At 44.9% G+C, this 243,050-nt stretch overlaps 6 protein-coding genes across 8 annotated transcripts; 4 read left to right on the forward strand and 2 right to left on the reverse strand.

Moving 5' to 3' along the window:
- Positions 1-267: 267 nt before the first annotated feature.
- LOC121560548 (protein fosB-like) lies at positions 268-6,471 on the forward strand. 2 transcript variants are annotated; one of them, XM_041873492.2, is made up of 5 exons: positions 268-518; positions 739-917; positions 2,468-2,854; positions 4,389-4,496; positions 4,891-6,471. In XM_041873492.2, the coding sequence occupies exons 1-5, from the start codon at positions 455-457 to the stop codon at positions 5,560-5,562; spliced, it is 1,410 nt and encodes a 469-aa protein (XP_041729426.1). In that variant the 5' UTR covers positions 268-454; the 3' UTR covers positions 5,563-6,471. The 2 variants fall into 2 exon arrangements, with proteins under 2 accessions (XP_041729426.1, XP_041729432.1); XM_041873498.2 differs by having other exon boundaries at positions 2,468-2,824.
- A 12,523-nt stretch (positions 6,472-18,994) lies between these two features.
- LOC121560532 (uncharacterized protein C19orf47 homolog) lies at positions 18,995-24,096 on the forward strand. 2 transcript variants are annotated; one of them, XM_041873472.2, is made up of 8 exons: positions 18,995-19,046; positions 20,177-20,264; positions 20,628-20,742; positions 21,062-21,143; positions 21,358-21,483; positions 21,644-21,790; positions 22,060-22,133; positions 22,232-24,096. In XM_041873472.2, exons 1-8 carry the CDS (start codon positions 19,028-19,030, stop codon positions 22,754-22,756), a joined length of 1,176 nt encoding a protein of 391 aa, XP_041729406.2. In that variant the 5' UTR covers positions 18,995-19,027; the 3' UTR covers positions 22,757-24,096. The 2 variants fall into 2 exon arrangements, with proteins under 2 accessions (XP_041729406.2, XP_041729413.2); XM_041873479.2 differs by having other exon boundaries at positions 21,644-21,715.
- Positions 24,097-35,137: 11,041 nt separating this feature from the next.
- On the forward strand, positions 35,138-83,250 carry LOC121560523 (tetratricopeptide repeat protein 9B-like). The gene is made up of 3 exons (XM_041873470.2): positions 35,138-35,894; positions 81,869-82,051; positions 82,411-83,250. The coding sequence occupies exons 1-3, from the start codon at positions 35,522-35,524 to the stop codon at positions 82,503-82,505; spliced, it is 651 nt and encodes a 216-aa protein (XP_041729404.2). The 5' UTR covers positions 35,138-35,521; the 3' UTR covers positions 82,506-83,250.
- A 5,745-nt stretch (positions 83,251-88,995) lies between these two features.
- On the reverse strand, positions 88,996-130,172 carry LOC121560514 (mitogen-activated protein kinase kinase kinase 10-like). Its single transcript, XM_041873467.2, has 11 exons — positions 127,144-130,172; positions 97,792-97,972; positions 97,367-97,515; positions 95,000-95,175; positions 94,569-94,815; positions 94,156-94,278; positions 93,758-93,896; positions 93,474-93,586; positions 93,030-93,295; positions 92,262-92,790; positions 88,996-91,687 (listed from the first exon to the last, which is right to left on the reverse strand). Exons 1-11 carry the CDS (start codon positions 128,132-128,134, stop codon positions 91,281-91,283), a joined length of 3,321 nt encoding a protein of 1,106 aa, XP_041729401.2. The 5' UTR covers positions 128,135-130,172; the 3' UTR covers positions 88,996-91,280.
- Positions 130,173-130,673: 501 nt separating this feature from the next.
- LOC121567060 (WD repeat-containing protein 87-like) lies at positions 130,674-138,541 on the reverse strand. Its single transcript, XM_041877002.2, has 9 exons — positions 138,472-138,541; positions 137,887-138,072; positions 137,396-137,692; positions 136,958-137,215; positions 135,283-136,795; positions 134,283-135,144; positions 134,015-134,133; positions 133,808-133,861; positions 130,674-131,558 (listed from the first exon to the last, which is right to left on the reverse strand). The coding sequence occupies exons 1-9, from the start codon at positions 138,538-138,540 to the stop codon at positions 130,753-130,755; spliced, it is 4,164 nt and encodes a 1,387-aa protein (XP_041732936.2). The 5' UTR covers position 138,541; the 3' UTR covers positions 130,674-130,752.
- A 736-nt stretch (positions 138,542-139,277) lies between these two features.
- On the forward strand, positions 139,278-240,944 carry LOC121560503 (signal-induced proliferation-associated 1-like protein 3). The gene is made up of 23 exons (XM_041873457.2): positions 139,278-139,379; positions 184,706-184,826; positions 198,656-200,337; positions 203,407-203,537; positions 205,581-205,769; positions 205,956-206,130; positions 206,576-206,679; positions 211,687-211,844; positions 211,939-212,521; positions 212,878-212,976; positions 213,104-213,279; positions 220,605-220,832; positions 223,714-223,890; positions 230,959-231,083; positions 234,177-234,292; positions 234,379-234,785; positions 235,700-235,933; positions 236,121-236,283; positions 236,432-236,615; positions 236,928-237,077; positions 237,221-237,347; positions 237,930-238,011; positions 238,141-240,944. The coding sequence occupies exons 3-23, from the start codon at positions 198,885-198,887 to the stop codon at positions 238,282-238,284; spliced, it is 5,205 nt and encodes a 1,734-aa protein (XP_041729391.1). The 5' UTR covers positions 139,278-139,379; positions 184,706-184,826; positions 198,656-198,884; the 3' UTR covers positions 238,285-240,944.
- Positions 240,945-243,050: the final 2,106 nt, after the last annotated feature.

Raw genomic sequence — 243,050 nt, forward strand, 5'->3', positions numbered from 1 at the left:
CTTGTTGTTTCATTAAATTTACTATCATAATTTGTTTATTGGTTAGAAATATCTCGTGGCTGTGTTAGTAACATTTTCTATTCTCGTCTGCTGTACGGTTTCTGTGGGAGAGGGAATCCCTAGCTAAACGTCATTACCAAGGATACCAAACAAAAACACAACTCCATAAATGGGCACGTACGTCAGCGGAACTCCTAGGCGGGACTTCGTGTCCTTTACAATGCTTCGCTCGTACTCCATGGATTCATTCATAAGACAAGACTCGCTTCTGTGGACTGTGACTCTATATCGCTGATCAGTTTACCCATAGTGGACTTTTACATGGATCTATAATTGCACATTGGAAAAACGGACAAAGGACATATTTTAGCGGACTCTGAATTGGATCAATGAGTTTTTAAAAATCCGGAACGTAAGGACAGTTTCCTTAGCAGGGAACTGGATTGCCTTCTTCATGCAACTTTTTTGGAAAGAGACCAAGAGCATCTTACCGGAGCACAATAAGGAACACATTAACGGTAAAATACTTTCTAAACATGAATGTTAGATAATGCAGCAACACGGTTCTTATTACGTTATTTCCGATATACATGTAGGCTACACGTAAAGCAAGGTTTCCAGTTATGCATGTTAACTGTTGACCATATCTTAGATACATGAGACTGCATTTCAATGACAGCAAACTGACAGCTGTCTCCCCTCTCTCCCCTTGCCCCTGTGTGTGCGCTGGAACTGCAGGTGACATCACACTCATTCCGGGAACTGTAGGTTTCTCACTCGGCTCCGCCGGATTAATGTTCCAAGGGTTCCCCGGTGACTTTGATTCCGTCTCCCGTGGAAGTTTGTCCTTGTCTATTGAGTCTCAGTACTTTTCCTCAGTGGACTCCTTCGGGAGCCCGCCGGCCAGTGCATCACAGGTAGGTCCAATAAGTCACATTTCTTTACTTTGAGCAATGATTCGAGAAAGGGAGCTTATGTGTCCTTTTCCCCCACTTTCCAAAGTTGATTATTGTAATATTGAGGCAACGTTTCATTTAACAGACGTTTATATAATAATGCATGAAGTCTGATTTATGTTGTATATGATGATGTGGCGGTGGGCTGTATTCCAGAAATATGGGTTAAGTTTATAATTATTTTATATGATGCTTTACAGTTCAGTAGCATTTGCAAATGCTGGTGCGGTCATACCTTGTCGCATTAGAATTCTACCATGCAGAGTTAGGATTTATCAACCTGAGTATCATCATTATTATAAGCTTGTTATTACATAGGTTCTATGATAGGGAAAGGCAATAATATTTCCCTTTCATGTCTGATCAACCATGCGAAAAATATGCTGCCAATGTCCTTGAAAAATACAGGCATTTAATTGTATTGTAGTAAAGGCTTGCCGGCATGATCTCTGACTCAGGCTGTGCCACTGCTACTAGCAACGTGTACTGTCTTTGGTGGTAGGTTTACAGCACGCCACGCAATGGATGACAACGCTTTGGCACTCTCCTGCGTATGCACAAAAAGCTCCGCCTTTGCTCGGTTCTCTCCACGCTCCCTGTTCAGGGCTTGCTGTGACGTAAATGCGTTCTATTTTGGAGTGTTACGTTGCGTTGCTAAGGGAACGCCGGGGGTGTGACGGGGGAGGAGGAAGGAGGAGGGGGTTTGACTTATTTGAGCGAGTTGATTGGTTTAGGCGGCCTCTTCAAAGCTGCATGCCCCCTTGACTTACACGCTTTGATATGAATATTAATGCCACTCCGAGCTTACTATGGCATCACTGCTCGCCTCAGGTCTAATCAAAGCAGAGAGAGCCAAGGATAGATTTGGGCACCTAAATCTATTCTTGCAGTGATCTATTTATAACCTCTGTTGTGCAGGAATTTTGGGAGACTCCAACTCTCACTGGCATTCTATCATTCCATAAGAGGGACATTTACTGATAGGCTTGATTACTTCTTATAAGCTTGTATGAGCCTTTATGATGTTATTATAAGGGTTCTAAATGTGTTATGTCTCTATATGTAGCAAATGTTCAACTGACTTAAATTGATTGTTATTAAGTTAGGATCGTAATGAGCTCATAATAAGACATTATAAGGGGGACATACATACTTATGACTAGTCTTACAATGCATTTATAACAGTATCATAATGCATTAAAGCTGTCATCTTCTTATCCACATGGTAAATGTTTGCAATGGTGGCATTTTATTCAACGTTTGTTTATAGATAACTTGTAATTAGAATGGGTGCTTCAAACTGTACCCTGAAAGTGTGTGTCTTATGGACATCAAGGCTATGCAATCTTGTGCTATGATATCTGCCCTCTTATGTTCAAGGAAATCAACATCTAAATAGTTCACAAAGCAATGTTTAAAGAGCAAGTCACGTGTTATCATTGCATTGTATAGCAGCATCAAATTTCTCTGTCTGTGTTCATGCCTAACCCCTCCATCTCTGTGTGTTCCAGGATTGTGTGTCTGCTGGAGGCGGGGAAGGGGTAGGCAGTGGTTCTGGGGGCAGCAGTGGAGGAGTGGACATGCCAGGCTCCTTTGTGCCCACAGTCACAGCCATCACCAGCAGCCAGGACCTGCAGTGGATGGTGCAGCCAACTCTCATCTCGTCCCAGGCCTCTGGCCAGAGTGGGATGGGGACCTCTACTATGACCCAGTCTGTGTCCCTGGTAGACCCTTATGATCTGCCAGGGCCCAGTTATTCCTCTGGCTCAGGTTTTACTCCCGCAGGCTCTGATACCCGGGGGCCAGGCCCAGCTCCGGGCCCCATGCGCCAGTCCAGGACCCGTAGTCGCCGTGTACGAGACGAGTCTGTGAGTGACGATGGAGATGTTGGTGTGTTTGTAAGTGTGTGTGTATGCCCTGTGTGTCAATCTTTATATGTCAAATGGATAGACAGCCATAGTTAACACATTCACCACATTTTTTATGATATTGTATTTGATGAGACATCTACAGTTGAAGTCGGAAGTTTACATACACTTAGGTTGGAGTCATTAAAACTTGTTTTTTCAACCAATCCACAAATGTCTTGTTAACAAGCAACGTTTTGGCAAGTCGGTTAGGACATCTACTTTGTGCATGACACAATTAATTTTTCCAACAATTGTTTACAGACAGATTGTTTCACTTATAATTCACTGTATCACAAATCAAGTGGGTCAGAAGTTTTCATACACTAAGTTGATTGTGCCTTTAAACAGCTTGGAAAATTCCAGGAAATTATGTCATGGCTTTAGAAGCTTCTGATAGGCATTGTAAAAAAAGTATCTATATCCACAGTAAAACGAGTCCTATATCGACATAACCAGAAAGGCCGCTCAGCAAGGAAGAAGCCACTGCTCCAAAACCGCCATAAAAAAGCCAGACTACGGTTTGCAACTGCACATGGGGACAAAGATCGTACTTTTTAGAGAAATATCCTCTGGTCTGATGAAACAAAAATAGAACTGTTTGGCCATAATGATCATTGTTATGTTAGGAGGACAAAGGGGCTGGCTTGCAAGCCGAAGAACACCATCCCAACCGTGAAGCACGGGGGTGGCAGTATCATGCTGTGGGGGTGCTCTGCTGCAGGAGGGACTAGTGCACTTCACAAAATAGATGGCATCATGAGGAAGGAAAATTATGTGTATATATTGAAGCAACATGACTGTAAGTCGCTTTGGATAAAAGCGTCTGCTAAATGGCATATTATTATTATTATTATTAACATCTCAAGACATCAGTCAGGAAGTTAAAGCTTGGTCGCAAATGGGTCTTCCAAATGGACAATGACCCCAAACATACTTCCAATGTTGTGGCAAAATGGCTTAAGGACAACACAGTCAAGGTATTGGAGTGGACATCACAAAGCCCTGACCTCAATTCTATAGCATATTTGTGGGCAGAACTGAAAAAGCGTGTGCGAGCAAGGAGGCCTACAAACCTGATTCAGTTACACCAGCTCTGTCAGCAGGAATGGGCCAAAATTCACCCAACTTATTGTGGGAAGCTTGTGGAAGGCTACCTGAAACGTTTGACCCAAGTTAAACAATTTAAAGGCAACGCTACCAAATACTAATTGAGTGTATGTAAACTTTTGACCCAATGGGAATGTGATGAAATAAATAAAAGCTGAAATAAATAATTTTCTCTACTATTATTCTGACATTTCACATTCTTAAAATAAAGTGGTGATCCTTACTGACCTAAGACAGGCAATTTTTACTATGATTAAATGTCAGGAATTGTGAAAAACGGAGTTGAAATGTATTTGGCTAAGGTGCATGTAAACTTCAGACTTCAACTGTATATATCTGTTATTCTAAGCTAGCGAGATAGAGGCAAAGACAACGTTTGTGTTTGTTTTAATCCCTCCTTGTTAATTTCCTCCAGTTGACTCCAGAGGAGCAGGAGAAGAGGCGTGTTCGACGCGAGAGGAACAAGCTGGCAGCCGCCAAATGCCGAAACCGCCGGCGCGAACTCACTGACAGACTGCAAGGGGTGAGCTTGGCTGGGTTCTTACTGTCAAAATGACTTATGGTAATAATTATATACAGTGTGTTACGCTACATAACTAGGTTATGGTAATGACTGTGTATGTGAGTAATAGTAACACATCATGTTATTTAAGGGGCTGGTTATTAACAGAAGTTGAAGAGAGCGAAGATGATTATAGTGCTTGTGACAGTCTATTGCGCCTACAGTTGTTATAGTCTAATTTACCAGTCCTAGCATGGGCTAAACGATCTATTTCAAGGTGGAAACATGTAGGCCTATCTATATCTAGAAAGATAGCCATGCATCCACCTCCACATATATAGAATTAGAACATCTGTTTGTCTAACCCTCTACTCCCTCTCTCTCTATCTCTCGCCTTTCCTCCCTCCCTCCATAGGAGACTGACATCCTGGAGGAGGAGAAGTCTGAGCTGGAGGCTGAGATCTCTGAGCTGCAGAAGGAGAAGGAGCGCCTGGAGTTTGTCCTGGTGGCTCACCAGCCCAGCTGCAAGATCCCCTACCAGGAGCAGCAGGCCTCTGGCTCCACACAGCTCCAGCATCAGCCCCTACTGCCCCTACAGGCCCCCGTCTCCATCGTGGGCTTGACTGTGGAGGACACTTTCTACCTGCCTCCCGCCTACACCTCACAGCCCTCCTCTTCGCAGCAGCAGCAACAACAGCAGCAGGTTCAACAGCAGCAGGTTCAACAGCAGCAGCAACAACAGCAGCAGGTTCAACAGCAGCAGCAGGTTCAACAGCAGCAACAGATTCAACAGCAGCAACAACAGCAACAGGTTCAGCCGCAGCCGGGGATGATGCAGGAGGTAGCGTTTTCTAGTTCTTTCTATGGCTCATGCGAGCCTGCGCCGGGTGGGCCGTGCCTGGTGGCCGACGGTGGGGGTGGTGGTCACCATGATGGCGCGGCCGCTGGCAGCTACAACCCTTCATACACATCTTCATTTGTGTTCAGCTACCCAGAGGGAGCCTGCGGGGTCAGCGCTAACCAGAGAAACAGCAGCAGCGAGCAGTCCTCTGATTCCCTGAACTCACCCTCGCTGCTCGCGCTCTGACTGACCGACAGACACACACACCACACACACACGCGCCCCTGTGTCAATCACTTACATACGGCAAAAACCAGTTGCTCAAGGTAGATGAGGTCAACAACATGCACAAACATGCATTATTTAATTATTCATACAAACGCACACACATTCAGACCAAGTAAACATGAAATCAAACAAAGTTTGACCACATAGCATTTAGTGCATATAAGCCACTGTTGTCCTTATGAGAAAACTAAATGTAACTAATCAAGTATTTAAAGTGAATTCAAATTGAGTCTAAAACTCTGGGCTCTGAGTTGTCAGTCGATCTGTGAAACATCCTCTGACATCATACCCAGCTTAATTCACAATGAATCTTTCAACGTCTTGTGACGTGCACGTACAGTGCATACAGTAAATAGTAACTCGCTCACCTGCGATCCCACAAGCACACTTATCCTCCCCTTCGTTCCCTCTGTCGGTCATCCCTCTCTCACTGCTCCTGCTCTCATCTGTTTCATCCCTCTCTTCATGCTGAATGTATTTGTGCAAGCTGAAATAGGGAAGAAGGACTTAGGTTTGGGTCTTTCTTTGTGAGGCCAGACTACTGAGCTCTTGCTCGCCCCTCCTGCCTTCCTCATCCTATTGGTTCCTCTTGCTTCTTCGTCATTAGTTGTGACTTGGAAAGGGGAGGGCGTCACAGCCTCCAGTTATCTGGCTCTTTCTCCTTTTATCCTGCAGTCTACTCTTCGTCCATCTCTCCATCTTTGTTTCCCTCCTCTGTATCTCTCTCTCTCTCTCTCTCTCTCTCTCTGTCTCTTTGAAGTCTTCGAACCCTGAGAGCACGCCGAGCCCTTCCAGCCCCTGGGACCTTGACTGAGCGCCGGCCCACCTCACACGTCCCCCTCGTCCCCCCACACGGACACGGACGCCCCCCCCCCACCCCCCACTGAGGAGTCCTGGAGTGTTTCGCTCAAAGCAGACCTTTAAAAAACAAAAGCAAAAACAAACACACACACATTGAAAAGACACAAAATATGATGGACACAAATGCAAAAGTGTTGTTACTCTTTTCCTTCTTCTCCTGAGCCATTGTTGGATGTTGAAACGATGGAGATGAAATGAGACTTGTGTTGTGATGGTGAGATGAGGACGGCGGGAGGGTGAGAGAAGAGGCAGAGGTCTAGAGGGAGAGTTGAAACTTTGGCAGAGAGAGAGGATGAGCCCCCTGTACTCTTAAGCCTAAATTGAATTTTAAAAAGCCAAAAAAAATCCTGCTCTTGCCAACTGTGTGGATGGGTTACCTCTTACCGCCATACTGCAAAGCCTCTTCACCCTGGTTCCACACAAATACTCATACCGTCGCTTTCAAGCATCTGAATTGTTCTCCATTCGTTACTGATACTATTTTGTACAATGTTCTTCCCCCTCCTTTATCACCAAGTATTTTCTGTTGTTGTTTTTAAGTCTTACCTTTGACAGAGAAAATATAATGGTGAGAAAAAAACATTGAGAGAGGAATGTACTTTTGGTAAAGAGCTTTTGTCAGACATGAGTCTGTTGGTATCAGATGTGAACCAATATGTTTTTAAAGATATAATTTTTAAGGAATATTCAACCAACCTCTGAACATTGGGATGAGTGGCCTCTGTGCCTCCCCTAGTGGGAGGTGCCTTTATTGTGAGTGTATCCCACTCTGAGCCACTTGGGCCGCTTATTTCTTTCTTGATTGAGGTTGACACGATGAGAGAGCACAATACAGAGCCGGATACACAGAGGAGACAAGACGAGGTGGTGTTTATGAGTATGTGTTCTTCATTTGCCTGTGAATCTGTTCCTTTTATTTTCAAGTGACATTTGTTATGTTTTTTTTGCTTTTTGCTTTGTCCTCCACTCTTACCTGTGTTGTCGCTGCCAGAGGTTTTTGTTCTTTCAGGGGAGGTTTTCCCCTTAAAGTTACTATTATTATTGCATTGTAACTATTATTGTGTTATTATTTTATTTTTTATCTTAGGATTGGCAACTTCAGAGGCATGTTGTGCACTATAAAAAATGTGTCAAAAGTATACTTAAAAGCATATGCATATACATACAGAAAATGTGTATATTTAAGTGTATGTACAATGATTGTAAAGTATGAATGTTTGAAAATATAAATGGGATATTTTTGTCAATGAAGAAACAGAGGTGCAGTTATTGAGGCTGGTTTTAAAATTGATATTTTTCTAAAAGAACAAAGAATTATAATAAACTACAATACTTAACCATGCCCTCAACATGACGCACGTTATCACTGCCTGTGCTCATATGTTTTATATATAAAGCACATTATTCAAGATAACTATATCTAACACATGATACTGTATGTATTGCAGTTTGTCAGTATGATGAGATTATTGAGGTGGTGCTATTTATTGCTTTTGCTTTTACATTTGCCTGTGTGTTTGTTTTTCTCTGTGAGGTCAGTCCCAATGCCTAAGCCGCCAAAGCTTAATGTCACCACTTAGTCCCCTTCGGACCCAAAATGAGGAAACTAGTATGAATTGAATGTCAAAATACATATTAAAATATTAATTATGCAAATAATTTTTTATTGAATGTTTTTGTTGAGAACAGTCTGTTAGAGTCCCGTGTGCATTCTTGTTCAATAAAGTAGTTATTATCGTGTGATTCAATCAACAGACATTTTTTGAGAGCTTTTCGAGAGTTTCTCTCTTTAAAAAATTCACCTCATAGTAGTTATTGTTGCATAACTTGAAATATGTGATAGGTGTGATAGAGAAAAAAAATGTTTGGCTTATCATTAGATGGGCTAAAGTCTTAGTTGTGAATTTAAAAGAGGGCCCCTCCATTTTTATGTGCCAGGCTTAAGTTGTAAGACAAGGGACAGGCCTCACATGCCTTTTTTGAGTGACGAACTTCCATGCCTTTTAATTTCCATCCATGGATCTACCATGGCATTGTTGATGATGTGTGAAAGGGGTTTACACTGATAGATGGCACGCTCTGGATAAGTATGGCTCGTGTACAGAATGGTTTTGTGGTGCTACCTATAGTAATCAATCAATCAATCACATTTGATTTATAAAGCCCTTTTTACATCAGCAGATGTCACAAAGTGCTATACAGAAACCCAGCCTAAAACCCCAAACAGCAAGCAATGCAGATGTAGAAGCAAATAGTATATCAGATTAACTTATCATAGAACATCCTGTTCTGGCAGGTTCACGTACAACAAGTCTTATCAAGTCTCCAGAGTTGGACGAGAGCATGTTAGAATATTCATGCCGATGATATTCTTCTTATTTCACACCTTAAACAGTGTCGCATTGATGTCTTGAATCCCAACCATGCATTCTCTCAGAGAATGTTATGTCATTTTTGTCCTACCCTGGAAATCCGGTTACCGGTTTGGAAGAATACGCACCTATGTCAGCACTGGACAGAACATGAAATGAGGTCCAGTTCACATAAGTCTAGTTTTCTAATCTGTACCATCCAAGGTGTTCTTTATATAGACCACACACACACACACACACACACACACACACACACATACAGCAGATGCTTGCTCACTGTCAACCCCCCTCCTCCTACCCTTCTCTCTTTCTCATTTCCGGAGGTGGCATTTTCTGCAGTGTCCAGGCTGGTGGCCAATACTGCCCTCACACCACCTCCCTCGTGTGATCTGTTTATTCACACCATCACTGGAGGCCAACTGAGAGAGAGAGAGAGAGAGAGAGAGAGAGAGAGAGAGAGAGAGAGAGAGAGAGAGAGAGAGAGAGAGAGAGAGAGAGAGAGAGAGAGAGAGAGAGAGAGAGAGAGAGACTGAAAAGTAAAGACAGAGAAATAGAGAGAGGAGGATTGAGGTGGCAGAGGTAGAGAACTGAGAGGATAAGTCATTTTGGAACTTCCTTTTCTAACAATCAAAGTTGAGATGGGCCATGGACATATGTAGAAATGATAAATAAACTCTGTAACCTTATTGTATCAGTGAACCTGCCTCCATACAAATACCTGATATAAGACTGACTGAAACAGACAAGAGGTCTTTTACCATTTGTGTGGTTGACAAATGCTTTATTTTTCCATGAGTTGCAAACTTGCGATGTTATGTATTGAAATTGAAACTTTGAAATGCAACACTCATATCCTCTGGGATAGACATGTAGCAAATCATATGAAGAGCTTAATTAACATTTTCTGCTACGCTATGTGTCCAGTGTGATCATGTATGGCTGTGATTTTCAACCCCCGTTATAAATTGTACCGTGATCTTTCATTCACATACCCCTGTATCTATGTTTGGGCCAAGAGGTCTTGACCTAATTGAGTGGAGGTTGAGGGGCAGACTTTGATTATAAATATATGAATCTTAATGAACAATTTCAAAAACCTACATTTCTTTGCATTTTCCTTTGATGCCTTATTTTAGTTATTTCGTTCTATAGAACCATTGTCTCTTCCTCAAATTCCTTCTCTAGAAAAAACTATTCTGACTGTATATGTAAACATATGTTTGTCTTTTTCTGTGAAGCAACGGTTGCATTGTTGTGATCAGCAGTGACTAATGAAAATGGACACAGAAATTTGAGGGGAATTTATACTCGAGACATTTTGAGACTATTTGTAGCAGCTGAGGCCCAAAACTAAATGGGTTTTATTGGAGGATATTGAGAAGGTGGTGCGTCAGTGGTACAAATACTTTTACTCAAGTGATAGATCTAATGATGGTGCTTTGATAACTACATGTTTGTCCTTGTTCAATGCATAAAATAAGTATAATAATTGATGAAATGTAATGCTCAATAACCTTCTCTTCTATCTGTTTCTGAATGAATCAATTTAACCTCTGATTATATTATACAGTACTGTCTATCTTTTTCAAATGGACCAAATGTTATGACATTATATCTGTCAACAATCGTTGTTGTTGATAGACTGTGAAAGCTGAGTGAGCTATCCCGTCCGTAACTGTGTATATTACCGTCCAAATCTTTATTGTAGAGAAAATGGCATTCAATAAACAGCAACATATTGTCAAGGTGAATTGTTGTGTGCGTGTGTGTGTGTGTGTGTGGCCCAGTGGAGGCTGGTGGGAGGAGCTATAGGAGGATGGGCTCATTGTACACTGCTGCTACTCGCTGTTTATTATCTATCACTATCACTATTATCACTTTACCCCTACGTACATATACAAATTACCTCAACTAACCTGTACCCCCGCACATTGACTCGGTACCGGTATACAGTGAGGGAAAAAAGTATTTGATCCCCTGCTGATTTTGTACGTTTGCCCACTGACAAAGACATGACCAGTCTATAATTTTAATGGTATGTTTATTTGAACAGTGAGAGACAGAATAACAACAAAAAAATCCAGAAAGAAACGCATGTCAAAAATGTTATAAATGTATTTGCATTTTAATGAGGGAAATAAGTATTTGACCCCTCTGCAAAACATGACTTAGTACTTGGTGGCAAAACCCTTGTTGGCAATCACAGATGTCAGACGTTTCTTGTAGTTGGCCACCAGGTTTGCACACATCTCAGGAGGGATTTTGTCCCACTCCTCTTTGCAGATCTTCTCCAAGTCATTAAGGTTTTGAGGCTGACGTTTGGCAACTTGAACCTTCAGCTCCCTCCACAGATTTTCTATGGGATTAAGGTCTGGAGACTGGCTAGGCCACTCCAGGACCTTAATGTGCTTCTTCTTGAGCCACTCCTTTGTTGCCTTGGCCGTGTGTTTTGGGTCATTGTCATGCTGGAACACCCATCCACGACCCATTTTCAATGCCCTGGCTGAGGGAAGGAGGTTCTCACCCAAGATTTGACGGTACATGGCCCCGTCCATCGTCCCTTTGATGCAGTGAAGTTGTCCTGTCCCCTTAGCAGAAAAACAACCCCAAAGCATAATGTTTCCACCACCATGTTTGATGGTGGGGATGGTGTTCTTAGGGTCATAGGCAGCATTCCTCCTCCTCCAAACACGGCGAGTTGAGTTGATGCCAAAGAGCTCAATTTTGGTCTCATCTGACCACAACACTTTCACCCAGTTCTCCTCTGAATCATTCAGATGTTCATTGGCAAACTTCAGACGGCCCTGTATATGTGCTCTCTTGAGCAGGGGGACCTTGCGGGCGCTGCAGGATTTCAGTCCTTCACGGCGTAGTGTGTTACCAATTGTTTTCTTGGTGACTATGGTCCCAGCTGCCTTGAGATCATTGACAAGATCCTCCCGTGTAGTTCTGGGCTGATTCCTCACCGTTCTCATGATCATTGCAACTCCACGAGGTGAGATCTTGCATGGAGCCCCAGGCCGAGGGAGATTGACAGTTCTTTTGTGTTCCTTCCATTTGCGAATAATCGCACCAACTGTTGTCACCTTCTCACCAAGCTGCTTGGCGATGGTCTTGTAGCCCATTCCAGCCTTGTGTAGGTCTACAATCTTGCCCCTGACATCCTTGGAGAGCGCTTTGGTCTTGGCCAAGGTGGAGAGTTTGGAATCTGATTGATTGATTGCTTCTGTGGACAGGTGTCTTTTATAAAGGTAACAAGCTGAGATTAGAAGCACTCCCTTTAAGAGTGTGCTCCTAATCTCAGCTCGTTACCTGTATAAAAGACACCTGGGAGCCAGAAATCTTTCTGATTGAGAGGGGGTCAAATACTTATTTCCCTAATTAAAAATGCATATCAATTTATAACATTTTTGACATGCGTTTTTGTGGATTTTTTTGTTATTATTCTGTCTCTCACTGTTCAAATAAACCTACCATTAAAATTATAGACTGATAATTTCTTTGTCAGTGGGCAAACGTACAAAATCAGCAGGGGATCAAATACTTTTTTCCCTCACTGTATAGCCTCGTTATTGTTATTTTATTGTGTTACTTTTTATTATATTTCTTACTTTAGTTTATTTAGTAAATATTTTCTTAACTATATTTCTTGAACTGCATTGTTGGTTAAGGGCTTACATTTACATTTTACATTTTCGTCATTTAGCAGACGCTCTTATCCAGAACGACTTACAAATTGGTGCATTCACCTTATGATAGCCAGTGGGACAACCACTTTACAATATTTTTTATGTATATTATTATTATTTATTTTTATTTTGTTTGTTTGTTTGGGGGTGGGGTAAGGGGGGGTAGAAGGATTACTTTATCCTATCCCAGGTATTCCTTAAAGAGGTGGGGTTTCAAGTGTCTCCGGAAGGTGGTGAGTGACTCTGCTGTCCTGGCGTCGTGAGGGAGCTTGTTCCAACATTGGGGTGCCAGAGCAGCGAACAGTTTTGACTGGGATGAGCGGGAACTGTGCTTCCGCAGAGGTAGGGGGGCCAGCAGGCCAGAGCTGGATGAACGCAATGCCCTCGTTTGGGTGTAGGGACTGATCAGAGCCTGAAGGTACGGAGGTGCCGTTCCCTCACAGCTCCGTAGGCAAGCACCATGGTCTTGTTGCAGAATCGAGCTTCAACTGGAAGCCAGTGGAGTGTGCGGAGGAGCGGGGTAACGTGAGAGAACTTGGGAAGGTTGAACACCAGACGGGCTGCGGCGTTCTGGATGAGTTGTAGGGGTTTAATGGCACAGACAGGGAGCCCAGCCAACAGCGAGTTGCAGTAATCCAGACGGGAGATGACAAGTGCCTGGATTAGGACCTGTGCCGCTTCCTGTGTAAGGCAGGGTCGTACTCTGCGAATGTTGTAGAGCATGAACCTACAGGATCGGGTCACCACCTTGATGTTAGCGGGGAATGACAGGGTGTTGTCCAGGGTCACGCCAAGGCTCTTTGCACTCTGGGAGGAGGACACAACGGAGTTGTCAACCGTGATGGCGAGATCATGGAACGGGTAGTCCTTCCCCGGGAGGAAGAGCAGCTCCGTCTTGCCGAGGTTCAGCTTGAGGTGGTGATCCGTCATCCACACTGATATGTCTGCCAGACATGCAGAGATGTGATTCGCCACCTGGTTATCAGAAGGAAAGGAGAAGATTAATTGTGTGTCGTCTGCGTAGCAATGATAGGAGAGGCCATGTGAGGATATGTCAGAGCCAAGTGACTTGGTGTATAGCGAGAATAGGAGAGGGCCTAGAACTGAGCCCTGGGGGACACCAGTGGTGAGAGCACGTGGTGCGGAGACAGCTTCTCGCCACGCCACCTGGTAGGAGCGACCTGTCAGGTAGGACGCAATCCAAGAGTGAGCCGCGCCGGAGATGCCCAACTCGGAGAGGGTGGAGAGGAGGATCTGATGGTTCACAGTATTAAAAGCAGCTGATAGGTCTAGAAGGACGAGAGCAGAGGAGAGAGAGTTAGCTTTAGCAGTGCGGAGAGCCTCCGTGACACAGAGAAGAGCAGTCTCAGTTGAATGACCAGTCTTGAAACCTGACTGGTTTGGATCAAGAAGGTCATTCTGAGAGAGATAGCAAGAGAGTTGGCTAAAGACGGCACGCTCAAGAGTTTTGGAGAGAAAAGAAAGAAGGGATACTGGTCTGTAGTTGTTGACATCGGAGGGATCGAGTGTAGGTTTTTTGAGAAGGGGTGCAACTCTCGCTCTCTTGAAGATGGAAGGGACGTAGCCAGCGGTCAAGGATGAGTTGATGAGCGAGGTGAGGTAAGTGAGAAGGTCTCCGGAAATGGTCTGGAGAAGAGAGGAGGGGATAGGGTCAAGCGGGCAGGTTGTTGGGCGGCCGGTCGCAAGATTTCATCTGGAGAGAGAGGGGAGAAAGAAGTCAAAGCATAGGGTAGGGTAGTGTGAGCAGGACCAGCAGTGTCATTTGACTTAACAAACGAGGATCGGATGTCGTCAACCTTCTTTTCAAAATGGTTGACGAAGTCATCCACAGAGAGGGTGGGGGGGGGGGATTGAGCAGAGAGAAGAGATGATAGGATGGAAGAGGAGAGAGTAGCGGGAGAGAGAGAGCGAAGGTTGCGACGGCGCATTACCATCTGAGTAGGGGCAGAGTGAGTAGTGTTGGAGGAGAGCGAGAGAGAAAAGGATACAAAGTAGTGGTCGGAGACTTGGAAGGGAGTTGCAGTGAGATTAGTAGAAGAACAGCATCTAGTAAAGATGAGGTCAAGCGTATTGCCTGCCTTGTGAGTAGGGGGGGACGGTGAGAGGGTGAGGTCAAAAGAGGAGAGGAGTGGAAAGAATGAGGCAGAGAGAAATGAGTCAAAAGTAGACGTAGGGAGGTTAAAGTCACCCAGAACTGTGAGGGGTGAGCCATCCTCAGGAAAGGAACTTATCAAGGCATCAAGCTCATTGATGAACTCTCCAAGGGAACCTGGAGGGCGATAAATGATAAGGATGTTAAGCTTGAATGGGCTAGTGACTGTGACAGCATGGAATTCAAATGAGGAGATAGACAGATGGGTCAGGGGAGAAAGAGAGAATGTCCACTTGGGAGAGATGAGGATTCCTGTGCCACCACCCTGCTGACCAGATGCTCTCGGGGTATGCGAGAACACATGGTCAGACGAGGAGAGAGCAGTAGGAGTAGCAGTGTTTTCTGTGGTAATCCATGTTTCCGTCAGCGCCAAGAAGTCGAGGGACTGGAGGGTAGCATAGGCTGAGATGAACTCTGCCTTGTTGGCCGCAGAACGGCAGTTCCAGAGGCTGCCGGAGACCTGGAACTCCACGTGGGTCGTGTGTGCAGGGACCACCAGGTTAGAGTGGCAGTAGCCACGCGGTGTGAGGTGTTTGTATAGCCTGTGCGGAGAGGAGAGAACAGGGATAGACAGACGCATAGTTGACAGACTACAGAAAATGGCTACAATAATGCAAAGGAGATCGGAATTAAATGAACTAATCATCTGGGAAAGCGAGAGAGCGGGGCCTCCCTCACTTACGTTTCACTGAAACACTCAAATATAACTCTCCCAACTTCCACTTTAGAAATTATAATTGTTGTAAACTACAGCGGTTCAATGTTTTCTAGGAATAGACTAACCTTGTTTATTCAGGAAGCTAACTTGGTACAGTATTCTTCTGTGAAAACCGTCCAGGGCACCGAATCCTTTGACGCCATAGCCAACTAGCATGCCAGGCTCCAATAACACGGTTTAGCACCAATACTCGGTTACAACAAACCACCAGTGTGTTAACACGCCAAGCAGATCATTCGTGTCGGTGTCTAACGTTGTGTAAAGTTTTGGGTTAGTTAGCTAGAAAAGTTAGCATACTAGCTAGCCATTGCTCTCTGCCAACGAAAAAAAAAAATATCCTCCCATGGCCCAAACACACAGAGAGAGCCAAGCTAACGTTAACTAGTCACCCATGTCCCGAATACCCTTGAACGACTCTGGTTACCAGTATGTAAAAACAAAACACAAATGTAGGTTATAACTTACCCTTAGTAGTTGTTTTGTTAGTTTTGGATGTGTTCGGTTTCGTGTTTTTCTCTCTTCCAAAATAAAGAGATGTATTTTGCACACGCTGCGCCTTGGTCCAATATCTCACAAGAAGACGATCGTGACAGAATTACCCACCATACCAGGACCAAGCAGCGTGTCCAGGAGCCAAGGGGTCTGGACATGGGAGAGATTTGTGGACGGTAAAGGGTCTTGGACTTGGGAGGAGATCCTGGATGGGATGGATCGCGCCGGCCATGGAGTGAAACAGTGGAGAGGCGACTGAGAGAGGAGCAACGGCGTCAGCAGGGCCATCGTCGGAAGACGAGAGGCAACCCCAAAAAGTTTTTGGGGGGCAATGGCTAGGCGGCTGGGCAGCAGGAGGCTGCCACAGAGAGAGCGTGGAGAAGGCTACCGATTTACGGGACCATTGGCCAAGTAGAGGGAGGGAAGCAGTGGAGGCACGGCGTAAGAGACTGAGGTGTGTTACCGTCCGGTCCGGCCCGTTCCTGATCCCGGTTAAGGCCAGTGGTGTCTGTTCCCAGTACGGACCGGCCTGGGTTCCTACTCACGCATCAAGCCCACGGTGTGCGTCGCCAGTCCAGCCCGGCCGGTTCCTGCTCCACGTGCTAAGCCTCAAGGTGTGCGTGGCCAGCCCAGCCCGGCCTGTTCCTGCTCCACGTCACGAAGCCTACGGTGTGCGTGGCCAGCCCAGCCCGCCTGTTCCTGCTCCACGTCACGGCCTACGGTGTGCGTCGCCAGCCCAGCCCGGCCTGTTCCTGCTCCCGCACTAGCCCTGAGATCGTGTCCTCAGCCCGGGACCACCAGTTCCGCGCACCATACTAGGCCTTATGTGCCTCCAGGGTCCAGCATGCCCTGTTCCTTCTCCCCGCACTAGCCCTGAGATCGTGTCCTCAGCCGGTACCTCCAGTTCCGGCACCACGCACCAGGCCTTAGTGCGTCTCGGCGGCCAGAGTCTGCCGTCTGCCCATGGCGCCTGAACTGCCCCGTCTGCCCAACGCCGTCTGAACTGTCCGTCTGCCAAGCGCTGCATGAACTGCCCGTCTGTACTGAGCCTGCTAAGCCCGCCCGTCTGCCATGAGCCTTCAGAGCCGTCCCGCCAGACCGGAGCCGCTAAAGCCTTCCGCCAGACAGGAGCCGCTAGAGCCTTCCGCCAGACAGAGCAGCCGAAGCCTTCCGCCAGACAGGAGCAGCCAGAGCCTTCCGCCAGACAGGATCAGCCAGAGCCGTCCGCCAGACAGGATCAGCCAGAGCCTTCCGCCAGACAGGATCAGCCAGAGCCTTCCGCCAGCCATGAGCAGCCAGATCCGTCAGCCAGCCATGAGCAGCCAGATCCGTCAGCCAGCCATGAGCAGCCAGATCCGTCAGCCTGCCGCGAGCAGCCAGATCCGTCAGCCAGCCGTGAGCAGCCAGATCCGTCCAGCCAGCCATGAGCAGCCAGATCCGTCCAGCCTGCCGCGAGCGGCCAGATCCCACAGCCAGCCATGAGCAGCCAGATCCGTCAGCCAGCCATGAGCAGCCAGATCCGTCAGCCAGCCATGAGCAGCCAGATCCGTCAGCCAGCCATGAGCAGCCAGATCCGTCAGCCAGCCATGAGCAGCCAGATCCGTCAGCCAGCCATGAGCCGTCCAGCCAGGATCCGCCAGAGCCGTCCAGCCAGGATCCGCCGGAGCCGTCCAGCCAGGATCCGCCAGAGCCGTCCAGCCGGGATCCGCCAGAGCCGTCCAGCCAGGTTCCGCCAGCCAGCCAGGATCCGCCAGAGCCAGCCAGCCAGGATCCGCCATTCAGTCCGGTGCTGCCCCCTTAGTCGGTGCTGCCCCTTAGCCCGGTGCTGCCCCTTATCCTGGTGCTGCCCCTTATCCTGGTGCTGCTCCTTATCCTGGTGCTGCCCCTTATCCTGGTGCTGCCCCTTAGTCCGGTGCTGCCCCTTAGTCCTGTGCTGCCTCTTAGTCCGGTGCTGCCCCTTAATCCAGTGGGGTTAAGTTGGAGGGTGGTCATTTGGAGGAGGCTACGAGCGGGTAGTGACTATGGTGGGGTGGGGACCACGACCAGTGCCAGAGCCGCCACCGTGGACAGACGCCCATGTTGGTTTTTTGTTTCGTTTTATGTTGTTCTGGTTTGTGTATCTGTGTACGTTTTGGATTTAGCTTATTTTTCTGGTTTTTTTTTATTGATGTTTTGTTTTTAAAAGTTACCGCTGCAACTCCCAGAGAGCTAGCTACTGTTAGCCAGTTAAGTGCAAAGCTAGCCACTGAATCGATTCAGCCAGTTCGCGTCTGTTCGCTAGGTCGTTCCAGCTATTGTCTAGTTAGCTATCCAGGTAGCAACAAGCTAGCTACATTTCGAGTACAGTAGCTACTAACTACCTAACGTTAACTCTTCAGATAATGAGGTTAGAAAAACTGCTGAATGGTAGGCAGCTAGCTGGCATAATTACAGGTACTCTTAAGTGTGACATAACATTGGAAACAACTATCCACAGTTGCTAATAGTTACCAGTAGCTACCCGCTAGCTAGTCCAGGTAGTGGGTTAGCTAGCCTCGTGCTTCACCGGGCTCAGCCGAATACAATACTTACCTACAATAATTACCTACAATAACCTACGATAACTACCTAGATAAACTACCTACAATACCTAACTATAATCTAAATACATGGTTTAAGCTTTACTCGACACCATATAAGCCAAGCTTACCATCCGCCAGAGAGAGACACAACCGCACCCGACGACCTTCAGCTGCTTGTAAGTAAGCATTTCACAGTAAGGTCTACACCTGTTGTATTCGGCACATGTGACAAATACAAATTTATTTATTTTGAATAGAATAGATGGAGCGGAGTCAAATGTGGTTTCCACATTTGATCTGTTTGATACTGTTACATTTATTCCATTCCAGCCATTACAATGAGCCCGTCCTCCTATAGCTCCTCCCACCAGCCTCCACTGGTGTGGCCCAACGCCTCACCTCTTTCATAAAACGTAATGTCACTGAAATGTCTCCAAAAAAGAACGACAATTTATGGCAGTAGAGTGAAGGCTTACACTGCACTCTTGTGGCGAAAATATGCCACTTCAGAAATGCAACGGAAATTACGTCACGAACGAAGCTGTCCTTCTGTAAACATGGCGTCCGTAACAACAGGTGAGTGACATAAAAGGGCCCAGATACCGTGGAAGATCGCTTAAAAAGACTCAAACATTTAATTGTTACCAATTATTCTTAGGATACTGAGTAAGGATGTTAACTTAGTTCTCTGTATGTCTACCTAGCTAGCATAGTGTGTGTACGGTCTCAGTGCCGACTGGAATGTAGCTAGCTAGATAACGTTAGCTATTCAAAATTGCTCGTGCATCATTATTGTTTGTAGTTTTTTACCACGAACATACGTGGGACTGATTACTAGTTTATCATTGGCGCCACCGAGTTGACTGATAGCTAACATTTAAATTCACTTTAACTAGCTACTGTTAACTTGGCTAACTAGCAAGTCAACTAGTAGAAGCTAGATAGCTAGCCCACAGCCACACACTACACATGTAGCGTACTAACGTTAGCGTGCTGCAGGGGAGATCGCAAGTCTAACAACTACCGAAAGGTCGCCTTGTTTCATTATCATACGTTTCGTGCAGGCCATCGTGAAATTAAACCTAGACTGATTACGGTTGGTTAACTAGTTTAGTTAGCAAGTTACTTTAAGTGTTCGAGACGAGTAGCCCACACACTGCAACCTGGGCCCTTTAGCTAATGTTGGGACTGACTTTAGCTGCCTGTTGTCTCTCCCTCTAGTTAGCTAACCAGAGACCACTCAGTTTAATGCAAAACACATTTTGTTGTGCCTGATACTGTAAAATGAAGTCCTTTACACCTCACTGACCCGCTTTGGCGGCAAACGTATCGTTCTAGTGGAAACACTGCCAATATCAAATGTATCTATGAACCCCAGTGGAATTTCGCCCCATCATGGTTTTATAAATAACACCCAGCTGGCTGGTCGAGCATGTGTTTTATGACTTCAGCACGCTGTCCTCACTGTAGATGGAGCTAGCCTATTCGGATGGCTTTGAATTTTTACTTTGAAGGTCAATACGTCTGATGGCTTTTAGTATTGCCGTTGAAAAATAAGTTGGTCAAAATATGTTTTAAGATCATAACTTTTGTAATATAGCTCTTAAAAGTTAAGATACTTGTAAACACTTCAGCAATTAAAGTCAAGGTGTTTGATTTTTATCCGTTACTTGAGGTGTTTTTGATGCTCCTCCCTCTCTTTTCAGCCACCTCGGAGTGGATCCAGTTCTTCAAAGATGCTGGGATCCCTGCTGGTCTGGCTGTCAACTACGCCGTGTCTTTTGTGGACAACAGGTAATAAAGGCCGTCTTAACTCCTTGGCCTGGAACAGTTCACTACAAAATGAAAAATTGTCAGACATTTTCATTTTATTATTGGTCCCGTGTGGCTCATTTGGTAGAGCATGGCACTTGCAATGCCAGGGCTGTGGGTTTGATTCCCATGGGGGACCAGAACGAACAAATATGAAAATGTATGCACTCACTACTGTAAGTCGCTCTGGATAAGAGCGTCTGCTAAATTACTAAAATGTAAAATGATTTGTATTGAAGTCATGAATAATTTCCATTAATTTAGAATAAATTCTCGTCCATTCTTCTATTAGTAGGAATTACATTTATCTCGCTCTCCCCCCTCTCTCTCTCAATCTCTCTGCAGGATCCAGAAGAACATGCTGATGGACCTCAGTAAGGAGATCATGATGGACCTGGGCATCACTGTCATCGGTGACATTATTGCCATCCTCAAACATGCCAAACAGGTCTACCGACAGGTAAGGAGAAGGATTATGTAGAGCATGCTCTTATTCAGAGCCACTGGGAATGCCTTGAAGATCGACCAGTCTATCGTGATCGACAGGTTGGTAGACCACTGGTCTAGAGAAATGATGGGCTGAAAGATACCATCACTTCCTGTTGCGTCATTAATTTAAAGAGCTTTCAGCACATGCTGGGAGCACTTCCTCCAATGCAGCACTACAAGTCATGCGAGAGAGATATGGTGCTTTGGCTTAAGACTTGCTGTTTTTAATGCAGTTCTGACAGCAGTTACTCCAGTGCTGCCTCTCTCCCCCCTCCCCTTCCCCTCTCCAGGACATGTGCAAAATGGCCACACAGGCCATAACCTCAGGACAGTCCAGCGTTCAGACCGAACTCCGAAGAACTGCCAACACCCGTGAGTATTTTGATTCAAAACAATGAACCGTTATGAATTTCATACCAGTGATTTGCCTTCTATGTAGCGCCTTTCTCAAAGTGCTTAACAGTGTATGACAATAAGTCACCCCTTCCACCACCAATGAGTAGCAGCACCCACTTGGGTAACGCATGGGAGCCATTCTGTGCCAGAATCCTCAGCATATGTTTATAATCCGCCTGTTTCTCTGCAGCCGCCACACGTATGATTGCCAACGCCTTGAGCCGCGACTCACCGCCAAGCACACCAGCCCATCACCCTGACAACCGGGCAATCTCTGTGACAGTGTCCAACAAACAGGCCAAGAGTGGTAAAGCAGGTAGCTACCCCCTTCTTCCACTCTGTGTGGACTGGCCTTCTCTCGAAAACTCCCTAGCGTAGATGTGTCATATTGACTCTCTCCGTCTCCCTCCCGCAATATCTCACTATTTTTTTTCTCTGCCTCTTCTCTCTCTCCATCCTTTCTGTCTGTTTCCCAGTGCTGAGCCGGCCTGCTGACGAGGGGAACGGTCTGCCAGTGAAGCGTCGGCGCGTGACTGCAGAGATGGAAGGCAAGTACATCATCAACATGCCCAAAGGCACCACGGCACGCACCGCCCGAATCCTGGCCCAGCAGGCCAAGAAAGGTAGGGCCTTACCTTCTGGCCAGGGTGAACCAAGGAGACTAATCATTCAACACCCTTTAATGCTCATCCCACTAATATTATGGACTGACGCGTCGAAAGTAAATGGGGCTTGGAATGTCTATCTCTTACCATGATAATGATGGCCCCTATCCCTCACTAGAACACCCCCCCCCAAACACCATCCCACTCTTTCTGTGTGTCTCTTTCAATTTCTGTGTGTGACAGTATATTTCTCTTTTCAACTCTGTATCTCTCTTACCTATAAAAAGGGAACAAGCGGATGTCTGTGTTTGAGCGACTTGGAGCCGAGTCCAAGGCAGATACCACCACGGGTAGCAGCAAGGTGAGCCCTCTCTTTTGACACGTTACATGGGTGTCTGTGAGTGACGTTGCACGTTAGTTAGGGCATGGCTTCTGCTCTCATGGCCCGTCTCTCTCCAGGCCACTGGTGTGTTCAGTCGTCTGGGCCGAGCAGACGGATCGGAGGAGGAGCAGGGAACAGCAGGAAGGGTTGATGTAGATGAGGAGGAGGAGGAGGAGGAGGATGATAGTGATGGAGAAGGTTCGGTCCTACAGTACGCTGGCGTCCTCAAGCGACTCCCACCCTCCCAGAAGAAAGAGCCTGTGGCCCCCAAGCTGGCCACCACCACCCTTCGCCGCCTAGGAGGGAAATTCAAACCCCCCCCCACTGACTCTCCCTCCTCCTCCTCTTCCTCCACCGATGGCCTCCCCCCTGCCAAGCTCAGCGTGCTTCAGAGACTGGGCAAGCCCCCTGCCTCCCCAACGCCCGCCGACACCCAGGACAGCCGGGTGACCAGCACCAGAAATAAGGCCCGGCCAGGCCTGGCCCTGGCCAGCCCCAAGGTCAGCAGCAGCACCAGGGCTGGAGGAGGGGAGAGTTTTGGGGCTCAGATGGACGTAGGGTCGGTCAATGTCTTTAAGAGACTGGGCAGCAGGAGGACCTAACACATATCAGGCCATGTCTAGACCTATACAGTACCTTTTTTATTATGTTATATTATCCCCTCTACCTGCTGGAGTCATGAAAAGCATTGTAGAGGTTATAGAGGTTTGAGATGACCACTGCAATTAGCCTGGGTGAATTAAAAGTTTGAATGTTGCATCAGGTTTTTAGGGAATGTTTTGAAAGGTAAGTTTAGTTTCTATAGTCATGAATTGACCCATCCGAGCTAGCTATATTTTTAGGTTAGACCGATACAGACAAAAGATGGTCACGCATGGTGCCATATTCAAACTGCATTTTCTCCACACTACTGCTCCAAGGCGTTTAAACCCTCTGTACCCATCTCCAGCTTTTTAGTTGTATTATTTTATTCTGTTATGGCATGTCACCAACACAGTGGCCTCTTGACCTCATATCCCTCCAGTTGGGGATTGCAGCCTTCCATCCTTTACCCCCCTCTGGAAGGCTAGTTATCGTGACATGTTGATAACATCACATAGAGAGCTAGCCTGGGTACCAGTCTGTTTGTGCTAACATTCCACTCCTTGTCATGCTATGTTTGTTATATGACACGGAGTACAAGGAGTGGAATGTTAACACAAAACAGGTCTGTATTTTAGGCATACGGAGAGCTGCTTCTAGAGAAGTTGGCTCAGAGATAGAAGGAATTGTTGGAACGCAGGATGTAATGTTATAACCCATATCACCTAAGCACTCACCTCACCTGGGCTGTGACTACCGGGTACAGGAGAAGTACAGTCAACTGTTAAGACCTTAATGCTGTAACTCTGGACAACAGCAACAAGCAAACAAAGCAACCTCTCAACCCACAAGCAAGAGCATCTCATCACCTCATTTTATATTAACTGTATTTGTAGAAATGTGTAAATGCATATTGCGTGATGGTACCTACATTTGAAGGCTCCACCACCACATTGGTTGTGTACACCCATCTGCTTGAAAGCCAAGAGATTCCGAGTTGTCTGTTCACGTAATAGGAAGTTACCCTCCCTTGACCTGGAAGTAGATGTTATTGTGAGGTTTTTCCCAGGGCTTAATCAGTACGTTGCAGATATAAATGTAATGTATAGAGCTGACATGATGCTTTAGTTGACTAACAGAGAAGCATGTTAGTTCTGCACCATACATTTCTATCTAAATGTCTAATGTTGTGCTTTCCTGAATAAGCCCCTGGTTTGCCATAATTCAGCATGGTAAAGGAACTGATATGTAATGTCCCCTTGATATTGATACAATACTTAGCAGGTGTTCACCCAACTCAATGTCATTTTGAGACGTTATCTTTTATTTATTTTTTATTAAACTTCACACCGGAACTTTACTACACTGTATATAGTTTTAGAAAATCATGACAAGAAAAAACAACATCAAGGTTTTATCGTTTTTAAGATGTAATGCAACAAGGCACCCTGCCTTGAGAAAGTGATCTTGAAGATAAACAAGAAAATGGCAGAAAAAGTCTTGCCTGATTTATTTTCCTTCCCTCTCTGAGCTAGCTACTTCAAGCAGCCGTCCCGTCCTCCAGGATTTCAGTCCTACAGGGTGCTCTTGTACTTTGGACCATGCTCTATAATGAGATACCCTGTCATTGAAATTGCAAGTGCGAGACCAGAGTCAATATTTGGCTTCTCGGGGGAATTGAGCTGATCATTTATCTATTGAGTTCAATAATATGTTGTCTAAAGGAGTGGTGTATGTTTGTCTGGGAGTGTTGTGTGTTAGGGGTTGAGTCAGCGAGTTCTCCATGTTGTCTTAGCCCCCCCCCCCCCACCCCTCACACAGAAACAAGCTGCATCGACAAACACAGGCAGGAGCACAGCTGGTACCACTAACCAGGCTTTGACAGTGACAGATGGAGAGGAGGGGTGGTGTGAGTGTGACAGCCTGTCCACTCTTCTCCCACTCACTGTTTCAGACAGACATAATACATGGAAGAGAGAGAATTCTCATAGACCTTCACTTCATATAGGGGTTAAGTCACTACTATCACCTCTGATTTGTAGCACCAGTGGTGGAAAAGGTACCCAGTTGTCATACTTGAGGAATAGTAAAGATAACTTAATAGAAAATGACTCAAGTAAAGGTGAGTCACCCTGTAAAATAGTACTTGAGTAAAAGTCTAAAAGTATTTTGTTTTAAATATACAGTGGGGGAAAAAAAGTATTTAGTCAGCCACCAATTGTGCAAGTTCTCCCACTTAAAAAGATGAGAGGCCTGTAATTTTCATCATAGGTACACGTCAACTATGACAGACAAAATGAGAAAAAAAATTCCAGAAAATCACATTGTAGGATTTTTAATGAATTTATTTGCAAATTATGGTGGAAAATAAATATTTGGTCAATAACAAAAGTTTCTCAATACTTTGTTATATACCCTTTGTTGGCAATGACACAGGTCAAACGTTTTCTGTAAGTCTTCACAAGGTTTTCACACACTGTTGCTGGTATTTTGGCCCATTCCTCCATGCAGATCTCCTCTAGAGCAGTATTTTCTATGCGGTTGAGATCTGGAGACTGGCTAGGCCACTCCAGGACCTTGAAATGCTTCTTACGAAGCCACTCCTTCGTTGCCCGGGCAGTGTGTTTGGGATCATTGTCATGCTGAAAGACCCAGCCACGTTTCATCTTCAATGCCCTTGCTGATGGAAGGAGGTTTTCACTCAAAATCTTACAATACATGGCCCCATTCATTCTTTCCTTTACACGGATCAGTCGTCCTGGTCCCTTTGCAGAAAAGCAGCCCCAAAGCATGATGTTTCCACCCCCATGCTTCACAGTAGGTATGGTGATTTGAGTCCCTGGCGGCGTAGTGTGTTACTGATGGTAGGCTTTGTTACTTTGGTCCCAGCTCTCTGCAGGTCATTCACTAGGTCCCCCCGTGTGGTTCTGGGATTTTTGCTCACCATTCTTGTGATCATTTTGACCCCACGGGGTGAGATCTTGCGTGGAGCCCTAGATCGAGGGAGATTATCAGTGGTCTTGTATGTCTTCCATTTCCTAATAATTGCTCCCACAGTTGATTTCTTCAAACCAAGCTGCTTACCTATTGCAGATTCAGTCTTCCCAGCCTGGTGCAGGTCTACAATTTTGTTTCTGGTGTCCTTTGACAGCTCTTTGGTCTTGGCCATAGTGGAGTTTGGAGTGTGACTGTTTGAGGTTGTGGACAGGAGTCTTTTATACTGATAACAAGTTCAAACAGGTGCCATTAATACAGGTAACGAGTGGAGGACAGTGGAGCCTCTTAAAGAAGTAGTTACAGGTCTGTGAGAGCCAGAAATCTTGCTTGTTTGTATGTGACCAAATACTTATTTTCCACCATAATTTGCAAATAAATGCATTAAAAATCCTACAATGTGATTTTCTGGAGAAAAAAATTCTCAATTTGTCTGTCATAGTTGACGTGTACCTATGATGAAAATTACAGGCCTCTCTCATCTTTTTAAGTGGGAGAACTTGCACAATTGGTGGCTGACTAAATTCTTTTTTTCCCCACTGTAGTTAAGTATCAAAAGTAAATGTAATTGCAAAAATGTACTTAAGTATCAAGTACAAGTATAAAACATTTGAAATTGCTTATATTAAGCAAACCAGACGGCACAATGTTCTTGTTAATTTTTTTATTTACGAATAGCAAGGGGCACACTCCAACACTCAGGCATCATTTACAAACGAAGCATTTGTGTTTAGTGAGTCCGCCAGATCAGAGGCAGTAGGGATGACCAGGGATGTTCTTTTGATAAGTGTGTGAATTTGAGTACTTTTGGGTGTCAGAGAAAATGTATGGAGTAAAAAGTACATTATTTTCTTTAGCAATGTAGTGAAGTAAAAGTAGAAATGCATTTTCAACAGTCTTTAACGAGTTCCCACATATTCTGAGCACTTGTTGGCTGCTTTTCCTTCACTCTGCGGTCCGACTCATCCCAAACCATCTCAATTTGGTTGAGGTCAGGGGATTGTGGAGGCCAGGTCATCTGATGCAGCACTCCATCACTCTCCTTCTTGGTAAAATAGCCCTTACACAGCCTGGAGGTGTGTTGGGTCATTGTCCGGTTGAAAAACAAATAAGCCCAAACCAGATGGGATGGCGTATTGCTGCAGAATGCTGTGGTAGCCATGCTGGTTTAGTGTGCCTTGAATTCTAAATAAATCACAGACAGTGTCACCAGCAAAGCACCCCCACACCATAACACCTCCTCCTCCATGGTTTACAGTGGGAAATACACATGCGGCGATCATCCGTTCACCCACAACACGTCTCACAAAGACACGGCGGTTGGAACCAAAAATCTCAAATTTGGACTCCAGACCAAAGGACACATTTCCACTGGTCTAATGTCCATTGCTCGTGTTTCTTGGCCCAAGCAGGTCTCTTCTTATTATTGGTGTCCTTTAGTAGTGGTTTCTTTGCAGCAATTTGACCATGAAGGACTGATTCATACAGTCTCCTCTGAACAGTTGATGTTGACATATGTCTGTTACTTGAACTCTGTGAAGCATTTATTTGGGCTGCAATTTCTGAGGAACAGCCCCCCCTACCTTGTCACAACACAACTGATTGGCTCAAACGCATTAAGAAGGAAAGAAATTCCACAAATTAACTTTTAAGAAGGCACACCTGTTAATTGAAATTCATTCCAGGTGACTACCTCATGAAGCTGGTTGAGAGAATGCCAAGAGTGTGCAAAGCTGTCATCAAGGCAAAGGGTGGCTATTTGAAGAATCTCAAATATAACATATATTTTGATTTGTTTAACACTTTTTTGGTTACTACATGATTCCAGATGTGTTTATTTCATAGTTTTGATGTCTTCACTATTATTCTACAATTTAGAAAATAGTAAAAAATAAAGAGAAACCCTTGAATGAGTAGGTGTTCTAAAACTTTTGACCGGTAGTGTATACCCCAAAAAACTACTTAAGTAGTACTTTTAAGTATTTTTACTTAAGTACTTTACACCACTGTGTAGCACACACCTAGCCTGTAATCCAGAACCTGTTTAGTTAACAATCCACTACTTGTATTTGTCACATGTGCCGGGTGTAGACCTTACCGTGAAATGCTTACTTACAAGCCCTTCACCAACAATGCAATTCAAGAAATAGAGTTAAGAAAATATTTACTAAATAAACTAAAGTAAAAAATAACAATAAAAGTATATAGGTCCTGGATGGCAGGTAGCTTGGCCCCAGTGATGTACTGGGCCGTACGCACTACCCTCTGTAGCGCCTTATGGCCGGATGCCGAGCAGTCTCCTGATGGGGAAAAGGTGTTGTCGTGCCCTCTTCACGACTGTCTTGGTGTGTTTGGACCATGATAGTTTGTTGATGTGGACACCAAGGAACTTGAAACTTTCTGTGTCATGTTATCATGACAAGGAGTGGAATGATAACTCAAACCAACTGGTACCCAGGCTAGCATCCACCTAGGTGATGCACAGAAACCATTGTTGCACCAGAGTCCTCTTCAGCTCTCACAGTGGAGAAGTGATTGGGTGTAATTACGTGTCCGTGATCTTTCGGGGCCATAGGGGACAGAGCAGCTTTGCCAGAGGGGAAGTCCTCTGGGTCACTGCTGCTTAGTAACCAGCACAGTCCCACAGCAGGTGATGCTGGTCATTAATGTGAACAGTGGAACATGGGAATTCATAATAGAGGAGTGTGGCCGAACAACAACAACCATGGATTCTATACCAGTGTAGGTTTGTCTCCTGTGGAATTAATGTAGGCTAGGCTATACAAAAGGGCACAACATTGGTATTTTTGTGGTTCCAATGGAATCTGGTCACAAATCATTGAAATGTACACAATTTTCTCTTGAGGTCGCTCTCATCCTGCTACCTATCACACTCTTCAGGAGAAAAATAACAGAAGAGTGGCATGGTGCGACTGAATTAGCCTAGGTAGGTACACTACATGACCAAAATTATGTGGACACGTGCTCGTCGGACATCTCTTTACAAAATCATGGACATTAAAATGGAGTTGGTCCCCCTTTGCTGCTATAACAGCCTCCACTCTTCTGGGAAGGTTTTCCACTAGATTATGGGACATTGCTGCGGGGACTTGCTCCCGTTCAGCCACAAGAGCATTAGTGAGGTCGGGCACTGATGTTGGGCGATTAGGCCTGGCTCGCAGTCAGTGTTCCAATTCATCCCAAAGGTGTTCGATGGGGTTGAGGTCAGGGCTCTGTGCAGGCCAGTCAAGTTCTTCCACACCGATCTCGACAAACCATTTCTGTATGGACCTTGCACGGGGGCATTGTCATGCTGAAATAGGAAAGGGCCTTCCCCAAACTGTTGTCACAAAGTTGGAAGCACAGAATCATCTAGAATGTAATTGTAGGATGTAGCATTAAGATTTCCCTTCACTGGAACTAAGGGGCCTGAACCATGAAAAACAGCCCCAGAACATTATTCTTCCTCCACCAAACGTAACAGTTGCCCTTATGCATTCTCCTGGCATCCGCCAAACCCAGATTCGTCCTTCGGACTGCCAGATGATGAACCTTGATTCATCACTCCAGTGAACGCGTTTCCACTGCTCCAGAGTCCAATGGCAGCGAGCTTTACACCACTCCAGCCGAAGCTTGGCATGGCTGCTCGGCCATGGAAACCCATTTCATAAAGCTCCCGACGAACAGTTCTTGTGCTGACATTTCTTCCAGAGGCAGCCTGGAACTCGGTAGTGAGTGTTGCAACTGAGGACAGTCGATTTTTACGCACTTCAGCACGCGGCAGTCCAGTTCTTTGAGCTTGTATGGCCTACCACTTCGTGGCTGAGCCATTGTTGCTTCTAGATGTTTACACTTCAAAATAACAGCACTTATAGTTGACCGAGGCAACTCAAGCAGGGCAGAAATTTGATGAACTGACTTGTTGGAAAGGTGCCACGTTGAAAGTCACTGAGCTCTTCAGTAAGGCCATTCTACTGTCAATGTGTGTCTATGGAGATTGCATGGCTGCAGTGGCAATTTAAGCATGTAAATCTTGGTGGGGCAAAAAAATGTAATAATGTTTTATTCATGCCAGCAAAGCCTCAACACTAAACAATACATTCATTGCACTATAACAGTGACAAACAGTGCCCAAACTGTTAGGGCCTACATAAAGCTGTCCCAACAGCAGAGATTTCTTTTCAGCACCATGGAGTGAATCCTTACCACTGCTACACCTGGCTATCAGCGGAGCCTTGACTGGCAGCTAAACAGTTCATTCAGCCTCATTTACTGCCTTTTTTAAAAACATAGCTGATATGGCTGACTTGCTTAAACAAATGTGGTTTCTACTGACAATTGAGATGTACAAACTATGGCATAAGGGAATGACTAGCGAATAAGAGGCAATCCAAGCTAGGACATATGTAGTCAATATAACTATTTGTTAAGCACCTTTGAAATGTACAGCGACAGAATTCAGAACATGGGCCATTCTTACAGTATTCTCCCTGTACACCAAGTCAGAACTGTAGGATAAATAAAGGGGGCATACAGTGGGGAAAAAAAGTATTTAGTCAGCCACCAATTGTGCAAGTTCTCCCACTTAAAAAGATGAGAGAGGCCTGTAATTTTCATCATAGGTACACGTCAACTATGACAGACAAAATGAGCATTTGTTTTCCAGAAAATCACATTGTATGATTTTTAATGAATTTATTTGCAAATTATGGTGGAAAATAAGTATTTGGTCAATAACAAAAGTTTCTCAATACTTTGTTATATACCCTTTGTTGGCAATGACACAGGTCAAACGTTTTCTGTAAGTCTTCACAAGGTTTTCACACACTGTTGCTGGTATTTTGGCCCATTCCTCCATGCAGATCTCCTCTAGAGCAGTGATGTTTTGGGGGCTGTCGCTGGGCAACATGGACTTTCAACTCCCTCCAAAGATTTTCTATGGGGTTGAGATCTGGAGACTGGCTAGGCCACTCCAGGACCTTGAAATGCTTCTTACGAAGCCACTCCTTCGTTGCCCGGGCGGTGTGTTTGGGATCATTGTCATGCTGAAAGACCCAGCCACGTTTCATCTTCAATGCCCTTGCTGATGGAAGGAGGTTTTCACTCAAAATCTCACGATACATGGCCCCATTCATTCTTTCCTTTACACAGATCAGTCGTCCTGGTCCCTTTGCAGAAAAACAGCCCCAAAGCATGATGTTTCCACCCCCCATGCTTCACAGTAGGTATGGTGTTCTTTGGATGCAACTCAGCATTCTTTGTCCTCCAAACACGACGAGTTGAGTTTTTACCAAAAAGTTCTATTTTGGTATCATCTGACCATATGACATTCTCCCAATCCTCTTCTGGATCATCCAAATGCACTCTAGCAAACTTCAGACCGGCCTGGACATGTACTGGCTTAAGCAGGGGGACACGTCTGGCACTGCAGGATTTGAGTCCCTGGCGGCGTAGTGTGTTACTGATGGTAGGCTTTGTTACTTTGGTCCCAGCTCTCTGCAGGTCATTCACTAGGTCCCCCTGTGTGGTTCTGGGATTTTTGCTCACCGTTCTTGTGATCATTTTGACCCCACGGGGTGAGATCTTGCGTGGAGCCCCAGATCGAGGGAGATTATCAGTGGTCTTGTATGTCTTCCATTTCCTAATAATTGCTCCCACAGTTGATTTCTTCAAACCAAGCTGCTTACCTATTGCAGATTCAGTCTTCCCAGCCTGGTGCAGGTCTACAATTTTGTTTCTGGTGTCCTTTGACAGCTCTTTGGTCTTGGCCATAGTGGAGTTTGGAGTGTGACTGTTTGAGGTTGTGGACAGGTGTCTTTTATACTGATAACAAGTTCAAACAGGTGCCAATAATACAGGTAACGAGTGGAGGACAGAGGAGCCTCTTAAAGAAGAAGTTACAGGTCTGTGAGAGCCAGAAATCTTGCTTGTTTGTAGGTGACCAAATACTTATTTTCCACCATAATTTGCAAATAAATTCATAAAAAATCCTACAATGTGATTTTCTGGATTTTTTTCCCTCAATTTGTCCGTCATAGTTGACGTGTACCTATGATGAAAATTACAGGCCTCTCTCATCTTTTTAAGTGGGAGAACTTGCACAATTGGTGGCTGACTAAATACCTTTTTCCCCCACTGTATAGTGAGGGAATTAAGTATTTGATCCCCTGCTGATTTTGTACGTTTGCCCACTGACAAAGACATGATCAGTCTATAATTTTAATGGTAGGTTTATTTGAACAGTGAGAGACAGAATAACAACAAAAAAATCCAGAAAGAAACGCATGTCAAAAATGTTACAAATTTATTTGTATTTTAATGAGGGAAATAAGTATTTGACCCCTCTGCAAAACATGACTTAGTACTTGGTGGCAAAACCCTTGTTGGCAATCACAGAGGTCAGACATTTCTTGTAGTTGGCCACCAGGTTTGCACACATCTCAGGAAGCATAATGTTTTCACCTCCATGTTTGATGGTGGGGATGGTGTTCTTAGGGTCATAGGCAGCATTCTTCCTCCTCCAAACGCGGCGAGTTGAGTTGATGCCAAAGAGCTCCATTTTGGTCTCATTTGACCACAACACTTTCACCCAGTTCTCCTCTGAATCATTCAGATGTTCATTGGCAAACTTCAGACGGCCCTGTATATGTGCTCTCTTGAGCAGGGGGACCTTGTGGGCACTGCAGGATTTCAGTCCTTCACGGTGTAGTGTGTTAACAATTGTTTTCTTGGTGACTATGGTCCCAGCTGCCTTGAGATCATTGACAAGATCCTCCCGTGTAGTTCTGGGCTGATTCCTCACCGTTCTCATGATCATTGCAACTCCACGAGGTGAGATCTTGCATGGAGCCCCAGGCCGAGGGAGATTGACAGTTATTTTGTGTTTCTTCCATTTGCGAATAATCGCACCAACTGTTGTCACCTTCTCACCAAGCTGCTTGGCGATGGTCTTGTAGCCCATTCCAGCCTTGTGTAGGTCTACAATCTTGTCCCTGACATCCTTGGAGAGCTCTTTGGTCTTGGCCAAGGTGGAGAGTTTGGAATCTGATTGATTGATTGATTGCTTCTGTGGACAGGTGTCTTTTATACAGGTAACAAGCTGAGATTAGGAGCACTCCCTTTAAGAGTGTGCTCCTAATCTCAGCTCGTTACCTGTATAAAAGACACCTGGGAGCCAGAAATCTTTCTGATTGAGAGGGGGTCAAATACTTATAACATTTTTGACATGCGTTCTTGTGGATTTTTTTGTTGTTATTCTGTCTCTCACTGTTCAAATAAACCTTCCATTAAAATTATAGACTGATCATTTCTTTGTCAGTGGGCAAACGTACAAAATCAGCAGGGGATCAAATACTTTTTTCCCACACTGTATAAGCAGACAATGAAAGCTCTTACAATATTCGATGATGACATTTCTCTAAAACAGGCTATAGGCTACATGTGCACCACCAAGTCAGAACAGTAGGCTAAGTTATGAGGGGGGTAAGGGACCAAATTATTAGGGTGAGGCACATGGGCTACTAACAGCTTACTACACAGCATACACTTAGTATTACTTTCTTGGCGACAGTATACATATCTCCCTGGCATATTACATCATTTATGCAGCAGCATACAATACATTTTTGGACTCAGCTTGTTGTGCTGTGCTCACTTGAACAGAAGGGTGGCGCGGCGGTCCTTCTTGTGGGCTCTAGAAAGAGGCACGAGTTCCCGATTTGGAATTCCGAGTTGGATGACCGTTCAAAATTATTTTCAGAGTTCACAGTCTTGAACTCACTGATGTCTGAGATTTCCCAGTTCCGAGTTTCCAGTTGTTTTGAACGCGGCAGAAGTCATGCTGGGTTGACAGCATGGCCAATGTATTCAAACTTTACCAATTGGATATCACGAAATAAATGTATTATATTTATATAGAGCACGATGAGACAAGGAAATCCCGGCCGGCCAAACCCTCCCCTAACCTGGACGACGTTGTGCCAATTGTGCGCTGTCCCATCCGGTCTCCCGGTCACGGCCGGCTGTGACACAGCCTGGGATCAAACCAGAGGCTGCAGTCGCTCCTCAGCACTCATTGTTGAATTTGCGATTTCCAACTTGTGTAAAGTTTATGTCCAATGGCCGATGAGCACCAACACGTTTTATCGATAATTTCTCTTCATATGACAAGGATTGAAAAGGATTCGCTAGTAGATTGTCGACTTGATTCTTGATGATGACTGCTTGTCTGGCTTTCAAGCTAAGATCTTAAAAGTATGGTGTTGACATGATCAGTCCAATCAAAGCTATGGTAGATATAACGGGATTTGACATCATTTTATCTGTGGCCAATGACCTTGAGCCTTCTTGGATGGGCACTTCTAATGTAAGTCTATGGCAGCACCCAGGGGGCTTGAATTTTCTAGCTCTACCAGTAGATTTTGCGGTGAGGTAGTGTCCCCATGAGTGACAGAAGACTGAGCCAATCACGGCGCATCTAGAGAACATCACCAACCCCTACACTCCGTATTTTCCGCAGGCTGCTCCACCACCACAGAAAGCACTGAGCTAGGCTGAATCACCTGCATTTTGGAGCTGCCTTCCTAAAGAAAACAAAAAATAAAGTGAGATACCTAGTCAGTTGTACAACTGAATGCATTCAACTGAAATGTGCCTTCCGCATTTAACCCAAGCCCTGTGAATCAGAGAGGTGTGGAGGGCTGCCTTAATCGACATCCCCGGCAACAGTGGGTTAACTGCCTTGCTCAGGGGCAGAAGGACAGATTTTTAGCTTGTCAGCTCGGGGATCCGATCCAGCAATCTTTCGGTTAATACCGGCCAGGCTACCTGCTGAGACCATGTTTGTATGCAGCTTTATTAACTCAATGATTTTTGTTTTTATTTTTTGATTGTTTGCAAACTGATATGTGACACGTATTAATGCCAAAATAACATGCAAAACCTGCCCTGAATGACAGGTCGCCACTGCATGGCTGTGTGTGTGGCTGAAATAGCCGAATCCACTAATTTGAAGGGGTGTCCACATACTTTTGTATGTATAGTGTATATGGAATAGTCTTGAGTTCATTGATTTAATTTGCGCAATTGACAAGTCTTGCCATTTGGATCATAGAAGAGGGCATAGGCCTGCTACAATCATATTGCTGATTACAGGTTTTAAAACGACAGATTTGTAGAAGAGATTTAGCCTCTACCCCCGGCATATTCATACAGTAATTTCAACTCCTGGTTATAAATGTTGGTGTGCTTTTATTTTCCGTTTCTTTCCACAAATCCACTGTGACGCTTGATTGATAATATAAATCCAAGCGAAGATTGTTTACAGCTTTGAAGTGCAAGATCGGACTGAACTCCGCACGACTCCTCCTTTTCCCACAATGCATCGCGCGCGAGCCTGAGTCCGCTGGCTGTGGTGCTGAAACTGCGTGCGGGGGGCTCGAGCGCAGACACACAATCAAAGGCATCCTCTCGCGCGATGGTCAAAAATAGATAGAAGAAGAGGGCTTGTAATTCAGGAATCCAAGCCAATTATTTGTTATTTTTATATAATATACAATTTACGGTAGTCTGAATTTGTGTAAGCTGTTTTGATAGCTTATAGCCTATTTGCGCGGTGCGTGCTAGGTTTTTAGACAGCCCTCTCACTATATTCTCTCGCTCTCATCTTTATTGTTGTTGCCTACCAGTCTGGCGCATTCTTTATGCACAGCACGCTGCTCCAGTCCACTCCGAGAAAATAGACCTTCGCGTCGGAACAGCATGGCCCGGTCCAGTCGCGCCCACTGAGAGAGATGGAAGCCAAGCAGCACTCCATAAAGAGCCTGAAGAGCTACCCAGAGGCGGGGGGCCGGAGCCTTGCGGCGGCGGCGGGAGACGTCGGCGTTGGAGGGTCTCGTGCCGGCTCCGCACAGATGGAGATGGAGGCAAACATACAGAAAGCCATTGACTTCAAGGTGGAGGGCCACCGCTGCTACAAGGAGAAGAAATTCCGGGAAGCGATAGGGAAGTACCACCGGGCTCTGCTGCAGCTGAAAGGGGTACATTTAGTGGATGGAAGTACGGGCTCCGAGGTCAACCTCCTGAGCCAAGCCGCGGTCAAGCTTACGGAGGAGCAGCGGAGAACCGTGGAGATCACGGAGATCGAGTGCTACGACAGCCTGACAGGTGAGTAACGTTAGCTAGCCTAGTCGGTGTTGTTGCTCAGCGTCGCGGGTCCACGCAACGGAGGAGACCCCCGCTCTTGAGGTTCTTGAGCATGGACAGCTCGTATGCTGAGATTGAACCACTGCTGCCATTGTTCGTTCCGGTTCACGGGGTTAGGAAGGAACTAGTTTAGACAATTAGCCAGTGTCAAGCATAATTTCCGCTGCTGTGAAGCCTGTATGGGGTTGGTTAATAAGAATAGACTTAATAATACATCCATTGCGCTTTGCACAATGGACAGCACCATGGTGCTGAATATAGACGGGGAGATGGCGAATGTGTCCATATTTTTAATTGTGTGATATACCTGTAATTTCAACGTGAAATGTATTGCCAATCTCGATTAAAGGTCCAATGCAGCCATTTTTATCTCAATATCAAATAATTTCTGGGTAACAATTAAGTACCTTACTGTGATTGTTTTCAATTTAAAAAAGAAATAAAAAAATAGCTTCTTAGCATAGAGCAATTTCTCAAGCAAGAATTTTGCTATGACAGTCTGGGAGTGGTTTGACTGGGGTGGAAAAAACAGAATACTAGCTGTTATTGGCAGAGAGGTTTGGAACTCTCTTTCTTATTGGTCTATTAACTAATTTACTGCCTGGTGATGTCACCAGCCAGGCCAAAACTATATCCCACCAAAACAGGCTGAAATATCAGGCAGTCTTTTTGAAAAGCTCTTACACTAAAAGGGCATTATCATTTTCAAAATGTCACAGTATTATTCCAACCTCATAGTGTGGAAATATATATAAAACACAGGAAAATTACGTTTTTGACTGCACTGGGCCCTAATCATTATTTTATTAGTAACCTGAACACAGGTTAATTATAATACCATATCGTTTGTGTGCTAGACTCGTTTTTGCCTCAAGCCATGTCTTCCTCTTGTGATTCTTATCAAGGTTTTTTTTCACTGCCTCTCTATTTGTTGTGCTCCATTCAAGTTAATTTTTGCTTCTCTTGATTCCAAACCTTCTCCCCCAGTTAATTCCTTTTAATAGCCACGGGGGAAACCAGTGATTTGATAGTGATCAGCTGTAGTCAGTGGAAAGGTTATATTAGCAGGAGTGGAGAGGTGTACATCCTGTGGAAAAGGGACACAAATACACACAGTGGGAGCCTGGGGTTATATGCTGCCATTTCATCCAACACATGATGCCTCCCACATTGCAGCTGTGTTGTTACAAAAACAGTTCACGTGCTCTGAGGTGGAAAAACATGGTGCGGACCATCCCAATTTTCATGGATCCTAAAATTACCTCACAAATACAAGTAATACGGCACTATGGCTGCGTTTACACAGGCAGCCCAATTCTGATATTTTACCCAATTATTGACAAAAGAGCTGATCTGATTGGTCAAAAGACCAATTAGTGAAGAAATATCAGAATGGGGCTGCCTGTGTAAACGCAGCCAGTGACTTGAAACTCACAGCACTTTGTATGGTTAGAATAATTGACAATATTAGGAGTATTTTCTGGTCAGCATCGTCATGTCTGGTCATCAAGGTTAAGCTCTCTATCAAACCAACCACAAGTGTCAGTTAAATAGGCTATGTATGTGTAATGTAATTCGAAAAGATAAACTGATATCTTACTCAGATAAACTTAATATCTCTAACAATGAGATTTGAGTAAAGCTGAGCTTACAGATATTTGTTATTGGTAATTATTTGAGTAAGAAATAGGATAATCTATTCAACAGATGTGAGTGTAAGAGATTGTCTACTGCCAGATAATCTATGAAACAGATGTATGAGATTTGATTCTAACAGATACAGTAGTCTGTCTGGCAAATGTGAGTTGGCCTATAGGAGATTAGATGCGTCTGTGGGTCTAATGATGACAGGATAAAATATTGTTTACCACTGTGACAGTAGTCTGTCTACGTGGGAGTATGGCTAAGATGTTACTTAATGCATTGTGAAATCTATTTGGTGAGTGATATACTATGATATACTTTATGGTGCTGTCTTGTTCATTTTGTTGACTATCTACGAGGATTCAGCACCCCTATTATTTAGAAGAATCTCTGATTCAGCATGCCATTTTCACTATAAGATATTCTAAAAAACGGTTAACGTGAAACATAAAATGGGTTAAAGGCAGGTTGGGTTGCTGTGGTGCTGGCAGTGTCTCTCTGTGTTCTGGCTCCGCTGGGTCCTGGCTCAACTGGCGTGACAGGCTGAAGGTCGGCTCTCTCTGCCCCGTCTTATGACCCTCTGTCTGGGCCCTGTGGGGGAGCTACCCTGGCGTGAAGGAGAAATAGAGAGGGAGGGAGGGGGATGGAAAGAGAGGTTAAAAGGAAGAAGGGGAGAATAGAGGAAAATAGGAGGTTAAAAGACATAGGGAGTGTAAACGAGAGCGAGAGAGAGAAGAAGAAAGATAAAAGGAGGAGGGAAAGCGAGTTCAGTGGGTGATGGGGGCATATTTACCATGGCAACCATCACTGGGCCTTTTCCTGTTGTTATTCTCGTGTCCATCACCTCATTCCGCTCTCACTTCTCACAATAACAAAGACCCATACACACAGGGATTGTTGGATATTTTGGGACCTCTCCCTCATTCTCAGTGTTTTATTTTAGAATAAAAATACATTATTCAAACACATTTCATAAGACTGGAGACCTCTCCACTCTACCAACGGTCTGGCTAGCCAGAGTCTTGCTGGACAGAAGGTGGCCCCTGTGGTGATGAGTGAGGCAGCGTTTTGATTGGCCAGCTGTCTTAGTCTCTGACGCATGATACAGGGGCAACAGAGTGGACAGCCTCACCACCAGTGCTTCTGTGTGTGTGTGTGTGTGTGTGTCTGTGTGCGTGATTCTGTTTGTCTCAGCAATCGTACCTCTGAAGAACAGCAGCTAACCAAGGGGGTGTCTGATATGGAGGAGGGTGGGGGTGCACATACAGTGGGGAAAAAAAGTATTTAGTCAGCCACCAATTGTGCAAGTTCTCCCACTTAAAAAGATGAGAGAGGCCTGTAATTTTCATCATAGATACACGTCAACAATGACAGACAAAATGAGAAAAAAAAATCCAGAAAATCACATTGTAGGATTTTTAATATATTTATTTGCAAATTATGGTGGAAAATAAGTATTTGGTCAATAACAAAAGTTTCTCAATACTTTGTTATATACCCTTTGTTGGCAATGACACAGGTCAAACGTTTTTCTGTAAGTCTTCACAAGGTTTTCACACACTGTTGCTGGTATTTTGGCCCATTCCTCCATGCAGATCTCCTCTAGAGCAGTGATGTTTTGGGGCTGTCGCTGGGCAACACGGACTTTCAACTCCCTCCAAAGATTTTCTATGGGGTTGAGATCTGGAGACTGGCTAGGCCACTCCAGGACCTTGAAATGCTTCTTACGAAGCCACTCCTTCGTTGCCCGGGCGTTGTGTTTGGGATCATTGTCATGCTGAAAGACCCAGCCACGTTTCATCTTCAATGCCCTTGCTGATGGAAGGAGGTTTTCACTCAAAATCTCACGATACATGGCCCCATTCATTCTTTCCTTTACACGGATCAGTCGTCCTGGTCCCTTTGCAGAAAAACAGCCCCAAAGCATGATGTTTCTACCCCCATGCTTCACAGTAGGTATGGTGTTCTTTGGATGCAACTCAGCATTCTTTGTCCTCCAAACACGACGAGTTGAGTTTTTACCAAAAAAGTTCTATTTTGGTTTCATCTGACCATATGACATTCTCCCAATCCTCTTCTGGATCATCCAAATGCACTCTAGCAAACTTCAGACGGGCCTGGACATGTACTGGCTTAAGCAGGGGGACACGTCTTGCACTGCAGGATTTGAGTCCCTGGCGGCGTAGTGTGTTACTGATGGTAGGCTTTGTTACTTTGGTCCCAGCTCTCTGCAGGTCATTCACTAGGTCCCCCCGTGTGGTTCTGGGATTTTTGCTCACCGTTCTTGTGATAATTTTGACCCCACGGGGTGAGATCTTGCGTGGAGCCCCAGATCGAGGGAGATTATCAGTGGTCTTGTATGTCTTCCATTTCCTAATAATTGCTCCCACAGTTGATTTCTTCAAACCAAGCTGCTTACCTATTGCAGATTCAGTCTTCCCAGCCTGGTGCAGGTCTACAATTTTGTTTCTGGTGTCCTTTGACAGCTCTTTGGTCTTGGCCATAGTGGAGTTTGGAGTGTGACTGTTTGAGGTTGTGGACAGGTGTCTTTTATACTGATAACAAGTTCAAACAGGTGCCATTACAGTTTTTCTCAATTGCTAAAACACTAAACCCTATTGTCTGAACCAAATGCTCAGTTGCCTGAACCCACTGATTGACTCAATCACTCTTTTGGCAAAACCATAAGCACTTTTCACCTGTTTAGACACAACTTGCCAACACATTTTCATTGTGATGCACCCGTGCTGCATAATGGTGAGCACAGGTGACAAAAGTCAAACACAATTAGAGCACAGGTATCACCACTTGAACACAACAACTCAAAATGGATCACACTTGTGGCTAATTATGTGAGGGAACATATACAGTAAGCCAGTTCAGAGAGCACTGGTTTGTGAGGCCCTACAATGGATAGAAATATGAGAGGAAGAGTTCGTGTGAGAGGAGGTCGAGGTGGTCGAGGTGGTCAGCGAAGACAAAGAACAGTAATATCTGATGAAATCAGAGCTACTGTGATTGACCATGTTCTTGTCCATGGTATGAACATGAGGGAGGCTGGACAAAGGGTACAACCAAACATCAGTAGATTCACTGTGTCCACCATAATCCGAAGATTTAGAGAAGAGAACAGGTAATTACCTTTTTTGACATTATAGTACATTATGTACATGTTGACAGCAATTACTGTATGACATACTATATACTGTACCACAGTATACTGTAAGTGAATATATGTTTCAGTACATCACTGTACCAATGTACTGTAGTATTGTAATGGAGGGTTGGTCTAACTGTTTGTAGGCCTAGTATTCCATGTATATTTTTTGTAACTCCATGTTCTCTTTTTGTAGAATTGAAAGACTGCCACATGGGGGTGGGAGGACAGGTATGTTCTCCCCCACACCAAGAGACCCTAATTGTTGATATGGTCCGTGAGAACAATGCCATTAAACTGAGCGAAATTCAGCAGAAGATCATTGAGGACCATTTACATTTTGAGGGTATCAACAGTGTCAGCCTCTCTACTGTTGATCGTGTCCTCAAGCGCAACAGACTGCGCATGAAACAGCTATACAGAGTGCCCTTTGATCGCAACTCAGACAGAGTCAAAGAGCAAAGATTCCAGTATGTACAGGTTGGCATATATCCAGACACATTCAATGTTGATTACTCTAAGTAGTGATTTACTGTAGTGGCCTAAATCACTTTTTCCGTATCACTTACAAAACTATATCTATTTCTACAGAGGGTTTTTCAACTGGATGCAATGGAAAGACCCCATCAATACATCTACATGGATGAAGCTGGGTTTAATCTCACCAAAAGGAGAAGGAGAGGCCGTAATGTGATTGGCCATCGGGCCATTGTTGGTGTTCCTGGGCAGCGTGGTGGCAATGTCACATTATGTGCTGCCATCAGCAATCATGGGGTTGTCCACCATCATGCCAACCTGGGGCCCTACAACACTCACCAGCTCCTCATTTTCCTCAATCACATGCGAGATGCTTTGTTAGGGCAGCAGGATGAGCATCCCATCTATGTTGTTGTTTGGGACAATGTGAGTTTTCACAGAGCCCTCCAGGTTAGAGAGTGGTACAATATGAACCAAGGTTTTATCAATCTTTGCCTTCCACCGTACTCCCCTTTCCTAAACCCCATTGAGGAATTATTCTCCTCATGGCGGTGGAAGGTATATGAACGCCAACCTTACACCAGGGTAAATCTCCTGCAAGCCATGGGACTTGCCTGTGGTGACATAGGTGTGGAGGCATGCCAAGCCTGGATACGGCATGCCAGGGGTTTTTTCCCCCGTTGCCTGGCCAGACAAAATGTGGCCAGTCCTGTGGCCTGACCCAGTACGGAGACATGATGCTGTGGCTGAGTAATGCACTTATTTGTATATTTTTGTACTTTATTTTTACATGGGCTTACTGTACACAAGTGGCAAACGCATAAGATTTCTGTTTGTTTTTACAAGTGCTACATGTAAATGCACAAGATTTCTGTTTTGTCTTTTTGTACAAGTGCTAAATGCACAGTTTTTTTTTGTTTTGCAACATGCATTTAGCCTACAGTGAACAATAAACATTTATTTCTCCAGCTTCATGTCCTGAGCATTGTGTTTTCTATTTTTCTACGTAGTGTTTAGTGACTGTTCAGTAGTGTTTTTATTTTGATTGACTCGGGGCACGATTTGAAAACATAGTTCAGTTTTGAGCACAGATTGAACTGTTTTGAGGTGAAAGTTTGGTTTTGCAAGAAGAGTCTGAGGTTTTGTGAATGTAGCTTGAAAATTGGGTTTTGTGTTCACAGTTAAGAGAAAATGAGAGCAGCTTTCAAGAAATGTGTCTTAGCAATCGAGAAAAACTGTAATACAGGTAACGAGTGGAGGACAGAGGGGCCTCTTAAAGAAGAAGTTACAGGTCTGTGAGAGCCAGAAATCATGCTTGTTTGTAGGTGACCAAATACTTATTTTCCACCATAATTTGCAAATAAATTCATAAAAAATCCTACAATGTTATTTTCTGGATTTTTTTCTCTCAATTTGTCTGTCAGAGTTGACGTGTACCTATGATGAAAATTACAGGCCTCTCTCATCTTTTTAAGTGGGAGAACTTGCACAATTGGTGGCTGACTAAATACTTTTTTTCCCCACTGTATTGCTTCTCGCCCTGCCATTACCACAGTGCCCATGCTGACATTGCTGTGTGTGTGTTGTCTGTTTTTTGTAGATGTATGTGCAAGCTTATTTTGTGTGTGTGTGTGTGTGTGTGTGCGTGCTTGACTTTTGTTGTGACAAGGACAGTCTTTCCTCCCTATTGTGTGTCTTGTGCCAGTCACAACTCCTTTTTAAATGACATGGCTACCCAACAAAAGCGGCCCAGAGGTTTTCACTAAATACAGTGATTTTGCCGTAAGCATGGCGCAGACAGGGATTGTGTTTGTTACTGAGATTCAAGACAGGAGAGAAGCCAACATCAAAGGAGACAAGTAATGATAGAAAGAGACAGAAGAAACTGTGAGAGAATGACAACAAAATAAAGAACTGCAGAGAGAGAGAGAGAGAGAGAGAGAGAGAGAGAGAGAGAGAGAGAGAGAGAGAGAGAGAGAGAGAGAGAGAGAGAGAGAGAGAGAGAGAGAGAGAGAGAGAGAGAGAGAGAGAGAGAGGAGAGAGAGGAGAGAGAGAGAGAGAGAGAGAGAGAGAGAGAGAGAGAGAGAGAGAGAGAGAGAGAGAGAGAGAGAGAGAGAGAGAGAGAGAGAGGGGTGCATACAGTGTTGTTACCTGATTCTGTCTGAGAGAGAGCCATTGAGATGAATGGTCTACAGTGGCTTGCGAAAGTATTTTTCCTATTTTGTTACCTTACAACCTGGAATTAAAATAGATTTTTGGGGGGCTTGTATCATTTCATTTACACAACATGCCTACCATTTGAAGATGCAAAATAATTTTTTTTGTAAAACAAACTAGAAATAAGACAAAAAAACAGAACTTGAGCGTGCATAATTATTCACCCCCCCCAAAGTCAATACTTTGTAGAGCCACCTTTTGCAGCAATTACAGCTGCAAGTCTCTTGGGGTATGTCTCTATTGTCACGGTTTCGGCCGAGGCTGCCTCTCTCCCTTGTTCGGGCAGGCTTCGGCGTTCGTCGTCTCCGGAATTCTAGCTGCCACCGCTAGATGTTTCATGTTCGTTTGCTTTTGTCTGTTTGTTTACACACCTGTTTCTGTTTTGACGTAATTAGTGTCCTATAAGTTTCTCGTTGTGTTTGTCTAGTGTTGTGTGTGATTGTTTCGTGTCAGGTGTTTGTGCGTAACCTGTGTTGTCGGTACGCCAGTTCTATTAGCTTCCTCCTCGGTTGAGGAGAGTTTTGCGCTCTGTGTTTGTGCGCTCGTGTGTGACGCCTGTGTGCGTCTGTTTGGCCTCAGGCCGCCTTTTGGATTATTTTGCTCAAGTAAAGTCTTGTTGGACTGTACATCTGCTTCTGCGCCTGATTCCACACCACACCATTTCAACACCCGTGACAGAATCACACACCTCAACAATGGAATCAGCAGGAGCCGTAGCAGCCCAGACGAGACTGGAAGCCCAGGTTCGGGACCAGCAAGAGCAGCTCCTGCAGATGGGGACCGCCCTGCAGGAGGTGATTACCACACTCCGAGGCTGGGGTTCGCCTCCACCGCCGCCCGCCCTGCCAGCACCATCGGCCAGCCCGCCCATTCCAGCGCCGGAACCTCGAGGAGTCCGACTATCTCTCCCGAGGGCCTACGACGGGACCGCGGCTGGGTGTCAGGGATTCCTGCTCCAGGTAGAGCTATACCTGGCCACCGTGCACCCGGCACCTTCAGGGCATGAGAGCGTGTCCGCCCTGATCTCCTGCCTGGCCGGAAAAGCGTTGGAGTGGGCCAACGCGGAGTGGAGGAAGATCGACGCCACGACGATTACGTACACCGAGTTCTCCCGCCGCTTCAGGGCGGTGTTTGACCATCCCCCGGAGGGGAAAGCGGCGGGGGAGCGTCTGGTCTTCCTCCGGCAGGGGAGGAGAAGTGCCCAGGAATTCGCGCTCGAATTCCGTACTCTAGCGGCAGATGCAGGGTGGAATGATCGGGCCCTCATCGATCTATACCGATGCAGCCTACGAGAGGGACGTCCGTCGGGAGCTGGCTTGTAGGGACACCAGCCTCACTTTCGACCAGCTGGTTGATATGTCCATCAGGCTGGATACCTTGCTGGCTACCCGCGGACGTCCTGCGGAGGGTCCGTCCATTCCACCCTCCAGCGTCTCCGAGCCTTGTCCTATGGAGCTCGGGGCGCTGGCGCTAGAGAGAGGAGGAGTCGGCAGGCTAGGGGGTCCATCCACTGCACCAACTGTGGTCGGGGAGGACACACCGCGGCTAGGTGCTGGGGATGGCCTCCTAGGGGAGATGACGACAGGTCCCGCACTGGGGATTCCCTCCAGGTGAGTAGGCGCCCCACTCACCCAGAGCTCACTGTTGCCCATTTTTGTATGCCTGTACGTTTTCCACAGGTAGCACCTCATTCCCAGCATAAGGCGCTGGTAGATTCAGGCGCAGCTGGGAATTTTATTGATAAAAAGTTTTGTTTAGCGTTAGGGATTCCCCTCATTCCTGTTGATGTTCCTTTTCCCGTTCACGCCCTAGATAGTCGTCCGTTGGGTACGGGCTTAATCAGGGAGGTCACGGCGCCACTTAGGATGTGTGCGCAGGGGGGATCATCAGGAGATGATTCAGCTGTTCCTGATTGACTCTCCTGCGTATCCGGTGGTGCTGGGCATGCCCTGGTTGAGTACCCATAACCCAGCGATTTCGTGGCAGGAGAGGGCTCTGATGGAGTGGTCTGCTCAGTGTGTGGGTAGGTGTTTGGGCGTTTCCGTAGGGGGCTACCTCGGTGGAGAGTCCAAACCAGGTGCCCGCATTGCACGTTCCACCTGAGTATGGGGATTTGGCTATTGCGTTTAGTAAGGCGAGGGCGACGCGGTTGCCACCCCATAGGCAGGGGGATTGTGCGATAAACCTCCAGGCAGGAGCTGCGCTCCCACGGAGCCATGTGTATCCTCTGTCTCAGGAGGAGAAGAAAGCTATGGAGATTTACATAGACGAATCGCTGAGACAAGGATACATACGGCCGTCCACTTCCCCGCGTCATCGAGTTTCTTTTTCGTGAAGAAAAAGGATGGTGGTTTGCGTCCGTGCATCGATTACCGTGGTCTCAATCAGATTACGGTGAAGTATAGTTATCCACTCCCGCTGATTGCGACCATGACTGAGTCGTTGCATGGGGCGCGTTTCTTCACGAAATTAGATCTCAGGAGCGCGTACAACTTGGTGCGCATCAGGGAGGGTGATGAATGGAAAACAGCCTTTAGTACCACCTCGGGCCATTACGAGTATCTGGTCATGCCATACGGGTTGATGAACGCTCCATCAGTTTTCCAATCATTTGTGGATGAGATCTTCAGGGACATGCAGGGGCAGGGGGTGGTGGTGTACATTGATGACATTCTCGTGTACTCACCTACCCGTGTCGAGCATGTGGCCCTGGTGCGCAGGGTGTTGCGGAGGCTGGTGGAGCACGACCTGTATGTGAAGGCAGAGAAGTGTCTGTTTTTCCAGGAGTCGGTCTCCTTTTTGGGTTATCAGTTGTCTGCGTCAGGGGTGAAGATGGAGGTAGACCGGGTGTCGGCCGTGCGTAATTGGCAAACACCAACCACTGTGAAGGAGGTGCAGCAGTTTTTGGGGTTTGCAAATTACTACAGGAGGTTTATCCGGGGTTTTGGACAGGTGGCAGCTCCCATCACGTCTCTGTTGAAGGGGGGTCCGGTGCGTCTGCAGTGGTCGGCCGAGGCGGACAGGGCGTTTGGGAGGCTGAAGGACCTGTTTACCTCGGCCCCGGTGCTGGCGCATCCGGATCCCTCTTTGCCGTTCCAAGTAGAGGTGGACGCGTCGGAGGCCGGTTTAGGAGCCGTGCTTTCACAACGGTCTGGCGCGCCACCTAAACTCCGCCCCTGTGCTTTTTATTCTAAGAAGCTCAGTCCGGCGGAGCGGAACTATGACGTAGGGGACAGGGAGCTGTTAGCCGTGGTACAGGCTCTAAAGGTGTGGAGGCACTGGCTTGAGGGGGCTCAACACCCTTTCCTCATTTTGACGGACCACCGTAACCTGGAGTACATCCGGGCGGCGAGGAGGCTGAACCCTCGCCAGGCAAGATGGAGTATGTTCTTGACTAGGTTTACTTTTAAGATCACGTACATCCCTGGTTCACAGAATGGCAAGGCAGATGCGCTGTCTCGGCGGTATGACGCGGAGGAGAGGTCCGTGGAGCCCACTCCCATACTGCCTGAGTCGTGTCTGGTGGCACCGGTAGTGTGGGAGGTCGATGCTGAACTCGAGCGGGCGTTACGCACCGACCCTAGTCCACCACAGTGCCCGGAGGGTCGGAAGTACGTTCCGCTCGAGGTTCGGGATCGATTGATCTATTGGGCTCACACGTCACCCTCCTCTGGACATCCGGGTATCGGCCGGACAGTGCACTGTCTTAGTGCCAAGTACTGGTGGCCCACGTTGGCAAGGGATGTGAGGGTTTATGTTTCCTCCTGCTCGGTGTGCGCCCAGTGTAAGGCGCCTAGACATCTACCTAGGGGTAAGTTGCTACCCCTGCCCGTTCCACAACGGCCATGGTCCCACCTATCAGTGGACTTTATAACAGACCTTCCCCTCTCCCAAGGGAATACTACCATCCTGGTCGTTGTGGACCGGTTCTCTAAGGCCTGTCGTTTGCTCCCCATGCCGGGTCTTCCCTACGGCCCTGCAAACTGCCGAGGCACTGTTTACCCATGTGTTCCGGCACTACGGGGTACCCGAGGACATTGTGGCTGATCGGGGTCCCCAATTCACCTCCAGAGTCTGGAGAGCGTTTATGGAGCGGTTGGGGGTCTCGGTGAGCCTCACCTCGGGTTACCACCCAGAGAGCAATGGGCAGGTGGAGCCGCGTAAACCAGGATGTGGGTAGGTTTCTCAGAACATACTGCCAGGACCGGCCGGAGGAGTGGTCAAGGTACGTTCCCTGGGCCGAGATGGCCCAGAATTCCCTACGCCATTCCTCCACTAACCTAACTCCATTTCAATGTGTGTTAGGTTACCAGCCGGGTTCTGGCACCCTGGCAGCAGAGCCAGATCGAGGCTCCTGCGGTGGATGAGTGGGCGCGGCGCTCGGAGGAGACTTGGAATGCTGCACACGTCCACCTGCAGCGGGCCCTCCGACGTCAGAAGGCGAGCGCTGATCTCCACCGCAGTGAGGCACCGGTGTACGCACCTGGTGATCGAGTCTGGCTCTCTACCAGAAACCTGCCCCTCCGCCTGCCCTGTCGGAAACTGGGTCGGCGGTTTGTAGGGCCATTTAAAGTCCTGAGAAGGTTGAACGAGGTATGTTATAGATTACAGCTACCTGTGGAGTATAAGTGTATTAACCCCTCGTTCCATGTGTCCCTTCTCAGGCCGGTGGTAGCGGGCCCACTCCAAGAAGATGAGATCTTGGAGACTCCTCCGCCCCGTTGGACATCGAGGGGGCACCGGCGTACTCCGTAAGATCCATCTTGGATTCGAGACGTCGGATGGGGGTCTCCAGTATCTAGTGGAGTGGGAGGGGTACGGTCCGGAGGAGCGGTGCTGGGTGCCGAGGAGAGACGTGTTGGACCCGTCGCTCCTGACGGAGTTCCATCGGAGGCATCCGACGCGCCCTGCGCCGCGTCCCCCTGGTCGTCCCCGAGGCCGGAGTCGGCGCACGTCTGGAGCCGCGCGTCAAGGGGGGGGTACTGTCACGGTTTCGGCCGAGGCTGCCTCTCTCCCTTGTTCGGGCAGGCTTCGGCGTTCGTCGTCTCCGGAATTCTAGCTGCCACCGCTAGATGTTTCATGTTCGTTTGCTTTTGTCTGTTTGTTTACACACCTGTTTCTGTTTTGACGTAATTAGTGTCCTATAAGTTTCTCGTTGTGTTTGTCTAGTGTTGTGTGTGATTGTTTCGTGTCAGGTGTTTGTGCGTAACCTGTGTTGTCGGTACGCCAGTTCTATTAGCTTCCTCCTCGGTTGAGGAGAGTTTTGCGCTCTGTGTTTGTGCGCTCGTGTGTGACGCCTGTGTGCGTCTGTTTGGCCTCAGGCCGCCTTTTGGATTATTTTGCTCAAGTAAAGTCTTGTTGGACTGTACATCTGCTTCTGCGCCTGATTCCACACCACACCATTTCAACACCCGTGACATCTATAAGCTTGGCACATCTAGCCACTGGGACTTTTGCCCATTCTTCAAGGCAAAACTGCTCCAGCTCCTTCAAGTTGGATGGGTTCCGCTGGTGTACAGCAATCTTTAAGTCATACCACAGATTCTCAATTGGATTGAGGTCTGGGCTTTGACTAGGCCATTCCAAGACATTTAAATGTTTCCCCTTAAACCACTCGAGTCTTGCTTTAGCAGTATACACTTCCCTTGACTTGCAAAGGGGGTGAATACATATGCACGCACCATTGTCCTGCTGGAAGGTGAACCTCCTTCCCAGTCTCAAATCTCTGGAAGACTGAAACAGGTATCCCTCAAGAATTTCCCTGTATTTAGCGCCATCCATCATTCCTTCAATTCTGACCAGTTTCCCAGTCCCTGCCGATGAAAAACATCCCCACAGCATGATGCTGCCACCACCATGCTTCACTGTGGGATGGTGTTCTCGGGGTGATGAGAGGTATTGGGTTTGCACCAGACATAGCGTTTTCCTTGATGGCCAAAAAGCTCAATTTTAGTCTCATCTGACCAGAGTACCTTCTTAAATATGTTTGGGGAGTCTCCCACAAGCCTTTTAGCGAACACCAAACATGTTTTCTTATTTTTTTCTTTAAGCAATGGCTTTTTTCTGGCCACTCTTCCATAAAGCCCAGCTCTGTGGAGTGTACGGCTTAAAGTGTTCCTATGGACAGATACTCCAATCTCCGCTGTGGAGCTTTGCAGCTCCTTCAGGGTTATCTTTGGTCTCTTTGTTGCCTCTCTGATTAATGCCCTCCTTGCCTGGTCCGTGAGTTTTGGTGGGCGGCCCTCTCTTGGCAGGTTTGTTGTGGTGCAATATTCTTTCCATTTTTTTATAATGGATTTAATGGTGCTCCATGGGATGTTCAAAGTGTCTGATATTTTTTTAGAACCCAACCCTGATCTGTACTTCTCCACAATTTTGTCCCTGACCTGTTTGGAGAGCTCCTTGGTCTTCATGGTGCCGCTTGCTTAGTGGTGCCCCTTGCTTAGTGGTGTTGCAGACTCTGGGGCCTTTCAGAACAGGTGTGTTTATATATACTGAGATCATGTGACACTTAGATTGCACACAGGTGGACTTTATTTAACTAATTATGTGACTTCTGAAGGTAATTGGTTGCACCAGATCTTATTTAGGGGCTTCATAGCAAAGGGGGTGAATACATATGCACGCACCACTTTTCCGTTATTGATTTTTTCGATTCCACTTCACCGATTTGGACTATTTTGTGTATGTCCATTACATGAAATCCAAATAAAAATCCATTTAAATTACAGATTGTAATGCAACAAAATAGGAAAAACGCCAAGGGGGATGAATACCTTTGCAAGGCACTGTATTTGCCATCGTCCTTGTTAAAAGAGCCAAAATGCTGTTTCCCCATGGGGCTGTGGGACTGTGTCTAAGTGGGTTACACCAGGCAGTCTGTCTGTAGCCACTCTGTAAATGGTGCTGCAACATGTTGGCCAGAGGGAGACTGTCAGCCACGCAGGTTGACGATTTTGGGATGAATCATGTTCTGCAGACAGCACACACCCACCCAAACCACATACTGTGCTCACAGATACATATGATAACAGCCAATATACTAACAGTTTTTCCACTGTTCTGTTCATACATGGCACTCAAAGCACTTCCCAAAAATTAGACCCTATGAGCAAAAGACGTTGAAAAGGCGTGGAAAACACGTATTTTCAACGTTTTGTGCTCACTGTTTTGTGCTCACTGGGGAGGAAGAATATAAAACAGCAGGAAGCAGTTGCTGGATTATTAGATCATTTGAGACAATACAGATTATCTGAATAAGCAAAGAGAAATGTTCTGTAGAGCACAGACGTCAATGTAAAAAAAATGAGTCAGGTCCAAACTCCTTTTGTGAGGGATATTGAACCATCTTTTCCTTGGCCCATTTCCTCTGATCTCTGACTCAATTATTCCTTTGTTCCGTGTGATTGGCTCGATCAGTGCGCGAGTCATGAGTCACAGCCTTGGGTTGCAGCAGTAGCAGCGGCACAACGTCATGAGCGGAACCGCTTGTTTCGTAACACCCAACACCTTTTATTCACCCATCAGGATGTTTCGTAACACCCAACACCTTTTATACACTGTTCTCGAATGCTCTTCTTACTGCTATGATGATCCAGAAACTTCCACCCACTTGTGTGTGTGTGTGTGTGTGTGTGTGTGTGTGTGTGTGAGCTGTACCACTCAGCAGCAGATCCATCCATAGCCCTTTCAGGAGACTGGCTTTCTTTTAGACACAATGCATTAAGCCAAAGAGCTGCGATGAGGGCATGGTTTAGACTGTGTATTATTTCATCGATGTCCATTAACATTTTGCTGTGGTATGTTTATACTAATCCATGAGGCTCCTAGAATGCTCATGGGGTTCATTTACAACTAACTGGAGGTAGTGGGTGTATCAACACAACCTCCATTAGCTCCATCACTGGCCAGTGTGTGTGCGTGCGTGTGTGTGTGTGTGTGTGTGTGTGTGTGTGTGTACGCATGCATGTGTGTATCCGTGACTGATGCAAAGGGTCAATATTTCTCACCACATCCATTGCCACTCAGGGCTATTACGTTGAGGCCATCGATGAACTCGTGACCCTTGACTTGCAATTACAGGCCCCCATAGTAACGAGACTTCAATGAGCGTGTAGATACAGTATCATCAGCATCTGTTTCTCCCCAGACAAGGAATAGACAACCAACAGTCTTAGAATAATTAGATAAAAGTCAATTAACTGGGAGTTCCATTTGGCTCCCAGTGCCGCTACACTTCCCCAACAATCTTTAGATTTATGACATCACTCTCTAATCTTAATCTCATTCCAGAAGGGAACGGGGGTATAATACTGTCAGAGGTTGCGCCAAAATGGCACCCTATTCCCTATATAGTGCACTACTTTTGACCAGGTCAAAAATAGTGCACTATATAGGGAATAGGGTGCCATCTAGGACACAGACTTAGTCCTCAGTGCTATATAATACTGCAGAGGGGGTGCTATCTATCACGAGGCCTAGCCTACTATACAGTCCAGTCAGCCCCCTCTTATAAAACCAGAGTGGAGCAGGGAAAACACCTCCCTTTCACCCACTGCCAATAACGTCACTAGAGGAGGAGATGAAGGGGGAAGAGGGAGAGCGAGGGAGAGACAGGGGGAATGAGGTGTATGGGAGAAGAGGAGGAGGGTGTAGGGGAAAGTATTCTGTATGGGGAGGGAGAAGGGAGTTGAAGGGAAATGCAAGGGTGAATTATTTGGGGGAGGAGGAGAGAGGAAGGTGAGGGTGAAAAGGAGGAATGGAGGATGGTGTTTTGCCTTGGTTCGTATGTTGGCTGTTCCGGGGTTGCGTGGTTGTATGAGAGCCATGGGCGCGTTATGCCAGGTCTGCAGATGGCATGGCATCACTGTGGGGGCTCGACTGGGCACACTGTACTCTCCTCTTTACCGTTCCATTGCAGCCAAGAGAGAGGGAACGAGAGAGAGAGAAAGAGAGAAAGGGAGTGGGTCAGGGATCCAAGAGAAGGTGCGCTTTGCGTGAAGAGGAGGAGGGTGTGGGAAAGAGAGCCAGAGAAACTGGACAGGGTGTTAAGGGAACTGTTAAATATGAAGGGATTAGAAGAGAGAGATGGAGAGAGAGAGGGGGAAGAAAAGAGTGAGGTGACTTTGGTGGACCTTTTTGACCTCTGGGAGGAGGCGGGAGTATGTTACATCGTTCTTCGTTGCTGCATTTGCTTATCATTTTTCATTGTAAGTATGGTGATGAGAAATCCCATCCAAGGCTAACGGTATTATATCATTGCCCTGGCAGAGCTAGAGTGATCTTGTCATGGCAGTAAATAAGATCCAGTCATCTGCAAAGGAGGGAGGGAGGGCCTTTTTAGTCCTCAGTTGAAAGTCACACCATTAGCTTAGAGGAAACTGAAACAGATGCCCTCTCTGTCACTCTGAGAGAGAGAGAGTTTTTAATAAAACCTTTATTTTATACTCAAGTGTTAACACAAATAATGGCACACTGCCTTTTCAAAAATGAAACAACAAATGTCATTCCTAAATAAAAATGAAAACAAAAATATATTCATTCAACTCATTTCATCAACAAAAAATAGTTTCCCCTCCTCCACAAAACAAACCGCTCCTTCGTAGGCCCACTTCTCCTCAAACAATGGGATATCTTTTACAGCAGAGAAGAACTCAAAATCCACTTTTATTCTCGCTTTCACTAATCCTTTAAAAACACATCTTACATCCTGCCCATATCCCGTTTCTATCTTATGTTTCCTACTCAGAAAAATTGACATCTTAGCTTGTCCCAAAATAAAAATCTCCCCTACAGCTGTAAACAAAGACTCCAGCATTTCCAAGAGAGGTTTTATCCTCTCACACTCCATAAAACAGTGAAAATTTGTTTCTCTTATATTACAAAAAGGACATCCATCTCCAACATCTGAGTTAATAACAGATACAAAAGCATTAACTGCAATGATGCCATGCAAAACTCTCCATTGCATATCCCCAGTATCCTTTTGTAACGGTGGTTTGTACAGTGCTCTCTATGCTGGCTTTACCTTGTCATCAATGCCCAATTTTACCCTCCATGGAGTGTCTTTTCTATTTTTCAATGTATCTTTATTCAACACCTTGACACACACCCTATGTAAGTCTTTCCCATTCACCTCATCCAAACCCACCTCTTCCAACCCTCTCAAATCCAGTAATAATGCCTTTCTTTCTGACTCTGGGATATTGGGTGTAATCCCTAGTCTTGGAAATGAAACGTTTTCATCTTGTACCTTCTTCTTGTGACTATTCAGCATACCCCACTCTTCTGCTGACAGAGCCATCCTGCAGCTTCCCAGCAGTTGTCCGACAATCCTTTCCGACCTCACCCCCAAATGTTCAGCCACCCGTCTTCCATCCATTAAGGCGGGCCCAGCCATGGCCATTACCTGTTTTAAGGTGATGATTTTGCCCTTCACCAGAATCTTGGAGAAATGTGGAACAGCTGCAGTTGTACAATCCAGTCTTGCCCCATACACCAGAGGTTCCTCCAACAGCCAATGCACTGACTCCGCTGAAGTTCGTCTGGACACCTTCATTATGCTCCACACCCTAAGAAGGCCTCTGTAAAACGGAGGTACTCCCTCCCTAGAAATCTGGCTACTATCAACCAAAAATAAAGCCTTCTTTAAACCTAATCCCCCAACCTGCTGTAATACAAGACCTGCCACCCCTCTCCAAACCACATTTTCTGGTCCATAAAGCAACCTTTGAATAAACTGAAACCGGAAAGCAGCAGCCCTACTAGCAAGATGTACAAGACCTTGTCCCCCCTCCTCTTTTGACAAATACAAAACACTTTGTGGAACCCACTGATATTTATCCCAAAATAAATCTACAATAATCGCCTCTATCTTAGCCAGAAGGCCAGATAGTACCTCTAAAACTGACAACCGATGCCACAGTGCAGAGGCAATCACATTGTTAACTATAATAGTGCGCCCCCTATATGACATACGAGATAACAACCAACGCCATCTCCTCATCCTCCCTTCCACCATTTCAACCACCCCAATCCAATATTTTCCATTGTCCCCTCATCTCCTAGGTACACTCCAATATACGTAAAACCTCCCTTACACCATTCCAGCTCCCCTGGCAAAGCCATGATCCCTCCAGACCATTCTCCAATCTGTAAAGCACAACTTTTTTCCCAATTTACCTTAGCAATGGCATATAACATTCCCGACAAAGAACATCCCTGCCTAATACCTCTACACACTTTAAAAGGAGCACTCAAACCACCGTTAACTTTCAATACACTTTCAATGTCACCATATATCACCTTTATCATGGAAATAAAACCAGAGCTGAAACCAAACGCCTCAAAAGTGTGCCATAAGTACTGATGTTCAACTCGGTCAAATGTATTTTCCTGATCAATTGAAATTAGACCAGCATCCAACCCAATAGCCCTAGAGACGTCCAAAAAATCCAGAATCAGAGAAAAGTTATCCCCTATCTGCATGCCAGGAACACAGTAGGACTGGTCCGTATGATTTGCCCCATCACCTCCCTCAGCCTGTTGGACAAAGCCTTTGACAGGATCTTAAAATCAGTGCACAATAAAGCCACCGGCCTCCAGTTCTTCACCTCCCTAGGTTAACCCTTTTTGGGCAGTAGGGTGAGGACAGCCCTTCTGCAGCTTATTGGTAGTAACCTCCGGTTAAACTATCATTAACTACTGCTAGCCAATCCTCTCCCAACATAGCCCAAAAAGACATAAAAAAGTCAACGGGAAGCCCATCAATGCCTGGTGCCCTTCCATTTTCCATGCCTTTTAATGCAGTGTATAGCTCCTGCAAAGACAATGGTTGCTCTAGCTCAACCTGAGCTTCTGCAGCCACCTGTGGGAGCCCATCAAGGAACTGCTGTGTCACTGTTTTATCCTCTTTGTACTCACACTTGTAGAGCTCAGCATAGAACTCTACTGCCCTCTTTCTAATTTCACTAGGGCTAGTGAGCTCCTGTCCAACAGCTGATTTGAGACAATGAATAATTATTCTTTGTCCATTCTTTTTCTCTAAACCAAATAAAAATTTGGATGAGGCATCCATTTCAGAGATTCCCTGAAACGTACTTCTCACCAGTGCCCCCTGTGCTCTGATACCCAGCAGGTCTGCCAATGCAGCTTTTTTCCTCTTGAGGGCCTGAGTATGGCCTCGATCTCCTGTGGTCTCAACCAACGTCATGAGTTCCACTATTTCACCCCTTACATTCTTCCTCTTACTCCTCGGTACTTTGAAAACAGCTGCTTCCTTTTCCATTATTTCAATCTCCTCTTGACCTCCAATTTCATTTTCCAGCACCACCTCAGCGACGGCAGTCGCAATCTCACCGACTGTTTCCCCTCCTTCTTTGTTCTGATCTACCACAATTGCCCCCGTATCCACACTGCCTTCCTCTCCTACTTTTCCAACCACATCTACCCACCTTCTCCCTTCCCCTGCACCCTTAGCATGTTCATCCCTTTGCGGTGGTGCATTAGCTGCACCAGCACTAGAGCTGCTACCAGACTCTGCGCGCTCGTTCTCGGGACAATTACGTACCAAATGCCCCTCTCTTCCACAGCCAAAGCATTTCATTGATTCAGTAGAAGCGTAGAAGTCATAATCAAATCCATCAATCTTAAAACTGAATGCTAAATTCAGTTAATCAATGTCCTTTAAAAAAAATCATATGCACTTATCTCCTATGACATGTTTCAGCAAAGGAGATTTGCATCCAAAAAGAACCTTCTTTATTGTAGATACAATTTGACCATGACGAGATAACTCTCGCTCCAACACTTCATCTATAACAAATGGTCACCCTGAACACCCGGTCGCAGCAGGAATCTTTACTCCATGCCGCCGACTAAGTTTTCCAAACTCCAAACTTCCACGAATGGCCATTGCAACCAGCCCCACCCGCTGGTTGTCCCCTCGCGAAAAACAACCTCAACGATCCCACCACCCCTATACGTGCTTAGTGATAGTTAGACAAGATAACCTTAAAACAACTAAACTAATCAATATATATATATATATACAGTGGGGAGAACAAGTATTTGATACACTGCCGATTTTGCAGGTTTTCCTACTTACAAAGCATGTAGAGGTCTGTAATTTTTATCATAGGTACACTTCAACTGTGAGAGACGGAATCTAAAACAAAAATCCAGAAAATCACATTGTATGATTTGTAAGTAATTAATTTGCATTTTATTGCATGACATAAGTATTTGATACATCCGAAAAGCAGAACTTAATATTTGGTACAGAAACCTTTGTTTGCAATTACAGAGATCATACGTTTCCTGTAGGTCTTGACCAGGTTTGCACACACTGCATTAGGGATTTTTGCCTACTCCTCCATACAGACCTTCTCCAGGTCCTTCAGGTTTCGGGGCTGTCGCTGGGCAATACGGACTTTCAGCTCCCTCCAAAGATTTTCTATTGGGTTCAGGTCTGGAGACTGGCTAGGCCACTCCAGGGCCTTGAGATGCTTCTTACAGAGCCACTCCTTAGTTGCCCTGGCTGTGTGTTTCGGGTCGTTGTCATGCTGGAAGACCCAGACACGACCCATCTTCAATGCTCTTACTGAGGGAAGGAGGTTGTTGGCCAAGATCTCACGATACATCCTCCCCTCAATACGGTGCAGTCGTCCTGTCCCCTTTGCAGAAAAGCATCCCCAAGGAATTATGTTTCCACCTCCATGCTTCAAGGTTGGGATGGTGTTCTTGGGGTTGTATCATCCTTCTTCTTCCTCCAAACACGGCGAGTGGAGTTTAGACCAAAAAACTCTATTTTTGTCTCATCAGACCACATGACCTTCTCCCATTCCTCCTCTGGATCATCCAGATGGTCATTGGCAAACTTCAGACGGGCCTGGACATGCGCTGGCTTGAGCAGGGGGACCTTGCGTGCGCTGCAGGATTTTAATCCATGACGGCGTAGTGTGTTACTAATGGTTTTCTTTGAGACTGTGGTCCCAGCTCTCTTCAGGTCAATGACCAGGTCCTGCCGTGTAGTTCTGGGCTGATCCCTCACCTTCCTCATGATCATTGATGCCCCACGAGGTGAGATCTTGCATGGAGCCCCAGACCGAGGGTGATTGACCGTCATCTTGAACTTCTTCCATTTTCTAATAATTGCGCCAACAGTTGTTGCCTTCTCACCAAGCTGCTTGCCTATTGTCCTGTAGCCCATCCCAGCCTTGTCTACAATTTTATCCCTGATGTCCTTACACAGCTCTCTGGCCTTGGCCATTGTGGAGAGGTTGGAGTCTGTTTGATTGAGTGTGTGGACAGGTGTCTTTTATACAGGTAACGAGTTCAAACAGGTGCAGTTAATACAGGTAATGAGTGGAGAACAGGAGGGCTTCTTAAAGAAAAACTAACAGGTCTGTGAGAGCCGGAATTCTTACTGGTTGGTAGGTGATCAAATACTTATGTCATGCAATAAAATGCAAATTAATTACTTAAAAATCATACAATGTGATTTTCTGGATTTTCCGTCTCTCACGGTTGAAGTGTACCTATGATAAAAATTACAGACCTCTACATGCTTTGTAAGTAGGAAAACCTGCAAAATCGGCAGTGTATCAAATACTTGTTCTCTCCACTGTATATACACACCAAAACCCAATAGAGTGAAAATAATTCCAGTCGCTCTCACAATCACTCCTGCTTCACGACTCACTCCCAGCATGCACTCCAACGAGAGAGAGAGAACATACAGTGTTCTTGGTCGACAGCTACCGTAATGAGAATTTGTAAGAATCATTTGTGCATATCTAACACACTGTGCTCGAGTGGACAGGAGAGACAACTTGGTATTTATCCAGAAAGCTGCATGTCAATATAGGCGGGATCCACACTATGTTCCCTCAGCCCTATGTCCCCTCAACCCTATGTTCCCTCAGTACCCACTGAACCAAATTCAGTCAAAATTGGCACAAATTATTATTGTTTTAAGGTAGAAAATGCTGATTATTTTAGTATCTACATATGTAATGGTATACAAGGAGTATACAAAACATTAAGAACACCTGCTCTTTCCATGACATACAGTGCATTCGGAAAGTATTCAGACACCTTGACTTTTTCCAAATTGTTTTACTTTACCTCCTTATTCTAAAATTTATTAAATTGTTTTAATTCCTCATCAATTGTCAAATCCACTTCCATCAGTGTAGATGAAGGGGAGGAGACAGGTTAAAGAAGGATTTTCAAGCCTTGAGGTGATTGAGACATGGATTGTGTATGTGTGCCATTCAGAGGGTGAATGGGCAAGACAAAAGATTGAAGTGCCTTTGAACGGGGTATGATAGTAGGTGCCAGGCGCACCGGTTTGTGTCAAGAACTGTAATGCTGCTGGGTTTTTCACGGTGAACAGTTTCCTGTGTGTATCAAGAATGGTCCCAAGGACTTCCAGCCAACTTGACACAACTGTGGGAAGCATTGGAGTCAACATGGGCCAGCATCCCTGTGGAACGCTTTCGACACCTTGTAGTCCATGCCCTGAGATTGTTCTGAGGGCAAAAGAGGGGGTGCAACTCAATATTAGGAAGGTGTTCCTAATGTTTGGTATACTCAGTCTATATGGAACCTACTGAATATGGTCAATCACTATGACCTTGACCTTGTGTCAATATTACTGCAGCCTGAATGGCATTTTCAGAGATTTGTATTTTCTTTATCTTAGCATCTACTCAAGTAATTTTTATAATGATTGGCTTACATATGTAAAATTATATGGCCTACCAACTGGGCAAAAACAGGTTGAATCAACGTTGTTTCCACGTCATTTCAACCCCAAAAATTCAATGTATGATGTTGAATCAACCTGGAAAACTGATTGGATTTGAAAAGGGTAATCAAAGTAAGGGAATGTCATATTTTTTCACCCAACTTTTTACCTAAATCCAATGACACGGTGACATTTTTTGTTGAATTCACATTAGTTGACAACTCAACTAAATATAAATCAAACCTAAATGTTGAACTGACATCTGTGCCCAGTGGGTATGACCCACTGAAATATTGAATCATTAGTGACCGGAAACAGATTTGAGTTGAATAAGTGGTTATTTATCTCTGCATTTAAAGAAGCTATTTCAATCATATATTTGGCACAAATAAGCAAGGCCATTGGACTGGCTAAAAAGGAAGGTCAAGGTCACTGTGACCGGAAATGTACACTGAACAAAAATATAAACGCAACATGCAACAATTTCAAAGATTTTACTGTTACAGTTCATATAAAGGAAATCAGTCAATTGAAATAAATTCATTAGGCCCTAATCTATGGATTTCACATGACTGGAAATACAGATATGCATCTGTTGGTCACATATACCTTAAAAAAACAAATGGGCTAGGATCAGAAAACCAGTCAGTATCTGGGGTGACCACCATTTGCCTCATCAGCGTGACACATCTCCTTCGCATAGAGTTGATCAGGCTGTTGATTGTGGCCTGTGGAATGTTGTCACACACCTCTTTGCGAAGTTGCTGGATATTGGCGGGAACTGTAACATGCTGTCGTGAACGTCGATCCAGAGCATCCCAAACATGCTCAATGGGTGACATGTCTGGTGAGTACGCAGGCCATGGAAGAACTGGGACATTTTCAGCTTCCAGGAATTCTGTACAGTTCCTTTCGACATGGGGCTGTGCATTATCATGCTGAAACATGAGGTGATGGCGGCGGATGAATGGCACGACAATGGGCCTCAGGATTTTGTCACGGTATCTCTGTGCATTCAAATTGCCATCGATAAAATGCAATTGTGTTCATTGTCCGTATCTTATGCCTGCCCATACCATAACCCCACCGCCACCATGGGGCACTCTGTTCACAACGTTGACATCAGCAAAACACTCGCCCACACAACGCCCGGTCATCTGCCCGGTACAGTAGTTCAAACCGGGATTAATCCTTGAAGAGCACACTTCTCCAGTGTGCCAGTGGCCATTGAAGGTGAGCATTTGCCCACTGAAGTCGGTTATAACGCCAAACTGCAGTCAGGTCAAGAACTTGGTGAGGATGACGAGCACGCAGATGAGCTTCCCTGAGACGGTTTCTGACAGATTGTGCATAAATTCTTTGGTTGTGCAAACCCACAGTTTTATCAGCTGTCAGGGTGACTGGTCTCAGACGATTCCGCAGGTGAAGTCGGATGTGGAGGTCCTGGGCTGGCATGATTACACATGGTCTGCAGTTGTGAGGCCGGTTGGACGTACTGCCAAATTCTCTAAAACGACGTTGGAGGCTGCTTATGGTAGAGAAATTAACATTCAATTCTCTGGCAACAGCTTTGGTGGTCGTTCCTGCAGTCAGCATGCAAATTACACGCTCTCTCAAAACTTGAGACATCTGTGGCATTGTGTTGTGTGACAAAACTGCTCATTTTAGAGTGGCCTTTTATTGTCCCCAGCACAAGGTGCACCTGTGTAATGCTCATGCTGTTTAGTGACGTTATCCACCTAGCCAGGCCAGCCTTCTCTCTTTCTCTGCTGCACACTGATGTCCAGTTAATTCACTTGCTGAATGCCACAACAACATCACAGTACCACACCAGGGACCCAGACATACAGTATAGTCCCCTCTAGTCCCCTCACTTCAACATACACACACACACACTGCTTGTAACCACATGCAAATTGAGAAATGGGCAATGGACATGGCACTGATGTACAGTAAAGTCATATGAGTAGGGCTGTTGCGGTGACCATATTACTGCCACAATGGCAGTCATGAGTCAGAGTCACAGTAATCTCCTCTTATGCACTCTGGACATGCGTTGGTAGTACCCAACTATCATCAGGTCACTTTGAGGATAATACAGTGCCACCGACGCGGCCCGCTACCAAGGACTGTGAGCTCTCCTTCTCCGTGGCCGACGTGAGTAAGAAATTTAAGCGTGTTAACCCTCGCAAGGCTGCCGGCCCAGATGGCATACCTAGCCGCGTCCTCAGAGCATGCGCAGACCAGCTGGCTGGTGTGTTTACGGACATATTCAATCTCTCCCTATCCCAGTCTGCGGTCCCCACAATCTTCAAGATGGCCACCATTGTCCCTGTACCCAAGAAAGCAAAGGTAACTGAACTAAATGACTATCGCCCCGTAGCACTCACTTCTGTCATCATTAAGTGCTTTGAGAGACTAGTCAAGGATCATACCGTACCTGCCACCCAAGACCCACTTCAATTTGCTTACCGGCTCAATAGATCCACAGACGATGCAATCGCCATCACACTGCACACTGCCTTATCCCATCTGGACAAGAGGAATACCTATGTAAGAATGTTGTTCATTGACTATAGCTCAGCATTCAACACCATAGTACCCTCCAAGCTCATCATTAAGCTAGAGGCCCTGGGTCTGAACCTCGCCCTGTGCAACTGGGTCCTGGACTTCCTGACGGGCCGCCCCCCAGGTGGTGAAGGTAGGAAACAACACCTCCACTTCGCTGATCCTCAACACTGGGGCCCCACAAGGGTGCGTGCTCAGCCCCCTCCTGTAATCCCTGTTCACCCATGACTGTGTGGCCAAGCACGCCTCCAACTCAATCATCAAGTTTGCAGACGACACAACAGTAGTAGGCTTGATTACCAACAATGACGAGACAGCCTACAGGGAGGAGGTGAGGGCTCTGGGAGTGTGGTGCCAGGAAAATAATCTTTCACTCAACGTCAACAAAACAAAGGAGATGATCGTGGACTTCAGGAAACAGCAGAGGGAGCAACCCCCTATCCACATCGACGGGACCGCAGTGGAGAAGTGGAAAACTTAAAGTTCCTCGGTGTACACATGACTGACAAACTGAAATGGTCCACCCACACAGACAGTGTGGTGAAGAAGTCGCAACAGCACCTCTTCAACCTCAAGAGGCTGAAGAAATTTGGCTTGGCACCTAAAACCCTCACCAACTTATTATTTTATTTGTATTTTATGTTTACCCCTTTTTCATGGTATCCAATTGATAGTTACAGTCTTGTCCCATCGCTGCAACTCCCATATGGACTCGGGAGAGGTGAAGGTCGAGAGCCGTGCGTCCTCCGAAACACAACCCAGCCGAGCCGTACTGCTTCTTGACACGCTTTCCCGCTTAACCCGGAAGCCAGGCACACCAATGTGTCGGGAGGAAACACTGTACACCTGGTCAGTGTGCCACAGGAGTTACTAGTGCGCAATGGGACAAGAATACCCCTGCCGTCCTCTGTAGCTCAATTGGTAGAGCATGGCGCTTGTAACGCCAGGGTAGTGGGTTCGATCCCCGGGACCACCCATACGTAAAAATTTATGCACACATGACTGTAAGTCGCTTTGGATAAAAGCGTCTGCCAAATGGCATATTATTTTTTATTATTAAACCCTCCCCTAACCTGGATGATGCTGGGCCAATTGTGCGCCACCCCATGGGTCTCCCGGTTGCGGCCGGCTGCGACAGTGCCTGGACTCGAACCAGGATCTCTAGTGGCACAGCTAGCACTGCGATGCAATGCCTTAGACCACTGCACCCCTCGGAAGGCCCTCACAAACTTTTACAGATGCACAATTGAGAGCATCCTGTCGGGCTGTATCACTGCCTGGTACGGCAACTGCACCACCCGCAACTGCAGGGCTCTCCAGAGGGTGGTGCAGTCAGCCCAACGCAGCACCGGGGGCAAACTACCAGCCCTCCAGGATACCTACGCCACCCGATGTCACAGGAAGGCCAAAACGTTAATCAAGGACAACAACCACCTGAACCACTGCCTGTTCACCCCGCTATCATCCAGAAGGCGAGGTCAGTACAGGTGTATCAAAGCTGGGACCGAGAGACTGAAAAACAGCTTCTATCTCAAGTCCATCAGACTGTTAAATAGCCTTCACTAGCACATTAGAGGCTGCTGCCTATATACATAGATTAGAAATCACTGGCCACTTTAATAAATGGAACACTAGTCACTTTAATAATGTTTACAGATCTTGCATTACTCATCTCATATGTATATACTGTATTCTATACTATTCTACTGTATCTTAGTCTATGCCGTTCTGACATTGCTCGTCCATATATTTATTTACTTCGATTTGTGTGTATTGGGTATATGTTGTGAAATTGTTAGATATTACTTGTTAGCTATACTGCACTGTCGGAGCTAGAAACACAAGCATTTCGCTACACCCGCAATAACATCTGCTAAATACGTGTATGTGACCAATAAAATTAGATTTAATTTGACATCAATGCAATGCTATCGAAAATCACATCAAACACTTATCATCAAAACAGTATGTTCTTTTAAAACTCACCTCACTGTGATGATCAATTTGAAGAAAGAAGTTCAATGGGATGAGTGGAAAACATGGTCATTGGGGATGTTGTTTCAAAGCCTAACGCAATGAAATGGACAGCGCTTTCTGATTAATTCAAAACATCCATATGCATATTAGAGCTTATGCATAGGCCTATATATGGGCCCAAGACAACAACAAAAAAAACTGAATTAAAAGAATGATTGTGCCGTTCTACAACACATAGCCTACCACATATTACTCATGGCAGAAAAACATACAGTGGCTTGCGAAAGTATTCACCCCCTTTGGGATTTTTCCTATTTTGTTGCCTTACAACCTGGAATTAAAATTGATTTTTGGGTGGTTTGTATCATTTGATTTTCACAACATGCCTACCACTTTGAAGATGCAAAAGAAAAAATGTTGTGAAACAAACAAGAAATAAGACAAAAAAACTGAAAACTTGAGCGTGCACATCTCTGTGGAGTGTACAGCTTAAAGTGGTCCTATGGACAGATACTCCAATCTCCGCTGTGGAGCTTTGCAGCTCCTTCAGGGTTATCTTTGGTCTCTTTGTTGCCTCTCTGATTAATGCCCTCCTTGCCTGGTCCGTGAGTTTTGGTGGTTGGCCCTCTCTTGGCAGGTTTGTTGTGGTGCCATATTCTTTCCATTGTTTAATAATGGATTTAATGGTGCTCCGTGGGATGTTCAAAGTTTCAGATATTATTTTATAACCCCACCCTGATCTGTACTTCTCCACAACTTTGTCCCTGACCTGTTTGGAGAGCTCCTTGGTCTTCATGGTGCCACTTGCTTGGTGGTGCCCCTTGCTTAGTGGTGTTGTAGACTCTGGGGCCTTTCAGAACAGGTGTATATGTACTGAGATCATGTGACAGATCATGTGACACTTAGATTGCACACAGGTGGACTTTATTTAACTAATTATGTGACTTCTGAAGGTAATTGGTTGCACCAGATCTTATTTAGGGGCTTCATAGCAAAGGGGGTGAATACATATGCACACACCACTTTTCTGTTATTTATTTTTTACATTTTTTTTCATTTCACTTCACCAATTTTGACTATTTTGTGTATGTCCATTACATGAAATCCAAATAAAAATCCACTTAAATTACAGGTTGTAGTGCAAGGCACTGTAAAACAAATATGATTTAAGATGTCTTTGGTACATAATTGTTCTATCCTATACTCCAAAATTAAACAAATTCAGAGTTAGCCTAAAATTATAGTGAATTTGTATTTGATTTTGAATAGCCTAGTAATAGGGCATGTTTTATATTTTCATAATTAATAGGCTGACACATTACCTTTAGCGACAGAATATCTCACCACCGTACGTTTCCATCTCTTCCCCACTCTCCTTCATTCCTTTCGCCAGTGCCAGAGAGAGGGCTGTCGACAGTTTAATTAAATAGGTTTTGTTGTGAAAACATGTTACTATTAATTTCCCCGAACAGATTTCACTTGGTTTCCCAAATGAAGCACTGGGTAGCTGCAGGAACAGGGTTGGAGAGCTCATGGCGTACAGCGTTTGGGAGGAATACCACCTGTTGCGCAGTGAGAGGCTGCATGCTCCTCAAACAGTGGTTGATGTGTGGAGTGAAATAACTGGAGTAGCCTATGCTGGCATGAATGAAAAACGAACCGGCGGGAAAGTGGCCTCCATTCGCTATTCGAGTGCATACAGATGACATGTCTTTTTCCCCCTGCCCCTGTTCCTGCCCATTTGATAATGGGACATTCTAAATCGAAACTAATTTTACATATTAGTAAAGACAAGATTCAGTTGGGAATAGTCTGATGGGTGAAAATCTGATCATTTGGGCAAGGAACAGAGCGCAAGGTTTTTTTGTGACTTTCTCAAATCATCAATAGCCTATAGTCGCATCATGCAGCCCATATATGTTTTGATTTCAAAGAAATTCGAAGGTTTGTATCATTCACAACTAAAGTTGCCAAATAACTCTTAATGTAGTGTATAGGGCCTGATTAAAATGATCACTTTTACGCTCAACATATAAATTAAATTAAATAAAAATAAATTGGTCATTTAGCAGACGCTCTTATCCAGAGCGACTTACAGGAGCAATTAGGGTTAAGTGCCTTGCTCAAGGGCACATCGACAGATTTTTCACTTAGTCGGCTCGGGGATTAGAACCAGCGACCTTTCGGTAGTCACTTCATATGCGCACTCGCTCTGGAATAGGAAAATATCCTTTCTATTTTATTCAGCTAAGTTCAAATATATTCTTCTTACTATAAAATCATGTAATATAAAATAATGGCACGGGACTTATAAGCATATCTTGTCTGCTAAATGAACAAGCCTACAGCCTATGGCATGGAGCATAGCCAGATAGCATACAGTAGGCCAACTCATGTTCTTCTGAAATACATTATCTTCATATCATAATGTTGCTTTAGACCTGCCTAAAATAAATAATGGCTTTATTGTGATGGTATATATTCAATTGATTTATTAGACTTTTTTTCATGTAGATCAGCCCATCAGCGGCTTGCATATGAGGCTTGTATGCATGGAGGCCTGGAGATGCTAAACGTGTTTATGTTAAATTAACGGTCAGTTACCACGAGACCGGCAGTCTTTTGCACGACAATAACCGGCTGACAAATTACATGACATATGAGAGCACTATTCACATTGGGCATGCTGAGGTCATCTTACTGCTGATGAAGTCATTACAAGGATAGCTATTTCAATCGTATGAATATTTCAGTAGATGAGCTATGAATTGAATCCGCTACTATTATGGGTGATGTACAAATGCAGTGGATGGGTGGTGTGGGTGGGTGAGGTTTGGGGAGTAAGGGGGGGAGATTGGCAAGGGTTCAGGGTTATAGGGAGGTTAGGGGGGGTTTCTTGTCTCTGGAAAACAGAGGGAGCCACTGCGTCTGATTTAGGCTAAGCCCATCTCTCTCTTGGTAAGGGATCTGACAGAGTAATCTGGCTACTTTATTTCCTTTTCACTCCCAGGATTGCTGTTGCACTCTGGGTAATCCATGCAAATATGTTTGATGTAGCAGCGGTTTCCAAGGGCGATTGACTGCGGGGATGTAATAAGGGAACCAATGTGACAGTGGTTTTGGGGGTGGTGGGGGGAAGAGAAGCGCTGTGGCGCCATCCGAGGATGGCAATTAGAGAGGTGTGGAGGAAAACACCTGTTTCTCTGCTCGTTTGGCAGTCTAGTCTTCAGCACTCCATAGACGCTGAAGCCTGTTAGGGTGCTGTGGATGTCACTGAGGCGTACACATACACAGAGGCTCACATTGAAACACTCAGACAAGGAACAAGAGGGTCTAATGATAAGTGATGATATGTGTGTGTGTGTGTTTCTAATGACGATATGGGTCTGCATTAGTCTCACTACCGCAGTGACACAGCAACCCAGGAAGCTCATTGGTATAACTGGAACAAGTGATGTAAATGATGCACTTCAGTCCTCAAACTACTTTGCTTAAAATGTCTTTGCTCTCAAGAGCTATCAATCAATGAGCATTCAGGACTTGAATAAATGAATTGAAGTTTTTTTATGTTGAAATCCTCCGTGAATCCTTGACAGGGATGTTGGGGCTTACATCTGATGGGGGTTTGAATTACGCTTACAAGTGTAGAAATATCAATGTGATCAACTTCATAGATACAGTGGGGGGAAAAAGTATTTAGTCAGCCACCAATTGTGCAAGTTCTCCCACTTAAAAAGATGAGAGAGGCCTGTAATTTTCATCATAGGTACACGTCAACTATGACAGACAAAATGAGAAAAAAATCCAGAAAATCACATTGTAGGATTTTTTAATGAATTTATTTGCAAATTATGGTGGAAAATAAGTATTTGGTCAATAACAAAAGTTTCTCAATACTTTGTTATATACCCTTTGTTGGCAATGACACAGGCCAAACGTTTTCTGTAAGTCTTCACAAGGTTTTCACACACTGTTGCTGGTATTTTGGCCCATTCCTCCATGCAGATCTCCTCTAGAGCAGTGATGTTTTGGGGCTGTCGCTGGGCAACACAGACTTTCAACTCCCCTCCAAAGATTTTCTATGGGGTTGAGATCTGGAGACTGGCTAGGCCACTCCAGGACCTTGAAATGCTTCTTACGAAGCCACTCCTTCGTTGCCCGGGCGGTGTGTTTGGGATCATTGTCATGCTGAAAGACCCAGCCACGTTTCATCTTCAATGCCCTTGCTGATGGAAGGAGGTTTTCACTCAAAATCTCACGATACATGGCCCCATTCATTCTTTCCTTTACACGGATCAGTCGTCCTGGTCCCTTTGCAGAAAACAGCCCCAAAGCATGATGTTTCCACCCCCATACTTCACAGTAGGTATGGTGTTCTTTGGATGCAACTCAGCATTCTTTGTCCTCCAAACACGACGAGTTGAGTTTTTACCAAAAAAGTTATATTTTGGTTTCATCTGACCATATGACATTCTCCCAATCCTCTTCTGGATCATCCAAATGCACTCTAGCAAACTTCAGACGGGCCTGGACATGTACTGGCTTAAGCAGGGGGACACGTCTGGCACTGCAGGATTTGAGTCCCTGGCGGCGTAGTGTGTTACTGATGGTGGGCTTTGTTACTTTGGTCCCAGCTCTCTGCAGGTCATTCACTAGGTCCCCCCGTGTGGTTCTGGGATTTTTGCTCACCGTTCTTGTGATCATTTTGACCCCACGGGGTGAGATCTTGCGTGGAGCCCCAGATCGAGGGAGATTATCAGTGGTCTTGTATGTCTTCCATTTCCTAATAATTGCTCCCACAGTTGATTTATTCAAACCAAGCTGCTTACCTATTGCAGATTCAGTCTTCCCAGCCTGGTGCAGGTCTACAATTTTGTTTCTGGTGTCCTTTGACAGCTCTTTGGTCTTGGCCATAGTGGAGTTTGGAGTGTGACTGTTTGAGGTTGTGGACAGGTGTCTTTTATACTGATAACAAGTTCAAACAGGTGCCATTAATACAGGTAAGGAGTGGAGGACAGAGGAGCCTCTTAAAGAAGAAGTTACAGGTCTGTGAGAGCCAGAAATCTTGCTTGTTTGTAGGTGACCAAATACTTATTTTCCACCATAATTTGCAAATAAATTCATTAAAAATCCTACAATGTGATTTTCTGGATTTTCTTCTCTCAATTTGTCTGTCATAGTTGACGTGTACCTATGATGAAAATTACAGGCCTCTCATATTTTTAAGTGGGAGAACATGCACAATTGGTGGCTGACTAAATACTTTTATTCCCCACTGTAATATATATATATATATATATATATACATAGTCAGGTCCATAAGTATTTGGACAGTGACACAATTTGTATCATTTTGGCTCTGTACGCCACCACAATGGATTGTGAACTGTGAACCGTGTAGGAATTACAACCATTTGTATACATACAGTGGGGAAAAAAAGTATTTAGTCAGCCACCAATTGTGCATGTTCTCCCACTTAAAAATATGAGAGAGGCCTGTAATTTTCATCATAGGTACACGTCAACTATGACAGACAAATTGAGGAAAAAAAATCCAGAAAATCCCATTGTAGGATTTTTAATGAATTTATTTGCAAATTATGGTGGAAAATAAGTATTTGGTCACCTACAAACAAGCAAGATTTCTGGCTCTCACAGACCTGTAACTTCTTCTTTAAGAGGCTCCTCTGTCCTCCACTCGTTACCTGTATTAATGGCACCTGTTTGAACTTGTTATCAGTATAAAAGACACCTGTCCACAACCTCAAACAGTCACACTCCAAACTCCACAATGGCCAAGACCAAAGAGCTGTCAAAGGACACCAGAAACAAAATTGTAGACTTGCACCAGGCTGGGAAGACTGAATCTGCAATAGGTAAGCAGCTTGGTTTGAAGAAATCAACTGTGGGAGCAATTATTAGGAAATGGAAGACATACAAGACCACTGATAATCTCCCTCAATCTGGGGCTCCACGCAAGATCTCACCCCGTGGGGTCAAAATGATCACAAGAACGGTGAGCAAAAATCCCAGAACCACACGGGGGGACCTAGTGAATGACCTGCAGAGAGCTGGGACCAAAGTAACAAAGCCTACCATCAGTAACACACTACGCCGCCAGGGACTCAAATCCTGCAGTGCGAGACGTGTCCCCCTGCTTAAGCCAGTACATGTCCAGGCCCGTCTGAAGTGCATTTGGATGATCCAGAAGAGGATTGGGAGAATGTCATATGGTCAGATGAAACCAAAATAGAACTTTTGGTAAAAACTCAACTCGTCATGTTTGGAGGACAAAGAATGCTGAGTTGCATCCAAAGAACACCATACCTACTGTGAAGCATGGGGGTGGAAACATCATGCTTTTGGGCTGTTTTTTCTGCAAAGGGACCAGGACGACTGATCCGTGTAAAGGAAAGAATGAATGGGGCCATGTATCGTGAGATTTTGAGTGAAAACCTCCTTCCATCAGCAAGGGCATTGAAGATGAAACGTGGCTGGGTCTTTCAGCATGACAATGATCCCAAACACACCGCCCGGGCAACGAAGGAGTGGCTTCGTAAGAAGCATTTCAAGGTCCTGGAGTGACCTAGCCAGTCTCCAGATCTCAACCCCATAGAAAATCTTTGGAGGGAGTTGAAAGTCTGTGTTGCCCAGCAACAGCCCCAAAACATCACTGCTCTAGAGGAGATCTGCATGGAGGAATGGGCCAAAATACAAGCAACAGTGTGTGAAAACCTTGTGAAGACTTACAGAAAACGTTTGACCTGTGTCATTGCCAACAAAGGGCATATAACAAAGTATTGAGAAACTTTTGTTATTGACCAAATACTTATTTTCCACCATCATTTGCCAATAAATTCATAAAAAATCCTACAATGTGATTTTCTGGATTTTTTTTTCTCATTTTGTCTGTCATAGTTGACGTGTACCTATGATGAAAATTACAGGCCTCTCTCATCTTTTTAAGTGGGAGAACTTGCACAATTGGTGGCTGACTAAATACTTTTTTTCCCCACTGTAGCCCCCCAATTTTAGGGGCTCAAAAGTAATTGGACAAACTAACATAATCATAAATTAAATTGTGAGTTTTAATACTTGGTTGCAAATCCTTTGCAGTCAATGACTGCCTGAAGTCTGGAACCCATAGACATCACCAGATGCTGGGTTTCTTCCCTGGTGATGCTCTTCCAGGCCTTTACTGCAGCTGTCTTCAGTTCCTGCTTGTTCTTGGGGTGTTTTGCCTTCAGTTTTGCCTTCAGCAAGTGAAATGCATGCTCAATTGGATTCAGGTCAGGTGATTGACTTGGCCACTGCTTTCGCAGTATGCTTCGTGTCATTATCCATCTGCGCTGTGAAGCGCCGTCCAATGAGTTTTGAAGCATTTTGCTGAATCTGAGCAGCCCTAAACACTTCAGAATTCATCCTGCTGTTTTTGTCAGCAGTCACGTCATCAATAAATACAAGGGACCCGTTCCATTGGCAGCCATACATGCCCACGCCATAACACTACCTCCACCATGCTTCACAGATGGGGTGGTATGCTTCGGATCATGAGCAGTTCCTTCCCTTCTCCACACTCTTCTCTTCCCATCATTCTGGTACAAGTTGATATTTGTTTCATCTGTCCATAGGATGTTGTTCCAGAACTGTACAGGCTTTTTTTTAATGTTTCTTGGCTAACTCTAATCTGGTCTTCCTGTTTTTGAGGCTTACCAATGGTTTATATCTTGTGGTAAACCCTCTGTATTTACTCTGGTGAAGTCTTCTCTTGATTGTTGACTTTGACACAGATACGCCTATCTCCTGGAGGGTGTTCTTGATCTGGCTAACTGTTGTGAAGGGGTTTTTCTTCACCAGAGAAAGAATTCCTCTGTCATCCACCACAGTTGTTTTCCGTGGTCTTCTGGGCTTTTTGGTGTTCCTGAGCTCACCAGTGCATTCTTTCTTTTTAAGAATGTACCAAATAGTTGATTTGGCCACACCTAATGTTTTTCCTATCTCTCTGATGGGTTTGTTTTGATTTTTCAGCCTAATGATGGCTTGCTTCACTGGCAGTGACAGCTCTTTGGACTTCATATTGAGGGTTAACAGCAACAGATTCCAAATGCAAATGCCACACTTAAAATCACCTCTAGACTTTTTATCTGCTTCCTTGTAAATGAACTAATGAGGGAATAACACACACCTGGCCATGGAACAGTTGAGCAGACAATTGTCTAATTACTTTTGGTCCCTTAAAAAGGGTGGGACCACATATAAAAAGTGCTGTAATTTCTACACCGTTTACCCGATTTGGATGTAAATACCCTCATATTCATTATTTAACTTCAACTCCAACATGCTGTGGTAGACTGCTAAAATAATAACAACTTGGTCAATGTCCAAATATTTATGGACTTGACTGTATATATTAATGTTGGTCCGGCCAACTATTTTCAACCTACACCAATCAATGTCTAATTCAAACTCTGCATCTGATGCCAACTTGGTTTTCAGATAAGGGAAAGAAACACACTGAATGGAGAATGGAAAAGACACAAAAACACTGGGTGAGAAGAGGACAGAGACAGAGAGAGGTAGACAAGTGCAAAAGGGAGAGGAGGAGAAAGAAAGGGCGAGAAGAAAGGGAGAAAAAAAGAGAGAGAGAGGTGGGTGGAGAGGAGGATAATGCTGTGTCATGTCGTTGGAGCCAGTCTGCTGCTAAAGCAGCTTCGGCCTTGCCCTGCCCATTCACAGTAGGCTGGTGCTTAGGGAGCTATTCTTAGTGGGCCTGGAGAGAATCTGCATATACAGAGAGTAGCCATGTTGATGTGTGATAGCATAGCAGGCATTATATTCACACACACAGGCAAGTGTGTTTGTCTGTCTGGTTGTGTGCATGCGTGTGTGCATGCGTGTTGATTGGGCTGGTAGGACTATGAGGGGTGGAGTGGAGTACCCACCCTCTGTACCCCCAGATTCCAGATATCCAAACTATTGAACACTGAGTATCAGCTAGGTACTATATCTTTATGTCTACCACCATACTACATTTTCTGACATGCAGATACCAGATAGCCAATACGTCAGCATGTTCATGTGGAGTTAAAGTTGGGTTGTATCATGGGTTCAGGGGCAGGCTCATAGTGCTGGGCTGCAGGTAGCCTAGTGGTTGGAGTGGTGGGCCATTAACCGAAAGGTTGCTTGTTTGAATCCCCAAGCTGACAAGGTGAAATATCTGTCGATGTGCCCTTGAGCAAGACAATTAACCCTAATTGCTCCAGGATTGCTGTTGATAATGGCTGACCCCCCACTGGGCACAGATGTCAATTCAATATCTATTCCCACTCTTGGAGGGTGTCTCAGGGAGTGTGGGATATGCAAAAAACACATTTTCCAATTCACACATGTATTAATACACACTTGTACAAGTGTAAAATATGAGAGTGAGTGGGTGAGTGAGTGAGAGAGAGACTCAGTGAAAGAACAGAGCTGAGAGTGATTCAGGGGAGGCAGTGGTCACTATATCCGCTCTGGTCAGTGAGTGTCAAAGGTCAATGATGACACAGTAGAGAGGAGATGGGGAAGTGGCGGAATGACAAATAGATGGAGATTGATGCAGGTAAGGTAGCGTGAAAATGGATGTGTGAACTAATTATACAATGATGGACAGCAAACTAATCACCACCATCCGTAGCTTTAAATTAGCCAGCTCACATTGCGCTGGCCCTGACAGAGAGAGAGACAGACAGAGAGTGTGAGGGGAGGGAGGAAAAGAGAGAGAAGCCTCCTCATCAGGCAGTGGGAAGACAGGAAGAGTGAACGCTGGCAATCCATCGATGCTGAGTTTTCGCTTACTTTACTTTGTTTGGCATGTCTCTCGACCATTTCTTTCTTCAGTCCTCATCCTCACTCCTTCATTTATACTACAGTACATCTCCCTATCACTATTAACCCTCAATGTATTTATTTCTCTCGTTTCTTATTACACCAGAGCTTATTTTTCTCCCTCTCTTCTCATACACTCTAAATGCTTCTCTCTCTTTCTCTTTCTTTCATGGTCTGATCGTTCTATTTCTATCAGCATCCTTTGTGCTGTCTCTTTAATCTCTTCTCTCTCTTTATGACATCTATTCTCCCCGTCTTTGACTCCCCCGCTCTGAGATAAAAGGCAGTCTTCTGTTTTTCAGACAATATGCTCCAGGCACATTAGTGTGGGGATCCTGAGAATGTGTTAAACCACTCACTGCATCTCTCTCTCTCTCTCTCTCTCTCTCTCTCTCTCTCTCTCTCTCTCTCTCTCTCTCTCTCTCTCTCTCTCTCTCTCTCTAAAACACACACTCACCCACACACTCACTTTCACTCAGAAGCTGTCATTGCACCTGTTAGGTTTAAGAAGCTGGTAAATTCCAGCATTTCCCCAAGTATGTCGCACTATCATCCTCCTCCCTTCTTCTCCTCCTCCCTTCTTCTTCTCCTCCTTTTCTTCCTCCTCTTCTTCCTGCTTTGAGTCTGCTCAGCATCCCAGTGCGATGTGGTGCTTAGTGATATGAAAGAGAGAATCCTTAGAGAGAGGGTGTTTTCAGATCACTGACACTGACACTAACACAATGTGCACAAGGCCATCACCACACCACTTAAAGACTCAGCTCTTTCCTGGCTTCTCCCTAGATGGCCTCTCTCTCTCGCTCTCCTCTCTCTCTCTCTATCTCTTCTCTCTCGCTCTTTCTCTCCTCTATCTCTCTCTCTCGCTCTCTCTCTCTGTGTCTCTCTCTCTGTGTCTCTCTCTGTCTCTCTCTGTGTCTCTCTCTGTCTCTCTCTATATCTCTCTCTCCTCTCTCTCTCTCTCTCTCTCTCTCTGTCTCCTATTATGGTTTTTCCCCTCAACCTGTCTGGCTTCTTTGTATCTTCTGTCTCTTTCTCTCTGTTATTCTCTGTGATGAGAGCTAGAAGAGTGGATGGGCGATGATAACAATGGATTGAAGTGAGAGTTTATTTTAGGTAATGTGTCACTCTGAAAAGGAATAAACTGGGGATGAGAAGAGATGGGTAGAGGGAAAAGGCCATTCATGCTGTAATGTGTAGCAACCTTTTAGCCATCCTGGGCCGGCTCTGATGATGCTACCATTATCACACCATGTCTGGATGCAGCCCTCTATGCGTTTACCCTGACAACCCATCCATCTGTCTAATGGCTCAGTGGGGTGCGGTCAGGGTGCTGTGTGTGTGTGTGTGTGTGTGTGTGCGTGTTTCTACCTGTGTTTGTTCAGGCCCATGTTTTTACACTCTATGTTTAACTATGTACATTTCGATACATATTTGTGTGTGCGTGTGCACTCACGTGCATGCGTTTGTGTGTGCGCTTGTGTATTTGTGAGAAAAGAGAACACTCTAACGTTAGCCATTGCATAGGCCATTATGTGCTCTAACTGAATCCACTGAAAGCTCTCCCGTACTCTCCTGGCTCCCTTACCCCTGGAGGATGATGGATGGGCGGTAGAGAAGGGAAGACCGAGAAAATGTCCACCATTTTTTTAAAATAGTTGGCTGGATGGAAAAACACATATGGTTCATATCTAGAGTATACAGAGGGAATCTGATGTGGCTGGCAGGCAAACTGTTAAGAATAACAGCTGAGTATGAGGAAACGATTTGACCTTTGGCCCCTCTGTTGTGATCTCAAAGCTGCTGAGTCTTATCCACTTATCAAATGTGAGAGTTCTCCATCCCGTAGCTTTCTATTTTAGCTCCCTACTGGCTGGAATAACTTGAACTATGTGTGTGTGCTTGTACGTGTGTGTGTGTGTGTTTGTGTGCCAACCCCTCTGCTCCCCATCTCATCCCTCCCTAACCCCTTTCTCATTGCATGCAAAGGAACAAGGTCTAGTGTCACGAAAGTGTAGACATTCATGTCTGGAGGCATTGTGGGTTTTAAAAACAGAGCAGATAAACAGCAGTATGAGAACGGGAGGGAGGGAGGGAGGGATGAAAAATCTGAGGAGACAATGGGAGGAAAGGGGCAGAGAGGTTGAGCAGACAGCAGTTGTAGGGTCGTTCCACGACTAGTGTACATTTTGTATCCCTTTTTATATTTTAAATAGAAATTGTGCACCAATATTGCATTAAAAAGTCTAATATTAAATGAAGTGCCCTTTAATATAGACTACATGGAATATTCTATAAATCAGATGTTTCATATGAATAAAGACTTGCATTTTGACATGTCTCTTGTCATGTTTTTCTGACTTTTAGGAAGATTTTAACCCACTTAACCCCAAAATATTTCAAAGTTATTATTATTTATTTCATGTGATTAGTGATTCATTTACGTCTGTCCCTCATTTTGAGGTCAACCATTTTACGTGAACTGAACGCTCGTTTTACTATGGTGATATTATTTGTTTTTAAATTATTATTTTTTCAAGAGAAACATTGAACATAGTCAAATCATAGTGTAAAATCAGGTGAGCTGGTTCTACTCTTTTTTAGCAATTTTCTGGTGTTTTGTGGTGGAAAACTGAGCACAATACATCAACCCTGTCAACTCCAGCCACTGGACGTCGCCGGCCAGGAGGACGAGGAGCGGGCCGGTCAGGGCGGCGACGAAGTCCTGAATTAGGTTGGGATCCAGAATGTCCCCAGCCGGAACCCAGCTCTCCTCAGGACCATACCTGAGGCCTATACCCGGAAGTGAGGCTGGCCATGGCGCCTATCTTCTCCAGGAAAGCCTTCCACACTCGGGAGGTGTATTGGGGGCCACGGTCCGAGAAGATGTCCTCCGGATGTCCATAATGCCGGAAGACCTGTTGGAACAGGACCTCAGTGACCTGGAGAGCAGGAAGAACAGTTAGTGGCAAAAAACTGCACGATTTGGAGAACCGATCTATGACCACCATGACTGTGGTGAAGCCATCAGAACGTGGAAGGTCGGCAACAAAGTCTATGGACAGGTGTGACCAAGGTCGCTGAGGCACTGGGAGAGGAACTAGTTTGCCTGCCGGGGCGTTCCAAGTTGTCTTCGTTTGGGCACATACGGAACAGGAGTTGACATAGCGTGAGACATCAGAAGCCAAGGTGGGCCACCAGTATTTTTGGGCTAGAGAATGCAGGGTGCGCGTAATACCAGAGTGCCCTGCCGTAAGGGTAGTGTGCGCCCAGATCGGCAGGCGGTCACGGACACTGATGGGTACATGCACGCACCCCGGAGGGGCGTTGGTAGGCGCTGGGTCCTCCTGAGCCGCAAGGCGGATGTCTTCGTCCACATCCCAAACGACAGGTGCAAGGATGAGAGACGAGGGCAGGATAGGGCTCCCCAGATCCTTCCTTTCTCCGGTATGGTGCATCCTGGAGAGTGCGTCGGCCTTCACATTCTGGGATCCTGGGCGGTAGGACACAATGAATTGAACACGAGTAAGAAATTGGGCCCACCTGGCTTGATGAGTGTTCATCCGTTTCGCTGCCCGTATGTGCTCCAAATTCCAGTGGTCAGTAAGAATCCGGAATGGATGGACTGAGCCTTCCAGCCAGTGTCTCCATTCCTCCAGAGCGAGGACCACCGCCAACAGCTCCCTGTCTCCAACTCCATAGTTCCTCTCTGCGGGTGTAAGCGTTTTAGAGAAAGGCACAGGGATACATTTTGTCTGGCTTACCGTGCCACTGGGAGAGGACCGCACCCACGCCCTCCTCCGATGCGTCCACCTCCAGGATGAAATGGATCTGGGTGTTTTAGGATGGGCGCTGTTGTGAACCTCTCCTTCAGACTCTTGAAGGCAGCGTCATCCTCAGGGTTCCAGGCCAGCTTCTGAGGCCCACCCTTAAGGAGAGAGGTGTGCGGGGCGGCTATGTAGCTGAAGGACCTGATGAAACGCCGGAGCCCAGGAAGCTCTGTAGGCCCTTGATGGTGGTGGGAACTGGCCCTGACCTGACGGCGTCCGTCTTCACTCCTTCCATGAAAACCCCCTGAGGACTGATCCTGTATCCCAGGAAGGAGATGGCCTGTTGGTGGAATTCGCATTTCTCCCCCGTCACCAACAGGCGGAGGCGGAGTAGGACAGCTCGGATGTCCCTGACGTGCTCCTCAAACATAGCTGAGTAGATCAGGATATCGTCGATGTACACCACCACCTGTCTACTCAGCATGTCCCGGAACACGTCATTGACGAAGGACTGGAACACGGAAGGTGCGTTGGTGAGGCCGTAGGGCATGACGCAGTATTCATAGTGGCCTGAAGTAGTGCTGAATGCAGTCTTCCACTCGTCTCCTTACCGGATTCGGATCAGGTTGTAGGCACTCCCCAGGTCCAACTTGGTAAAGTACCGGGCCCCTCGTAGCTGCTCGATGGCCGACGGAACCAGAGGGAGGGGGTACCGGTACTTGGTGGTGACTGCGTTCAGCCCCCTGTAGTCAATGCATGGTCTCAGTCCTCCGTCTTTTTTGGCCACGAAGAAGAAGCTGGCGGAGGCAGGAGAGGTAGAGCGTATGATGAACCCCTGTTTCAGGGTCTCCGCCACATACTTCTCCATGGCCTCAGTCTCCACCATGGAAAGGGGGTAAATGCGACTCGTCGGGGGGTGTTGTCCCTCCAGCAGGTCAATGGCGCAGTCCCAGGGCCTGTGAGGAGGGAGACACGTAGCCTTTAATGAAGAGAAGACATCCGAGAGATCTGCATACTCACGTGGAATGTTGGGCTGGAGGGCTCACTCCAGACTCACCACTGACGTGAAACAACAAACCACAGGCAGGTCTTCCGTCATGAGGTAGACCAGGCTGTGATCCTCTTGGTGCTCCAATTGATGGTGGGGTTGTGTAGTCTGAGCCAGGGCAATCCCAAGACGATCCGGTGAAGGGGTGACGTGGCGATGTGCAATGACAGCTCCTTGTGGTGCTCCGGTAGTGTGGGAATGGTGATGATGGGGAGAGTGACGTGCGTAATGGTGCCTGATCCAAGGGGTTTATTGCCCAGTGAGGTAACGTGTAACCCCCATTCAGAGACCAGCTCCCTATCTTTAAGGTTCCCCGCTGATCCGGAATCTATCATAGCAGTAGAAATGGAAGAGAAGGAATAACCAGACACTGTTATGGGAACTAAAAACAATGGTTTTGTGATAGGAGCTGATGTAACACTCACGGAGCGGCGACGGGAGTCATACCGCCTAGATAGGGAGCCGCCAGGAGATCTGTGGTCCGTGGTGGTGTAGGGGGTGCTGCCCACCTCCATGGGTGATGACTCGGAAGCAGGGCGGTTTCCATAGCTCAGATGGGGTGAGTGTCGAGGCTCCGGGAGGTGTTGGGAACGCTGTCTCTCTCTCAACATGTTTGTCAAGACGGATGGACGTGGTGATGAGGGTATCAAGGTCCATCTCGTCATCCTGACATGCGAGTTCCGTCTTGATGTCCTCCCGTAAGCCTCTCCTGAAGGCCATGCGCAGACCACGCTCATTCCAGCCGGAAGACGCCGCCACAGTGCGAAAGCTCAGAGCGTACTCGGACACGGGCCCCCCTCTCTGTTGTAGATGGAGGAGATGCTCACCCCCGTCCTTTCCCTCCGTGGGATGATCAAACACCGCCCTGAACCGATCGAGGAAGGTGGGGTAGGGTAGTGCCACTGCCTCCTCTCCTTCCCAGACTGCCGTGGCCCAATCCAGCGCCTTTCCTTTAAGTAGTGAAATCACCAGCGCTATCCTGGCTTGGTCAGATGGATATGCCCCAGGCTGACGCGCCAGATAAAGTGATACCTGTAGCAGGAAGCCGCTACATTTAATGGTTTTACCGTCATAGAGCTCCGGTAGGGCGAGGGTTTCCCGCAGAAGTGGGTGATAGTACGGGAACAGGTGGATTGGGGGCACTCGCCGCTCCCTGAGGTGGAACCGGAGCGCTGGGCAGATTATGCAGAATTTGGAGCACTTCCTGTATGGCGGCGTTCAACTGGGCAAGCTGCTGCTGGTGCTGGTCGAGGCACTGCTGCATCCATTTTCTGTGACGAGTACTGAGTATACGAAGAGGCAGGACGCAGATGCAGGAATTAACAAGGTCAAGGTTTACTTAACAATGACAAATAACAAAGATAGAGTAAACGACACGAAGCTAAACAATCACACACAACATCATCCAGAACAGTCCAGGGCTAAATAGGGGTGGTGATGAGATGATGTGGTGCAGGTGCGCTGGAGGTGATTAGGGTGCGTTGGGTTTCCATTCCAGTGTTGCCAATGTGGTGTGCTCAGACCGGTGGCTCAGTAGACCGGCGAATCAGAGCGGCGGAGGGGCGCAACGGGAGGAGACGTGACAATTAATATTTTTTATTTAACCCCTTGAGATGGGAAAACATGTTTTTTTATGAAGTTGAACATTATGACAGAATGTTAAAATTAGGTCAAATTAATAGTTATTTACTAAGTTACGCTACCCAAAATTTGCTACAAACTATGTAGCAGGTCTCTACCTACAGTCTGTAGACAGTCTCAGAACACAAACAGGTATAGATCTATTGGATGGGATGTTGCATTATTTAGAGTGATGCATTGGTGTTGCAGTCAGACTCTCAAACCTAGAAGTAATCGACATGGCTCCATTACCTTATCCTATCTTGTTGTCCATTGGCTTATTGGCAGAACACAAACACGTACGCACGCACGCATGCCACGCTCGCACGCATGCATACACAAACACACACACACACACACTATCCCAGAGACCTCTGTAAGTTACAGAAAGGTGACAAGCGCTGGAACACATACTGTCTCCTTGCATAACCCTCTCATCTCCCCCTCCGCCTGTCCCCCACCCCTCCCTCCTCCCACTGCGGCCATGTCCCCCTCTCTCTCCCTCCCTCCCTGTCTCTCACTCCTGACTCACCCTGGCTTCCGGCTGACTCATGCTAGTCACAGAGCTGTCTGTGTGTCAAGGGCAGAGACAGTGGAGGGTTTGAGGGGGGGGGTGTAGAGAGGGAAAGGTTATAGGAGACTAGTACAAATGGATGAAGACAGGGAGAGGTGGAGGATCAAGGGAAACGTATGAAGAAGAGATCAATTGTCATGAGAGTGTAGGAGATAAGGAGAGGCACAGAGAGAGAGGGAGGGAGGTGTAAATAGATGGGTACAGATGGAAAGAGGATATAAGAGAAAATACAGAGATTTTCTTGTACTGATACAGGCTTCAGTATGACGGGGGAGGGTATAAGTATGAAGGGAGGAGAAGAGGAGAGGAGAGGAGGGGAGTAGTAATTGTCAATCAAAGGTATAGGCTCAAACCAGCCAAGAGCTTTTGGGCGCTGGACTGAGTGAACAGAAAGCCCTGAGATGATCCGTCGCCAAAAATGTAAAAGCTTTGCTGGACTAAAAGCTGCAGTAAAGTGTGTGTGTGCCTGTGTGTCTGCCTGTGTGTGCATGTGTACTAATGAAGTTACAGACATTAGCTGGTGAAAAGTGCTGCTGTAAGGCACACCCATACGATTAATGACCACAATGAAACACAGTGTCTCCAAAGTGCTGTTCTCTAAACTCTACCCTTCCCTATCTCAATAGTGTCATCACTATCTCCCGCCACATATCACCTGTATCTTTTTTTCTATTCTATTCACTGTGAACCTATCTCCTCTCCCCCCCATCTCCCTCTCTCTCTCCTCTCTCTCTCTCTCTCTCTCTTATCTCATCCCCCTCTTCCCACTCCATGTCTGCGTCGTCAGGAAAATAAAGCTTTACAGTAATAATCCTTCACTCTAAATGTGTGCTAAGTTAGCTAGATTCCTCCCTCGTTTCCCGGGGCTAGTTCAACAGCAGTTCTCTCTTTTTAAATGTACTGAACAGCATAAACTAAATTCTCTATTTGAATGTGTAATACATTGACCAGATGTTTTTTGCAGCGTCCTAGCTTCTAGCTATTTATATCTCCCTTTCATCCTGAAGAAGTAGTGCAGTATCTGAATTCTACTCTGTTTAAAAGGCGTGGCACGTCGGCTCTCTCTCTCTCTCTCTCTCTCTCCAACCTGTCCAAACTCTTTTTTTTCTACCCTTCTCTCTCAATTCAGTTCGATACCGACAAGCTATACTGGCACGAAAAGAGCAAACCAAACAACATTTTCAAAGCAATACACAATAGTACAGAAATGACTGACATTACATTCTCTCTCTCTCTCTCTCTCTCCCTCCATCCCTCTCTCTGTGCAGCGTGCCTGTTGCAGTCGGAGCTGGTGAACTATGAGCGTGTGAAGGAGTACTGCCTGAAGGTGCTGGGCCACCAGAGGGACCACTTCAAGGCCATGTACCGCGCTGGCATCGCCTGCTACCACCTGGGTGACTACGAATGTGCCCTGCGCTACCTGCGTGACGCCAAGAACCGCGAGCCCTCAGGTAGGCTGAGACAGTACTGACAGTCAGTGTTTTTCAAAGTCTGTCAGTAAAGAGAGCATCTGGTTTACTCACGTCATCTTATCAGGACATGTCACCTAATGCCAGCTGCAACACTAACAATAATTTCTCTCTATTTCTCTATTTCTCTATTTCTCTCTCTCTCTCTCTCTCTCTCTCTCTCGCTCTCCTTCTCTCTCTGTGTGTCTCTCACTCTCTCTCTCTCTCTCTCTCTCTCTCTCTCTCTCTCTCTCTCTCTCTCTCTCTCTCTCTCTCTCTCTCTCTCTCTCTCTCTCTCTCTCTGTGTCTCTCGCTCTCTCTCTCCCTGTCGCTCTTCCTCTCCCTCCCTCTCTGTGACACAGACACAAACGTGCTGCGGTACATCCAGTTGACAGAGATGAAGATGAGTAGGGAGGGTCAGCGGGAGCGAGAGAGCGGCAAAGAGGCCCTGGGCTAACCTTTGACCTTTTGGCCTCTCTGTCACTATGGCCTACGCTACGACCCATCCTACATCACCTCTCCTCTCTGACCTCCTTTCCTCCTTTATCGAGCCCAGTCCCATTGATGACTAGCCCCAACGATGCGCTACAACCATGTAAAAGCTCAGGGCAGAAAAAGCCCTGTCTCTCCCCTTTTCTCTCTTCTTACCCCAGGCGCTGTTGTTCTGTACCCAAGATGCAGACTGTCAAGCCAAAAAAGAAAAAACGAAGCAAAGGGAAATGCTGTACTATACTCATACAAAACAGTCATCGTTGTCTGAATGGAAAAAAAAAGCGTACAAAATATATGAACAAAGAACATTGTGTAATTTAGTAAAGGTGTAAAGATTTTAAAAGAAAGTATAATTTCTTCTTTCTTCTTTCTCTTTCGATGTGAGGACTGAGGAGAGGTCCAGGGTTGGGAAAGGGACCAGGGGAGGGCAGTGGAAGGATGGAGGTCTGAAAACCACTGACCCAGACTGTCCCTGAGAGAGACTGTCCCCCCAGCCTCAGCCCAGCTACAGTAGAGATCAGGCTAGCTAGCAGGCTACATCTCTGTCTTTTTTAATATGGAATAGTCTTCAGACAAGCCGGCCTTTGCGCTCATATTCAATCAATCTTCTTTTTCGTTTTCAGCTTAAAGTATCTTGTCTCTTTTTCTGGACTGTTTTAAATTCAAGGGCTAATTCAAGTGTTTGTAATTTGTCCTTTGATCATTTCCCCCGCCCCGCTGTTGATATTAATTGTACTTACTACTATCAGTTGTTATAAAGCAAAATGTGTGACCTTTCTCTTTCTAAGGAACAAAACAAACTAACTCCCAACAGACTCGCTGTTCCGCTGTTAACAGGTGTGTTTTTGTGAACTGGTGTCTTGAATCTGTTGTTCAATCCCCACTGGAATGTGTTGTGTTGTCAGACTGTTACCCCCCCTCCCCACACCCCCACCCCTCTCCTCTTTCTAGCTAATGATGTCACAATGGAAAATAGCCAGTGGAATTGAGGTTCCATCAAGCACCCTTGGCTGCACAGAGTTCTCCTCTGATTTCTACTCTGAGTTCTACTTCCAGGCCCTTTATTGCTAATGCTGAATCCTCCCAGACATCAGTGACAAGACACTGGGCAGTGTTAGTGCAGGGAATACGATCACACATACTGTATCCGTCTGAAGTGTCTCAGCCATCTCAATCCAGTCAATTAAAACATCAACAAGAGTGTGCCATTTGAGATTCCCATTTATTTGTGTATATTTTGATAGATATCAGTGTTGCAAAAAAAATTGATAATACATTATTTAAAAAATCGCTGTCTCTGTAGACAGATTACACAACAGCAATGATAGACCAAGACAAGTGACGATTGTGATTGGGGTAAGGCCAGCTAATTACATATTACACATACAGACCATCATGGCATTGCATACTTTCTAAATACCAATCTCAGTGATGTTGATAAAGCCTATAAGGTTGCTAGGATTTATAGAAATACTTAGAAGTACCTGCCCTTTTCTAAGGAGAGGTTTGAGTTGACCTTAATTCCTCCATCTAATACCATGGAACCCAGTTTCCTTCACCCTATGTGCAAGCCAAGCCCCTGCATGGTAATGTGTGGCTCAAGAGGAAGCCATTTTGGATCCAGATGTCGGGGATAATGTCTGGTTTATTGCTTTCTATAACATGGCATGTTGCTCCCCCTTTCCCATTTATTCCACTAATACCCTCTATGCTCCCTAGAAACGTAGAATGAGTTAATGGAGTAGTCAGCAGTATAGCCTGAAAAGGACCTCTGTATCTTGTATCTTGCATATGGTGATTTTATGAGACTTATGTGGTCCCATACAGAAAGGATTTGGGTCAGCAGCAGTCATCTGCCTTGGCCAAGGTGAGCCATGAGAAGAAGAATTCCAAAATAACTTCAGAGGAGTGGATAATACAATATCAAAATGATAACAGTTCTCATTTGCCTGTGACCTAATATGAGGGAAATTGGGACCAAAGTATATCAATAACAGGAGGCTGCTGAGGGAAGGATGGCTCATAATAATGTCCGGAATGGTGCGAATGGAATGGCATCAAACCCATGGAAACCATGTGTTTGATGTATTTGATACCATTCTACTATTCTGCTCCAGCCATTATCATGAGCTCGTCCTCCCCAATTAAGATGCCACCAACTTCCTGTGGTGTCAATGGGACTCTGGAGAGGCAGCAGCACGATGCCTGGAGCCAACTTGTATGATCCAGATAGGCTCCACTGGAGAGAGAAATGGGCCAGCAGCACCAATAACAAACAGGAGTGCAATGTCGCTCTGAAACTGTAGAGATGGGATTATGTTAAAGCAGCGTTGTGGGGAGGTTAACACCTTGGTAGCGGGGTTACAGCAACACGGGTGTGGAAAAACCTAGAGGCACCAAGAACTCTCTTTCTCTCTCTCTCTCTCTCTCTCTCTCTCTCTCTCTCTCCCTCTCTCTCTCTCTCTCTCTCCCTCTCTCTCTCTGATTCTCATTCTCTCCACCTCTTCTCCCTCTCTCTCTCTCTCTCCTCATCTCTCTCCCTACCGCTATCTCAATTAAATTAAATTTAAATTGCTTTATTGGCATGACGTAACAATGTCCATATTGCCAAGCCTACTTTGCAAATGGATATATTTAACAATATTAACATCATTAAAAAATGTAATAATAATTGGGATTGTCAATTAAACAGAACAATCATTAACAACAATAAGGGTTGGGGGGTGGGTATTTGAAATATACACTGAGTATACCAAACATTACGAACACCTTTCTAATAGTGAGTTGCTCTAGAAGGTGTCGAAAGCATTCCACAGGGATGCTGGCCCATGTTGACTCCAATGCTTCCCACAGTTTTGTCAAGTTGGCTGGATGTCCTTTGGGTGGTGGACCATTCTTGATACACACGGGAAACTGTTGAACCTGAAAAATCCAGCAGCATTGCAGTTCTTGACACAAGCTGGTGTGCATGGCACCTACTACCATACCCCATTCAAAGGCACTTACATTTTCTGTCTTGCCCATTCACCCGCTGAATGGCACACATACACAATCCATGTCTCAATTGTCTCAAGGCTTAAAAATCCTTCTTTAACCCGTCTCCTCCCCTTCATCTACAGCGATTGAAGTGGATTTCACAAGTTACATCAATAAGGGATCATAGCTTTCACCTTGATTCACCTGGTCCGTTTAATGTTTGTATACTCAGTGTATATCTCCCTGTCTCTTACTCTGTCTACCTCACCACTGTGCAGTAGTGTTGTATTGGTCCCTATGGCTGGCTGAGCTGGGCCTACTCACCCATGGCCCTCTTGGGAATAGGTTTTCTCCCCATGGTCCTATCTCCAAGGCATCCGTCCACCATCCTCTTGTTGTCCCAGTGTGCCGAGTCATTATCGCTCCATGTCTATGGTTACGGTGTACACCTAAAAACAGGTCAGGGCTAAGTTCTTCCCACCCCTGCCCTAACATGACCCATTATGAGATAAACAAAGGAATGACCCTGGACCAGTTATTGTGGGCATAATGTTACAACATGCCGTCTGTGCAAATATAGATAGAGAGAGACATCCTCTCTATAGCAGTCTAGTTCTGAAAACAAACGGCAAAAGCACAAACTAAAAAGAGGAGTGGGAAAGTAAATACAGGCTGTGTTTTTTTCTCTTTCCTTTGATGTCATTGAGGTACAAGTTTGTCAAACGTCAAAGTTGTTTTTGTGGTTATGAAACAATTGTGAAAAAAATACAAAACTGAAAACAAAAACGATTGGCTGTTAAAAACTTTATTGAGTTATTTTATCAACCGATGAGAACGCAAGTGAAGGGGAAAGTGAGTTTGGTGTAGATACACCATGGGCTCTCTGGTCACTGTGTCTGTGTGTGTAGATGTTTCAGTAGGATTTGTTGTCCCCTGTTTTGGGAAGGTCCATACTCTACTCTAAGGGTCTGTGAACAAAGTGACTGGTGATCTTGTTGAAGAGAGTGGGCATTGGAGAACCGAAGCAGTTACACAGTAGGGGCCTTTATAAGCCACAGCTACGAAGAACTCCGCTAATCTGTTTCCATTCCTTTTTCTCGTTTGCTTGTACCAGAGAGTAGGACTTGAAGATGAGCACATCATGGTTATAAGTCAACTTTCTCATTGGACTATGTGATGAAACTTCCATTCAATATTCCAAATCAAAACAATGGAGGACATGATAACTGGTTACATTGTACTGCTAGCCCGGGAATACAGTATTGATTGATAAATGAAGACTATAAATAAAGTTTAAAAGGAAAATGAATTGTGCCGCGTGATTGTCTTCAGGGTTGTCTGAGTGCATGGTGATACCTCACTGTAGAAGGTAAACAACAACACACAGCAGACACACACACACACATTTCTCTCTGCCCACCCCTTTCCCTCCCCCCACTCCCCCTCTCTTCTCCCTCCAAAGGTAATAATCTCTGTTACTACTGACTGCCCTGCTTAATGACTCCCTGAGCGCCAGAGGGAGAGGGGGGAAGGAATGGAGGGAGTGGAGGAGAGGAGTAGAGGAGAGAGAGATGCTGAGAAAGGCATTGGAGGAAAGATGGAGGGGGAGAACAAGAGGGATGGTGCGAAGAGATATCCCACTGGGCACACACTGGTTGAATCAACATTGTTTCCATGTCATTTCAATGAAATGACGTTGAACCAACGTGGAATAGACGTTGAATTGACGTCTGTGCCCAGTGGGAAGCAAGAAAGCACATCAAAGGAGGCAAAAATACAACAGGAGAACAGGAATATGAACAGACATATAGACGCAATGTGTGTGTGCGTGCGTACGTGCATGCATGCTTGTGTGTGTGTCTCACAGGTGTTGTGTCACTAGGTTTCAGACGGACAGAGCAGCATTGTGATGCAGCTACCTCAGCACAGGTGAAACCCAGACTAGCGTCTGTAGGTGAATTGAGGATATACATGAGACCTTGCTAAACAAATCCTTATTGTGTCTAAAACACCACTCCATTTCCTCCATCATTCCTTTTCCTATTTTCTTTGTTGTTGCTTTTAATAGCATTGCCATGGATGTGAAGAGTGGTTGCTAGGCAACTGGCTGGCGTCTGGAATGGTGTTTGATCGGCAGCTAGCACTGACAGACAGAGCAGTGAAGTGGATCAGGACTGTGTGTGTGTATGTGTGCGTGAGTTGACTGATATTCCGTCTTGTAACATTTGTTGTGCCTTCTAATGAAAATCTCTCATTTAGTTTTCAGTCTGGATGCATATATTCATGAGTTCCATGTTTTTATTAATTCATTCCATGTTACAGATTAGCTGAATGAACAGCTAAGGTTATTTCATACTCCTCACTGCTTGTTACCATGAAACCCGTTTATACCTGGTGCTAACATGCGTTCCATGTCGTGATCTTGTCCACATTTTGATTGTCCCCACATTTTTAGACAGGTGTAGACGATTAAAAGACTCATTGTGGTCTGATTGTGGTCAGGTCTTCCTGACCACCTCCTGAGGTAGTCAGGGATGCATTGTCTGGATATCTTACAAGTGTAGATGGATCTGGACAGTGAAACAATTTAAATCATCATTATCCATCCCTCTAAAACCACTGACAGGTGGCACAATTGACTTATGGCATCAGTATTTAAAAAATAAATGAATAAATATTATTTTGAAACAATATCTGTCAAATGATTTGCATACAGAGAAATCTGGTGACAATGCGGACACAGTGGATGGATAAGAGACGCATTTGAATACCATGTGTAGATGCAACGGATAATATGTGGGCACAATCAGTGGAAAAGATCAGGACAAAGGACATACGTTAGCACCAGGCACAAACTGGGCTATGAATGCACCTCTATTAGCCTGTCATTGTCAGGTGTCTGAGATATTGAGATGTCTGTTGTGTGATTCCAGCATCATGTTAATAAGTCGACATACCTGATATCTTTACTTTACAAGATTCCTACAGGTCACCTAAACAATTCTGTCACAAAGGCAAAAAACCCTGCAGGTGTCCTGTTGGACTTTTTAGTAAAGGTGGTCTCATGCTCATGCCAATACTCATAACGAAAGACAGAGGATAATGTCAGAGGATACAACTCCACAGAAGGAAACCTGAAAGATGCCTGTGAACAACTAAATGATTATCAAAATGCACAACCTGTACCATGCTTGTCCTAGTAAGTATATTTGGCAAATTAAAGGACAAAAGTGACATATCATGATCAGCTTTGATGACATCTAGAGGATATTCAATGTTATTGCAGCCAGGCCTTTGTGCTGCTCACAAAGACACAGTATAATGTGTGGTATTTGAAAATAAGTGCTGTAATTGTTAAGCTATTACAAACACTAGAGCTTATGGTAGAATATAACTGAATGTAAAGACAGTCAACCTTATGGATATAACTCCACAGAGTGAGAGAGAGAGAGAGATAGGAACAGCAGGGACACAGCAAGCATCTCTCTTCCTCTTTTATTTTGTTGTTCATTAAATCATTCATCATCACACCTCAACAGTCAACAACACATCACTCTTTCATCACGTATCCCAGAACGTCACAGGTTGAGATAGATCGAAGTCATCCTCCCATCCACACTGTACATGAACGTCAGTCTGCAGTTTGCTTGGTTTTCCTTGGTTGGTCTGTGTTATATTAACAAATATATACACAGATATTCCGGAAAGAGAATCATAATAACAATAATTAATCATTATTTCAATTATAACATCATTTAAATAAATACTCTGAGCATTCTTAACCACACAAGGAGAATAAGGGTGGGTTTGGCTCACCCCTCTACCTATGGGATTGTCACCATCCCATACAAATAATAACACTAAATACACACACACCCACGCATGCACGCATACACACACATACATACAAACACTCCCACACACATAGTCAAGTAAATACTTGGCTGTAGCCTTGACCAACTGTGCCATTAAAAAGTGGTTATCTTCATCTTCTTCCAGCAACCAGACAGTATGGGGCACTCATGGGCCTGCAAGAGAATACAGAGTTCTTTCGATTTGCCATCCACATTCCAAGCACCTTGTGTCAAGTCCTTCACAGTCTGTACTATTGTGACACAGACATATCAATGTCAATATCATGGCTCTTTAACCAAAGATTGTGCCCCTTTTTCCCTTCAATGGTGCTGTATCACTATCCAGTAGGTGACGGAAGGAAGTCAGGGGTACGGAATGTGGGATTTATTTTTTGTAGAAAACAGGTAGTATTCATCAACCATTTATTGCAAGTGGATTAACCCTCATTTCCCATGGTCCTCCTCTGCTCTCAGAGGACTGTTGTTGTAGTAAACTTTCCATATAACCGAGTGTATCAGAGGCTCTATACAGAGCAGTGATGAAGGTGAGAGAGGACGTTTGCTGAGAAACTCCAGGTTATGAGGACATAGAGTTTCACATTTACAGTAACTTTCCCTAAATGCCTTGGTTTTCCAGAAATCCTGGTTCAACGATTCCCGTATTTCCTGCTTATTCCAGGAATCTTTCAACCAGGATTTCTGGTAAACCAGGGAATTTTGGAAAAGATATCGGACATTTTGCAACCCTATGAGGACATAAGGTAAAGAATGAGGGAGAAAAACATCATGTTTCTGCTCTCTTATAACGGATGTGCTACTTCTACAGTACATCATTCACACTAAATAACATGCGGTGACAAAACATACAGACACACAATTCGCCAAACCAATAGAAAAGGCTGTGCTAAACAGGTTATGGCTGGAATGGTTCAAGCATTGAGAAAAATAAAACTCATCTGCTGTACAGAGCTGAGGAAATAAAGTCCTGTAAATTGTGCTGTGGAGCTTAAAATGGCTTCCCTGTTCCTGTTGCAGTCTTTGGTCAGAGACCATCCCTATGCTATGTGGAGGTGAAGGAGGAGGACATTAGTGCTATAAAAGGGGATGCACAATAAGAGTGCAACTTATGCACTGATTTGGAAGTCCATCAGGTTTTGAGCATCTACCTACCATGACTACATGTAAATATGAAGGAGGGGCACCAGGGCCCACATGAGGGGACACCCAGAGGTGCTCTCATAACAAATCAGGGCACTCCCACAATAAAACATGGACACGTCAAGGGCACTCCCAAGAGAATAATTCCAACCCTGATGAGGGGTGTGAATTGTCTACGGCTGGCAAAGCTTCAGCCCTAGTCTTTGGGGAAGGAGTGAGCAGAGACAGACATGACACCTGTGTAGAGAGAGGCAGAGCGTCAATGGAGTGGTTTAGCAGAATGAGTACTACTGTAGTAAATGTAAATGGGAATGAGCACTTCGAAGTGTCTGTCTGGAAGTGTAATGGCTTACATGTTCCTTCCTTTTAGAGGACAAGTAATATGCGGAAGGTTAGGAGGGCACACTGGTCACTAGGGCACTAAAGGTTTGGACTCTAGGGGCTGCAGAGTGGTCACTTAGAGGAATGTTGTCCCACACTAGGCGGCTTTGGAAGGGACACTAAGACAAGTGCTGTCCCGGATGCTGGGTGAGTACTAGGAGCACTAGGAGACTAGTGGGCACACTACAAGGCTTAGGAGTGACCACCAGGAGAGAGGCACAGCCCGCACAAGTGGGCTTCTGAGTAGACACTAGGAGAAGTACTGTTCGCAAAGGGATTGGGTACCAGGAATAAAGAGTGCACACTAGGAGTCTTTGAAGTGTGCACTAGGAGTAGTGTTGCCCATATACAGTAATGTGGCAGAGTGTGGCTTAGCCATAGTTCTGTCCACAGAGCTGGGCAGCCTGGTGTTGTCCACACAGAGGCACAGTGCCATCCAGATCCTGTCCATCCACGTCCATGTCCATGAGGTTGGGCCTTGCAGCGCTGGTGCTGGCACTGCTGTCCCCAGAGCCCAGGGGACTGTCACAGCTGCTGCCCGGGGACGAGCTCAGGGTCCTGGACAGGGAGCCCAGTTTCCAGGGGTCTGGTCGCACCCTGGCTGGGGTGGGCCGAGGCCGGGGTGCAAACTCCAGGGTCTTGGGCCTCTCCAAGGGGCTGATGATGGTCAGGGGCTCCAGGACAGGGACAGGCGGAGCAGGGGCCTTGCGGCGGAGGACCCTTGGGAAGAGGCTGGAGGGGTCAGGGAGTCGGGGGATATCCAGGGTCTCCCTGTAACCTGAGAGAAGAGAGAGAAATACAGAGACCAGAGGGAGAGCAGAGGGAGAGAATAGATGGAGGGAACAGAGGGAGAACAATATGAACACTTTGTTGACAGGGATGGGCCATGCCAGGCCATGTCATTTTTTAAGTTCAGGTGTAACTGAAATATATGCTGAGTATACAACCCCCCCCTCCATCATAGGAAACTGTTGAGCATGAAAAACCATGCAGCGTTGCAGTTCTTGACACAAACCGGTGTGCCTGGCACCTACTACCATACCCCGTTCAAAGGCACTTAAATATTTTGTCTTGCCCATTCACCCTCTGAATGGCACATATACACAATCCATGTCTCAATGGTCTCAAGGCTTAAAAATCCTTCTTTAATCTGTCTCCTCCCCTTCATCTACAGTGATTGAAGTGGATTTAACAAGTGACATCAATAAGGGATCATAGCTTTCACCTGGATTCACCTGGTCAGTCTATGTCATGGAAAGAGCAGGTGTCCTTAATGTTTTGTACACAGTGTATTGCTTCCTGTTATTCAATTAAAAGCTCATAGTGACATCATGCTTTCCCAACACACTCACCTGCATGTAGGGGGAGGGTGGGTGGCCCTGGCGGGGGCGGCATGGGCATGCTGCCGTCCGAGGGGGTCCTGCGGTGCCCTAGGGTTTGGGCACGGGGGCGTATCGCCCCATCAGAGGGGGTGCGTCTGTGCCCCCTGTTCATGGTTGCAGACACGTGGGTGGGTGTGAGTGACTGGTTGGGCTCCCTCTTGAAGCTCTCTGCCCTCAGATCCAGGAGGGGGTTAAGGGAGGGGACGGAGGTCGCCACGGGGAGGGAGATGCCCACTCCAGGGGTCAACGCCAAGTCCTCAAGGTCCGAGGGAAGGAGGGATTTGGTGGAGTTGCAGTCTGAGAGGGAGGAGAGGGAGAGGAGGGTGACTGAGGGAGAGGGATCCGTGCAGGGGAGAGTAGAATCATGGTGGCGGGACAGAGAGAGGGACAGGGTGCGGCTCGGAGGAGAGGTGCTGCGGCGGAAGCGACCTGTTCGCTGGAAAATGCTGTCCTTCTTCTTGCGTTGCTCCTCTCTAAGGTCCTGCTCGTCCTGTTGTACCTAGACACACACATGGAAACGGGTCAGTTCTTACTGGCATCTACTGTACAATCTAATAATAATAATAATAATAATATGCCATTTAGCAGACGCTTTTATCCAAAGCGACTTACAGTCATGCGTGCATACATTTTTGTGTATGGGTGGTCCCGGGGATCGAACCCACTACCTTGGCGTTACAAGCGCCGTGCTCTACCAGCTGAGCTACAGAGAAGGTTATATAACGTCAACTACAGTACCTGTAGTCTCCCCAGCTGTAGCAGGTCCACCCCCAGGCCTACAGAGGCCAGGAGGGAGGCACAGCCCAGCAGCAGCAGGTCGCTCTTCTTCCTCTGGCTGCAGCGCCGCAGAGAGTCCTGGTAACCCACCCCGCTCCCCAGTCCAGCAGGCCCCAGTCCGGGCCCCAACCCGCTCCACGAGGGGCCTCCCTCCTCTACAGACCCGTTACTGCTGGGCTCTGGGGGCATCAGAGACCCGGGTGACACCTCCAACTCACAGTGCTCCTCTGTCAGAGAGAGAGAGAGAGAAAGAGAGAGAAAGAAAGAGAGAGAAAGAGAGATAAGAGAGTGTGAGAGGGAGAACAAGGCATTTCAGTCAATCAAGAATCTGACAGATTTTGTATCCATAGTATGTTCTACAATCTATTTTCTGTTGCAGAAATGGTGACAAACGAAGAGACGCACCCATTTCATTGAGGCTGGAGAAGCCAGCAGTCATGGGGGCGTGTTTGGGAGACTTGCCCAGATTCGGTGCACTAGAGGACCACACCTTGCATCCATCGCCAAGGGACTTCAACCTGCAAGACGAAGAAGATTGGGTCAATACTATTAACTGATACCATACACCAAATATTTACCAGAATAATGTTCAGAGATTATTCTGATAAGCAAATGAAAAAATCAGAAAGGGTAGCAGGCAGGTAGGGGAATGGGCTGACAAGGGGTTGTTTTTGGACCATGACTGTTACCTGTCCTCTCCGCCCAGTCTCTCTCTCTGGTGGGTGGAGCTGGGGCCCCAGGTGCGTCCCTTCTTTTTGCTAGCTGCCAGGTCCTCCTTCTTACACACAGCACTGCGGCCCCATGTCTTACTGCCATCGCTGGGTGTCACTGAGAGGCACAATAACACAGGTATTATCATTATAACACAACAAATCATCAACTAATTCCTGTTGTGCACTGAGCATAACAAAATGTAGTCCTATTCCCTTGAACACAAGATTTAGCGAGGGAATCCACAATATTGGTTAGGATTATATTGACACAATAGCATTCCCCACAATTAAATAACTGGTATTAACTTTTGGTGTGTCCTCTGTCCTCCAGTCCCCCTCTCCCCTGTCCCTGTCTCCCCCACAGATCAACTCACATCGTATGGCCCTGAGGCGGGGTATGACCCCTGGGCTGGCTGGAGGTGTGGTGCTCTCACTGCCCTGGGGTTTCCTCTTATCCACACTCGGAGACGCCTGCACTGTGATCTTATGCTCAAAACCTGTGTACATACAAAACAGGGAGGAATTACAGTCAAATAATTGGCTGCAAAATTCCGGTAACTTCCCCAAATTGCTTGGTTTCACAGAAATCCTGGTTGGAAGATTCCTGGAATCAGAGGGGAATAAGTAGAAAATCAGGGAATCCTCCAACCTGTATTTCTTGAAAATCTGTGGATTTTGGGAAAGTTACCGTAATTTTGCAATCCTAATAAGGATAGAAAGATAAAATGATGACGCCATATTCAAGTAATAGGATAAATGTTTGGGTGCAATACCCTCCACCACCCACCAGAGGGCAGACTGATGCTGTTGCTGTCTCGGCCCAGCTTGAGCAGTCTGCTCTTCTTGAAGTGGCCCTTGCGCTTCTTGACCCTGGGCTTCTCCTGGTACATTTGGTGGATGATGATGTTGAGTTCACGTTCTACGATATCGATCTCTCTCTCAGCCAGCTCCTGCTCTCTCCTCTTCAGCTGCTCCTCCTGTTCCCTCTGCTCCTCGGCCGCACGAGCCAACGCCTCCTCCCAGGAACGCAACTCCTACAGGAGAGGAGAGGGGCATGTCAAGGAAATGGAGCATATGGAACAAAAATTGAGATGTAGTGTTACAGCAACATAACACCCTATCGAGGATCTTCACGTTGCCAAGGCAACAGCACTTTGCCACTTGCACTTTGAGGGGGATGTTGACAACATTCCCACATGACCGTGGGGATCCTCTCACCTTCTCCTTGGCCCTGAGCTCGTCAAACATCTGCTGGATCTCCAGCCTCCAGTCCTCCTGCAGAGAGTGGAAGGACTCCAGGGGCATCTGAAACATAGCCGACTGTTCGATGGCCAGCAGTCGCATCAGGATACAAGTGAAGGACGGGCGACTGTGGGGGTTAGGGCTCCAGCACTCTGGGGATGGGGAGAGGTTGATATGACTTTAATGTAAATTCCCAAACAACAAAAAAAGTACAGTGGTTGTCTTTTAGATGTACAGTGCCTTGCAAAAGTATTCATCCCCCTTGGCGTTTCTTTCCTATTTTGTTGCATTACAACCTGTAATTTAAATGGATTTTTATTTGGATTTCATGTAATGGACATACACAAAATAGTCAAAATTGGTGAAGTGAAATGAAAAAAATAACTTGTTTCAAAAAATTATACAAAATAAATAACAGAAAAGTGGTGCGTGCATATGTATTCACCCCCTTTGCTATGAAGCCCCTAAATAAGATCTGGTGCAACCAATTACCATCAGAAGTCACATAATTAGTTAAATAAAGTCCACCTGTGCGCAATCTAAGTGTCACATGATCTGTCACATGATCTCAGTATATATACACCTGTTCTTAAAGGCCCCGGAGTCTGCAACACCACTAAGCAAGGGGCACCACCAAGCAAGCGGCACCATGAAGACCAAGGAGCTCTCCAAACAGGTCAGGGACAAAGTTGTGGAGAAGTACAGATAAATATCAGAAACTTTGAACATCCCACGGGGCACCATTAAATCCATTATTTAAAAATGGAAAGAATATGGCACCACAACAAACCTGCCAAGAGAGGGCCGCCCACCAAAACTCATGGACCAGGCAAGGAGGGCATTAATCAGAGAGGCAACAAAGACACCAAAGTTAACCCTGAAGGAGCTGCAAAGCTCCACAGCGGATATTGGAGTATCTGTCCATAGGACCACTTTAAGCCGTACACTCCACAGAGCTGGGCTTTACGGAAGAGTGGCCAGAAAAAAAGCAAACACGTTTGGTGTTCGCCAAAAAGCATGTGGGAGACTCCCCAAACATATGGAAGAAGGTACTCTGGTCAGATGAGTCTAAAATTGAGCTTTTTGGCCATCAAGGAAAACGCTATGTCTGGCGCAAATCCAACACCTCTCATCACCCCGAGAACACCATCCTCACAGTGAAGCATGGTGGTGGCAGCATCATGCTGTGGGGAGGTTTTTAATCGGCAAGGACTGGGAAACTGGTCAGAATTGAAGGAATGATGGATGGTGCTAAATACAGGGAAATTCTTGAGGGAAACCTGTTTCAGTCTTCCAGAGATTTGAGACTGGGACGGAGGTTCACCTTCCAGCAGGACAATGACCCTAATCATACTGCTAAAGCAACACTCAAGTGGTTTAAGGGGAAACATTTAAATGTCTTGGAATGGCCTAGTCAAAGCCCAGACCTCAATCCAATTGAGAATCTGTGGTATGACTTAAAGATTGCTGTACACCAGCGGAACCCATCCAACTTGAAGGAGCTGGAGCAGTTTTGCCTTGAAGAATGGGCAAAGATCCCAGTGGCTAGATGTACCAAGCTTATAGAGACATACCCCAAGAGACTTGCAGCTGTAATTGCTGCAAAAGGTGGCTCTATAAAGTATTGACTTTGGGTGGATGAATAGTTATGCACGCTCAAGTTTTGTTTGTTTCACAATAAAAAATATTTTGCATCTTCAAAGTGGTAGGCATGTTGTGTAAATCAAATGATACAACCCCCCAAAAAAAATCCATTTTAATTCCAAGTTGTAAGGCAACAAAATAGGAAAAATGCAAAAGGGGGTGAATACTTTCGCAAGCCACTGTACACGTCTCCCTATCATCTCCACCACTGAACAGACCGCAGTGCTCTGTATCACCAATTGTCCTCGGATCCCAAACAATTGTTCATAGACTGACAGATAATATTTCAAGTCCAAGGATGGGCAGAGGAAATAGAAAGAGGAGAGGACAGAGACAGGAATAAAAAGACAGCAGACACAGAGAGGATTAAGGGATGACCAGGGATAAGACGGAGGAGAGGGAGAGAGGGATGAGAGAGAGAGAGCATAAGGGATGCATGGAAATAGTGGAGAGAGAAGTGGAGCAAGAGACTATGAAATCACCAGTTAGCTGACTGGGAGGTGAACCTACTCTCACTCTGACCTCCAACAATAATAGACGTGAAACTGGGCTGACAGGAAGACATCTTGGCTCTCGTCAATAAGTGAAACTGGGCTGACAGGCAATCATCTTTGTAAGTGAAACTGGCCTGAAAGGCAATCTTCTTGGCTCTACTCAATAGGTGGAACTGGGCTGACAGGCAGCCACCTTGGTTCTTACCCGCCAGCAGGAGTGCGAAGGGCTCGGGGCAGGTGGAGGGGACGGGCAGGGTCAGTTTGTTCATGGCCACTCCGTACGCCACGGCCAGCGCATCTATCTCACGGTACGGAACCTCTCCTGTTAGCAGCTCCCACAGCAACACCCCGAAACTTAGGAGAGAGAGACGGGGGAGAGAGGTACAGCTTAAAATCACAGGCACATGTCATGATTGTACAGGCTATTCATATATTAACTTAACACACCCTTTATGTTAACCTACTATATATGGAGGATGTAAATTGCCCCTGAGGGTATGAACAGTTGAATTATTGAAAGAACAAGGACACTAGCTACTGACTGTGGGTGTTGCATGTGCATCATGCTGTATGTACTACGTGTCCCACAGTAAAAAAAAACCTGTACAGTTACAGGACAGAGTGTTGTACCTCCAGACGTCGCTGCTCTTGGAGAACAGGGAGAGTTTGATGACCTCGGGGGCCATCCAGGCGTAGGTGCCCGCCGCACTCATCTTGGTGGTCTGGTGCCACTCTCGTGCCAGGCCAAAATCGGTGATCTTCAGGGTCCTACCACCCAGATCCTCCCTCTCAATGGGCTCCAGGATTAAGACTGAGGAGAAGAGGGAAGGCGAGAAGAAGGGAAGCGGTAAAGGGGAAAGAGATGGACAGAAGGGAGATAGAAACAGAAAGAGAGAGATAGTTTGAGTTTGTCATGCATACCCCTAGCTCTACTACTATCTGTCCTTCAACAGAGGCCCTTATCCAAAGCATAGCACATAGCACACCCTACCATCACATACAGTACATAGATAGACGGTGTGGTTATTGACAAAAGCAATTCAGGTTAAGTGTGTGACCCTAGTCACCTGGTCATATTCCTCTAATAGGCTATAGGCCATATCTGTCATGAATCTGTATTTTCCTCAGGTCTACACTCAACATATAGCACTATTGACAAAAGGTTCGGTCAGACCAGTGTTCAGGTCTCTCCCTCACCAACATTATGCACTGCACCCAGCACCTCAGTTTTGAGAATTTCCATACAATGTAGCAACCATTTAAAAGTCTCTAGCTGACATAGGTGAGTTGGCTTTTCCTGTTGAACTCCCAGCATTGGACTTTCAGCTCTCTCCTGTCCTCTCCTCTCCATGCACTTCCTCCTTCATTTCCGCGTGAGGGCTGGCTATGGAAATATTTGAAGTGTACACAGTCCACAGTGCTGGGAGAGAGGAGGGGTTTGTACTTGCTTATCTACAGGCGTATGCAAAGGGTGGCGGAGAGAGGCACAGCACACAGCTGAGTCTTTGTTTAGGTACACGCACACACACAGACCTGGCTCACGTGAAACAGGTGTGCCTCTGAGACTCTTTATTATGCTGACAGGCAGCTAATGTCCAAACACACACAATTAAAAGGTCAAGTACAGTACATACAGTATATATTGAGTCTTCAATTGATCAAGATTTGACTATATTATGTGCTTTTCTTAATCTCCCGATGCCTCCACTATTCATGAAATACCCTTCTCACATTTCATTTTAGGTCAATCGACAATGTTCTGGGTTCAATGGCATGATAACATACTGTAGAAAGTATTCATACCCCTTGACTTATTCTACATTTTGTTGTGTTACAGCCTGTATTCACAATTGATTAAATAGATTTTATTTCTCACCAATCTACACACAATACCCCATAATGACAAAGTGAAAACATGTTTTTAGAAATATTTGCAAATGTATTGAAAATGAAATACACAAATATCTCATTTACACATGTATTCACACCCCTGAGTCAATACTTTGTAGAAGCACCTTTGGCAGCGATGAGTCAGCTGTGAGTCTTTCTGGGTAAGTCTCTAAGAGCTTTCCACACCTGGAGTGCGCAACATTTGCCCATGTTCTTTTCAAAAAATCTTCAAGCTCTGTCAAATTGATTGCTGATCATTGCTAGACAACTATTTTTTGGTATTTTTTAATTTAATTTAATTTTTTGGTCTTGCCATAGATTTTCAAGTAGATTTAAGTCAAAACTGTAACTCGGGAACATTCACATTCTTCTTGGTAAGCAACTCCAGTGTTGATTTGGCCTTGTGTTTTAGGTTATTGTCCTGCTGAAAGGTGAATTAATCTCCCAGTGTCTGGTGGAAAGCAGACTGAACCAAGTTTTCCTCTAGGATTTTTGCCTGTCCTTAACGATTACAAGCATACCCATAACATGATGCAGCCACCCATATGGTTGAAAATATGGAGAGTGGTACTCAGCAATGTGTTGTTTTGCATTTGCCCCAAACATAACACTTTGTATTCAGGTAAAAAGTGAATTTCTTTGCCAAATGTTTTACTTTAGTGCCTTGTTGCAAACAGGATGCATGTTTTGGAATATGTTTGTATTATGTACAGGCTTCCTTATTTTCACTGTCAATTAGGTTAGTATTGTGGAATTACTACAATGTTGTTGATCCATCCTCCGTTTTCTCCTATCACAGCCATTAAACTCTGTAACTGTTTTAAAGTCACCATTGGCCTCATGGTGAAATCCCTGAGCGGTTTCCTTCCTCTCCGGCAACTGAGTTAGGAAGGACGCCTGTATCTTTGTAGTGACTGGGTGTATTGATACACCATCCAAAGTGTAATTAATAACTTCACCATGCTCAAAGGGATATTCAATGTCTGCTTTTTTTTTACCCATCTACCAATAGGTGCCCTTCTTTGGAGGCATTGGAAAACCTCCCTGGTCTTTGTGGTTGAATCTATGTTTGTAATTCACTGTTTGACTGAGGGACCTTACAGATAATTGTATGTGTGGAGTACAGAGATGAGGTAGTCATTCAAAAATCATGTTAAACAATATTATTGCACACAGAGTGAGTCCATACAACTTATTATGTGACTTGTTAAGCACATTTTTACTCCTGAACTTTTTTAGACTTGCCATAACAAAGGCGTTGAATACTTATTGACTTAAGACATTTCAGCTTGACATTTTTCATTAATTTGTAAAAACTTCTAAGTACATATTTCCACTTTGACCTTATGGAGTATGTGTGTGTAGGCCAGTGACAAAACATCTAAATGTAATTCATTTTAAATTCAGGCTGTAATGCAACAAAATGTGGAAAAGTCAAGGGGTGGGCGGCAGGTATCTTAGTGATTAAGAGCGTTGTGCCAGTAACCGAAAGGTCGCTGGTTCTAATCCCCGAGCCGACTAGGTGAAAAATCTGTCGATGTGCCCTTGAGCAAGGCACTTAACCCTAATTGCTCCTGTAAGTCGCTCTGGATAAGAGCGTCTGCTAAATGACTTAAATGTTAAATGTTATGTTAAATGGGTGTGAATACTGTACAGCAGGGGTGTCAAACGTCCGGTGCGCGGGCCGGATCAGGCCCGCAAACGGGTTTAATCCGGCCCGCGAGATGATTTAAAAAAAAAATTTTTTTTTTTTGTAAAGTATTAAAATGCGCTGCAATTTTTCAATAAAATAAACTGCTGTTCCAATTGCGTCCACTGGATGGCGCAATAGCAATTGTGTTAAGCAAGCAAACTGTTTATACCGGGGCAGAGCAAGTAGGTCAAGCACGTGCAGCCAATGAGCTACTTTGTTTTGCCCGCGATATTTATTACGGCTTCTACTTTTAACATTATGTGCTTTGGCACCCTCATTGCCCCAATATGTCTCTGTCAAAAAAGAGAAAAGTGGACGCAGAGTGCAGAGTGTTCCAAGAAAAATGGTCATCCTATTTATTCACGGAATTGAATGGGAAAGCTGTATGTTTGGTGTGTTCAGAGCATGTTACAGTGCTGAAAGAATATAACCTTCGTCGCCACTATGTGAGTCTTCATGCCGACAAATATGACAACTTTCAAGGACAGCGGAGATGAGAGAAGGTGAATGAACTGTTGGCGGGTCTGAAGAAACAGCAGTCTGTGTTTACTCACAGCCGAGACATCAGTGACGCTGCAGTGAAAGCTAGCTACCTCATTGCTAATGAAATCGCAGTGGCTTCAAAACCATTTAGTGAGGGTGAATTTGTAAAAACATGCATGATGAAGGCAGCGGAGATTGTGTGCCCTGAAAAGCGGCAGGCTTTTGCAAATATCAGCCTGACAAGAAACACAGTTGCAGACAGGATTTCCGATCTTTCAGTGGATTTGGACAGCCAGTTGAAGCAAAAAGTAAAGTCATTTATTGCGTTTTTGGTTGCAATTGATGAAAGCACGGACATTACAGATGTTGCACAACTGGCCATTTTCATCCGCGGAGTTGATGACACATTGACTGTCACCGAGGAGTTCGTGGAGTTGGTGCCGATGACAGATACAACGACAGCAGCTGATATTTTTACCGCACTCGTCGGCGCGCTGGACAGGGTCGGAGTGGACTGGTCCCGCGCTGTCAGCCTGGCTACAGATGGTGCGCCCTCAATGATCGGGAAAAAAGCAGGCGTTGTGACAAAGTTCAGAGAGAAAGTGCAATCTGCAAATGGAGGACGTGATTTTTTGACTTTTCACTGTATTTTGCACCAGGAGGCTTTGTGTTGCAAGTCATTAAAGATGGATAACGTCATGAAGGTGGTCATCCAAACTGTTAATTTCATCCGATCCAGAAGCCTGAATCACCGTCAGTTTGACAGCCTTTTCAGAGAGAAAGACCACATCTATGGCCTGCCATACCACACTGAGGTAAGATGGTTAAGCCGAGGTGCTGTGCTGAGGCGTTTCTTTGATTTACGAGAAGAAATTGAACAGTTCATGGAAGAAAAGGGCAAACCAGTGTTAGAATTTCATTCCGCAGAATGGATGCAGGACCTTGCATTTATGGTGGATGTTACAGAGCACCTGAATAACTTGAACAAACAGCTGCAAGGGCGCAACAAAGTTGTCACGCAGTATTATGACAGCATACGTTCTTTCAAGTTGAAGCTGTCATTGTGGGAGACGCAACTTGCCGGTGGTGATGCAGCTCACTTCCCCTGTCTGAAAAATGTGTGCGCGACCCAACATGTGGCAGACATGAAGCGGTTCAAAGATAAAATAACGGGACTGTTACGGGAGTTTGAGCAACGCTTTCAGATTTATGTTTATATGTTTTTATGTTGATGTGCTATTGTTTTTAATTGATTTTATTTTATTTGTATATTTAACCTATTCTTGACTCTGTGGTTCTTGCACTTGTTTGTGGAACAGGATTTCATTATTTTTATCTACATTTCTGCCTGAGAAATGACACCCTGATATAGTTCTGTGATCTGTGATATACTTCTGTGAATCACTGAGGCATTGTGTGTTTGTGTGTTCTTTGTCCTCAGAACTTTCAAATAACTTGAGGTGTTTTATGATTAATAGTGATGTTGTGCTTTTGGACACTGTCCTCAGGCTCCAGCTTTATGTTTATATGTTTTTATGTTGATGTGCTACTGTTTTTAATAGATTTTATTTTATTTGTATATTTAACCTATTCTTGACTCTGTGGTTCTTGCACTTGTTTGGGGAACAGGATTTCATTATTTGTATCTACATTTCTGCCTGAGAAATGACACCCTGATATAGTTCTGTGATCTGTGAAACAGTTCTGTGAATCACTGAGGCATTGTGTGTTTGTGTGTTCTTTGTCCTCAGAACTTTCAAATAACTTGAGGTGTTTTATGATTAATAGTGATGTTGTGCTTTTGGACACTGTCCTCAGGCTCCAGCTTTATGTTTATATGTTTTTATGTTGATGTGCTATTGTTTTTAATAGATTTTATTTTATTTGTATATTTAACCTATCTTTGACTCTGTGGTTCTTGCACTTGTTTGGGGAACATGATTTCATTATTTTTATCTACATTTCTGCCTGAGAAATGACACCCTGATATAGTTCTGTGATCTGTGAAACAGTTCTGTTAATCACTGAGGCATTGTGTGTTTGTGTGTTCTTTTTCTTTAGAATTTTCAAATAAACTTGACGTGTTTTATGATTAATAGTGATGTTGTGCTTGTACTATTTTGGACACACTGTCCTCAGGCTCCAGCTTTATGTTGTATGTTGATCGTATTAAAACAAAGAAAACAATCTGAAGTTGTTGTTTTTAAGTTATATATACCATGATTTTTCCGGTCCGGCCCACTTGGGAATAGATTTTCCTCCATGTGGCCCCTGAGCTAAAATGAGTTTGACACCCCTGCTGTACAGTATGTCACAAGAGCACTTAAGCAATAGTTGGTGGCTCAGTTGGTGCTTGCAACACCAGGATTGTTGGTTTGATTCCTACGGGGGACCAGTATGAAAATGTATGAATTCACTTCTGTAAATCGCTCTGGATTAAGGATGTCTACTAAAATGTAAATATTGCCTGTCTGTTGGTCAGCGTTTGTGTTTGTATGTTTCACATGAGTGTGTGTATATAGCCTCCACCCAAGTCTCATCTGAGGAATAGGGGACGGCTGCTGACAATGATAATTAGCCATTGTCATCCCCCAGCTCTCTTTTTCTATTTCAATACCACTGTCTCTCTCTCTCTCTGTGAGGGACAGCTGTCTCCCCAGGGTTGGCTGGGTTCTGTGTGTGTGTGTGTGTGTGTGTGTATGTGTGTAAATGTGTGTGTGTGTGTGTGTGCGTGTCTGTGAGTGCCTGTGAAAGATGGAGAGAGAGTAAAAGAGAGAGAGAGCGATAGAGAGAGAGGGAGGCAGAGAGAGAGAGAGACAGTGAGAGAGAGGCATGAATGTTGTGTGTCTTTTTGCATGTGAAACTGAGGGTGTGTCTGTGTCTGTCAGAGTCCATATATGTGTGTGTTTGAGTTAATACAATTTTGCATTTGGTGTTTGACTACTGTATGTGCGCTGTACATAGCAGTGTGCGTATATGTGGGGCTTGCTAGTGTTTGTGTCTGTGTATCTCATTGAGCTTGAGAGAGAGAGAGAGAGAGAGAGAGAGAGAGAGAGAGAGAGAGAGAGAGAGAGAGAGAGAGAGAGAGAGAGAGAGAGAGAGAGAGAGAGAGAGAGAGAGAGAGAGAGAGAGAGAGAGAGAGAGAGAGAGATAGAGATAGAGATAGAGAGAGAGAGAGAGAGAGAGAGAGAGAGAAGAGAGAGATCGTGTTTCAGATATCTGTGATCATTGCATAGGCACCTGCTCTCCACTAGCTCTCATGTTGTCACCATGTTTTCAGCTCCAACACAGCATTTCACAGCGTAACCACACTGATAGCTTAAACAAATATTGAAATATTTACACATCTACTGTAGCTAAGCTTGAAAAACAACACAGCGTCGTTCCAGTTCATACATATTATTCACAAAGAGATAAAGTATTCTAGTCCTGCATGGCAATAATGTTGACATCAGTTACTGGCACTCAAAAACACACAAAGTCCCATCAATATTTTTCTAGTGCTCATTACCTTCCTCCGCCACAGCCCAGACCTAAACCACCCCCTCATTCTTTCCTTCGATCCCTCCTTCCCTCCTTCCCTCCATCCCCCACCCCCATCCCCAGCCACTGGACCCTGACCCTCATAGGAGAGCAGAGGAATGTTGTCAGTCACTCTTTACACAGAGGCCTGATAAAGACTAACCATGGAGACTTAACCTTAATGATTAGCCTTTAAAGAGGCAATCTGCAATTTTCTACATCCATTTTGCGATTTGCTACATACATCATTATGATATCATGGACGGTCATTCTTTGTATCCATAGCTCTGTCTATGAATTTGAGAGTGGTTACATTTCTCCAGCCCCAACCCTCAGCTGTTTACCAAAACGGGGTGCCCGCTTTAAGGTTAGTCATGACAACAGGTTATGTTAAGTACATGTGGTTGATACACATTGGAGGTGAAGGGGAGTGAGAAAAGTCAAAACACGTATTACTCTACTATTACTATACAGCGATCTCTGTTATATTACATTTATATATGAGTAACTTTTACTATTACATGGGATTGACAGTGGTGAGTGCTACACAGCTTAACCAGTTAGTCTACTTTACTTTGGTGTGGGGTGACTTTAATGTGCAGTGTCATCAACCTCAGTTGTTATGGTAACCAGGGCAGAGGTCGCGCTCTGTCAGACAGGAAGCTCAGGAGCTGAGACTGAGACAGAGAGACGAGCCTGGGAGAACTAGGTAGAGTTGACAACACGGTTAGTAAACAAGCATAGTGGCCTCACTGACCTGAACACCCTTATGCTACTCTGTCCTTATCCCTCCTCTCTCTCTATCTTTCCCTCCCCTCACTTTCTTTCCCTCCAACCTCTCTTTCACTTCTACCTTCCTCCCTTGTTACTGACAAGAAGCGTATGGCTGAGCTCTTTAATCACCACTTCCTTAAGCCAGGATTCCTATTTGACTCAGCCATGCCACCTTGCCCGTCCAACACTTCCTCATCTCCCAGCCCTTCTAATGCGACTAGCCCTGATGTTCCTCCCTCTTTTTCCCCTGCCCCGCTACACAGCTTCTCCCTACAGGCGGTCACTGAGTCTGAGGTGCTAAAGGAGCTCCTTAGACTATCTCTCACCTTTTTAACCTGTCTCTCCTCTCTGGGGAGGTTCCCAGTGTTTGGAAGGCAGCCACGGTGCATCCTTTATTTAAAGGGGAGATCAAGCTGATCCTAACTGTTATAGGCCAATTTCTATCTTGCCCTGTTTATCAAAAGTGTTGGAAAAACTTAAATAATCAACTGACTGGCTTTCTTGATGTCTATAGTATTCTCTCTGGTATGCAATCTGGTTTCCACTCAGGTTATGAATGTGTCACTGCAACCTTAAAGGTCCTAAATGATGTCACCATTGCCCTTGATTCTAAGCAATGTTGTGCTGTTATTTTTATTGACTTGGCCAAAGCTTTTGATACGGTAGACCATTCCATTCTTGTGGGTCGGCTAAGAAGTATAGGTGTCTCTGAGGGGTCTTTGGCCTGGTTTGCTAACTACCTCTCCCAAAGAGTGCAGTGTGTAAAGTCAGAACATCTGCTGTCTTAGCCATTGCCTGTCACCAAGGGAGTACCCCAAGGCTCGATCCTGGGCCCCACACTCTTCCTAATTTACATAACTTTCACTAGATGACCAAAAGTATGTGGAGACCTGCTCGTCGAACATCTCATTTCAAAATCATGGGAATTAATATGGAGTTGGTCTCCCCTTTGCTGCTATAACAGCCTCCATTCCTCTGGGAAGGCTTTCCACTAGATGTTGGAACATTGCTGCGGGGACTTGCTTCCATTCAGCCACAAGAGCATTAGTGAGGTCGGGCACTGATGTTGGGCAATTAGGCCTGGCTCGCAGTATGCGTTCCAATTCATCCCAAAGGTGTTCGATGGGGTTGAGGTCAGGGCTCTGTGCAGGCCAGTCAAGTTCTTCCACACCGATCTCGACAAGCCATTTCTGTATGGAGCTCGCTTTTTGCACGGGGGGCATTGTCATGCTGAAACAGGAAAGGGCCTTCCCCAAACTGTTGCCACAAAGTTGGAAGCACAGAATCGTCTAGAATGTCATTGTATGCTGTAGCGTTAAGATTTCCCTTCACTGGAACTAAGGGGCCTACACTCTAAAAATTAGGGGTTCAACAAGGGTTCTTCTTAGAGCCTCAAAGTTCTTCGAAGAACCTTTGGGTTCTTGGCACTGGAAATTGCACCCAAAAGGTTCTTCCAAGAACCCCATAGGAGGTGGGGTTCATCGAGGAACCTCTTTAGTTGGTGGGGGTTCTTGCAGGAACCTAACTGCCCAACTGAAACATTTCGATTTGAATTTGAAAGGACAGCAGGTGCAGGCACTTAACTGAAAAATGTAAAGATCTCCTCAATTTAAGGTAAGGTTTGTCCCTTGTATGATCTAAATTGATATTGTTTTCTGATGACATATTTGTGCAAATCTTTCTAAAACAGAAAATGGACACAATTCAATGGATATCAATCAACAAAGAGGTAAGAATATGTACTGTAGGCTATAAGAATATGTTGAAGGCTAGCTGTATTGGGTGCAGATGACTAAACTGCTCACTTTTGTGTCTGTGTCTGCAGGTATACAGACGAGGAGGCATACAAAGGTATGTCAATTAGTATTGGTATGTTATGCAGATCACATGTACCATCCACCTCCCTTAACTCTTCAATGAATATCCCATAGGCCTCTACATTATGGACAAGGTACGTGTATGAAAACCATTATTAAAACAGTTTTTTTCATTCACATTTACCACAAAAACCAAGATATGAATACTGTTGTGTGCATGTTTTGTTAATCTTCTGTAAAACTATTATTTTTTGGATTCACAGACTTCACCCTCCCTACACCTCTGATTAATACAGTGGGGGAAAAAAGTATTTAGTCAGCCAACAATTGTGCAAGTTCTCCCACTTAAAAAGATGAGAGAGGCCTGTAATTTTCATCATAGGTACACGTCAACTATGACAGACAAATTGAGAGAGAAAAATCCAGAAAATCACATTGTAGGATTTTTTATGAATTTATTTGCAAATTATGGTGGGAAATAAGTATTTGGTCACCTACAAACAAGCAAGATTTCTGGCTCTCACAGACCTGTAACTTCTTCTTTAAGAGGCTCCTCTGTCCTCCACTCGTTACCTGTATTAATGGCACCTGTTTGAACTTGTTATCAGTATAAAAGACACCTGTCCACAACCTCAAACAGTCACACTCCAAACTCCACTATGGCCAAGACCAAAGAGCTGTCAAAGGACACCAGAAACAAAATTGTAGACCTGCACCAGGCTGGGAAGACTGAATCTGCAATAGGTAAGCAGCTTGGTTTGAAGAAATCAACTGTGGGAGCAATTATTAGGAAATGGAAGACATACAAGACCACTGATAATCTCCCTCGATCTGGGGCTCCACGCAAGATCTCACCCCGTGGGTCAAAATGATCACAAGAACGGTGAGCAAAAATCCCAGAACCACACGGGGGGGACCTAGTGAATGACCTGCAGAGAGCTGTGACCAAAGTAACAAAGCCTACCATCAGTAACACACTACGCCGCCAGGGACTCAAATCCTGCAGTGCCAGACGTGTCCCCCTGCTTAAGCCAGTACATGTCCAGGCCCGTCTGAAGTTTGCTAGAATGCATTTGGATGATCCAGAAGAGGATTGGGAGAATGTCATATGGTCAGATGAAACCAAAATAGAACTTTTTGGTAAAAACTCAACTAGTCGTGTTTGGAGGACAAAGAATGCTGAGTTGCATCCAAAGAACACCATACCTACTGTGAAGCATGGGGGTGGAAACATCATGCTTTGGGGCTGTTTTTCTGCAAAGGGACCAGGACGACTGATCCTTGTAAAGGAAAGAATGAATGGGGCCATGTATCGTGAGATTTTGAGTGAAAACCTCCTTCCATCAGCAAGGGCATTGAAGATGAAACGTGGCTGGGTCTTTCAGCATGACAATGATCCCAAACACACTGCCCGGGCAACGAAGGAGTGGCTTCGTAAGAAGCATTTCAAGGTCCTGGAGTGGCATAGCCAGTCTCCAGATCTCAACCCCATAGAAAATCTTTGGAGGGAGTTGAAAGTCCGTGTTGCCCAGCGACAGCCCCAAAACATCACTGCTCTAGAGGAGATCTGCATGGAGGAATGGGCCAAAATACCAGCAACAGTGTGTGAAAACCTTGTGAAGACTTACAGAAAACGTTTGACCTGTGTCATTGCCAACAAAGGGTATATAACAAAGTATTGAGAAACTTTTGTTATTGACCAAATACTTATTTTCCACCATAATTTGCAAATAAATTCATAAAAAATCCTACAATGTGATTTTCTGGATTTCTTTTTCTCATTTTGTCTGTCATAGTTGACGTGTACCTGTGATGAAAATTACAGGCCTCTCTCATCTTTTTAAGTGGGAGAACTTGCACAATTGGTGGCTGACTAAATACTTTTTTCCCCACTGTATATCAAGAAACCTGTTCGATCACCATGCACTGCAAAATCATTCTGGCTATGGATACGGAGAACATCAATACGCCAGAGGATATACCCATTGGACTTGGGCCTCTGCTGGGACACCTCCAAAACAAACTCTTTATGTAGTGTTGTGGTGTCTCTCTTGTCGTGACGTGTGTTTGGTCCTACATTATTATTTTAATCCCAGCCCATGTCCCCGCAGGCGACCTTTTGCCTCTTGGTAGGCCGTCATTGTAAATAAGAATTTGTTCTTAATTGACTTGCCTAGTTAAATAATGGTTAAATTAAAATTAAAATAAATACAAGTATTTATCTTAGCTAATCTCTCCCGTTTCCTCTTTCCCTTTCCCTTTCTCTCAGCCCCCCACCTCTCTCTCTCTCTCTCTCTCTCTCTCTCTCTCTCTCTCTCTCTCTCTCTCTCTCTCTCTCTCTCTCTCTCCCTCTCTCTCTCTCCTCTCTCTCTCTCTCTCTCTCTCTCTCTCTCTCTCTCTCTCTCTCTCTCTCTCTCTCTCTCTCTCTCTCTCTCTCTCTCTCTCTCTCTCTCTCTCTCAATTCAATTTAAGGGCTTTATTGGCATGGGAAACGTATGTTAACATTGCCAAAGCAAGTGAAGTAGATAGTAAACAAAAGTGAAATAAACAATAAATATTATCAGTAAATATTACACTCAGAAGTTCCAAAAGAATAAAGACATTTCAAATGTCATATTATGTATATATACAGTGTTGTAACAATGTGCAAATAGTTAAAGTACAAATGGGAAAATAAATAAACATAAATATGGGTTGTATTTACAATGGTGTTTGTTCTTCACTGGTTTCCCTTTTCTTGTGGCAACAGGTCACAAATATTGCTGCTGTGATGGCACACTGTGGTTTTTCACCCAGTAGATAAGGGAGTTTATCAAAATTGGGTTTGTTTTCGAATTCTTTGTGGATCTCTGTAATCTGAGGGAAATATGTCTCTCTAATATGGTCATACATTTTGCAGGAGGTTAGGAAGTGCAGCTCAGTTTCCACCTCATTTTGTGGGCAGTGTGCACATAGCCTGTCTTCTCTTGAGAGCCAGGTCTGCCTACGGCGGCCTTTCTCAATAGCAAGGCTATGCTCACTGAGTCTGTACATAGTCAAAGATTTCCTTAAGTTTGGGTCAGTCACAGTGGTCAGGTATTCTGCCACTGTGTACTCTCTGTTTAGAGCCAAACAGCATTCTAGTTTGCTCAGTTTTTTTGTTAATTCTTTCCAATGTGTCAAGTAATTCTCTTTTTGTTTTCTCATGATTTGGTTGGGTCTAATTGTGTTGTTGTTGTTGTCCTGGGGCTCTGTGGGGTCTGTTTGTGTTTGTGAACAGAGCCCCAGGACCAGCTTACTTAGGGGACTCTTCTCCAAGTTAATCTCTCTGTAGATGATGGCTTTGATATGGAAGGTTTGGGAATCGCTTCCTTTTAAGTGGTTATAAAATGTAACGGCTCTATTCTGGATTTTGATAATTAGCGGGTATCGGCCTAATTCTGCTCAGCATGCATTATTTGGTGTTTTTGTTGTACATGGAGGATATTTTTGCAGAATTCTGAATGCAGAGTCTCAATTTGGTGTTTGTCCCATTTTGTGAATTATTGGTTGGTGAGCGGACCCTAGACCTCACAACCATAAAGGGGAATGGGTTCTATAACTGATTCAAGTATTTTTAGCCAGATCCTAATTGGTATGTCAAATGTTATGTTCCTTTTGATGGCATAGAAGGCCCTTCTTGCCTTGTCTCTCAGATCGTTCACAGCTTTGTGGAAGTTACCTGTGGCTGCTGATGTTTAGGCCGAGGTATGTATAGTTTTTAGTGTGCTCTAGGGCAACGGTGTCTAGATGGAATTTGTATTGGTGGTCCTGGCAACTGGACCTTTTTTGGAACACCATTATTTTTGTCTTACTGAGATTTACTGTCAGGGCCCAGGTCTGACAGAATCTGTGCAGAAGATCTAGGTGCTGCTGTAGGCCCTCCTTGGTTGGTGACAGAAGCACCAGATCATCAGCAAACAGTAGACATTTGACTTCAGATTCTAGTAGGGTGAGGCCGGGTGCTGCAGACTGTTCTAGTGCCCTCGCCAATTTGTTGATATATATGTTGAAGAGGGTGGGGCTTAAATTGCATCACTGTCTCACCCCATGGCCCTGTAGAAAGAAATGTGTGTGTTTTTTGCCAATTTTAACCGCACACTTGTTGTTTGTGTACATGGATTTTATAATGTCATATGTTTTTCCCCCAACCCCACTTTCCATCAATTTGTATAGCAGACCCTCATGCCAAATTGAGTCAAAAGCTTTTTTGAAATCAACAAAGCATGAGAAGACTTTGCCTTTGTTTTGGTTTGTTTGTTTGTCAATTACGGTGTGCAGGGTGAATACGTGTTCTGTCGTACGGTAATTTGGTAAAAAGCCAATTTGACATTTGCTTAGTACATTGTTTTCACTGAGGAAATTAACTAGTCTGCTGTTAATGATAATGTAGAGGATTTTCCCAAGGTTACTGTTGACGCATATCCCACGGAAGTTATTGGGGTCAAATTTGTCTCCACTTTTGTGGATTGGGGTGATCAGTCCTTGGTTCCAAATATTGGGGAAGATGCCAGAGCTAAGGATGATATTAAAGAGTTTAAGTATAGCCAATTGGAATTTGTGGTCTGTATATTTTATCATTTCATTGAGGATACCATCACCACCACAGGCCTTTTTGGGTTGGAGGGTTTGTATTTTGTCCTGTAGTTCATTCAATGTAATTGGAGAATCCAGTGGGTTCTGGTAGTCTTTAATAGTTGATTCTAAGATTTGCATTTTATCATGTATATCTTTTTTTGCTGTTTGTTCTTTGTTATAGGGCCAAAAAGATTGGAGAAGTGGTTTACCCATACATCTCCGTTTTGGATAGATAGCTCTTCGTGTTGTTGTTTGTTTAGTGTTTTCCAATTTTCCCAGAAGTGGTTAGAGTCTATGGATTCTTCAATTACATTGAGCTGATTTCTGACATGCTGTTCCTTCTTTTTTCGTAGTGTATTTCTGTATTGTTTTAGTGATTCACCATAGTGAAGGCGTAGGCTCAGGTTTTCTGGGTCTCTATGTTTTTGGTTGGATAGGTTTCTCAATTTCTTTCTTAGGTTTTTGGATTCTTCATCAAACCATTTGTCACTGTTGTTACTTTTCTTCGGTTTTCTGTTAGAGATTTTTTAGATTTTATATGGAAGCTGAGAGGTCAAATATACTGTTTAGGTTATCTACTGCCAAGTTTACACCTTCACTATTACAGTGGAACGTTTTGTCCAGGAAGTTGCCTAATTGTTTTTTGGTAGGTTTCGACACTACTTTCCTTCCATCTATAGTATTTCTTAATATTATATAGGTAGCACACAGGAGGACATTTTTCTCTGTTGAGATCATTTCCTTTTGAATTTCTAGCCAAATGTAAAATGTTCCTGTTTTGATTAATTTAATAGAGTGAGTTAGGTCTGCTCTATACCAAATTAGCATATCCCCTGAGTCACTTCCCTGTTTCACACCTGGTAGTTTGGTGGATGGGACTACCAGCTCTCTGTAATCTAGAGGGCAACCTCTATACCATGTTTCTTGTAGGATGACAATGTCTGTATTTCCGATTTCTTTGGCGAAGTCCAGGTTCCTGCTCTTTAGGCCAAAGGCAGATGACCTCCGGCCTTGGATATTCCAGGATGAAATAGTGAAGGCTTTGTCTTCCATAAATTGTCTAATGTTGTTGGTCGTGTGGTTTGGCCTCTGGCCAGTAATTGTGAGCAGAGCCTGCTGAGCATCTGGTACATTCCATTGTCTTGGGCTAGTGTAAGAGTGGGGGTTGGGCCTGTTTTCCTGCTCACGGCCTGGGCATATGTGTGACTTTCATGTTGAGGCCCTCTTTGTGGGAGTGGGGGGCATGGGGTGGGTAGGAGGGGCATTTGTCTGATCTGAGGGGGCCTAAATGGGGTGTGGGCATGGTTGACTTGGGGGGGTGTTAATTGGTGGGGGTGGGGGTGTAGATGTGGCTGATGGTGCTGTGGTCTGGATGTAGGTGCTCTCGGCGTGGGTCCTCTATGTGTAGGTCCGGGGGGTCATGCAGGTCTGGGAGAGTATCTCGCTGGTCTCTCCTCTCTCTCTCTCTCTCTCTCTCTCTCTCTCTCTCTCTCTCTGTTTCTCTCCACAGAGGAACAGGTGTAGCCTGCAGGGTGGAACAGTTGTTGCCTCCAACGAATCAACCCCACCCCCCAGAGTAACAGCTACACAGACCATTGCCCCCCGGCATCCCTCCCAGCCCTCCACACACACAGACACCACACTGATACCTGCTGGGTCTACTAGTCTACCAGGGCAGAGCACAATCCACCGCTGTCCTGCAGATTAAACAGCCCCTGTGATGAAGCTGCTCAGGCAGCGTGGCATGTTTTGACTGTCCTCCTCCTCACCAGGGACAGGAGCTTATGACTGGAGCGTTGTCTACCTGCGATTGCTCACCTCAGTTGAATTTCTAGACCGAAAAACATCCTTCAAGAAATAGGGTGCAAGATTTTCTCTGTAGGAATTTCTATATGGTGGCAAGTGGGATTTCTGAGAAGAGGGTTTTGGGCTGGCTAAAAGTTTAGGTGACAGACGTAGCTGTGAGCCAACCAGGTAGAATGATTGGCATGGCTGTGAGCCAATGTGAGAGTGCGAAGGGCTCTATTATCCTCCCATAGAGGTCTTTGATACAGTCACTACCCCCGCCCCTCAGGGCCAGTCTGTGGGACTCCATTTCCACTTCACTGCAGATCACAGCCCTGCCAACAAAGCCACCCACCCCACCACCACCCCATGTACCCACCCAGCCATCCCCTACTCACCGCCTTATCTACACCCCTCACTCCCCGCTGCCCCTTCCATGTCTGTCTGCCATTCCAGCTGTCGCCTGCCTAGGATCAACTCAGACTACCCACATTGGGGAGGTGAGATGGAAAGAAAGAAAGTGAGAGAGAGAAAGATAGAGAGAGAGAGAGAGATCAAGGGAGAGAGAGAGAGAGATCAAGGGAGAGCGAGAAAGAGAGAGAGGGAGAGAGAGAGAGAGAGAGAGAGAGAGAGATCAAGGGAGAGAGAGAGAGAGAGCGAGAGAGAGAGAGAGAGAGATCAAGGGAGAGAGAGAGAGAGAGATCAAGGGAGAGAGAGAGAGAGAGAGAGAGAGAGAGAGAGAGAGAGAGAGAGAGGAGAGAGAGAGAGAGAGATCAAGGGAGAGAGAGAGCGAGAGAGAGAGAGAGAGAGAGAGAGAGAGAGGAGAGAGAGTGATCAAGGGAGAGAGAGAGAGAGAGATAGAGAGAGAGAGAGAGAGAGAGATAGATCAAGGGAGAGAGAGAGAGAGAGAGAGAGAGAGAGAGAGAGAGAGAGAGAGAGAGAGAGAGAGAGAGAGAGAGAGAGAGAGAGAGAGAGAGAGAGAGAGAGAGAGAGAGAGAGCAATGGGTATGGGTATGAGAGGAAGAGGAAAGGTGTCCACATGATTCTCATCCGAAACAGTTGGTGCATATATTATGATGACATTTAGTGACGTTTTTGTTCATTTTGGTCTTCGGCAAGGGTTTTTTCGGAGGTTCGTGCACACAACAGTTTTTCTTGAGGCAAGCCTTAGTTTGGTAGCTGAAGTCTACACCCTTCGTCAGTGATTGGTCAACAGTAGGGATTCTTCAATGAAGTGTTTGTTGTCATTCAACAATAGTAAAGGTGTCTGCATACTAGGTTCTGGTTGCTCCTAGCAGAACTTGGCTAGGTGAAGTGAACGTCTGTGCCTCGCACACTCCCTTAAAAGACCTTTGCTTGAAAAACTAAAAAAAGTGGCAACAGTACTGTTTGTCCCTCTTGAGATGCTGTAGCCAGTATACACTTCCTCAAAATAGTCAGAATTAATCTAAGATAACGCAAGAAAACTGTAATTAATTTGGATGTTTTTGCAGAGGATGTCTTAGTCGCTAACTTTTACAACTACACGCTCATTGAACATCTCATTCCAAAATCATGGCCATTAATATGGAGATGGTTCCCCCTTTGCTGCTATAACAGCCTCCACTCTTCTGGGAAGGCTTTCCACTAGATGTTGGAACATCGCTGCGGGGACTTACTTCCATTCAAGAGCATTAGCGAGGTCGGGCGCTGATGTTGGGCAATTAGGCCTGGCTCGCAGTCGGCGTTCCAATTAATCCCAAAGGTGTTAGATGGGGTTGAGGTCAGGGCTCTGTGCAGACCAGTCAAGTTCTTCCACACGATCTCAACAAACCATTTCTGTATGGACCTCGCTTTGTGAACGGGGGCATTGCCATGCTGAAACAGGAAAGGGCCTTCCCCAAACTGTTGCCACAAAGTTGGAAGCACAGAATCATCTAGAATGTCATTGTATGCTGTAGCATTAAGATTTCCCTTCACTGGAACTAAGGGGCCTAACCCAAACCATGAAAAACAGCCCCAGACCATTATTCCTCCTCCACCAAACTTTACAGTTGGCACTATGCATTGGGCCAGGTAGCATTCTCCTGGCATATACCAAACCCAGATTTGTCCGTCGAACTGCCAGATGGTGAAGTGTGATTCATCACTCCAGAGAACGCGTTTCCACCACTCCAACCGATTCCAACTCCACCAATTGTGCATGGTGATCTTAGGCTTGTGTGCGGCTGCTCGGCCAAGGAAACTCACTTCATGAAGCTCTCGACGAACAGTTATTGCGCTGGCGTTGCTTCCAGAGGAAGTTTGGAACTTGTTAGTGAGTGATGAACCCGAGGACAGGCACATTTTACATGCTTCAGCACACGGCGGTCCCGTTCTATGAGCTTGTGTGGCTTACCACTTCGCAGCTGAGCCGTTGTTGCTCCTAGACATTTCCACTTCACAATACAGCACTTACAGTTGACCGGGGCAGCTCTAGCAGGGCAGAAATTTTACGAACTGACTTGTTGGAAAAGGTGGCATCCTATGACAGTGTGACGTTGAAAGTCACTGAGCTCTTCAGTACTGGCAATTCTACTGCCAATGGAGATTGCATGGCTGTGTGCTCGATTTTATACACATGTCAGCAACGGGTGTGGTTATAATAGCCAAATCCACTTATTTGAAGGGGTGTCCACATACTTTTTGGTGCTGTATTTTTCAAGTGAAGAAATGTGCATTAAAACATGTCGTCTCTCGTTGAATGACAACAATCACTTAATTGAAGAATCCCTACTGTTGACTAATCACTGAAGAAGGGGTGTAGACCTCGGCTACTAAACTTCGGCTGAAAAAAACCTTGCCGGAGACCAAAACTAACAAAAATGTCAAAGAATGTTGTCATAAAATATGCACAAACCGTTTCGGATGGGACGCAAGCGGACGCCTTTAAGGCAGAGGGACAGAAGAAAGGGACAGAGAGTCTGAGGAGATGTGGGGGAGGGGATAGAGATAAGAGGGGAAGGAAGGAGGCAAGAAAGAGAGAAAAATGACAAGAGAGAGACAGGAATGAGGGCAAGGGGATGGGGATGAAGACAGGAAAAGGAGGATTGAGAAAGAGAGGGCAATAAAAGGGCAAGATGGAGAGGGAAATGGAGTGAGATGGGTAGAGGATTAGTGGCATGTGAAAAAGAGATGAAGAGATGACTGGGGGGAAGCTTTTTTCATCTTGATGTCCGTCTCGGTCTTTCTTTCTTTCACACGTTCCTTTTCTGACACTCACTAAAGAGAAACCATACACCAGTCAAGAACACTAACCCATCTCACAAAACACTACACTGGGATACAAGTACTGTATACAGCACTGCTCTTAATTGTGTATGGTACCATATGCGATGTGTCCATAAGGCTAGGGGAAGCTTTCGCTAAAGTAAATTGAAATGAATTGCCAAAATTATATAGCCTAAATAGCCTACTCCTGTCTATACAGAAATACATTAAATCATTCAAAATAGGCTACTAAAGCATGATTTGGCCTCAGAGGATCATTAGCTTCTTTTTTTATTTATTGTGGATTGTTTTAAATCTCATTGACTACAATTTGGGTGCGAGGCGAATACTAAATATACGATTGTTGAGTTGCGACTGTCAGTGCAAAGTAGAGAGGCCCTGCCAAGCATATCGCAATATTTCAAAATACAATCGCGGGAAACCATTGTTTGGAAAGTAAATGGCTATTGCTGTAAAGAAGACAATGAACATACTCTAATCTGTGTTTTAGTTGATCAAAATTCTCAACTTAATTGAGCAGTGAAGCCTATGTTATTGGTACCAGCGGAGAGCATCGGCCATATCCCCGGTGAGTACACTGCGCATATTCACAATTTATCATCGTTGGGACAAAAATGTCCTCCGGAAGTTTAGGTGGACGTCATATTCTACTTGTGTCTCCCCTTCTCGTAGGCCTATTATATAGATCAGACAAAAATGTTTTTATTGATCTGTTTGTCCGTGTCAGCAGAGTAGCATAGGCTACCATGTAATTTGTAGTATTTAAAAAAGGTTCTGCTAATGTCTCCAGTTTTATAAAGTGTAGTAGAATTGCATGAAATGGGTTTATAAAAGACTACATATGTCCTGTGCAAAGAAAGAACAAACCTATAGCCTAGGCCTACTCTATACTATACATGCTCAGCCATGCATTGAACTGTCTTTTTTGCGAATGATGCATGCAATGCTTTATTATAAAGGTGCATTTTTATGGTGAAAATTACCCACTGTCTATGTATGGTACTTTACATTAAGCCAGTAACAACATCAGCATAATGGATGCTGCACCCACAGTATCGCAGCCAGAATTGCTGCACTTTGCCTGCTTGGATATGGAGGTTGTACTGAGTCTGCTCCCATGTCATTGATACCCCTGGTTGGCTCCATTCGTATAACCAGACGCCATTTGGGCTCTAATCCTGAGCCGTGCAGTGGCACAGTCACCCTGGAGGCATTCACTTTGTCTCCACACAAATGCAGCTGCCAAATTCGTGTGACCAGGCAGCCTGGCTCTCATAAAGGATTGAGGTATTAAGTGAGACTGCTTTCCCCCCAGTATGTGGAGTAGGACTGCAGGTTCACTATCAATATTTGTACAATTGGGTTTTGAATTCAAGCCATATTTCACTCACTACCTCAAATATATGGGAGTGAAATTGACATGGTTTTACCAAAGAAAATACATCTCTTAGCATTTGGGCGATCCATATGACCCTTTTTGTTCCGTCTATTTGAGATACAAACCATCGACACCAGGAAATCCATATCAATTTGCCTGGCCTGAGAGTCTTAGATCCACCAAGCTCTGTAAGGGAGCAGGTTCAACACACAAACACACTGACATACAAACACAGTCCAATGTTCATTTCACACAGTGATATTAGCTATTATTTCTACAACAGCCTGTCTTTTTATACCTACTGTAGGTCGACATGTAGTTCTAGTTGTAGTTCTATATTGTATTGTAGTTTATCCCTGTGAGGCCTAGTCTAACTGCATCATGGAGTCAGGGCAGCAGTCGTCCCCTGCTTATGACCTGATGACCTTTCCATGGGGCCCAGAGTTCCATGACCCCAGGGTCGCTTTGCTTGTCAGTCAATATCCATGTATACCCTCTCAGCCTAGCTAGGCCACTGTCTCACAGGACAAACAGGCAAAAACACAAACATGAACAGGACACGTTTCTGACCAGCAATACTAGGTGATGTCCAAGGGAAATCATAACACATAGGATGTTAACATTCTCCCTTGTTTTCAAAGAGCACACACAGTATGGCACTCACAGTATGTCCTCTACTGTACTATGGTTGGTCAAGGACTCTGGCTCAGGGGACACCCAGTGCAATGCCCCCTCTGTTGGGCCTCCCTTCTCTCAGTCTCCCCCTCACCCCCCAGTCCCCTGGAGCTGAAGGCCCAGTGCCAGCCTGGCCAGCAACAATGCCCTTCTAACAGCAGTCGCCACACACAGCCTGGTCAATGTGCATTGTGCCTGCTTCATGGCACGAGTGTGCGCGTCTGTATGTGTGTGTGGGTGCATTCGTACGTGCATGCGTCTGTGTGCAGCGTGTGCTCTCTGTTGTTGCTCTGTTGTCACGTGAGGCTGGCAGAGGGAGGCTGGGTGCCATGGTTGCCTGGTTAACTGGGTACCGTACAGTATGTATGTTAGCATTCTGGGAATGTTAGGAATGCATGGAAATTAGTCACTAGGATGTACCTGAATAAATTCCTCAAATCAGTGAATGAGTGGAAACTAGAGAAGGCCATGGGGTTGGGAAGCTATGTAGTGTGCCCTGTGTCCACACTAGTCCACACTAGTGGTAGCCATTGGCCTCATCTCTTATCTGTTTATTGACTTGTGTAGACAGTACCAGTGTGTGTGTGTGTGTGTGTGTGTGTGTGTGTGTGTGTGTGTGTGTGTGTGTGTTTCTGTTGCAATCTGAATGACCATTGATCTGTGTCATTTCAGACACACTGAGCTATTCTGCTTTCCCCTGCTATCCCTCTCCCCCTCTATATCCCTCTTCCCCTGCTATCACTCTCCCCCTCTCTATCCCTCTTCCCCTCTCTATCCCTCTCCCCCTCTATCCCTCTCCACCTTTCTATGCCTCTATCCCTCTCCCCCTTTCTCTCTGTGGGCACTTTCATCATGTTTATCAACTCAGGGGGTCTAACTGAGCTTAACAGAGAGGGAATACAAACATCTGTTTGCAGTATGCCCCTGTTCTCACGGTGCCTGTGCTGAGTCCAAGGCCTTACTGAGAGCCAAAACAGTAGTAAGACAGAAAATACTGACACTACTACTCACAGGATAGGTCTTATTTGACCTTATTGGAGACCATTCATTTGTCTGTCCGCTAGTTCTCTTTACAACCAATTACTATGTTAAACTAATTAGTTCACCACCAGTGGTTGATTGGTCAGGTGTTTTGGTTGGGAACATACAGATGTGTGGAGTATAAAGAGGGGTACTAGAGGAACTGTATGACGTTGAGTCCTCTTAGTCTGTAGAACACTCCAACGTCTCCAACTGACCCTATCCCCACCACTTTCTCCATCCCTCTATCCCTCCTTCCATCACCCCCTCCCCCAACCTAGCCCGCAGGGCCTTTTCTACAGCAAGTGCATTCCTTCTCATTTTCTCTATCCATCCATCCCTCCACCCTGTCATTCAAGGTCTATAGTCGACCTCACTCCCTCCATCTCTGTGTCGTCCGTCCTCTCCGCGCCCCCTACCCATCAGTGACTCCTGTCATTGTGAGCCCAGCGCTGTCTTGGCTTGTTGTGTGAGAATGGGGTCATTGTTACTGCACTCCCAGTGAGTGTTTACTGCCCTAGCTAGCAAGCACGACCGTGTCCCTCTGTCCTACCTCCATACACACACACACACACACACACACACACACACACACACACACACACACACACATATACAGTGCATTCGGAAAGCATTCAGACCCCTTGACTTTTCCACATTTTGTTACGTTACAGCCTTATTCTAAAATGGATGAAATGAATTTTTTTCCTCATCAATCTACACACAATACCCCATAATGACAAAGCGAAAACAGGTTTTTAGAAATTTTTGCAAATAAAAAACATACCTTATTTACATAAGTATTCAGAACCTTTGCCATGAGACTCGAAATTAAGCTCAGGTGCATCCTGTTTCCATTGATCATCCTTGAGGATCTGGGGGAGGGTACCAAAACACTTCTGCAGCATTGAAGGTCCCCAAGAACACAGTGGCTTCCATCATTCTTAAATGGAAGAAGTTTGGAACCACCAAGACTCTTCCTAGAGCTGGCCGCCCAGCCAAACTGAGCAATCGGGGGAGTAGGGCCTTGGTCAGGGAGGTGACCAAGAACCCAATGCTCACTCTGACAGAGCTCCAGAGTTCCTCTGTGGAGATGGGAGAATCTTCCAGAAGGACAAGCATCTCTGCAGCACTCCACCAATCAGACCTTTATGGTAGAGTGGCCAGACGGAAGCCACTCCTCAGTAAAAGGCACATGACAGCTCGCTTGGAGTTTGCCAAAAGGCACCTAAAGGACTCTCAGATAATGAGAAACAAGATTGTCTGGCCTGATGAAAACAAGATTGAACTCTTTAGCCTGAATGCCAAGCATCACGTCTGGAGGAAACCAGGCACCGCTCATCACCTGGCCAATACCATCCCTACGGTGAAGCATGGTGGTGGCAGCATCATGTTGGGGGATGTTTTTCAGTGGCAGGGACTGGGAGACGAGTCAGAATCAAGGGAAAGATGAACGGAGCAAAGTACAGAGAGATCCTTAATGAAAACCTGCTTCAGAGTGCTCAGGATCTCAGACTGGGGCGAAGGTTCACCTTCCAACAGGACAACGACCCTAAGCACACAGCCAAGACAACGCACGAGTGGCTTCGGGACATATCTCTGAATGTCCTTGAGTGGCCCAGCCAAAGCCCAGACTTGAACCCGATCTAACATCTCTGGAGAGACCTGAAAATAGCTGTGCTGCGACGCTCCCCATCCAACCTGACAGAGCCTGAGAGGATCTGCAGAGAAGACTGGGAGAAACTCCCCAAGTAGAGGTGTGCCAAGCTTGCAGCGTCGTACCCAAGAAGACTCAAGCCTGTAATCTCTGCCAAAGGTGCTTTAACAAAGTACTGAGTAAAAAGTCTGAATACTTATGTAAATGTGATATTTCAATTTTTTCTTTGTCATTATGGGATATTGTGTGTAGATTGATGAGGGAAAAAAAATATTTAATCAATTTTAGAAGAAGGCTGTAACGTAACAAAATGTGGAAAAGGTAAAGGGGTCTGCATGTAACACATGCACATACAAATACATGCATGCACAAACACACTACTCTCAGTGATACATTAAAGGAGGAGGGGAGAATGCATTTTGAAAGCATTCGAAGAGGCCCTTGATTGATTAATGAATTGATTGAATCAGGTGTTCTAGTGCTGGCCAGTATTTTCCTACTCCTGCCATGATGAGGAATCTTCTAGCAGCAACATCCCTCTTTTTGTGTGTGGGAGGGAAGCCAGATAGACAGGTTACTCAGAACGCTAATCCTTTTCTAAACAGACACACATTCAAACGCTTTTCAATGGCATGCTATGCACTAATCCGATAAATAGTAATTATGGAACATGTATTCATATCATAATTGAAGGATACTTATATGTAAGATGATGATACTCAATATTTCAGTCCAACTCACACCATCAAACCAAGTATTATAGACTGGGTGGTTTGACCCCTGAATGCTGATTGGCTGACAGCCGTGGTATATCACGGGTATGACAAAACATTTATTTTTACTGCTCTAATTACGTTGGTAACCAGTTTATAATAGCAATAAGGCACCTCGGGGGTTTGTGGTATATGGCCAATATAACACGGCTAAGGGCTGTGTCCAGGCACTCTGCGTTGCATTGTGTGTAAGGACAGCCTTTAGCCGTGGTATATTGGCCATATACCACACCTCCTCAGGCCTTATTGCTTAAATATCCAAGTTACTAGTTCCTGTAATAAATGCTGAATTATCCAATGGAGGAAAAAACTATTACAGACTGGACAGGCCAACTTGCAGACACAAGGCCCCACTATTCAGGTGACTGTTGAACGTGTCAACTTGCTTTCCATTTGAAGTGGCAGCACTCAAAACAGCAGCAGGTAATGTCAACCACCCACCCCCATCTTTATGATGCCTATATACAGTATAATAGCCTCTTGTTCAGTATCTTAACGCTCAAACAGATGTCACAGAAACTCCCAACAGAGGCTACAAATGTGCTTTTTAATGGTCTTTCCTTGGTTCCTTTCCTTGGTTCCTTTCCTTCATATCGACTCATCTATAAAGGACTTGATAGGTGAATCCTCAGAGATGGGTATCTATCCAGTCCTTTCACCTATCAGTGGTCGTGCAGGACACTGGGTCATGGGACGGAAGCAACCATATCTATTTGTATACAGTAAGACTTTTGGGACACAGTCATGTAGGTTATATAATATACCTACCTCTGCAGTATAGAGGGGTCTATCTGACTGGTGTGTGTCCATAGAAATATCATCTATAGAAAGGGCTTGGAACCTCTAACCCTGGCAATTTGACTGGTAAACTCATGGGTACACTCGCTGCAAGTCCACCCATTTTACCACAAGTGACTTGAATGGGGAGGTCTGTTCTATAGATTATCTTTCTATGTGTGTTACAGTAGCCAGGTGATCAGTGGTAAAGTATTTTGTTACTTGATGCTGAGTCATGCCCATATACTGTACAACTCAATGCAGTGGCTGCAGACAGGGTTAGCCATCACGGGGTAGAGTTTCCAAGACCTCTTTCTGAAGACCCATTATCTAGGGCAGGTTGGATTTCAACTTGATCAAATCACCTGATCAATAAGGTTTTTAATTGGATGGCTATCAACTAGGGCCATGTTTTTGAGAAATGTGTTGTTAATGATGTGATTGTTCACATGACCATATTCTTAGGGCTTCTCTGAGTCAGCCTACTATATGTTCTTATAAAACTGTTATAACAATTATATTCATATTTATTTGAATAATATGGCCCAAGAAGAATTGGGCACCACTGAGAGAGTGGGCTGATTCTGGATCCGTGTGACAGGTACGGCTAAAGGGACCACGGGACAGTGACCTGCCAACCCACAAACACCGCTGTCACATCACTCTAAGGAGGTCACCGTAATCAGATTATCCCGGTTACACAGTCAGACTCACTACTCTAGCCTCAGCCTGGCAAACAACAACGCAGAGAGAAAGGCAGAAACACACATAAACACATACACACACACACACTACAAATACAGTCTGTAGAGGAGAGGTTGGCAGGCCAGCCAGGGTGGTGGGGAAGAAACAGAGAAGAAGCTGTGAGGCCTGAAGCTTCTCCGTAACCGCAGTGATGCCAAACGGGCGGCGGTTTGAAGAGGATATCTGAGACCTGTACACCTGAACAATGAGCTGAGGTGTAACCCTAAACTAAGACGAACCACTGTTTATCCCCCTCTCTCTCTCTATCCCTCTCCTTCTACCTCCCCAATCTCTCTCACCTTTTATTTATCTCTTTCTTCTCCCTCTCTGTCCCTCTCTTTCCTCCTTTATCTTTGTAACCGTTCCTCTCTCACCATCTCTTTTGCTTCCTTCTCTCTCTTCCTTTCCTTTCTCCTCTCTCGTCATCTCTTTCTCCCTCCCTCCGGGCTTCACCGGGGTACTGTAAACATTCATCTTTAAGTCATCGTCTGATCACATACTTGAATACTTTATTCTTTTCAATGGGACGCGTCATCCACAGAGAAAGGAGACGGCTTGACAGGCTGAGACACTCCTTTGAAATCATCTTTTCACACGGAAGAATTCTAAGTGAAGGAATTGACATATGCGCAGAGAGGCTGACAGCTCGATGACTCAACACAGCCCAGTGTCGTGAGGGCAGCTCTGCGTTGTTGTTAAGGCTTCACCGTCCAATAACCATCTGATCCCTATCGTTACAGTTACCGAGGGAGGGGCAGCTTTTTATATGGAGGCTCTTTCTACATCACAGCTTCACAAAACAGGGAGAAATTGGGAACATTTTGTAAGATCTGTGAGCAGGGTGTCTTTAAGCTACAGATACTCCAGATCGCTCTGTCTCTCTCCTTCAAAAAGCCCTGTACTCAGCATCCTGTACCCGCAACTGCGTCGTTAAACAGCAAGTAGCACAAAGGACCAAAAATAGCTTGGCGAGTTGCAGAGCAGAACTGCTCTCCTTGAGGAGGGGTGGTAGAAAGAGGAGGATGAGAGGAGAGGATCGGAGGAGGAGGGGAGAAATGACAGGGGAAACATGGCAGAGAGAGCCAGCTCTCCAGGGCTGATCTTACCCTGTCATGCTCAACTCAACTGTCTGTGTGTCAAAGAGAAAACCTCTCTATTTCATTCCATCCACACAACACTTAAATGAACCCATCAACACAAGGCTTAACAGTACTGTACATTCTGTAAGTGTCCACTCATCCATCCTCTGTTCAATTGATTTCATATACTATACTGCCGTTAACTGTAGACTGGGACTAAAATAGGCATGAATACAGTCCGTCTACGGCCTATGTGGCAATCAAGTGTGTACAGTGAGGGAAAAAAGTATTTGATCCCCTGCTGATTTTGTACGTTTGCCCACTGACAAATAAATTATCAGTCTATCATTTTAATGGTAGGTTTATTTGAACAGTGAGAGACAGAATAACAACAAACAAATCCAGAAAAACGCATGTCAAAAATGTTATAAATTGATTTGGATTTTAATGAGGGAAATAAGTATTTGACCCCCACTCAATCAGAAAGATTTCTGGCTCCCAGGTGACTTTTATACAGGTAACGAGCTGAGATTAGCAGCACACTCTTAAAGGGAGTGCTCCTAATCTCAGCTTGTTACCTGTATAAAAGACACCTGTCCACAGAAGCAATCAATTAATCAGACTCCAAACTCTCCACCATGGCCAAGACCAAAGAGCTCTCCAAGGATGTCAGGGACAAGATTGTAGACCTACACAAGGCTGGAATGGGCTACAAGACCATCGCCAAGCAGCTTGGTGAGAAGGTGACAACAGTTGGTGCAATTATTCGCAAATAGAAAAAACACAAAATAACTGTCAATCTCCCTTGGCCTGGGGCTCCATGCAAGTTCTCACCTCGTGGAGTTGCAATGATCATGAGAACGGTGAGGAATCAGCCCAGAACTACACGGGAGGATCTTGTCAATGATCTCAAGGCAGCTGGGACCATAGTCACCAAGAAAACAATTGGTAACACACTATGCCGTGAAGGACTGAAATCCTGCAGCGCCCGCAAGGTCCCCCTGCTCAAGAAAGCACATATACATGCCCGTCTGAAGTTTGCCAATGAACATCTGATTGATTCAGAGGAGAACTGGATGAAAGTGATGTGGTCAGATGAGACCAAAATGGAGCTCTTTGGCATCAACTCAACTCACCGTGTTTGGAGAAAGAGGAATGCTGCCTGTGACCCCAAGAACACCATCCCAACCGTCAAACATGGAGGTGGAAACATTATGCTTTGGGGGTGTTTTTCTGCTAAGGGGACAGGACAACTTCACCGCATCAAAGGGACGATGGACGGGGCCATGTACCGGCAAATCTTGGGTGAGAACCTCCTTCCCTCAGCCAGGGCATTGAAAATGGGTCGTGGATGGGTATTCCAGCATGACAATGACCCAAAACACACGGCCAAGGCAACAAAGGAGTGGCTCAAGAAGAAGCACATTAAGGTCAGTCTCCAGACCTTAATCCCATAGAAAATCTGTGGAGGGAGCTGAAGGTTCGAGTTGCCAAACGTCAGCCTTGAAACCTTAATGACTTGGATAAGATCTGCAAAGAGGAGTGGGACAAAATCCCTCCTGAGATGTGTGCAAACCTGGTGGCCAACTACAAGAAACGTCTGACCTCTGTGATTGCCAACAAGGGTTTTGCCACCAAGTACTAAGTCATGTTTTGCAGAGGGGTCAAATACTTCTTTCCCTCATTAAAATGCAAATCAATTTATAACATTTTTTATATGCGTTTTTCTGGATTTTTTTGTTGTTATTCTGTCTCTCACTGTTCAAATAAACCTACCATTAAAATGATAGACTGATCATTTCTTTGCCAGTGGGCAAACGTACAAAATCAGCAGGGGATCAAATACTTTTTTCCCTCACTGTATGCATGGCTGATTGAACATGCAAACAAATCAAAGGAAAGAATGAACATATTCCCATTCTGAGTGTGATTTGCCCCCAAATGTTTTATATTTAACATGAAATAGGAAAGGACTCATTTGGAGCGAATGTGTCAGAAATTATATATTTGAGATGGCAGTACACAGACTGTGGTATGAGTGGAGTGGGAGGCAAGTGTTGGTATACTCACTGTTGCTAGACTTGAGGTCTCTGTGTATAACCGGTACAAAGGTCTGATTGTGCAGGTAGTCCATCCCTGTGGCGATCTGCACGGCCCAGTTCACCAGCACCCTGGGGGGCACCTTCTTCCCAGCTAGGGCTCTGTTCAGGGCCCCCCCGCGGGCATACTCCATCACTAGGCAGAGGTTGGGTTCTCGCAGGCACACCCCTATCAGGTTGATGATGTTGGGGTGTCTGAGCATCCAGAAAAGCCTGGCCTCTTGTCGTACGCTTTCAGCTGTGGCGCTAATGTCCTCGTCAGGGTCCTGCCTGGCAGCTTTAACTGCCACCTCCTCCCCTTTCCACATCCCCCTATACACCTTCCCAAACCCCCCCGCCCCGATCACCTCCTCCAGCACCAGCTCCGTGAAGTCGATCTCCAGGGGGCACCCCTCAGGCACCCCACCCGCCACCAGCCCTCCTGGGGTTAGCTGCGGGTAGCTGCCGGCGTCCCTCCGAGTAACGTAGTTGCATGGGAAGATGCCCACCTGGTCCTGGATCTTGCCCGTCCACCAGCCCTCGTCCCCGGACACTTTGGAGTCCTTGGAGAGGACCTCAAGGAGGTCCCCGCGCCGCAGAGTCAGCTCCTCGTCTGCCGTGGCCTCGTAGTCAAACACAGCCATCCAGTAGGGGTTGGAGGTGGTAGAGCCGCCGGGGTGGGAGTCTGGAGAACCAGAGGAGGAGTTCCAGCTGCTGCCATTCTCAGCCTGGACAGCTGTAGCAGAACACACCGGGGGAGCGGGGGTCATGTGTGGGGGCATGGAGGAGAGAGGGGGGCCATAAGGGGGGCCAAGGGGACCAGCGAGCACGAGGCCAGGGGGAGGAGGGTCGCAGCAGCCCCCACAGCTGGTGCAGGGCAGGGGGGCTGCTGTGCTGCTTGCTCTGGCATACGGGTCCATGGCTACTCGGCTGCTGGTCAGCGGTGTGGGCCTGCCCTCTGTCAACTCACGCACAAAATCCATGCAGGGCCCATCAGCCGAATCCAGGCCTCCTTAACCAGAGGAGAGACAGACAGGCAGGCCAAAGCTCCACTGTCCCATCACTGTCCCCTTCTACTGGGGTAGTTCCAGTTCCTGTCACCAATCATGTGTGTGTAGCAGTCTGTATTACCATGTATAATGCAGTGTGTATTTAACATGTATTCCTACAACAGGTTCACTCTTGGGTGTGTTTCTAAAGGGAAAAAGCACTCAGGGCAGACCCATGGCTATCCCTGAGAGAGGCTACTGATTATTCTCCAATGTATGTTCTAGAAAGCTACCAGAGAGTCAAGGCTGGCCTAGGAAAATCCCAAAGTAGACCATGTGTTCCCTCTTTAGTACTGTGAGATTAGGTCCTTCTGGATGGGATTGCTTTGTGCTGCTCAGGACAACATGGTCAGGTTCTGAACACGGGTCTCTGTAACATCCCACACTGCTTTTACAACTACGGTATCTCTGTGGGGGGCTTATGATCCTCAAAGCATCTATTGCTATTTTATATTAGACTACTGATTTTATTTACTGTCTCCCTCTCAAGATTCAGCAAGAGCTTGATGGTCTGAGTGGACCACAAAAGTTGAGTTTATTATGGTATCTTACCATTTTTAGTTCCTTGAATTTTTACACATCTAAATAGGCTAGTTATAGATCAATTGCACCACGTGTAACAAAACATTCTGATTCTAAATAGTTTAATCTGTATAGTTTAACATCCTCTACGCAAGGATCGTTGCTATTTCCAACCAAGCACAGCGCAGAAGAATATCGCTTGTCTGACATCTCGTTTTTACAGGGTCATTGGCTTTTTGACAGCGATGAAATACAGCAATTTGTCTTGACCTCGTACTTTGTTGAAATATAGATTTAAATATTTCCCTACTTTGCTGCTGCCTCTTCTAAATCATGTAGGCCTACATCGATAAACGTATAAGCCAGTTTAATGTCCTTAAATAGCCTACTCGTCCATTTTTAGATGGGGAATTACGGCGGACAGCAGTCAGGCAAAGACAATTGAGTGACTGTACATTTAGCATCTTTGTAGTCAGCGCACATCAATGATTGATCGTTTGTCTTGTTATATTGTCCGGCCTATGTTCTGCGAACTGTAATGTTTCAATAAACGCGATACAGTGAGCATACACGAACGCGCGAGTCCTCGCGACAGAGACATAGACACCATTGGTACAGAACGGTCTGTTTTAGCCATTATTATCAAACGTTCATTTTGTATGCTATAAGACGATGCTCATTCAAATCATCTGATACATTTGTAATCATAAGCAATAGCCGTGTCTACTTATATGGATACAATGTTGCACATTTCAGTTATTTGTGATCAAAGATCCCGCACCTGCTGGCTCTAAGGAATATATTTCAGTGCTTTTCGACACCTTCACACGCTAGGCTAGAGAACGAAATAGCCTACAACAATAATAAATGATGGGTTTTGTGAAGGCATTACGATGTAATTCCAGTTGCAAATATTTGTGTATCTCTGATCCGAGTTGACGTGATACAAATAAGGCGATTAATCCTCTACGGTAACGTGTTTTCTTTGGCTATGATGGACCATTGCACCATCCTCGAGGCATTAACAATACCAATAATAATAATAATAATAATAATAATAATAATAATAATAATGTAACAGGCCTAATAAAAGCCTAATCCTCCATTTTAGCGCAAAATGTCATTAGAATCCAATCTTCATGTGTATATGGCGTCTTGTCTTCTGGTTCAAATAAACCAAATATTAAATATTCAAACATTTACGGAAAAAAAAAGCCTGGCAACTGTGCATCACAACATCCATTGACACTGTCGCATGGGCGTGTGATCACATCCAAATATCCACCATCAGATTCCATAATCCAATTCCACAAAATGAATAGTCTTGGAGTCCTTACTCATCTGGGTCAGTCGGTTGGCCAGTTGTCCTTCACAATCAAATAGCTTTTTTTCTCCAAAAGACGTACAATTTCTAGACGGAGCTGTCAGTCTCTAGGCTGACTTTGTATCCAAATACACCGGCTGGACTGGGGGTGGAATATGCCGTTGTATTCTGGGTAGTGTAGTTTCTTGAGTGGCCTACATCCACATATGCCTTAATATCTCATAATTTGGACATAGCTTGGATGACCAAATTAACTTTTGCTTAAATTTGATTATAACAAATCAGGGTTTTAAAATAGTGTATCTGTTAGACTTTTATTTTTATGGGTAGCCTTTAAAGTCAAGGCATTGCTTAACTGTACAATAACAGCCTATACTGGTAATTGTCAAGTAGCCTAGGTCATTAGGCTGCTTTGTGGATCAGTTGATTGAAATAGTTTTTTCATGGTGTGTGTATAAAACTGTGTAGCCTGCGTGTGTGATGTGTGCATGTGTTTGTGTGAGACAGCATGCATGTGTGTGTCTCCAATTATCACACAACATACTCTCCAGGAAAGTATACAGCTACATTTTATTGCAACTTACAACAAGCTTAATGCATTACAATTCCATCACAATTTGGGGGATGTTTATCAAGTAGATATCTGGAGACAATACAACACAACACTGCCTACATGGAACCTTAGCCCCACACTGCCCCCTGGTGATTAGGATGGATGACATCTAGACATTATCGGGGGCAGCTTCACTTTCTGCACCTTCCCTCTCTGGGGCGCCATTGGCTCCCTCACCCAGTCCACCTCCAGCCTCCCATACATGCTCTCTCCAGAAGGGTCCATGGTGTGGCTGTTGAGCTGCCAGGGCAGGGGCAGCCCATGGTGGAACTGGGAGGGGGGCCTCTCAAACGACGACTCCCTCAACTGGATCTTCTGCACCACCCTCTGGCCCAGGGACACCTGGCTGGCCTTCCTGGTCTGAAGAGGGGACAGGGTGCAGGGGTAGCGCTGGGCAGCTCCCGGGACATCCAGAGGGCCAAGAGTAGTCAGTCTGGCCCTTGGGGAGCGGAAGCCATATTGGGATACAAGCTTGTACAGGCTCTCCCTCCAGTTGGGGTCCCCCTTACCCTTGACGGGCTTCAGCCTGAAGTGTTGTGGGCTGTCTGGAAGCTGCACCAGACTAGCTTCCTTGCTCACCCCCATGGAGCTCACACCAGAATCACTGGGGGCCTTGGTGGTGGGGAGCTGGCTGCACAACTGCTTTCGGAGCTTGGATTTCTTATAAAGTTCTATGAGGGTGGGGTCATATACCTGTACCTGTACTTCCTCAGGGATCTCCACAATGCTGTCCCACTTGGCTGTGGACAGAGAGAATTTGCTGAATTTCTTTGGTGAGCGGTAGTGGCGCTTGAAGTCGTCCCCTGGTGGGCTGAGGCCAGATTCCTCTTTCAGGGTAGAAGATTCATGGGTACACCCAAGGGAGCTCATAAGAGGGAGGTCAGGAGTCCACATGTGATCTGTTTACAGAGATTGAGAGACAGAAATAGACAGTGAAATAGAAAAAAAGAGAGGAGAGTGAAAGGGAAGGGAGAAATAGGGGAGAGACTGATAATGATTAAGCTCAAAATAATATATTAAATAAATATACAAAAATAAACAATTATTTGATGAATCGTGTCTTGCCACACCATCACCCATCAACCACCATATCCAAAGAATTCCAGGGTTTCTCTCCATGAAACATGACGATTACTAATTAGGGCAGAAAATCAGCATTTGCCTCCCCCTGATTAAAATCAGAAGTTTTCCATCGGCAGACGCTGCCTGTTTAGTTAGCACCAGCAGTACTGCCCTGGAGAACAGAGGCCTGATTGGGTACTGAGCGATGAGAGTGGTAGCTAAGCGCCCTGGGTACAAGAAGAGAAGGACCAATGACACTTGGGAACCAGTCAGTCACTACTTTGAAAGGGACTGCTCATTCGCTAATAATATATATACATAGCAAAAAGACCCAAAACAGACTGGCATCAACGCTATATCAAGTGAATCCAATGATCACATAATGTCAACAAATGATGTATTCGCTTTCGTAGCATATTGAGGAACTAGTTTGAAAATAATATTGTATGTTTGTAATGTACGTGCCTTAAGTGTAATGCAAGTGCCTTAATGTATTTGGACACCAGTAAGAGCAGCTAACGGGGATCCCTAATAAATATATATACACTACCGGTCAAATGTTTTAGAACACCTACTCATTCAAGGGTTTTTCTTTAGTTTTACTATTTTCTACATTGTAGAATAATAGTGAAGACATCAAAACTATGAAATAACACATGGAATCATGTAGTAACAAAAAAAGTGTTAAACAAATATATTATATTTGAGATACTTCAACGAGCCACCCTTTGCCTTGATGATAGCTTTGAACACGCTTGGCATTCTCTCAACCAGCTTCATGAGGTAGTCACCTGGAATGCATTTCAATTAACAGGTGTGCCTTCTTAAAAGTTAATTTGTGGAATTACTTTCCTTCTTAATGCGTTTGAGCCAATCAGTTGTGTTGTGACAAGGTAGTGGGGGTGTACAGAAGATACCACTATTTGGTAAAAGACCAAGTCCATATTATGGCAAGAACAGCTCAAATAAGCAAAGAGAAACGACAGTCCATTACATTAAGACATGAAGGTCAGTCAATACGGAACATTTCAAGAACTTTGAAAGTTTCTTCAAGTGCAGTTGCAAAAACCATCAAGCGCTATGATGAAACTAGCTCTCATAAGGACCCCCACTGGAATGGAAGACCCAGAGTTACCTCTGCTGCAGAGGATAAGTTCATTAGAGTTACCAGCCTCCGAAATTGCAGCCCAAATAAATGCTTCACAGAGTTCAAGTAACAGACACATGTCAACATCAACTGTTCAGAGGAGACTCTGTGAATCAGGCCTTCATGGTCAAATTGCTGAAAAGAAACCACTACTAAAGGACACCAATAATAATAAGAAACTTGCTTGGGCCAAGAAACACGAGCAATGGACATTAGATTGGAGATTTTTGGTTCCAACCGCCATGTCTTTGTAAGACGCATGTGTATTTCCCACTGTAAAGCATGGAGGAGGAGATGTTATGGTGTGGGGGTGCTTTGCTGGTGATACTGTCTGTGATTTATTTAGAATTCAAGGCATTCTGCAGCGATACGCCATCCCATCTGGTTTGGGCTTAGTGGGCTATCATTTGTTTTTCAACAGGACAATGAGCCTGTGTAAGGGCTATTTTACCAAGAAGGAGAGTGATGGAGTGCTGCCTCAGATGACCTGGCCTCCACAATCCTTCAAGACTGTTGGAAAAGCATTCCAGTTGAAGCTGGTTGAGAGAATGCCTAGAGTGTGCAAAGCTGTCATCAAGGCAAAGGGTGGCTATTTGAAGAATCTCAAATATAAAATATATTTTGATTTGTTTAACACTTTTTTGGTTACTACATGATTCCATATGTGTTATTTCATAGTTTTGATGTCTTCACTATTATTCGACAATGTAGAAAATAGTAAAAATAAAGAAAAACCCTTGAATGAGTAGGTGTTCCAAAACTTTTGACGGGTAGTGTATATATATAAATTATATATTTTTAACTGTACTAAGCCATCATGTAAAATGATGAACATTGCCATTGTGCACTGGAAGTAACGTGTTGACAATAATATATGCAATTAAACAAATGCACTAGTTATGACAGTCATATTGGGCTTTATAGATCCACAAATTGTACCTTGCTCGGGGCTTGGAGTGCCGTTGTCCTTTGCTGTGCACTCCAAGAAGGGCCCTGAGAAGAGAGAGGAGAAAAGGTGGGTGGGGGGGGGGTTAATTCAAATTGCATGTCGAATACATTTCCTGTATTGAAATAAATTGAAACAGAGTATAACCCAAATGTTTAGTTTCAAAATGATACTACTCTGGGAAACAAAGCAAACCGTACCGGAGTCCCTGTGTACATTTGGCCTGGACAGCCTTCTGCCGATGGGTTTGGTGGGAGCAACTGTAGATCCTTTGTGCTCGAGATCATCAGACAGTTTTCTATCCAGCTGTTTATGGAGCCTGTGGTTGTGAGAAGGGGTTGGGAGGGGAAATAAATAAACAAATAATAAATACATTAATAAGACCTGCTAATAAAAGTGGTTGATTTGTGACACATTTGTATGGAAATATCAATCACCCTCAGTTCCTTTGATTTGAGCACTACTCACTCCTTGGGTACGTCTTCATTGGCCTGCAATCTATTCAGCAGGCTGGTCTTGTTTTCAATGCCGTAGACCCGGCTCAGGATGTTCTTGGCCATCTTCCGCAGGTCCATTGCTGGGTCTAGGAGAACCTCCGCCAGCAAGTACAGGTATTTGTCCTGGAAGTGATCTAGCTGATCCAGGTTCTTCATGGCCCCCAGGCGTTTCCAGTGGGGGTTCCCCTTCTCGATATGTTTCAGGAGGGAGAAGGTGAGGTTCTTTCTGATCTCTGGAGGGATGTCATAGGTCTGGAACATGCTGAGCAGGGCCTCTGTGCAGTTCTCATAGACATCATTGTCCATACCCTCCATGGTCAACATCAGGGATTTCATGACCTCCACCAAATCCACATCAGGTTTGGAGACCAGCCATAGGCTCTCGGAGATATGCTTCAGAAGCTCATTTCCATCACCAGTATCATCTTCCTCTTCTTTGGGTGGGGATTCATACTCGGTTGGGGTGTCAAGCAGCTTAGGCACGGGGATTGGTTTTTTGAGTCTTGCTTCTTTGGCCTTAGCGAGGATGACGGTGACTACTGGTGAGTGCTCTGGTTCCTCCTCTGACTGTGACAATGTTCTGCAAAGGGCTTTGGCCTCCTTTGGCAACACTGCCTTGGGTGGCTCCTGCTTCAGCTTCCAGTTACGCAGCACTGAGTTGGGGAGGAAGCCGTCTGGAGCCACGGGCCAGTCCAGAAGAAGTGTGTCTGGGGTGAGAGGCTCGAATGGTGTTTGAGACTTTTCCCAGTCTCCTGACCCTTCCATTGGCTCGTCCTCCAGATTCACTTCTTCCTCCAAAGTTTTAACCAATGGGAGAGCACAAGACCAGGAACCTGTGAGAGGGGAAATGATTGCTTTAACTATCATTTATAACAGGTAAACTTGACTATTTTATAAAACATGTAATTACACCCTGATACTTTAAGTGTTGTCACTTTGCTTATCATAACAAGTGAAGCTGATCCACTCACCTGGCTGATCTCCCTTTACAATCGGTGGAGTTGGTGCCTGAATCATCAGAGACTTCTTCATCCTGTCCCTGTTCAGCACGTCCAGTACATTCTTACTTCCTGTGCTTTCTGGCCTCACAACATCAAGTACTGCTGGGGTCTCATTCAGCTCTGGCGTGGCCTGTCCAGGCTTCAGGGACAGCCGTGGCACCAAATAAATATCATAGCAGCTCTGGGAGCGAGGTAGAAACGGGATGGGATCCTCTAAGATGTCATCCACGGGGGCCAGGTCCAGTACCTGCTGCAGCAGCCTGGCAGGCAGGTAGCGCAGGCCGGAGATGATGCAGATGGTGCCTCCAAAGCAGGCCAGAAGGTCCCCGCGGGTGTTAGCGAAGCACAACTGACTAACCGGTGTACCCAGGCGTATCTCGACCAACTGCACACCCCGAGTCTCCCACACTTCCAAAGTGCCCCCAGGTCCCGACACCACCACCAACCCCAGAGCAGCGCAGTAATCCAGGCAAGAGATGGAGGTTGGGGGGTTCCTCTCCATCCTCAAACACCCTCCGCTAGGCAAGGAGAAGAAGAGAAGACTATAGTTGGGGGAAACACCAAATACCTTACCAGAGAGGAGTCGGGAGAGAACCAGGCCAGAGGAGCAACTCACCCTGGCCAGAGGTGCGACCTCCACATGGACTTCTCCCATTTCTACCTCCCATATGCTGAGCTGCTTGTCTGAGCCGTAGCAGCAGAGCTGGGGCCTGGGCCTGGCCAGGCTGCTCATCTGTAAGATAGCCCCATCATGGGCCTTCCTGGCGGGGCAGCCCAGTTGGTGGGGGGAGAGCAGCTGGAGCTTCCCGTTGCAGTGGCCACTGAACACCAGGCAGGGTAGGGGGCTGACCCCGGCCCACTCCGCCCCACTCACCATCACCGCCTCCAGGCACATCACACTGTCATCCAGGTCCTGATCCCTGGAGGTCCGGATGATCCGTTTAGCTGTGCAAGGGCACAAAGCCATGTCTAGCACCAGGACCTCTGGACTACCACTGGCCACAAACAACTCCTTCCGACCAGGGTTGTAGGCAAACCCCAGGGCCTGGTCCAGGAGGAGGAAGGGCCAGGAGAGAAGAAGCAACTCCCCACTGGCGGGAGAGATCAGTCTGGCGATACTATCCTGCGACACAGCCAGGAGCTGTGCCCGGCCCTGACTGCTCTCGACCCGCTTCAGGAGCTGCATCCCACAACCTGGGTCATTAAACAGCCTGTACAGGTTCTGAAGCCTCCAGACGGAGAATGACGAAGGGGAGTGGCACAGGATGCTGTGCTCGCCCAGCGGCCACAGGTTGCGTACCCCACCAGGGTCATCCAGGAAGAGCTTAAGGAGGAGGTCCCCACTGCAGCTCCACTCCTTCACCCAGCCGTCCGGGGAGGAGGTGAGCAGCGTGTGGGTGCTGGGCCTCATGAGGACCGTGGAAACGGAGCGGGTGTGGGCCTTGAACTCCTGCAGCAGGCTCCTAGTATCCCAGCTCCACACCTGAAGGGAGAGGAGATTAACAACTTCCATCCAAGCATCTCAGTTTATTTTTGTCATGTCAGCCTTTGCTGATTTAACAATAAAACTTTCAGAACGTTTACTCTTTAGGAACATACAGTATATCATTGTATGGGTATCCTCTTTGTTCTCTTCCCTTCATACCTGTACAAATCCAATCATGTCGCCTGTATAGAGGTACCTCTGCACCCAGTCAGGCGACACACAGCGCAGAGTACCCTGACCGTGTCCCCTGAGAGCCCTGTACTCTTTCTTCCCCACAAAGTCAAAGCTCTTGATGCCGCGGTTGCAGAGCGCGTAAAGCGTGGACGCTTGTCTTTCTGTCACCAGGCCACTAATGATAGTGTCCCTCTTCAAGGAAGTGCAATGCCAGTCCAGCACCTTGACTATCCCCAGGTGGGTCTGCAAATAGGTCAGATGTCAGGGGAAACAATATGGTCGCTACTTATCAGTACAACCAAGGTGCGGGAATTGAGTAAAAAACAGGATGTGTCAGAGAGGTTGAAGAGAAAATGCTTTTCATCTTAAAAAACAAAAAGGCTGTAGTGCTTCCTATCAAGGATGTTTGAATATCCCACCCACCTGCAGAGTAGTCCAGAAGCCCCAGAAGGTGATGATGCCCATGCTACCAGTCAGCAGCTCCTCAGTCTCCTTGCAGTAGTGCATACAGAGCACAGAGCCCAGGCAATTGGCCCGGTACAGGACCGCCATGCCCTGCGTTGGGTCAGAGAACACGCGCAGAGAGAGGTCATCGCAGGCCCCAACGAAGACCCGCTGGCTGGGCACAGAGACCAGGTGCTCCATCCGGTAGCCGCTGTCCAGGGGCAGGCTCAGGTTGTGCCTTAGGTCCCCTCGCAGGTTCTCTGTCCACACCTCCATCTGACAGAGGGAGGTAAGGGTTCATGGATTTGCAGTTTTGAGGTTTATGCTAATTCTATTTGAGCATCATGCAATGGCATACCACCCTAGAAGTAATTGCCCTGGCCTAACAGGATGAATAAAATATTATCGTATAGTATAACATTATCTTTTAATTTACATCTGTAAATCCCCATTTAATACCCCATTTTCACCCGATGCGAGGTCATGGTGTGTCCCCATTGGAAGCCCACCACCACAGTGCCACTGAGGCTTGAGTTAGCGGTGAGGCACTGTAAGTAGTTCTGTGCACAGGAGTATCGGAACTGCATGGCCGGAGTGGCATCCAGATACAGGGCTGTCTCTTCCTCCACCTCATCTTCATCAGGACTACTCACTTCCTATAAATATGAATGGGAAATGGTCGAGTTCTTGTAATGAGGATGATAATGATGATGATGATAAAGAGCTCATGATCATAAATTAGATTTGAATGAAGATGATGAAGAACAATGGGAGTTCCAATTTGTTTCTTATGGAAGAGTAAAATAATTCCTATGACGTCAGAACTATTCAGATATGATAAACGTCAAAATAATATAATAATAAATTAATAATATAATATGCCATTTAGCAGACGCTTTTATCCAAAGCGACTTACAGTCATGCGTGCATACAGTTTTGTGTATGGGGTGGTCCCGGGGATTGAATCCACTACCTTGGCGTTACAAGCGCCGTGCTCTACCAGCTGAGCTACAGAGGACCACACAATGTCAAATCAAGAGTGAGTTAGGCCATACCTTTATAGTTTGTTTCAGCTGCGGAAGAAAATATTTCCATTCTGGAACTATCCTTCTCATTGACGTCATGTTTCACCTTATCCCTTTTTCACTTAGACAACATTATTTTATTTCCTTGAAAAACTGGCCTTATATATATATTTCTTCTGGCACGACTATGATTACGTAGCAATAATGTAATGCAGTTTAGTAGTAAAACGAGACATTTGCGTCATAGTGGCTGACAGCATATAAGGCGCAGATGATGCGATTTATGTTTTCAGTAATGTCCAAAAGAAAATTAGCAAAGACCGTATGCACATTTTTGTATTGACGTGTAAAAATGCTTTGATTACGATTGACTACCACAGGGTTGCGCTATTTTCTAATAAGTAGGCTCCAATTCTATGACCACAACCCAAAATAGACCATTATTTAAAAACGTATGAATTCACTAACTGTAAGTCGCTCTGGATAAGAGCGTCTGCTAAATGACTAAAATGTCAAATTAACGTGGTTAAAAATAATTTACAGGCACAATGTAGCTACCAAAAATGTAACTGTGTATTTCTAAATAGCGCTGTTGTTTTTTCGAAACATTATTGCAACAGCACTCATTGCATTTTTGCAATGACCACACTAACACGTCTATCTATGTTCAATGCAATGAATGTATGGTTGTAGAATACTGCCATTCATATGTTACTATCCGTACTACAACAAGCATGCTCGCACAGGCGCAGTGCGGCGTGAGATCGTGTGCTAGCGCAGCACGGTGGTTTCCGCTGGCTTGTGTGATCCGACTCCGAGAGAGCATTCCTGGCAACGTCGCGAGCGGGGATAGAACAAGCTGTCGACTATTGGTCAATGAATGTTTCTCCTAGGATTGGGGATTTATAAAGGTATATCAGTTCGTTGAACGTCGATAGGTAAGAAACACTCCCAAGTCGTATTTCAAAAGTAGTTTTAGTAATAGTTAGAGTCCTCAACAACATTGAAAAGTGGAGAGTCAACTAGCTAGCGAGGTAACGTTAGCTAGCATTACTCACTACTTGCAACTGGCCATCGCGAGCTAACTTCACAAGCCTGCTATGCGGTCAACAGCTTGCATACTACGGCGTCTTTTTGAATCGTTGTTTGCACCTATCTAAACATGCAGTGAATATACGTCTCACCTAGACGTATATTATACAGTTAACTAGTTAAAAACATGGTATATCAGTCTCCGAAATAATGTTTTATTAACTAAAATATGCCAGATCCTTCCTGGTCCGCCGTGTTTCAGTACGCATGCGCATAGTATTTTGCATACTCCGGGTTTGTAGTTGTTTTCTACCTGAGTTAATCACACCTGTAAAGGCCAAGCGACAATGGTAAAACTACAAGTTCCAGACAATGGCACTATTGTCTCGTTAAACGAAACACAGCAGCATTTGGGAATGTAACCAAGCCAGCTAGCTTGAACGAGCTTTGAATTTTGAAAAGTGCTGCAGTAGGAGCTAATGTGGGCTTATTTAGTTTTGACTGAATTGCTCATAAAAGGTTTGATGTAAACACGCTGTGCGTTTTCTTTAGGGCATTTGTGTTGGGTAACTACACGTTTTGTGTTGAGCAGCCTACCACAATGTTTTGGTGTTGGGTGATTCATGGGTAAAATCTTCAAGTTAACTAACTAGGTCACTGAAAATGCGTGATCACAGTATGGAGTGACTCTGGCTAGCATTCTAGCTAGATTATTTTACTAACTTAAGCCCTCATAAGTGTCCCCTGTAGCTCAGTTGGTAGAGCATGGCGCTTGCAACGCCAGTTCGTTTCCCACGGGGGGCCAGTATGAAAATGTATGCACTCACTAACTGTAAGTCGCTCTGGATAAGATCGTCTGCTAAATGACTAAAATGTAAATGTAAAAATTAGTGGTCTTACTGTATTCATTCAATCAATCATCTTTCATTCAATCATATAAACTTAAATCTCAAAGAAGTGCTCCTTTATTGTATTACAATCATTTTTGTTGTTGAACGGCCATGCAGACCTGTTTGTACACATCAGTGTCAATGTTGATCAGCTGTCATTGTGACATGTTAAGGTCAGTTGTGTCTGCCACCTGACCCAAGTTATCTGCTAGGCAGTTGTAAGTTACTAATATCTCTGGAATGGAGTTTGTGTGTGATGTTAAAATATCCTCCTGATTCAAAGTTATCTATCTGCCTTGTTCAAAGTTATGTGGTGGGTGGGTGTGCATGCGGTGCAGTGGGAAAGGGGGGTTAAGCGTCTGGTTGTCATCATATATTAGTCCAAATGCCACTGGATGCCGCAGGAAATAACACGTCAAATATTAGAATAGACCTTTCATGCAGGAGGCAGCATAGATATGACAGCGCATAACAATTTGTTTTGGTTGCTTTCTCTCTAACTAATAGAATGACGATAGGGCCAGTACCGGCGAGAAAAGGTCAAGTCCACCAACTTCCCCGCTTCTGAGAAAAGAGGGAGTTTCAGATCAGTTCATTTACGTTACACTAATCACGTCTGCAGTTTCCTCAGGGATGAAAATAGGGGCCTATTTGCTTAATTTGAAGGAAATTACATTAGAAAGGCAGTGCATACTTGTGAAGTTCTGAATACCACAGTTAATGTTGAATAACCACGACCAGGTGCCTCAGATTACAACTTCAGATCCCCCTCATTCATCCCTACTGCTTCAACTTTACAGGCGCCTATCGCTGAAAGATAGAAGTGCTTAATTGAAACACTTTTCTATCATTGTCTCATGTTTGATCAAAATATTTGACAAATGTTCTCGAATCAAAACTAAAACTAAGAGGTTTGGTAAACAGAGAAGCAAAGTCTTGAAACAGTAGGGCAGGCTATGAACTGGTTGATACTGCTTCATGGACTTCTCATGTCGTCATCATCAGTGGTCTCACCGGTTGGTGACCTGCTGGAGGGTTGATCATGCTTAGGTCACAGGGTAGGCTACTGTTTGGGCCAACAACTGAAGTTATGCACTGCAGTCAAATGCACCAAGGATTTTACTCCCTAAAATGTGTCTGTATACCATTTACATGTTTTTGGATATTTATTGACATGATTACTTATTGTTGCCAGTTGCTAAATTTGTCCGTTTTATTTTGGTTTAGTCAGTTACATATAGGCTACTGTATGCTGCCTTTATTGCCTTTCAAATTTCAAATTTCTATGCTGTGCAGCATTAAAATAATTAGTGACTTTAAGCACTTCTGGAGATAAAAAGCTTGCTTATTTCAAAATAATGTAAAAGCAGCATGTTTTGGATTAACAAAATGTTCTATTTATTATGTTAATCCTCACCGTAGTAGAGACACCGTAGTAGTGCTTCTCGTTGTAGTTCCATAGGGAACACTTCTAAATGACCTTGAGGAATATGCCGTAGTTTCTTGCTGCCTCTATGAGTAGGCCTACATTATAAACAAAGTAATAATAATAATAATAATAATATGCCATTTAGCAGACGCTTTTATCCAAAGCGACTTACAGTCATGCGTGCATACATTTTTTTTGTGTATGGGTGGTCCTGGGGATCGAACCCACTACCTTGGCGTTACAAGCGCCGTGCTCTACCAGCTGAGCTACAGAGGACCACAAGTACAAAGACTTTGCAATACAAAGGGAATTGTATCTGGGCCACCTGGGTTGCATTCTCCCTGTAAACTTTGTGATTCACGCCCCTCTCATTGATGACTCATTGAACTCTGTGGTTTTTTAAAGATAAAGACTCCTGATTCAAAGGAACTGGTTCTCAAGGGTACACTCTTACTCAGCTGTTGAGTTAACAAAACTATTTTCATAAAATGAATCAAACATGGGCTGAGTGTCAGGTGTCTTCTAAAAAACCTAGACTATACAAATCCTATAGATTATTTATTTATCTTCCACTTAGTATTTTTCAGTTTCAGCTATTCCAACAGCACAGTTTGAGTCCTAACCACCACACTGGCAGTCCTCCCACTGTTTGTAATTTTAGATCTAGACTGTTTCTTGCCAGGTTTCTCCCTAACCCCTGGGGACTTCCTGGTTAAATAAAGGTTAATAGAAATAAACAGTATAATGCACAGCTCCACATAAGATGCGGCAGACAGACTGATCCATCATGCTTATTAATCTAGTATCACAGCTCAGAGAGGAGGAAGCAGCCTCTGGCTATGGATACCGTCTGGCCCTCGTCATGCTGTAGAGTATCATACATTTGTGCATTGTTTTTAATTTGAGCACATACCTCTCACATCCTGAGTAAATAAAGTTTTTATATCTGCTATTGATGTTGTAATCTTACTATATAAATACATGGCATGCACATGCAATTGGACACTGCAGGTGTTGGATTAAATGGCATTAGCCCACCTGCACCAGTGTTGCTCACATAATCTCTTTGAAGTATTGGCCTCCCTTGAAGCCTGTCTGTGACTCAGCATGTATGACAGTTTCAACAGTTGGAGTTATAGAAAAAAAGGAGCAGGATGTTCGTTAAAATTAGGATCTACTTTATGGCTCCTGCACTGTCATAAAACATCATCCCTTCTCCTCACTCACTCAGGCATGAACTCCCTAGGTATTTATAAAGCGATCAGATTCGCTTTTCAGCCGGGAGGGTGAAGAGTGATCGGGAGGAAGAGCGAGCACATCTCCCAGACCCAGTGTTTCTTCCCCTGCAGGCTTCCCCAGGCCTGTTTGACTGGGGTAAATATAGCCTGTTGGTTTTAGCTGGAGGATAAACACAGATGTTGAGTAGGCCTTTCTCGCTCCAGACCAGCGTCCTCCCTGCACTGTCCCACTGTCCACAAAGCTTTTAAACAGGGTTATAGGGCTTAGTAAGGTTGCTGTTAGTCTTAATACAACAGGAGTTTTTCTGCATAAAAAAAGGTCTTAGGTGGTGGGCGTGGCAATGGGCGTGGTCGTCGCGGCTGAATTTTAGATAACTTTTTAGAGGCCCCCATCTTGGTGGTGTAGAGATGTTTTTTTTGTTTTTTTTACCAATTTCCTGCAGTTCTACCAAGTCCAGGTAGCAGATAATGGACCCTAGCAGATATTTATGTATACGGGCCGAAGCGTCGCATATCAGTTTAGCTTGCACTCGGCAGGCGTTATCGAAAACTCCCCGGAGCCACAAAACGGCCGAATTACCGCAATGCGCAGCCCGCACATTCAATATTCCGTTCCTAAAATCAGCCATCAGTCCAGTGTAAGGAATATCTTCGAGATGCCCTAGCCCATAGCAGATTTCAGAATAAAATTCTGCTGGAGGTGTCGTATCAACCCGCGCGGATCCATCCGACTAGCCATCCACACACATACACAGTTTCGGCCCCAGCCATAAGGCTGTATACAGTAACAGTGACCTCCGTCGCAGCCGAAACAACTCTTGCCCATAGGCTTGTACTCTCTATAGTATGACAGCATCAGCAGTTAGCTACCAACAGCTGGCAGAGATGTTTACATTTGGTTAGTTTTATAGGTGTTATTTAGATTGAAGACCTGAGCTAAATGTGGTACCTCTATAGCTAGCTAAGGTTAGCATAGAGGTAGCAAGCTAGCTCTTTCACTTACCCGGCTCACTGAATGCTCACTCTGCTGGTGTTGCTGGCGGTTTGAGATGCTTTAGAAGCCACGTTGATGGTAGGGACAGCTTTGAGAAGCAACTTCTTGCTGAAGGCTTCCTTCCATTGTTGATAGCCGTGGAAGTTCTCAGGGATGAAATGTTCCCCCGCAGATTGACGAGTAGATGCCCAATTCACCCACCTCATTCTCACAAATTTATCCCACTTTTTACAAGGTTTTTCATTCACCGTGTGATGATGAACGCGGGGCATTGTGGGATTGTTTCCGAAGTTAGAGCTGATTTGGAGAAAACCTCAAACCCAACTTTTAGAACAACATATAAAAAAATTATAACAATTGATTTAAGAGTTTGTAATTTGGGAATGTTTTCTTTGGGTGCTCCAAGTTACTATTATATGTGTTTCTGGTATTGAGAAATAGGTTCTACGCTCCCTTTAATGGAGCTAATATACATTTTTGTAGTTTTAAAGCTAATTTCCTGCAATACTACACATTGTCTAGCTCTTATTTTGGTGATTGTTAGCTCTCAAAGATTATAGAAAATAAATATATAGGTCCATTTATATTTCGTACATACTTTATCTGGTTTTAGTAGTTTAAGTTTACACTGAAAGCATTTTTCTATCCCGTAATGTATATATTTTTAAATAGCAGAAAAATCCCTGCAAAATCATTTAGACACGGCTACAAAGGACTTAAACAGGACTGTTGCATATGGCTGTCCATTTAGTGATTTACAGATGGCAGAGCACTGAAATGTCAAGGCAATGGAAAGCATTACGTACACAGGGATCGCGTTAGAGTTCAGAAATCTGCATTTTCAAAACGCAGACCATCAAAAAACCATTTCGCCTTCGTTTTTATATTGAAAGGCAATTGTTTTTTTTTGCTTCTATAGAGTAATCAGGGGCATGCAACTCTTTTTTTCTTCATAGAAAATATATTCTTGCAACACATTCGGCAGAAAATAGCTTCATTCATCAGATGGCAACAGATGTGCAACACTATTTGGCTAGCAGCCACACAAGTAAATTAGCTTACAATGAAAAAGCAAGGTCTTTTTTTGCAAAAATGATGCATGACCATCATATTTCTGTTTATCATAGAAATAATGTAGCCAGCTACATTTCCTAATGTTTTGCTTGAAGTTAAAGGGAAATGTAAAAAATGTTCTGCTTCATATTCATCATCTCCAGCACCACCCCAACATCAACATATGTAAAAATGGTACATTTCTATGTTTTGAAGTAAAAAAGATAGAGGAAGATACAGTGGGGGAAAAAAGTATTTAGTCAGCCACCAATTGTGCAAGTTCTCCCACTTAAAAAGACGAGAGAGGCCTGTAATTTTCATCATAGGTACACGTCAACTATGACAGACAAATTGAGGGGAAAAAATCCAGAAAATCACATTTGTAGGATTTTTAATGAATTTATTTGCAAATTATGGTGGAAAATAAGTATTTGGTCACCTACAAACAAGCAAGATTTCTGGCTCTCACAGACCTGTAACTTCTTCTTTAAGAGGCTCCTCTGTCCTCCACTCATTACCTGTATTAATGGCACCTGTTTTAACTTGTTATCAGTATAAAAGACACCTGTCCACAACCTCAAACAGTCACACTCCAAACTCCACTATGGCCAAGACCAAAGAGCTGTCAAAGGACACCAGAAACAAATTTGTAGACCTGCACCAGGCTGGGAAGACTGAATCTGCAATAGGTAAGCAGCTTGGTTTGAAGAAATCAACTGTGGGAGCAATTATTAGGAAATGGAAGACATACAAGACCACTGATAATCTCCCTCGATCTGGGGCTCCACGCAAGATCTCACCCCGTGGGGTCAAAATGATCACAAGAACGTTGAGCAAAAATCCCAGAACCACACGGGGGGACCTAGTGAATGACCTGCAGAGAGCTGGGACAAAAGTAACAAAGCCTACCATCAGTAACACACTACGCCGCCAGGGACACAAATCCTGCAGTGTCAGACGTGTCCCCCTGCTCAAGCCAGTACATGTCCAGGCCCGTCTGAAGTTTGCTAGAGTACATTTGGATGATCCAGAAGAGGATTGGGAGAATGTCATATGGTCAGATGAAACCAAAATATAACTTTTTGGTAAAAACTCAACTCGTTGTGTTTGGAGGACAAAGAATGCTGAGTTGCATCCAAAGAACACCATACCTACTGTGAAGCATGGGGGTGGAAACATCATGCTTTGGGGCTGTTTTTCTGCAAAGGGACCAGGACGACTGATCCGTGTAAAGGAAAGAATGAATGGGGCCATGTATCGTGAGATTTTGAGTGAAAACCTCCTTCCATCAGCAAGGGCATTGAAGATGAAATGTGGCTGGGTCTTTCAGCATGACAATGATCCCAAACACACCGCCCGGGCAACGAAGGAGTGGCTTCGTAAGAAGCATTTCAAGGTCCTGGAGTGGCCTTGCCAGTCTCCAGATCTCAACCCCATAGAAAATCTTTGGAGGGAGTTGAAAGTCTGTGTTGCCCAGCGACAGCCCCAAAACATCACTGCTCTAGAGGAGATCTGCATGGAGGAATGGGCCAAAATACCAGCAACAGTGTGTGAAAACCTTGTGAAGACTTACAGAAAACCAGCAAAGGGTATATAACAAAGTATTGAGAAACTTTTGTTATTGACCAAATACTTATTTTCCACCATAATTTGCAAATAAATTCATAAAAAATCCTACAATGTGATTTTCTGGATTTATTTTTCTCATTTTGTCTGTCATAGTTGACGTGTACCTATGATGAAAATTACAGGCCTCTTGCACAATTGGTGGCTGACTAAATACCTTTTTCCCCCACTGTATATCTCTGTAGGTCAGGATATTTAAGCCTCCATACACTACCGGTCAAACGTTTTAGAACATAAAGGGAACACTTAAACAACACAATGTAACTCCAAGTCAATCACACTTCTGTGAAATCAAACTGTCCACTTAGGAAGCAACACTGATTGACAATACATTTCACATGCTGTTGTGCAAATGGAATAGACAACAGGTGGAAATTACAGGCAATTAGCAAGACAGCCCCAATAAAGAAGTGGTTCGGCAGGTGGTGACCACAGACCACTTCTCAGTTCCTATGCTTCCTGGCTGATGTTTTGGTCACTTTTGAATGCTGGCGGTGCTTTCACTCTAGTGGTAGCATGAGACGGAGTCTACAACCCACACAAGTGGCTCAGGTAGTGCAGCTCATCCAGGATGGCACATCAATGCGAGCTGTGGCAAGAAGGTTTGCTGTGTCTGTCAGCGTAGTGTCCAGAGCATGGAGGCGCTACCAGGAGACAGGCCAGTACATCAGGAGACGTGGAGGAGGCCGTAGGAGGGCAACAACCCAGCAGCAGGACCGCTACCTCCGCCTTTGTGCAAGGAGGAGCAGGCGGAGCACTGCCAGAGCCCTGCAAAATGACCTCCAGCAGGCCACAAATGTGCATGTGTCTGCTCAAACGCTCAGAAACAGACTCCATGAGGGTGGTATGAGGGCCCGACGTCCACAGGTGGGGGTTTGTCACAATAATTTCTATCTCTAATTCAACCTAAGCTTGAATCATTACCAGAGGTTGTAAGGCTCTGGTTTTAATCATAAATGATTCAAGGTCCACAACCAGCAAGAATGATCTGTATTTTTATTCATGGAGAGCTCTGGCGCCCAAAACACATACATACTGTTTTATACCCCTTGACACACAAAGGCACTTTGCTCCGCCCACCTTTAGGAGGCTTTCTTAAACAGTTTCCACCTTCTCCTTCACCCTGGAATGTTTAGTCCCGCCCCCCTCTGTTAGTGGGTTAACACTACATTATAATTCTAACACTGTTTAAACATTTTATACTGTATTTGGGGTGAAATCCTTTAGATTAATTTGTATTTTAAGCTTAATGACTATCAGTTGTGCTTACAGCCCAACACCGTGCAGGGCGTTTGGCATTTGCCAGAGAACACCAAGATTGGCAAATTCGCCACTGGCGCCCTGTGCTCTTCACAGATGAAAGCAGGTTCACACTGAGCACATGTGACAGACATGACAGAGTCTGGAGATGCCGTGGAGAACGTTCTGCTGCCTGCAACATCCTCCAGCATGACCGGTTTGGCGGTGGGTCAGTCATGGTGTGGGGTGGCATTTCTTTGGGGGGCCGCACAGCCCTCCATGTGCTCGCCAGAGGTAGCCTGACTGCCATTAGGTACCGAGATGAGATCCTCAGACCCCTTGTGAGACCATATGCTGGTGCGGTTGGCCCTGGGTTCCTCGTAATGCAAGACAATGCTAGACCTCATGTGGCTGGAGTGTGTCAGCAGTTCCTGCAAGAGGAAGGCATTGATGCTATGGACCGCCCGTTCCCCAGACCTGAATCCAATTGAGCACATCTGGGACATCATGTCTCGCTCCATCCACCAACGCCACGTTGCATCACAGACTGTCCAGGAGTTGGCGGATGCTTTAGTCCAGGTCTGGGAGGAGATCCCTCAGGAGACCATCCGCCACCTCATCAGGAGCATGCCCAGGCGTTTTAGGGAGGTCATACAGGCACGTGGAGGCCATACACACTACTGAGCCTCATTTTGACTTTTTTTAAGGAAATTACATCCAAGTTGGATCAGCCTGTAGTGTGGTTTTCCACTTTAATTTTGAGTGTGACTCCAAATCCAGACCTCCATGGGTTGATACATTTGATTTCCATTGATAATTTTTGTGTGATTTTGTTGTCAGCACATTCAACTATGTAAAGGAAAAAGTATTAAATAAGATTATTTAATTCATTCAGATCTAGGATGTGTTGTTTAAGTGTTCCCTTTATTTTTTTGAGCAGTGTGTGTATATATATATATAGACAGTGGGGAGAACAAGTATTTGATACACTGCCGAATTTGCAGGCTTTCCTACTTACAAAGCATGTAGAGGTCTGTAATTTTTATCATAGGTACACTTCAACTGTGAGAGACGGAATCTAAAACAAAATCCAGAAATTCACATTGTATGATTTTTAAGTAATTCATTTGCATTTTATTGCATGACATAAGTATTTGATCACCTACCAACCAGTAAGAATTCCGGCTCTCACAGACCTGTTAGTTTTTCTTTAAGAAGCCCTCCTGTTCTCCACTCATTACCTGTATTAACTGCACCTGTTTGAACTCGTTACCTGTATAAAAGACACCTGTCCACACACTCAATCAAACAGACTCCAACCTCTCCACAATGGCCAAGACCAGAGAGCTGTGTAAGGACATCAGGGATACAATTGTAGACCTGCACAAGGCTGGGATGGGCTACAGGACAATAGGCAAGCAGCTTGGTGAGAAGGCAACAACTGTTGGCGCAATTATTAGAAAATGGAAGAAGTTCAAGATGACTGTAAATTACCCTCGGTCTGGGGCTCCATGCAAGATCTCACCTCGTGGGGCATCAATGATCATAAGGAAGGTGAGGGATCAGCCCAGAACTACACGGCAGGACCTGGTCAATGACCTGAAGAGAGCTGGGACCACAGTCTCAAAGAAAACCATTAGTAACACACTACGCCGTCATGGATTAAAATCCTGCAGCGCACGCAATGTCCCCCTGCTCTAGCCAGCGCATGTCCAGGCCCATCTGAAGTTTGCCAATGACCATCTGGATGATCCAGAGGAGGAATGGGAGAAGGTCATGTGGTCTGATGAGACAAAAATATAGCTTTTTGGTCTAAACTCCACTCGCCGTGTTTGGAGGAAGAAGAAGGATGAGTACAACCCCAAGAACACCATCCCAACCGTGAAGCATGGAGGTGGAATCATCATTCCTTGGGGATGCTTTTCTGCAAAGGGGACAGGACGACTGCACCGTATTGAGGGGAGGATGGATTGGGCCATGTATCGCGAGATCTTGGCCAACAACCTCCTTCCCTCAGTAAGAGATTGAAGATGGGTCGTGGCTGGGTCTTCCAGCATGACAACGACACGAAACACACAGCCAGGGCAACTAAGGAGTGGCTCCGTAAGATGCATCTCAAGGTCCTGGAGTGGCCTAGCCAGTCTCCAGACCTGAACCCAATAGAACATCTTTGGAGGGAGCTGAAAGTCTGTATTGCCCATCGACAGCCCCGAAACCTGAAGGATCTGGAGAAGGTCTGTATGGAGGAGTAGGCCAAAATCCCTGCTGCAGTGTGTGCAAACCTGGTCAAGACCTACAGGAAACGTATGATCTCTGTAATTGCAAACAGGTTTCTGTACCAAATATTAAGTTCTGCTTTTCTGATGTATCAAATACTTATGTCATGCAATAAAATGCAAATTAATTACTTAAAAATCATACAATGTGATTTTCTGGATTTTTGTTTTAGATTCCGTCTCTCACAGTTGAAGTGTACCTATGATAAAAATTACAGACCTCTACATGCTTTGTAAGTAGGAAAACCTGCAAAATCGGCATTGTATCAAATACTTGTTATCCCCACTGTGTGTGTGTGTATATATATATATATATACACACAGTTGAAGTCGGAAGTTTACATAAACCTTAGCCAAATACATTTAAACTCAGTTTTTCACAGTTCCTGACATTCAATCCTAGTAAAAATGCCCTGTCTTATGTCAGTTAGGATCACCACTTTATTTTAAGAATGTGAAATGTCAGAATAATAGTAGCGATAATGATTTTATTTCAGCTTTTATTTCTTTCACCACATTCCCAGTGGGTCAGAAGTTTACATACACTCAATTAAGATTTGTAGCATTGCCTTTAAATTGTTTAACTTGGGTCAAACGTTTCGGGTAGCCTTCCACAAGCTTCCCACAATAAGTTGGGTGAATATTGGCCCATTCCTCCTAACAGAGCTGGTGTAACTGAGTCAGGTTTGTAGGCCTCCTTGCTCGCACACACTTTTTCAGTTCTGCCCACAATTTTCTATAGGATTGAGGTCAGGGCTTTGTAATGGCCACTCCAATACCTTGACGTTGTTGTCCTTAAGCCATTTTGCCACATTGTCCATTTGGAAGACCCATTTGCGACCAGGCTTTAACTTCCTGACTGATGTCTTGAGATGTTGCTTCAATATGTCCACATAATTTCACTTCCTCATGATTCCATCTATTTTGTGAAGTGCACCAGTCCCTCCTGCAGCAAAGAAACCCCACAGCATGATGCTGCCACCCCCGTGCTTCACGGTTGGGATGGTGTTCTTCGGGTTGCAAGCGCCCCCCTTTTTCCTCCAAACATAATGATGGTTATTATGGCCAAACAGTTCTATTTTTGTTTCATTAGACCAGAGGACAGTTCACCAAAAAGTACGATCTTTGTCTGGCTTTTTTATGGCGGTTTTGGAGCAGTTGCTTCTTCCTTGCTGAGCGGCCTTTCAGGTTATGTCGATATAGGACTCTTTTTACTGTGGAAATAGATACTTTTGTACTTGTTTCCTCCAGCATCTTCACAAGGTCTTTTGATGTTGTTCTGGGATTGATTTGCACTTTTCGCACCAAAGTACGTTCATCTCTAGGAGACAGAACGCGTCTCCTTCCTGAGCGGTATGACGGATGCGTGGTCCCATGGTGTTTATACTTGAGTACTATTGTTTGTACAGATGAATGTGGTACCTTCATGCGTTTGGAATTTGCTCCCAAGGATGAACAAGACTTGTGGAGGTCTACTATTTTTTTACTGAGGTCGTGGCTGATTTCTTTTGATTTTCCCATGATGTCAAGCAAAGAAGCACTGAGTTTGAAGGTAGGCCTTGAAATACATCCACAGGTACACCTCCAATTGACTCAAATTATGTCAATTAGCCTATCAGAAACTTCTAAAGCCATTACATAATTTTCTGGAATTGTCCATGCTGTTTAAAGGCACAGTCAACTTGGTGTATGTAAACTTCTGACCCACTGGAATTGTGATACACTGAATTATAAGTTAAATAATCTGTCTGTAAACAATTGTTGGAAAAATTACTTGTCATACACAAAGTAGATGTCCTAACCGACTTACCAAAACTATAGTTTGTTAACAAGAAATTTGTGGAGTTGTTGAAAAACAAGTTTTAATGACTCCAACCTAAGTGTATGTAAACTTCCACTTCCGACTTCAACTGTGTCTGTGTGTGTATGTATGTATGTGTGTGTATGTATGTATGTATGTATGTATGTATGTATGTATGTATGTATGTGTGTGTGTGTGTATATATATATATATATATATATATGGGGAAGGGTAACAGTAGCAGTCAAAAATTTGGACACACCTACTCATTCAAGGGTTTTTCTTTATTTGTACTATTTTCTACATTGTAGAATAATAGTGAAGACATGAAAACTATGAAATAACACATATGGAATCATATAGTAACCAAAAAAGTGTTAAACAAATCAAAATATATTTTATATTTGAGATTCTTCAAATAGCCACCTTTTGCCTTGATGACAGCTTTGCACACTCTTGGCATTCTCTCAACCAGCTTCATGAGGTAGTCACCTGGAATTAATTTCAATTAACAGGTGTGCCTTTTTAAAAGTTAATTTGTGGAATTTCTTTCCTTCTTAATGTGTTTGAGCCAATCAGTTGTGTTTTGACAAGTTGGGGGTTATACAGAAGAAAGCCATGTTATGGCAAGAACAGCTCAAATAAGCAAAGAGAAACGACAGTCCATCATTACTTTAAGACATGAAGGTCAGTCAATACGGCAAGTTTCAAGAACTTTGACAGTTTCTTCAAGTGCAGTCGCAAAAACCATCAAGCTCTATGATGAAACTGGCTCTCATGAGGACCACCACAGGAATGGAAGACCCAGAGTTACCTCTGCTGCAGAGGATAAGTTCATTAGAGTTAGCAGCCTCAGAAATGCAGCCCAAATAAATGCTTCACAGGGTTAAGGTAACAGACCCATGTCAACATCAACTGTTCAGAGGGGACTGTGTGAATCAGGCCTTCGTGGTCTAATTGCTGTAAAGAAACCACTACTAAAGGACACCAATAAGAAGAGACCTGCTTGGGCCAAGAAACACGTGCATTGGACATTAGACTTGTGGAAATGTGTCCTTTTGTCTGGAGTCCAAATTGGAAATGTTTGATTCCAACCGCCGTGTCTTTGTGAGACGCGGTGTGGGTGAATGGATGATCTCCGCATTTGTATTTCCCACCGTAAAGCATGAAGGAGGAGGTGTTATGGTGAGGGGGTGCCTTGCTGGTGACACTGTCTGTGATTATATTTAGAGTTCAAGGCAAACTTAACCAGCATGGATACCACAGAATTCTACAGCAATACACCATCCCATCTGGTTTGGGCTTAGTGGGACCACCATTTGTTTTTCAACAGAACAGTGACCAAGAAGGAGAGTGATGGAGTGCTGCATCAGATTACCTGACCTCCACAATCCCCTGACCTCAACCCAATTGAGATGGTTTGGGATGAGTCGGACTGCAGAGTGAAGGAAAAGCAGCCAACAAGTGCTCAGCATATGTGGGAACTCCTTCAAGACTGTTGGAAAAGCATTCCAGGTGAAGCTGGTTGAGAGAATGCCAAGAGTGTGCAAAGCTGTTATCAAGGCAAAGGGTGGCTATTTGAAGAATCTGTTTAACACTTTTTTGGTTACTACATGATTCCATATGTTATTCCATAGTTTTGATGTCTTCACTATTATTCTACAATGTAAAAAATATTAAAAAATAAAGAAAAACCCTTGAATGAGTAGGTGGACATTTACATAACTATTCAGACCCTTTACTCAGTACTTTTTTTGAAGCACATTTGGCAGAGATTACAGCCTTGAGTCTTCTTGGGTATGACGCTACAAGCTTTGCACACCTGTTTTTGGGGAGTTCCTCCCATTCTTCTATGCAGATCCTCTCAAGCTCTGTCAGGTTGGATGGGGAGCGTTGCTGCACAACTATTTTCAGGTCTCTCCAGAGATGTTAGATTGTGTTCAAGTCCGGGCTCTGGCTGGGCCACTCAAGGACATTCAGAGACTTTTCCCAGTGCCACTCCTGCGCTGTCTTGGCTGTGTGATTAGGGTCGTTGTCCTGTTGGAAGGTGAACCTTTGCCCTAGTCTGAGGTCCTGAGTGCTCTGGAGCAGGTTTTCATCATTGATCTCTCTGTACTTTACTCTCTGTAATCTTTCCCTCAATCCTGACTAGTCTCCCAGTCCCTGCCGCTGAAAAACATTCCCACAGCATGATGCCGCCACCACCGTGCTTCACCGTAAGGATTGTGCCAGATTTCCTCCAGACGTGACGCTTGGCATTCAGGCCAAAGAGTTCAATCTTGGATTCATCAGACCCGAGAATCTTGTTTGTCATGGTCTGAGAGTCTTTAGGTGCCTTTTGGCAAACTCCAAGCGGGCTGTCATGTGCCTTTTACTGAGGAGTGGCTGCTGTCTGGCCACTCTACCATAAATACTTGATTGGTGGAGTGCTGCAGATATGGTTGTCCTTCTGTAAGTTTATCAATTTGCCACAGAGGAAATCTGAAGCTCTGTCAGAGTGACCATCGGGTTCTTGGTCACCTCCCTGACCAAGGCCCTTCTCCCCCGATTGCTCAGTTTGCCCGGGCGGCCAGCTCTAGGAAGAGTCTAGGTGCTTCCAAACTTCTTCCATTTAAGAATGATGGAGGCCACTGTGTTTTTGGGGACCTTCAATGCTGCAGACATTTTTTGTTACCCTTCCCCAGATTTGTTCATCGAAACACAATCCTGTCTCGGAGTTCTACGGACAATTCCTCCGACCTCATGGCTTGGTTTTTGCTCTGACATGCACTGTCAACTGTGGGACCTTATATAGACAAGTGTGGGCCTTTCCAATTCATGTGCAATCAATTGAATTTACCACAGGTGGACTCCAATCAAGTTGTAGAAATATATCAAGGATGATCAATGGAAACAGGATGCACCTAAGCTCAATTTCGAGTCTCATAACAAAGGGACTGAATAATTTCTGCTTTTATTTTTAATACATATTCAAAAATTTCTATTTTTGCCTCGTCATTATGGGGTCTTGTGTGTAGATTGATGAGGGGGAAAACATTATTGAATCAATTTTAGAATAAGGCTGCTAGTAACAAAATTTGGAAAAAGTCAAGGGGTCTGAATACTTTCCGAATACTGTATATATAAAATATAAATGTGGGATTGGAAATGATGCAGGCAATTACATCGATGGAAGCTACAATCTATCTGCAATATTAAAGCTGATGTACCCCCTAAAAAAGTAAAGGCTGGTACTACATAAACAACCTAGCTATGACAAGCTAGAAGTTAGTCTATGGTTGGTTGCTGTCTCTCTGTCTCTCCCTCCTCCTTGCTCCCTGTGTCGCTCACTCACAGTACACACACCGCAAGGTCCCTCCTCCGCCTGATAGAGCTTCTCTCCCTCGCGCTTCATCAGCACTCCTCTCTCTCTCTCTCTCTCTCTCTATTTATATATATATATATATATATATATATATATATATATATATCGGGTGGGAAAGCCCCAGGTCCATATCTGAATGGGTCCAACTTTATGGACCCGTGAAGACCTCTACTTGAGAGGCCCAACAGAACAATGCCTGGAACATTGTGAATGCTGTCACAGAAGCTGGACCCCACAAATAGGGTGCTTTTTAGTTTTGTGTCTTTTGCCAAAGAAACAAAAATGAACTACAGTAGCTGTTGACATTTCATTTCCACGCTGTACCGTAACCGAATACATTCCGAACCGTGGCTTTGGTGAACCGTTACACCCCTACCCTACAGTATAAAAATGAAAAAAAGGGCCAGCAGAGCACTGTGTATATCCTCCTCCTCTCACTCTAGTCTAGCACTCATCCATCTTTCCCCACTCTTTGGTCCAGCTCTAAAAGATACCTGTCTGGTTCCGTAACCGTTGCCCAGGTGTGGCCTCATCCTAGTGGGGAAACAAACACACAAGCTAGCCATGAAAGACACCTTGGATGAGAAAGAGAGTGAATGTGAAATTAGTGTGTGGAGGAAATGGGATGTTGTCCTTTCCCGGGATGTCTCCTGAGAGGGAGAGGGTGTGTGCTTGGTTTAGCAGGGCAATTCAGTGGAACCCCTCCCATTGGGCTGAATGGGAGCGCTCTGAAAAGGGTGAGTGAGGACAGGAGACAGACTAACACAGTGCATGTATTGTCTATCACAGTAATCAGGTGACACACTCACTCTGTTGAAGGTCACTTCCATTACTCCACCCCTAAATGAAGTGGGCTTGACCCACTTACAGAAGCACAAACACTCAGCGCCCTCGCCACTTAGGCATAATCCACTCAGCTTTGCCCTCTCAAAGTTACATGAATTCACTCGTAAATAAACACTTAAAACTCACACATTTACTTTCATGCAGTTCTCTTTTTTACAAATCCTTTTGCACATTAAGGTCACTCTCCTTAACATGCACACTATGGTTGGGCGGTATCCAGATTTCCATACCTGCATATCACGCCTGTGCCATCCCAGGATATACGGTATTACCGGTAGTGCACACAAGGGGGTGATATTATTATGTTTATGTAAAAAAATAAAAATAAAAACGTTACTTACCAAAATGCTAACAAGTACTAAGGAATTCTCATAGCGGATGCTAGGTAAATGCTAACAAGCGCATGTAACCTTTACTACTAGGACAGACAACCCAGCTCATAAAGTTATTAAAATATCTCAAAACGCAGTTTGAAGCACACACAAAACAAATATTAGGCAGCAGGGATATTAATCCAGGAGGGGATTGTGTCTGCTGCTGTTACCAAGAAGTTAATATTGCGAGCTAACGTTAGCCACTTAGCTAACATTAGCAAGTTAGCAAAATCCAGCTGGAGAGTATTTATTTGGCACATCTTAGATAGTTAACTTAACAGTTAAAAGATATATAGCTGGCAAACAGTAGTGTAACTTGATCACCTCACTTAAGTTGCGCTGCAGGAGTGACTCACTTCACGAAGCTCCCATTTTGCTTGTTGTGCTTCTTTGTAAACAAACACACGTGACTGGCTCAAACCGCTGTTTTGGGAAACTAGTACCGTTAAGCTTCATAATGAAAAAGCTTCATAATGAAATATTATCTAACTGCCGAAATGATGAACGCGATCTGCGTTATCTATTACCTTGTGCACAAGTTGACTGCAGGTATTTATTTAAAAAGTACTAATATTCAAAGCCCAAAAAAGTCACTTACCATAATGCTAACGAAATGCTAAATAGTTGCTAACAACTACTAAGGAATCCTCATAGAAAATAGTAACGATCAGTAGCGGTGCGTGGGTAAATTCACTGGGGAAGCAAGAAAAAAAGCCATAATACAACCTGTGTTGTGATAATTGCGTTGTTTGCTTTATAGCCTGTTAATTAAAATGCCTTGCGACCATGATATATAGGCCTAAAGGCAGAGACAATAGGAAGACACAGTAGCAGAATAAATTCAACCACACCTTTGTTTTATCACAAAACCGGATAGCAACCTCTGTCCTGTTTAGTCCACAAAGGAAACAGTTACATGACCTACAGCATGGTCAAGCAAGTTAATGTGTCCGACATTTTTTGACCACTAAACAACTATTGATTTAGAACAACAGAGTTAACGGAATTCGCAAATAAAACAGGAGCTGCCTCCACTATTCCAGCACCATTTCAACTTCAACATCACCTCTGCTTAGTCTAATACAGTGACAACTAAAAGATACAAAAAACAATTTAGTCCAATCGACATAAGCTAAATATGATGTTGCTGACCGGTTCTGATTTCTGTGTGTGTGTGCACGCGTGTTCGTACAAGTAGAAAAATATGTTGACTCACCCTACTTGTAGAGAAACGCCAATGCCATCCTCCTCTCTTTCATGTTGACGAAACGGTCTATCAGTCTGTAATACAGGACAAGTTTTTGTTGTCCTAGGCTACCTGGCTAAAATTCTTGCTCGCTAGCCTAACTTACATTCATGGGCAACTTTAGCTTTCTACATCTAGCTACATATTGAACTTCCATCCTCTCAGGCCAGGGGCACTACAATGTATGAATTAATGGTTAGATCAGAATTGCCGTTATAATCATTGGCCAGTACGAAGAATTAAGTAAAACCACAAGTCCAAATCCCTGTCTCCATCCATGGCTAATTTACGAAAGGGCCAATTTTAGCTAGCTAGCTAGCCACTGGAAGGCAACGCAATGAGATGCACCAATTCAAGTTGTTTCTGTTAATGACGTATGCTTTCAATGCGATTTGATAGGAGTGACGCCAAAATCCAAGCTGGCTTCCCTTGACACTTTATTTTGGTGCGCCAGGACCAGTCACAGTTGACCTCGCTCAGTTTAGCTCAACGCTGAATGGCAAAACATTTGAATTTTATTTTTTTATCAAGGGAGGCCAAATGCTCACTGGCTTCCCTTGCATTCCATTCAATGCTATGGGCGGCAACAATGTCATACTCGTTTGGACCAGACAGCATCAGATAGATGGCCTACACGTAGAGAGACAGAGGGGCGCTGTTTCACTCGCTCGAATGCTTTCTAAGGTGAGATACATTCAGCCTCTTGCGAATTGAAGGAAAACTATGAATCACAGAGAGACGAAAGATGCTACATTATTGTATGTAAAAAATAAAATATTTTTTTTTTTTCATTTTTGGGGCCTGGCTTCCCATGAATACACGCCACTGCAAACGAGCGCATTGCGAACAATTTGCACAGTTCACAACTGCAGAGCATTTAGCACATTTTAGAGAGTTAACTTAAGTTATAAAATATCTAGCTGGCAAACATTTAGTTATGAATTCCATACTGTAATTAGATCACCTGGCGCATGCTGCACGATCACAAGGCTCCGGTCTCTGATCGTTGTGACACTTGACTGGGGACTACCGTAAACTACATAATAATGTGACAAATGAAATGAAGAATGAAATGTTCTTTATCTCCTAATTGATCTCCTTTACTTAAAGTAGCTACAAATATTCAAATGTATAAAAAAAACTTCAAAGAAATAGTTTCAACGGTATTGATGGTATTGAAAAACCATCCTGTGGCTTTTTCCAAATACCCCGGTATACGGTATATACGGTATACCGCTCAAGCCTAATACACACACACTCACGCATGCACACACACTCACACCCTGGTGTGTTTTTTCAGTGGTTCCCAATTCTGGATTTTACAGGAATGTTGGCAGCCCCATGGGGAGCCTCTAGGCAGTGTTGCTCTTGTTTTCTCTCCTTCTCTCTTTCTCTGGCCTTTCCCCCCTCTCTTCTCTCTTTCTCTGGCCTTTCCCCCCTCTCTTCTCTCTTTCTCTTGCCTTTCCCCCCTCTCTTTCTCTGGCCTTTCCCCCCTTTCTTCTCTTTTTCTGACTCGTTAGTCAACTGGTTTCACTGAGGTCAGGCTACATGCTGCTGTCTGTTCAGTGGGACGTGTACGTGTGTCTTTGCAAGTGCATGTTGTGTGCTCATGAGTGTGGCACAACCATGCCCTAGACTCAAGCTATATTTCAAACTTAACATGTTCTACATTGGTATTGGATAACTTAATGACTGAGTGTGGAGCATACTCTGATAAATAGTATGGTTCCCCACTGCATCTGTATCCTGGTTGCCGTAAAACCCTTGGTTAAAGAAAAGGGTTTATTGCATCAGTGACACACCTTTACTGGGTTATTACTGACCGAATGAATTCCATTTAAGAGATGCCTGATATAGCTCAGGGGGGCTGGGATTTCTATCAGGACTTAGAACCTTCCCTTTGATTGATGCTGCGAGCAGACATAAATAATTATGGTGGCTCTGTATTAGAAACACATGCTGCAGAGAGGAGAGGTTTTAATTTGAAAGGGAAATCAACCCTTGGACACTGAAGGGTAGGTGTTGACAGCTCTGGGTGGGAGTTCTGTCTCTACATTAGCCTGCCAGAGAAGGGCTTTGTAAAAGCATACAAGTTAGAAGTACACACACGTGCTCTCTCACACAGACACACACACACACACAATGCTGCACTGCATTGGAAAAAGCCACACCTTGCTCCTGTGTATCTTTCACCAATGACTTCCTTTATAACACTGTATGAATAGACTGTGACCATTCACCTTAGCTCACCACCTGCCTCTGTTCACTTGGCTAGGATAAGGGAGAGGTGTGTGTGTGTTGTGTGTGTGTGTGTGTGTGTGTGTGTGTGTGTGTGTGTGTGTAACTGTGCTAAAGCTGTGCTGTGCCAGGGGAGTGCTTTTAACATTGTTTGCTTGGTTTAATGCCCTCGCTGCATTCTTCATCTCTCGCTATCGTTTCCGTTTGTACAGGGTCTCTTTACTCCAGTGATTCAGTTCAGTCTCAATAGTTCAACTGTACTCCGTTTGCCTTGCTTTGGTAGGCAAGCCCAGGCTGCTGCTCTATGGTCAGGTTTTTTGTGTGTGCATGTATCCAAGGCAGCTGTACAGCAGCACTACAGTTACAGCATATCCTCATGTTACCAAGCTGTCTTAGCGATAGCAGGAGAGAGGTCTGTCTGTGTTGTGTAAGTGTCTTTGTAGACTGTGTGTGTTTTGCCTTGAGGGAGCTGCCTGGCACAGAGTGTGTGTACCCAGTGATGACAACACACAGGGAGGTTAGAAGTAGAACGGTACACAGTCACTATAACTCTGGTCCCTGGGACTAGGAACAGGCAGACTGGGGAGGATGAAGGTCTCACTGGGCCAGCCTTGCCCAGCTTTCACACATTCGGCTAGGCGTGAGAGAGGAAGAGCAGGCCCTTGTAAAACCCGTAACACCTCGGGGCAAGGCAGTGTGTGCCCATGTTTTTCTGTGTGTTTCTCTGTATGTGTGCGTGTCAAAGTGTGTATCTAGGTGTCTTTACACATCATTAATTGAAACCGGACCCCCTGTAGTCGCACTCCTTCACTGGACTCCTATTCTAGGTAAGGCCTGGCAGACACAGAGGAGGAGGGCAATGGCAGAGAGATTGAGGCTAGGGATGTGCTTTAACCCACTTAGAACACTCTCAGGGGCTCCTGCCAAAATGCCTAGCTTAGTGCTTTTAATCCTCTTCCCCAAGCCAACGCTTTTTGCTTCACCGATGCTCTCTTGTCTAACTTCCTTTTAGTTTGTTTGTGTGCGTTTTTTGTGGCCGTGTTTTGGTGTGTTTGTGTGTTCATAATATGTTATGTGCACAGCTTGTCTGGTTGTTTCCTGGTCGTAAACACACTAGGGAAGAGCCCTGATGTGGTTTGAAGTGAGCCTCCCCGTTGGTTCCTCTACACACACAGGCAGGCAGACGTGTTTATTTAGCCCCACTAGAGTGGACCCTGCTGGGCTTGCATTGGGCCTGGGAGTCAGTATACAGCATGGAGACCCAGCCTCATCTCTTCACTGGTTTTACCACTGTGTGTCTGTTTTTCTCGCTGTGCTGGGCTCACAGTTAATACATCCATGCTCATTCCACCACGTTGTTTGCATGATTTTCTGTTGTTGTATTTAGACCACTCACTTGCACGGGTAGCAGGGTAACGAGTGGTAGTGCTGTACCCAAACTGAACGCACACATATTATGTTAGGACTGCCTATGATTATTGCCAAAGAAGTTGGCCTACCCTACCCAACCCAACCCCGCATTGATAGCCCAATCCGACGTGGGGTGCTCACAGTGGAGATCTGATGGATGGAGCAGAGACTTGGAGGGTGATTCAGTAGCAGGGGTCTGTCGCTGGGTGTTACGTCTGAGCGAGGCGTAGCACGGCTCCTCTGCAGAGTCACGCCGGAATCCGGGTCAGCCCTGTTTCCTGAGCAGCCTCGTGGCCCAGGACCCATATCGCTCTCTCGTTCTTTCCCCACTTCTATCTCAGCTCCCTCTCTCCTCCACTCCCACCGATGCTAAAGAGGAGCACATAACAAGCCCAATGAGGGATAATCTGACAGGAGAGAGAGAATGGGAAGGAGAGAGGGAGAGGGATTGACTGGTAGAAAGGGGTTGCCCTGCTTTTGTGAGAAAGACTTTTTTATTTTTTTATTTTTTTCTTGGCGAAGTTGTGGCTGCTTGCTTAGTCATGCCAAACCTCTGTTTTGAAAGTGGGGCTGGGGAGAGAGTATTGTGGACAGCCTAGCATTCTACAGACTGATCGGGTTGGGCAGGCGTGAACGTTTGTCAGCATCTATAGCAATGTCTCCTCTGATTACTCCTTACACCAATTTCTAACATTGAGCAAGCAATTGAAGCAAAAGAGCTATAAAAGTTAGTATATGGGCCCGGGTTGTAAACTTCAGTTGGAGAGGAGTTATAATCATATTTGGACCTGCACTCCCTGTCATTGTCCTGTCTGTTGGTCCAGGTTGGCCTGGCATGGCACAGCATGGCTCTGTTGGCCAGACGGATGGCCTGGTGCTGGGCACCTCAGGGATGGACTGTCCAGACAGACCCTATTACCATCTGGGGTCTCTACACCGTGGCAGCTTCACCATACCTGGAACTGATGCCCAATTTCAGATCTACCCCCCAACTGCCCTAACCCTAGCTCTGCAAGCACTGAAAAGGTATTAGGCTCTTTGGGATTGTCACCTTGCTGCTTTCACCCAGGGCTGTCTCTGTTAAAAAACATGGAACTCAGTTTAGCTAAAAAGATTTGGGGCTGTCTTGCCATAGCAGTGATTTTTGTTCTACACAGCGTGAGTAACAGGCTGGAGTGGTTGCACTGTGGCTTTGGACACTGGGTCCAGCCTTTGAGTTGGAGTCCAAGGTGATGTGGTCTAGCAGCACAGAGGCTGGGCCCAGTCTGCCAACAGTCAATATTTGCTTTTGTGAGTGCCTGGCTTCTGGCGTGAGAACAAACAAAAACTGGCAAATGTCTTTGAGAGAGAGAAAAAGGAGAGGGAGATATGGATTTTCTTTCATTCTTTCCCAGTGAGGCTTTTCTCTCTAGTATACTACCCCTTTGCTGCAGCTGTCACCTCTTCAAGACCTAGTGTGTATGCGTGTGTGTGTGTGTGTGTGTGTGTGTGTGAGAGAGAGAGGGAGTTCTCCACTCTTACCACTCTCCGTCTGAGATGTGACACCTGTTCCTAATGTTCTCCAGGTCTGCATTTATAAAACACTTGATGCTAACCACAGCACTTAAGTGGTGAGTGGGTGAGTTTTGATTGCATTCAACTACAGCCGTCACAGGTTTTCCTGTGTACATGCATGAATGTGTGTGGTTAAAATGTTTGCGTCGTGAGCTGCTGCTATTTAAATGCGACACACCAACTGCAAACCGCTTGGGCAACTCTTTCCCTCTCTCCTGCCCGAGTCTGTACATCAGAGTCAAGGAGGTGTAAAGAAAGCAGGGGATGGAAGAGAGACGGCGAGTGAAGAAGAGGGAGTGAGAGACAGAGTGAAGGATAGAGAGGAAAGGGGAGAGTGTGGGGGATACAGAGAGGGTAATGAATAGTAAGGGGTGTGGGGGTAAAAGTGTGTCTCTGTTTCCACAACACATAAAGAGACACGCCAGTCTCATAAACTACAAGTGCCACAGATGCTTTGAAAGGAACCGCTCCACTGCAACCCCCCTACTCTGCCTGGGCGTGCTTGTCAGGCCGCAAGTAATGATCGTCTTCCCCTTTGAGGCTATCAGAAGAGCAGGCTTTAGCCAAATGCTTCTCACACTTATAAGCGAGCGGAAAACTTTTTTTGTGCCTGTCTGTGTCACAGACAGAAATGAACGTATTCTCCCACCGCCACCATGGAGATTTAACCTTGTGTGGTTGAATTTGATAGCCTTATTTACTCCCGGAATCATTTAGGCTCTTGTGTGTATACTGGTGTTTTAGAGTTGTATTTCCTGTTTTGTCATCAGTTAGAGCAAACCGATGGCTTTGTTTGGAGACAAGAGCTTGGTCTGTTTGAACATGTTTACATGGGGGTGATCCCACGGTGGTAGGGGTGGAGGACACAGACAGACACAGACAGAAACACACACACACACACATCCCATCAGTTGTCTGACTGCTGCATTAATAATGCAGGGGCTTACCTCAGCTTTTTCATGTTCTCATCTCTATCTGTGATTACCCTCTGTGCTTGGTCATGATGTGGTGGCCTGCTGCCAGCTGCCACAGAGCACTGCAATTGTCTCCACCTCTGTTGGGTCAGGGTGGAGGTGTTAACAGGGGCTGCCAAGTCGTTTGTGTAGTGACAGCGTATGCGTACTGGCTTGAATAGGTAGCTTGGGATTGAGTGGGATGCCAAAAGCCTTTGAATCAATTCAATTCAACATGTTCTTAGCTGTTTTGAGATTGACTGTGAAAACGTAGAGGATCATATTTCACGGGTTCCCCTTCCCACTATTTCCCATGTCTCTGGCCTGTCCTCTCCCTTCATCTCAATCTCTCTACCCTGTCTGTGGCTTAGCCCCCTTCCTCGCCCCCCATTCTGGCAAGCCGAGACCTGAGGCTGAATACCAGCTGATCCCATAAGCTACATACTGAACCGACCACAGGAAAGGAGAGAGAGGAGGCATGAGGGTTCAAGGGAAAGAAGGGGAAGGGCAGAGCAAAGGATTTGGGGGGTTCAGTCTGTTGGTTTGTGTGCTAGCTGACGGAAATGAAGAGGGAACATATCCAGAAACAACGCTTACAAGGAAGTAGTAGTTGGGAGGGAAGAGGGGGTGGTGATGATGTTTTTAATTTCCTCCAGCTCTACGCTGCACTCCTCTCCCACCCTGTGGTGGTGCGAAGAGAACCAGGTTAGAACCACTCGGCTGGGGTGACAGGCACCATACTCGCTGACCACCTCTCCCCTGGGACAAAGCGCCATGCGACAGGCTGGGTTCGCCTGCCTCACCACAGGCTCTCAATGTGCATATTAATGTATTCCACCAGGCTGACTGTTTTGCACCCTTGACTGAGTCCACCTGAGTTGCTGCTATGTGAACCCAGACGACACGCTGCTCACACAACTGCCACAGTGAACTGTTAAAAAAGTAAAAGTACAGCCCCCTCAGTCTCGCACCCCAAACACCCACAAGACTAGTGCAGTCAGTGGTTCCGAAACCTTTTTGCGCAGTGACCCAGTTATAGCTTATCAAATTGTTTCGTGACATACCAGTTGAACAAACAAAATGTTCTTGACACAACTAAATCTTTGCGGTAACCCACCTAGTTTGCTGTGCATTGTACTTGTGCGTGAGCCATGAGCTGAATTTTGTGCTTGTGATTTTATCATCCAGGCCAGTAACCCTGTCTCTTCTTATTCTTCTTCTCTGGCAGTGAAAAGTTAATTAAAAGGTACACCACCGCTCCCTCGTCTTCTATTTCACTGGATTGATGTGAAATGTGCTTTGATTTGAGCAGTTGGTGCCCCATGATGCCTCCCCATAACCTCAAGCCCAGTCTGACCTGTATTCCAGCCTCAGTAGGCCAATGCTTTCCAAGTAAGTCCAGGCATTCACAGCACACTGCTCTCCAGTACAGCACAGTAGAGCATTTCACAGAGGAATCCTCAAAAGAATACATAATTTCACAGACGTCAGAAGAACTGTCGGGCATTATTACCACTATCTGAGCACTATCTCCCGTCCCCTACTGCCTGTTGGGCTTATCTAGGCCATATGACTGCTAGATGCAGCGTAGCTTTGAAAGGGTAAGGCTCCTCATGGCGCGCTCAGACCCTCCATAGGACAGCCCGACTGGCAGACTGACTGACTAGGGAAAGCGATCCGGGACGGGGGGGTTCTGTGAAGCTCACTCCTCAGAGAGCACACTCAGTCCTCACAGGACCCCAACGGCCACCACTCTCAATGGCGCCATTGAGGAGAGTGAGAGAGAGAAAAGGAGGCAAGACAGGGAGAGACTGTCTGAAACTGTGTCACTAGCCCTCTTTGTCTGGCTGTACTGTAACCCCCCAACAGACACACACTCTGCCGCTTGACCCTGTTAATAGTGTGGCTTTTTGTTGGTGCATCAGTATGAGCCAGTTGGGGGGGGAAAGGGAGCTCTGTGTCAGTCAGTTTTACAACAAAAAACACTTAACTGGCAACAAACCAAAAATCTTGTCACTGCATTTTGTTATTCAATTTATTGGCCTTTTTTGAATATTCAACAGATCTTTTCCAACTGTTTATTTGTGTCTGTGATAGAAAATCACTGATTGTGGAGGGAAACCTAAAAGATGCGAGTCATCAGAGTTTACCTTCTGACTGCATGTATGGACCATTGATGTCTAAGGTATGGATCATGTTCCCAGGCATCGCCATTGAGGTATTAATGCATTGATGTCTAAGGTATGGATCATGTTCCCAGGCATCGCCATTGAGGTATTAATGCATTGATGTCTAAGGTATGGATCATGTTCCCAGGCATCGCCATTGAGGTATTAATGCATTGATGTCTAAGGTATGGATCATGTTCCCAGGCATCGCCATTGAGGTATTAATGCATTGATGTCTAAGGTATGGATCATGTTCCCAGGCATCGCCATTGAGGTATTAATGCATTGATGTCTAAGGTATGGATCATGTTCCCAGGCATCGCCATTGAGGTATTAATGCATTGATGTCTAAGGTATGGATCATGTTCCCAGGCATCGCCATTGAGGTATTAATGCATTGATGTCTAAGGTATGGATCATGTTCCCAGGCATCGCCATTGAGGTATTAATGCATTGATGTCTAAGGTATGGATCATGTTCCCAGGCATCGCCATTGAGGTATTAATGCATTGATGTCTAAGGTATGGATCATGTTCCCAGGCATCGCCATTGAGGTATTAATGCATTGATGTCTAAGGTATGGATCATGTTCCCAGGCATCGCCATTGAGGTATTAATGCATTGATGTCTAAGGTATGGATCATGTTCCCAGGCATCGCCATTGAGGTATTAATGCATTGATGTCTAAGGTATGGATCATGTTCCCAGGCATCGCCATTGAGGTATTAATGCATTGATGTCTAAGGTATGGATCATGTTCCCAGGCATCGCCATTGAGGTATTAATGCATTGATGTCTAAGGTATGGATCATGTTCCCAGGCATCGCCATTGAGGTATTAATGCATTGATGTCTAAGGTATGGATCATGTTCCCAGGCATCGCCATTGAGGTATTAATGCATTGATGTCTAAGGTATGGATCATGTTCCCAGGCATCGCCATTGAGGTATTAATGCATTGATGTCTAAGGTATGGATCATGTTCCCAGGCATCGCCATTGAGGTATTAATGCATTGATGTCTAAGGTATGGATCATGTTCCCAGGCATCGCCATTGAGGTATTAATGCATTGATGTCTAAGGTATGGATCATGTTCCCAGGCATCGCCATTGAGGTATTAATGCATTGATGTCTAAGGTATGGATCATGTTCCCAGGCATCGCCATTGAGGTATTAATGCATTGATGTCTAAGGTATGGATCATGTTCCCAGGCATCGCCATTGAGGTATTAATGCATTGATGTCTAAGGTATGGATCATGTTCCCAGGCATCGCCATTGAGGTATTAATGCATTGACGTCTATGGTATGGATTATGTGCCCATCTCACCACCCATATAGCAATAGTCAGCCACAATATTCCTCTTTCTCACTGGCCCAATATCCAATCTATGTTTCCAGAAAGCAGTGTTTGTTTTGTTTACTTTGTGATTGCCAGATTCTGCTCTTAGTTCTAAACTCCTTTTGGCTCTGTTCCACTGGTGGTGGGGTTTTAATCTGTTTAAAATGTGCTGGATGATGTGTTGCAGGGTTTTTTCGATGGAGGCATTTGAATCTGTGATTGACCCCACTGATCAGGTCCGTGCTGCTGGGAGGACAGCATGGCCTCGCTCCTACAGTCTGGCTCTGAGGCTGGACAAACAGCACGTTTCAAAGATTTCATTTTTAAAGCTAATAGGCTAATTGTTTGAAAACTAAACATCCCTTTTAGATGGTTCAACTGAAACTCCAGGTTTTTATAACCTGCACTTTCCACTTTTTCTCTGGATCCCTTGAGAAACAACGCTGATGCCACTGACTAGATAGACGTCATGTTAGAAGGGGCCATGTCATGGGGAACAACTGACTGTGACTATTCTATGTAATTATATGTCTTTGTTGGGGTCTGTCCTCCTCCTCCCTGCAGGATACCCTTTCCTCCTAAAGCCTCATCATCATTTAGCCTCATTAGCCTGTCACTAGGGTGATACGGTTACAGGAAGAGCCTCTAAAAGACCTCCACTTCCTCCCATGTCCCTAATGTAAACTTGATGGCCGTACTCACTACTCAGTCAGAGCAGAGTGCAGTGTGACACCAGAAATGTCCACTTTAAGGGTTCTCAGCAGCCACTGCTCCTACTCATGCTAAGTGAGAGTGGACTACAGTTTGTCAAAAAATGGCACCTGCCAGAAAGACAAATAAATCCCCACATTTTTGCCATGGATTTTTTTTAGGCCTAGTAGTCAGCTATGCATGATGGCTGGGAGTAGCCTACATGTGCTGAGGGGCTAATCCGTGCGGCACAGCACTATCCCCCTTTTCTCCCCTGGGACGCATGCCTCCATTGGAGCAGCAGCAGCTGTGGGGGTCTAACGCACCCCTCTGGCCCGTCATTACCTCAGGCCAGGAGCGCAGGGGCATAGAAGCTTGATCATTATTTCACAACCATTACTTAAGTAAGCTAGTCGGCTACTGTTATGTCTAACTAGCCCATCATTGTGCTTTCCTGTCTGCTGGCTCCTCGAGCAGCAGGTAGATGGTAATCAGCCCTGTATGTTGACTCCTACTTACTCGTTACGTGTGGCGCAGGAAAATAGACATGCGTTATTCTGGAAACCGTGTGCACTGTGTGTGGGACACGGTGGGATTTAGGCCTATCTCCTGCTCAGTATACTAGCATAGCCCTGTTGTCTTTAAAACTGTGTCTAGAATATGTGTGGAATTGCCAGCGACATCACGATACGATATCACGATACTTAGGTGCAGATACGATATGTATTGCGATTCTCATGGTTCTATATGATTCGATACAGTGATTTTAATTGTGATTAGATGTTTCAAACATATAGCTCACCATGTTTGCTCCAGAGGTACAAGAGAGCCATGAGAAAATTAGTTTTGATCAGTCATGAAAATAAAAGTGCTGAATAGCTTTTTTCCCCCTCTATTCAGATTACAACCTCTCACTTTCGGTTATTTGAAAATGAAATAATCTCCAAAATATCGCTATTTTTAAAACAAGCTATAGAAAGTTGGTTGCAATTTCAGTTTAATCCACCAGAAAAGATAGAACAAATATTACAACAAATATTATCATCTTTGTAAATTATATAATAAATAGGAGTTATGTCACACATGCAGCTAACAAAATATATTGCTCTACCCAAAATTACAACCAACTAATTGCAGCATTACCTAAAAAATGGAAGAAGCAGGTGGAAGGGGGAGACAGTAAGGAACGTGTCTGTTGGCCATGCATTAAAGACCAAAATTGGTTAAAGAAAATTGTGATCAATAAAAAAGTATACCAGTTTAATTTAAGTACCAAAAATTTGACACGTGCATTCGGAAAGTATTCAGACCCCTTGACTTTTTCTACATTTTGTTACGTTACAGCCTTATTCTAAAATTGATTAAATTGTCGTCGTCGTCCCCCCCCCCCTTATCAATCTACACACAATAACCCATAATGACAAAGGAAAAAAGGTTTTTAGAAATATTTGCAAATGTTTTAAAAATAAAAAACTGATATCACATTTACATACGTATTCAGAGCCTTTACTCAGTACTTTGTTGAAGCACCTTTGGCAGCGATTACAGTCTTGAGTCTTCTTGGGTATGACGCTACAAGCTTGGCAGACCTGTATTTGGGGAGTTTCTCCCATTCTTCTCTGCAGATCCTCTCAAGCTCTGTCAGGTTGAATGGGGAGCGTTGCTGCGCAGCTATTTTCAGGTCTCTCCAGAGATGTTTGATGGGTTCAAGTCTGGGCTCTGGCTGGGCCACTCAAAGACATTCAGAGACTTGTCTCGAAGCCACTCGTTGTCCTGTTGGAAGGTGAACGTTGGCCCCAGTCTGAGGTCCTGTGCGTTCTGGAGCAGGTTTTCATCAAGGATCTCTCTGTGTTTTGCTCCATTCATCTTTCCCTCGATCCTGACTAGTCTCCCAGTCCCTGCCGCTGAAAACCATCCACACAGCATGATGCTGCCACCACCATGCTTCACTGTAGGGATGGTGCCAGGTTTCTTCCAGACATGACGCTTCGCATTCAGGCCAAAGAGTTCAATCTTGGTTTCATCAGACCAGAGAATGTTGTTTCTCATGGTCTGAGAGTCCTTTAGGTGCCTTTTGGCAAACTCCAAGCAGGCTGTCATGTGCCTTTTTACTGAGGAGTGGCTTCAGTCTGGCCACTCTACCATAACGGCCAGATTTGGTGGAGTGCTGCAGAGATGGTTGTCCTTCTGGAAGGTTCTCCCATCTCCACAGAGGAACTCTGGAGCTCTGTCAGTGACCATCCGGTTCTTGGTCACCTCCCTGACCCCAAGGCCCTTTTCTCCCGATTGCTCAGTTTGGCCGGGCGGCCAGCTCTAGGAAGAGTCTTGGTGGTTCCAAACTTCTTCCATTTAAGAATGATGGTGGCCACTGTGTTCTTTGGGACCTTCAATGCTGCAGAAATGTTTTGGTACCCTTCCCCAGATCTGTGCCTCGACACAATCCTGTCTCGGAGCTCTACGGACAATTCCTTCGACCTCACGGCTTGGTTGTTGCTCTGACATGCACTGTCAACTGTGGGACCTTATATAGACAAGTGTGTGCCTTAACAAATAATGTGCAATCAATTGAATTTACCATAGGTGGACTCCAATCAAGTTGTAGAAACATCTCAAGGATGATCAATGGAAACAGGATGCACCTGAGCTCAATTTCGAGTCTCATAGCAAAGGGTCTGAATACTTAAGTAAATAAGGTATTTTTTATTTTATTTTTTTATACATTTGCAAAACAATATGGGGTATTGTGTGTAGATTAATGAGGATTATTATTCTTTAAATCCATTTTAGAATAAGGCTGTAACGTAAAAAAGGGAAGAGGTCTGAATACCTTCCGAATGCACTGTAGATTGCAAAATAGAGAGAGAGATTTTCAATGTACCGATTCCATGGCACTGAACTGATACACAAAACAACGCCGGATTCAAAACTTTTTCAATTTACATTATTATCCAAAATTCTTGCAACTAATAGAATGTTATATATATATATATATAGGGGATACAACCATCCCAGCTCTGCAGATTTTGCTGCGAAGTGACAGAATCATTCGATCATTTGTTTTGGTACTGTCCATATGTAGCTTGTTTTTGGTCGAAGGTTGGCTGAAGAATTGCAACATTTACCTGGAGCTAACTCTGCAAATACCACTGCTGGGTGATTTGAAAAGTCATACTCAATCGATCAATAATATAATACTCTTTTCAACAGCAGTTGAAAAATATATGGCAAATAGAAATCAAAACTGTATGGTCTTCAGAGATAGATGGGAGGGGTTGAGGATAGTCGAAGGATGGGACTAAAAACAAACAAAAGATAACTATTGTAAAATATACTGTGTCCGTAAGAAATGTATATAGTATGTATACGCTGGAAGTAGAAGCCTAAGTGTTTGTTGTCCATTAGTTTACTCCAATTAGGTTAGGGGAAAATAATAAAGGAAAATATATTTAAAAATAAATAGATTATATTAGGGAGACAGACACAAGAAACAGATATTGAAACCTGATGAATGTGTATTTAAGAGTACGATTACCATCACATCTTTGAAGAATGTAGAGCATTTTGAAACACGTTGTTTTAAAGCAGCAGGGCATGTGGTTGTTAAAGAAGCCTTCTCACACAGAGAGATAGAGGCCAGCTGGGAGAAGAGAGAGAGAAGGGATTCAAGGGACAGAGGAGAAATATAGGAGAGGGAGAGATTCAAGGGACAGAGAAGATATAAGAGAAGTGGAGAAGAAGAGGGTGAGAGATGATGGATGGAAAGAGAGGTAGAGGAGAAAGAGATGGAGGGCCAGAGGACATCTCAGAGATCAGAGAGGAGAGGTGGCGGGGTCATGGACTGCTGGGCCTCTGTAGGAGCAGCAGCAGCTTTGTGATTATGCATCACTCTGAAGCCTCAATCTGAGTCAATCCCTCCTCTCGACCGATCTGATTCATCACTGATTTCTTGGTCTGTCAGGCTCTGCTCTCTCATCATCTTCAACTGCAACCCTTCTCTTTTTCTCCCTCACACACACCAATTTCCCGCTCTGTGTTCCCGTGCTTTCTCACTGTCCATTAATCTCTGTTTCCTTTACTGGCTCTTCTCTGACTGTAGTCCTACTAGGTTCCTAACTTTCTACGTCTTCTACTTTCTTTCTCTCTGGCTATTTTAATTTTTCCTTCTTCTGTTATACTGACCTACCCCTCTCTTGTTTTCGCTGTTTCTCTGTCCTTTCTACACTGTCATACATTTTCTGTTAGCTCCTTTACCCTATCTCTATTTTACTCCCCCTCTCTCCCCCTAGAGATTTGAACAAAGGTGATACTGATGCGAGAGTGCAAGTGGGAGGCTAACCACTTTTCCTCTGCAGTGTGTGTGCCTGTGTGCATGCGCGTTAGATCCCTCTTCCCCTGCCTGTAGTGACAAGGACACCTTTGTGATTGATTGACATATTGCGGAATGGACGATAGGACATCTTTATTTATCGCTCAGGTTGTGTGTTCTGAATGCTCACCGCCTCACGCCTCCATCATAACTCTTTCTGTCTGTGTGCCCCTGGTTCCCATGGAAACCAACAGCACAGCAATCCAGCGGTGAACGGAGTGTTGTATGCATACAGTACATTTACAACACAGCATTCCCCAACCTCACCAACCCTGAGATGTTGAAGGTAGATGGTGGCGGTGCCCCTTACCACAGATCTAGGATCAGATAATTACCCCCCCTCCATTTCAACCTTAGAGAGATTACTAAATACCTTGACACTGTATCAGTGGATAAGGGCTTCCATCTACTCCTTGAAATTCAGCTATTACCTTTTACCCACTTTTCATGTGATTAGTTTGGTACTTCTCAAAGCAGTAACCCCCTCCATACTGTGGGCAGAGAGACAGCGCAGCGCAACGCGTCACACACTGGAGAGACGTCCAGCAGAGGTAGGGGTTCTCTCATGCAAATCCGATCAACCCTCCTATTTCCATTCAAATAGAGCCGGGAGGTGGGAGGAGAGGGAGAGAGCGGGAATAGGGGGAAGAGAAGGATGAAAGCGTGGCAATCCCACCTCCCCGTGTTTGAGTATGAATGGGGCTGCCCACCCCTCTGCAGGGGTTCCCAGCACACTTTCGGGGTTAATAGCGACGGCTGCTCTGCTCGATGGAGGTGCTATTAGAGAAAGAGACTGTTTTATATGCACTACAATGCCTTTTAACACGCCTAGCACCGTCTCTCTGTTGCTGATAAAGGGCAGTGTTCCTTATCACTGGTTCTATAGAGGGATATGCAGGTGCTTTGAACCAACAACTTTATAACTGACAATTTGAGATTTTTGGTTCCAACCGCCGTGTCTTTGTGAGACGCAGATTATTTTTGATATTTGGTATTTTATTACGATCTCCATAGCAGCTACTCTTCCTGGGGTCCACACAAAACATGAAACATGACATAATACAGAACATTAATAGACAAGAACTGCTCAAGGACAGAACTACATAAAACATTTTTAAAGGCACACGTAGGCTACATATCAATACATACACACAAACTATCTAGGTCAAATAGGGGAGAGGCGTTGTGCCGTAGGTGAACGGATGATCTCCGCATGTGTGGTTCCCACTGTGAAGCATTAAGGAGGAGGTGTTATGGTGTGGGGGTGCTTTGTTGGTGACACTGTCTGTGATTTATTTAGAATTCGAGGCACACTTAATCAGCATGGCTACCACAGCATTTTGCAGCGGTACGACATCCCATCTGGTTTGCGCTTAGTGGGACTATCATTTGTTTTTCAACAGGACAATGACCCAACACACCTCCAGGTTGTGTAAGGGCTCTTTGACCAAGAAGGAGAGTGATGGAGTGCTGCATCAGATGACCTGGCCTCCACAATCACCCGACCTCAACCCAACTGAGATGGTTTGAGATGAGTTGGACCGCAGAGTGAAGGAAAAGCAGCCAACAAGTGCTCAGCATATATGGGAACTCCTTCAAGACTGTTGGAAAAGCATTCCAGGTGAAGTTGGTTGAGAGAATGCCAAGAGTGTGCAAAGCTGTCATCAAGGCAAAGGGTGGCTACTTTGAAGAATCTTAAATCTATTTACACGGTTCTGAGCTATAGTTCGAATCGGAGTTCAATGTAGAAAATAGTAAAAATAAAGAAAAATCCTGGAATGAGTAGGTGTGTCCAAACTTTTGACAGGTACTGTATATATACAGTGTGTGTGTGTGTGTGTGTGTGTGTATATATATACAGTGGGGAGAACAAGTATTTGATACACTGCCTATTTTGCAGGTTTTCCTACTTACAAAGCATGTAGAGGTCTGTAATTTTTATCATAGGTACACTTCAACTGTGAGAGACAGAATCTAAAACAAAAATCCAGAAATTCACATTGTATGATTTTTAAGAAATTAATTTGCATTTTATTGCATGACATAAGTATTTGATCACCTACCAACCAGTAAGAATTCCGGCTCTCACAGACCTGTTCGTTTTTCTTTAAGAAGCCCTCCTGTTCTCCACTCATTACCTGTATTAACTGCACCTGTTTGAACTCATTACCTGTATAAAAGACACCTGTCCACACACTCAATCAAACAGACTCCAACCTCTCCACAATGGCCAAGACCAGAGAGCTGTGTAAGGACATCAGGGATAAAATTGTAGACCTGCACAAGGCTGGGATGGGCTACAGGACAATCGGCAAGCAGCTTGGTGAGAAGGCAACAACTGTTGGCGCAATTATTCGAAAATGGAAGAAGTTCAAGATGACGGTCAATCACCCTCGGTCTGGGGCTCCATGCAAGATCTCACCTCGTGGGGCATCAATGATCATGAGGAAGGTGAGGGATCAGCCCAGAACTACACGGCAGGACCTGGTCAATGACCTGAAGAGAGCTGAGACCACAGTCTCAAAAGAAAACCATTAGTAACACACTACGCCGTCATGGATTAAAATCCTGCAGCGCACGCAAGGTCCCCCTGCTCAAGCCAGTGCATGTCCAGGCCCGTCTGAAGTCTGCCAATGACCATCTGGATGATCCAGAGGAGGAATGGGAGAAGGTCATGTGGTCTGATGAGACAAAAATAGAGCTTTTTGGTCTAAACTCCACTCGCTGTGTTTGGAGGAAGAAGAAGGATGAGTATAACCCCAAGAACACCATCCCAACCGTGAAGCATGGAGGTGGAAACATCATTCTTTGGGGATGCTTTTCTGCAAAGGGGACAGGACGACTGCACCATATTGAGGGGAGGATGGATTGGGCCATGTGTCGCGAGATCTTGGCCAACAACCTCCTTCCCTCAGTAAGAGCATTGAAGATGGGTCGTGGCTGGGTCTTCCAGCATGACAACGACCCGAAACACACAGCCAGGGCAACTAAGGAGTGGATCCGTAAGAAGCATCTCAAGGTCCTGGAGTGGCCTAGCCAGTCTCCAGACCTGAACCCAATAGAAAATATTTGGAGGGAGCTGAAAGTCCGTATTGCCCAGCGACAGCCCCAAAACCTGAAGGATCTGGAGAAGGTCTGTATGGAGGAGGGGGCCAAAATCCCTGCTGCAGTGTGTGCAAACCTGGTCAAGACCTACAGGAAATGTATGATCTCTGTAATTGCAAACAAAGGTTTCTGTACCAAATATTAAGTTCTGCTTTTCTGATGTATCAAATACTTATGTCATGCAATAAAATGCAAATTAATTACTGAAAAATCATACAATGTGATTTTCTGGATTTTTGTTTTAGATTCCGTCTCTCACAGTTGAAGTGTACCTATGATAAAAATGACAGACCTCTACATGCTTTGTAAGTAGGAAAACCTGCAAAATCAGCAGTGTATCAAATACTTCTTCTCCCCACTGTATGTATGTGTGTATATATATATATATATATATATATATATATATATATATATATATATATATATATATATATATATATACATACATACATACATACATACATACATACATACATACATACAGTGGGGAAAAAAGTATTTAGTCAGCCACCAATTGTGCAAGTTCTCCCACTTAAAAAGATGAGAGAGGCCTGTAATGTTCATCATAGTTACACGTCAACTATGACAGACAAATAGAGATTTTTTTTTCGAGAAAATCACATTGTAGGATTTTTTATGAATTTATTTGCAAATTATGGTGGAAAATAAGTATTTGGTCACCTACAAACAAGCAAGATTTCTGGCTCTCACAGACCTGTAACTTCTTCTTTAAGAGGCTCCTCTGTCCTCCACTCGTTACCTGTATTAATGGCACCTGTTTGAACTTGTTATCAGTATAAAAGACACCTGTCCACAACCTCAAACAGTCACACTCCAAACTTCACTATGGCCAAGACCAAAGAGCTGTCAAAGGACACCAGAAACAAAATTGTAGACCTGCACCAGGCTGGGAAGACTGAATCTGCAATAGGTAAGCAGCTTGGTTTGAAGAAATCAACTGTGGGAGCAATTATTAGGAAATGGAAGACATACAAGACCACTGATAATCTCCCTCGATCTGGGGCTCCACGCAAGATCTCACCCCGTGGGGGTCAAAATGATCACAAGAACGGTGAGCAAAAAATCCCAGAACCACACGGGGGACCTAGTGAATGACCTGCAGAGAGCTGGGACCAAAGAAACAAAGCCTACCATCAGTAACACACTATGCCGCTAGGGACTCAAATCCTGCAGTGCCAGACGTGTCCCCCAGCTTAAGCCAGTACATGTCCAGGCCCGTCTGAAGTTTGCTAGAGTGCATTTGGATGATCCAGAAGAGGATTGGGAGAATGTCATATGTCATATGGTCAGATTAAACCAAAATAGAACTTGTCGTGTTTGGAGGACAAAGAATGCTGAGTTGCATCCAAAGAACACCATACCTACTGTGAAGCATGGGGGTGGAAACATCATGCTTTGGGGCTGTTTTTTCTGCAAAGGGACCAGGACGACTGATCCGTGTAAAGGAAAGAATGAATGGGGCCATGTATCGTGTGATTTTGAGTGAAAACCTCCTTCCATCAGCAAGGGCATTGAAGATGAAACGTGGCTGGGTCTTTCAGCATGACAATGATCCCAAACACACCGCCCGGGCAACGAAGGAGTGGCTTCGTAAGAAGCATTTCAAGGTCCTGGAGTGGCCTAGCCAGTCTCCAGATCTCAACCCCATAGAAAATCTTTGGAGGGAGTTGAAAGTCCGTGTTGCCCAGCGACAGCCCCAAAACATCACTGCTCTAGAGGAGATCTGCATGGAGGAATGGGCCAAAATACCAGCAACAGTGTGTGAAAACCTTGTGAAGACTTACAGAAAACGTTTGACCTGTGTCATTGCCAACAAAGGGTATATAACAAAGTATTGAGAAACTTTTGTTATTGACCAAATACTTATTTTCCACCATAATTTGCAAATAAATTCATTAAAAATCCTACAATGTGATTTTCTGGAATTTTTTTCCTCATTTTGTGTACCTATGATGAAAATTACAGGCCTCTCTCATCTTTTTAAGTGGGAGAACTTGCACAATTGGTGGCTGACTAAATACTGTTTTTCCCCACTGTGTGTGTATATATATATATATGTATATATATATATATATATATATATATATATATATATATACACACACAGTACCTGTCAAAGTTTGGACACACCTACTCATTCCAAGGTTTTTCTTTATTTTTACTATTTTCTACATTGTAGAATAATAGTGAAGACATCAAAACTATGAAATAACACATATGGAATCATGTACTAAATATATATATATATATTTTTTTAAATTGAACTACGGTTCGAACTATAGCTCAGAGCCGTGTGACAACGACCTTACAGTTGCATTGACAAACCCATTAGCTGACTAGAACGGCTCCTCTTCAAACTGGTTTAAGAAGAAAAATGTAGACAACTTTTTTAGTAGCACTTCAGTAGCACTCACACACGGCAAACTTTCTAAAAAATGATTGCAGTCGGAGTTTGGAGTAATCCATTTAAATGGCAACACAATGTGTGTGACAGGCGGGCGGAAAGAAGCCAGCTCATGCTCCTCTCTGGCTCACCATGGAGCAGAGCAGCGCTGGATCAACCACTAATGATATGTAAAGTACCATTTGCATGTCCTCTTTCAAATGCGTCTGGTTTCTAATTCAGGCCGGCCCAGTCACACTGTGTTCAGCGTACTGAGAGAGATGTTTAATTACCCTGCTCTGCTGTATGGGATTATGATTACTGAGCGCTCTCTAGCTCTAACATGCAGGGACATAGCTGACCATATCACTGTTCTCTGAGCCTACTGTACAGCCATATGCAGCAAGGCACACACGCACGTTCATATTACACAGTACACACAGACAGGTGTACACACGCTCATTCACACTCATACATACACACTCTTGCACACATAGCTACAGCCCACTTCACAGATCACGGGTACCAAGAAGCCCAGTCATCATACTCATAAGTCAATAATATGCACTCGATTTCCTGATTGATCCAGCGCCACACCCACACACACACACACACACACACACACACACACACACACACACATCTCTCTCCCTCTGCACTGGGCTTGACTTTCTTTTCTCTTTGTTTGATGGTCATTCTGTCTGGCAGGCACTGCAACCACAGAGAATGACTCCAGTACTAAATATACAGCTGCTGTCCTATTTAAACATGCACGAATAGGAGGCTATATGGAGTGTCTTCATTTGTTTGTGTTTATTATAATGGAATGTAGGCTAGGCAGTTATCCTACATACCTGTAAGCCCCATGGCCAAGGTAGGTAGGTAGTCCTAGGTGTTGCATTTATCAATTTCAAACCCTAATAGGCTTACCAGTGACTCTACTCTATGGGCTGAAATGTTAGCCATGGCTGGAAAGTTTTCACTCTCCATTTTATTTTATTTTGGAAGTGAAGGAGGTCTAAGCTGACTCTGCAGGCTATATTCAGGACTGGCTCTTGGCTCTGGATACTGTACTCTCCAGTAGTTTAGTCGAGACACACTCAAGGCACAATGTCTCTCCCCACCCCCACACACACTTTTACTAAGAGAGTGTTATTATGCTGTGCGTCAAGGGGTAAGCGGACCTGAATTGAACAGTATTGATTGGCACTGTGTTGTCAGACAGTAATGGGGCTCCCCCTCAGGGCATTTAGCGTTGCCTGACCCCCTCCCCCATCTCAGCGCAATCAACCTCACTAGGGTTGGGCGATATTAAGATTCTATCGACGATGAGTGACAGCCGTCGTTGATGGTGATGGCATCGTAATGTGACAGACGATGGTTTAGCTGGTTTTAACTTGACTGTTGTGAACGGAGTTGTACAGCGCACAGCAGGGCAACACACAAGCGACATTCAGAGTAATTTACTTTTCCTATTTGCTATATAGTCTATTTGTTTCAATAAATGTGTTAAAGAAAGCAAGAGAGGAATGCAGACAGGAGGGCCGGGACGATACCAGTACCGCGATACACGTAAGTATCGTGGCAAGGAAACAAAACACAAAGCGGTTTTAACTTTAGGAAAACAGCCCTAATGTTGGAAACAAACATCAATATGTTGTCATCCAGAGTCACATTTATGTATTTCCCAAGCTACAGCAAACAATATTTTACATACAGCGGGTTTTTAAGGATGAAAGAGTTAGGTCTGCTTTGTGTTTTAATTATTTATTTATTTTTCACAATACTGGTATCTTCCCGGCCCTACTAGACCGAGCGGAGAATTCCACCAAAGCGGTGCATAATGTCCATTCAGAAAATATTTTCTATTTTTCTCTGTCAGAAGACCGGTAGCCTTCACGTGTTGTTGTTTTTGTCAGCCAATCAGAGTCGAAGACGCTCCATGTGTAGCAAGTGAAGTGAGAGCTCACTAATGCAATGCAAAATGGAATTAAAATTACGGAATTAAACGTTGGCGAAGTGAGAAAGACGAGCAACCAACAGGCTGATGTTTATTCTGATTGGAGTTGGGGGAAAGCGCAGCATGTAGACTCAATTGGCTTGTTAGATACAGTTGAAGTCGGAAGTTTACATACACAGCCAAATACATTTAAACTCAGTTTTTCACAATTCCTGACATTTAATCCTAGTAAAAATTCCCTGTCTTAGGTCAGTTAGGATCACCACTTTATTTTAAGAATGTGAAATGTCAGAATAAAAGTAGAGAGAATTTTTTTATTTCAGCTTTTATTTATTTCATCACATTCCCAGTGGCTCAGCAGTTTACATACACTCAATTAGTATTTGGTAGCATTGCCTTTAAATTGTTTAACTTGGGTCAAACGTTTCAGGTAGCCTTCCACAAGCTTCCCACAATAAGTTGGGTGAATTTAGGCCCATTCCTCCTGACAGAGCTGGTGTAACTGAGTCAGGTTTGTAGGCCTCCTTGCTCGCACACGCTTTTTCAGTTCTGCCCACAAATGTTCTATAGGATTGAGGTCAGGGCTTTGTGATGGGCACTCCAATACCTTGACTTTGTTGTCCCTAAGCCATTTTGCCACAACTTTGGAAGTATGCTTGGGGTCATTGTCCATTTGGAAGACCCATTTGCGACCAAGCTTTAACTTCCTGACTGATGTCTTGAGATGTTGCTTCAATATATCCACATCATTTTCCTTCCTCATGATGCCATCTATTTTGTGACGTGCACCAGTCCCTCCTGCAGCAACCCCCACAGCATGATGCTGCCACCCCCGTGCTTGACGGTTGGGATGGTGTTCTTCGGCTTGCAAGCATCCCCCTTTTTCCTCCAAACATAACGATGGTCATTATGGCCAATCAGTTCTATTTTTGTTTCATCAGACCAGAGGACATTTCTCCAAAAAGTACAATCTTTGTCCCCATGTGCAGTTGCAAACTGTAGTCTGGCATTTTAATGGCGGTTTTGGAGCAGTGGCTTCTTCCTTGCTGAGCGGCCTTTCAGGTTATGTCGAAATAGGACTTGTTTTACTGTGGATATTGATACTTTGTACCTGTTTCCTCCAGCATCTTCACAAGGTCCTTTGCTGTTGTTCTGGGATTGATTTGCACTTTTCGCACCAAAGTACATTCATCTCTAGGAGACAGAACGCGTCTCCTTCCTGAGCGGTATGACGGCTGCGTGGTCCCATGGTGTTTATACTTGCGTATTATTGTTTGTACAGATGAACGTGGTACCTTCAGGCGTCTGGAAATTGCTCCCAAGGATGAACCAGAATTGTGGAGGTCTACAATTTATTTTCTGAGGTCTTGGCTGATTTCTTTTGATTTTCCCATGATGTCAAGAAAAGAGGTACTGAGTTTGAAGGTAGGCCTTGAAATACATCCACAGGTACACCTCCAATTGACTCAAATTATGTAAATTAGCCTATCAGAAGCTTCTAAAGCATGACATCATTTTCTGGAATTTTCCAAGCTATTTAAAGGCACAGTCAACTTAGTGTATGTAAACTTCTGACCCACTGGTATTGTGATACAGTGAATTATAAGTGAAATAATCTGTCTGTAAACAATTGTTGGAAAAATTACTTGTGTCATGCACAAGACTTGCCAAACTATAGTTTGTTAACAAGAAATTTGTGGAGTGGTTGAAAAACGATGTTTAATGACTCCAACCTAAGTGTATGTAAACTTCCAACTTCAACTGTAAATCCCCATTCTATGAATTCTATTTCTATCACTTCAGACCACTGCAATTTAGCTGGTACACCATTCAATTAAAGTAAATGTTTGTGATTGATTTACATATTACAGAGTGGACGATAGAACATCTTTATTTATCGCTCAGGTCACCGCCTCACGCCTCCATCATAACTCTTTCTGTCTGTGTGCCCCTGGTTCCCATGGAAACCAACAGCACAGCAATCCAGCGGTGAACGGCGTGTTGTATGCATACAGTACATACACAACACAGCATTCCCCAACCTCACCAACCCTGAGATGTTGAAGGTAGATGGTGGTGGTGCCCCTTACCACAGATCTAGGATCAGAAAATTACCCCCTCCCCCCATTTCCAACCTTAGAGGGATGATGAAAGACCTGACACTGTATCAGTGGATAAGGGCTTCCATCTACTCCTTGAAATTCAGCTATTACCTTTTACCCACTTTTCATGTGATTAGTCTGGTACTTCTCAAAGCAGTAACCCCCTCCATACTGTAGGCAGAGAGACATAATTACTACCACAAAGATGGCCGCTGGTCCACCCACCGTTAACTTAAATGGTGATGTATATTCTATGATCTATATTTCTATGATTTCAATAGGTTTCCTATGAAGGATTGACAGTATAATTTAAAACAACAGATATTCCTATTCTCTGATGTGTGGACCTCCAACCATCTTTGTGGTATCATATGAAAGTTCATATTTAAATGTAATTCCCATTTTAGTACATTTATTAGCCAAAACATGACACCCACCCTGTATTCAAGAGCTTGTTGTCTCAACCGATGGCAGGCACAACATAAAAACCTCAGATCTAAAATAGGGTCTAAGCTAAAACATTTACGCCCATCCCTCTTTGCTCCATGTGCACGCTACACAGCCACAGACACACACCTGTTACATACTGAAGCTGCATCCACCAGGAATAATATTTGAAAAGATTTGCCTTCAAGTAGCCTCTTCCCATTTCAACAACATTATCTTTTGTCCAGTTCTAGAATGTGATTTCACGCAATAGCCTAATGGTGGTTATAAGAGGGTTTTGTTTCCCCCCCCCAATTATTGTAATGTTTTTGATTGGCCAATGGTTATACGACAGTGTTTTATGAGTACAAAAGTTGACATTGCCCAACCGTAAAACTCACCCTCACCCCGTCCTCCCCCAGCCCTCACCCATATTTGATCACCCCACCCTCATGCATACCTTTTCACATCGCTCACTCCGGTTCTGAGCAACCCAACATCCATTTTTACTGAGCCTACATCAACCCTATTCCTCATCCCACTACTCTGTAGCCTACCCTCGGCTTGCCCCCAATCCGACAACCTCCACCGACACACCACACACACCGACCTCCCATGCACCGACCTCCCAATCCGACAACCTCCACCTCCCATGCTAGCACTTTGAGTGCAATAGTGACCTGGCTCACCCTGCTGCTGTCGTGCTGTTCAAGAGAACATTCCGGTGCACAGGAAGAGGAAATCAGTATGTACAGAGGGGCAGGGCATTGGCATGGTGGGGGAAGTCAAGGATACAGAGGGATAGTCATCAAGGACAAGGTAGAGGGTGAGTGAGAGAAATACAGACAACAGAGAGACATGGGAAGAAAAGAGGAAAAAACAGAGGAAAGGAATAAATGCGTCCGCATGCTTCCCAGCCGAAACAATTCGGAACAGTTTGTGTATATATTATGGCTACATTTTGTAACAATTTTGTTCATTTTGGACTTCGGTAAGGGTTTTTTGGGCTGTTCGGGCACACACACAAAATTCTCGAGGCAAGCCGAAGTCGGTAGCCGAAGTCTGCGCCCCTTCGTCAGTGATTGGTCAACAGTAGGGATTATTCAATAAAGTCTATGTTGTCATTCAACGAGCGACGACTCATTTTCATGCACATTCTTTCATTGAAAAATACTGCACCAAACATCTTATATGTAAAATTGCGTGACTAAATGGACAAACAGTACTTACTATTGGCACTTTTTTTCAGGTTTTCTAAGCGAAGGTCTTTTAAGGGAGTATGCGAGCACACTCGTTAGGTTCGGCTAGGCGCCAGCCGAACTGAAGCATGTTGATGCCTTAAGAGGGAGAAAGAAAGAGGTAGAGAAATGCCAGAGGATGCTGCCTGAGGATTTATCTATTCAATCAAAGTTTTGTTTGACTTCAGTATAAAATCTGACATGTATAGTGTCGAAACTACGTGAAAAGAGGTACATTAACAGAGGTAGAGAAATGCCTACCTCAGCTTTATAGCTGAGTTTTATCTGTGGAGTGTCAGAAGATCATAATTGCCTGCTCTATTTTGGGTTCTAATTTATGAATGGTGTAGAGATAACTGGCGAGTTTGTGTATTTAGGAGACTATGGCGTGTGCCACTGAGTGTTTGGATGTAGGCCTTGTGTGTGTTTGTAAGACAGACAGAGCCCCTGGCATCCACATTCCTCCTCACACACAATAGACTCACTGCTAGCTTGATGAGCCTGGAACTGACAGCAGCTACACACACACACATACACACACCCCTCTGCCGGACTGTACACACTCATAACTCCTCCTCACACATCTTCCATCCCTATCAGAGCTCAGTCAGCCTACTTGGAATGTTATTACTGGTTAACAATTCAACTTTATGAATCTACTAAAGTAAAGCAGCAAAATAAATGTTTTGCTATTTGATTCTCTCTTTTGGCCTAGTTCTTCTCAATTGTGGCAGTGTAGTTTTCCTCTGGCTACCTGGAGCCTTTGTTAGGGTTCTCTCTGATGTGTCACTCAAAATGTCACCCGTTGAACTTTTAAACAACTGGTAGTTGTCTCACCGGTTACCTAATAACAGAGAACAGTGGTTCTAACTTCTTACCATTTGTTCCTCTTGTGTTCCAGGCAGCAGAGCTGTGATAGAGAGACTTCCCCCGTCCCCACCTCACTGACCCCCTGTTCACCTGTGAGTCGACACACACAAGGACCACGCCCGATTCACCTGCACAGCTGACGCCTGGAGGAGGTAGGCGAAATGCGGAACACGTATGTGTTATTAACGATCACTGTGTTATTTTACAGCAGCAGGGCAATAAGTGGTTGGCTGTAAAAGTGAAGGAAGTCATGGAAAGTACGTTGCATGCTTGTGTCCCTATCTACAGAGTTTTATTGCCTTCAGATGACAGCTTGAAAGATTGGTTCAATACTCAGTGAAACACCCCACCTCCCACCAGTAGAGTTTGAGGTTTCATTTGCATAGTCGACAAGGGAATCTTTTGATATATTTGTGCCTTCCTCTATCTATGCATCTGTTTGGTGTAGCCTAAATGTTGACAGCATTTTTATGTGGTTCTACTCTTAGTGAGAGATTGCATGTGGGTGTAAGTGTGTATGTTTGCACATGTACCCATTAGGGATACTGAAAGTCTTCTGTGCGACCAGCCTTAACCTTGGGACATCACCTGGTCCTCTGTTTGTTATGTAACAGTGTGTTGTCAATGTTCACCCCCCTGGCTGTTAAGGGGTGTGTTTGATGTCTGTGGCTGTGTCATAGGCCCTATTCCCACTACGAGAGATGGAGAGTCTGAGGAGCGGAGTAGCGAAAATGATTTACACTTTTCAATTCTTATTACATCCTTGCCTTACCTTTCGTTGTGGCTGGCAAAGCGACGTTCTTGGTCGGCAGAATAAATTGATAGTAGGCACTAGCCAGTAACCACAAACTATTTAACAGTCCAAGCAACTTTTCTTCAAAAACATATTACACTATTGAATAATACAACCAAACCATATTACACACTTCAATAATGCAACAATTGACAAGCATGTGCAGACAAAGGGTTTACTTACTCGTCTGTACACATTAAATTAGCTGAAAATACGCAGCAAACTCCTGTTAGCTAGCTATCTAACAAACAACATTCTTCATGATCAAGTAACGTTAGCATATCAATAATTAACATTTACCCCTCCCATACGAACAAAAGTACAGTCACTTTATACAGTATCATTCATATTACAATATATGCTACACAGCTAGGTAACGTTAGCTAGCTAGCTAGTTAGCTAGCTAAACAAAGCTAGCTAGCTAGCTAAACACATTTCTGTATCCTCCTCACATCAACGTGCTGGCTGTTAGCTGAATGCTGACGTTTAGCTGAACCATAGCCAGATAGGAGCTCTTAAGCTTATACTAGCGTATTAGAGTTACGTTAGAACAAACCAGGCTTCATTTTATTAATGTCATGGAAGTCATTATATGAGGTAAAAGCATATTGTGACTGAAAAAGTTAATAATTCCTTCTGGAATTGCTTCTTCCCTGGATGTCAGTGGCTCAGTGCAGTCAAGCAGCAACAATTTCAGAATGTAACAGGCTGTTTCTACAATTTCAGGTAAAAAAAATTGAGGGTATTTTTGCTAAAAGTCTTAAGCAGGAAATCCATTTTTTTCTGATCTTACCTCTGCCTCTTACTCCTATGAAAGGGATCTACACTTATCCATATACAGTGGGGGAAAAAAGTATTTAGTTAGCCACCAATTGTGCAAGTTCTCCCACTTAAAAAGATGAGAGAGGCCTGTAATTTTCATCATAGGTACACGTCAACTATGACAGACAAAATGAGAAAAAAAAATCCAGAAAATCACATTGTAGGATTTTTAATGATTTTATTTGCAAATTATGGTGGAAAATAAGTATTTGGTCAATAACAAAAGTTTCTCAATACTTTGTTAAATACCCTTTGTTGGCAATGACACAGGTCAAACGTTTTCTGTAAGTCTTCACAAGGTTTTCCCACACTGTTGCTGGTATTTTGGCCCATTCCTCCATGCAGATCTCCTCTAGAGCAGTGATGTTTTGGGGCTGTCGCTGGGCAACACGGACTTTCAACTCCCTCCAAAGATTTTCTATGGGGTTAAGATCTGGAGACTGGCTAGGCCACTCCAGGACCTTGAAATGCTTCATACGAAGCCACTCCTTCGTTGCCCGGACGGTGTGTTTGAGAGCATTGTCATGCTGAAAGACCCAGCCACGTTTCATCTTCAATGCCCTTGCTGATGGAAGGAGGTTTTCACTCAAAATCACACGATACATGGCCCCATTCATTCTTTCCTTTACACGGATCAGTCGTCCTGGTCCCTTTGCAGAAAAACAGCCCCAAAGCATGATGTTTCCACCCCCATGCTTCACAGTAGGTATGGTGTTCTTTGGATGCAACTCAGCATTCTTTGTCCTCCAAACACGACAAGTTCTATTTTGGTTTCATCTGACCATATGACATATGACATTCTCCCAATCCTCTTCTGGATCATCCAAATGCACTCTAGCAAACTTCAGACGGGCCTGGACATGTACTGGCTTAAGCAGGGGGACACGTCTGGCACTGCAGGATTTGTGTCCCTGGCGGCGTAGTGTGTTACTGATGGTAGGCTTTGTTTCTTTGGTCCCAGCTCTCTGCAGGTCATTCACTAGGTCCCCCTGTGTGGTTCTGGGATTTTTGCTCACCGTTCTTGTGATCATTTTGACCCCACGGGGTGAGATCTTGCGTGGAGCCCCAGATCGAGGGAGATTATCAGTGGTCTTGTATGTCTTCCATTTCCTAATAATTGCTCCCACAGTTGATTTCTTCAAACCAAGCTGCTTACCTATTGCAGATTCAGTCTTCCCAGCCTGGTGCAGGTCTACAATTTTGTTTCTGGTGTCCTTTGACAGCTCTTTGGTCTTGGCCATAGTGGAGTTTGGAGTGTGACTGTTTGAGGTTGTGGACAGGTGTCTTTTATACTGATAACAAGTTTAAACAGGTGCCATTAATAGAGGTAACGAGTGGAGGACAGAGGAGCCTCTTAAAGAATAAGTTACAGGTCTGTGAGAGCCAGAAATCTTGCTTGTTTGTAGGTGACCAAATACTTATTTTCCACCATAATTTGCAAATAAATTCATTAAAAATCCTACAATGTGATTTTCTGGATTTTTTTTCCTCAATTTGTCTGTCATAGTTGACGTGTACCTATGATGAAAATTGCAGGCCTCTCTCATCTTTTTAAGTGGGAGAACTTGCACAATTTGTGGCTGACTAAATACTTTTTTCCCCCACTGTAGTCCTGTTTTTACTGTACTGGTAATATTCCTTTAAATGTATCACGTCCAGTAGGGCTGGGAATTGCTAGATATATTTTGCGATTCTCACGATTCTATATGTATTGCAATTCAATACTGTGATTTTATTGCGAATTCCATGTTCCAAACATATTGCTCACCATATGTCTGCTGCAGAGGGACAAGAGAGCCATGAGAAAACGAGTTTTGATCAGTCATGGAAATAAAAGTGCTGAAAACAAATTGGCTCCTTGTTTAAAAAGAAGGTTGAGAACAAGCTATGAAGGAAAAATACTGGAGTTTTGGTACAGCCAACCAGCGCAATATTAATATATTGTCAAAACGATACGATATATTGTTAAAATCATCATATGTAACTATCGATCCCCCCTCTTTTAGAGGTAATAATGCAGTTGACTGCTATTAGCTTTCCCTCTTTCCAAGTCAGTGCATTCTCCCTGTTCTCTAAAGTGGCTGTCTACCCCAGTGCTAGAATGCACCACAGCAGTAGATTAAAGTGGTATTAAAGTGAAGTCGCTGGAAAGGTCTCAGTGAAATTATGATGAATAGCCTATTTGCATAGCTGATTCTGATTGGGGTTAAAAGTACCGCTGCTCAGCATGACGGACTCGGGTCACGCTTTAGAAATGAGCTGTAACAGTAAGCCTCATGAAAGCTGAATCAATGGTGTGTAGATGAGGGTTCATCTCATCCACTCAGAGGGGAGAAGTTCAGATGTCGCATTGCCTTATGCTGATGTGTAAACCTTACTACCTCCAAATGTTATAAATGTAAGGATTTGTGTAAGCCCACAGTTGAAGTCGGAAGTTTACATACACCTTAGCCAAATACATTTAAACTCAGTTTTTCACAATTCTTGACATTTAATCCTAGTAAAAATTCCCTGTCTTAGGTCAGTTAGGATCACCACTTTATTTTAAGAATGTCAGAATAATAGTAGAGAGAATTATTTATTTCAGCTTTTATTTCTTTCATCACATTCCCAGTGGGTCAGAAGTTTACATACACTCAATTAGTATTTGGTAGCATTGCCTTTAAATTGTTTAACTTGGGTCAAACGCTTCCCACAATAAGTTGGGTGAATTTTGGCCCATTCCTCCTGACAGAGCTGGCCTAACGGAGTCAGGTTTGTAGGCCTCCTTGCTCGCACACGCTTTTTCAGTTCTGCCCACAAATGTTCTATAGGATTGAGGTCAGGGCTTTGTGATGGCCACTCCAATACTTTGACTTTGTTGTCCTTAAGCCATTTTGCCACAACTTTGGAAGTATGCTTGGGGTACATTTTCCATTTGGAAGACCCATTTGCGACCAAGCTTTAACTTCCTGACTGATGTCTTGAGATGTTGCTTCAATATATCCACATAATTTTCCTTCCTCACGATGCCATTTATTTTGTGAAGTGCACCAGTCCCTCCTGCAGCAGAGGACCCCCACAGCATGATGCTGCCACCACCGTGCTTCACGGTTGGGATGGTGTTCTTTGGCTTGCAAACATCACCCTTTTTCCTCCAAACATAACAATGGTCATTATGGCCAAACAGTTCTATTTTTGTTTCATCAGTCCAGAGGACATTTCTCCAAAAAGTACGAACTTTGTACCCATGTGCAGTTGCAAACCGTAGTCTGGCTTTTTTTATGGCGGTTTTGGAACAGTGGCTTCTTCCTTGCTGAGCGGCCTTTCAAGTTATGTCGATATCGGACTCATTTTACTGTGGATATAAATACTTTTGTACCTTTTTTCTCCAGCATCTTCACAAGGTCCTTTGCTGTTGTTCTGGGATTGATTTGCACTTTTCGCACCAAAGTACGTTCATCTCTAGCAGACAGAACGCGTCTCCTTCCTGAGCAGTATGATGGCTGCGTGGTCCCATGGTGTTTATACTTGCGTACTATTTTTTTGTACAGATGAACGTGGTACCTTCAGGCGTTTGGAAATTGCTCCCAAGGATGAACCATTTATTTTCTGAGGTTTTGGCTGATTTCTTTTGATTTTCCCATGATGTCAAGCAAAGATACACTGAGTTTGAAGGTAGGCCTTGAAATACATCCACAGGTACACCTCCAATTGATTCAAATGATGTCAATTAGCCTATCAGAAGCTTCTAAAGCCATGACATTTTCTGGAATTTTCCAAGCTGTTTAAAGGCACAGTCAACTTAGTGTATGTAAACTTCTGACCCACTGGAATTGTGATACAGTGAATTATAAGTGAAATAATCTGTCTGTAAACAATTTTTGGAAAAATTACGTGTCATGCACAAAGTAGATGTCCTAACCGACTTGCCAAAACGATAGTTTGTTAACAAGAAATGTGTGGAGTGGTTGAAAAACAAGTTTTAATGACTCCAACCTAAGTGTATGTAAACTTCCGACTTCAACTGTATGTCCATGGTAGAGAGTACAAGGCATCGATAGCGACCTTCACCGTATCTCCACCTCCCCTCGCAACAACTCTCCAAACTTCCACTGCCCTTCACCCTACTTCAGATCACAGGCAACCAAGTGGAGAAGGAGAAGAATGTAGGTCGCCCCTCATTCCCCGCTCATGCACCCTTCTCCTATGCGTGTGTGCACAATGCAAATGTGTGCGTTTTCGCAGTGCACATGTCTGTCAGCATGTGGGTGTATGTGTATCACTCCCTGCCCATGCTTCTCCTCCAGGCTAGCATTCTGTCTGTATGACAGAGTATACCACAGCAGTGAAAGTAGAGGTTATCAGGGATAGAGTGCAAAACAATGTCACAGGAAATCAATGACAATCACAGCAGGGAGAGGCAGCTCAGAGACCCTGAGCCTGACAAGACCTGTCAGTAGGGAAGCACAGCAAACCTGGAGGACACGCCAAGATACGGGTGATAAACAAGGGCTGCAGTGTGTGTGCAAGGTTTTCCAAGCCTCCACTTTAGCAAAAAACACTGCAGCCCTCCAGGACTGGAGTCCGGCAAAGTTGATCAAATCCATCAGACAAGAGTCTCTGGGAAACCATAGATACGCCTATATCATGTGGCACAGGGGTTTGGTTAGGGTCAGAGCTGTGGTCAGGTTGCAGGGAAAGCCAGTGGGGTGAGATCAAGTAGACGGAGAGACAGTCAGCCTGGAATAGCTTGAGACAGACTCACCACAGGAACCCTTCAACAACCAGAGTATAATAGAGCTGAACTTTCTGCATCGTTACACATTCACAGCCAACTGAAGCGACAGTAAGGTCCTAGTCATCTCCACCACTCACTGATCATCTATTTATTCATTATCAGGTCAGCTTTCACTCATTACAACAATTTTGTCTCCTAATAAGGATAAAGGACGCTAACATTTTGGCAACTGAACAGACATTAAGGGTCGTGTGTCATGTCCTCCACTCACGCTCTATCAGTTTGCAAAGTACTGTTTGGCTACATTTATTTCAGCACTTAATTCTCATTTTCATGTATATTTTACCCCGGCCCTGGGGGTTGTATATGAAGACCACACAGCCCAGTCTCTTTTGTAGTCTATCTATACCAGGGCTGGTATTCATAAAGCGCCTCAGAGTAGAAATGCTGATCTAGGATCAGGTCCCCCTTGTCTACATAATTTATTAAATATGACCTAAAAGCCAGAACTGGTCATAGATCAGCAATCCTACCCTGAGATGCTTTATGAATACGGACCCAAGCCCTGTATGTCTGAGCTGTGGTCCCAGGGAGCAGGGTTGCCGTCCTGTCAGGGTGTGTTGTCCCACAGTGCTGTGCTGTGATGTCCCATCGCTGCCGGCTGTCTGCCAGTCATACAGTATGTATCACCATCTGCTCCGAACACAACCGACTACGCCATCTTGCCGTCACCACAGCTAATATTAGACTATTCATGTTATATTGAATCCCTCCTCGGGTCACTCACCACTGCCTGCCACCCTCTCAAGTTGTCAATGTCATCTTTGTACGACTTAGCCTACATTTGAGTATGCCTAATAGTAGTAAGGTCATGGATTGGGTGTGTAGGCCTTTCAGTGTCTTTGATCAAAGTATCTGAAAGCACCTGCTGTTGTGTATGGGTTTCTCACCTCTGTCCTAATGTGTATTCCACGTGTTATATAATTAATTATAAACTGGGTGGTTCGAGCCCAGAATGCTGATTGGCTGACAGAGGGTATGACAAAACATTTATTTTAACTGCTCTAATTACGTTGGTAACCAGTTTATAATAGCAATAAGGCACCTCGGGGGTTTGTGGTATATGGCCAATATACCACGGCTAAGGTCTGTATCCAGGCACTCCGCGTTGCGTCATGCTTGAGAACAGCCCTTAGCCGTGGTATATTGGCCATATACCACTCCCCCTCGGGCCTTATTGCTTAATTATGTCACTATTCTATGCGTAGGCTACCTCTTTGTCTCAAATGCATTATTATCCTGCGAGGTGGTCTGTTCCACAAGTGACTTTTTCTTGACCTTGGTCACTTGGCATTGTCACGATACAGTAACAACAGCTCTCTCCATCTCCATCTGGAGCATGTGTCATGTTGTGTACAGTAATTTCTCTGGTAGCTGTAGCTCTCTCGTTGCTCTCTCTGTGATTATGATGAGTGAGTAGTGTAATTACCAGCTCCAGTGTGTGTTTGCATTGTGTGGGCCAGGGCTGCACGGTGCACAGGCACTCCGAGAGGGAGGTGGCGGGGGAAGCATCTTCAGAGGCCTAACTAATTGCTATGGGAGTAATTAAAAGGCATTACATTCCTGCTTTACATCTTCTGTAGTTGGGGCCAGAGCTCTGTCTGCCTGGGGGCCTCAAAGCCCTTCATGTTCCTGTGGCTCCTATGTTTCCTATGGCCCTTGCCATTTTCTGCCTCTCCTACTTAACTCTATTTAGCGTTTCACATGGTTTGGGAATAAAACTCATCCCTTTCACCTATGTGTGCCGTCCTCTGTGCCTTGGGTTGCGATGGGTCTGTCTGGAGGACATTTCTTGCAGCTCCTATTTTGGGCTGTGGCGGCCCATCTCTTTCAGTTTTGGAAAGATTCTGTGAACTGTGAAGGCTAGCGAAGACATCAAATAACATTGCACCTTTAGTTGAATTAGAAAGTTATCAGTGCACTGCATAACAAGATGTGTTTGTCAAACATGTCCTGTTTAGTTGTGTGGCTGTGGTAGTCTGTGTCTGTCTGTCCTCCCTCCAGCTTGTGCGTAGTAGTTGTGGCCCAGTTCTACTGTGTCTGTCGGCCTTGGCTCAGTGTTGTGGACACCCAGAGACATGACAGAACTTCCACACTTCCACTCTCCTGACTGGCGTTCAGCTAAATAAAGGGCCCTTTCTCCGGCTGCTGCAGCTGGAGCCTAGCTGGGATTGGGACTGATAGCATATCACGGCCAACGCGCCGGATGAGGAAAGACTTTGTGCCGTAGCAGCAGGATCAGAGCAGGACCCTTGGAATCGCCTGTATTTCCCCAAAACAAAGACATGATACATTTGTGTGGTCGTCTGGTGCTCAACTGACAGTTTTTTTTTTTTTTTTCACTGTGAATGAGTTTTGTACATGGTGTGTATATGTGTGTAATGCTGTCTTATGCCAAAAGTGATTCACAGAGGATTGTGCAGAACGTACACAAGTTTCATTCACTCTCTGCCTTGTGAGATGTAACGCTCAATATTATAATAGAATGATGAATAGAAACTGTGCGGAAAGGATTACGATCCTCACAAAACATCATTTTCCTCATACCAGTAGCTAACATCATTAAACAATGTCAGACTGGGAAATTGCCTGGATCATAAGCTTACTGGAAACAGATGTCGGGACGGAATGAGAAGAAGGATTGACGGATCATAAGCCTGAATGGCGAGATACAGAAACAGGGATAAAGCTAAAGAAACCGATAGGGATGGAGCGATGAAGGAGAGGAGAGAGAGTTTGAGCGGGGAAGAGACTGAATAAAATGGAGATAGATTAGCCTAGGTATAGAGGGACACAGAAAGGAGAGAGTAAAACAGAGAGATAGTTGAGAGGAGAAGACCCTGAATAAAGTAGTGGTATATTAAGAGTCTAAGGAGGCTTTTTATAGCGACAGGGCAGTGGTGTGAAGCCTGATTCTTTGTGACTGTCATATTAAGGCGATTCATTGTGGTTCAGTGAACACGTTCCTGCTCTCTTCCTCCTCGCTGTCTCTCGACTCGTCGCTCTCTCCCGCTTTCATTTTCCCTCCCCCCCAGCGTTCTACTGTTCTGTCGCTTTACATTCTCTCCCCCTCTCCTCAATTTTCTATTAATCCTTCCCCTCCTTAGCTGTGTATGAAGTAGCCTAGTTGTCTGCATCCTCGTTTGTTTCTCTCTGAAGACATGGCGAGGGAGGGTGAGAATGGACAGAAGGATGGTAGAGAGTAGTGTTGGGCGATATTACGATAGTATCTGATATCGAAGATGATTGACAGTCGTCGTCGATGGTGACGACATCGTGATGTGACAGACTCACTATGTATAGTCGCACACCTCATGTAGCCTAACCCATAGGCCTATATGTTTTGATAAGGTTTGTATCACAACTAAAGTGGCCAAATAACTTCTTAAAATTAAGCACATTAATCCACTTTGCAACCGGTGTAGAGCCTAACTGGTATATATAGGCAGCGCTTCAGTTTCAAGTTTGGGGAAGATAATTTTCAGCGTAAAAATGAACCATTATAATAAAGCATTACATGCATAATTGCATTTGCGGTCACTTTTGAGAAGTGATTCCCTGCTAATTTATTGCATTTTGGAACATTCACGCTTATAGCCTAATGCCGTGTGCGCATTGCTGCGCTTATAATGTGAAGAAATAGCCTAATAGTTTATCAATATTTTAAGCTAAACGTTCTGATCTGTTGCATCAGCCTCATTGCTTGTAAAAGTGTTTTTTAAATGTACAGTGGTTGTATTAATTTGGGATCTATCGCATCCCACAACTGTCCCAGAGTATGTTTGGAATATTTATTTCTCGCACAGAAGGACAAGTTGACCAATAGAATAGGTCAAGTTTTGTACTCTGGGGGATAGGCTAGTGCTTTTGCTGTTCGTTAGGCCTACACATCTTGTTGGTTGACGGAAAGTAGGCTAAAGGTGGACAGTTTTTCCTACCATCAATATGTGCCTCGTAATTCGAAACGAGGGACGCGCGCAGTTGCGTCCCCGACATGTCCGTCTTCACTTGTAGCCTGCTAGCTGAGGTGCCTGTGACGGGCATTGGCTAATAAGAATTGAGATATCTGAGAGAGCCATGTGAGTGAGAGGTGCTTCGGAGCACGGCAGCCGGGAGAAGGGAATTATAATTATTATATTCAGCCCAAGGGCACAACGGACACTTTGGCCGCAAAAGGCATGGATTTTTTAGAGGGCGTTACGGCCAAACGAGGGGGATGCTGCTGGGAAATTTTAGGCCTGGTGAGAATATTATCAAGTGCTTGTCAAATTGTGAATGAGAGACTGAAGTGTTTGCAGCCTGCACAAGAAACAAATCAGAGCTCATGCCTTTCATGCAACTTTTTTCAAATCATCATTAGTCTCATCATGCAGCCTTAGAATGTATTACAAATCAAAACATATAGCACAACGTTTGTATCAAAACTAAAGTTGCATAAATAACTCTAAATTAAGCATATAGGAGGACCTGTTTCTTTGTTAACCGCTCAACACAGAATAGCCGCATAGGTGCACTTCCTTGGGAATCGTTTGGAGAAAATATCCTTTCTATTTTATTCAGTTATGTTCAATTGTATTCTTCATACTATAAAATAATTTTTATATTTAATGCTACGGAATTCTAAGCAAATATTGTCTGCTAACTGAACTAGTGTAGCCCACAGCCATATGGCATAGCCATATCAGGGCCTAACATAAAGACAACTCAGAGTATGCTATTCTGTTCTTCTGAAATAGAGTACATTTTCTTCATATCATAAAATGTATGCGCACATGACTGTAAGTCGCTTTGGATAAAAGCGTCTGCTAAATGGCATATTATTATTATTATTACTATTATTATTATTATATCATGTTTCTTTAGACCTGTCTAAAATAATGGAATTATTTTCATGGTGTAGGCTATATTAAATGGATTTATTAGACTTTTTAATGTGTAGATGTTCCAAAGATCTGCATCAGTGGCTTGTAGGCTATGCGTGGAAGCCAGGAGAACGTGTTTATGTTAATTAACGGTCAATTACACTGAGACTGGCAGTTATTTGCTTGACAATCACCGGCTGCAAGCAGGATGAGGGGACTTTGACCCACTTAAGATACATGTTTACTGGGCTCTCATTTTTGATGACTTATCTAAAGCCTTTGATAGAGTTATAGCCCCAGACCCATTGATCGCTCTGTTTGGTACAGTTGATGGGAATAACCAGGAAGGGACAGCTGTCTCTCTATTGTACTCTATTAGCCAAAAGGCTCATATTGCAATTTTGGAAATTGGAGACTGTACCTACCTTTGAAATGTGGTTTAAGGGATTTATATGTAATGCATATAGAAGATTTGATTCAATACCTCCAATAGAAGTCCAATGTTTTACAAAATCTGGCAGCCAATACTGGATAAATGGTGTAGTCTCGCTTCATAACTGGGTTGATGCTCTGCTGCTACTCTGTGCTGTACTCCACTCAATATTTATTTTTGTCTTAACTACACTGCTTGTAATGACTATATGCTGTATTCTTATAATATGTACCACCTAATAGGATTTTTGTATGTGTGAGTTAAGTTTTGTTTTGTCCTCTAAATTTGCCATCCCATTCAACAGTACAATGAATGTCAGTGTTTGTTTTTCTGTCTTTTTAAATGTATTTTTTATTGGAAAATAATAAACATATTATAAAAAATAATAAAAATAAAAGACAATCACCGGCTGACAAAATGTAATGGCCGCCACAGCCCTAGGAAGGACGGCTGTATCTTTGTAGTGACTGGGTGTATTGATACACCATCCAAAGTGTAATTAATAACTTCACCATGCTCAAAGGGATATTCAATGTCTGCCCTTCTTTGCGAGGCATTGGAAAACTTCCCTGGTCTTTGTGGTTGAATCTGTGTTTGAAATTCACTGAGGGACCTTACAGATAATTGTATGTGTGGAGTACAGAGATGAGGTAGTCATTCAAAAATCATGTTAAACACTATTATTGCACACAGTGAATCCATGCAACTTATGTGACTTGTTAAGCCCATCTTTACTTCTGAACTTATTTAGGTTTGCCATAACAAAGGTGTTGAATAGTTATTGACACAAGATATTTCTGCTTTTCATTTTTTATTAATTTGTAAAAGAAGAACAAAATAAAATACATAATTCCACTTTGACATTATATGCTATTGTGTGTCGGCCAGTGACAAAACAATATAATTTTAATCAATTTTAAATTCAGGCTGTAACACAACAAAATGTGGAAAAAGTCAAGTGGTGTGAATACTTTCTGAAGGCGCTGTATATTTATCATTGCCCTGGGCTAAGTGCCAGCTGAGAGAAGTAAAATGAGAAAGATTACACTGCAGCAGCAACCTGTGTGTGTGAATATCCAGTCAGATTATATCTATTCTTTATGATCAACATCCAAGTGCTGTTTAGCTAGGATTTTAATTTGGAGTTATGAAACTTGATAGTGCGTGTGTATTGCTGCTGAAATATGACAATAGTATGATAATAACCCTGCTTGTCATGCATTCTGAAGATTAGTTTCAACAGGAGAAATCCTCTGTCAAATCCCCTCACCCCTCTCACTCTCTCTCTCTCTCTCAATTTCAATTTCAATTTAAGGGCTTTATTGGCATGGGAAACGTGTGTTAACATTGCCAAAGCAAGTGAAGTAGATAGTAAACAAAAGTGAAATAAACAATAAATATTAACAGGAAACATTACACTCAGAAGTTTCAAAAGAATAAAGACATTTCAAATGTCATATTATGTATATATACAGTGTTGTAACAACGTGCAAATAGTTAAAGTACAAATGGGAAAATAAATAAACATAAATATGGGTTGTATTTACAATGGTGTTTGTTCTTCACTGGTTGCCCTTTTCTTGTGGCAACAGGTCACAAATCTTGCAGCTGTGATGGCACACTGTGGTTTTTCACCCAGTAGATAAGGGAGTTTATCAAAATTGGGTTTGTTTTCGAATTCTTTGTGGATCGCTGTAATCTGAGGGAAATATGTGTCTCTAATATGGTCATACATTTGGCAGGAGGTTAGGAAGTGCAGCTCAGTTTCCACCTCATTTTGTGGGCAGTGTGCACATAGCCTGTCTTCTCTTGAGAGCCAGGTCTGCCTACGGCGGCCTTTCTCAATAGCAAGGCTATGCTCACTGAGTCTGTACATAGTCAAAGCTTTCCTTAAGTTTGGGTCAGTCACAGTGGTCAGGTATTCTGCCACTGTGTACTCTCTGTTTAGGGCCAAATAGCATTCTAGTTTGCTCTGTTTTTTTGTTAATTCTTTCCAATGTGTCAAGTAATTCTCTTTTTGTTTTCTCATGATTTGGTTGGGTCTAATTGTGTTGTTGTTGTTGTTGTAATCTTTCTCTCTCTCTCTCATATCCTCCTTCTCTCTTCCTTAATCACTCTCTCACACTCTAGTACAGATGAGTTGCTATAGTCACAGTTTTCGTGATGTCATTTCATTGAGTAGAAGGTGAATCTGGGTCAGTGTGCATATTCAGAAACAGTGTATTACTGTATGCTTGTTGTTTTATTGTGGTCGTCAACATATCAATGTGTGTGTTTTGTCTCCTTCCCAGATCAGCCCAGAGCCTGAGAGAAGAGAAGACTGCCTACTGTGTAACTGGGCCTATGACCAGCAGTGTCCTGCTCTCCCATTGAAAGCGATGTTTGTGGGAGGTGGAGGCCGCAGCATCAGCAGAGTGTGTGTGGGGCCCCTCTCCCTCTCCCCTACCCCCCACCCTGGCCTGGGATGCCAGCTCCCTGCCCCCCTGCCTGCTGTCCTGCCCTGAGCTCAACTGGGGCGCCATGAACACCTACAAAGATAGAGGGGTCACCTGCACCTCCTCAGACCTGCTGGAGAGGGGCGGAGGGGGAGGATCCCTCCTCACACAACATGCCGCCTTCCACCTCACCCCCAACGGCCACCCTGCCCCCTCCTCTGATCCAGCCACCCAATCCCGTGTCTCCGTTCCCAAGATGGGCGTCCGCGCCCGAATTGCTGAGTGGCCGCCACGCCATGCGCAATCCAGGGAGTCGCTCCTGGAGAACGGGCAAGGCGGTAATCACCACGGAGATGACACTTCCACGACGACCTCCTCCGTTTCTTTCCCCATCTCGGAGGTCGGGCTGGTGCGGGGAGGAGTGGCTCGTTTACCAAGGCGACGCACTAAGGACGTGGAGTTCCGTGGTGGGTACGGGGGGGAAAGAGGATCTCCTGTAGGCCTGCGTGCCTTCCCCCCGTTACGGCAGCGCTCCAACAGCGAGGTGACTCTGAGCGAGCAGGATGAGAACGAGGTGGAAGGTCGTGGAGGTGCTAATCTGTTCCGGGAGTACGGCAGCACCTCCTCCATCGACGTGCAGGGCATCCCCGAGCAGAGCTTCTTTGACATGCTCAGCCAGTTCCACCAGGAGAGGCCCGACCAGCGCAGCACTGCCCCCGTACGCCTACTGCACACCCCCAACTCCCCTCCCTCTGCACCCGTCCCCACAGGCCACTCCCCCACCCCCATATCCCGGGGGGAGGATGGAGGGATGGGATGGTCAGAGAACAGGTTGAGGAATAAGAGCGGGGGGACAGAGTCGTCTCTGGGGACGTCCTCTCTGTTCCGGAAGCTCCGCAGCTCCAGCAGAGGGGAGCTGGACAGAGGGGAGGCGGGGGAGGACGGGGGAGGCCGTAACTCTACAGATACCCCCTACAAAACCTGGGTGTGCCCCAAGAGCTTTGTCCACTACGACGCCCAGAGTGTCCTGTTTGACCTACATGAGGCGGCTGCTCAGCGCACCTACGTAGCCAAGCGGAGGAACACTGCCACCGGGGCATCGGCGGCCTCAGTCTCCCTGGCTGTGTCACGTTCCTCAACTCTGAGTGGGTTGGACGCTACCTACTCCAGCGTTGAGGACCTGACGCTAGGCCTCGACCCCACCGCGCCCACACCCTCCCTGGGCATGGACACTCTGGACGGCCCCCCCGGAGGCCCCAGCTCCAGTCCTCTCCTCCTCAGCTGCCCCCACTTCCGCAACGAGACGGGGGGCAATGGGGAGCGCAACGTCAGTTTCCTGAGCTCCTCGGCTGAGCAGGGAGGGGAGGGGGGTGCGGGTGACATGGTGAGGGGCACCCTTCGGCGTAGTAACGCCAGTGTGTCGGTGGTGGAGGTTCCCATAGAGCAGCAGGTCACCAGAATGGATAGACTGAAACTCTATAGCATAGAGCACGTGGATCTGGGGGCGCGGTACTACCGAGACTACTTCCACGGGAAAGGTAAGAACTGATCTGATCTTACCACTCAATACAGCCTACCGATCCTACCTAACTTTTACTACTTTTACTTTTACAATTCACAAAAGTCTAACATATCACTAGTGTTTCCACTGGCAGTACTCTCTCCTCCTCCATCCAGCTGTCTGTGTACGGTCAGCCAACCTGGCGGTCCCATAGGATAACATGTACCTGCCTCTGTCTGTTGGCAAACTGAGCTCATAGCTCTGAGAAGAATTAGCTTAATCACTCACACACACTGTGACCTTTCTGCCTCTGCACATTAATCCTGACACTCGTTGTCTCTTCCTATTAAACCCCCCCGATCCTACAGAACAGCTGTGTGTGTGGTGTGTGTGCTCCCAGCATCACCTCTCTAGACCCTGGAAAAATAGATAGCTGCCCCCAAGGACAGAATAATCGACTAAGCGCCTAATTAGAGACAGATGTTGTCAGGGTTTGTGACGCCTGCAACCACAGAGATGAAGGTTACCGCTCCAAAAATACTGCTTCCTGTCCCCCTGAACGCTGTGTGGAACATGAGACTGCTCCGGTGCTGTAACTGTAATGCCCTGCGTGCATGTCAAAAAGCCTCAACCAAAAAGCTGACATTTATACTGCAAGAAAAGCTGGAATGCTAAACAGGGCTGAGCCTCTTCAATTATGCAGGGATGAAACAAGTTGAAAACGAAGTTCTTCCATGAGTTTCTTCCTCCTCCACTCACAAATAGGAGAAGTCGCTCTCAGTTTGAGGAGTAAGCTGTTAATGAATCATATGGAAATGTTTATAGCCTTTTACTTTAGGAATGTGTCTTATCAGAGATATCCACTTATTCATCAAACTTTAGATAAGCAGATAGGCTACTCAGTATTCAGTGTGTCACACAGTTATAATAAAATGTCCTGTGGAATGTTCTGTTTATGAAACCAACATTTCTGGCTAGGATAGGCCTATATCATGCAAAGCAATATGGCTAGTACGTCAAAGCAAGCGATTGTATTGTCGTGGATTAAATAACAAATATACAGTGGGGAAAAAAAGTATTTAGTCAGCCACCAATTGTGCAAGTTCTCCCACTTAAAAAGATGAGAGGCCTGTAATTTTCATCATAGGTACACATCAACTATGACAGACAAAATGAGGAAAAACAATCCAGAAAAACACATTGTAGGATTTTTAATGAATTTATTTGCAAATTATGGTGGAAAATAAGTATTTGGTCAATAACAAAAGTTTCTCAATACTTTGTTATATACCCTTTGTTGGCAATGACACAGGTCAAACGTTTTCTGTAAGTCTTCACAAGGTTTTCACACACTGTTGCTGGTATTTTGGCCCATTCCTCCATGCAGATCTCCTCTAGAGCAGTGATGTTTTGGGGCTGTCGCTGGGCAACACGGACTTTCAACTCCCTCCAAAGATTTTCTATGGGGTTGAGATCTGGAGACTGGCTAGGCCACTCCAGGACCTTGAAATCGTTCGTTGCCCGGGCGGTGTGTTTGGGATCATTGTCATGCTGAAAGACCCAGCCACGTTTCATCTTCAATGCCCTTGCTGATGGAAGGAGGTTTTCACTCAAAATCTCACGATACATGGCCCCATTCATTCTTTCCTTTACACGGATCAGTCGTCCTGGTCCCTTTGCAGAAAAACATCCCCAAAGCATGATGTTTCCACCCCCATGCTTCACAGTAGGTATGGTGTTCTTTGGATGCAACTCAGCATTCTTTGTCCTCCAAACACGACGAGTTAAGTTTTTACCAAAAAGTTCTATTTTGGTTTCATCTGACCATATGACATTCTCCCAATCCTCTTCTGGATCATCCAAATGCACTCTAGCAAACTTCAGACGGGCCTGGACATGTACTGGCTTAAGCAGGGGGACACGTCTGGCACTGCAGGATTTGAGTCCCTGGCGGCGTAGTGTGTTACTGATGGTAGGCTTTGTTACTTTGGTCCCAGCTCTCTGCAGGTCAACCACCCCCGTGTGGTTCTGGGATTTTTGCTCACCGTTCTTGTGATCATTTTGACCCCACAGGGTGAGATCTTGCATGGAGCCCCAGATCGAGGGAGATTATCAGTGGTCTTGTATGTCTTCCATTTCCTAATAATTGCTCCCACAGTTGATTTCTTCAAACCAAGCTGCTTACCTATTGCAGATTCAGTCTTCCCAGCCTGGTGCAGGTCTACAATTTTGTTTCTGGTGTCCTTTGACAGCTCTTTGGTCTTGGCCGTAGTGGAGTTTGGAGTGTGACTGTTTGAGGTTGTGGACAGGTATCTTTTATACTGATAACAAGTTCAAACAGGTGCCATTAATACAGGTAACGAGTGGAGGACAGAGGAGCATCTTAAAGAAGAAGTTACAGGTCTGTGAGAGCCATAAATCTTGCTTGTTTGTAGCTGACCAAATACTTATTTTCCACCATAATTTGCAAATAAATTCATAAAAAATCCTACAATGTGATTTTCTGGAGAAAAAAAATCTCAATTTGTCTGTCATAGTTGACGTGTACCTATGATGAAAATTACTGGCCTCTCTCATCTTTTTAAGTGGGAGAACTTGCACAATTGGTGGCTGACTAAATACTGTTTTTCCCCACTGTAATTGAGTTTGGTCATTTGTAGATTCTTATTGTGCTCTCTACTCTACCTCTCTCAAGGTTACTCAAGCATGTGACTTCATCTGAAAAAGTAGAATCTGTTCCGAGCAAGCCGTGCCGCCACACCACAGGCTCAGCTGTACAATCTTTCTGTCATTTGTAGCTCTAATCAATGTCCTCAGGTTGCTTGATGAGCTGATTAATTAAACGTGTAATTGAACATGTATTGAAACCACATACATACAAGCGCTGTTATCTCACTACTCTTCAATGTAGCATCTCTTCTCTTTCCCTCCTCCGCTCTGAGCCTGTTCTCTCTCTCCATCTCCTTTTACTCAACCCCATACTTTCCCTCCTCCATTTTTCCATGTCCAAAGGCTGTTATTACAAAGATCAATACACGTGTTTAACAGTACCAAAGGCATGTTCAGACATGTTGTGAATACACTCTCTCCCTGTGTGTCACTGCAGAGCACTCAAACTACTTTGGGACGGACGAGAAGCTGGGTCCGGTTGCTGTGAGTATCCACAGGGAGAAACTGGATGACACTAAAGACCTGAAGGACCAGTACCAGTACCGCATCATCGCCAGAACCAGTGAGGTACTAACCCACCCCCACCTCCCACTCCCTGCCTACACACAGCTAGAGGGAACACCGAGTAGGCTGAATACTGACGCTGACAAATGTGTGTGTGTTAGTGGTTAAGAGCGTTGTGCCAGTAATCGAACGGTCGCTGGTTCTAATCCCCGAGCCGACTAGGTGAGAAATCTGCCGATGTGCCCTTGAGCAAGGCACTTAACCCTAATTGCTCATGTAAGTCGCTCTGGATAAGAGCGTCTGCTAAATGATGTAAATGTAAATGTTGTTTGAGTAGGCAGAGTGTGCTTGAGACATAGTGTGTGTGGGAGTGTGCGTTTTTGGACGCTGTTATTTATGCCTGGACTGGACCTCAGTGAGTCCCCACGGCCCATGTTGTCTACACACACACTACCCTCTCCCTCCACACCTTCCCCTCACGCTCTTACCAATCCCTCCGTTCTCTGCCAGTGGAAATTTCCACCTGACCAGGCCCTGCTCAGAACAGCCAAACACTGCCCCGGCACTGGTAAGCCTCCCTCCACTAATACCCCAGCTAGTGATGGGTCAAACCTCTTCATTCAAGCGAAGATGTAGCCTGACAACTCACGCTAAATTATTCCGTTGCTCTGTCGTTCGCTACATACTTTAGTTTGAGACTGCCATCATTGAAGTTGTTTGTGGTGAAGAGGGGCGTTGTACAAAACAAAGTCGTCAGCGATTGGATCGTCTCTAACCAATCAAGAGTATCAAAGCCAATGACACATTTTCAAACCGCCGCTTTACCCATGTGTGTTCTGGCAATCCAGGCCACGATGTTTAGGGCTCTCGAGTCCACATTTACCTGGCACTACCTTTCCTGCGCACACAGGTTCTCTCATACTCTGAGACTGATTGACAGATTGACTTCCACTGCACAAATAGCTAGCCTAATAGACTGTGTGTACATAGCAGTTCTGCTTGCTACCTGTCTAGTACATGTGCTTTCCAATAGTGACCAGTGAGTCCTGTGGCTGTGCCCCTTTGGTTGGCTGCTGCCCTCCCTCTTGTTGTTTTTAGCTGGATTACATGGCTGCCTGGCCTCATCACCTTAGCCCCTGTGGAACAATGGGCCGCTCCGCCGCCTGTGTCTACAGAGCTCAGCTCACACAGACACTCCACTCAGGCCTGCCCTTGGTTCCCACAGAGAGAGAGAACGGTACAACGCTCACAACCCCTCCTCCTCCTCTCAACCCCCCCCCCTTCCCATACTTTCTCATTGAAGTCTGAACGATGCTGACGCAGCATGCTGTAACCACACGACACACACTTACTCACTCAATCACACAAATCCACGTGCACACACACACATTCTTACACACACCCCACAGATGCCCCAGATTGGCGCAGTCGGTCACTGCTTGACACCAACATAGGGTTTCCCACCCTGCCTCTCGGGGAGAGATGGAGTGGAGGCACTTGTCAGAGGTTAGCGGTCACCGGGGGAAACACGGTATGAATAGTTACACGACAGGTTATTGGCAACTATTGGCTCTGCATCTGAAAAAGGACTTATAAAGTCCAGTGTCAGAGTAGATCTATATTGTGCCAGAAGGCAATCTGATTAGCTGGAATTTAACCTGCACTGTTTAGGTGTTTCTTTTCCCCCACGCCAAACCCTCGACTTCGTTAAGGTGAAGCACTCTCACGCCCCGTCTAGCTCTTCAGCAGTGTGTTGCAGTTTTAATGAAGCACGGTGCCGTGGTCTCTGAGTACACTGAATAAAATACAACTCTCTCAGCGCCTGAGATTATTATAGCCCCGCTGTCTGGAAACACCCCAAGTACAGGTCTCCACTCTAGGGATCACTCCGGTGCACGGCACTATGGGAAGTAAGAAGCTTTTAAAGATTGCAGATATGCACCTACTGAAGACATTTGTCCTATTTCTCAATGTCTCAAAAAAAAACTCCCAGAGACATAGATGGAAGAAAGTTCTCTGCATGTCAATGGACAATAAAGTTCATCTTATCTCCTTTGTGTGTGTGTTTTACATCTCTAATGATTCCCATGTCCTCTTTGTGTCTAGCTGGTGACGTTGCGGGGGTCCATCCTGGAGGATGCAGTGGCCTCCACGGGGAGGCACGGCACGGTGCGCGGTCTCCCCCTGAAGGAGGTGCTGGAGCAGGTGGTCCCGGAGCTCAGTGTGTCCTGCCTGCGCCTGGCTCTCAGCACGCCCAAGGTCACCGAGCAGCTCCTCAAACTGGACGAACAGGGGGTGAGTCCGCGGGCCGTGGTCTCAGCCACAAGTTATATGACATCTCTGTGTGTCTGTCTTTTATCACCTCTGATATCACCATCTATAGCTACAGTCATAAACACTAGATAGGTGTGTCTCTGTTTGAGCCAGGGTGCGGCAGCCGTGTGTGAAGGCGGTCTAATATTTGTTTCTTCTCCGATTTAGCTGAGTCAGAAGCACAAGGTGGGGGTGCTGCTGTGTCGGGCAGGGCAGAGCACCGAAGAGGAGATGTATAACAACGAAGAGGCCACGCCCTGCTTCTCCGCCTTCATGGACCTGCTGGGGGAGCAGGTGTGCCTCCGAGGCTTCACCAACTACGCCGCCCAGCTGGACACCAAGAGTACGTGTCTGTGTGTGTCTGTGTGTGTGTGTGTGTGGGAGGGTGGGTAGTGTGTGTGTGTATGTATATGTGTGTGCGTCTGTGTGTGAGGGGGTGGGTAGTAGGGTTACGTTTTGTTTTTGCAGTCATAGAATGATAGACTAAAGGCCTAGGTGTGAATACTGAGTAAAATTAGTGATTCCTGTCATATGGTGCATGAATATAAAAACCCTGTTGCTACATAACTGCCTATGAAGTCAACCGTTTAGAAAAAGAGTTGGAGTTATGTGGCTTCCTAAAACAGTATTGTAATTCTCTACAGACTGGTTTTTGATGTGGTGCTTTCTTTCCATTGAGTTCATGCCCTGGTGCTGAACTGGGACTGGATCACGGAATGTTAACCGTGTGTTTGCTTGTGCGTGTGTGTGTGTGTGTGTGTTTGTTTCTCTCTCTCGGTTTCCCCCAGCTGACTCGACGGGCACCCACTCCCTGTACACCACCTACCAGGGCTATGAGGTCATGTTCCACGTCTCCACCATGCTGCCCTACATGCCCAACAACCCCCAGCAGGTGAGACCCAACACACACACACAGCCCACCCCCAACACATACCACAGCCCACCCCCAAACACCTTCATATCTCAGATTCAGAAGACACAAGGCTGACAGAGACAAAAAGGGTTAACTATTTTGCGTATGTGGTTTGTTATAGCTCTACGCTATAGTTTATCTGGCTCGGACATGGACAATTGCAGCTGCTCATGAAATAGAACTTCTCTCTGCCCCTCTCCTTCTCTTTTAGAGTGTTGTTCCTCTTCAGTTCTGTGTCTGTAGTATCTTTGTTCTCTTTGAATGGGCGTTTCAGTCCTCTCTCTCTCTTTCTCTCTCTTTTATAACTGGATCAAAGCTGGGTGGGGCTCAGTCTCTACATTTTTAGAGAGTATTTTTCGCTCTCTGCTTTAAATGAAGCTGCCTTCCTACATATCCCTCAGGGCGTTGTGTTAACGATGTGTGTGAGTGAACTGTGTCAGTTGTTAAGTTGCACGTGTATGTTTAAATCGTTTGCTCAAGTGTTTGCATGAGAACTTAATGTGGGTGAATGCACAAGGTTATTTAAACCCCACGAGTGTGCTGATATTTGTAATGTGCTGCTAAAAGTATCTATGTTCATTGAATACATGCCAACTGTTGCTAGCACGTACACTACATGACCAAAAGTATGTGGACAGTTCTTGTGCTGACATTGCTTCCAGAGGCAGCTTGGAACTCGGAAGTGAGTGTTGCAACCGAGGACAGACGATTTTTACGCGCTACCGCTTCAGCACTCGCCGGTCCCGTTCTGTGAGCTTGTGTGTCCTATCACTTCGCGGCTGAGCCGTTGTTGCTCCTAGTCGTTTCCACTTCACAATAACAGCACTTACAGTTGACCGGGGCAGCTCTAGCAGGGCAGAAATTTGACGAACTGACTTGTTGGAAAGGTGGCATCCTATGACGGTGCCACATTGAAAGTCACTGAGCTCTTCAGTAAGGCCTTTCTACTGCCAGTGTTTGTGTATGGAGATTGCATGGGTGTGTGCTCGATTTGATACACCTGTCAGCAACGAGTGTGGCTGAAATTGCAGTGTCCACATACTTTTGTATATATAGTGTATACTTGCTAATAGTTGCTAATACATACAACTGTTGCTAACAGTATGCAAACAGCAGCCTATGTATGTGAATGGGTAGGTTATGAAAACTATTTTTAAGCTATATTTACAGAGATTCCAAGGCTATCACTGTTAATGAGAATTAGTTCTCAGTTGACCAGCCTGGTTAATTAAATAATGAGTTCGATGAATAAAATATAAACGATGTATGAAGGGTTACGTCAAAGACTGTACAGTATGAAGATAGGCAGAAACTGCTTCTCCAATAGAAATACCCGGTCACACTTGAAGGCGATGTCATGGCAACATTAGCTAGCATAGGGTCGAACGGGTCGAACGGTCATGTCGTGCCGAACTGCGCATGTGCAGACCGTCAAATGAAAGGCACTCCTTCGATATAAAGTTGTTTTTTATTTGTTATTTTTTTCCGTGCCAGTTTGTCACTTCCACAAGGTTGTAGTAATGACACGTTCAGCTACTTAAGACAGTGGCTCGAATCTAGGTTTTGCCTTTAGAATTCGAGAAAATTAACAACTGAGGATATATTTTTCACTTCTCCCATTGTCTGCCAAACCCCGGTCTGGTCTGTCAAGTCTGCTTCCAGATGCATTCCCAGAAGTATCGCGATGTTGAGCCTCTGGGTTTGAAAACTCTGTGGTTAAGCCATGTGTGTACGTGTCCCTGACTGTGAACTGCTTTTATAGGAGTGTGGGTGTGTAAACGGTACAATGGGAGAGAATAGATTAATATTCAGCAGCTGACTCCATCCAGAGGCTCATAGGGAACAGCAGCAGCATTTTTACTTCTGCCATGCAACCTCTAGGTGTCAGTGTTGATCACCAATAAACCCTTACTCAGAGAGGGACGGAGAGGAGAGAGGGAGAGATGTTAGAAAGTCAGTTGGTCGAGAGAGAGAAGAGGTGACTGTGACTAAGGGAACTCATGTCTCAGGCATACAGAGCTCCAGCAGCATCCCCTAGGGTGTGTGTGTAAGCTTTATGCTGTCTTATATCATTGACACTTTCACACTGCTGCAGAAAGAGAGGGTTGGCAAGCACCGCAATAGACACAGTATGGATTCTGTCACTGTGTGACTGACATTGACACATACTCAATCAAATTCTCAATAGCTACACTCATTGTGAGAGAAATTTAGCATTACATGAAGATATGTTTGTTTGCCTCAGCAGTTCTCTCACTGCCTATATCTGCATCACAATCTCAGACCTACATCCACATAGACTGGGACCAATCTGTATCTCTCTCGCTCTGTCTCAGACCTACATCCACATAGACTGGGACCAATCTGTATCTCTCTCGCTCTGTCTCTCAGACCTACATCCGCATAGACTGGGACCAATCTGTATCTCTTGTTCTGTCTCTCAGACCTACATCCGCATAGACTGGGACCAATCTATATCTCTTGTTCTGTCTCTCAGACCTACATCCGCATAGACTGGGACCAATCTGTATCTCTTGTTCTGTCTCTCAGACCTACATCCGCATAGACTGGGACCAATCTGTATCTCTTGTTCTGTCTCTCAGACCTACATCCGCATAGACTGGGACCAATCTGTATCTCTTGTTCTGTCTCTCAGACCTACATCCGCATAGACTGGGACCAATCTGTATCTCTTGTTCTGTCTCTCAGACCTACATCCACATAGACTGGGACCAATCTGTATCTCTTGTTCTGTCTCTCAGACCTACATCCGCATAGACTGGGACCAATCTGTATCTCTTGTTCTGTCTCTCAGACCTACATCCGCATAGACTGGGACCAATCTGTATCTCTTGTTCTGTCTCTCAGACCTACATCCACATAGACTGGGACCAATCTGTATCTCTTGTTCTGTCTCTCAGACCTACATCCACATAGACTGGGACCAATCTGTATCTCTTGTTCTGTCTCTCAGATCTACATCCACATAGACTGGGACCAATCTGTATCTCTTGTTCTGTCTCTCAGATCTACATCCACATAGACTGGGACCAATCTGTATCTCTTGTTCTGTCTCTCAGATCTACATCCACATAGACTGGGACCAATCTGTATCTCTTGTTCTGTCTCTCAGATCTACATCCACATAGACTGGGACCAATCTGTATCTCTTGTTCTGTCTCTCAGATCTACATCCACATAGACTGGGACCAATCTGTATCTCTTGTTCTGTCTCTCAGACCTACATCCACATAGACTGGGACCAATCTGTATCTCTTGTTCTGTCTCTCAGATCTACATCCACATAGACTGGGACCAATCTGCATCTCTTGTTCTGTCTCTCAGACCTACATCCACATAGACTGGGACCAATCTGTATCTCTTGTTCTGTCTCTCAGATCTACATCCACATAGACTGGGACCAATCTGTATCTCTTGTTCTGTCTCTCAGACCTACATCCACATAGACTGGGACCAATCTGTATCTCTTGTTCTGTCTCTCAGATCTACATCCACATAGACTGGGACCAATCTGTATCTCTTGTTCTGTCTCTCAGACCTACATCCACATAGACTGGGACCAATCTGTATCTCTTGTTCTGTCTCTCAGATCTACATCCACATAGACTGGGACCAATCTGTATCTCTTGTTCTGTCTCTCAGACCTACATCCACATAGACTGGGACCAATCTGTATCTCTTGTTCTGTCTCTCAGATCTACATCCACATAGACTGGGACCAATCTGTATCTCTTGTTCTGTCTCTCAGACCTACATCCACATAGACTGGGACCAATCTGTATCTCTTGTTCTGTCTCTCAGACCTACATCCACATAGACTGGGACCAATCTGTATTCCTCTCGCTCTGTCTCTCAGATCTACATCCACATAGACTGGGACCAATCTGTATCTCTTGTTCTGTCTCTCAGATCTACATCCACATAGACTGGGACCAATCTGTATCTCTTGTTCTGTCTCTCAGATCTACATCCACATAGACTGGGACCAATCTGTATCTCTTGTTCTGTCTCTCAGACCTACATCCACATAGACTGGGACCAATCTGTATCTCTTGTTCTGTCTCTCAGACCTACATCCACATAGACTGGGACCAATCTGTATCTCTTGTTCTGTCTCTCAGACCTACATCCACATAGACTGGGACCAATCTGTATCTCTTGTTCTGTCTCTCAGATCTACATCCACATAGACTGGGACCAATCTGTATCTCTTGTTCTGTCTCTCAGATCTACATCCACATAGACTGGGACCAATCTGTATCTCTTGTTCTGTCTCTCAGACCTACATCCACATAGACTGGGACCAATCTGTATCTCTTGTTCTGTCTCTCAGACCTACATCCACATAGACTGGGACCAATCTGTATCTCTTGTTCTGTCTCTCAGATCTACATCCACATAGACTGGGACCAATCTGTATCTCTTGTTCTGTCTCTCAGATCTACATCCACATGGACTGGGACCAATCTGTATCTCTTGTTCTGTCTCTCAGACCTACATCCACATAGACTGGGACCAATCTGTATCTCTTGTTCTGTCTCTCAGACCTACATCCACATAGACTGGGACCAATCTGTATCTCTTGTTCTGTCTCTCAGACCTACATCCACATAGACTGGGACCAATCTGTATCTCTTGTTCTGTCTCTCAGACCTACATCCACATAGACTGGGACCAATCTGTATCTCTCTCGCTCTTTCTCTCTCGCTGACTTTTCATTACATTACATTACATTTCCTAACAATATACTGGTGCGATAGTGAGTCAAGTGAGCTCGTGTGCCAATTCTGTCTCACTCATGTTCATTTGTGTTTGTTTGGTCTCCCCGTTCACTCTCCTCTCCTCCCTCCCTCTACTTCTGTTTGTTTCTCCCTCTGCCTCACACTTGTTTCTGTCTCCCTCTTTCACTTGTTCCTTTTTGCTCTCCCTACCTCACTCCTTCCCCCTCTCCTTTTTCTCTCTCAGCTCCTGAGGAAGAGGCACATAGGGAACGACATCGTCACTATAATCTTCCAGGAGCCGGGAGCGCTGCCCTTCACCCCTCAGAACATCCGCTCCCACTTCCAGCACGTGTTCGTCATCGTCCGCGTGCACAACCCCTGCTCTGACAACACCTGCTACAGGTAGGACACACACATACTAACTTTCACCATGGCGTCCATTATGCTGTTGTTATTGGTCGATTGTTGATGGTTGTTTTTTCTCCTCTCTCCTCAGTGTGGCTGTGACGCGTATGAAGGACGTGCCTCCCTTCGGCCCACCCATCCCCAGCGGGGTGATGTTCCGCGACCCTGAAGCCTTCCGCAACTTCCTCTTGGCCAAGGTCATCAATGCAGAGAGCGCTGCGCACAAGTCTGAGAAGTTCCACACCATGGCCACGCGCACGCGACAGGAGTACCTCAGAGACTTAGCCGAGAATTGTGTGAGCAGTACGCCGCTTGACTCCGCGGGCAAACTCAACAACCTCATCTCGCTGGCGTCGAAGAAGAGAGAGCGGGCGCGGGCGAGAGAGGGGGCAGAGTTGGGAGCGGCCGGGGCGGTGGCGTGGCGGGTGCTGGCCCAGGACTTCAGTGGCGGCGGGACGGAGATCTCCTGCGCTCTGGGCGTGTCGGCAGAGTATATCCTCCTGGCAGACTGCAACACCAAGGAAGTGGTGTTCAACTGCTTCTGCGCCGACGTGATCGGCTGGACGCCAGAGAGGCTGGCGCTGAATATCTTCTATGGGAGAGGAGACCACATCGCCGTCAGAGTCCCCGAGGGCTTTGCTCAGGACATCAGGGAGGTGGTGCAGAGGTTAAAGGTGAGCAGGCAGAGGTCACAGAGCTGGGGAAGGTTTACCAGATGTATGGTGGTGGAAGAGGCACAGGAGCAGGGAAGAGAGTTTAACAGTTTTTTTTTGTAGAAGGAATAGCCTGGGTACCACCTCCCTACATTGTTGCGTAAGACAATTAATAGTTTGTTAAAGCAGACACAGACAGGCACCCAGGCTAAGATGACTGATACTGAAACAAAAATCCATGAAAATAGCATGTTTGGCTGTTGTTGGTGTATGGCAGTATAATGATGTATTTAATGATGCATTTAAAACCACTAGCCTTTTGAAGCCCTTTTATTTGCTGAAAGCCCCTAACCTCTTCCCCCTCCCTCCCACCCCAGGCGCTGACGGTGGGCTGTGAGACAGTGGATATGACTCTGAGGAGGAACGGCCTGGGACAGCTGGGGTTCCACGTCAGTCTGGACGGCACCGTGGCTGAGGTACTTTTCCCATAATTTATAAAACATATTTTTCTATAAACTCATGTAAAATCCATAAAAAATCCAACGTAAGTTTATATTGAAAGTAAGACTATTTTTCAAATAATTTTTATTTGACGTGCTTTAGGTGGAGGAGTACGGCTTTGCCTGGCAGGCAGGGCTGAGGCAGGGCAGCCGGTTGGTGGAGATCTGCAAGGTTGCCGCGGTAACCCTGACACACGAGCAGATGATCGACCTACTGAGGACTTCAGTCACCGTTAAAGTGGTGATCATACCGCCATACGAGGAGGGAGGGCCCCGCAGGTCAGTGTGTGTGTGTGTGTGTGTGTGTTTATCTATGTGTTTGGGTGTATGTGCGTTTGAGTGTCTGTGTGTGAAAATCAATGTTTGTGTGTTAGATGTCAAAGCATCATCCTGCCTCTAAGTATGTGTGGTAGAGAGACAAGATGCACAACTCACAGCAACACCAACAGAGCTGAGAGATGCTGGCCAGACATCTCTGTTCTGAGGAGAGTTTTGAGTGGGATTGTGTGAAAGAGAGAGAGGTGAGAGGCGCATGGTCTGAACATGTGTGAATCCCTGGAGGTGGTGAAAGAGGAGAGGGAAAGAAAGAGACGGATAGAACAAACTAGAATCAATCAAGAACTAACAAACAATCTAACAATCAATAGAATGAATACACAATTTCCTTTCAAGCTTTCTTATTTCCCATCTCTCGGTCTGTCCATCAAGGCCTGTGTTTTTCACGTCCATCTCCCTCAGCCTCACTCTTTATCTCTCTCTCTTGCGATCTCCCCTTCCCCCATCTCTTTTTTGGCTCCGTTCCTCTCAACCTTTCTTCTGAGTATGGGCCTTGAGTACAGTGCGATAATGAGGCTCTGTTAAATACTGTGGGGTTGAATGTTACTGAGATTAATACGCACTGAGTACACATAATATGACTAGTCTCTACTCGATATATAGCCCAGCTTGGTTATGTCCCAAATGGCACCCTTTTCCCTATTTAGTGTACTACTTTTGACCAGGATCCATAGGGCTCTGGTTAAAAGTAGTCCACTATATAGGGAATAGGGTGCCATTTGGGATGCAGCCCGAGTGTGCTGCTCCGTAGTTGGTCACAAGTAGCAGGATGTCTGTTCTTGATTGAGTGGGGGTTCCTAAATATAGTAATTGTGCCGCCGGGGCTGTGTGATTGCACAGTGGTTGGATTTCTTTAATGTGCAAGGCAGTTTAATTGCATGACTTAAACCCCCTTTGATACACACACACACTCGTATGCGCACACACACACATGCTCACTCCACACACACTACGTAATTAGTCTTGTATTTCACTCTTTCTGTTTCTCCCTCTCTTTTTCACCCACCACCAAACCCCCCCCCCCCTCTCTCTCGATCACACTCGTTTGCTATAGTGTGCCAGGACAACAGATTGCATGAGATTAAGGCCCGGAATCTGCAGAAAGAGGGAAAATAAATAAATAAAAAGAGGCGATTAATTAAAAATGCATGCTCAGTGCGAATGAAAAGGGTAGAAAAGGAGGGAGGAGGGAGCGAGGTAGTGTGGGTACAGTAGGATACCCGGCATAGAGGAGCTTGAATGGGAAGACGTGTCTGAACACCTCTTAGGTGGGAGAAGCCAAGTGAGTGGGAGAGTGAAAGAGAAAGAACGGCCTTCACTTCTTCCTTTCCCCCTCCCTGTGTGTGCTGTGGACAGGAGAGCGATATAGAGATGCAGTAGAGAGAGAGTGTGTGTGTGTGTTTGCTCGCGGAATGTGTGTGAGAGCGAGAGCTCCAGCTGTCAGGCCGGCCATTGCGATGGAGGGTTCTCTGGAAGTGGGCACTGGTGTTTTCTCTCTCTAAGGTTGGTACTCTGGTGTGTGTGCGTCATGCGTGTTCTTATCGAGTGTCTGTATGTGTGAGGGTTGTTTCGTGACTTGACATTGGCAGTTATATTTGTGTGTTTGTGTTGGATCTAGGTTTTTCCTTCCAAGGTTGGTTAGTACTGGTATATAAGTATGAGAGTGACAGAGAGACCATAATTCTACTCATACAATGTCTCCTGGTATCTTTCGTACAGACAGAGCATGTGATGTTGCGTTGTCTCCTCTGTGTGTGTGCTCTGTTTACCTTAGCCTGCAGCGGTAGTAGTGGTGTTTGTTTGTTGTTTTCTAAAGCAGTCTAGGGCTTAGTGTGGCCAGGCCAGTGTGATTGAGCTTAATCCAGGTCAAAAAGGAGGGGACAGATCACACAGACACACATACAGAGACACACACACACAGACACACACTGGACAATCTGCTCCTGTCCAACTCCTCTTTGATTCTCTGCTCCTCCACTCCTCTCTTGTCCTCTTCTTGTCCGTTACCTAGGCTATATTCATATTTTCTTTCACTTTCTCCACTTCTCATCCCATTTCCTCCTTTTCCTTGTGCTCTAATTTATTCATTTTTCCTTTTCTTCCCTTCTCTTTACCCCCCCCTCTTTCTTTCTCCTCTCTTCCCTCCCCCTGTCCTCGTGTCTATTTTCCCTCTTCCCCTCTCACCTCTCCGCTCCCTCCCTGTTACAGTGATGTACATTGTCTGATGTCTGAGGCAGCCTTTGCTGTGGCGGTGTGATGCCTCTTTAACATCCAATAATAGACTTTACCATGAAATAGTGATGAAGGATGAAAGATGTACAGTTGAAGTCGGGAGTTTACATACACTTAGGTTGGAGTCATTAAAACTAATTTTTCAACCACTCCACAAATTTCTTGTTAACAAACTATAGTTTTAGCAAGTCGGTTAGGACATCTACTTTGTGCATGACAAAAGTAATTTTTCCAACAATTGTTTACAGACAGATTATTTCACTTATAATTCACTGTATCACAATTCCAGTGGGTCAGAAGTTTACATACACTAAGTTGACTGTGCCTTTAAACAGCTTGGAAAATTCCAGAAAATGATGTCATGGCTTTAGAAGCTTCTGATAGGCTAACTGACATAATTTGAGTCAATTGGAGGTGTACCTGTGGATGTATTTCAAGGCCTCCCTTCAAACTCAGTGCCTCTTTGCTTGACATCATGGGGAAATCAAAAGAAATCGGCCAAGACCTCAGAAAAAAGATTGTAGACCTCCACAGGTCTTGTTCATCCTTGGGAGCAATTTCCAAACGCCTGAAGGTACCACGTTCATCTGTACAAACAATAGTACGCAAGTATAAACACCATGGGACCACGCAGCCGTCATACCGCTCAGGAAGGAGACTCGTTCTGTCTGCTAGAGATGAACGTACTTAGGTGCGAAAAGTGCAAATCAATCCCAGAACAACAGCAAAGGACCTTGTGAAGATGCTGGAGGAAACAGTTACAGAAGGATCTATATCCACAGTAAAACGAGTTCTATATTGACATAACCTGAAAGGCCGCTCAGCAAGGAAGAAGCCACTGCTCCAATACCGCCATAAAAAATCCAGACTAAAGTGTGCAACTGCACATGGGGACAAAGATTGTACTTTTTGGAGAAATGTCCTCTGGTCTGATGAAACAAAAATAGAACTGTTTGGCCATAATGACCATCGTTATGTTTGGAGGAAAAAGGGGGATGCTTGCAAGCCAAAGATTACCATCCCAACTGTCAAGCACGGGGGTGGCAGCATCATGCTGTGGGGGTGCTTTGCTGCAGGAGGGACTGGTGCACTTCACAAAATAGATGGCATCATGAGGAAGGAAAATTATGTGGATATATTGAAGCAACATCTCAAGACATCAGTCAGGAAGTTAAAGCTTGGTCGTAAATGGGTCTTCCAAATGGACAATGACCCCAAGCATACTTCCAAAGTTGTGCAAAATGGCTTAAGGACAACAAAGTCAAGGTATTGGAGTGGCCATCACAAAGCCCTGACCTCAATCCTATAGAACATTTGTGGGCAGAACTGAAAAAGCGTGTGCGAGCAAGGAGGCCTACAAACCTGACTCAGTTACACCAGGTCTGTCAAGAGGAATGGGCCAAAATTCACCCAACTTATTGTGGGAAGCTTGTGGAAGGCTACCCGAAACGTTTGACCCAAGTTAAACAATTTAAAGGCAATGCTACAATATACTAATTGAGTGTATGTAAACTTCTGACCCACTGGGAATGTGATGAAAGCTGAAATAAATATTTCTCTCTACTATTATTCTGACATTTCACATTCTTAAAATAAAGTGATGATCCTAACTGACCTAAGACAGGGAATTTTTACTTGGATTAATTGTCAGGAATTGTGAAAAACTGAGTTTAAATGTATTTGGCTAAGGTGTATGTAAACTTCCGACTTCAACTGTATGTGCTGTTTCTGCTCAATGCTTTAGTGAGGATGTTGAGAGGGTAAGCCTGTCATGCTGTGCTGGCTGAAACAACAGGGATCTATTGCTATTGGTCTCTTGAGTAGAAAATGAGAAGACATCCCACTGAAACTGATGTTGGTCATTATTACGTCATTGAGGGTGTACCTTTAGGTTTGCTAGAGATTTCATGTGCATTGTATGTGGTACTGCAGTGACAACTAGAAGGGTCCAGGTCATGACTGTTTAGGGGAAGTTGAAGAAAAGCCTGATATCTCACAGGATCTAATGAAAGTATTTAACTAGTCACCTAAAACGACCATTTCCACATGCCTTGCGTGTATAAACTCAATGCAAGTTGACCCATCTAGGCTACATACACACGAATAGGCTGACAGAGAGAATCTTTATGAGATTAGAGGTTTATTCTGCCCAAATTAATACTTCAGTGACAACTGGGTGACTAAAAGGTCAAGGCTTGGATTCAATCTGTACGCATGCTCATAGAAACACATTACTCACACACTTGACCAAGGCCTCACAGTAGGGGATAGAGTCGTAATGCCGTGCAGTAGCAGAGAGAACAGTCTATGACTAGGGTGGCTGGAGTCTTTTACAATTTTTAGGGCCTTCCTCTGACACCACCTGGTATAGAGGTCCTGGATGGCAGGAAGCTTGACCCCAGTGATGTACTGGGCGGTACGCACTACCCTCTGTAGTGCCTTAAGGTCGGAGGACGAGCAGTTGCCATACCAGGCAGTGATGCAACCAGTCAGGATGCCCTCGATGGTGCAGCTGTAGAACCTTTTGAGGATCTGAGGACCCATGCCAAATATTTTCGGTCTCCTTAGGGGGAATAGGTTTTGTCGTGCCCTCTTCACGACTGTCTTGGTGTGCTTGGACCATGTTAGTTTGTTGGTGATGTGGACACATTTACATTTACATTTACGTCATTTAGCAGACGCTCTTATCCACCAAGGAACTTGAAGCTCTCAACCTGCTCCGCTACAGCCCCGTCGATGAGAATGGGGGCGTGCTCAGTCATCTGTTTTTTCCTGTACTCCACAATCATCTCCTTTGTCTTGATCACGTTGAGGGAGAGGTTGTTGTCCTGGCACCATATGGCCAAGTCTCTTACCTCCTCCCTGTAGGCTGTCTCGTCGTTGTCGGTGATCAGGCCTACCACTGTTGTGTCATCGGCAAACTTAATGACGGTGTTGGAGTCATGCCTGGCCGTGCAGTCATGAGTGAACAGGGAGTACAGGAGGGGACTGAGCACACACCCCTGAGGGGCACCGTGTTGAGGATCAGCGTGGCGGATATGTTGTTACCTACCCTTACTACCTGGGGGCGGCCCGTCAGGAAGTCCATGATCCAGTTGCAGAGGGAGGTGTTTAGTCCCAGGGTCCTTAGCTTAGTGATGAGCTTTGAGGGCACTATGGTGTTGAACGCTGAGCTGTAGTCAATGAATAGCATTCTCACATACAGTGATGGAAAAAAGTATTTGATCCCCTGCTGATTTTGTACGTTTGCCCACTGACAAAGAAATGATCAGTCTATAATTTTAATGGTAGGTTTATTTGAACAGTGAGAGACAGAATAACAACAGAAAAACGCATGTCGAAAATGTTATAAATTGATTTGCATTTTAATGAGGGAAATAAGTATTTGACCCCCTCTCAATCAGAAAGATTTCTGGCACCCAGGTGTCTTTTATACAGGTAACGAGCTGAGATTAGGAGCACATTCTTAAAGGGAGTGCTCCTAATCTCAGCTTGTTACCTGTATAAAAGACACCTGTCCACAGAAACAATCAATCAATCAGATTCCAAACTCTCCACCATGGCCAAGACCAAAGAGCTCTCCAAGGATGTCAGGGACAAGATTGTAGACCTACACAAGGCTGGAATGGGCTACAAGACCATTCTGAGAAGGTGATCATCGTTATGTTTAGAGGAAAAGGGGGGGGGCTTGCAACCCGAAGAACACCATCCCAACCGTGAAGCACGGGGGTGGCAGCATCATGCTGTGGGGGTGCTTTGCTGCAGGAGGGACTGGTGCACTTCACAAAATGGATGGGGAAGGAAAATTATGTGGATATATTGAAGCAACATCTTGTGGTCCTCTGTAGCTCAGCTGGTAGAGCACGGCGCTTGTAACGCCAAGGTAGTGGGTTTGATCCCCGGGACCACCCATACACAAAAATGTATGCACGCATGACTGTAAGTCGCTTTGGATAAAAGCGTCTGCTAAATGGCATATTATTATTATCTCAAGACATCAGTCAGGAAGTTAAAGCTTGGTCGCAAATGGGTCTTTCAAATGGACAATGACCCCAAGCATACTTCCAAAGTTGTGGCAAAATGGCTTAAGGACAACAAAGTCAAGGTATTGGAGTGGCCATCACAAAGCCCTGACCTCAATCCTATAGAACATTTGTGGGCAGAACTGAAAAAGCGTGTGCGAGCAAGGAGGCCTACAAACCTGACTCGGTTACACCAGCTCTGTCAGGAGGAATGGGCCTAAATTCACCCAACTTATTGTGGGAAGCTTGTGGAAGGCTACCTGAAACGTTTGACCCAAGTTAAACAATTTAAAGGCAATGCTACCAAATACTAATTGAGTGTATGTAAACTTCTGACCCACTGGGAATGTGATGAAATAAATAAAAGCTGAAATAAATAATTCTCTCTACTATTATTCTGACATTTCACATTCTTAAAATAAAGTGGTGATCCTACCTGACCTAAAACAGGGACTTTTTACTAGGATTAAATGTCAGGAATTGTGAAAAACTGAGTTTAAATGTATTTGGCTAATGTGTAAACTTCCGACTTCATCTGTAGTGTGGTCTACAGCTTATCATGAGATACTTTACCTCATGCGAGCAAAACCTTGAGACTTCCTTAGATGTCGTGCACCAGCTGTTGTTTACAAATATACATAGACCGCCACCCCTTGTCTTACCAGAGGCTGCTGTTCTATCCTGCCGATACTGTGTATAACCCACCAGCTGTGTGTGTGTGTGTGTAAGCAGCTATGACATCTTTCTAGTTGTTTTCTAGTCTGGTGTTAGTGTGTGGTCCTCTGTAGCTCAATTGGTAGAGCATGGCGCTTGTAACGCCAGGGTAGTGGGTTCGATCCCCGGGACCACCCATACGTAAAAAATTTACACGCACATGACTGTAAGTCGCTTTGGATAAAAGCGTCTGCTAAATGGCATATTATATTATTATATTATAATGTTCTATGTGAAGGGTTTAGTCTTGCAATACCACTGCAGTACCACTGACTCTCCATTCCCTCTGTCTGTCTGTAGGGGCTGTACAGAGGAATATGAGATGAAGAACATGGAGCAGAAGCCAGAGGCTGAGCCTGTGGCAGCAGGGTATCGGCCCTCCCCTCGCACCCCTGCCTGGCGCTGGGACAGCCCCCCCACCCCTCAGCGCTGGACCCCTATGGGCCCCCCACCACCCCAACCCCGCTCACACAAAGCCGTTGTCATGCCTGTCCAATACAGAGAGCCCCAGCACCTCTCCAACAAGAGGTGAGACACTGACGTGTGATTGTTTGTCATGTGCTTAGACACTGGTGGAGTTGCCCTCGTTTGCTTCAGTGTCTTGAGCCGGTGGTCCTATGCTTATGGCCTGATGTCATTCTCATAAATGCTCAGACGATGAGGTTATTCTTATAAAAACGTAAAGCAAGACCAAAAAGACCATGATTTTGGGGATTTTCATGAAATGTAACCCATACAATGGTCCTTTTGAAGGAAAGATTGTTTACATACAATACCAGTCAAAAGTTTGGACACACCTACTCATTCCAGGGTTTTTCTTTATTTTTACTATTTTCTACATTGTAGAATAATAGTGAAGACATAAACTATGAAATAACACATATGGAATCATGTAGTAACCAAAAAAGTGTTAAGCAAATCAAAATATATTTTATATTTGAGATTCTTCAAATAGCCACCCTTTGCCTTGATGACAGCTTTGCACACTCTTGGCATTCTCTCAACCAGCTTCATGAGGTAGTCACCTGGAATGAATTTCAATTAACAGGTGTGCCTTCTTAAAAGTTTATTTGTGGAATTTCTTTCCTTCTTAATGCATTTGAGCCAATCAGTTGTGTTGTAACAAGGTACGGGGGGTATACAGAAGATAGCCCTATTTGGTAAAGGTCATTAGAGTTACCAGCCTCAGAAATTGCATCATCTGTGGATCTGTTGGGGCGGTATGCACATTTGAGTGGGTATATGGTTTCTGGGATAATGGTGTTGATGTGAGCCATGACCAGCCTTTCAAAGCACTTCATGGCTACAGACATTAGTGATACGGGTCTGGAGTTATTTAGGCAGGTTACCTTAGTGTTCTTGGGCACAGGGACTATGGTGGTCTGCTTGAAACATGTTGGTATTACAGACTCAGTCAGGGAGAGGTTGAAAATGTTAGTGAAGACACTTGCCAGTTGGTCAGCGCATGCTCGGAGTACACGTCCTGGTAATCCGTCTGGCCCTGCGGCCTTGTGAATGTTGACCTGTTTAAAGGTCTTACTCACATCGGCTACGGAGAGCGTGATCACACAGTCGTCCGGAACAGCTGATGCTCTCATGCATGCTTCAGTGTTGCTTGCCTCGAAGCGAGCATAGAAGTGATTTAGCTCGTCTGGTAGGCTCGTGTCACTGGGCAGCTCGCGGCTGTGCTTCCCTTTTTAGTCTGTAATAGTTTGCAAGCCCTGCCACATCCGACGAGCGTCGGAGCTGGTGTAGTACGATTCAATCTTAGTCCTGTATTGACACTTTGCCTGTTTGATGTTCAGAGGGCATAGCAGGATTTCTTGTAAGCGTCCGGGTTAGAGACCCGCTCCTTAAAAGTGGCAGCTCTACCCTTTAGCTCAGTGCGGATGTTGCCTTTAATCCATGGCTTCTGGTTGGGGTATGTACGTACAGTTACTGTGGGGACGACGTCATCGATGCACTTATTGATGAAGCCAGTGACTGATGTGGTGTACTCCTCAATGCCATCGGAAGAATCCCGGAACATATTCCAGTCTGTGTTAGCAAAACATTCCTGTAGCTTAGCATCTGCGTCATCTGACCACTTCTTTGTTGACCGAGTCACTGGTGCTTCCTGCTTGAAAGCAGGAATCAGGAGGATATAATTATGGTCATATTTGCCAAATGGAGGGCGAGGGAGAGCTTTGTATGCGTGTTTATGTGTGGAGTAAAGGTGGTCTAGAGTTTTTTTCCCTCTGGTTGCACATTTAACATGCTGGTAGAAATGAGGTAAAACGGATTTAAGTTTCCCTGCATTAAAGTCCCCGGCCATTAGGAGCGCCGCCTCTGGATGAGCGTTTTCCTGTTTGCTTATGGCCTTATACTGCTCATTGAGTGCGATCTTAGTGCCAGCATCGGTTTGGGGTGGTAAATAGACAGCTACGAATAATATAGATGAAAACTCTCTTGGTAAATAGTGTGGTCTACAGCTTATCATGAGATACTCTACCTCAGGCGAGCAAAACCTCGAGACTTCCTTAATATTAGATTTCGTGCACCAGCTGTTGTTTACAAATATACACAGACCGCCACCCCTTGTTTTACGGGAGGCCATTGTTCTATCTTGCCGATGCAGCGTAAACCCCGCCAGCTATATGTTATCCATGTTGTCGTTCAGCCACGACTCAATGAAACATAAGATATTACAGCTTTTAATGTCCCGTTGGTAGGATATTCGTGATCGTAGCACGTCAATTTTGTTATTCAATGATTGAACGTTGGCTAATAGGACTGATATTAGAGGCAGATTACCCACTTGCCGTCGGATCCTTACAAGGCACCCCGACCTACGTCCCCGATATCTCCGTCTCTTTCTCCTGCGAATGACAGGGATTTGGGCCTCGTCGCGTGTCTGAAGTAAATCCTTTGCGTCCGACTCGTTGAAGAAAAAAATCTTTGTCCAGTACGAGGTGAGTAATCGCTGTCCTGATATTCAGAAGCTCTTTTCGGTCGTAAGAGATGGTGGCAGAAACATTATGTACAAAATAAGTTACAAATAACGTGAGAAAACACTCATAGTAGCACAATTGGTTAGGAGCCTGTAAAACGGCAGCCATCTTCTCTGGCGCCATTATAGTGGATTACATTTTGTGAAAATACCAAAAACCATGGGATTTTTTTTGTCCTAGTTTTGGGGGGAATCACTCGTATGTAGATTGTATACTCTCTCTGTTTTTTACACATACGCTGTTCTAGCGTCTCAGAGTAGGAGTGGATCAGGATCAGGTCCTCCCTATCCATATAACCGTATTAATTATGATCTAAAAGGCCAAACTGATTGTAGATCAGCACTCATACTCTAAGACTCTTTATGAATATAGGCACTGACTTGTGATTAAACTCTGCTGTCCCCCTGTGCTCCCTGCAGGCCGGTGAGTTTCCCTGAGAACCACTACAGCCTGTCCCTAGCGGGGGGCGACAGAGTGCTGCCCTACAGGAACCCCTCAGCCAGCTTCTCCTCCCCCTCTGGCCTGGGGGGCATGGCGGCCCTGGGGGGCCCCATACTCAGTGGGCCCTTCGTACGCTACAAACCCTCACCTGACAGGTCAGTCAGCGGAAGTGTGTGTGTTAGTGTCTTTGTATGGTGGGTGTATCTCTGTGGTTGTCTCTGTTTGTATGCATTGAGGTATCATTGAGGTCTCCTTTTGTTTGTATTGGAGGAGAATGTCACTCCTCCCTGTTCCCTGGCATTTCCTTTGTATGATACTTGTAGGCCTCTTGTAGCTCAGTTGGTAGAGCATGGCGCTTGCAACGCCAGGGTTGTGGGTTCGATTCCCACGGGGGGCCAGTATGAAAAATGTATGCACTAAGAGCGTCTGCTAAATGACTAAAATGTAAATGTAATACTTGACAGGCTTTTGGCGCTTGTTGCTTGGAGTGGTAGCTAACTTGCTGCAGACCTGTGACTGATTTGGTTTAAAGCTTTGAGAAGCTGACTGTCGATGTTATGTTAGTGAGACATGTATGAACACACTATTGGATTAAGACTCGATATTGTGGGGTTTTACCTGTGTGTTTAGTTTAGGGTGATTAGTTACATCCTGCCTAACCAGAGGAACATGTTTGAAATAAGCACCACCGGGGAGCATAGCAACAACAGAAACTGGGAAATGTTCTTAAACGTATTGGTGTGTGTGTTAGGGCTGTCCCTGACAAAAATAAGTATTGGTCGACCAAGAGTCGTCTGTTCTTTTGACCAATCGATTGGTAAAACATTTTAAACGTGTATTTTTCAATATACCGGTATAGACACCCCCTATGTGTTTGAATAAAATCAACTATATGCACTGAGCTTGTCTGATGCTTTAAGCGCACTGTTTGATTAAATAATTTTGACACACAAATGACTCGAGGGAGCACGATGGCCACGATGTGTAAAAAAAAAAAAAGGACAGCGGCACCCGCAGCTGCAGCGAAAAGGCACCACAGCTCAGCAAGTTTTTATTGCGCTGTCCATGCTGAAGCTGCAACATAATTTCAGCCATTTCGTTTCTTACTTGTTTCTTTGACTGAACAGTTCTGTTACCGAAATCCTTCATTTGTTTATAAAAAAACATTCCCTATTCCCTCTCTTTACATGAAACAATAGAGCCTGACCTAGAGCCTATCATAAGCACATCAATATAATTGTTATAACAAACTCCAAACACCGTAACATATGTGACAGCAAAATGGATGTGGACGTGGAAAAAAAGAAACTCAAAACGGGCTAATGTTTACTGGTTTCTCAGGAGGGAAAGGGGAAGTCGGATCTGTGGAAGACATTTGACTTAGTTGTGGAAACTGCTGGAGATCAAGAAAAAGGAGGGTATAGGAGCAAGCGTTGCGTGAGTATTGTGTGTGCTAAACAGGTGCTGATAGATTACAATATAAAAAAAACATTCTGACCATTTGGAAGAGTGTAAACAACACTAAATAAATTATAAGTATACCAGAGAGTCTGTTCTAACGATACAAATACAAATATAAAGCCTTTATTACAGCAAAGACTAAAAGCAGTTGCATGCATTTATGAATTGCGGTTTATTTATTGTTTAGGTTATTTATTCAAAGGACCTTTTATTTATTTTTTAAACTAAAATGCTTGATTGCATTTCGAAGCATGAATGACTTGTATGCTGTGTAAAGAAACAAATGATTGATTGATACAGTAGCCTATATATTGAAATATAGCCTAAGTAAGTTACGGTATTAAGACTAAACAGGACGCGCTCTTAGGCCTACAGTTCGATGGTGGTTATACAAGGCTACTACTATAAAAGCCTACTAATGATAACGACTTATTTTAATGATGATCATTAATAATAATTGTAATAATAACACTAGGAAGGAGATGAAGAAAAAGGAGGGTGTATGAGCGAGAGCTGCTTGCATATTATGTGTGACAAACAGGTTCTGTTAGATTCCAATATAATTGTTCTACCTGTTAGGAAAAGTGTAAACAACACTAAATAAATTATAAGTAATACCAGAGAGTATGTTCTGAGTTTTTTTTTAGCCTTTATTACAGCTTAGTAAAGATTAAAAACTGACTGATTTGTGAAATTGCTTTATCCAACATTTTGCGGTTGTGTGAGGCTTGGTGCTCATGGAATCAGTAGGCTATTAAACAAACACTCAAACAGGCAATAGATGCAGGATCTGTCTTATTTCTGTAGATATATACAGTGCCTTCGGAAAGTATTCAAACCCCTTGACTTTTTCCACATTTTGCTACGTTACAGCCTTATTCTAAAATGGATTTTAAAAAATATAATTCTCAGCAATCTACACACAATACCCCATAATGACAAAGCGAAAACAGTTTTTCTGAAATTTTAGCAAATATATTAAAATAATTAACCGATACCGTATTTACATAACTATTCAGACCCTTTGCTATGAGACTCGAAATTGCGCTCAGGTGCATCTTGTTTCCATTGGTCATCCTTGAGATGTTTCTACAACTTGATTGGAGTTCACCTGAGGTAAATTCAATAGATTGGACATGAATTGGAAAGGCACACACCTGTCTATATAAAGGTCCCACAGTTGACAGTGCATGTCAGAGAAAAAACCAAGCCATGAGGTCCAAGGAATTGTCCGTAGAGCTCCAAGACAGGATTGTGTCGAGGCACAGATCTGGGGAAGGGTACCAAAAAATGTCTGCAGCATTGAAGGTCCCCAAGAACACAGTGGTCTCCATCATTCTTAAATGGAAGAAGTTTGGAACCACCAAGACTCTTCCTAGAGCTGGCCACCCGGCCAAACTGAGCAATCGGGGGAGAAGGGCCTGGGAGGTGACCAAGAACCCGATGGTCACTCTGACAGAGCTCTAGAGCTCCTCTGTGGAGATGGGAGAACCTTCCAGAAGGACAACCATCTCTGCAGCACTCCACCAATCAGGCCTTTATAGTAGAGTGGCCAGACAGAAGCCACTACTCAGTAAAAGGCACATGACAGCCCGCTTGTAGTTTGCCAAAAGGCACCTAAAGACACTCAGACCATGAGAAATAAGATTCTCTGGTCTGATGAAACCAAGATTGAACTCTTTAGCCTGAATGCCAAGTGTCACGTCTGGAGGAAACCTGGCACCATCCCTACGGTGAAGCATGGTGGTGGCAGCATCATGCTGTGGGGGTGTTTTTCAGCGGCAGGGACTGGGAGACTAGTCAGGATCAAGGCAAAGATGAACGGAGCAAAGTACAGAGATTCAGAACCGCGGACAGCAACCGCTATCCAACGCAAGAGAAAAATATGTTATACAATTATATTATATTTATTAGTGTGGCACCATTATTTTTTACATAATATAAACATATACAATTTCAGTATCACGTCTTAGAGCAGTGGTGTGCTGTTGGCAGTAGGTGCACTTGATTCAGAAGCCCTGCGCATCGGGTAAACAAAGTGTTCCAATTTTGAACCAAACTCTGCCTACTCGGCGGACCGGGACATCTGTGGCTAAATTGAGTTCGCCTACTGCTCTTGCCTACAGAGCTTCCAAGACCCCGGCCACAGCAAAGTTTGATACTAGCCTACATGAGATTTAAAAACTTTAAAAACCATTGACCACAGAGAGACTGTCATAGAATACAGCAAAGAGCTGCTGTTTTTATGAGGGAGTTAATATTAATGTTTTTATTCAGCAGTGTCAACTGTTTTTATTCAACACGATTACAAAACATAAAACACGCTTCTCCGTACTTCCACTCACGCTGCCGCAGCAATGAAATTAGTAGCCAAGTGTATCGATAGCCCTGCATTTCTATAATTATTATTATTAGCAGCAGCAGCTCGTCGTATCTATTTTAATATTGAGGAATATTTCACTTTCTCTGGTCATAGGAATGCGGTGCGACTCGAGTTTAGCCATCAGGTGGAAGACAGTGTCCCCTCTCTCTGGTCAGTCTCACCGGAGGAAAGGAAGGAGAGAGCAGGGACCGTGAGAGGTGGACCCTCTGCTGCTCCCACCCTGCGCTGAGACTAATGCCATGTTCAGAACAACTGGGAACTCAGAAATCTCAGACTTCAGTGTGTTCAAGACAACTGCAAACTCTGAAAAAAGAAGATCCAACTGGGGCAAAATCGTTTTGAGCGGTCATCCAACTTGGAATTAAAAGTCTGAAACTCTGGTGTCTTTCTAGAGCTCCGACTTTCCGACCTGAAGATCACTGATGTCGTGATTTGTTCCCAGTTGTCTTGATAGCACCATGACCATCAGATGCAGGTACCATCAGTCCAGTAAAATAAAACAGCAAATTATTTCAATTTATGCGCCGCAATGCCTTGCAAGTGCTACACCAGCTGATATACACTGCTCAAAAAAATAAAGGGAACACTTAAACAACACAATGTAACTCCAAGCCAATCACACTTCTGTGAAATCAAACTGTCCACTTAGGAAGCAACACTGATTGACAATAAATTTCACATGCTGTTGTGCAAATAGAATAGACAACAGGTGGAAATTATAGGCAATTAGCAAGACACCCCCAATAAAGGAGTGGTTCTGCAGGTGGTGACCACAGACCACTTCTCAGTTCCTATGCTTCCTGGCTGATGTTTTGGTCACTTTTGAATGCTGGCGGTGCTTTCACTCTAGTGGTAGCATGAGACGGAGTCTACAACCCACACAAGTGGCTCAGATAGTGCAGCTCATCCAGGATGGCACATCAATGCGAGCTGTGGCAAGAAGGTTTGCTGTGTCTGTCAGCGTAGTGTCCAGAGCATGGAGGCGCTACCAGGAGACAGGCCAGTACATCAGGAGACGTGGAGGAGGCCGTAGGAGGGCAACAACCCAGAAGCAGGACCGCTACCTCTGCCTTTGTGCAAGGAGGAGCACTGCCAGAGCCCTGCAAAATGACCTCCAGCAGGCCACAAATGTGCATGTCTGCTCAAACGGTCAGAAACAGACTCCATGAAGGTGGTATGAGGGCCCGACATCCACAGGTGGGGGTTGTGCTTACAGCCCAACACCGTGCAGGACGTTTGGCATTTGCCAGAGACATTTGCCACTGGCGCCCTGTGCTCTTCACAGATGAAAGCAGGTTCACACTGAGCGACAGACATGACAGAGTCTGGAGACGCCGTGGAGAACGTTCTGCTGCCTGCAACATCCATCAGCATGACCGGTTTGGCGGTGGGTCAGTCATGGTGTGGGGTGGCATTTCTTTGGGGGGCCGCACAGCCCTCCATGTGCTCGCCAGAGGTAGAGGTAGCCTGACTGCCATTAGGTACCGAGATGAGATCCTCAGACCCCTTGTGAGACCATATGCTGGTGCGGTTGGCCCTGGGTTCCTCCTAATGCAAGACAATGCTAGACCTCATGTGGCTGGAGTGTGTCAGCAGTTCCTGCAAGAGGAAGGCATTGATGCTATGGACTGGCCCGCCCGTTCCCCAGACCTGAATCCAATTGAGCACATCTGGGACATCATGTCTCGCTCCATCCACCAATGCCACGTTGCACCACAGACTGTCCAGGAGTTGGCGGATGCTTTAGTCCAGGTCTGGGAGGAGATACCTCAGGAGACCATCCGCCACCTCATCAGGAGCATGCCCAGGCGTTGTAGGGAGGTCATACAGGCACGTGGAGGCCACACACACTACTGAGCCTAATTTTGACTTGTTTTAAGGACATTACATCAAAGTTGGGTCAGCCTGTAGTGTGGTTTTCCACTTTAATTTTGAGTGTGACTCCAAATCCAGACCTCCATGGGTTGATAAATTTGATTTCCATTGATAATTTTTGTGTGATTTTGTTGTCAGCACATTCAACTATGTAAAGAAAAAAGTATTTAATAAGATTATTTCATTCATTCAGATCTAGGATGTGTTATTTTAGTGTTCCCTTAATTTTTTTGAGCAGTGTATTTTGTTTATCAAAGCTCGAGTTTTGAAATATAATATGGTCTGAGAAGAACAATATTGTCAGGCATATAGCCAATATGCTGTGATAATGTATTAGGCCTACTGCCCAAACCTAATTCCTACAGAACTGTTTTTATTAGTTTAATGTAACATTTTTTAAGTCATGTTTAAAAAAAAGTTTTGCTTTTTGACTGCGAAAGTGATCTTGACTCAGAAAAGGTTTGTGACCACTGTCTTAGTGATGGACTATGCCATCCCTGTGGCCTCCGCAATGGATTAGTCCACTGAGACGTGTGAATCAGACAGGTGTCTTGTGCACCACGGGGAAAAAAATGTTTTGCCGACTGCTCTACTAAAGAAATCTCGGTCGACCAACAGCCTATCGACCAGTCGGCTAAATGGGGTCAGCCCTAGTGTGTGTGTGCTGTACACTTTTTTGTCTACCTGTATTCTGCCTAAATCTGAATTCACCCGAGTCTGTGTGTAACCTTGCGTGCGTGAGTTAGGGATGGGCGGTTTGGGCAAAATATCATATCCCAATATTTTTCTAATTTTTGACCAGGCTTGAGCATTATACCGTATATATCGGGGGGGATTTTTAAGTACAGATGGTATGATTTTCAATACTCACCCCCCCCTCCGAGCACGTGGACAAAACGTGTCAATCCACTGTTGAGAAGCACGAGAGAGGTGATCAAGTTACACTTGAAATTCATATCTTATAACTATAAGTTAACTATTTAACATTTTCTCCAGCTCAGGGCTCCAGCTATGCATTTGGTTAGCTAACTTGCTAGCTATAACGTTAGGTGGCTAGCTTGCAATATCAAGCTTCTTGGTTACAGCAGAGACAATCAATCCCCTTCTGGATCAAGTGTGAGTAGCCTTTTGAGATAGTTCTATAACTTTATGACCTGGGTTGTCTGTCCTTGCATTTAGCATTTGTTCGCTTGCCTTGTTTGTATTTAGCTAGCATCCGCTATGGGAATTCGCTAGTACTCTATTAGCCTTTGTTAGCATAGAAAATCATTTGCAGGAGGAGAGGGAGAGACGACTCAAGTAGCAAACGGAGTAAGCTATAAAAACAGAAACTCGCTGGAGTGGCGTATCGCATTTAACATATAAAATATTGAAATACCGTTGTAGAACATAAAATAAAAACCCAAACCGGTCCGTGCATCAATCATGGTATATAGTAAAATATGGTATACCGCCCTAGCGTGAGTGTGTGAGTAACCTCTCTGTTCCTCTTATATCTGTGTAGGTACGGTTCAGCCCAGCGTCCCCTGCTGGCCTACGAACCTCATCTCAGTCTGGACATCACCTCTAGTGGAGAGTCCTCCTCGGGCTTCACCAGCCAGGATAGCACTATGGAGCGCTGCAAGACAGGTACACACACACACACACACACACACACACACACACACACACACATATGTAGACAAACATACAGAACACACACACACACACACACACACATATACAGTACCAGTCAAAAGTTTGGAAACACCGACTCATTCAAGGGTTTTTCTTAATTTTTTACTATTTTCTACATTGTAGAATAATAGTGAAGACATCAAAACTATGAAATAACACATATGGAATCATGTAGTAACCAAAAAAGTGTTAAACAAATCAAAATATATTTTATATTTGAGATTCTTCAAAGTAGCCACCCTTTGCCTCTATGACAGCTTTGCACACTCTTGGCATTCTCTCATTCAGCTTCACCTAGAATGCTTTTCCAGCAGTCTTGAAGGAGTTCCCACATATGCTGAGCACTTGTTGGCTGCTTTTCCTTCACTCTGCCGTCCGACTCATCCCAAACCATCTCAATTGGGTTGAGGTCGGGGGATTGTGGAGGCCAGGTCATCTGATGCAGCACTCCATCACTCTCCTTCTTGGAAAAATAGCCCTTACATTTACATTTTACTCATTTAGCAGACGCTCTTATCCAGAGCGACTTACAGTTAGTGAGTGCATACATTTTCATACTGGCTCCCCGTGGGAATCGAACCCACAACCCTGGCATGGCAAACGCCATGCTCTACCAACTGAGCTACAGAGGTGTGTTGGGTCATTGTCCTGTTGAAAAACAAATGACAGTCCCACTAAGGCCAAACCAGATGGGATGGCGTATCGCTGCAGAATGCTGTGGTAGCCATGCTGGTTAAGTGTGCATTGAATTCTAAATAAATCACAGACAGTGCCACCAGCAAAGCACCCCCACACGATAACAACACCTCCTCCATGCTTTACGGTGGGAACTACACATGCGGAGATCATCTGTTCACCCACACCGTGTCTCACAAAGACATGGCGGTTGGAACCAAAAATCTCCAATTTGGACTCCAGACCAAAGGACACATTTCCACCGGTCTAATGTCCATTTCTCGTGTTTCTTGGCCCAAGCAAGTCTCTTCTTCTTATTGGTGTCCTTTAGTAGTGGTTTCTTTGCAGCAATTCAACCATGAAGACCTGATTCACACAGTCCCCTCTGAACAGTTGATGTTGAGATGTGTCTGTTACTTGAGCTCTGTGAAGTATTTATTTGGGCTGCAATTTCTGAGGCTGGTAACTCTAATGAACTTATCCTCTGCAACTCTGGGTCTTCCATTTCTGTGGCGGTCCTCATGAGAGACAGTTTCATCATAGCGCTTGATGGGTTTTGCGACTGCACTTGAAGAAACTTTCTTGAAATGTTCCCTATTGACTGTCCTTCATTTCTTAAAGTAATGATGGACTGTCGTTTCTCTTTGCTTATTTTAGCTGTTTTTGCCATAATATGGACATGGTATTTTACCAAATAGGGCTGTCTTCTGTATACCCCCCCCCTACCTTGTCACAACACAACGGATTGGCTCAAACGCATTAAGAAGGAAAGAAATTAGGAGGCATACCTGTTAATTGAAATGCATTCCAGGTGACTACCTCATAAAGCTGGTTGAGAGAATGCCAAGAGTGTGCAAAGCTGTCATCAAGGCAAAAGGTGGCTATTTGAAGAATCTCAAATATAAAATATATTTTGATTTGTTTAACACTTTTTATGTTACTACATGATTCCATTTGTGTTATTTCATAGTTTTGATGTCTTCACTATTATTCTACAATGTAAAAAAAATAGTAAAAATAAAGAAAAATCCTTGAATGAGTAGGTGTGTCCAAACTTTTGACTGGTAGTGTGTATATATATATACACTACCGTTCAAAAGTTTGGGGTCACTTAGGAATTTCATTGTTTTTGAAAGAAAAGCAATTTTTTTGTCCATTAAAATAACAGCAAATTGATCAGAAATACAGTGTAGACATTGTTAATGTTGTAAATGGCTATTGTAGATGGAAACGGCTGATTTTTAATGGAATATCTACATAGGCGTACAGAGGCCCATTATCAGCAACCATCAGTCCTGTGTTCCAATGGCACGTTGTGTTTGCTAATCCAAGTTCATCATTTAAAAAATTAAATAATAATATATATATATATATATATATATATATATATATATATATATATATATATACACTGAATTCACACACACATACATACACACATTCATATGCATACACACAGAACACACACACACAGAAATAAAGAGTCAGGAATAAAGACAGTCAATTGCAGTGACTCCAAATCGAACTGAGTTAGACATCCATCACAATCAGAAAAGGGGCTTAAATACTGACTACCCCAATACACTGTGTATTACCAGTGACCACACACACATATTGTCATGGAAATTCTAATCAATAAGGAGGAGAGACAAGGTCAATCACCAATCAGGATATTACTTTATTCAAAACGTATTAATAAAGCAGCAGGTCACACCACCCACACACGTGAGTGCTTTGCAATATTGAGGCTGGTCGACCCAACACTCTTGAGTGTTGGGCCGAGAGCTCTCACATACAAAGATATTTTATAGCACGATACCCCCACCTATTCTACATAACAGACAGCAGATGTGTGGAATGGGTCAAAAGGTGAGACTTGATATATGAGAAAGGAGTATCCCCCAGCCAGATAGCATTTGCTGCGAATACTTTTCTCATTGTATGGAAACCAGGGTTTGGCCCCTACCCAAGCCATCTCTCCCTGGTACCTTACATTACACAAACACCAACTCATTCTATGGATAGCATTTGTAGGTTTTATCACCAAACCATTCATAAATCAATTGGAAGCTCCAGATACCCCTATCTCGAGTAAAACCCTTGTCCTTGACCACACGCCTAGACTAGCTGCAGGGAGCAGGAGTAGAAACCATCCCTTTACAAAAACACAGCAATAGTAGAACAGTATATAATTGTTAACTATTAATATTAAACAAAGCAGGTAAACATGTTACATGTTCATTTTTCTCTCACAATATACACACACATACAGTGAACACGTAAAACATAACGATGGCCTACATACCACACCTGTCACTACATCAGGCCTGTGATGAGTAATATGTAATGGTGTGTGTGTTTTCTGCTCAGAGCCCCTATGGCATGTCCCAGTGTCATCATCTCGGGGGCCAGGAAGAGGAGGGGGGCAGAGGAGACCCAACCGACAGGACGTCCCAGGGAAAGACTCCCCCAACAGACACTCAAAGGTCAGATATAACTGTCCTCTTTTATTTAGAGAGATTTTCTGCCTGTTGCTTTTCTGTGTATCTACTGTCTCTTTCTCTCTCTGTAGGGTGAGACCCAGTACTCCAGCCACTCCAGCAGTAACACTCTCTCCAGTAACGCATCCAGCAGCCACAGTGACGAGCGCTGGTTCGACGGGGCTGGGGGGGAGAGAGGAGGCCCGGGGGTGTCCGGGGGTTGCCTAGGCAACTTGGCCGAACCTGACCCCCTCAGTAAGGGCGGGTCCAGCGATAGCGGCATCGATGCCCCCACCCTCTACAACACCAAGCCTGCCGGTCGCCACGGAAACCAGTCCAGCCAATCACAGAAGCTCTCTGAAGTGAGGGGCAACGGAGTCGAGGGGCGGAGACTAGAGTCGTCGCCTGTATTACCTGCCAATCAGAACAAAGGATACCGCACACGCACCTTCCCTCCTCCTGGATGCAACGTGGAGAAGCCAGACTCATTCAAACCCAGGTAGGAGAGACACACACACACTGCTAGCGCTTATACACTCAAACTCAGGTTAGCTTTCAGTAGTGGAAAGAGAGTGGAAAGGAGAACTGTATGCTTTGTCCACACAGGCATCCCACCCCTCATACTGAACGTACTGAAACACATCAGTGTTTAATCCCTATGGGGGGCATGTATGGGCCAGATGTACCACCCCTCCCCTGCCCTACATACATGTAGAAACACATATTTAGAGAGTCCAGCTACTCTTAGAGGGGGATTCAAGGATTGGGGGTTTAGACCCCCAGTTCCATCACTCCAGTCCCCCAGTCTATACTAAGTCACTCAGGGAACAGGATAGCACACAAGCACTCTGACACACAGAGGCACCCAACACATAACGTACAGGTATGTAGTCTAAACTGTGGTACAGGAGCTTAGGAAATGGGGATAGAGACGTGTGAGTGGTAAGATGGATGGGTGTATGTATTGATTGATGGTGGGTTGGTTGGACATTTGTAGCTGAATGGTTGCTTGGGTGATTGGGTGGATGGTTTGCTGGATGTATGATGTCTTAGAGAAAGCCATGATAGCTGGTCAGGGATATTCACTGAGCGTGCTGTGGCACTAACAGATGTTGGTTGGTTGGTTGGTTTGTTGGTTGAGGTGGCTTTTGGTGGAATTGGGTCGGGAGACAAATGGGATTTGAGATGTGAATTCCACCAGCAGCTGTTCTGCATGATGTGTGGTTTGTTGTGTCTGTGTTATGTATCCCACCCTGAATGGATCCATCAATTCAAGCATATGTTTATCTCTAAACCTATGCACCATTTATATAGACTTTTTTATGCATGTAAATAGATAGATAGAGATCGATTTATGGATTTGAGCATGTGTTTCTCTGTATATTAATGCAGTGTGTCTGTGTGTCGTCACAGGGCCTGCTACACACCCCAGGGTTACAAGACACCTGCAGCAGAGAAATCGCGGCCGGTCCGAGCCGCCACAGTCACACCCAACTCTGCTCTACTCCGCTCCACCCCTCTCTCCAGCTCTGCCCCCAAGGCCTTATACAGCAAGAGCAGGCTGGGCCCCTGGCAACCAGATGACAACGCCCCCTCCCCTTCAAACACACACACTACCTACAGCTCTGACAGCAACAGCAGCAAGAAGTAAGAGAGAGAGTGTGTGTGTGTGTGTGTGTGTGTGCGCGCATTAAGATGCACTGGTCTACCGAGGCACCAGTGTGCTACACCACCAACACAAAAGTCAAGCATCACGCCACTGTGTTAACCAATGCTCGGTGTGGTAAGTTGTGTTACTGTATTTAACCTATATTCCTGCTGTGTGTGTGTTCAGGCAGGTGGACGTGAATTCTAAGAACGTGTTCGGACAGCCCCGTCTCAGAGCGTCGCTAAGGGACCTGCGGTCTCCACGGAGATCCCACAAGAGCACCGTCGAGGACGACCTGAAGAAACTCATCATCATGGACAACCCTGGAGAGATGCCACAAAGAGACATGGTGAGGGACACACAAAACCACACCCACACAAACACACACAGAACATACATATACAAACACATACACACACACACACACACATACACACCCCAAACCTTACCACTTGCTCACACACAAACCCCACAACTAACCTCCCTCCCTTTTAAAGTCTCCTCGGCACACTCTTCAGCGCACATTCTCAGACGAGTCTCTGTGCAGCGGGCGCAGGGATGCCAGCTATGCCAACTCTGCCCCCCTGTTTGACCAGGGCACTCCCAGCGACCTGCTGTTCACCTGCACCCTGCCCACCCGGCGCCACGCACACTCTGCCAACCACATGCCCAACAAGAAGGGTGAGTGGGGCCACAGCTTGATGTTACTACCTTTTTACTTCATTGTATCCAAACCTAATTATGGTATATCAAGAAGGCACAGGGCTCAGTTATAGTTATACAAGGAATCATTTATGTGCTACTTTTAAAGGAATAGTCCACTCAAAAATGATATTTTTGTATTTATTTCATTAGTCCACTTTTGATACAGTCCCAAAATGTTTTTCATGTCAGCAGTCAAGTTTTCAAGAAGCAAAGTTTATCATGTGACATCATCATGAATGCTAAGACTTTAGTTAATTTGACCTCCTTGCCCCCCTCCTGCTTGGCCAGTCCCTATGTCTGCGTCAGAGCTGTCTCTGACAGAGGTGAGGGATAAGGTCCCCCCCCTGAGGAGGCTGGACCCGGGGCTCATGCCCTTGCCTGACACTGCCTGTGGCCTGAAGTGGGCCAGCCTGGTCAACGCTGCCAAAGCCTACGAGGGTGAGTGTGAGTATTCTGATATTTGCTAGAGAGATTTTGTTTGTGTGTCAGTAGCTGAGCTGTGTCACCTAGAGAGAGAGAGATCCCCTTCTGATTGTGAAGGGGGAAATGCAGCATTGTAACAGTGTGTGTGTGTTTTACAGTGCAAAGGGCAGTGTCTCTCTTCTCGCTCACTGAGCCTCAAGTTGGGGTTCCAGACATGCGGCCGATCATCAGTCCAATCCAGTTCCAAACACCTCAGACTCCACGCACTACCCCCACCTTCAGCGGGTAAGTCTCTGACACACACACCTTGCATAAATTCACACAAAAGACACTAACTCTCACACACTAGCTCAAACAATCACGATCCATAGACACTGCCACAGACGCACAATGTAAGATCATAGTAGTTACAGCAGATTAAGATTGTTGATTACTGATACTCCAAATCGTAAAAACAATATTTGAGTATATAAAAGCACTGCCTACGCTTGGACTTCCCATTTCCTTTTGTCAGGTCAACCTCACCTGTCACATGTAGAGAGCTGTAACGGCAGTGCCATCCTGTGGTTAGCTGTGGTAATTACACATGGATCAAACAGTTACCAAGGATCCCTGAACACCTGCTGTAGTAAACAAACAGTGGAGTGTTTGAGTTACAGCAGTCTGGCCGGTCAGCTTGTGTTGTCTCAGGGCATGACTACAACCAGCCTACCACTGAAACTGCCTCTTGTTTACCAAACTAACACGCTGCCTCGTACAGTCCCGATAAACTCTGTTGTTCTGTTGAACACACCTGTTAAACCTGTCTGCCCTACCTGCTACGTAACCCATATGACAGTGTGGGTTAATGTCTTTGTGTGTTTTCAGAGATGAGGTCCCCTGCGACCTCTCGGGGCGACTGTTTAGCCTAGAGGTGATGCTGAAGCAGCTCAACACTGACCTGGAGAAGGTACCGTTCACACCAGAGAGACATTTAGGCTCAATGCTAATTTATATGGATGTAACTCTGACACAGCAAGAATTGAAACAGATAATAAATAAACACTTTCTTTCCTTTCCCTCCCTCTCTGTCCCTCAGGAGAAGGAGGACAAAGTGCACCTGTTGGCTGAGATGGCTAACCTGCGGCAGAATAACCAGCGGCTGCAGGAAGAGAGCCACTCGGCCAGCGAGCAGCTCCGCAAGTTCAGCCTGCTCTTCACCGACCCCCCGCAGAGGAAGTGAGCTCACACCGAACACAGGAAGTGACCTCGGAGAGAGAGTGCGAGAGCGTCCGCAGAGAAGGACGTGTGACCTAAGCCAGAGAACGATGGAGAGGAGGGAAGAGGTTAGGGTAAAGGTGATTTAGTGGAAAGACGTATTGGAAACGCGGCCACAGTGAATTTCATGCTGTTGGGATTGAGTGGGGAATGGATTTGTTAGTGGGTCTGGTTAGGCACTGTGAAATACATGGGCAGTAGAAAATAGAAGTTAGGGTGTGACATTATGTACAAGAAAATTAGTAGCTTTAAAGCATAAGAACCCCCCCCCCCACCTACATTCTCACGTTCTATCCCTCACCTGCTGCTTCTGTCACATTCCAACCACACCACCTCCCTCCTGCCTCTCCTAGAGGGGTGGGATGGTAGGGGAGAAGAGGAGGACTACCCCTCCACCACTCTGACCTGCTCTGGGGATAGAGACCTGCCGTTACGCTGCACCACCTATAACCAGAAACCCTGCCTCGCTCTAGGCTGGACGGACACAGGGACTGCAGAGAACCAATGGATCCCCGTTGGCTCATCTGAAACCGAATTGCCTAGACAGAAGAGCCTACAAGTAGACACGTCTATTTTTAAAAACTCAGATAAGAGAGTCCAACACAGCACAAGCCGACTTTCCCTCAGTCTGTGCACCCAGAGTGAATCCCTCTCTGTCCCTGCTTGTAGGTTTTTATTTTTGTAACTGAAGTCTTATACACTCCTGCGTCAGAGAAAAGCCAATCAAGAGGAGAGATTTTATGAACTGTAGAACACTAGATCACCCAGAGAGGCCTAATACTTTTCCTGAAGCGTATCAGCCAAATACAAACACGAGCTCTGACTCAAAAAAAGACTCCAACTCCCAGAATGCTCTGGGAGACGTGTGTTATAAAAGACATGGTACTGTAGTTTTGCCTGTGTGATTCAGCGTATAGCTTGAACACATGTATATTGTACTGATATAACTGACGTAAAGAGGTGGGTGTGTAACTCATGAAGGTGTGTAGGGTACAGCAAATACTCAGACAATGCATTATCGCACAAAATAGCGAGCTCTCGTGATGTTTTTTTTACCCTTTGTTGAGTGTGTGGTAGGCTGGCACAGGGCATATCAGTTATGAGCAAGCTGTAATATGACAAGCTAGTGATATGAGACAAGGCATCTCGTTCAGTTTGAGACAGAATATAGTGTCATAAACTCAATGATAGTATCTCAATGTTGTTTTTTGGTTAACGATCAATGTTAAAGGTATTTACAAATATCTAAGCAGTTTTTTTTTACAATATGTAGAATTATCATATTTAGTGGTTTTTGTTTTGTGTACCAACTGCTAGTACACACATCTGTGTGCATTTAGAAAAGACACGTAGAAATGATCTCTTAAACACTGTAGCACGTATGTCATATCAGTACCTGTGTCATGGGACAATAGCTGTGTGTGTGTGTGTGTGTGTGTGTGTGTGTGTGTGTGTGTGTGTGTGTGTGTGTGTGTGTGTGTGTGTGTGTGTACTAGAATGAAGGGGTATTATACATACATTTTGCTGACATTCCTAGTGTCTGCAGAATCAAACTCAACAATTTATACACAACTGTGAGACCTAGCTAAATAATTAAAAAACGTAAGTAACTTAGCTTGTGGTGATGGGTCTGTGTGAAACGTGTGGCCATTTTTTTTTTTATAATGTCCATCTGACAGGAATACACTAAACTAAATCAACACATACACTTTCTCCTAACTAGCTTGGTTATACTCTCTACAGAAACCTTTTTTTCTTACAGATTTGTGTCTTTGTGTCCATTGTTTGTAGTGAATGTGGGATAAATGGAGGGGAGCATGGAGCTGGCAAAAACAACAGTGTGGGTTCCAATTCGCGCTTGGGCCACATCCATTCACTCAAATTATAAAAGTCTCTGCTGAAGGACCATATTACTATTTTCGTTCCAGTAAATGTAACCCCCTACCACAGTTAAGTGCCCTGTCATCATAGACCCCCTTTTCAGAAACCCCCTGCCCTGCCTCAACTGGAATACTGTCTTCCCCTCACTACTCTCAGGACCTTTCACTGACATCCTCTTTAAGGACTGTACTATTTATTTGTATTTATTGTTTTGTGTGTGGACATGTACCTGTATGGTGTAAACCCTTTGTGGCTGGATCAGTGGACATTCACACGCATATGGCGCAAAAACACACAAAATACACTGCCCTCACTCTTTCAAAAGCATCTGTACGTTTATGAGAGACATTACATTTAGATAAGAGCAACATATACAGACATCTCTGTCTCCATTTCTCTTCATCTCACTCTGTTCTCTGGTATTTGCTCATCACTGCCCATCCAAAGACACTGTTGTAGTCTGCCTCTCTGTGTACTGTAAGCTGCCTCCTCCTGCAGCCAGTTATATCATCTCATCTTGGGCAAACCAAGAGCAACTCAAACATAACCCTACACACTCATGTTATCACTGAAGCTCTGCAAATGTGCTGTGATGTTGATATCTGCAATGTCTTAATCTTTATTTTGTTTATTTGTGTGTGGAGGGGTATGGGTGTTTAAGGATTTAGTTTTGATACATTTGATTTTAAGCAAACTGCAGTTATATACAGTACCAGTCAAAAGTTTGGACACCTACTCATTCAAGGGTTTTTCTTTATTTTTACTGTTCTACATTGTAGAGTAATAGTGAATACATCAAAACTATGAAATTACACATATGGAATCGTGTAGTAACCAAAAAAGTGTTAAACGGATCCAAATATATTATATATTTTATATTTGAGATTATTCAAAGTAGCCACCCTTTGCCTTGATGACAGCTTTGCACACTCTTGGCATTCTCTCAACCAGCTTCATGAGGAATGCTTTTCCAACAGTCTTGGTGGAGTTCCCACATATGCTGAGCACTTGTTGGCTGCTTTTCCTTCACTCTGCGGTCCAACTCATCCCAAACCATCTCAATTGGGTTGAGGTTGGGTGATTGTGAAGCACTCCATCACTCTCCTTCTTGGTCAAATAGCCCTTACACAGCCTGGAGGTGTGTTGGGTCATTGTCCTGTTGAAAAACAAATGATAGTCCCATTAAGCGCAAACCAGATGGAATGGCGTATTGCTGCAGAATGCTGTGGTAGCCATGCTGGTTAAGTGTGCCTTGAATTCTAAATAAATCACCGACAGTGTCACCAGCAAAGCACCATCACACCTCTTCCTCCGTGCTTCACGGTGGGAACCACACATGCGGAGATCATCCGTTCACCTACTCTGCGTCTCACAAAGACACGGCGGTTGGAACCAAAAAAGTTTGGACTCGTCAGACCAAAGGACAGATTTCCACCGGTCTAACGTCCATTGCTTGTGTTTCTTGGCCCAAGCAAGTCTCTTCTTCTTATTGGTGTCCTTTAGTGGTTTCTTTGCAGCAATTCGACCATGAAGGCCTGATTCACACAGTCCCCTCTGAACAGTTGATGTTGAGATGTGTCTGTTACTTGAACTCTGTGAAGCATTTATTTGGGCTGCAATTTCTGAGGCTGGTAACTCTAATGAACTTATCATCTGCAGCAGAGGTAACTCTGGGTCTTCCTTTCCTGTGGCGGTCCTCATGAGAGCCAGTTTCATTATAGCGCTTGATGGTTTTTGCGACTGCACTTGAAGAAACTTTCAAAGTTCTTGTAATTTTATGGATTGACTGACCTTCATGTCTTAATGTAATGAGGGACTGTCGTTTCTCTTTGGTTATTTGCGCTGTTCTTGCCATAATATGGACTTGGTCTTTTACCAAATAGGGCTATCTTCTGTATACCACCCCTACCTTGTCACAACACAACTGATTGGCTCAAACGCATTAAGAAGGAAAGTAATTCCACAAATTAACTTTTAAGAAGGCACACCTGTTAATTGAAATGCATTCCAGTTGACTACCTCATGAAGCTGGTTGAGAGAATGCCAAGAGTGTACAAAGCGGTCATCAAGGCAAAGGTTGGCTACTTTGAAGAATCTCAAATATAAAATATATTTTGATTTGTTTAACACTTTTTTGGTTACTACATGATTCCATGTGTGATTTCATAGTTTTGATGTCTTCACTATTATTCTGCAATGTAGAAAATAGTAAAAATAAAGAAAAACCCTTGAATGAATAGTTTTGTACAAACTTTTGACTGGTACTGTATGTGTTGAACATAGCTCAGTGCATCAAAGGTGCACGTGCACAAATGGTTATACCGAAACTTGGTAAATGGATAAAGTGTATGATTTTTTTTTTTTTATGTTTAATATTTGTCTAATTTATTTTTGGAACACATTGGCCACTTTTGCAACCTGAAAAAGACAAAATAGTGAAATTAAGAGGGTACCTTGTTTTTATTTCTGTATATGCTGTTTGATTTTAAATCTTTGTACAAAGCTGATTTGTATGATTTATATTGTTTTTCTTACTTTGTTAGTGCATTCTGCATGAGGCAGGGGTGGTTTATGCATTGACGAAAACTTACGGTTGAACATTTTAGTTTTTCTTGGGGATGTTGTATCAATGACTGTACATTTAAAAGTGTAAATTGTTTTCATTATTTTATAAGAACATATATTAAAAATCTTTCATAATGATAGAATCTGTCATTTTTTATCTTTCTGGCAATGGTATTTAACTATTTGATCACATGAACAGATTTTGGTTGTGCGTGTGCTAGAGTTGTTGGCATGTGACCTGAGGCATACAATGTATCGACTGAATCCTCAAATGGAACAGTAACG

This window comes from Coregonus clupeaformis, chromosome 5 (assembly GCF_020615455.1).
Source record: "Coregonus clupeaformis isolate EN_2021a chromosome 5, ASM2061545v1, whole genome shotgun sequence".
In the NCBI taxonomy this organism is placed as follows: Eukaryota; Metazoa; Chordata; class Actinopteri; order Salmoniformes; family Salmonidae; genus Coregonus; species Coregonus clupeaformis.

Coding starts and splice junctions, on each gene's coding strand:
- LOC121560514 (XM_041873467.2), bottom strand. CDS start 128,134: ATGGATTTTGTGCGTGAGTTGACAGAGGGCAGGCCCACACCGCTGACC. Junction 93,587..93,757: donor AGACTGGGCGGAGAGGACAG/GTAACAGTCATG, acceptor TTCGTCTTGCAG/GTTGAAGTCCCTTGGCGATG. Junction 92,791..93,029: donor TACAGCTGGGGAGACTACAG/GTACTGTAGTTG, acceptor GTGTGTGTCTAG/GTACAACAGGACGAGCAGGA.
- LOC121560548 (XM_041873492.2), top strand. CDS start 455: ATGCAACTTTTTTGGAAAGAGACCAAGAGCATCTTACCGGAGCACAAT. Junction 918..2,467: donor CGCCGGCCAGTGCATCACAG/GTAGGTCCAATA, acceptor TGTGTGTTCCAG/GATTGTGTGTCTGCTGGAGG. Junction 2,855..4,388: donor ATGGAGATGTTGGTGTGTTT/GTAAGTGTGTGT, acceptor AATTTCCTCCAG/TTGACTCCAGAGGAGCAGGA.
- LOC121560503 (XM_041873457.2), top strand. CDS start 198,885: ATGAACACCTACAAAGATAGAGGGGTCACCTGCACCTCCTCAGACCTG. Junction 206,131..206,575: donor CGCCCAGCTGGACACCAAGA/GTACGTGTCTGT, acceptor GGTTTCCCCCAG/CTGACTCGACGGGCACCCAC. Junction 213,280..220,604: donor GAGGAGGGAGGGCCCCGCAG/GTCAGTGTGTGT, acceptor GTCTGTCTGTAG/GGGCTGTACAGAGGAATATG.
- LOC121560532 (XM_041873472.2), top strand. Junction 21,484..21,643: donor GGCCAAGAGTGGTAAAGCAG/GTAGCTACCCCC, acceptor TCTGTTTCCCAG/TGCTGAGCCGGCCTGCTGAC. Junction 22,134..22,231: donor CCACCACGGGTAGCAGCAAG/GTGAGCCCTCTC, acceptor GTCTCTCTCCAG/GCCACTGGTGTGTTCAGTCG.
- LOC121567060 (XM_041877002.2), bottom strand. CDS start 138,540: ATGACGTCAATGAGAAGGATAGTTCCAGAATGGAAATATTTTCTTCCG. Junction 135,145..135,282: donor TGTAAAGGGAGATCAGCCAG/GTGAGTGGATCA, acceptor CCCCTCTCACAG/GTTCCTGGTCTTGTGCTCTC. Junction 134,134..134,282: donor AATGAAGACGTACCCAAGGA/GTGAGTAGTGCT, acceptor TCACAACCACAG/GCTCCATAAACAGCTGGATA.
- LOC121560523 (XM_041873470.2), top strand. CDS start 35,522: ATGGAAGCCAAGCAGCACTCCATAAAGAGCCTGAAGAGCTACCCAGAG. Junction 35,895..81,868: donor GTGCTACGACAGCCTGACAG/GTGAGTAACGTT, acceptor CTCTCTGTGCAG/CGTGCCTGTTGCAGTCGGAG. Junction 82,052..82,410: donor CAAGAACCGCGAGCCCTCAG/GTAGGCTGAGAC, acceptor TCTGTGACACAG/ACACAAACGTGCTGCGGTAC.